The sequence below is a fragment of the Hydra viridissima genome, unplaced genomic scaffold, assembly GCF_058129835.1.
Source record: "Hydra viridissima isolate aposymbiotic clone 2 unplaced genomic scaffold, HvirCarnegie_v1 scaffold_9, whole genome shotgun sequence".
Taxonomy (NCBI): Eukaryota; Metazoa; Cnidaria; class Hydrozoa; order Anthoathecata; family Hydridae; genus Hydra; species Hydra viridissima.
The window spans coordinates 14366501-14575410 of record NW_028324308.1 but is presented as its reverse complement, the minus strand read 5'-3'; the positions used below and the strand labels follow the sequence as shown (position 1 = coordinate 14575410).

General features: G+C 29.7%; 12 protein-coding genes, 2 long non-coding RNA genes and 3 pseudogenes across 32 annotated transcripts; 6 read left to right on the top strand and 11 right to left on the bottom strand.

Annotated features, from left to right (window-relative positions):
- The first annotated feature begins 19399 nt into the window (after positions 1-19399).
- LOC149884211 (uncharacterized) lies at positions 19400-23037 on the top strand. The gene is made up of 2 exons (XR_016456061.1): positions 19400-21495; positions 21632-23037. It is a non-coding gene; the product is annotated as an uncharacterized LOC149884211 (long non-coding RNA).
- A 12536-nt stretch (positions 23038-35573) lies between these two features.
- Positions 35574-63332, top strand: LOC145185547 (spectrin beta chain, non-erythrocytic 1-like). 2 transcript variants are annotated; one of them, XM_090097159.1, is made up of 48 exons: positions 35574-35666; positions 37162-37289; positions 37800-37951; positions 38041-38121; positions 38203-38295; positions 40673-40761; positions 44129-44209; positions 44294-44409; positions 44545-44657; positions 44787-44974; positions 45439-45790; positions 45891-46118; positions 46227-46395; positions 46657-46898; positions 47091-47291; positions 47375-47491; positions 47720-47800; positions 48201-48238; positions 48330-48549; positions 48652-48770; positions 49431-49527; positions 50010-50138; positions 50677-50793; positions 50982-51155; positions 51631-51825; positions 54075-54152; positions 54635-54807; positions 54917-55007; positions 55106-55252; positions 55331-55426; positions 55999-56166; positions 56324-56436; positions 56764-56860; positions 56966-57055; positions 57277-57477; positions 57568-57776; positions 57901-58057; positions 58574-58816; positions 58978-59157; positions 59266-59510; positions 60579-60793; positions 61018-61109; positions 61196-61376; positions 61467-61582; positions 62036-62096; positions 62185-62275; positions 62703-62778; positions 62908-63332. In XM_090097159.1, the coding sequence occupies exons 2-48, from the start codon at positions 37163-37165 to the stop codon at positions 63265-63267; spliced, it is 6999 nt and encodes a 2332-aa protein (XP_089953285.1). In that variant the 5' UTR covers positions 35574-35666; position 37162; the 3' UTR covers positions 63268-63332. The 2 variants fall into 2 exon arrangements, with proteins under 2 accessions (XP_089953285.1, XP_089953284.1); XM_090097158.1 differs by lacking the exon at positions 35574-35666 and having other exon boundaries at positions 36937-37289.
- A 574-nt stretch (positions 63333-63906) lies between these two features.
- LOC145185752 (uncharacterized) lies at positions 63907-66070 on the bottom strand. The gene is made up of 2 exons (XM_080061755.2): positions 66045-66070; positions 63907-65958 (listed from the first exon to the last, which is right to left on the bottom strand). Exon 2 carries the CDS (start codon positions 65937-65939, stop codon positions 64392-64394), a length of 1548 nt encoding a protein of 515 aa, XP_079917881.2. The 5' UTR covers positions 65940-65958; positions 66045-66070; the 3' UTR covers positions 63907-64391.
- Positions 66071-68910: 2840 nt separating this feature from the next.
- On the bottom strand, positions 68911-85333 carry LOC145185748 (tetratricopeptide repeat protein 13-like). Of its 2 annotated transcripts, XM_090097160.1 has the most exons (24): positions 84982-85333; positions 80781-80809; positions 80400-80469; positions 80014-80084; positions 77577-77642; positions 77405-77497; positions 77112-77228; positions 76514-76627; positions 76248-76330; positions 76102-76174; positions 75803-75871; positions 75373-75477; positions 75209-75263; positions 74999-75117; positions 74875-74912; positions 73232-73277; positions 72880-73007; positions 72135-72338; positions 71684-71850; positions 71397-71611; positions 71128-71207; positions 70974-71052; positions 69284-69363; positions 68911-69107 (listed from the first exon to the last, which is right to left on the bottom strand). In XM_090097160.1, exons 1-24 carry the CDS (start codon positions 85190-85192, stop codon positions 68984-68986), a joined length of 2436 nt encoding a protein of 811 aa, XP_089953286.1. In that variant the 5' UTR covers positions 85193-85333; the 3' UTR covers positions 68911-68983. The 2 variants fall into 2 exon arrangements, with proteins under 2 accessions (XP_089953286.1, XP_089953287.1); XM_090097161.1 differs by lacking the exon at positions 75803-75871 and having other exon boundaries at positions 84982-85312.
- Positions 85334-94526: 9193 nt separating this feature from the next.
- LOC149884210 (glutathione peroxidase-like) lies at positions 94527-97870 on the bottom strand (annotated as a pseudogene). The gene is made up of 3 exons (XR_016455666.1): positions 97500-97870; positions 95312-95461; positions 94527-94999 (listed from the first exon to the last, which is right to left on the bottom strand). The product of XR_016455666.1 is annotated as a glutathione peroxidase-like (transcript).
- A 173-nt stretch (positions 97871-98043) lies between these two features.
- On the top strand, positions 98044-102848 carry LOC149884209 (uncharacterized). The gene is made up of 2 exons (XR_016455668.1): positions 98044-98480; positions 101816-102848. It is a non-coding gene; the product is annotated as an uncharacterized LOC149884209 (long non-coding RNA).
- A 436-nt stretch (positions 102849-103284) lies between these two features.
- LOC145185313 (glutathione peroxidase-like) lies at positions 103285-105899 on the bottom strand (annotated as a pseudogene). Its single transcript, XR_016455667.1, has 3 exons — positions 105559-105899; positions 103846-103995; positions 103285-103728 (listed from the first exon to the last, which is right to left on the bottom strand). The product of XR_016455667.1 is annotated as a glutathione peroxidase-like (transcript).
- A 425-nt stretch (positions 105900-106324) lies between these two features.
- On the bottom strand, positions 106325-116455 carry LOC145183178 (BTB/POZ domain-containing protein 7-like). Of its 6 annotated transcripts, XM_090097766.1 has the most exons (10): positions 116388-116402; positions 116174-116236; positions 115886-115960; positions 113962-115070; positions 112069-112274; positions 111777-111852; positions 111281-111585; positions 110825-111068; positions 107407-107555; positions 106325-107275 (listed from the first exon to the last, which is right to left on the bottom strand). In XM_090097766.1, the coding sequence occupies exons 4-10, from the start codon at positions 115028-115030 to the stop codon at positions 107021-107023; spliced, it is 2304 nt and encodes a 767-aa protein (XP_089953892.1). In that variant the 5' UTR covers positions 115031-115070; positions 115886-115960; positions 116174-116236; positions 116388-116402; the 3' UTR covers positions 106325-107020. The 6 variants fall into 6 exon arrangements, with proteins under 6 accessions (XP_089953892.1, XP_089953891.1, XP_089953893.1 ...); XM_090097765.1 differs by lacking the exon at positions 115886-115960 and having other exon boundaries at positions 116388-116455; XM_090097767.1 differs by lacking the exon at positions 116388-116402 and having other exon boundaries at positions 115836-115960; positions 116174-116276.
- Positions 116456-117212: 757 nt separating this feature from the next.
- On the bottom strand, positions 117213-129272 carry LOC145185625 (serine/threonine-protein kinase PAK 4-like). Its single transcript, XM_080061586.2, has 7 exons — positions 126525-129272; positions 123489-123622; positions 121259-121385; positions 120614-120739; positions 118106-118240; positions 117793-117989; positions 117213-117686 (listed from the first exon to the last, which is right to left on the bottom strand). The coding sequence occupies exons 1-6, from the start codon at positions 127281-127283 to the stop codon at positions 117816-117818; spliced, it is 1455 nt and encodes a 484-aa protein (XP_079917712.2). The 5' UTR covers positions 127284-129272; the 3' UTR covers positions 117213-117686; positions 117793-117815.
- A 230-nt stretch (positions 129273-129502) lies between these two features.
- On the bottom strand, positions 129503-141239 carry LOC145185548 (protein polyglycylase TTLL10-like). Of its 7 annotated transcripts, XM_090097609.1 has the most exons (12): positions 141045-141199; positions 140781-140921; positions 139685-139728; positions 136074-136186; positions 135865-135967; positions 135501-135592; positions 135092-135236; positions 134687-134858; positions 132156-132296; positions 131916-132032; positions 131709-131802; positions 129503-129899 (listed from the first exon to the last, which is right to left on the bottom strand). In XM_090097609.1, the coding sequence occupies exons 2-12, from the start codon at positions 140796-140798 to the stop codon at positions 129790-129792; spliced, it is 1149 nt and encodes a 382-aa protein (XP_089953735.1). In that variant the 5' UTR covers positions 140799-140921; positions 141045-141199; the 3' UTR covers positions 129503-129789. The 7 variants fall into 7 exon arrangements, with proteins under 7 accessions (XP_089953735.1, XP_089953734.1, XP_089953736.1 ...); XM_090097608.1 differs by lacking the exon at positions 139685-139728 and having other exon boundaries at positions 140771-140921; positions 141045-141239; XM_090097610.1 differs by lacking the exon at positions 141045-141199 and having other exon boundaries at positions 140769-140905.
- Positions 141240-142107: 868 nt separating this feature from the next.
- On the bottom strand, positions 142108-146106 carry LOC145185549 (serine/arginine-rich splicing factor 6-like). 4 transcript variants are annotated; one of them, XR_016455663.1, is made up of 8 exons: positions 145878-146106; positions 144988-145058; positions 144044-144260; positions 143869-143941; positions 143482-143763; positions 143151-143224; positions 142845-142938; positions 142108-142709 (listed from the first exon to the last, which is right to left on the bottom strand). XR_016455663.1 is itself a non-coding variant. In XM_080061484.2 (7 exons), exons 1-7 carry the CDS (start codon positions 146022-146024, stop codon positions 142455-142457), a joined length of 792 nt encoding a protein of 263 aa, XP_079917610.2. In that variant the 5' UTR covers positions 146025-146104; the 3' UTR covers positions 142108-142454. The 4 variants fall into 4 exon arrangements, 3 of the variants coding, with proteins under 3 accessions (XP_079917610.2, XP_079917609.2, XP_089953931.1); XM_080061484.2 differs by lacking the exon at positions 143482-143763 and having other exon boundaries at positions 144183-144260; positions 145878-146104; XM_080061483.2 differs by lacking the exon at positions 143482-143763 and having other exon boundaries at positions 144044-144130; positions 145878-146104.
- Positions 146107-149679: 3573 nt separating this feature from the next.
- Positions 149680-153503, top strand: LOC149884208 (uncharacterized; annotated as a pseudogene).
- LOC145185692 (uncharacterized) lies at positions 150897-170349 on the top strand. The gene is made up of 12 exons (XM_090098543.1): positions 150897-150998; positions 155112-155378; positions 155522-155699; positions 155965-156038; positions 156581-156931; positions 158866-159020; positions 159098-160769; positions 160932-167567; positions 167908-168838; positions 168954-169108; positions 169241-169430; positions 170040-170349. The coding sequence occupies exons 2-12, from the start codon at positions 155124-155126 to the stop codon at positions 170219-170221; spliced, it is 10779 nt and encodes a 3592-aa protein (XP_089954669.1). The 5' UTR covers positions 150897-150998; positions 155112-155123; the 3' UTR covers positions 170222-170349.
- Positions 170350-170864: 515 nt separating this feature from the next.
- LOC145185205 (advillin-like) lies at positions 170865-185217 on the bottom strand. The gene is made up of 20 exons (XM_090098544.1): positions 185023-185217; positions 179448-179532; positions 179194-179268; positions 178988-179053; positions 178661-178738; positions 178506-178558; positions 178058-178160; positions 176693-176803; positions 176261-176345; positions 175894-176053; positions 174535-174890; positions 174168-174406; positions 173875-173961; positions 173393-173464; positions 173211-173315; positions 172881-173126; positions 172254-172457; positions 171703-171828; positions 171418-171582; positions 170865-171334 (listed from the first exon to the last, which is right to left on the bottom strand). The coding sequence occupies exons 1-20, from the start codon at positions 185034-185036 to the stop codon at positions 171221-171223; spliced, it is 2544 nt and encodes an 847-aa protein (XP_089954670.1). The 5' UTR covers positions 185037-185217; the 3' UTR covers positions 170865-171220.
- Positions 185218-185503: 286 nt separating this feature from the next.
- LOC149884207 (RWD domain-containing protein 2B-like) lies at positions 185504-186434 on the bottom strand. Its single transcript, XM_090098547.1, has one exon. The coding sequence runs from the start codon at positions 186432-186434 to the stop codon at positions 185550-185552; it is 885 nt and encodes a 294-aa protein (XP_089954673.1). The 3' UTR covers positions 185504-185549.
- Positions 185504-188106, bottom strand: LOC149884206 (plexin domain-containing protein 1-like). The gene has a single exon (XM_090098545.1). The coding sequence runs from the start codon at positions 188104-188106 to the stop codon at positions 186826-186828; it is 1281 nt and encodes a 426-aa protein (XP_089954671.1). The 3' UTR covers positions 185504-186825.
- A 540-nt stretch (positions 188107-188646) lies between these two features.
- LOC149884205 (uncharacterized) lies at positions 188647-189997 on the top strand. Its single transcript, XM_090098546.1, has one exon. It carries the CDS (start codon positions 188754-188756, stop codon positions 189945-189947), a length of 1194 nt encoding a protein of 397 aa, XP_089954672.1. The 5' UTR covers positions 188647-188753; the 3' UTR covers positions 189948-189997.
- Positions 189998-208910: the final 18913 nt, after the last annotated feature.

Below are 208910 nucleotides of genomic sequence, written 5' to 3'. Positions count from 1 at the left end.
TTCAAAAAATATTCTTTTTTTTGTGTTATTGCAAATGGCTCTGTTGCCAAGAAAGCAGTCTTATTTAACATTGTGCACTAACTGTTCAATTCTCACTGCATGTTTCCCACCGTAATTTAATGAAAACCATTTTATAAATAAGTATGAATAATTTACAAATATGTCTTCTAAGATTTTCATGGAATTGAATGAAGCTTTAGAAAGGCAGATTAACATTCGAACATTGAAAGCTATCCTCGTCATCAATATTGATATACAATATATACCAAGGAAATCGCAAAAGCAATTTATAACATCACAAGTTTGCTAATTTCCTATCAGTATAAAATAAAAAGAATGGTTGCATGGCAACTAATAAAAACAAAGATAGAAAATTTGGCAAATAAGAATTCTTATTAAATTGAAATTAGCCCCATTTATTTGTGGCAATCAATGGTTTTAATAATTCCGACGCTTAAGATCAGAAGAAGAGTAATAAAAAGCCTATATAAAACTTACATTATTTACAAGCGTTTTGTTAGTCACGAGTTTTGAAAGAGAGAAGGAAGAGACGTATTTTTTGGCTCTAAAATCGGTTTTTTTTTCAATAAAAATGCTTTTTAGCTTAACACACCTATTTATGCTAGCTAACCATCTATAGCATCAGTTGCTTACTGATCGGGCGAAAACAATTTTTTTTAGGTTGTAGAAATAGATGGTAGTTCGATAGTGTTAAATTTGGTGAATATGTTAGATGGTGAAAACAAAACGCCAATGCTTAATTTTTGCCATGGTCGAAACTTTTGTGACCTGGTACTACTAGGAAAAGCGGATTCTGAGCCATTGATACTTTTCCTATACTTAAGGAAATGTAGATGTGTATGTGTAATTAAAATGTGTATGTGTAATTAGATTGTGTGAGTCGTCTTATTCCAGCTCATTGATCCTAGTAATATATAGGTAAAAGGCGGTTCTGAGCCATTGATATATTCCTATACTTAATCCTAGCATACAAGATGGCGTCGTGTTTTTTTTCCGTTCTAAAATTATTTCTTTCTGCAATGTTAAGGAATGGATCTGATTTTGTAGTGTCCAATGGCCAAGGTGTGAATACCGTCTTCTAAGATGAATCTTTTGTCGTCGTTAGCGCTGAGTGCTACTTTGTTGATTAAGATTTATTGATTTTTGAGTTAAATAAATTTCTTATGTAATTAAAAAATGGATGAAATAGATGAATTTGACCTTTTTGATATTCTTAGAGGTGAAGAAGTGAAATATTGTAATGAGAAATCTAGAAAATATCTTAAATTAGAAAAAAATGATCGAAAGCTGCCAAAGTCGGTTAAAAATGCATTTATAGAAATGATTCAAATGCTGCCATTCGAAGAAGTTTTAAAAAGATTAAAATCTGTTATTAATTCATATCATTGTATTGAAATTAAAAAATCAGTGAATAGAAGTTTAGTGTATGGCAACTCAGTAAAAAGAATTTATCGTGATTATAATGAAAATATTGTTAAGAATACGAAAGCAAATTTCAATATGAGTAAAATTAAAGATCAATGATTTAAAAAACATTTTCTTCTTTAAAAAATGTTTTTAGCGAGAACAAAGCATGCAGGTGAAATGAAAGCGTTGTTTGATCTTTTGTTCAATAACATGAAGATGGTGTGTTTAACGATAAGTAAAGAAGGAATTTGTGTGAAAACAAAAACAACGATAAATTTAATGTTTGAAGTAAATTTAAATGCTTCTCAATTTGACGAGTACATATTTACGTTTGAGGAACCGTTGTATGTGGGTGTTGAGAGTTATATGAGCAAGGTGTTTAAAACGGTGAAAAGTAGTTGCGAGTTGACATTGTCTATTTTGAATGAGGGAAGTTTGGAAATCGTCGTGAGATCTTTAGACCAGTTTGTGTATAATATTAAGGTGGTGATAGAAAGCGTTCAAAACGTGAATTTGAGTGAGCGCTATTCTTTTCAGTCAAAGAGAAGAATTTCGGCTTTGAGGTTTAGAGATATGTGTAAGATGATAAATCCGGCCTCTGAATTTAGAGTGTGTTTAGAGAAAGGGTTGTTGATATTTTCAATGGATACATGCGATGTATTTTCTGAGAGCTTTAAGTTTGGAGAAGAAACTGAAGATGAATTGAAGGTGAATTTGGTGTGTCCATCTGAGCAGTTGTATCGAGTTTTAAAAATAGTTTCTTTTTCAAACGTGTTGGATGTGTTTGTAGGAGAGACGTTGATGATTTCATCGATAGGAGAGATTGGAACGGTAAAAGTGTATTTTCTATGATTTTATATATCAGTGAAAAATATATAAAATAGTCGTACAATTTACAAGATTAAATTTAAAAAAGGAATGCTTGAGAAGGGTGAGTTAGGTCCGAGCAATAATCCAGATCCAACAGATTGATAACCTTTTCCATTTTTAACAAAGAGTCCTTCGCCAATAGTAGGTTTTACCCAAGGTCTTAAAAAGATTCCTGATCCTGCGGACGTCATTTTCATTCCATTTCCATTGTTTTTCAAATAAACGACGCCTCTTCCAGCAATTTTATCAACCATAGCAGAACCAGCAGAAGATCCTACACCTGCTAACAATCCGGTGGCTAGAGCTGGAACTACTCTTGTTGCAAGTGTGCTGCCTATCATACCTAATAACGGTAAAAGAGCTCCGATAAATCCGCCTTCAATTGTTGAGTTGTATGATAATTGTTTTTTGCTCAGTTTGAGTGTGACTCCTTTTCCAGCTTCATACGCTTTTCTAATTTTGTTCAATTGCGCATTAGTGATAGCGAGAACATGTTCACCTTCTAGATCTGAATGAGATAGTCTTATATTAACATCAGTCTTTTCTTGAATGGCTTTTTTTATTTTGTCAGTTTGACTTTGTGAAATGTTTATTTTTACTTTTTGGTAGTTGCTCATTTTTTAAATAAAAGAAAAAAAATTATCGTTGAACAGCACTGCTCGTAAAAAGGTCTTGAAGAACAGAGGTTATTCTCTCTCTAACGTGAAATCTGAGGATAATGTCTTTACCTCTAAAGTCGATTAAATTTCCGTTTTGATCTACAATTCTTGTTTCCATTCTTGAAATTCTACCCACCATGATGGGTAAGTATATCAAGTGGAAAGGTTTTTCGCTAATTTTGTAGCCTGGAGGAGAGTCAGGATGAAAAGAGTAAATGTCAGATGTTCTTTTTCCGTTATCATAAGATGATCCGATAACATCGTTTGTGATTCTGATGATGGTTACATCGTCTATTCTCGAAAGTGTTTCAGACTCGTAATAGTCAATATAACTTGTTACTTTATTTGGATCTGTCGGATCTTCTTTTTTCTCTACATAGGTATATTCTGCTTTATTAAATCCAAGAACAGTAGCTAAACTGTTATTCACGTTAAAATCCACCCAATATTTTGTTGTAGATCCGGGTTTTCCAAATTTCAGTGTAGATCTTAAAGTGGTTAGGTTTGCACCAATAACAGCACCATCTGCTCTATACAAGTTTCCAACTTGTTTTTTCATTTCATTCTGAAGATAATCATTAATCTCGCTAATTTCATACGCTCCTTCTTCGATGTAAATGGTGTAGCTGTTTGAACCGGCGTTGGGACTGTATCTGAACACATTATTTGTCGAATTGATGTTGGTGTAACTGTGAACAGTGTCAAAGCCGACAAGAGCCATTTCATACTTTTTATTAGGCTCGAATTCGATGGGGTTGTCAAACTCAGTTTGGATGACGCTGTTTCTTACGGTTGGAGTTTCTTTTTTTGCTTTTGCAAGGAGATAAAATCCGCTCATCTTTTTATATAGAGTTGGGAAAATAAAAATTGTCAAATCCGCTTCGATATTTTCCACAATCCTTTTTTGAGGATAAATCAATGACTGCAAATCCATGAGGTTGAGACCAACAATATTTACAAAACTTTTTAAACTCTTCTATTTTCATATCGCTTGAAACATGATCTTGGTAAATGTGGTTAATGTTTTTTGAGTCTTGAGGAAACAAGCAAATGAAATTAGCGTTTTCTCGGATGGTTTGTCTAGGCAGCATAAAATAATTTTGAGCGAGGTAAAAGCAGTCGACGTTAGAGTGTCTTCCTCGGATATAGTATTTTTCGCACTTGTTTTGTTTGGTCAATTGCAAATCGTCAAAGATCATTAAATTGTTTTTGGATGAATCAAGATCTTCTGGTTCTGGTACATCGTCTGCTGTTTCAAAGAATTGACACTCCATATCCTCTGTGTTATTCCATTTTTTTGAAATTTCATCAATAACACATTCAGGACTCACGTTTAATTGTTCAATTTTGCTTTGAATGTTAAACAAATCAAGAATAACCTCTTTCGGTAATTTCTTCTCGAACGAGTTTTTTAATATTTTATATTCCGGCTGAAAAAGAGATTTTCCAAACACTTGTAAATGATTATAGTCTAGCCAGCCAGGTCTTAAAAGTAAATTGAGTAGCAGCGTCGTTTTACCACAACCTGATTTTCCAATAATGATTCCACGTATACTTCTAGGCAAAAGTTTGTTGTTTTTCCTTTTGCTTTTATTTACATTCCATGACAAATCAATCACTTCCATTTTTTATTATGTTGAATATAAAAAAATGTATTGTGTTAAATGCAAAAGAATAACAGAAACGGACAACTTGCACCATGCTATAAGCAAAAGCGATAGAAATATGCTTAAAAGAACTTGCGTCATCTGCGGGATAAAAAAGAACAAATTTATTTCTGCGCATGCGCTTAGCGGAGGAGACTTGGTGGAATCGATCAACAAACTCTCAAACAAAATAAAGCTTCCATGGGCAAAGTTTCCAGGAGAAATGCACGTTCCAGGAATGAATTTTGCAGGACCTGGTACAAACTTGGACAAAAGACTCACTTCCACAGACATGTATCAAGAGTGGAGCAAACCGGTGGATAGAGTAGACAATGCAGCATATCACCACGATTTAGCTTACAAGTATTTTAACGACAAGCAAAACAGAAATTTAGCAGATCGAATGATGCTTGAAGAAATGGATTCTATACAAAATCCAACTCAGAGAGAAATAAGCGAGCGAAAAATCATCGAACCCATCATCAAAGCCAAAGCCAAATTCGGATTAGGTGTTGCAAATTCGAAGAATTTCCACAGATCTAAAAATACAGTGAAAAAAAAATTTTGATTTTGAGTTAAATAAAATTCTTGTATATAGAAAAGAAATGAGTTTTATTACAATTGAAAGTTTTGATGAGAGTAAATTATCAGTTGGAGAAATTTACACAGCAACCAAACCAGTAGCCTATCAAAAAATACCATTAAAATATTCTTATTCAACTGGAGATGGTCCACTTGTATTACGAACACCTATGTTATTTTCATATGGTGTATGGGAGAATAAAGATCCGACGACACAAAAACTGAATGGATATTCCATGTCCTTTGTTTGCTTTGATGCTAAAAAGGGAAAGATAGAAGAAAAGTTTATTAGCATAATGGAAAAGATCACTTTGTTCATTAGAGGTGAAGTGGATAAATTGTCACCCAAACTTAAAAAGGGAGGAAGAAAAAAGCAAATTAATTCAGACGAATTGAGTATTTTAAAATATAAGCCTGATCATCCTGAAGCAGCGCCAGTGTTTTATGCTAAAATGCTTATAAATAAATATGAGAAAGACGAAATACTCATTACTTCTGTATTTTATAGAAAGAAAACAGATATTGATATAAAAAATGGTCTCAAAGGAGAACGCTATAATAGAAATTTAGTATGCTCTTCTGGACATAATTTCCTCAATCAAAAATGTTATGTCATTGGAGGACTTAGAATTGAGGGAGTGTATATAGGTGCTTCTATTATGTCTATTCAAGTTAAACTGGTAGAAGCAGTCATCGTGAAAAATGTAACTTTTTCTCATATCAGTATGATGGGAGACTTGGATTTAGAGGTTAAAGAATCGGACGATGATGAAATGTAAACTCCATGGAATTCTTCTAAATTTTAAAATTTTTCTGAATTTTAAAATGATCAACGTTGAAGGAATTGTACTACCGAACAAACCTCTTACCAACTTTCAATTAATAGATGCTGTGAAAAAGCTCAAAATTAAAAACTTTAGAGGTGTTTTTGTTAGGGATGAATTGCCAAAAAAGACAAGAAAAAAAAAAGTGGTATTGTCAACACGGGGGATTCTAGTACAGATGGATTTCATTGGATCTGTTGGTATAAAGATGGGGATAAGAAATATAGTTTTGACTCTTATGCTCAGCCTCCTCTTGTAGAGCTCGTAGACTACTTGAAAAGTCCTATCTTTTACAACAGCGAAAGGGTTCAAGTTGATTAATGTAAGCGACCCCACCGCTTTAAAAGACGCAGCGACAAAAGGTATTGTATGTAGACACCAAAGTCTCTTACAATACTATTTCTTACGTAGACATTAACATGACAGCTCATAAATTGATTAATTTAGCTGAACCTACATCAGCCTCAGATTCAGCTACGAAAAATTACGTAGACACGCATGCTTCAGGTGGAACGACTGTAGGTATAACAGATTTGGATTTGAATTCGCACAAATTAATCAACGTGCTTGATCCTTCAAACGCACAAGATGGAGCGACAAAAAATTATGTGGACTTGCTGTTGCAAAAATCGAGTCTGACCAGTGTCGTTCCAAGCTCAAGTTTCACCAGTTTGGGATTCAAGTCTCAGACGGTAGCAGCGTTAACGACTTCTCCTGTGTTTGCGTTTTCTGGAAAATCCGGTGTGCTGGGAAGATTGTGGCTGGCTTTATACAGCTCCTCTGGTACGAATATTCCTGGTCAAGTTTTCATTCGAATCTTCACAGATGGAGAAATTAACGTTGGGAATTATTCAGAAACAACAGAAGGAATCGGCGTGGACAATACCGGTCTTGCTACTGATTTGCTTTTTTCTCCTTTGGGAGGAGCTTTTTACACCAATTCTTTGCAAGGTTGCAACATGTTTAACGCCACTTCCTTGGGAGGATATTTCACGTTGGACATGCCTTTCAGAAACGACATCTCTATTCAACTCGTGAACAGAAATGCTACTGCCATCACGTATTGGATTCAACCGTTCATTTCCACACTTGCTTCTATTCCTGCGACCATCCCTCTTTTCAAGCTGTACTGCAGAACGTTTCGATATTTGAACACCACTTACGGCAGCGAATATGTTTTGCTGAATGCCAAAGGGAAAGGAAATGGTTTGTCGTTGAAATACATTAGGATGTACATCATTGGCGCTTCTGGAAACTGGTGGGAGTCTAGAGTTAGAATGTACGATGGAGATTTACCTCCAGGCAACGGAACCGTTCTCACTCCTTGGACGCCGTACAACACCAACAATTACACGTATTTTCCAGGTGACAGCACATGCTTCTTTTCATCCTCTGGACTGGAAGATTTTTATTTGTCCTCGTGGAACGGATCAAATGTGACTTCATTCAACAACAAATCCACTGGGTTGTTGTATCAATCCACTTCATCCATCGTCTCGACATCCACCATTTCTTTTTACAGAAATTTTGGAGAAGCAGATTCTATGCCTACTGTCGCAGCTGGTAGAAGACTCGTCGTCATACTCAACTCTGGTGATGCACAAGTCGGTCAATCTGGAAGCTTTAACCTTCTTCTAGGACAAGTCTATTATTACGCCTAATGTACAGATGAAAAAAATTTTTTGAAAATGACTTAAATAAATTTTTCTTGTTATAAAAACTGACGATGAGTAATACAGAAGATGTTGATCCTGAAGATTTACATTTCGATGAATTGAGGCTGAGTAATACAGAAGATATTGATCCTGAAGATTTACATTACAATGAATTGGCTTTGGACGACCTACGAAATAGAGTAGTTAGTTTTAACCGACGAGAAAATTATGAAACGGAAGCAAACAGAATCCGCGATGAGAGAGAAAGAAACCAAGAACATGATATTATTGAACGACGTCGAAGAATTGAAAGACCTCCGTCTGAAATAATTATAACAGAACCCACTGAACATGGTGGAAAAATTAAAGTTAAACTTATTATAAGGAGACCATCTGTAGTTGAAATTACATTAGAAGAAAAATTAACTCTTAAAAAACAAAAACGATATGAAATACTTGAAAGAGGTCCAACAGTGACAATTAATGGACGCATGCAATAGTCATTTTATTCTTTACATGTACGGAATAAAATGATGTATAAAAAAATATTTTTTTTGTAATAAAATGGAAACTCAATATAAAAAATTTTTTCATTATGATCGAAAGACGTGTAATAAATCATTTCTTTTTTTCGACAAGTATTTGAAGCATCCTCCCTCAAAAGTAGGAGCTAGATATGAAATATTTGCTCAAAAAGACATTACAATAAATAAACTGAGTCATCAGAAAATAACTTTTATGTTTGGAATAAAACTTAAAAGCGGATTAGCTTTAGTGAATTTGAAGGAAAGCCTAAAATCAAAACTGGATTATTTCGGCCACAGCATGATGATATCAGAGTCGGTGGATAATGTGATCATGGAGATTTTAAATAACAGCAAGTCAGATGTCATTATTAAAAAAGGGGAAAGTTTATGCTTTGTCAATTTCATTAATGAGTGAAAAAAAATATTTTTTTTCGTTTAATAAAAATGGAATACAATTACGATGCTAAATCTAAACTTTATCCAGTTCTTCCAACAGCTCCTGCAGATGAAGGACATAGTTACCGTCTTCAGAAAATAAGTGAAATCCGAAAAGAGATGGACAACGAGAGAAAAAAGAGAGTACATATGAGCAAAAAGTACCATCGCGCTTTCAGAATCATTTCTTTTGTAGACACTACGTTGCAAGCAGGTGGTGTTGCACTTGGAGTTGTTGGAATTGGAACTTTGAGCACCATCGCTGCTGCCCCTGTTGCGATTGCGTTTGAAGGTGTGGCTATTGGAATGGGGTTTTTATCCATTGTAGGAGGACAAGTCAACAAAAAACTAGCATTAAAAGCGGAGAAGCATGAAAAGATCAAAGTGTTGGCAGAGTCGAAATTGAACACCATCAACAGTCACATTTAAAAGGCTTTAGTAGACAACGTTGTGAGCGATTCAGAGTATGAATTGATTTTAGACGAGCTTCAAAAGTTTAAGAGCCTGATGAAAGAAATAAGAACTAAAACAAAAATCAACATTGACGAGATAACCAAAGAGTCGTTGATCCAAAAAGGAAGAGAAGACGCGATAAAAGCGTTCAATATGTTTAAGAAAAATTAGACTTTTCAACGGATTCGCAAGCGAATCTAAAAAATCATCATGATTTTCCATGGATTCAAAGAATCTAAGAAAAATTAAAGAATCTAAGAAATCGTAGATTTCCACGGATTCAAAGAATCTAATAAAACTAATTTAAAAAAACTAATTTAAAAAACATAGATAAGTTTGTGTTTTACGTTTTTTTTCTTGTGTTTTAAAAAATGTCCTTTTTTAAAATACTAGATCCTAACAAGAGGGATGAAATTGTGAGAGAATTTGTTGAAAGAAGAAAAAGAATCTATCAAGATAGTTTGAATGAAAATATTTATGATGCTAATCTTCAGACTGATTTGAGCAAGCTTTACAAGCCTCTGATTGAAAGCAATGAAAAGATGCAAAACGAACTAAAGAGCATCGCATACAAAGAGGCTGAAAACACTCCACTGGCTTTGACTTATCCAGAAAGCGAGCCGTCGTCAATTAAAAGAATGAATTTAGGAGGTATTGCGAGTTACTACATGGCTAAATATGCATCGAAAAAAGAATTATGCGATAGAGTTTTTGGAATTCATGCAGAAGGTGGAAAATTGCATATCGGTAAAGAAGAAGTAACCATCGATGAAAACGACATCATTATTGGTGGAGAAAAGTGTAATGGAACAATAGGACTTTGGGAGCTGATCTCAAGATCCAAGCCTGATAAAACCAAGTACACTGATGACGACCTTAAAAATTATGAAGATATACTTATTAACACTCAAGCAATGGAATCTGATGTAAATCCAAACAGACCAAAAGCTTCGAGAGCTGAAAAATACGTCACGATTATAAAACCAATTTGGGAAAAATTCATGATGAATAAAAAGGGTAAAAAAGGTCATGGCGTCATTATTCTTCCGAGCGATCCAAATGCTCTTGTGGAAAAGCTCAACTTGAGTATCGCTGCATGGCATGCTGGAAATAAAGAGTCGAGAAATGTGGCTGTTTCCATTTGCGAAGAGCTGTTGAGACAGAATAGGATTAATAAAGACGAGTACAAGGCTATGATCGCGTATATCGATATGAAAAAAAAAAAAATCTATGGAAATAAAAATGATCGTTTATAGAAATAGATATGTTAAGAAGCATATTGTGGGTGGAAGTGGGATAATTGACACGCTTAAGAATTTCTTGAGAAGAGCAGCAGCTTCAAGCGCTTCAAGAGCAGCATCTACTTTAGCTAATAAAATTGCAAAAACCGAACTGGGAAGAGAAGCAATCATGGCTACTAAATCTGCAGGAAAAGAGCTAGCTTCTACAGCCATTTCCACTGCTAGAGATGTGGCTATTGATAAAGGTAAAAAGACCATTGAGAAATTGTATTCCAAGACTGGAACTCCAAAGCCACATGAAGTTGCAAAGAATGATCTCAGCCTTAAAAGCAAAGAAATTATTTCAAGCATTGTTAACAGAGCAGCACCGATTATAGATGAATATTCTATGCTTGGATCAGGATTGTCGAAGAACAAAGCGATTAGAATACAAGACCTGGTAAAAGGAAATGGGCTTTTGATTGCATGAGTCAAAGAAAATTTTTTTTCTTTGATGTATAAAAATGGCAAATTCCGATGTTTTAAATTTTACAGAAGAGATTATTGTTGATTAAGAAATTGAGAGATTTGAGTTTCATGAATACGAACCAGTGAATAAGAATCTAAACGTTGATGGAGAAATAAGAATCAATATTGAGCAGCAAGATTTGTTCACGCTTCCATCTGAGGCATACCTTTTGGTTGAAGGAAGACTTTTAAAAGCGGATGGAACTTCCTACGCTGATACAGACGTCGTTACTTTGGTTAACAATGGTATCATGCACATGTTCAGTCAGATTTCTTATCAGTTGTCGAATCAAGAGGTGGAGACCATTTACGAACCTGGACAAGCTACCACCATGATTGGATACCTAAAATATCCAGTAGAGTTCCAAATTTCAGAGGGTATGAACCAGCTGTGGCAAAGAGACATAACAGCTTTAGCAGATCTTGTCAACAACACTGGATTTAAGCAAAGACAAAATTACATCATTGCACAGACTGAAGAAAAAGGAACCTTTTTAGTTCTGCATTCCTTTAAAGCACATTTTTGGATTTTGCGACGATTACGATAAAGTGCTATATGGATTTAAGCATACACTTGCTCTTGTGAGAAAGAGCGATAGTGATGCTATTTTTAGAGCAAATACAGCAGCTGCAGGAAAAGTGGATTTGACTAAATTGTCTTTGTTTATGCCTCATGTCACACCCTCTGTCGTAACTAGCAACAATCTTTACAAAATCATTGAGTCAAAAGTAGATGTCCCATTTTCGTTCAGATCTAGACAATGCGATACCATCGCTGTTCCTGTGTCAAACAACTTTAGTTGGAGGTTAAGCGCAAGATCTGCTAGTGAAAGACCGAGGTATGTCATTGTTGGATTCCAAACCAATAAATCTGGAAATCAAGAATTAAATCCTTCAGTCTTTGATCACTGCGACTTGAAAAACATGTATGTCACCTTAAACAGTGAAAGGTATCCTGCTGTTGATTACAATTTAGACTTTAATAACAACAAATACTCAAGAGCTTATAGAGACGCCTCTAAGTTTGACAATAGACTTTATGGGACAAACGAAATTATAGCTCAACCCAATTTGTCTGCCTTGAATTATAGATACATTTGTCCTCTTTTTGTTTTTGATGTAAGCAAGCAGGCTGAGAGGTTAAAAACTTCAGTGATAGATGTGCAAATAAAAGCTACATTTAACGCAAACGTTCCTGCAAACACTCAAGCCTTTGCTGTCCTCATTTCCGATAAATTGCTTAGGCTTAAATCAGATGGAAGCAGAATGAATATTGTTTATTGATGACCTTCAAAATAATATTTTTTTAATAAAAAATGAGATATACGAAAAAGGATTTGAAAAAATTACTGAAAGAAAACGGAATTTCTAAAACGTCAAACAATAAAATGTCGCTCATGATGCTTGCGGTTGAAAACAACTTGATTGATAAAAACGAATGGATTAAAGACGTGAAGGAAGAGCGACCTGTGGGTAGACCGAAAAAGGATCTTAAAAATCTTTAGATTTTCATTAATCCAAAATGGATTAAATCGGTTACAAGAAGAATAAAATGAAACAGTTTTTTCCGTTTTTTCTAGAATGTAGTATAAAAGAGACTGACGCAAATAAAAAAAGACATCTTGAGCTTCTTGCATTTGGAAAAACAGGTGTTTTTCGTGAATCTGTTTACGTCACTGAAAACGGAGATTTTAATATTCCAAAAGAGTACAGTGATGAAGAGAGAGACAAGCTTTACCGACTTGTATGGAGTGGTGAAACAGAATATTCACGAATGGAAAAGAAAATCAAAGAACATCTCAGTACTTGGAAAAGTTTGGCTAAAGAAGAAAAGCTAAGAATGATTGACAAGTATGTGCTTGATTTGGATTGCGATTTCGAGGAGAAAAAAAAGATTTCTGGAAATCTAAAAAGCGCAATTTTAAATCATTCACTCGGTTCCAAAGACATTGTGTATGAAAACTTTAAAATACTTTGGATCCATGAAAATCACAAGTGATTTTTAAGATTCTTCAGATGTCAGAAATGAAAAAAAATCGAATTTGATTTAAATAAAATCTTAGCATAATAAAAGATGACTTACACAAGAAAGCTTTTGAAAAAATTACTGAAAGAAAATGGTGTTTCCAAAACGTCTGACAATAAAATGTCGCTCATGATGCTTGCGGTTGAAAACAACTTGATTAGTAAAGATGCATTTTTGGAAAACTCGAAAGAGGTGAGACCTGTTGGAAGACCTAGAAAAAATGAGAAAAAAGAAAAGAAACCTCTTGATCCTAAATATGCGAGACTTGGTTTAATTAGAAATAATCCTTTAGGTTTGAGAATAACTAATGTTGATACTGGTGAGGTGGTAGAATACAAGTCTGCTTATGAATCGAAAAAACAGACGGGACATAGCTGGCAGTACTTTGCGAGACGAAATGGAAAAGTAGTGGATGGATACAAATATGAGATTTTTTAAATTCTTTTAACTGCTGAATTTAAAAAAAAATTGAAAATGATATAAATAAAAAATCTTACGATATAAAAATGAATGACAGTCAGAGTGCGATAATAGAACGAATGAATGCAATTGGAGAACTAATGGATTCAATGGGAGTAAACATACCGTGGAAAGATCTGCATAGTATTGAAAGAGAACTGGATAGTCTTGAAACAGATCTGTTTAAATTAGAAGGAAGAGATGAATTAACTGATGATATGGTTGAAATGTTTGAAGATTTAAGAGATGATTATAGATATACTTTTAGGCTTAATCGTTATGACAGCGATGATGATGATGAAGACAGAGATGAAGACAGCGATGTAGATGAAAACGATGATGATGAAAGCGAAGAGGAGGAAAACGATGATGATGAAAGCGAAGAGGAGGAAAACGATGATGAAACGCTTGAGAGTTTAAGGTATTTGTGGAATGATGAAATCGATGATGAAAGCGATGTAGATGAAATCGATGAGGAGGAGAAAAGAAATAGATTAAAGATTGAAGCATTGCGTAAAGGTTTTCATAAGGATAAACATAGATCGTGCGCTTCTGCTGCTTGAACATTTTTTAGCGCGAGAAGTTTTTAAATTCAATATTGAATTTAAAAATTTGAAAATGATATAAATAAAAATCTTACTATATAAAAATGGAAAACAAAACGGTGAAAGAATTAAAAGAAATTGATAAAGAGCAAAAAATAAAAGGGTACTATAAAATGAGAAAGGAGGAACTTATAATGGCTTTGCAGCCTGCTGCTCCTCCTAGAGTTGTCGCTGCTTCTACTCGTAGACGAACGACTGAGGCAAGACCGATACCTGCTCCAAAACCAGCAATCATTCCACCAAGACCTGTTGTGTCAAAACCTCCTATTGCTCCGAAACCAATTCATTTGCAAAGACCAATTCTTGATGAGCCTGTTTCAGATTCATCACCTGCCATGACACCAAAACCAGTCATTCCACAGAGACCTTCATTTTTTTCAAGTCTGACGGTAGTTGCAAAAAGTGTGACGTCATATGTTACAACTAAGTTTAATGATATTAAAGAATGGATAGAACCCTACGTTCCTGAAGTAGTCAAGAAGAAGGTAAGCGAATCAGTGGAACAAATCGATGAAAAGATAAAGTCTATCAAATCACTTGTATTAAGAACAGTGTATAAACATCCTGCGTCAAAACCTTATAAAATAAAATTCAAGTTGACTGAACATTCAGCGGAGAGAGCTGCTAGACAATTTTCTTACAAACCGTCTTCTCGATATCAAGACCTTGAAGCCTTTTTTAATTTGGTAAGAGAGTCTGCCATTCAAACCATGGAAGGAGAAAGGAATACAAAAGTAAGAATTATTTTAACGTGTGAAATGAAATCTGTGAGCATCATCACTGGTGAAGAAGTGACTCGAGAAGCAACCTTTTCATCAAGATCAGAGATTATTCTAGCAGCTACAGATGTAAGAGAGTTAATGAGCGAAATGGAAGAAAAAGTCTTGGAAAGTAGTGTCGAATACAATAAGTTGGGATCTAATTGTACCATGTCTAAGATTTTAAGAATGGACATTAACTTTATTGATTATGAACCTCTCAGCGGTTCTTCCTATATTGAGCTGTCTGATGATCTGAAAGACAAAAAGGCGATCATCAACATGAAAAACAATGACGATCAATGCTTTAAATGGTCGGTCACTCGAGCGTTGAATCTTAAAAATACGCATAACGAAAGAATTGATGAAGACTTGATTAAAAAATCTGAAGAGCTGAATTGGGAAGGAATTGAATTTCCTGCGGATTACCATAAAATCGACACGTTTGAAAAGAATAACCCAACTATTAGCATTAACGTCTTTGGGTATGAAAATAAAAAACCTTACCCTTTGCGAATATCTGAATTTGCTGATCGAAATCACTGTGTTGATTTGTTGCGTGATTAAAAGTTTGAGTCGATTGTTATCTACGCAAACATCAAAAGGTAAAAGAAAACAACATTATTGCAGAAATTGCTTGCAAGGTTATGAGCAGGAAGAAAAGCTCCAAAAACATCAAGAAGACTGTTATGATAATGCGCCAATGAGAATTGATCTTCCTGAAGAAGGGAAAAATATCCTTGAATTTAAAAACTACCAAAAGAGTATGAAAGTTCCATACGTCGTATATGCTGACTTTGAAAGTTTCACCAAGGCTGTTAACACTTGCACACCGAATTCGAAAGAGTCATACACTAAACAATATCAAAAGCATGTTCCGAGCTCCTTCTGCTATTACATCAAATGCTTTAACGACAAACTATACAAAGAAAAACCAGTCATGTACACAGCTGAAAGTGATGATGACGATGTAGCTCAAAAGTTTATAAATATGCTTGAAGCAGACCTTATAAAGATTTTCGACAAGATTGATTTAATAAAAAAGAGAGCGATGAATAAGGAGGATAAAAAGAATTTTGTGGCTGCAACTCTATGTCATATTTGCAATAAAGATCTTAACGGTGATAAAGTCTTAGACCATTGCCATTTGACCGGAAAGTATCGAGGAGCTGCTCATAACAAATGCAACTTGGATTATAAACTTCCAAAATTCATACCTGTCGTTTTTCACAATTTGTCTGGTTACGACGCTCATTTGTTTATTAAAAAATTAGGTGGGAAACTCAATTGCATACCCACCAATGAAGAAAAATATATCAGCTTCTCTAAGCAAATCAAAGTGAGAGAATTCACTGATAAGAAAGGTAAACTTCGAGAAGTGTGGAAAGAAATGAGGTTTATTGACAGCATCAGATTGTTACCCTTCGGTTTAGAAAAACTATCTAAAAATCTCACCGATAATCAGTGCAAAAACGTAGCTGAATATTTTCCCGAAAAGAAACAGTTTGATTTGGTAAGGAAAAAAGGCATTTACCCTTATGACTGGGTGGACTCGATTGATAAGTTTTCAGAGACGCAATTACCTCCTATTGAAGCATTTCATTCAAAACTGAAAGATGAATCAGCAAAAGATGAAGACTATGCGCATGCGAAAAACGTTTGGGATGTATTTTGCTGTAAAACCTTTAAAAACTATCATGAACTGTACAACGTGTCCGACGTGTTGATACTTGCAGACATTTTTGAAGATTTCAGAGACACTTGCTTGAAACATTACGGTCTTGATCCACTTTGGTATTACACCTCTCCTGGTTTGGCTTGGGACGCTATGTTAAAATTAACTGGAATTCGATTAGAACTTCTAACCGATAATAATATGCTCAACATGGTACGAAAAGATGTACGTGGTGGAATCAGTATGATCTCCAACAGACATGGAACTGCCAATAACAAATACATGGGCGATTCCTACGATCCTTCACAACCATCGAAATTCATCCAATACTTAGACGCTAACAATTTGTATGGATGGGCTATGTGCAAACCTCTTCCTGTTAGAGGATTTAGATGGATGACTGAAGATGAACTTTTAAATTGGAAATCCATGCCTTGCATTCTCGAAGTGGACTTGGATTATCCTGAAAGTCTTCACGATTTACATAATGACTATCCTTTAGCCCCTGAAAGAATGACCATTGAAAAAGTAGATAAGCTTGTTCCCAACTTAAACAACAAAGAAAAATACGTCGTTCATCATGAAAATCTAAAACTCTATGAACGGATGGGATTAGTCATCACAAAAATTAATCGTGGCATCACCTTTGAAGAAGAACCTTTTATGAAAAAATACATTGACCTCAACACTGGATTAAGAGCAAAAGCTAAAAATGAATCTGACAAGGAATTTTTCAAGCTCATGAACAACTCTGTCTTTGGGAAGACCATGGAGAATATTCTAAAACGAGTTGATGTTAGACTCGCCACCACGAGAAAAGATGCTCTAAAATTATCCAAAAGTCCTAGATACGATCGAAACACCATTTTTGATGAAAACCTAATCGCGGTTCACATGAAAAGAACAAGTGTCTTTTACGACAAGCCTGTTTTCTTGGGAATGAGCATCCTAGACATCAGCAAAACTCTCATGTTTCAGCAGCACTACGACTACATGAAGCCTAAATACGGAGATCGCGCTAAATTACTCATGACCGACACTGACTCGCTCTTTTACGAAATAGAAACGGAAGATTTTTATCAAGACATTGCTGATGACGTACTTGAAAAATTTGACACGAGCGACTTTCCTAAAGATCATCCCGCCATTCAAAACGCTGGGCTTAAGGTTGGTTTAAACAAAAAAGTTATCGGAATGTTCAAGGACGAGACTGCTGGCAAACAAATTAAAGAGTTTGTTGGGCTTCGACCGAAACTCTACTCCTATGAGATCTTTAATGAAATAAAAGATCACAAAAAATGTAAAGGCATTCAGAAATGCGTTGCTGAAAATCGCATCACTCATCAAGATTATAAAGACTGCTTAATGAACAAGACAGAAAAGCTTGCAACCATGAACGTTATCCGTTCCCATCTTCACAATGTCTACACTGAAGAAATCAACAAAGTCGCACTCAGCGCTAACGACGACAAAAGATTCATCTTAGAAGACGGTATTCACACCTTGGCTATTGGACACTGCAAACTAAAACCTTCTTTTACATTTATGGATTATGATCAACTATTTGCTCTGGAATAGCTTACAGCAATTTTTACTATTTACTCTAGATTAATAGCTTCAACTATACCGACATATCATTGCGTCAGAACCGCCTTTTACCTATATATTACTAGGATCAATGTCCCAGAAATACGATGAATCACACTTTTACATTTTAATTACACTACCACATCTACAATTCCTTAAGTATAGGAAAAGTATCAATGTCCCAGAATCCAATGACTCACACAATCTAATTACACTTTTACATTTTAATTACACTACCACATCTACAATTCCTTAAGTATAGGAAAAGTATCAATGTCCCAGAATCCGCAAATCCTAGTAGTCCTGGTATATTATCTTAAATGAAAAGTGATATTTCTTCTTTTTTACATCAGTTTGTTTTTTAACCCATTTTTCCATTAAATTTTTCAAAAAAAAGTCTTAATATAATACATATTATATAATATTATATATAATACGTAATATATAATATTATATATTAAATTTAATATCATATAATATGTATTATATATAATATTGTGCCAGAAGTTTTCTTTTTCATCTCAAAAAACTGATCCATAACCTTACCTGGTGATCGAACCATCTTTGCATTCTTTTGTGCACTTGAACCATTTTTGAAAGTTATGTTGTCTCGGGTGTGTAATGACAGATACATTTTTCATTCAAATTAACGAAGAAAATTAATTTAAAACGATCAAAAGACGAAAAGTTCGCATTCGAATGTTTTTTCATCAATTAACATACGCTGTACCTATCTTGCGCAGAGCTTCATTACTTTAAATGGTTCAAGCAAAATATCGCAAACTCGTTCTATAAGTTTAGCAAGTGTTGATAAAAACGATACAAATTACTTAAATTCACTTAAAGATTCATAGCATCAACTTTTCGCATTGTGCAAAGTCTTTTGAAACTATACTCACTGGTCTGTCTCACTTAGAATCAAAATATCACTTAAGTACAAAATAAGATTTAGTCGAGAGAAAATTAACATGGTGTCGGAATGAACATGGTGGATGAAATGCTATAACGCACACGCTTTTACCTACACAAATCTATACTTAAGAATCGACTTTACCATACAAGTACAAACTCATCCCCATCATGCCCACTATTCAGTAGCGGATTTAGGTTTTAGGGGCAAGCATCTCTTCTGGAGGGCGCCGCCAAACTTTGAGAAGCTGATTTTCAAGTAATAAATAAAGGTTATATTTTTCCTATTTCTTTTATCATTTTTTTTAAAGGAAATAAAATTTAACTAACCTAACTCAGTGGCTCAACCGGCAGCAAGTTAATGCGGGTGGTATTCTATTTTCAATCTTGCAATAAGTAGCTATAATTTTGCATACAAAGTACCTAATAAACCAATCAATGATTAGCAGTGTAATAATAATCCATCAGTAAAATGTTAAAATAAAAACGAGATTCGATAACATCGTAAATAATTTAACAACTATAGTTGTTATATTCACGATGTTATTTTATAACTATCAATTATATAACTATCGGTTGCACCACGTCACAATTTTTTTTAAAAGTTTTGTTTATTGTAATTTTTTTACTGTTTATTAATCAGCTTTCAGTGCCGATTCCAATAATGAAAGTATTTGTTCCGTATCGTCGACCGTTTTAATTCTATCACTAACACTGTATATTTATACCCATCTTTGCCTCTTGCACAGTCCATAAAGAAGAAAGAAAACTATGATAACGAAAAATAACTTCTTGTTAAAATAAATTATCCTGAATTCAAGTGAGATGTTTCTGGTGATTTCAAGATGCATGCCTTTTTACTTGGCTTACAAGTAGAGCACGAAATGCATTCATGCTTTCTTTGCTTATGTAGCAGTACTTGGTTAACAAGTAGAGTACAAAATGTATTCATGCTTTCTTTGCTTATGTAACAGTAGAGCTGATGATAATCATAACAAGAAAATTGAAGTCGGAAAAACTGGGAAGAGCGATGACAAAAATTGAAAAAGAACCTTGGTATGCATTTTGTGATGAAGATTTTGGATTCCTAGGTAATCACAAGAACTCTAATTACAAACAACTGGTCGCAAGCTTACTGAGAATTTCAAGAAGTTGGGTTGTGGTGTACCTTTAAAAGGTTCATATTTTGCATTCTCACCTAGATTTCTTCCCTGAAAATTTAGGTGATAAAGAGCATGGTGAGAGATTTCATCACGATATTGCAATGATGAAAAAAAAAAATCGGATACTGATATGAGGAAAATTTATTCATGGTCTCTTCTATTCATAAATAATGCAAGAAGGGGAGATCGGGGCTAATTGTCTGCAGTTTTATCTTTTGAGCTCTGTGCATTTCTACGAGGATTTTTTTTTTTAAATATTGAACTGCAGTTTAAAAGAATATGAACTTGGAAAGGATGTTTAATTGTCAAAAATTGTAAAAATAATTTGCTTCTGGGTTACCTTTCTCTGATATTGTAAAGTCTACATGAGCAACATTCTTTATACTTTACACTAGACTTTCCATAGCAGCGCCTGGTTCTAGATTTCTATCAGTATTGTAGACAGGAACAAAACCATCTTCACTGTCATGGTTAACATTTAGTGGAAAATGTCATGTTTTTTTAAACCCCCCTATGATATTGTTTGGGATACATGCCAGTGAAAATGAATTATTCACAATGCCTGTTACATCGTAAACTATCATTATTGAACCAGAGTGCATTGTCATTTATGCATCACAAGCAGTGGTTGTGTCTTTTTTTAAAAGGAATAAATACACCGCGATCTAGGGGTTGCAGATTGTGGCTACAATTTTTTTTCTTTGAAGTAGCCTAATGCTTCATTGCGAAGTAGGAGTCATAATTGTCTAACAGTAATAGGACAGGTCTTTCTTTTGACTTTCTAGTATATTCGACAAAATGATGGGAAATCTGTAAAAACTAAACCTCAGTCATCCAACCAGAAGGGTTTACACAGCCTGCGCTTCGATTAGAAGCATCGTTTTAAAAATATTCTTTACTTTAAATTATAAAAAAATAGTGGAATAGAATTCCCGCTTGTAGAGAAAGCAACTGCGTGGCTTTTTTTTCTGTGTCACATATATAGGGTTGGGAATGCCGGGATCCCGAAATCTCTGAATTTCGCGGTTTTCTTTCAAATCGTTTTCGGTTGAACATTTTTAAATTAAAATTTCTTCGGATGAGATTTGACTATTTTCATATTGAAAATTCCTGAATTATTTTTTTTCGTTCGATTGCAATCGAATTCGAAATTCTTGCAATTAGTTTTTGAATGATTGGATTAGATTTATTATAATAATTGAAATTGGATTGTAATTACATTCTTAAAATTTGTTAGTGCTTAGACGTATTTATTCAAGCTTCTTACAATTTTTATCTCGAATAGACGTTATCTGTTTGTGACTATTTTATAATACTTTTTATAATACAAATAACCAGCAGTTTTAATTAAATTAAAACTGCTGGTTATTTGAACAGTAAATTTTTTTATAAATTATAATGGCTTCTTACATAGAATATGACCAAAAAATTAATTCTACTGTTTGGAAACATTTCTTACGAGAAGAAGAATGGCAGACAGCAATGTGTAAGTATATTGATTGCAAAAAGATTTTAAAAATTGGAGGTGGCTCAACGAAAGATCTCCATTTTACTTCTCCAATTTCGATCTCCAATTTTACTTTCCGTCTGTAAAATTAACCTCACACCAGCTATTATTTTAGCAAACACACGAGATGAACCACCAACAAAAAAACGTTAACCAATTATTTTCCGATATTGGAGCGAGAAGAAAAATCACTTCCTGCTACACTTGCACGATTAACAGCCTTGATGGGTTTCGTTTAACGTTATATGCCGTTCTAGTGATATGTGCAGGTCTTACAGCTACAGGATTCAAAAATTTACCCACAACAGTCTACACTGTGCGTAAAATAATTATAGATTACAGTAAAAAAAAGAACGAATTTTTTAATTACGGGAATAGCCGGCAAAAAAAAGCCTGAATTCGGTGTAGAAGAAAGCTTTTCTTTATCTTTTGATGATTGGATATCACTGCGTGACCGTTGCTATATGAATACTAATTTACATGCACAAAATTGTCAGTTCTGGAGCTTAGGCTTAATTCGTATAATAGGATCAATGTCTACAGATAACTGTATTGCGCTATTAGAACAAAAGGAAGCAAATAACTCTAATAAACGACTGTAAGAAAAGATGGAATAGTCTTTTGTCAATGCTTCAACGCGTCTCTTTATTAAAAAATTGTATACAAAAGGCATTTATAGACACAAGTCTACCGGAATGTGAATATTTGGCTTTATCTAATAATGAGATTAAAGCTGTATCTGCTATCATTAATGCGCTAGCCCCAGTAAAAGTGACAGTTAAGGCCTTTGGCCGTCGGGATGCTAATTTGTTTACAGCCGATGTTGCCATAACTTTTATGTTAAAAAAGTCTAAAGATGCTAACAACGTTATAATTCAAAAGTTGCATTTATCTCTCGTTCTTCGAATGCAACAAAAACGTACCGATGTAAGTGGGATCCTTCAGTATCTGCACATTTGTAGAACCAACGTTTAGTCCAAACTGAAATAGAGCTAGTAACAGTTCCATCTTCAATAAAATTTTGCTAATTAATAGTTGAGTTACTTGAAAGATTAGACGCTTCAAATCTAGCTACATCATTAACAGCTTATGAGTCTGAATCTGAAGTTGAACTTTCTGTTTCAAATGAGGCACTACTCGAAATTGTTTCTGATTCTTCTGACTCTCCATTTGAATCTATTTCTTTTGCTCTTGAAAAGAGCAAAAGAATAACAGATGAACTTAACAAAACTTTTAAAAAAAAAAGCACATTTGCCCAGCATACCATTTCGATGTGAGACGTTGTCGGTGAAAATTCAAAAGGAAATGCTGTTTGAAAATGGAGGAACACGTAGTGATTTTTTGCAAAGAGCGTATAACTTGTTGGAAGTGCTCTGCTTCTTTAAAATGTATCTTAAAAATAATCAAAAATAATTACATATGCATATTATATCTATAAAAACAGCGAACTCTTTATAATTTAATAGTTAAGTATGTATAATTTTAAAAAACCAAAGAATTTCCTAGTTTTTTCTAAACATACTTTAAATGTGTTATAAATTTTCTTAAAATTTAACAAATATAATTTAAAATCCTTAAAGAACAGGTATTTAAAAATCCTGGGATTAATCCCGGGATCCCGGGAATAGATAATGTAATCCCGAAATCCCAGGATTTTAAATACAACACGGGATAACAAACCCTTGTCACATGCCACATTAGAAATTAAAATAAGTAGAAAGAAATGTAGAATTTTTACAGGGTCGAACCATTTTCAACATAAATTTCTATTTTATGGTCTACAACATAAAAAAATAGAAAGTAATTCATTTACAGAGTGTTTAACTCCGTTCCAGGATCGAATATATCACAACAGAAGGTCTGGGGTCGAGTAATTCATGGTTGAAAGAAACCGCGTCACATTGGTAAATAAATAAAAATAGAATAGAATAAGACAATCGAATTTTTTATTGATAGAAACTATTTAAAATCGAAAATTATCATTGTTTGTTTGGGTAGAATTATTTACAGTGGGTTGCATAAATATTGTCAGTTGATTTTTAATATGATTCGTTTGTTTTTTTAAATTTTAAAGCAAGCAAAAAAGTTAATAATTTAAGTTGCTTTAAATTTTATTAACAGTGGTAATATAAACAAAATAAGAAAAAAACATTTTTCAAAAAAAAAAATATAACATACTTTTTTATGAGAAATATATGCAACTGTTAAAAAAAAACAAAACAAAAAAACAGAGCAAGAATATAGAGTAAAGATGCATTTTAGTATTTTGTATGCGCATCATGAATTGCGTTGTTCTAATAGATACGTGAAAGGAGTTGACATTTTTTCACAGATTTCCAGACTGGAAATTCCAGTTCTTAACTAAGAATTTTGCAAAAAGTGGACAATCGCATTAAAACGTGAGAAGTTTACTACATTAAAGCACTCGGTTCTTTGCAGCAATTTTTTTTTACTTATTTAAGTCTTTATTAAAACGAGTTTTCGAAGTATCTTTAATTTATTGTGAAATTTAGATGCTCTCAACATTCGTTTTTATTTTTTATTTTGCAAGTCGGATATAGCTCTTGCCCTTATTACAAATGGCGGATTAAATTTATAAACAAAAAAGCGGCTTCACTTTTCGTCCAATAAAATCCCTCAAGTTAGACATCTAGTATATGTTATATATCATTAGATTATGCTCTCTTTGACCAATCTCTTGTCTGTCCAGGCCCAAATGTTCTCGATGGGATTGAGATCTGGAGACGAGCTGGCTAAGGGATGACCGTAATGTTTTTCCGATCAAGCCACTTTTTAACTGAGATCGCAGTGTGAGCCGTTGCGCCATTGTGCTGAAAAATCCATTGTTGTTGTTTTCCTCAAAAAGCTCTGGCTGTTGGTAAAAGTTTTGTTTTCGAGGGTCTCTTTGTAGTTATACTAGTTAGTTCTGCCGTCATAAATGTTGTATGACCCTGGTCTTTTGTGGGAGAAGCATCCCCATATTCCCACTGATCCTCCTCCGCCTTGTATCCTTGGTACACATAAACGCTCTTTGAACTTTTCACCAACCAGCCTCTTAATGATTAATCTTAACTTGCGATTTATCACCTTAAAATTGGATTCGTTGCTGAAAATGACTTTGGCCCAGTCTTCTAAGGGCCTGTGAAGTCTTCCTCTACACCACTTTAATCTTTTTAGGCGATCTGAGACACACAAAAGTGGTTTCCGAGCAGCGACATAGCAATCTAAGCCTTTCTTATTTAGGCATCTTCTTACAGCCCATCTACTAATACTAACGTTACCTGGCGTATTTGTGAACCCTTCAGCAAGTTTGCGGTAAGAAATTTTAGGTTCTTGTCTAACCTTTCGATAGAGATAACTTTGGTCTCTTGAAGTTAACTTTAAAGGCCTTCCAAACCTTGCTAAATCTTTGACATCATTATGTAGCTCTTGGCTTTTCAACGTTGTTTGTACACATTTAAACGAAACATTGCAAATTCGAGCTATTTCTCGTTGGATTTTTATTTCATCTTTTAGCAGACCTACAATTTGCCATCATACATTGTCTGAAACAGCTTTTCTACCCATTTTTGTCTTTTTACTTTACCAAATAATTACCAATACGAATAACTCAACATATAAAAATGATGTCCTAATTTTTTTTTTGCAAGTTTATATAGTTTGAAAGAAATCAACCACCAAATTTTAGACCGTTCGGATAACATTTCGTTGAGATATTTCAACTTAAGTCGCTAAATTTTAACTGACTCTATATTTTCGCTACATTAGAAATACAAATATGTTCTAGTTGGATTAATATTTACTCAACACTAGTAAATCTAACGAGTTCAAGTTATATACCATTCGATAGAGAATCAATTAATTAACACATTTAATACACTTTTATACGTATTAACTAGTTGGTTTCAAAAATAATTTTGAAAAAGACATATATTTCGCATAAAAAAGTAGTGACTCTATATTTATGCAACCCACTGTACAATCGAATTTTTAGAGTGAAATTTTTAATAAAGTTGTTAAAACTTGTTTCAGTAGAATAATATATAATCTCAATCTAAAACTGATTCTTCTAGAATCGAATTTGTTAATTAAATGAAAATATTGTTGTATGCAATTAGTACAATAAAAAAAAAAAGAAAAAGGTTCTTAAATAAACACATTTGTAAAATCTGATGTCGCTCCCCCGAAAAATAGGACAGTGGTTTCTTGCATTACTTTGAATGGCATCAGCACATCGCTGACATAGGAAAAGGTGGTTGCAAGGGAAAGCAACGACTTTAAGGCGGTTAATGAGGCAAACAAACATTTTCGATTTGTCTTTCCACATGTTCATTTGATTAAGTTTCTTCATTGACTGGTTGTTCGAGAAAAATAAATTCTTCGGTTGTCTCATTCTATTCTATTTTTATTTGGTTACAGTAATGTAGCACATAAAAATAACAAACAGGATTTTATAAAATTCGCCTTTAGAAATATTCAATGTTAAGTCAATTGGCTGTTATAATAAGTTTTTGGGTTCGTCAAATCTTTAAAGATATTTAATTGTCTCATTCTATCCTAAATGTGTTTGATTCTAAAAAAATAGTTCATACTTTATCAATTATAAGGAGATTTTGACAATATGCTTCTACAGCATGGGCCCTTAAAATCCGCACTAACTTTGACGCCCTTATAAATTTTATTTCATTGGAATTATTGTTTTGAATAAAGGTTTTGGAATCTGTGATTCGTACGTAAACAAGTGATAAAATGAAAATTTTGATTTTATTAGGATGACTACCAAATATAAAATTGTCATTGAGCTTCATCTCTTAGGTTTTTCGCCCATGGACGGTTATTTCAAGACTTGGGATGGCTAAATGAACTGCATATAATATTTTAAGTCAATTTACAAATTTTGGTCGCATAAAGCGAAAACCAGGAAGTGGTAAAACAAAGATTGTGAGGACTTAAAGACTTATTAGAGCACTCAATGACCGAATCCAGCGTAATCCAATCCGATCTATGAGGAAGATGGCCTTGGGATTCTTTGTGAATGAGCACACAATTAGAAATATTGTTAAATATGACCTGAAGGCCAAGTCTAGAGCTAGATCCAAAAGGTACCTCATTACCGAAGAAGTTACCTCATTACCGAAGAAGTTATCTCATTACTGAAAAAATTAAGGCCAAACAGTTTAGAGAAGTAAGACAAAAAATTCAAGTTCAGGACAAAAAATTATGCTTCTGTGACGATGTTTGGAGTTGTGGCCTCCATTGGCCTTAAGATGCCTCTCTTTTTTTATCAATTTAGGGTTCAAAATCAATGCAGATGTATACTTTAAAATCTTGGAGACCATTTCCGGTCTAGATCACCTTTAACTTCTTACTCTGATGGAAAAATTGAGTACCAGTAGGTTGGGATTTGTCCTATACAACTAGAAAGACCCAGAAGTGACAGAAAAAACATACCGAATTTTAGAGAGTAAATTTTGTGGCCACCAAGTTCCTTAGATTCAAATTCTTTGAATTACAGTATATGGACAAATGTTGAGTCAAAGGCCTGTACATCTCCCCACAACAGTATTGCAGCTCTGATAGGCTCTGTCATCAAGCAGTGGAATGCCATGCCCAAGGAGTATGTTCTGAAGACATGTAACAGGTTCAGGCCACACATTGAGTAACCTATTCAAAATTCATGGCAAAATGACATAAAATAAGTTAATATTAAAATTATTTTCTTGTTTACTTGTTTTTACGACCTACTATTTTCAAAAAAAAGTGCGGATTTAGAGGGTTTAAAAGATTTAATACTGTATTTTAATGGATTTAATACTGTAGAAAATTCTATTCCAGCATTGGACGCCAAACTCACCAGCAATATAAAAAAATAGTTTTTCTTCTTTCTCCTTCGACATTTTTCCATTCCATTTTAAAATCAATTTTTGTAAATTAGGGCATACAATACAATGAAAACCTTCAGAATAAAAACTAAACATAGTTAATGTGACAATAATAAACCTTAAAATTTTCGGCGCAGCGTTTGAGATTAAAATAGATTTCGAACAAAAATGTTTCGATCCTGGCGCTTTTCAATCCATATGCCATTCGGTTGAAAATCTTTATACCCAATCCATTATATTATACAGCTTTCTTATACATTTTTGAAGCATAAAACATTTTATCCTGGATGACATTTAAATCCAACGATTGATGAACCCATTTAACATAACTGATCCTTCTTCTTCTTTCATTTCGCGTAAATATTCTCTGCATAGCTTCGATGAGTACTTAAGGATCTTTCTGAAATACAAAATCTTATCGAATTATCGAATTATCGAATTAAGTATAAAACACCACGATTTCCCTCTTTTTTTTAATTAGAGTTCCCTCAATTTTAGTTAAACCACCTGGTTATCCCCCAAAGTAACCTAAAATACAAAGTGATCCACCTTCACGTAACAGCGAGTGAAGTATTAAGTTTTATGTATTTATCCAAGTTTCCTTGTTACCGTTTTTGTTCTGACTTTAATATATATATACATAAAACTAAATAATTTATGCTAATTAGTGAAGTATTTTTACGTTTTATACAGAATACGCTATTACATTTGATTGGCTGTTAATTCTTTTTGACGTTTAGTGTGTAATAGAGAAGTAGCGAAGTAGTTATGCCTAAGTGCATGATGCTTATAAAAGTAACGTGACATTAGTTACAATCCCATTTGAGTTTTTAACTTGCATTGAAATATTTTTTTCGTTCATTGACATTCTTTTTAAATTTGCTGTCAAAAATTTGCTATTTTGTTAGAGGTAAGTTGATGCATTCGAGCTTCATAACACCTTATCCTTCAAAGCATCTTACCATTAAAATATGATGCACCAACCTCCACGAGGCTTTCATTTGGAACAAGATTTGAAACGTTTTCTATATTATTCATATTTTTAGAAGCTGCTCTATAAATACGTGATAGATGGGTTAAACTCAGAAGCATTTGCCATGAAGCATGTTCAATTTTAATTATGCTTAATGAATGTTTCTGTCCTTAGCATGTGGGTAAAATGTTTTCTATTTTATATGGATTTGATAAAGTATGTTTTTAAATGTTTTCTACTTTATATGAATTTGATATGGATTTGATAGATTTAAGAGTTTGAAACTTTATTTTTGCACGTATTTTAGATGAACAATAAATTTTTTTTGAGTAGCAATTATTTTTTGGCCATCCTTATTACATGTAAGCTCGGAAAATTATTGGGATTTCGAACTTTGACTTTACTTTGAACTAGAATCTAAGAATGCAACGTAAATTTTCAGTTGATATATTATGGAGATAAGACTTGAGGATGCGTTCTTAAATTTAGTTGTTGAGGCACTTTTATCTGTTATGCTTCAGTTTATTATGTTTGTTGGGATTGATCTGTTAGGTTCGTAACATCTAGAGCAGCATCTCTTTCGCCAGACATCCTAAGGCCTGAGGTAGGCGCCCATCAGAGCTCTTCTTTATAATAAGTTTCAACTAACAGTATTATATGGACTGTCTACCAGCTTCACTAAATGGTTTTAAAGAACTTGTACAAAAACATCTTCAATTACAGTAGTGATGTTTTTGATAAATTGGTTTTTTAGATTAAGGAATGAATTTCCGGCATAAAGATTGATGCTTTACCACTCAGATTCTACCCACCAGATTCTTTACCACTCTGACCGGGAATATAACATTCAATTTTTATCATAAAATTTTTTTTTATAAGAAACTAATGTAGTAAAGCATCTAATGTAATAAAACTTATTTTTTTCTGTTTTAGATAATAATATATTGTTTCTATTCGCTATTAGAGATACTTTAAAATGCTGAACTGTCCCAGCAAGCACACAACGTTGAAACAACGTTGAAATAACGTTGATCAACGTCGATCAGCGTTATTTCAACGTTGTTTCAACGTTGTGTGCTTGCTGGGGTATCTTACGACGATCGCATAAAAATCATCCAGAAAACAAGAAAATTGAAAATCTGAAGAAATCTTAAAGTAATTGAAATGCTGTTTCTCTTTTCGTTGGAAAGTTAAACTGGTGATAATCATTATATGACTTGTGAGCGGTGTTTAAGGATATATATAAATCCAAAATATTGCAAAATTCTATTAATGAATGCAATTATATCTTCATTTTAACACATCATATTCAGCTTGATTAAAAATAATATGAAAAGAAATCTAAAACCATTTCAAAAGCCTTTCATACCTGGTTTTCTATGTTTTCGAACATCAGTTCAGCTAAATTGAATGTACTTTCGCTGGACCCCATATGTCATTGAGAATTCACTCTCTGCATTTCCATCTGAACTTTCCCCTAAACAATCAGGGTGAAAATTTTCACTAAGACATTAGCTTTATAAGAAGCGAATTGATGTTGACAGTTTTTTGACGAATATTGTATCGAAACGTTTCATACCAAGCAGACCGAGTGTACACTCTGATGTCTTCTTTACGGCACATTTAAGAGATATAAAAATTATCCTTGATAAGATAATAATTTCTTTTTACTAATCGGTGTTATTTAATAACCGGCGTTATTTAAATTCAGTGTTTTTTAATTGCAAGTCAATTACTTTTTTTAAAAAAGGTAAAATAATAAAATTAATAGAGATTGAATTATTCAACCAGTTTTAAAAATCGATTTTCACAGATGCTTAAATAATTGAGAAGATGCATTTAGAAGCAGTTTTTTCATTTACATCTTTGGATGTTTATTTGCGACTTTGGATGTTCATTTGCGACTTTGGATGTTCATTTGCGACTTTGGATGTTCATTTGCGACTTTATACTCATCTAAATTTGGATATTTATACTGATCTAAATTTCATAATCGCATTTTAATAGAATTGACAATCTTTAACAGTATTAACCTGAACAAGACGCCGAGAATGCAGGAGTGCAAAACCAGTAAAATAATACTTTTTTGATAAGTAACATCTATTTACATGTGATCATCATCTATTAAGATATTTGGTCGAGCAATACAACAAAAGTTCGACAAATGCTGTGACGTGTTTGTGAAACAAATGCTGTGACGTGATGAAGTACAAATGCAGTGACGTATTTATGAAATATAAATGCATTGACGTGTTAAAATATAAAAAAGAGCAAAAAGTAAAAAATATCTTTATTTCGAGTCTTTGTTAAAATATTTAATAGCGTTGTGTAATAGATATTTTATGTTATATATGGATTACACATTCTATTGCTATCTACAGGTTAGTAATTTTTGTTATGCATTTTTATTATACATTTTTGTTATATTTATTATATATTTACATATTGCACTTTTTTATAATGCATTCTATTACTATATACAGGTCAGTATTTAGTGTTTTTTTCAGATTTTTAAGTTAATTTAACTAAGTTAAGAATTAGGTACACTAAATCATCTTATCTTTCCCATAAAAAAACTTTTTTATCTTATTTGATGTAGAATACAATAATATTTAAAAGTAACGCATTTTATTCACTGAATAGTTTAACAAAACGATGTTGTTATGATAGTTATGTTTTAAAAAACTAACAGAAAACAACTTATTTGTTCATCGTAAGTGTTCAAAAATGGCTTCAAAATTTCTCAGTAAATAGGAGTTTATTGCTTATTGCAAGGCAGGAGTTTTCTGATGGCAGTGACATAAGTTTTCTGATGGCAGTGACAATTTTGATTAAAAAAATCAAAGTGGAAATTCTTAAGAAGAAATTGTTAATCCAATTCAAGATGTTTCTCTTGTTGATTATTCTGACCATCGTAGTGATGATTGTGATAATGATTCCAGTGATGATCCAGTCCACATGATTCATTCCACAAACTTCAAAGGATTACTCTTAATCATATAATCCAGTTCTTCAATTCATCAGTGTGATAACTTCAATCCCAATCAAAAATTCGAGAGCTTAGAAAAAAGATTATCAATAAAGAGTTTTGGGGAAAATCATCTAAAAACTGATGAAGTTGGGATGAGTCGAATAATTTGTTTATACTTGAAAAATTTATATATTTTTTTTCGTGTTTATAATAAACGATTTTATTGCTATTCATATCATAATATTTGTTTAAGCCAAATAAATAGTTAAACCAAAAACTGATTTAAGTTGAAGTATATTTTTATAAACATTTTCATTAAGATGCATCTCTCTTTTGGGAACAAACTTTAATCAAAAATCGATAATAGTTTTTTCTATAAGTATCTTAGATGCGTCTCTATTTATAAGACATTTTTGATTCTAAAGTGATATTTGTTTTTTCTACAAATTTGTGACTTTATTATATCATCATTTACTAAAGTTATAAATTTAGAAATTTATCTTTTAAATTTCATATATTAGATCAATAAGATACTTGTAATATTTTAATTGTAATATAATTTCTTATTTTTAGGACAGTCAGCCTGAGGAGTTTTATTCCGAAACTTTAAGTGTGTTTATCTCCGATGCATAATTTTAGAGTTGCGCCCTAATGGAGAACAGCGCCAGAATATGAAATTAAAACTACTCCATTTCAAGGCTAATAACATAAATTACCATAATAACATAAATAAACTTCCGTTTCAAGGCTAATAACATAAATTACCATAATAACATAAATAAACTTCCGTTTCAAGGCTAATAACATAAATTACCATAATAACATAAATAAACTTCCGTTTCAAGGCTAATAACATAAATTACCATAATAACATAAATAAACTTCCGTTTCAAGGCTAATAACATAAATTACCATAATAACATAAATAAACTTCCGTTTCAAGGCTAATAACATAAATTACCATAATAACATAAATAAACTTCCGTTTCAAGGCTAATAACATAAATTACCATAATAACATAAATAAACTTCCGTTTCAAGGCTAATAACATAAATTACCATAATAACATAAATAAACTTCCGTTTCAAGGCTAATAACATAAATTACCATAATAACATAAATAAACTTCCGTTTCAAGGCTAATAACATAAATTACCATAATAACATAAATAAACTTCCGTTTCAAGGCTAATAACATAAATTACCATAATAACATAAATAAACTTCCGTTTCAAGGCTAATAACATAAATTACCATAATAACATAAATAAACTTCCGTTTCAAGGCTAATAACATAAATTACCATAATAACATAAATAAACTTCCGTTTCAAGGCTAATAACATAAATTAACGTAGTAACAAATAAATTTCCGTTCTTATATCAGAAAAAGTAATCGACAGTAAAACTCATAATTGCGTATTTTTTGGGATTTCTTTAACTAACTTTAACCTTTGAACCACTTTGTATAAAACTTTTGGAAAATTTCATATTTTCAGCCAACTTGAAGATATTGCAAAAAATGAGGGAAATTTTTTGTAAGAGCTTGATAATTTTTTGTACATTTGAAAAAAAAAAAAAATAATAATAAAATAAATAAATAACTTGAAATAGAATGAACATTTAAACTAATTTAGATGAAAGCAAACTGTAAAAGCCATTATAATTGAAATAAAGCATTTCTAATGATATAAGCAAGATATTTTTAATTAATAAAACATATATTTATTAGTATTTATTTCTGCCATCAAGAAATTACTTTTTTTGTAAGTTTCTTAATTTTTACAACTTCTAATCCAATCTTTAAATCCTTTAAACCTCGTTAAAAAAGAAGGATTTACAAATCCAACGTCAAATGGCGTCAAATAACTTTTTTTTAACTGTAAACACTCGTGCATGACTTCATCTTAGATTGTCAAAGACCAGAGTTGGAAATACTACTTTTAACTTGTCATATTTGACATAAAATTTCAGCCAAATATTCTTGCAACTAATGTGAATCTTTTTGATATTCTAACAAAATAAAACGGTCAGTTTAACAAAAAAGTTGGAAAATTCGAGCCCTGACGTACTCAAGCGTAAATGAGCGAAATAAACAATTTCATTGAAACCAGATGGCTTTTAAAATCAAAATTTCGGTTTTTTTTAAAAGGTTTTCTAATCATTAACAATAATGTATTCATCTTTTACCAGGATTTCATAATTCACGCGCAGTGTACTACTAACTGAATGAATAAATGTATATTGGTCTTGTAATACCGAATCTATCCTCGCAGTTTTGCCCCTTAACAAGCCCTTAATAATAAAACTTGATTACAAATTTTCATAAGCGTAATACCATATTGGTAATAACGTTTATGATTAAGGCTCGTTTTATCTGAAGTAAAGACTGTAATCTCAGAAAAGAAAATTACCAAAAAAGTGTTAGTGAGAGCAGAATCCTTTTGTTTGAACAATAGCGATGCAAAGTCATTTTTCTGCATTCATTTTAAAATAAATTTTATTGATACCGTAAAATGAAAACCAGCGAGATGCTCTAATAAACAAGTTGCATGCTTTTCAAAATTTTTTTATTCATCTAAAAAAATTGTTTCCAATAATATTTATTTGTTTACAGTTTCAAATGATACTTTTTACCTATATATTTTATGTTTGTGATAGCAACATTTGGCTTTGTTAATACTAATGCATAAAATATACAAGCATACAACTTTGAGCAAAAATTTGAAGTCTAACTGTTCTAGATTTGATTCTTCTTCTTCTTCTTCTTTTTCAACAATATCAGTAATTTATGGTTTTATTAATTGACTAAACAAATAGCGCAACATGTTTAAGAGATAGTAAGTGTAAAGCTACAACCATAGGTAATTTTCCTTAAAATCTAGTTATGCGTTGTAAGCCACCATATTTAATAAAAGTTAAGGTACAATATTCAACAAAATTTCGTTAAATATTGTACCTTAACTTTTATTAAACAAAGATAATAATAACAACAATAACAATAATAATAACAATAATAATAACAATAATAATAATAACAATGATAGTAGTAATAATAATAACAATAATAATAATAATAATAATAATAATAATAATAATAATAACAATAATAATAATAATAATAATAATAATAATAATAATAATAATAATAATAATAATAATAATAATAATAATAATAGTAATAATAATAATAATAATAATAATAATAATAATAATAATAATAATAATAATAATAATAATAATAATAATAATAATAATAATAATAATAATAATAATAATAATAATAATAATAGCAATAATAATAATAATAATAATAATAATAATAACAATAATAATAATAATAATAATAATAGTAATAATAATAATAATAATAATGATGATGATAATGATAATAATAATAACAACTTATTTTAATTATTATTTTTATCACTACTTTTGTTTTTATTTTTATTTTCGTAGTTGCACTGAACATTACAAGTAACAATTATTTATACCTTCTATTTATGGTCATGGATAATTTTAAAAATATTATTTCAACAAATAAATTACTCCATAGTATGAACTGGACTTTAAACGAACTTAGTTTTTTAAAACAAAGATTAACCCGCCTCTTCCCTACTATGTTATTATGTAATGAAAACGTTCTTTTTGTATCCGTTAAATCTTAATCTCTCGGCTTTAAGAACGATGAGCTGTTTAAAGTTCTTGTGAAAATTAATAGACAAAATGAGTTTAGCTAAAAGTTTTAACTAAAAGATGCTAAATTATTTAACAGTCCACAAGTGTAAATTTACCATACGCTTACTTTTACATTTAATTGAAGGATTGTGTAGGATTACTTAGTTACCGATTGATAAAAATCAAGAATGCACTCTTACAAATCCCGACCGATTCTCTTGTTAACTAATCAACACACTTCAGTTTTCTTTTCATTTAAATTTTATTGATTTTTTTTGCTTCACTAACGAATAATTCCTGGTATACTATATTAACATTTATAATTACAAATTTATATGTAGTATACTAAATGTTTATGTTGTATTTATATTATGTAGTGTTTTGTATGTAGATAATGTTATGGTTGAAAAAAATTAAAATTGTAATTGTTTTCTTTGCTGAATATATATATATATATATATATATATATATATATATATATATATATATATATATATATATATATATATATATATATATATATATATATATATATATATATATATATATATAAATCAGCAACAATATAGTGTACAAAAAGTATAAACAACCACATGAAATATTTGCACATTCCAAGCCTCATATTAGTTTTGGACTTGTAAATTCAGTATGAGTATTATTTGATTTAATGTAATGTATAAAATTGTAACAAGAGAACAATGAGATACCAGTTGAATGTTCTTTTTCAGGTTCTATGTAAACTTCTCAAAGTTGCAAATCTTAATTGATCTAAAATTATGAATACTTTTTACACTTTTAGTTTTTTATTTCTTTGTTTTATGAGTTTATTAGACTATATATATATATATATATATATATATATATATATATATATATATATATATATATATATATATATATATATATATATATATATATATACATATACATATATATATATATATATATATATATATATATATATATATATATATATATATATATATATATATATTATTACATACATACATACATACATACATACATACATACATACATACATACATACATACATACATACATACATACATACATACATATATAAATATATACATACATAATGTTAATATTTTAATTTTAGATTAAATATATTTTTGTTTTTTTTAGTGCCATGATTTTTCATAATTAATTATAGATAATGACCTCTAACAAATTTTTTTTATTCAAGTTGTAAAAAACAAACAATACTTGTTATCTTGATGATAAAAGCATATTTAAGTCATTCTAATTTAGCATTAAAATGTCATGACATTAAGACTGTAAATATAGTGATCTTTTTTGCAGTAATAGTTTTTTTTTTTTTTTTTTTTACAGAAAGAAATAACTGTGTAGTTTGAGCTGTTTATTTTTCTTGATTTTCCCTGATTTTTATAATTTTTATTTATTTGGAGGGAAAACAATTCTTTTTTTAGATTGGCATAAATAATATATTAGTTAAATATTAGGCTTTGTTAAAGTTTTAAAATAATGTTTATGTATTTTAATTTATTGTTTTATTTTGTATTCTATCTATTCTTCTATAAGAGTTCATTATGCTATAGACTAAAGTCTTAAATTTGTTTTGTTATTTTAAAAGTACTCTTATAGTGAAAATGATTTCTTTTGTAAAGACTATTTTTCAGTCTATTTTGACATCTGTTTTCATATGGTAATGATTTGATTTTGAGTTACTAAGGTTTGATTTGTGTGAAGTTTTAAAACTAAGAGAAGTTCTATGATGTAAAGTAATTTAAATTAACACTTTTAAAAGTTTTGCATCTAAAAAAGTTTAATTAGGAGGTTTAATAGGCTTTTAAGTACTAAATTAAGTTTTTGATGTTCCTTTTTGCTGCTATATGATAATTATTAAAATGTAGTTTTTGATATAAATTTTTTAAATTTAGTGTGTGTGTTGTGTATGTGTATACATATACATATATATATACACACATACATATACATACACATACATACATACATACATACATACATACATACATACATACATACATACATACATACATACATACATACATACATACATACATACATACATACATGCATACATACATATTTATATATATACATTTACATATACATATATATTCTTAATAATGCTTAAGAATGGGGGAGGTGTTGGCTGATATTTATCGCGATGATCATCTGCTAGAGAGGGGCAGTGATGTATGGATGGAAGCTAACCAATCATCTGCTATACTTTTTGAAAAGTCAAAGATATCTGCACTTAGAGGTAAGCATTTGATATGTTTTTAATAAAAATGTTTTAAAATATTATCAAATATTTTTGGTGATAGTTTTTTTATACTACATTACATTAGATGCACTTTTTCAAAAGAAAATTTTTAATTTTACTGTAAAAGTTAATTAAATTTGATGGGATTACTTATATTATAATAAAAATAAAGTCTAATTTATAATCTAATATTTGTTATTATTTATGCTGTTTTATCACACTGTTCAGCGATTAAACTTAATTATATTTTACACTGTTAATGTTTTTAGATATTTTTGTAGAATTACAACAATTGTTTTACTAATGCTATTGGTTTCTTCTAATTATCAGTTATTAATTTTTTTTTATTGGTTATTATAATATTTTGTAATTATTATACTATTTCTTAGAAACCATTATATTATTTCTTATTAATTATTATTTATTAGGCCTGCCAAACTTATGTTTAGTTTTTTTATACTTAAATCTTCGTATTTTAATATAATTTTAGTTTCATTAATATTTTAGGTGAACGTGAAAATGTCCAAAAAAAAACATTTACAAAATGGGTAAATTCTCATTTACAAAAAGTTGAGGCTCACATCAATGACTTATATCATGACTTTCAAGATGGTCGCCAACTTATTCTACTATTAGAAATATTGTCAGCAACAAAACTGGTAATTTTATTGTAAACTTTTTAGGTAGATTTTTTGTCTTCTTTTTTACTTTTCATAAATTAAGAAGTTTGCTATAATAATTTTTTTAGCCACGTCCAAGTAGAGGACGAATGAGGATTCACTTTCTTGAGAATGTAGAGCATGCATTAGCTTTCTTAAAGAAAAAAGAAGTAAAAAGCTAATATTTTATTTTACTTTTTTGCCAAAATTCAAAGGAAATTAGTTATTAAAATTTATTTTTAATATTAAAGGTTCAGCTCACTAATATTGGAAATCATGATATTGTTGATGGAAATCCAAAAATTACACTAGGGCTGATTTGGACAATTATTTTACGGTTTCAGGTTGGTTTTTCTTTAGTATATTTATGTGCAAAACTCAAAAAATGTTTAAAGAAAATTTTTGTTAAATTTAAAAATTTAATGTTAAAGTTTAAATTAAAGTTAAAATTTAGTGTTAAAATAAAATTCTAATGTTAAATGTATTTTGATCTGAAAGTTCTAATAAATTATTTTTTTTTTTGCAAAATAAGGTTACAAATATTTACTGATTTCTCTACATTATGATTAAAAAAAAAATTTAAAAAAACGTAGTTTGTTTTATGCAAATGATTTTTCAATTTAACAAAAGTAAACTTTTGTGGCAGTTCAAATTTTAACTTTGGGAAAAATTATAAAATTTCCTTTTTTGAGAAAATGAGCTTTTAATTATTGAAACTTATTTTTTTCATCAATAACTCCAAATATTAAATAATTCTAAAAATAATTTAAACATTTTATTATTTGTAAACACACAAAAACATTTTATTTGGAATTTATTTGAATTGGCAATTAAAAAAAAAAAAAAAAAAAAAAAAAAAGGTTTAAAAAAAGATTGTATAAAAGTAAGATCAGTTTCCCGTAATGAGGCCTTTAAAAGTTTACAGATCAACATTTGATTTGATTTGAGAAGCTCATAAAAAGTGATTTCTTTTACAATTTGATACTTTAAAGGGTAAAATTTGATTGCCTGTAGAAATGGAGCAGGGGTGTATAAACATTTTTTTTTCCAATAGGCCATAAGAATTTTAGGTAATGTAATGCGGTTAAAGTGTAAGTTAGAAGTCTTAGTCTCAGCATAAGATGTTGAATTTTATTAATTGAGCTCAAACAGTAGGTTTGGTCCAATGTGCTTCAAAATGGAAAAGATAATCAGAGAGAGTCTCAGCGTTCACTCAGAGCAATCGTCAGCATTTCATATCAAATCCTCATTATTTCATATCAAACTCACTTTATTGGTACTGTTTATTAGTAATAAATTATCTTGGAAAAATGTTAGATGGTTAAAGATAAATATATGGTATGTCAGAAGGAGATTTTAAAGATTTCTAGCAGGAGGCTGTACATGGAATGATTTTAGTGAGTTAATATTAGCTACAGCCAAAGTTACTGAAAAAATATTATCTGTAACTGTAACTATTCTAGAGTTTAAAACCAAAGGTGATCTTATTTTTGTGTTTAACCAACAAAGAGTAGTAAGAGAAGCAAAATTCTACAAATTTATTTTTTTAAATGTTTTTTAAAGTAAATTAAAATGATTCAGAAATAATTATAGATATTCTGTAGAATATTTAGCATTCTACATTAAAAATAAATCTGAGAAATTAAATGATTTTTAAGTATATCAGCCAGGTACCTGTCACAATCTTAGGTTTATGGTCTATGTCATACACTTCCTAATGCTTAATATGATATCACAATTATTGAATACCTTATGTATTTATAGTAGATATTTGCTATGCATCTGCCTCCCTTAAAATCAGCAAAGTAGAACATGCTGTTCTCAACAATTTAAATGCATTCAAAGTTGTTGAGAGAATTCAATTAAAGTGATTCACTAAAGGAATGTTGGTTATTCTTTATGCTTACAGGGCACACCAAACCTGTTTAAGAACAGTATTCAGCAAGCAATGTAGTTGTTTTAAGCTCATACATGCATTTCATTCAACTGGTTAGCAAGACTGTGCAGAAAGAAACATTAGTTTGATTGAAAACTTTGTTCTCATTTTTCACTATGAATATTTAAGACAAAATGTTCTTTTGGTAGTCAGGGAACATATGATAGATAGATAACAAAAGATAGGTAGCAACCTGAACTGGTAAACTTGAGGCCAAAATTAAAAATATATGTAAGGGTTATGGTTTATTGAAAACTATTAACTTTTTTTTTTTTTGTTAAGATGAAACAAAAATTTACTTGTAAATATAGTTTAAGTCAAAATAACAAAATTTGGCCATTACCCAATATTTTGAAAATTGACCATTAACCAAAACAACTAAAATTTTGTATTTAACCTATTTAAAGATGGTAAAACAGGGCTTCAGTTTACTTATTTATCCATAAAAATCTACTAATGATTATTAATGTATAAATTTCATTCTGCACGAAAATATCACTAAAAGTATGTAAAAATGCAAATTTCAAAAAGTAAAAATGCACTCAATGAGTTGTTTGATTAAAGGAATGAATTTTTATTTATTTAGACAAATTTAGACATGATTTTTTTTTTTAAACAGATGTAAATAGTAAGTGAAATAACTTAAAATATTGCCTTCTAATGGCTGTCACCTCTGTTACTCCCTCACATGCTGCATGTTTAATCTCAAAAACATATCTTAAATTTACAATGGTAAAATATTTTTGCACAAATATTTAAAATTAGCATATCACTTGTTTTTTAAGATTCAAGATATAATGGTGGAAACTGATTCCTCAGAGCAACGATCTGCAAAAGATGCTCTTCTTCTTTGGTGTCAATCAAAAACCCAAGGGTAGGTTTTTCCTAAAACATAATAATACTTTATAGAAATTTTTTTAATCTCTGTTATAAAACAAACTATAAGTTGAAAAAATAGTAAAATAAATATGGTACTGAAATTATTTTAATAATTATATTATTATGAATAAAATTTAAAAATCATTGAAAAATGAATTCAAAAAATGTTTTTTGTAATCACCTACAAGTTATTCTAGGCCAATTCAACTAACTTATTTTACATCTTTACTATCTCAGATTTTAATTAATTTTCGGTATGCAAGCTCATATTCAAGAAAAAAAAAATTCACTCCAAATTTTAGTGTTTAACTTCTTACAGTTTTAGATATATTGATACCCAATCCCTTTCTTGGCCTTTTTTATCAACACCATTTTTTTTTAAGCACATTACACCATGTAATTAGCTTTAACTTATGTAATATTTGTTCAATAGTGAAGAAGTTTAGTGAAAATCAATAGTTATTTTTTAGGGTGTAGAATTCAAAAATGATGACTCAAACACCACAAAATGAAAACTTCTATATAAAAATACTAAAATTAAAATGTAATAATAATTAACAATCTTAAAAGGTTTGATAAAAGTTTAGTTCTAGTTTTTAGTTTGCTTAGCTGTCTTCAATGCTTTGGTGCTCAATCTCACTTATGTTGTGTTGTCTTCCTGTGACAGTTGTTGAAATATTAGTTGAAAACAATAAGTTTTTTGATGATACCCAACACACATTATCTCTTTAAGGACAATAATATAACCTTGAGGGGTACATGGAATCTTACTTGAAAGTCTTCACTTTCAATATCTATCTCTTCAACTAGTCTGATCCATGGTTTGTTATCATATATCAAAGACTCTGAAGTTCATATTCATAAACAGGCATTATTTAGTAATGTCATTAGCTTAGAAATTCAAGACAAATGAATATTCCAAATTATTTAGAATCAACTCGAGTTCCAATTTTTGCACTACTTATAGGGATGAAATTGTAATAGCTAAAAGTGCCCGGTAGTATTTTTGCAGTTGTGTATCTAAGGATTCAAACATGATATCTGTTTCACTTCATATTATCATGTTTGACTCTTTAGATACGTAGTAAAAACTAATTCTTACGATTTCATTTAAGCAATTATCAAATATTGCAGATGCTGTAAGTATATGATTGTTTGTTCTATGATAGCTAGCAATTGAATTAGTCTTTTCACAGTCCTACCAATATCATTATGAGGTGATTACTGTGATTTGTTACATTTCATCATAAAGTTTCGTTCATGGTGGCATAAATTTATAAAGTTTTTATAGTTTTTCTATTGGCCAACACTCTCTTCTGAAAAATGAGCAGTTTCTGTTTTCTGAGAAATATGGGTTTTAACATGCTCAATCATAAACTTTATAACATGATATACCATATCTACATTATGCATTAAATAATCAGATATGAAGTATATTAAATTGCATTTAAAGGATATTATTTACTTTGTAATAAACTGCTTTTGGTTGAAATGTTGTTTGAATTTTGTTCCAGTTGAAACTGTGCATTTTGTCTTGTACAACAAACCTGTAACTTTCTGTAAAATCGCAGAAGACAAAGACCTCAGTACTCTTTAAGTCATTTTTAAACTTTATTTAAGGATTTTTTGCCATATAGAAATGAACAGTAAATTTTTGTAACTTATTTATCAGAGTTTATATGAAGCTGCTTGTGGTTTCAATTGAACTGGATAACTGCTTTTAAAATTAACATGCAATTCTTCTAGATTTGAGAGAATCAAATGCTTTTGGAAGTGAGATCTTCAAGCTACACTCACAAAGTCTTTTTAACATTTTTCCTGCTGTTTTCATCTCTAAATTAAAGTTCAATGTTTTTATCTGCAGTCTCTTGAGACATTCATTTTTTTTTAGGGAAAGATATAATCCCATTTTTCTGAAACAATTTGCATAATATCTGCACCATATAATTAGTAATATTAAGCTCTTCATCAATATATTCATTAGACCATGAAATTGGAACCAGTATTTTAGTTGTTGAACTTGGATCTTTATATTTTTCCTTTGACTTTTCCTATAAGTATATCCATGACATTTGCCTTTTGTTGAACTCCTTTTGAAAATTTATTAAGAATCTTCTTGGCCTAACTGAATAGGATCTATATTTAAAGTGTTTGCAGTTCCTAATTTTACTATTTATTGAACTTGTAATAATTTCTTTTTATTGAGAGCAAATCTTGAGTTGCTATTCACAGCTTGCATTTTAAGAGGACTTATGTTCATAGATTTCAAAGAAAAAATAAGAAAAAATTTCAGCTATCAAACAATATAAATTTTATAGAATCTTACAGGCATCTCAAAATATACTTCTATTTGTACAGGGCATCAAAAAACTTAAGAAAATTGTTGTATCATCTTAAAATTCAATTTTTTTAACAGAAGCTTTGATTTTGTACAGTTTTGGTCATCATTTTTAAATTTTACACCCTAAAAAATAGGTACGAACTTTCACCACTATTGAATAAATATTACATAAGTTTAAACTAATTGTGTGATGTAATATGCTTAAAAATAAATGGCACTGAAAATATCAGTTAAGAAAAAGAGTTTGCAAATGCTCAGAAATTGGATGGTAAAACAGTGGAAACAACTATTAAGTCAAGAAAGAAATTGGGGGCAGAGTATCAATATATCTAAAACCGTAAGGATTTAAACACTAAAATTTGAAGTGAAGTTTTTTTTTTTTTAAAAAAAATCATTCAACTCTGAGATGACTTGGTGTCAAAAAAAAAAATTTCTGATTGATTTGACAGGGAATGACACCTACTTTTAATAACAAACTATATACCATATTAATTTTTTTATTTTTTAATCTCTTTGATTGAAAAGTTCCAATATTACTGCATTTTTTTTGTTATTAGAAGAAGTTGTACTGCTCATATTCAGAATGCTTCTTTGAGTTGGAGCAGGTTAAGTTCACATGAACTCAACCTGCTCCAAGTTTTGACTCTATTGTTGACAAAGATAAAGATTCCAACAAATAAATTAATATACTTTAATTTCTTCTTGATAAGTTTATCAATAAGTCTACTTCTTCTGACTTCTTCTGACTAGTAGTGAATATTGTTGGAATTCACTTGTATTCAGAGTCAGACTTGGTTCCCATCCGTCATTTTATCCAACAAAACAAAAAGAATTTTTGTTTTAATTGCAAAAAATGGCGGATGAGGAAGTTATTAACAAGTTTTTTGCTTGTCTGATGCATGATGAAAATCCCAAGATAACAAAAAGACAATACTTAAGAACACTTTTAAAAGTTGTGGCAAGATCAATACTGAATAATATGCTGACATAATGTAATCTTCTTAATTAAATTTTTTTATAGCTATTCTAATGTGAATGTCACAAATTTTACAACAAGTTGGAGAGATGGATTAGCTTTTAATGCTATTATCCACAAACACAGGTATTCATAAATTGTTTGAATAATTTTGTAGTATCCAGTCATTTTTTTCTGGTTTACATGTGTTTTGTTAAACTTCTTCATCAGGCCAGATCTAGTTGATATGAAAAAGTTGGTGAAAGAAGATCCTATCACAAACTTAAATATGGCTTTTGATACTGCAGAACGAGAGCTTGGTGTTTTTCCACTTCTAGAAGCTCCAGGTAGTTACAATTTTTTTTTTCAATAAATATGTTATTTATAAAAGTAATGTAATTTACTATTAAAGAATATGTGTATAATGTGTATTTATGCAGTAGTCAAAATAATAATGTCACCACACTACATTTTTCCTTTAGATGTTTGTGTTGATTATCCAGATGAAAAATCTATAATGACATATGTTGCAACCTACTATCAGTATTTCTCAAAGATGAAGCAAGTGGAGGTTTCTGGCAGTCGAATACAGAATGTAAATTTTTCATTTCTCATTACAAATAGTTTAATTTTTTAAAGCTTAAATTGTTTTTTCTTTTAATCATAGAATAAATTTTCATCAATGATTACAGTTATATTTATGTATACTTTTATATTTTATTAGGTAATCAAGCAAGTTCTAGACAATGAAAAGCTGGTTAATGATTATGAGAGATTGAGTTCATTATTAATGGAATGGATTCAAGCACGTATTCTTATGCTTCAAAATCACTCATTTGGAAATTCTCTATTAGTTGTACAGCAGCAGCTTGCAGAGTTCAACTTGTACAGAACACAAGAAAAACCTCCAAAGTAAATTTTTTGTTTTTTAAATTCAATCAGAAGAAAATAATAAACATTTAGTCCTTTTTACTAAGTGGAGAAATTGCATCTGCAAACAAAAATGGAATAATATACTCACCCTTCTGATTTCTTTATAATTTCTTTACCTTTTATATTGAGTTTTTAAATCTCCTCTGTATCTGCCATAAAACTCCTCATTTTTATATAGATTCTATGTTTTATTATCATTTGCAAAATGGTTTGATTATTTTCCCTCTTGTGTTTACTAGTTGAAAAAAAGTTCATTTTGTATAAAACTGTTGTTAAATATAAGCAGAAGATTTTTTAAGGCAAAAACATTCAATTATAAGTAAAAGAGAATATATTGAGAGCAAAAAAGTAAGAAAAGAAGGATTAATTAAAGCATCATACCATATGTCTGTTTTATATCCAAATAATGTAATATTAAACTTGATATATATATCTTAACTTAGATATGTTGAAAAAGGCAACATAGAGGTGCTGATGTTTGAAATAACAAGCAAGCTTCGGTTAAATCATCAAAAAATGTACAATCCACCAGATGCTTTCATGGTTAATGAAATCAATAAAGCTTGGCAACAACTTGAAAAAGAAGAACACAGTTGTGAGGTTGCGCTGCGAAAAGAGCTTGTTCGACAACAGCAGCTTGAACAACTTGCAAGTCGATTTGCACGTAAAGCAAAGCTACGTGAGGCTTGGCTCAAGGAAAACAGCAAGCTATTGCAAATTGATAACTTTGGTGATGATTTGCCATCGGTTGAAGCTTCTGTGAAAAAACATGAAGCAATTGAAACAGACATTAGAGTTAGTTATATGGCTAAAGTTTTTGGATTTTATTAAATTTGCAGTGATTCATACTATAATGGTTGGTAATTGTTTGTGTTTCTTTTTTACTCTTTCCCAGGCCTATGTTGCAAGAATTTCTGGTGTTCTACATCTCTGCGATCAATTAAAAAAAGAAAACTATCACATGACAGAATCGTTTGTGCAATGGACAAACCAAATTGAATTAAATTGGCAAGAACTTCTGAAGTTGTTAAAGTTTCGAGGGTTGCGATTAGAAAAGCATCTTCAAATTCATAAAATATTTCAAGAAATGATTTATATTATTGACTGGATGGCTGACTTAAAGGCAAGTTAGATGATTTGTCCTCGGTTTTTTTTTTCTCTTAAACTTACTTGAAAATATCCTTTTATTTCATCATTAATTTTAGAGGCTTAGAGATTTTATAAATTTTAGACTGTTCTTCAATCTGAAGATTATGGAAAACATCTAGTAAGTGTCGAAGATCTTCTGCAAAAGCATAGTCTGCTTGAAGCAGATATCTCTGCCCAATCTGACCGAGTAAAAGCAATAAATAATAATGCAGATGTGTTTTTAGAAACAGCCCAAAAAGATGAAACAGATGGTAATATTTTAGTATTATAAATCCAGAGGGTAGAAAGAAAGAATACTGACATATTTTAGTAATATGTCAGTATTCTTTCTTTCTACCCTCTGGATTTAAACCTTATCAGAATTAACATTTAAAATTTCAAGACCCAATTCCCTCTACCTGTGAAAGCAAAAAGAATAAAAAGCTCTCAAATACTGAATGCAATGGATTTAACACATTTTTGTTAGGGTACTTAAATGATTGATAAAAAAAACTCTTATTTAATTGTTTTAGGTTATAAACCAAACATTGAAGCTATCAAATCCCATCAGGATGAGTTGCAGAAAAATTATGATATTCTATGTAATTTATCCTTGAAACGGAGACAGCGATTAGAAGAATCTCTGCAGCTCCATACATTTTATAGAGACCTTGAAGAAGAGGACATCTGGCTGAGTGAAAAAGAATATTTTGTCTCATCAACAGAATATGGACATGACTTACACACCACTGCTCTTTTGTTACAGCAACACAAGGTTTACTCCTCTTTTGTGTCAACTCTAATCTCGAGGAATCTAAAATATATTCTAAAATATATTTCTTAGATATATTCTAAAAGATATCTCTTGTGAAAATCACATCACAAGATATATAGAATTATCTCTTATAAATACTATAGGTTTAAGTTTTCACATTATAGCTTTACAAATAATATTTTTATTAAATAGACTTTGGAAGAAGAGTTATCAGCCAAGAAACCACTTACTGAAATCTTACTTGAACATGGAAATGCATTAGTTGTCAAGATGCCATATGCTAAAGAGAGGATCAGGGAATTGTCACAAGGTCTTGAAAAAAAATGGAAGTCTGTAGATGAAACTTCAAAGCAGCGTATAAAAAGACTTGAAGAAGTGCTTAATCTGCATCAAGTAATTATTTTAAATTTGTTTACAAGTTTTTGTGAATAAAAGTTTATTTACTTAACATAAAATTTAATTGATTTCATTTTTAGTTTTTTAGTGACTGTCGTGAAATTGAGGCAGATATGAATGAGTTTGAGGCTCCAGTTGCAAGTGATGATTGGGGTCATGATGAACAATCAGTCAGTGAATTGATAAGAAACTATCAGGTAAACATTTGCTTTGCTTTTATTCACTTTGTCATGATGGAACTCTATAATGATGGAGCTCCAATCTGTTCTTGTTTTAAAAGTGTATTACACCACAAGTAAGAGTAAGAAACCAAAAAAATGGTAAAAATAAAGTAAATTTTTTATGAAAAGCAAATATTTTGCACTAGTATTTCTATTATTGTAATCATCTTGTGTAGATTTTAAAGTTACTCAACTGATTTTTAGAAACTCTCTACTGAAGTAGGCACTTTAAATGATGCTATACAGTCTGTTCAAGAGCTTAGATTGAATACGTTAGGAGAACAGGTATATTCTTTTATTCCCTAATAAATTTTAAATTTCTTTATTGGTTTCTTTTTTTTATTTGTTGCTTTATCTACTTTTTTTTTAAACGATTTTTTAAAATAAGTTATAAAAGTTATCTGTTTTTTTTTTTAATCATTATAGTTTTAGTTCTATCATTCTGTTACATTTCATATCCTATGTATTACATACTCCACATGCATTACATACTCTACATGCATTATCCTATTTAAAATGTTTACAGGTGCTGTTTCTTCACATAAGTCCAATCCTCATAAAATACATTTACATACTTTTTTATGTTTCTAATCTTTATAACTGAACATGAAACTTAAAAACTAGTCAAAATTTTCTTCAAAGCTTTTTTGAAGTTAAAGGTTAAAAACAACTATTTTTACTGCAGGATCAAGAATCACCAGAAGTTTTAAGCTTCCTTAACAGGTATGGTAAATTCTTCAACAAGCTTTAACATGAGTAAATTAGATAAGTTTTAGTATTAGAAGGTTTTTTTATTGTAATTATTTTTTTATAGTCTTCGTGAGCACTATGCTACTTTGCAAAAAAAAATTGATGAGCGAATGAAAAAACTATACGAATGTCTTGCTCTATATAAATTGTATAGTGAAGCAGATATTGTAAGAACATGGGTTATTGAGAGAAGTTCACAGCTTAAGACCTATTTGAAATTGGAGCGAAGTTATGATTTAGAGAGATGTACTATAGTGCAACATAAGTTTGAAGGATTTGAACAGGTTTTGTAATTGTTAAGATTGCTATTGTTGGTGTAAATGTTATTGTTTTCTATATCTTTTTTTTTTTAATCTTTTTTTTCTTTTTTTTTTCTTTTATCATAGGAGTTAAATGCAAACAAAGAAAGGATGAAAGTTGTTAATGATATGGCTGACACAATATTAAAAGATGATTCTGAAGCATCAAAACAGTTGTCTTCAAGAATAAATGACTTAAACAGCATGTATATCTTTCCTTTCTTCAGTCTCTTCTGTATTTTTTCAGACCTTTTATATGACCAGGGTTAAATTGACAAATATTTAGTGATTTACACATTGGGGAGGGGAGGAGAAGGATAATGTGTTTTATGTTAATATTTTTACCTTGCATAAGAATGAAATTTTTTTTTTAAGTTTCAAGTAAAAAACCTTTAAAATGTTTATCAATAAGTTTCAAAGAAGAGTGAAGAAGAAAAAAAAAAGAGCTGTCTTAACATTCTGATAATTTTAGACCCAATTACTTTGTAATGGTAAATTTCTTTCTTTTTTAAAAAAAATTTTCAAATGCTTATTACACAAATAATTATCACACAAATTTGATAACCATTTTAAAACATTTTTAAATAAAATTTCTTTTTTGGTATTTAAATTGTTTATAAAAACAGTGCAAAAAGTTTAACTATTGATTAAAATTAAACAACATGAACAATCAGTAACAAAATTTGTATCAAAAGCTCCTCCAAGTATGATATCACTGTTTTCTTTGCCTTTTTCAAATTTATAGTTTCTGATTTGAAATTAGGTCACAACATAAAGCATAACCATTAGAACATATGCATGCAGAATATAGAGAGTGTGTAATGCTTAACAAATCTTTAAAAAAAATTTTTTTCTTTCTTTGTCAGGTGGGACTCATTAAAGAAAGAAGCTGATGAAAAAAAGAAAGAACTCAATGCTTGTTTGTTGATTCAAACCATTTACAGTGAAATCACTGAAACACAGGTTTTTTTCATTTCCATCTTCTGTATTGTGTTTTTGAAAAAAAAAAAACAAAAAACAAATTTGATTGCAGCAATTACAAATATGAATTAAATCTAGCATAGACCAGATACAAAATTTTTTTTTTTGAAAAAGAAGTTTTTTAATCTCAGCTTAAAAACATTTTCCTTCATTAATGTTTTTCAAGTCTGAAATTGAAGCTCGTTCAGTTTAACTCATTTTAGTAAAGTACATCTTTTCTAATTGCAGCTGTTTTTGAATAAAAGCTCTTCATATTATAGGTCCTTTTATAATAAGTCTTTTCTCAAATTATGTGAATATAATTCCCTTTTTAATGATTGTTGTTTGTTGAAATGATACTTGAGTATAGATAGGTTATAAATATTACAGTTGTACAGGTACTAGCAGGGTACAAATGGTTAGTTGCATTAAAAACTGCTTGAAAATTGCTTTTTTTTTATTATTATTTTTGATTATTCTGCTAGAGTTGGATTGTAGAGAAATCTGGTTTACTTGCATCTGTTGAAGATCCTGGTGCTGATTTGTCAAGTGTAATTGTACTACAGCGTCGTCTACATAGCATAGAGCGTGACATTGCCTCTTTACCTTCAAAGGTCATTATTTTTAAAACGTTTAGCATTGTTATAAGTATAGTTAGAATGTTTGCAAGAAGTAAGAAGTTTGAATGTTCACAATCAAGTGTTAAACTTCAGTGTTAGAAGGTATAAATAATGATAAAAAATTCTTTTTGAAGTTTTAAAAGCACATCAAATCTTCTATTACAAAACATCTTTAAATTTTAGACTTCAATTATAAAATCATTTTTTAATGTTAACTTGTAAAAATTGTTAATTCCACAAAATTGTGCAGTTTTACAGTTTTCTAGAACAAAATGGTGTAATGATATTAACTTTAGTATTTAATACTATAATATACTCACAGTTATGCAGTACCAAATATCATAGCATACAATATATACTGATTGTTACATGACACCAAAAATTATGTAAGTATTTAGCAAGAATAGGAAAAGTAACAAATTACTTTGCAGAAAGATTTGCTCAAAAGTAAAATTTGAATAATCAAGACAGTTCAAATGTGTTACCTTTGCATCTTGTACCTTATATTTTTTTAACTATAAAATTTTTTTAGTTGCAAGATCTGCACTCTCAAGCTGTAAATCTCTCAAGGGAATATCCAGAAGAAGCCATTAATATTCAAGCAAAATTTGATGACATGCAATCTGCATGGGAAAATCTATCAAAAATGGTGTGTGAAAAATTAAGTTAAAAACAAGTTTGATTTTTTTAATCTTAATTTTGTTATCTTTTGTTGTAGTTTTAATTTTTTTTTTTGTTAATAATCAGTTTTCTTTTATAATTCATATTGTTGAAAATATTAGCTGCAATTTTTTACAGTTTTTAAGAACAAAAGATGTTTATAATATTAAAATGTAGGTGAAAGAAAAGAATGACTCCTTAGTTGAAACTGGCGAGCTTAAGCGGTTTATCATTTCACTTGATGACTTCTTGTCTTGGTTGCAACACATATCAGAGGCTTGTTCTTCAGAAGATTTACCTCAAAGTTTATCTGAAGTTGAATCATTACTAGATGCTCATTTTGAGTTAAAGGTTCAAAGTTTTTAAAATACAGAAATATTCTTTCCTTTTAATATTTTTATCATAGTAAAGATAAATAAAAATGTTTACTAAATGAATAGTTATTTTTTGTTATTGTTAATTCTTGTTTATTATTTTTCTTGTTTTTGTTATTTTTTGTTATTGCTTCTTGTTTTTATTGTTTCCTGTTATTATTTCTTTTCATATTATTTTTTGTTAATTGTTAATTATTATTATTATTGTTAATTATTATTATTATTGTTATTATTGTTATTATTATTGTTGTTATTATTACTATTATTATTATTATTATTATTATTATTATTATTATTATTATTATTATTATTATTATTATTATTATTATTATTATTATTATTATTATTATTATTATTATTATTTATTGATATAGTTATTTCTTGTTGTAACTATTTCTTGTTATTATTATTTATTGTTATTACTATTATTTATTGCTATTATTATTTATTAGACTATCATTGAACAGCATAATGATGATTACAATTCATTAGTATCTGAAGGTCCAAAGTATATACATGATGATCATAATGATCTTCAAACGCAGTCATTGCGTCAGCAAATGATTGATTTAAAAGAAGATTGGACGCAGTTGCATGTTTTATGGGATGCAAGAAAAGTTTTACTTGAGCAAAGCATGAATCATCAAGTGATTTTTTTTTTTTTTAAGATTAAATTTTAACTTTTTTTAAGAAAAAAGATGTTTATGAAATTTATTGATAATTTATTTAAGAAAGGTGTTTTGACCTTTAGTTGATAATCAAAATTAATGTATTTGTAATTCTAATTTGCACTTATATCTGATTAAGTTAAAATACTTCATATATATTTTTGAAAGTATTGATTTATTTCATTTTCATTTCTTATTCTTAGAAAAGGTTCATAAAAAGTATTGAGAAGTATTTGTAGTTGGTGTTACTTGTTGTAAGTTAGTGCAGTTCATGTAGCTAGAAAGTTATTTGCTTATACTTATATAGCAGTTACTTAAAATTATACCTGTTTTTTTAATTTCTTATTTGTCATATTGTTTATTTCATTTTCTTGATATACACTGTACTGTTACTGGTTAGATTTTTAAAGAATGACTTAAAAAACTGCTAAAATATCCAGCAAATACATGTAGAATATGTTTATAACCAAATAGTTATTAGGTGACCTTCAAACAGGTCATCAAAGCATAGGAAATTTGAAACACTCATACAAAAGCAATAAAAATCCTAGTTTAATTACTTTCTCTACATAAAATAATGTATAGGCCTAGCAGGTTCATCTTTGTGCCCATTTTGCATATAACTTTTTTTTTCCTATTTCCCTCCTTTTGAAACCAATTTCTTTCCATTTCTGTTTGTCAATTATACTTCTCTTTCTTTTATATGTTATTGACTTTTGTCTCAGCCAAAATTGGCAAAACCAAATAGGCATATTTGATTTGGTATGATCAATTATGGGGATGATATAGCTTTTAAATTATCAAACTAGTATATTATCTTTAATGCTGGCTCGTTCTGAACAGTAGCTTCAGCCTAGTTGCTTGTACATAGAAGTTAACTCGTGTTAATAGTATTTTTGGCATTGTCACAATACTCAGATGATCAATTAAATTTACATGAAAAAGATAACAGAACAGTACTGTTGTCTTGATTAAGTCAACCACAAGGTTAGAATCATGGTTACCAAGTGATAACAGAACAACACTGTTGTCTTGATTAAATCAATCAAGTAATAAGAGTATAAGTTTTTTATGTGTACATTTTGTAATAAAATGTTGCATGGAAGAAAAATTTTTTTTCACTTATCCAAAACAAATTGCTGACCAGTCCAATCTGGCGGACTATCACTAATAAAGCAATTTCAAAAGTTTGCTTGAGGAAACACAAATGTATCTGCCACTTACTTACAGCAATACAGTTGCTATTGATGCAATTACTTCCAATTTCTTTGCCCCTTTTTTCCAACCTTCTTGTAATGCTTTTGAACAGTGGTGACACTCATTCATCAATGTTATAGATGTCCTGGCACTCAAAATAAAAATACTTAACATGTATCATCAGTTTATTGACATTTGTCTGGTTAAAGCTAGTAGCTCTCAATAAATTTAAAAGAATCCAAACAAGTCAGAGTCAGTTGTTTTGACATAAGAAGTTTCTCTTTGTCACATAAAACTTGCTTCACCTCCTTCATCAGGTTTTACATCAGTAACCTTTATTAGGTTTTGCATCACCATACCCTTTGTTTATTAGGTTTTGCATCACCATACCCTTTGTTTATTAGGATTTGCATCACCATACCCTTTGTTTATTAGGATTTGCATCACCATACCCCTTTGTTTAAACTGATGTTTTACGAAACTGTTTAACATTTATGATAGGCATTAAAGTTTTAAGACTTTAAAGCCACACCATAAATATTTGCTGTGCACCATAACAGTTTAAAATATTACCATCATTTTTATGCCACAAGTTTTTTATGTTAGGCCGCAAGTTAGCTATAGTTCAACTAAAAGGATTATGAAAAAACTAATGGTTAGAATGGTGATAAGTTAAGAACAGATGAGGTTCATGTAATCATTATTATAGTTGTTGTTTGTTTACCCTTTTTATGTTTGTTATTTGATTTATATAATTTTAATTGTTATTTCAATTTATTATTAGTATTAGTTGTTTGGACTTATACACTTGTTATATATTGTTCAGCTATTTCAATGTTGTGTGTCATAATTTATGTACATTAGAATATATAGAATAAGTTCAAATAGAAGTATACCAGTATTAAATAAATTGAAGTATTAAAGGAGTTTAACTTTTGATTGTTTTATTATTAAATTTTTTGTGAGAAGTTTCTTTCTTTTTTTTTAAGATTTTAAAATCTTATCTCTAATATTAAGGTCTCTTTTTTTAGCTTTTTTTACGAGATTCTAAACAAAGTGAAGCTATCCTTGGACAGCAAGAACTTTTTTTGTCAAAGCAACGCACTACTGTGAGTCAAATTATTTTGTTAAGTTTATAACAATCTTTATGATAAAATGATACCTGAAAAAACATTAAAAAACTGTTTGTGTTAGAAATTGTAAAAAGGCATTGAAAAAAAAAGTAAAAAAAAAAAAAGAAAAATGTATCAGAGATATTTTAAATAATGATTGCTGATATTTGTGGCAGTAATAGTGGTTATTTTAATAATGAAGAAAAAGAAAGAAGAAGAAAAAAAAAGAGAAGAAAACAGGGGTTAACTGATGATATCCCATATATTCTAGTGTTTAGATAAAGATTTTAAGCTGTTTATATTGAGTCAAAATAGTCATCTTGACCTATACACTAAGTTGACTTATATGGTATATAGATCAGCTCAGTGTATAAACTCAGTATATAAATTGATTCAATGTATAAGAAATCTCTGTGTTTAAGTCCAAAATGATGAAAAGAAATTTATTAAAATTGAAATGTTTTCCTTTTTATTTTTAGCCAACTGCAGATGCGCTGCAAGAAGAGATTAAGAAGTTGGAAGAGTTTTTTAACAAAATGGCAACACATGATGATAAGATAAATCATCTTTTAAACTTTGCTGAACAACTTTGTCAAAGTAATCATTACGCTAAAGAAAAGATTGCAGAAAAAGCAAATATTATTAATGAAAAGTGAGAATAGTTCCCTTTGATTTTCTGACTTTCTACTGCTTTTTAAAGTTTCTATTGAAAAGTTTGAGTTTTGGTTGTTTTTCTATTTTTTGCCCTTCAATATTTTTAGCCGTAAGGCAAATCGTGAACAAGCAGAAAATTTGCTGGCTGAACTTTTGCAAGATTTACAATTAAAGCAGTTTCTTGAGGATTCAAGCGAGGTAAATTTCAATGTAGAAATGATTAGGTATATATAATTTATATTTAACATTAAAAAAAGTTATTCGCAGTTACTCACTTCTAAAAGTTTTTGACTCAGGTAATAGACTGGATGAATGAGCGCTTGCAATCGGCATCAGATGAATCCTACAAGGAATCAACAAATGTAAGAAGTAAGCTCATAAAACATTCCGTATTTGAAGCTGAACTTGATGCTAACAAGGTGAAGATGGATATTTTGAAAGAGGTAAATTGATCGGGTGTAAATTTTTTTTTTTTTTTTCTTTTTCTCTTTCTTGTTTTTAAATAGTGTTTGATATTTTAGAATGGGAAAGAAATTATTAAATCAAATGTAAATTCAATACCAACTATAGAAGAGCGCTTGGAAAAAATAGACACATTGTGGGAAAAATTAAACAAGGTAATGGTTGATTTAGAATGGGGAAAAAATGTTAACAATATAAATATATCTAGCAAAATATTTTATATAGCAAATAATTGAAGTATATTAAAATTATTATACTAGTAATTTTCATACTTTAGTAAATGTTTGTGAGATTTTATACCAGCTAGTCAACTTTAATTTGAGTTATTTGAAAAAAGCCCCGGTAATTCATTTATTAAAAAAAATAAAAGTAATTCAATTAAGTTAGATTATTCCTCAATAATTAACTAAAAAAAATTCTTTGTTTTTAAAAGCATAAAATTAAATATGATTTCATTTTGAGCTTTAATCCTTTAAAAGAGTTTCTTTTGATTTTTCTTTTAAAAAAAGACGTCATTTTATTTGCTTTTAATTTTGAGTTTTTGTGTTAGGAAAAGAATAAAAATCTTTTTATAAATTTTAAACAAAATTAGACAAAAATACGAATTTGTGGTATTTACATGTTATTTTGTTTTATCTACGTAAGATGAACCATTTTCCAAAAGTTTCTAGAACAAGTAAACTTTTTTGGGTTTTATGTGGGTTTTGTTAATAGACATTTCATTTAGACATCAAAGGAGAAGAGAATCTATTTAACTGAAGCTAGTCGTCAACAACAATTTAATGCAGAAATAGTAAATCTAGACAAATGGATTAGTGAGATACACAGCCAAATTTCTGATAAAGAAACTGGTACTGATATAGTAACAGCACGAGATCTTTTTGACAAACACAAAGTATGTGAGCCCAAACATTAAGTCAGTTCTATGACTACTAACCTAAATATTGATTTAGTATTTATATATACTATTAATATTTATACATAATGTAAATATTGATAATAAATATGATTTATTGTTTTAATATTTTATTTATAAAACCTTTTTCTTATAGCGCATTGAATCTGATGTTTCTCTAAAGAAGCATAGAATGATTGATCTATGTGCCAACCCTCAGGAAGTTGATGAAGAAAAGATTGTTGCAGAAAAAAAAATAATGGAAGAAAGGTTTCCTTTAAGTTTTATTTTTTATTTATTTATTTTTATGTGATATTTAGTATGTTACATCTATTACATTAGCTTAGCTTAATGTTGCATCTATCATGCTGGCTTTGCTTCATGTTGCACTTGTCATGTTAGCCTTCATGCTGCACTTATCATGCCAGCTTTGCTTCATGTTACATCCATGTTTTAGCTTTACATCCTAGTACACCCACCATTTTAACTTTTTCATTTTACATCTGTTACACCCATTAGCTTAGCAATTGTTTTAAACTAGAATATACAAGATGAAGTTTTTTTAATTAACAATGAATTTAAAACTTGCTTTTTTAGGTTCCAATTCTTAGAGCAGCCATTGGCTGAGAGGAGGGAATTATTAGAAAAATCTTTAAGATATTATCAATACAAGCGTGATGTTGAAGATGCACAAGTATGCCCAATGCTTTTTGTTAATATATAAGATTATACATATGATAAATATAGAGCATTTAAAAAAGGAAAAAGTTTCTCAATCCTTTTCTTTTGATTTTGATAGGTTTGGATTGAAGAAAAAGAACCAACACTTCAGTCAAAAAATTTTGGTAGTAGATTGCATGATGTTCAGCGTTCTAAAAAACGACATTTGGTTGGTTTTAAGTTTTTCTTTTTGTTGTGATAAAATCAAGTTTTCATTGAAAATCAAATTATTTTTTTTACTTAATATTTCTTTGTAACATCTTTGTAATGTTTCTTTGTAACCGCAAATAAATGTTTCAAATGTTTTTTTCTCTCCTTAGGTTCCTTTAATATAATGATATCTTTATTACAAAATTATGTTAAGCACTCATGTAAGACTGGGTTTTTTAGATTTTATGCAATGAAATTTGTGGTCATGAACCTTTGATTGTTGCAATAGTTGAGCGTGGCAATGATATGATTAATGAAAAACATGCTAGGTCTGATGAAATAGAGTTACTTAAAAATGCGCTAAGTACAAAGTGGGACTATTTAAAAGACCTTTCAAACAAGTATCAAGCAAATCTTGATGAGTCTTTGCTAGCCAAGCAGGTAACAATTTGACTAGATAGGCTTTAAATTGTTCCTCATTTGGTTCTTCTATGTAATGAATGAATCCATGTTTTAAAATTTCCTTTTCAGTATTTCTTTGATGCTGCAGAAGCCGAATCTTGGTTGAGTGAAAAAGAATTATTTTTAATTGGGGATGATCGAGGCAAAGACCAAGAGCATGTTCAAAACATGATAAAAAGTCATTTAGCTCTTGAAAATGCAATTGCACTTTATGATCGTTCTATTGCAGACCTTGCAGCTGCAGTGCAGAACCTTGTTACACATAATCATCCAGAAAGGTATTGGTTTTGTTGTGAAAGATGACTTGTTGTGAATGTTGTGAATGAAATGTTGTGAAAAAAACAAATACAAATCTGAAATCTTAGTGTTTTTGACCAATTTACTTTTATCTTTTTCTTTAAGTGATGTTGCACAGGTGACACAAGCAAGACTGGAGCAGCTTTATTTACATATAAAGGAATTAGCAAAAGAGCGACAAGAAAAACTTGATGAGAACTTAAAACTTCTCCTTTTTCAGCGTGAAGTGCAGGACCTTGAGTTGTGGATTGCTGACAGAGAGGTTTTTTTTAAAAAATTTTAAGTCTTGTTTATGAATACTGTTAATGTTTTTCTTTTCTAAAATAAATTTTAATGTTTGAGTTGATATAAAAGTATGAAGGCATTTCGTGTAAAATAACTGCGTTTTTGTACTAATCAACAAAATTTAGCTCTGGTGGATTTGCCAAGTTTTATAGACTTACTTTTGTCTTCAGGAAAAGTAAGTTTTTCAATTTGATAAAAATTGAACAAACTTAAAAAATAATAAACTTTACAAATAATTTTGAGTATAAAAAAATAACTCTTTGTTGGATCAATCATGAGTTTAATTCTATTATGGAAAATCAACTTGCACACTCAAAATCTAAAATTACTACTGTGATGATGTATTACTACTGTACTAATGTATTACTATTATTAACATAATAAATACATACAATAATAATGATAACAGCTTGTAAGTTGCAGTTATAAAATTTAAGCTTTAATTTTCATTTTTCCTTTGAAGACTCAATCTCTATATTTTATATTGCATTAGGTGATAGCAAGCTCCCAAGATATCGGTCAAGATTATGATCAGATTCAGATGTTAGAAGAAAGGTTTGCACGTTTCTCTAATGAGACCAGATTAACAGGTAAAGATAGAGTGCAGACAATTAATGCTGTTGTAGATCAATTATTAGCAGCAGATCATTCAGATTCAGCTGTAATATCTGAATGGAAAGACAAGCTAAACCGACTGTGGGACTGCTTACTTGAACTGCTTGACACCAGAAAAGAAGTGAGTTTACCCTAAGAAAGAATAATCTACAGAAATCTATAGAATCTGTTTTCTATAATCTATAGAAATCTGTTTTACTATATCTATTCCTTAATCAATAGAAATCCTTCCTTAATCTATAGAAATCTGTTTTTCTATATTTAACTCTTAAAATTTTTTAGCTTTTAGCTGCAGGTCATGAGTACCACAAATTCTTTCACGTAGCTAAGGAAACATTGAGCATGATAGATGACAAAGAGAAAACTATCACAGAGGATTTAGGCAGGGACCAGCAATCTGTATATACACTGCAAAGATATCACAAAGCTTTTGAATCTGACCTCAAACCTTTAGGATTGCAAGTAAGATATCAAAATAGTAGAATTATTTTGAGATAAAATAAGGTTTGAATTCCTTTTGTAGAGTTAATAATGTAGTAAGGAGATGGTTTTGTAAACATTTTTTTACAGGTGGAAGGTATCCATGAGTTTGCTTCAAAATTAAAGGCTCATTATGCTGGCGATCATTATGTCACTCTGACAGACAAAGAAGCAGAAGTTGTAAAAGCATGGGAAGAGTTATTACAACGGGTTCATATTCGGACTCAACGTCTTGAGCAGTCAAATGTTTATCAAGAGTGGTTGATGTTAGTCCATGACCTTTTGCTATGGATACAAGATATCAGGCTGCAGATAGATTCTGATGATAAACCCAAGTAAGATCAATTTGTCTAAAAGTAGATATTAATATTGAAAGTAGATATTAATATTGAAAGAATATGGAAAATAAAAACACTAGAGTGTCACACTGTTTTTGAAAAAAAAAAATTCACCTCTAAAAATGTTTCTCCACGAGCTTAGGATACTCTACAAATAATTTCAGCACAGTTAAATAGTATCTAGATGTCTCCTTAAGGTCCTCTGAAGATTTGAAACTTTCAAAAAAATAGTATGTTCCTACGCATATTAGTGTACACTTGTATCATACTCCAAATGGCTCAACTCAATAGAAATCATACTTTATTCTTTCAAATCATTAAGTATTTGCTATATAGTATAGACATTAGACAGCTCTTGGCTATCAAAAAGATCACCCTCAAAATGATTGCAATGTTTTTGCATCTCTTGGCACAGATGGTATTGATATCAAAAAATGCTATGTAAGAAAAGGCTCAGTCTAACTCAATATAAATTGAGTATCTTTTCAGTCAAATTAAAAAGCTGGCAGAACACATGCGACATGGTTTACTAGCAAAATTTTGCAAGGTGCTGCAGTCAACAACATACAACTCATTCAACCCCTGAATAATATTATAATGAAGCTCTGCTTTCAATTAGAACAAACTACATGAAATGTAGAATTGCATGTTTCATCGTACTGGTAAAATGAATATCTTATCATTAAATTCTATACTGTACCAGTAAACCAATATAGTTATAATGTTGATTTACCTATATGGGGCAGACTGTAATGCTCAGTGGTTCGTTTTCATTCAGGCTAATTATGTTGGGATTGTTTTTCAAATAATAGAATTAACATTTCATATTGTTTGGGCAAAAGCTGGAAAGAACTATAATGGCTATAAATACAAAAACTAATCTAATGAACAATTTACAAGTTTGAAAACTGAAAATTTATGTATTCTTTGTTGTTAAATATCTATTCATAGATTCTTTGCAAGGTATAAGAAAACAGTAACTATGATTACTAATAAATATTTTTTGGGACACTTTAACTAGCATGCACACACACAAAAAATGTTTTTTAAAATGTTTTTTTATAGGGATATTCCTGATTGTGATCATCTGATGAGTATTCATCAGGTACGTAAGTCAGAGATGGATGCCAAAGAAGAAAAATTCAGCACTGCTTTTAAAGTTGCAAATGAACTGTTAGAAATGGAACTTTTTAATGTGAAAGAGAAAGTTGAAAACCTGCACGAAAGAAAAGCAATGCTCGAAGAAGAATGGGATGTCCATTGGGAAGATCTGCAATTAAGTATGCTCTCATTTTTGCTGTTCTTGAAAAACTTAGGATTGTTGAGTGTTCTTCAAAACAAAACAAACTATTTATGGTTGTCATTTTTATCATGCTTTTGGATGCACCATTTTATTATTCATTGATAATATATTTGCACATCCTACTTCTAATACAGAATACAGCGTTCAATGAGGTTCTTTTAATTAAGGTATAAAATTTTTTTCTTAAATGTTTTTTTTCAGCATCAGAAGTAATGCAGTTTGCAAGAGAGGCTCACCTAGCAGAAGAATGGGTTGTTCAAAATAGCCACTTCATCAATGGCAAAGAATTTGATGTTTGTTGATAAAACTTATAATTAGTTGGTTTTTTTAAGTTTCTCCTCTTAAAGTTGTTGCTTTTGTAAAAAAAAATTTTTTGCAGGGTTTATCAGTGGATGAAATAATGAAACTCATCGAAAAACATTCAAACTTTGAGCATTTGCTGTCCAATCAAGAAGATCGTTTTCATGCATTAGAGCGCCTTACAACATTCGAACTAAGGAATGCTAGACAAAAGCAACTCGAAGCTGCTAAAAAAGAAAAAGAAGAAAAAGATCGACTTGGTATATTTCTTTATATTTTGTAATTTTATTGTTTTTCTCGATCTTTATTGTCACGATTGATTACTATTCTCCAAGCGTTGATACTTTTAGAGCGCGAGCTTGCTGAAAGTAAACAGCTGGAACTCGAAGCTCAAAGAACGAAAGAACAAAACGAAAAACTGTTGCAAGAAGCTGAAACAGTGCAAGTGACCTTAATTTCTTCAGTGGTATGTAAAATTTCCTTGTCAAATAATATAGTAAATAAGCAACGATCTCTCTATATATTCAACTATTTTTTTATAATACATTATCAAAAAATTGTTGAATATTGTAGATTGTTGTTGTTGAAAAATTGTAGAGACCGTCGCTATACATAAAAATGATAAATGTTTGATAGTTCGTGTATGTATCATAAATCTGGCACATTCATACACGTACAACATACAAAGCATCGACATTTGTTTTAACCAAATAATTCTGTTTTTAAAAATTTTAATTTATTTCAAAAGATTGGTGTTTTAGTTTTTACTTTAATCGTTTTTATTCGTGGTTAACAGAAAAACCAAATGCTGATACTTATAGTATATTGTGAGAGGTGGCCCTAATTTGATTAAAAAAAAAAAAAAAAAAATGAAATTGTTGATTAAATAATATGTAACTTTGGGTCTATTTCTTAATAGCAATCAACTCCTCCAGCAACACCTCCTACAAAAGTTAAAAATCCCGAAGATAAGAAAACAGGTAAAAAAAGTTTTTTTTATTTATTTTTTTTAAAGCAGTCAGAACTTTTAATTTTATTAAATTTTTTTTTTGTTGTTCTTGATACAAGATCCAAAGAAAGAGGAGAACGAGATAAAAATCAAGGGGCTTATTTCAAGAAAACCCACGAAGGAAGCACAAAACAAAAAAGCGCACCAGAGGTAAATAAAGAATAGTCGACATTATTTATGAAAAGATAAACGGGCATAAAATGTTACGTTTAATTCACTTGAAGTTAAAACTAAAAATTGATAAATAGAGAGAATTAATAAATATAAAAATTGATATATATATATATATATATATATATATATATATATATATATATATATATATATATATATATAGAGAGAGAGAGAGAGAGAGAGAGAGAGAGAGAGAGAGAGAGAGAGAGAGAGAGAGAGAGAGAGAGAGAGAGAGAGAGAGAGAGAGAGAGAGAGAGAGAGAGAGAGAGAGAGAGAGAGAGAGAGAGAGAGAGAGAGAGAGAGAGAGAGAGAGAGAGAGAGAGAGAGAGAGAGAGAGAGAGAGAGAGAGATGACTATGAGTAAATTAGCATTAAACCTGGTGAAATGTTATTTTTTACTTTAGGGTTTGGAAAGAATATTTTGCAGTCTTAAAAAATCATTCTTTATTTTTTTACAAAGAAGAACAAGATGCATCGCAGGTAGATGATTTAAAATTTTATTTTTAGTTTTTACCTTATTTTTACTTTCTCTGTCATTTTAATTTCCATGTTATAAAATTTACGTTAAAAAAAAAGCGTTACTCTAAAAGATTGTTGTACTAAACACAGGATGGCAACGCGTTGTCTGAGTTTAATTTAAACGAATGTCAAGTGGAAGTGGCTTCAGACTATCACAAGAAAAAACACACTTTTCGCATAAAATTATATAACGGCTGTGAATACTTGATAAACACAAAATCTGCTGACGAAATGTCACTTTGGATACAAAATATTAGAGGATGTGCGGTTGACTCTAATGTTACTGATGAAGAATTTAGAAAACGGCTGGCGACAATAAATAGCCCACCGCATCCATCTTCTGTTGGTAGCCCTCAAGAGGAGGTTCAGAATAAGAAAGAAAAAGAGAAGAAGAAAAGTAGCACCTCGTTGTTTAAGATGCGAAAAGCTAATAAAACCGAAAAACCTTAAAGCATTTTTATCGTTTTTATTGTTAATTGTATTTATTTTTATCGCAATGCACTTTCTAGGTTTTATTTGCCTTGTCGTCTCTCAAAAGTCTGCTGACGAAGCAGACAGAAATGTGCTGAAAAAAGTTTTTCGCTGAGTATTTCAACATTTTAATTACTACTCTTTTGAAATGATTTTCTTATATATATATTTATTATATATAGCTATATATATGCATATATACATCATACGAATTATATATTTTACTGTGTTGAAGACACCTTAGTTATAAAGTTACAATGTTTTTTTAGGAGAACATCTTAGAATGCTGAGCTAAGAAAATTATTTAAATGAAGGTGTCCTACAGCTAAAAGCGATGGATGTTGTTTTTTATTATTTATGGAGTCTTAGCGACAATAATAAGCGATGTTCTCTATATAAGAATGCGATAAAAGTAGATTAACTATATAAAGATTTTATAATTCTTTATATGGTTACTGTCTCCCGCTAGGAAGGGGAGAAAAGAGAAGTTGCCAAAAAGACTCATCTTTAAAAATCACGTGCGTTCGGAAATTTGAGAACGAGAATGCAACGTCTGTAAGACAGAGGGGGGATTAAAGGTTTTCATCGCTTTATATATCCAAGAAAATGCGTCAAATGTTTTAAATATAAGAGTTCTTGTCAATATTCATGTCTATTATTACAAAACTCAATAAATAAAAATTGAAACTGTACAATACAAAAAAATACAACAACTGAGAAAAAGAAAAATTCATTTTTTAACGCTCTATTTTATGTTCACGCACTTATAAGAAAGGAATCTACTTTATTTGCAATTGTAATTTATGATCTGTCTTTTTTTTTCTCCTTTTTTGAACCGGTTGAATTTTTAAATCGGTTCCATAACTTTTTATCTTGTTTCAAAATGTTTAAGTTATCATTTAATGTCTCAGTAGATCCATTTATCCCTTCGGAGAAGTTTTTTAATGTTTCAGTAGATTCATTTGTCGATTGACACAAGTTTTCTTTGTTCACTACTTCATCTCTTTGAGAAATGTTTTCGCCAACTTCTGAATTGCCGTAAGTTAGTTTTACACTTGCGGAATTTTTATTTAGTGAGTCTTTGTTTTCGTTAGACTCGATTTTCATGTTCTCTTGACTTTCGCATTCTTCATGTTCTCTTGACTTTCGCATTCTATTTTGGCTGGCTCTTTTAACAGATTGTAATCCTCTCTATCTTTCTTGTGTAAAAATTCCAGCTGAAATTTAGCGGAAATGCGAGGTGATACTTTTAGCTCGGAGTTTAAATCTCTGCAATTTTCATGCGGAGAGTAAAATAGAGGAGACTTAGGAAAGCGCGAAGATTCCTCGTTGAACTTTATTTGCGAACGCATTGCTTTTTTATCAGGTGTAATGCTATTTTCGTCATTTTTAGACGGATCTCTTTTGTCTTGAGTAGGTGATCTCGTATCTTTCTGGTTGTTAGTTGTTTCTAGATCTGCAAGTAAATTTGGTGTGCTTCTAACATGAGTACTACCAAGAGATTGTCCGAGTTTTCTTTGCCGCTTCGGAACTGATTGTCCACGTTTAACAGAAGATGATTTTTGAGTTGCACTTTTTTTCCTTTCTTTTGAACTATTTGAGCTGTTATAACACAATTCGTCGTTGGATTGTTTTAATGCTTCTGCAGCGGCTATTTCAAACCAAGACTCTAGCTTATTCAACTCTTCTAACGGAGATTTATATGATGTATATTGTGCATCCTGAAATGCAGCGTCATTTTTTATTGAAAGTGACGCTACAAGTTCATCAAACTTTTCGAGTTCTATGGAACGTTGACGACAAATATCTAAAGATTGTTTTCGAAGAAATTTTTTTTTCGTATCTTCTTTTGGTTTGAAATCGGGTAACAGATCAAGAACACTTCCGTCGGAATATCTTCTCAAATCCTTAGGCGGAATTTTTTTGCCAGGTACATCTTGATCAGGGTTGGTTAAAACAATTGTGCTCTTGGAACGGAATCTTGATATTAAACTCCAACTTTTTTTAGAGTCTTTCGTCATCGACTCTCTGGAATTTTTTTTTTGTCTTGTTCCAGCATTTGATGAAGTTCGACTTCTTACCATCGGTTTCTCCCTACGTAAGAGACCTTGAGACAGCTTGCGTGATATCACAGGTGATTTGCTGGGGGATTTTTTCAATTTTCTCCCATCAATATTCATATCGCTTAATGTACCTAAAGAGTATCCTCGTTTATGTACAGGCTTAATGTCAAGGTTCTGAATGTAGTCAACGTTCAATGAGCTTGAATTCTGATGGTCACATACAGTTGGTTCTAAATTTAAAATAGAACTTTTATTTTCAAAATCAGTTATGTTTGAACCATTTTTAAACGAGCTTGTGCTGGTTTGCATAAGTATAATAGGTATCGAAGAGGTGTTATCGTTGAACTCTGGTATATTGGAAGTAGCATTATTTATTACAAGATCTTGAAGGGCACTATATAGATCTTGAATCTGGTTATAAGATGGTGGTTTTCTGGTCAAGTCGCAACCGTTGCTTGAATTACTGGTTTCTGAATTAATCGAACATGTGTCTCTGCTGTTTTTACGTGTTGATGGAGATGTCGATACAGCAAGCGATGATTTCGAAGAATTACTTGAGTCAAGGTTAGCACGAGGTCCAATCGTCATTTTGTTTGAACAAAATCTTCTACAAAAGAGAAAAAATAAAAAAGTTAAATGAACGTTCATCAACATATACAAACACGCTTAGATAACTCGTGTTTGTTTACTTACTTCTTCCTCAGCGAGCAGTTCAAATAGTTCTCGAGTGTTTTTAGAACAAACACTCGATGTATCAAACTGAGTTCGTTTGCTGAGACAAAAAAACGCGCGATTAAGATTAAACGAGATTTAAAGATTTAGAAAGAAACTTAACAAATTTAGACCTTTTCAGCTTGGAATAAATCTAATCAAGGGCATAATTTTGTGAAAAACTGACCATTTCTATAAAATTATCGAATTTTTTAAAAGCTACTGCCTTAAAATTTTGAAAACCACTTGTTAAAAGCAAACTAACTTGGTGTAGATGGAGATTTATTCCTTAAACTAGGAAGATTATATTTACTTTAAGTAATTTATAATGATCAAATGATGTTTTCTATCATGCATAGCACAATAAAAACTTGTGCTGTAATCCGAGTAGGAAACTTTAAAAACTCGATTGCTTTGAAACAGGAAGACGTTTATTACAAGAGAGCTTGAAAAAACTTGTATCATTAACAATAACTGCAAGCCATGAAACAATGGAAGCAGACTTGTGTGACGACAACCGTAACAACTACGCAATGAGCTCCTTGTAATTTTCTTTATTCGAGTAAAAAAACCAAACTGGAATTGGTTCGTTGTTATAAAATGTCTGAACGCGTATAATGCGTGTGTAGTTTACTTAAATTTTAATTAGTTGTAGTTTTTAATGGATTAAAGAATTTATTCGCATGTTTTCTTGAATCGCGACATTGTTTACATTGTTTTTTGTATATTCTTCTTACGTGACATTTTGCGTGACATTTTGCACAAACTTTTATCAACAAAGCTGTAAAGGTGATCCAAAACTTACCTTAAAAAAAAAAAAGTAAGCAGTAAAAGAGAGCTGATAAGTAAGTTAATATATGTTATTCGTTTAAGAAATTATCAATTGTTTTTTAATTTTTTAAAAAATTATATCAAAGTTCAAATGTCTACTTATTTATTTTTTTATTTTCTTTATGTTGATAAAAACAAACCAACAGTAGCCAAAATAGTCTAAAGTTGACACGAAGACCAGAATTTCTCAAGCAAAGATTATTTCCAAAAACAACCGCTGCATGTTACATCGATGAAAAATTCACAAAACTAGTCATCATAAAAACCATGAAAATAATTTGTGCAAAATTTAAACTAAATTTTTATTGTTTTCGTAACATTTAAACTAAATTTTATTGTTTTCGTAACATTGAAAACCTACATCAATTATAAAAAATTTCATCTTAATTTGATATAAAATTAATAACAAAATTATTTTATAATATTTAAATTATTAGTTATGATTGATATTAAAAAAAAAAAAAAAAAAAAAAGAAGAATGTTGACAGAAGATGATTCGCAAGGAAACATAAATGATGATGAATGATAGTAAATGATGATGAATGATAGTAAATGATGTGGTACAAATTTTAAACTTACCTTGTTTTGCAATCTTTAAATTTCGATTTTTTCGTTAGAATTACAAATTACAAATCAACCGAGTGAAGATAATTTAGGAACGTAACATATTTTAATAACAAGTATTGATGGTGGTATGAAATAATAATAATTTCACTTCCCTTCGTTTTGAAATAATTTCCTAAAATAATTTAAACAATCATTTTTTTAACTATTAAAAATAGAAATGACGCTTTTATTGGCAAACTTTCGGAGAGTATTAAAACGAATCGAAATAAAATGTCACAGGTCTTCTTCATAATGGCAGAAATTTTTTCTGAGAAGCGATATCTACAGAAACTTTATCTTGAAGGCTTCTATCCCAAAGGATTCATTTCAGTATTATTTTCTACTATAAAGGTTTTTTTAATTATACAAGTAAGTTATTGGTTTAGAATTCATTTAAGATATACAAGGAGTTAAAAGTGTTAGAACTTTCTCGCCTGCCAATTTTAAACACGTTTTAAGAATGGTCACACGTTTCAAGAATGGTCACATTACACTTTTACTCGAGATTGCCCTTAACCAAATCTAGACAGCCTCAAAAACACTACGTCGATTGCCGGTTTTTTTCTTTTGGTGGGTTACACCTATTTCACGAGGTTAACCTGAGAAATGTCGCAGGAAGGATTTTGTTATCATTGATTTTTTATATTGGTCTTAATTTCATATATTGGAGTAAGGCGTTCTATATTTTAGTTAGCCATACTTTCAAGAAACAACTCGAAAGCGTTTGATTGCAATAAGATTTTTTAAGTTGCTGCTGTTTTTTTTTTAGAACTTCTTATTTTGTTTTTTACCGGATTAACTAAATAAATGTTGTTGTTGAAGTCTCCTTAACTTTAATTTGTATGTTTTGTCAAACCGATCTGAAAATACGCGATGATTAAAATGATTTTATGACAAATCTCATCAGTAGAAGTTCATTTTAAAGCCCGATTTAAGTTCAAATTGAAACAAAAACAACACTCATATGACTTCGTATTCTAAGACTTTAGGAATGAAACGAGTCCTTACGGTTTTTTCTTATTTTTTATTATCTATAAAATAACTTCCTGTTTATCATTATTTGGATGTAATAAGCTGCGCAAACTTCCTATAAAATTTCCTGAAAAATATTTCGGGCTTATCAGACGTAATTAACTTTCAAGTTCGAGATCCGTAAAATTTGATTTTTGAAATGCTCCGAAAAAGTCAATTAGAACAATCTTGCGTGATAACTTTAATTTGGAATTTTTGGAAGAACTCATCTAACGATGTAACTATAAATATGGTCACAGGATTTTATAGCGATCTTATCGATCTGATCATCAGGATTCTTAAAAGTTTCAGATGTTTTATAATTAGATAAAACTGAATACTGACACATATTGGACCATTTCGCGAAGGGTATAAAACTCAGAGCATAATTAAACATCTAATAGAAAATATTTATAAAAGTATGTAAAAACTACAAATTACAAATCTCTTTTTAAAATAGCAAACACAGAAAATTAGTTCAAATAATACTCTCGACACATTTCCTCGGTAAGATGAACATTAAGTGATTCGATAACCGTGCGAGCAGAGAAAAAGGTATCTGATACTGAAGGATAACTTGTGATCGGTGGATTGGTGCTAAATATTAAAATAAGCTTGTACTAAATATCAATATAAACTTTGACAAGCTGCATAAGAAAGGACGTTAAACGTTTATTGATATCGATAAATTTGTCGGGAAATTTAATTGAGTAGTTCGCCTATTTACACTGATATTGAACATAACAGAAAAAAACTAAACAACGTATTTTTACCCTTTAAAAGTCAGCCATGACCGCATCTTCTTCACAAAAGCGTCTGCGCTCCCAGAGAAGTATGACTCAATATCGGGCTGCTACAAGAAAAATATGTAACAAAATAACACATTTAATAAGCATGTTATTTACAATAGCACGTGTATTCAGCATGTTATTTACAATAGACTGTTGAAAACTCAACAAAACAAAAAACACATTTTAAACCGTTGTTTTGGAACGAAATATTTTAAATTTTAACTAAAAAAAGATGGAGATATGGAAGTAAAGTCAAGAGAAATATAACAATCAATATTTTAAATTAAATGCGCGAATGTCTATCGGTTTCTAAACCATCCATTATGATTAGATTAGGAAAAATACCTCTAGCAGATTAAAAAATAACCAACAGGTAGAACACACCAAACGGTTTTAACAAGCATATTTTACAAAGTGTTTGGATTGTCATTATTGATAACGAATTATATTTTTATATTAAAAAATTTATAGGTCAGAGCAACTATTCATGAATCCATAAACTATTTCTTTTTGTTTCACATGTACATGTTGCTTCAATTTGACACAAAAATTGATGTTAAGCTACATTCTTGATTGAATTGTTTGTAAAAAAAAAAAAAATTAAATATACCAGCTTATGGGTAGTGAAAACTATATCATTAGAAGTATGCCATGGAAAATACCTCTGAAATGTGGAGTACTAGGTAACAACAAATCATGCTTTGCTTGTGTTTTACAACAAACCATGTTTAACAGATACTAATAACAGACGCTCATCTTGTATTTGTTTTGGTTTTAGGAAAAATCAAGTGGGGGTGAACAGGGACATTTTAGATAGTGAAGAACTTGACATAAAGAGAATCTGATATCACAAGATTCAAAAACAGATGCTTTGATTGAAGATGTTGTTTTAAGTGAAAATGTTTTATCAGGTGAGAACAGTTGAAAAATGAAAGTGTAAAAAACTCAACAAACTGCACAACAGTAGAAAGTTATTTGGAACAAATTCCCTCCTAACAACAATTTATGGGAAACTTTCAAAGACCAGTGAGTCCAGGGAATGGTTACATGTTTGTATATCCAATTGCAAAAGATAAAGCACTATTTAAACTGAAAACAAGTGACTGGTTTTTGTAAAGCAGAGATCAACTAACTTCATGTGAGCTCAACCAGTGGTAAACACTCATGACCTTTAGTTACTTTTAGCAACTTACAATTGTTTTTTTGTCTTACTTATCAGTAAATGTGCAAACATTTTCACTTTAGTGCGTTGCACCTAGAAGTGACCTTCACTAGCATCTCATCATCTAATTATCATCTCAGCATTTCTACATTCATAGCGTTTTTTCCCAATTTATATGAATTTAGTGGTTATTATTTTTTAAGTTAAAAAAAATTAAATGTCAAAACAGTCTCAATTGACTTTAGTGTGTGATTGTACACAAATATGATAATTAATCATTCATTTCTACTGACCCTTCCTGTGGGATTAACAGAGACAGCTGAAAGTATTTTAAAAAAAAATTAGAAAATCATTAAATTTTAAAAGATTTTGTAGAATATAAATACAGCAAGCAACAGAATGAAAAAAACACAGCAAAAACTGTCCCTATTCAACCTAAATGATATTTTTAACTTTGTTTTTATGATTACATTTGAAAACCATACATATAAAAAAAACATGCCAGCCTACCTTCTCCATAGGTATAAGTGAGGTTATTTCTTTGTTAATCCCCAAAAACAATCCCATAGCAACACTATAAGCAACAGCACTAAAACAAAACTTAAATAAATCAAAATCTCTTAAAAATAAATCTGAAAATTTTGAATTTTTAATGTCCACTTGCCTTGTTCCCCTGGAGAGTGGCAACAAGTTGTAAAAATAGTAGATGAACTTGAGAATAACATCAACAGCCAATTCATTACTCTAAAATTAATTTATTGTGATTTATAAGTAGAAGCTAAATGTGAAGGAAAAAAAAAGATACAAAAACCACATAGGTTTTTTTACAAGACTTTTAATGAATGTTGATCTTTAGAGCAAAAGAGTAAATTGCTGTAAATTTCAGGTACTTATGCTATAAATTGAATAATCCTAAAATATGAAATAACTAACTGAATCATCAGTCTTGTTTCTTAAAACAGTCCCTTTGAGCTCATTAAATATATGAGTGAACTCTGCTATATATTGGTTAATTTGCAAGGAAGTGCGAGAACTCTGTATGGAAAGTGTCACATCATTTTCTGTTTCACCAGTGATTGATAGCATCACTCCATGCAACAGACCACCTTTGTTTCTAGTGGATGGCACCTGCATCCCAACAGTAAAACCTGCAAAATAAATCTAAAAGTGAAACAGCTCACAAAGTTAAAGTTGAAGATGTAAACACCTTCATGACTTACCACCATTTGGGTTGGTGCTATCGTACTTTTTTAACACATTCAATATATCGATGGGAGTAATAGCTTTCATAACTTGGTCTTGTGCTTTTGCAGGTAGTTTTTGACCCAATAAACTGCGAATCATAAACTTTGTTAATTGTAAAGCTTCTAACGTGTATGTAGAGTACCTGAAAAATCATTTCTGTTCAAAAAGTAACTCTTCAAAAAAATGGCTTTTAAAAGTAGGCTATAGTTGATCCTTATCCAGCATTCACTACTGGTTTTGAAAAACTATTTGGTTGATAGATTAATTGCAACAAAACTGCGTGAAGATGAAGCTTTGACTGTATGTAGATCATTTTTTTCTCAAAATAATGTTAAAAAAACTTTACTTCAAGATACTTCTGTAGTTTTTAAAGACAAAAAAAAAAAAAAAAATTTATAGCCTGATATAAAATTACAGAAAAATTACCTTGGCATTTCCACATTGCCTTTTTTTAACAACATGTGTGTTGTGAAACCAACATCCACAATATGTTTTGGTAGTTCAGATAACCAAATCACTGGTTGATCCATTGACACTAGCTTACGCCACTTAACTGCCACTTCAATTAGATCTCTCCAAGAGTAAACACGTCCTTTCCATCCTTTTGTTGATTTTGGATAAGCCCAATAACTAAAAGAAAAAATACATAAATTTTTAGGACAAGAAAAAATGGATTTTCTCACATAAAACTTTGTGAGATTGTTTGCTTCTAAAATGAGAAAAAAAAACCTTCAAAATATCACCTCAAAATCTTTTATTTGCATTGAGAATTAAAATTTGATTTTTTCGTATTTTTAGAGCTTTGGGAGCCTTCTTTTTTATAAACTACTTGTTGTGAGGACCTTCAAGTTTTATTATTTAAAAAAACTGATTCATGGCACATCAATAAAGAAATTTATACTTCCTCAATAAAAATATATTCGATATTCATCAGTAATGGCAGCCTAAACTGCAGAAAACTTCATATCTTAAAGTAGAAAAATGGATTTTTAAAAGCTCAATAAAGTAAAAGTGTTCTAGAGTAAAAATGCTTAATTGTGTGAGTTAGATTATTTAAACCACAGGTTTAAAAACTTAAGGCTTAGTGACTCTCAGTAATAAAATATAAATTTGTAGATAAAGTTTCATAGATTGTAACTAAGCTAAAATTCCAAAAAAGTTAATTTCCTACTTAATTATTGTTTGGCCAACATCAATTGCTGCTAATGCCATAGCTCGATTATTCCTTTTGTTTTCCATAAAACCATCAGCACGATATTGGAAATATGGTGCCAACTGATTTGCTTTACAGAGAAGAATCTAAACATATTGAGAAAAATATTTTTAAAAATCAAGCGGCATTTTTTTAATTGTTAAAATAAGATTTCAGCTTAATAAAGTTTGCTAGAAATTTAAAAAACTTAAATGAAAAGATAACAGAGTTAATATGAATGAGAAAGTAAAAAAAAATTTCAAGACCAATGTGCTTCTATTGCATTTACATTAAAAAAAAACAACATAAAAAATGCACAAATTTCTCATACCTTTGTATGATCTGAAAGCTCTGAAAACTGAAGTTCTTCCACATCACTAGAAATTATTCAAGATATTTTGATGAAAAATGTTGTTATTATGATTCAGATAAAAAGAAAACATTTTTTTGACTTATCATGAGTTATGAATTATCATGAGTAATTAAAATTCTAAAATTTTTTAATTTAGAGAATTCCAGGAATGTCAACTGTGGAATTCTCAAAATTCCGTCAGCTACAGGGTCTTTAGATATATTTTTCTATGGCTCTCTGAAAATTTAGAAATATTTATCAAAACTATCGATTACTTTTACTGTAAAAGAAACAAAAAAATGTTATTGGAGGTACTAATAACTTTGAAGTTTATTCAGAGAAATTGATACAATGTATTTTATTTAAAGTATTGCTAGTTGTTAGCTACAAGTTTTTTCCAACTTTCAGAAAGCATGATGATCTGCGTTGAAAAAATTTCTTGTCTCATTTTTCATCTCATTGACATGGTTAGAGCACAAAAAAAGTACATTGTTAACACTTCAGCAACATGAAACTGTTTTTAGCGGGAAATAAAGTACATTGTTAACACTACAGCAACATGAAACTGTTTTTAGCGGGAAATAAAGTGGGCAAAACTGTAGTGATGTAAGTCATATTTAGAGCAAATTAGAGAAACAAAAGGGTTTGTAAAAAATGTGAAATGAAGCTAATAATGTGATGAAATTTGTATAATATTCTCTACCCTTTGTGAGTTATATAGTTAAACTCAGGTCTTTTTGTAATTAATTTAAAAAAATAATAAAAGTGTAATAAAAGTTGAGACTTCAAGAAGATTTCAAACTTTGATTAGTGACTAAAAAAAGACTCCTATTACTAAGTATGAAAAATAGAACAACCCCCATGTTTGCATAAAAACTTTAATTTTGAAAAAAAGGTAACAGTTTGATATTTGGTTCAGTATTTGTCTGATGCAAGAGAATATTGAGATTTTTTCGGTTTAATCAAGTTGAAAATGTAAAAATTTTAATTTAGAAAATTTCATCATTAATTAAGCAGCAGATGAAAAAAAAGCTTTCATTTATCTGTCCAGTAGGTTGCTTCTTATTTTTTAAGTTTTAAATTTATCATGTGGCACACACTTTATTTGGTAAAATAAATAAAATAGCTACTTTTAAATATTTCCATCATCTACTTTAAGAGTTTATTATGGTTAACTTGAGTAATAAGACTTTTGTTAAAGATGCAAGAAGATTGCAAGTTAAATGGAAAATTTCACAATTTAAAAAACAACTTGCAAGCAATTTTAAAAAAATAAAAAGATGAAGGTTTCTTCACCTTTTTAACTAAAAATCAAGGAGCATTTATACTTTAGAATAAAACAACATAAAAAAATAAGCAACAAAAACGAAATTACTTTTTAAATGTATTAAATTAAAGCTAAAAGTTTCATTTTAATCAATAAAATGGGACTTTAGACTGCATTTCAACAGATTTGTTAAAAAATTACATTTATCAAACATTTAATTAACAAAATGAAAAAATTATTTTCACTTAAACAGTTTACTTCCCTGTTTTTATCATAAATACTTCTTACAACTATTTTAAAAAGAAAAAAAATAAACTTATTTAAGAATGAAAGCAGAACATTTTTAAATACATACATCATTTGTGGTTCAATGCCTGGTTGCTCTGTATAATTCTGAGGAAAGAAAAAAAACTTACTAAATTTCAAATTTAAACAAAACAACAAAAAGAAAATTATCAAATTTTTTCTTAAAACCCTACAAAATGATTTGGTAGAACTTTCTTTGCCCATATATTTCTATAGTTTTCTGGCAAATCTTCATCAAAGCGATAATCTTTTAATGGCTCATCTAACTTTCTGTTCAAGTATCTATAAAAATCTATGAAATTAAAAGTAATTGTTAATGATGGTAAAAAAGAACAAAGTATTTCACTATAAATCATTAGTAAAGCATTTTGCACCCTAACTACCTCTTAAGTAAAGGGGTTCTTTATATTCTTGATTGCATCCACTTGATAACATAACCTAAAATACAATAACTTTGCTCATTGACTTAATTTATCTTTAGGAAAAAAATCAGGCCAACCACCAAATAATAGTTTTACTTTTCACAGTTTAGCAAATAATTACTCACTCGTGTCATTGTCTTTACAGCATTAAAGAACTGGCCAATTGAAGCATAAGCTACAGAACGCATAAACATGCATCCAGTGGAAGTAGGATCAAAGCGAATGCAAGACTAAATATTTAAAGGATTTACTTATAAGAAACATTAAGTTTAACAATGCTTCAAAAGAAACAAACTTTTTAAAATTTAAATATTTAAGATCATTTATAATCAATTTGACCAGAAAAATACAAGAACTAAAAGACATCTATATCATAATTATTAAAGACTCTTACAACTGCAACAAATCAAAAAAGATTTCTACTAAATATATTTGCTTTTATATAAATAAAATTGTTCATTTTAATGGATTAAAATATGCAATTTAACTAAGTGTCACACAAAAACTACAGTATCAGCATGTAAATCTTTTAATTGGATTTTAAAGCTGAAAAACCTTGTAAAAATCAAGAGCTTCTTTCGGCTGTCCACTTTGAAAGTAAACATGGCCTTTAATCTCCAGGGCCTACATAGAAATAAATAATAATGAATGTAAAAAATGCAAAAATATTCTAATTTGGACCTTGAAAAATAGGAAACTAATCTTTAAGTGCTTTTAAAGACGTTCAAAAAAACATTTTAAAGTAAATTCAAAGAAATATAATGGAAGGGGAAAACAAAAAAAACTATCCAAAAGAAATAAAAAGCTAAAACCTGATATCATGAAAAAATCAACAAATTATCACTTAATTTTACCTTGGTGTTACCAGCATCCATTTGAAGAGCCAAATCAAGATAATGGTGTGCACTCTCAGAATCACCAACTTCACTAAAAAAAGAATTTGATTTTTACTATAAACAATAAAATTTATTTAATACTAACAGTCCTAAAAAAAACTTACCTGTAAATGGCTCCCAGAGTTTGAATTATACTTAGATTTTCACTATCAAACTCTAGTGATGTTTTCAGGGCATCAATAGCTTTCTGTAATGTAATAAAAACCAAAGTGAGTTAGGTGAAACTAAACAAAGAATTTTACAAAAAATTAAAAAAAAAAATTAAAATCTTAAACTCCCTGTTTTAAACTTCAAGAAGGAAATTTATTTTTATATCTGCATAATTAATTAATTTATATCTGCATTATTTATGAAAAGTAAATATTCTCACACGTAACATTCCCATATTGAGGTAAGCCATACCAAGATATTCATATGATACAGCATTATGACCATTGATAAATTTCTGCCCAATCTTTAAGTACTGTGTTGCTTGAAAGTCTTTCTAAAAATTATTGTATCATTTACAAACAAAATTATACGTTGCTGTAATTCTAATTTTAAAACATGTGACTGTAAAATTTGCATAATATTAGTTACATCTTTTTTTATATTTTGAAGTAACATTATTGAACTTGATTTTATCTTAAACATCTGTAGTTTATGTGCAAAAGCACTGTCCAAAACGTCAACCCCAAGTGTCAAAAAATAAAGTTGTAGTTTAGCTTTACTTTAATGATACAACAGTTAATGAGTCTCATAATGAGTAATGTATTTAAAATAAAATGTTAGAAATCTATAAAATAATTACTTTCATTCAATTGTTTTTCATTAGAGATTATTTCACATATCACTACATTGGCATTCAAATAACTACAAATTTAGCTGCAAAAATTGTTGTGCGATTCCTCAACAAACTTGAACAATACATAGAATAGCTTTTAAAATAGAAAACCATTTTAAAAATCATAAACACAATTAAAATTTACCTCCAATTTATAAGCAATTATACCAGCCATGATATAAGCAGATCCATCATGCTTATATTGAAGATCTTTTTCAGCATCTTTTAGTGCGTCATCATACTTACCAGTCAGGAAATGGACCTAATGCGAATTTGAAATTTTTGTAAAGGTTGGTAATAATACAAGCATAGAGCTTTTAACAGGGACAAAAAAAAACACAGAAAAAGAAAAATGTAGAAATTTAATGCAAACAATATAAAACTTCTATAACTATTTATCTCTGCACAACATCTGTACACCAAATAAAAATTATTTACCTCTGCACGACATCTGTACACCAAATAAAAATGTGGCTTTAATGACATCACATGATCAAAATCTTTCATTGCACTTTCAGAACTTGCTTTTATCTACAATTAAATACTGCTCTAAAATTTTTTCTTCACATTTTTTGGGGAAAAAAACTTAAAAAAACTTTTATGAAAATACCTTATTTGCAAGCCTGCCAAGGGAAATGCCTCGTCCAATATAGGCAAATATTGACTCTGGAAAGTGCTAAGTAAAATAAATTTAAAATATTAGGCTGTAAATAAAAGTATTGAAAAAAGTAAAGAAAATTATTTCTAAAGGGGTATTTTTATTTTTAATAATTTCAATAATAATAACAATCATAAAAACAACAACAATAATAACAATAATTTATATAATAATAATAATAATAATAATAATAATAATAATAATAATAATAATAATAATAATAATAATAATAATAATAATAATAATAATAATAATAATAATAATAATAATAACAACAATTTATATAATAATAATTATTTGACCTATATTTTATCTCTTTTAAAAGTCTGTTTTATGGGTGTTACTATTACAATAGTGCAAGAAAGTTTAAACACACTCGTTGGTTTTTTACATTCAGTAAAGATGAAGTCACATAAAATAAAAACTATAAAAGATTTTACAAAACTTTCTTTTGAATTGTATTCTAATCATGTTAACCTATAATTAAAAAGAAAATTATCAAAGAGTGATAACCATAACAGAAAACATATATTGAGTTTTACATACTCATATTAAAAATAATGCTAAAGAAAGTGACAAAAAAGTTTAAGCACATGTATACTTGAACTCATTTTTGACAGAATTTTTTTGAAATAATCTTTATACCTGTATTTGTTATCATCACATAACTCTATATAAATTCTTGAAAAAGCCTGAAAAAAGCTATATAACAATAACATTGATCAAATATTGAGCTTATTTCTCAATATTGTGGTAAAATGGGAAGAAAAAGCATCAGTGAAGCCATCAGATTGCAAATTATTGGTTTGAGCAAAGAAACAAGAAATAGGGAAAATTTTAGGAGTAAGTCAGTATTGTGTAAGGAATACAATTAAAAATTGTAACATGACAAATGAGGTCAAATATTCACCAAGGTCTTGTAGGCCTCAAAAGTTGACAAATAGAAATGAGCAACATTTCTATAGAATGGCTAGACAAGATCCTACATTAAGTTGTAAAACTCTAGTTTATGAATTTAACACAACACTTTTTAAAGTTAAAGTAAGCAGAGAGACAATCATAAAATCTTTAAGTAAATTTAAAATAGAAACTTATGTAGCTGTTAGAAAACCTCTTCTAACCAGCAAAGACCAACTTAGGAGAAGAAAATGGTGCAAGGAACGCTTGGTCAGTTGAAGATTGGCTTAGAGCCATTTTTAGTAACAAATCTTATTTTGAGGTCTTTAAGAGGAAAGAGTGTTCATCAAGAGATTGAAGTGACAAAAAGACAACCCTAGGTTAGTAGTACCAAGACTACACAAGACAGTGGAGGATCTATAGGCATTTGGGTTTGTTACATAGGTCAAGTTAATCAGCTTACTTATATTTCAACCTTGAAAGACTGGCTTTTGTTACCAGCTTCAAAATGGACGTGGCAAATACACCTTTCAACAAAATGGAGCTTCAGCGCACACTGTGACATCTGTAAACGAATGGCTCACAAAAAAAGATAAACATGATGCCTTGGTGTGTCAGATCACTGGATCTCAATTCAATCAAACACATTTGGTCTTGGATAGATGCACAAATGATAAAAAGTAAAATAACCTCTGTGGAGTATTTAAAAGCGGTTTTAGTGGAAATCTGGATTTTAGTACCAATGGAACTTTGTATGAAGCTAGTTGAGTCAATGCCAAATAGAGTGAGATCATTTTCAAAAGCAAATGGAGGATATTTTCATAACTAATTCACTTTTTTTTTCTTTGAAAACATTGTGCACATATTTATTTATCAGTTGTAACTTCTTTTATTTGTAATATCATACCAGTTTATCATTTTTGCCTTAATTACAAATATATCTTCTAAATAAAAAATTTAAAAAAAAATTAAAAAATCTTTCATAGTTTTTATTTTATGCAACTTTATCTCTACAGAATGTTAAAAATCAATGAGCGTGCTTAAACTTTCTTGCACTACTGTATAATTTTTTATAAAATGCTACATTTACTATGTCATTATTTTATTTCTAATGCTTTTCTTTTGTTTTTTCTTTATAAGTGAATTACTATTTGCAATGACATGTATTTTTATAACATTCTTGCTAACACAAAATATATTGATATTGATTTTTTTTTTTTTATCAAATCAATAATAAAATCCTAAAAACTTATGTATCCAGGAAAAAACATGTCTGTTTATAATAACAAAGATGCCTGTTAATGTAGATTTTGCAGTCTGAATACAGAAAACCTGATTTAGAAATTATTTAATTTTGCATACAAACAGACATAGTGTAGCAAAATAGTAACACACAAAGTGATTACATTAAGTAATTAAATTCTGCCATTTCAGCAAATTCTATCAATAGAATATATCATCTCACAAACTAATTCTTCTTTTATCAACTGACCTGAATTATTGCATCAAAAATTTCATAACTTTCTTCTGGAGAGCATGCTCGCAAAGCATCGAATCCTTGTGCTAGAAATTACAGGTGAATACCAAAACTTAAACTTCATGCAGCTTAAATTTTAACTGCATAAAAATGCATACAAATTTTATATTTAAAAAACATGTGTTTTCCATATATAAAATGCAGGTGTATTCTATATTTAAAATGAATTTATGTATTGTAAATACTTTTTTTGTTAAAAATTTATAAAAAAAATATTTATAAAAAAAAGATTTATAAAAAGATTTAAAAAAAGATAAATAATTACATTTATTCAGAAAGTTGGAAAGCTGTGTCACATACTCAAAGATGTGATTTTAGGTTTTAATCATATTTAATGTTACCTAATTCTTGGATTGTCGTTGAATCAGCTTCAGTTCCATAACTAGCAACAAGCTTTATAAAATCACTCGACTAAAAAAAAAAAAAAAAAACACTTCTAAACAAACAAAAATTTTGCATTTGAAATTTATAACTTAATTATATACTTAATTGATTTAAAATTTAGTATGTATTAATTTAATAATTATTAATTTAATAATTATTAATTTAGTAATTATTAATTTAAATCAAAATTGATTAAAAATCTGTTTTATTAAGAAGTTAAATGGAAAACAAAAATGACAGCAGATTTTAACTTTATTTAATAAAATTGAAAAAGGTGCTTTAATTATGACTATAAGATTACATAGATTTAAAGAAAATTTAAAGAAAAAACATTTTACCTGTTCAATAAGTGGATGAACTCTACAACCTAGATTAAGCAAGTTTTATATAAATACACATTTTTATACTGTTTAGACAGTAAATAAAAATAATAGTTAATTAAAATGACAAAGTATAAATACTCTGGTCAAAGTAAATAAAGTAATTAAATTTTTTATTATTCAAACCTGCGAACTTTTTAAAGAAATCAATATTTTTTTTCTTTTTTTACTGTCATCAAAGAATTCAAAAGAAAATCTAAATATTTGTTATCAAGTAATAAAACCAAAAAGTATCTGATAAAGTTACAAAGGAAAAAATTGTTTACCAAAAAATTTTAAAACAGTAAAAAAGTCATTTTACAGAAATATATAATTTCAATATCTTGAATTGATTTTCAGAACTATATAGATAAATATATACAGGGTGCGGCAGCGATTAGCAAACTAATTTTTTGATAGATTTTGTAATGTAAATAAAATACTTCCACTACTTGTTTTTGTTGGTTAATGTTTAATGACCATTTTAGATTTAAATAAAATTGTGAATAAAAAACTTTTAAGTTAAAAGTTTTACAATGGGAACCAAAAGAACTGAAGTTTTAAATTTGATTCACATGGGTTTGCCTGCATGTGAAGTGATTCATGTTTCTGGAGTGTCTAAAACTACATTTTACAAAGTGAAAAAATGTGACAGTGCTGAGAGCCAAAATGCCCTCTCCAGTGAACAAAAAAGTTGATAAAAATTCACAGAAAACCTTAAAAAGCATATTGAAAAGAATCATAATGTATCTATCAGAAAGACAGCAAAACTGTTCAATCTTGATTAGAGGAAGAACATGATGAGAGGACAGTCAGAAGAACTTTAAAAACACTCAGAAAAGTCAGTGTGGCCCAACTTTCAAGTCAGCTTTTGACAGAAAGACTAAAAACTTAATGATTGGAGCAATCAAAGAAGCTTCTGAATCAGCTGAAAAGCCATGCTTCATCAATAGTTAATGTTTTCTCATATGAAAAACATTTTAGTGTCGACTGTGTGCTAAATAGGCGAAATGACAGATTCATTGTGCAGAAGGGTGACAAATGCAGTTACACTTAACTTTATGATAAGCATGTTTTAATTTTAATTTAAAATCCAAAAAATAGGTTTTTTACTGTTTTTACTTTAACTTTCTTTAATAAAATTTAATTGATAAATCATTAACCCTTATTTGCCCGCAGCAAGAGTAAACTACTTGCCCAGTAAACTCAATACACCATTTAAATTGTTTTGTTTTTTTTATGTGTATTGCATAAAAAATGTTTTTAATCACAGAATTAAAGTTTTACATATGTTTAGTGTTAAAAAGCTTAAAATAATCTAAGTATAAAATTTTAATCCTGAATTTCATCACTAATATCTAAATTAGCACATAAGTTGCATTTAATCTCCGTAGCATAGTGTTATTTCAAATGAATTCATCACAAAGTGAACACTTCATCATTGTAACTTGATTTTTTGCACTTGAACAAAAAGGGAAATGCTTTCTTAATTTGATGGTTGGGTCCTCTAGAGCATGAAATTCCTTTCTATATTTTGATAAAAAACATTTCATGAAAATCGCTAAGCTTTGCAGCGCTGCTCTTTCTTCTAAATAAGACTTCATGAGGCTCATTGCTAAGTTTTTAAGAAAATGACATCTTGGCAACAACAAATCAGGAAATTTTTTCAAATAAATAATATAACTGTTGATGCCGGCAATATACAGCAAATAAAAAAAAAGGCAAAGTGGTCATCTTCTTGTTCACTGTGATAACAAATAGTTGCCACACAGCTGATCAACAGTATTGACACCACCTTTTGTACTGTTCCAAAAGTTGATTATATCTGATTTTTTGTCAGTTTCATTAGTTAGTGTATCTTAATGCATTGCCAATAACATAAAAACTGATTTATTTTTTTTCAATGAATATGAAACAAAAGCAAATTTTATTTTGAAAACCAAAGATAACTGAACCAACAGATTTTGTTTTGCATGGCAAAAACTTGCTAGGTGTTTCTCTTTTATCTTTTCTGATTGTTCTGACAAGCTCTAATTTTTGTTTGATGAGCAAAATAGCTAAAGTATATCTAGTATACCAGCTATCAGTGGTATTATTGTACCCAGATTGTTTGATAAGTCAATAGAGACAGGATATTGAATAGGCTGTTAAGTAACTGGTACAGTCCATCCAATTGTTTACCACAGTATACTTCAGATTACGAGTGTAAAAATTATTTTGTATCACATAGAGTAAAAACCTTTAAGCCATATTTAGCAGGTTTATTCAGAATGTATTGGATAAAGCTGCATCTTCCTCAAAATGAGACCAAGGTTTCATCAATAGCAACATATTCACTGACGCAATAGCATGTTTTAAATTGTCTGACGAATTCTTCTTAAATATTCAGATTGCTGCTAGTTTGTTGAAAGATAAAAAATGCTTTAATTCACCACTAAAATTATAAAATCAATACTTACTTAGTATAATTGATTACTGTCAATCTATTCTATAATATACTTGATCACTTCATACAGGTTAATTCAAAGTATTGAAGACAACTGAAGATGCTTAGTATGCTAATTTTATGTCTCAAAAGATAACCAGGAGATTTTTAATTACAACAATTTTGTTGTAAAAAATCTTTTGAAAATGTTATCATCACTAGAGCATCTGTAAATCATCACCAAAACATCCTTATATCCTCACAAAAGTATTTGTATATCATCACCAAATAATTAATCTTATGATATAGATAAACATACAAAAAGTACAATTTTGGAGTGATGGGCCAACATTTTTATTCAATAACCACTTCATGGTAAAGTTCTTAAGGCACTATCAAGCAACAATTACAATCCTACAATTGATTAGAACTTTTTTTGCAACTGTACATGGGAAAGAAGGTATTGAAGGACTAGAAGGTTGCCATGGCAAAAAGTAAAGACTAGACCGGTTATTATTCAAAATGCACATTAGATTTATGATACTATATATGAAGATTTGATGGTAAAATTAATATACTTCACCATAGACAAACTAGATCACCATTATAGTCAACCATGGGATGTTGTCATAGGCAAAGATTAAGACTAACTAAATACAACTCTACCATTTTTGGATTGTTAAAGACAGAATTCTTGATTAGAAGCAGATTTTGTTATTAAAAAACCAAAACCAACAACTATCATTTTAACTGTTAAGTGAGTGCAAAATGTAATGTCTCTAAAATGCATTTTTCAAAATGTGATTTAATGATTGTGTATTTTTCATTTGAGTCAAACTTTTTTTGCTTTTGTTTTAATTTTTTTTTTTTTTTTGCATTTGTTTTTACTATGATGTCTGTAAGTTTTATAATATCTGTAAGTTTTATGATGTCTGAAAGTTTTGCAGAACTAGAAATTAAAAAAAGTTTAAAGAAAAATTTTGAAGAAAAGTATAATATTGCACTTATGTGTTTGGCACACTTGAGAAAAAATATCAAAAAAATAAGAAACCTAAAAAAAGAAAAAAACTGAGATAAGATACAATCTTACTTATCTTTAATATTGTATCTATATACATATAGATACAATATTAAAGATAAGTAAGAATTTAATGCTAATGGTAACTTGAAGCTCATAAAGACATACATAGAGTATTTTAATATATTTATTTCGCATGAAGATTGTTAAAATACTAATTTAAGTATACTTTTCTTCTCATACTACCACTGTGATTACAATATAATTTTTGAAGTTAAAGAAATATTTAAAATTACTTAAAAAAGAATCCAGTTACCAGCATATTTAAAATGAAGCCAAATGCAACAAGAATCTTTAATCTATTTGGCTTCATATTTAACACATATTCTTTTGGAAAAGGATTATGTTCTTAAATTTTAAGTCCTTTTTAAAACTTAGATATAAAACTAAGTATACTCTTATCAATGTATAGAGTCAGCAAAAACAAAGTAACTAAAAAACAGTTAAACTTATCATATACTTATATGTAAACATAAATATAACTCAAAACTTTTTTTCAAAAATCTTACAAATTTTTGTCAAAATAATTTAAACTGGTTAGGTAATGGGACCGGAAAGTATGCATATAATAGTAACTGGCTTTATTATAACTTTATTAGAACTTTGAATTGATATTTTATCCGCTCAATTTTCATCAAATGACAATAAAAAAGATTTCATATTTGAATTTCACTTACCTTCAAAATCTAATCCTAGAAGTCTTGGGTAATTATTTGGGTTATTATCATCAGAGAGATGAGCTTTTGCAATTTTGCTCATATGCAAGGACCTCTTTTTTTTCTCTTTGGACGTTTTTTGAGGGTGAGCATCTTCATCAACCGTTAAAGCAACGGCAAAAAATGAGATGAATACAATCAATAACAGGATCAATCTTAACTTAATGGGCATATTGTTTAGAGTTTAGAGAAAACATTAAGTAAAGAAGTAACCATATGCCGCACACATATAATGCCATTTTATACCTTCATTGCACTTCCTAATATTAAACTTACGGCAGTTTTCGCGCGTTTGAATAAAATAAGCTTTATCAATAATTGACTCTGAAATAAAGTTTATTAATAAATCTACATAATTATGGTACCGTAGAAAGAGGTAACTGTGTACCACCGTTATTATAGTCATTTTTTTTTTTTTTTTACTGAATCCTTTATATTTTGATAATGTTTATTTCTCAAACTAGGGTTTCAAGAATGCAATGAGGAACAAATATCAAAAAGACAATAAATTTATAGATTAAATACTACTTTTTAGTTTTTTTGTGAGACGATCAAAGGAGTTACTTTGGTCTCTAATTATCAAATTAAAGTCGCATATATACAAACTAGATTAGCTCTGGTTTGTATACAGATGATTTAACTATTTTTTACAAACTATTCTTGAAAGTCCCCAGTTGTTATTTAAGCAACCGGGTTGGGAGCGGTTGAGTCAGTCTCTGCCTTGTACTTAACTTAAGAGGAAGTTATTCCCCTGCAGCTGTTTCTACAAAAATGTTGCTGATCTCAGATTGTTGGTAACCTTCTCCAGGTACTTTCTCCTGTTTCATGACTAGTTTTTTTCTGTTCGAGATCATCTGAAAGATATCCTTAATCATAATTTATATTGTTTTCAGGAAGGAAGTCTTGCAGTGTACAGATTAAATTTTAAAAATAGTAATTGGGAATTAGTTGAGAAAAAACAGTTATATTTTTTTTACCCACTTTCTATTTTTTATTACTTGATAATAAAGTTTAATAGTGACTTTAGATCTCTATTTATGCTAAAAAAAAAAAAAGAAAGAAAGAAAAAAAAAAAAGGCGGTTAGAATTATAACATTTAATTTTAACGATTTGATATAGTAGATTTTATTGAATAATAGGGGAGGGGTGTTTTTAAACTTGCCATTTGCATACTAATGAAACCATTATCACATCATTCATCCTGTCACTTTAGAAGTTATTTTGTTTATGATCTATTAGGTATGCCTTAATGTCAACTAGTTTTTAAAATCTTCACTAGCATATCCAATACAAATACACAGATAGTAATCACTGTGACTACCATCGATTATTCTCTCAATACGAACAAATTGTTTAACTTCGAACTTTTTTTTTTTTTTAATTACCTTAATTTATTTTAAGTATTTTATTAATTTTTATTAATTTTTTAAATTATCACAAAGTACGATTTGTAAACTTTGTATAAACTTAGTTATGTATGACGCATTGTTTGGGAAGTCTTTTTAAATGATAAACAGTGTTTCCACAGTCAAGTCAAAATTCAAAAAGAGACTTGAAAATTGCTTGTTACTTGTTAGCGCTTACTGAGAATTAAGATGGCCATATTATATCACTGAACTTGTTTGATCCGAATAAAAAAGCATTCATCTGATTTACACCTTGATAATCATTATGAGGAAGGATTTTTTCTGTATACGGGGTTTGTGTGTAAGTTTTCTGTGTAAGTGTGGTTTGTGAATGATGAGAATGTGTGAAGATGGAGTTATTTTCAATAAAAATATTAATGCTATAAAAAATATTGCTACAATAGTAACAACAATAATAATGTCTAAATCACAAAATAATAATACTTATCACTGGTTTTGGCATTATTTTTATCATATATTTTTATGAAAATTGATTTTACATATATATATATATATATATATATATATATATATATATATATATATATATATATATATATATAGCTATTTCAAGTTGTATTATTATCAAATACAATATCTCTTGTTCGTATAAGAGTGCTCAATATTTTGTGTAAATAGAGCAATATATATATATATATATAAAACGAAGAAACAATAACTATGTATGGTACTTAAAGTTTCATGCCTAGCGGCAATCATCAGCCATGAAATACAAATCAAAAATCTATAAAAACCGTTACAAATTGCAAAAATTACTGTATCGTGTGCTCTGACGTCATATTAGGAAAAAGAGGAGGAAAAGAAAGAAAGAAAGAAAGAAAGGAATAAAGAAGTAAAGAAATGAAAGAAAGCAATAGAGAAATAAAGAAAAGAAAAGAAAGAAAAGAAAAGAAAGGAAAGAAAAGAAAAGAAAAGAAAAGGAAAGAAAGAAAAGAAAGAAAAGAAAGAAAAGAAAGAAAAGAACGAAAAGAAAGAAAGAAAAGAAAGGAAAGAAAGAAAGAAAGAAAGAAAGAAAAGAAAAGAAAGAAATAATATAGGCCTAGTCACCAGTATCAAATTTCGAAAGAAGAAATTTATTTCTATGCCTGCATTTTGAAACCAATTCGTTCTTCTTATTCAATAAGGTACCTTCATTAAACATAATAATCATGTACTTCTCATGCAGGCATAGCATGCAACATTTTGTAGCCGGGTTGTACGATTTGCAATGTTTGATTATCTTCCACTTAACGATAGGTGTGAAATTTTCTTCTTTCATTTTCCATATTTCTTTCGATAGTTCTGTGTCGTTCTTATATTTTTCAATGTTAAAGGATTTTTGGTGGTTCGCATACCTTAGTTTGAAAGGTGTTTCGCTGATGCCGTAATATATTTTTTCTTTCATTACTGGGTTGCTGGAAGAGATGGTGGCTTGGTAGACTATGTTTTTTGCAAGACAATTTTGATGTAAAGGACATTTTGCAAGACAATTTTGATGTAAAGGACATTTTGCAAGACAATTTTGATGTAAAGGACATTTTGCAAGACAATTTTGATGTAAAGGACATTTTGCAAGACAATTTTGATGTAAAGGACATTTTGCAAGACAATTTTGATGTAAAGGACATCAAAATTGTCTTGCAAAATGTCCTTTACATCAAAATTGTCTTGCAAAAAACATAGTCTACCAAGCCACCATCTCTTCCAGCAACCCAGTAATGAAAGAAAAAATATATTACGGCATCAGCGAAACACCTTTCAAACTAAGGTATGCGAACCACCAAAAATCCTTTAACATTGAAAAATATAAGAACGACACAGAACTATCGAAAGAAATATGGAAAATGAAAGAAGAAAATTTCACACCTATCGTTAAGTGGAAGATAATCAAACATTGCAAATCGTACAACCCGGCTACAAAATGTTGCATGCTATGCCTGCATGAGAAGTACATGATTATTATGTTTAATGAAGGTACCTTATTGAATAAGAAGAACGAATTGGTTTCAAAATGCAGGCATAGAAATAAATTTCTTCTTTCGAAATTTGATACTGGTGACTAGGCCTATATTATTTCTTTCTTTTCTTTTCTTTCTTTCTTTCTTTCTTTCTTTCCTTTCTTTTCTTTCTTTCTTTTCGTTCTTTTCTTTCTTTTCTTTCTTTTCTTTCTTTTCTTTCTTTCCTTTTCTTTTCTTTTCTTTTCTTTCCTTTCTTTTCTTTTCTTTCTTTTCTTTTCTTTATTTCTCTATTGCTTTCTTTCATTTCTTTACTTCTTTATTCCTTTCTTTCTTTCTTTCTTTCTTTTCCTCCTCTTTTTCCTAATATGACGTCAGAGCACACGATACAGTAATTTTTGCAATTTGTAACGGTTTTTATAGATTTTTGATTTGTATTTCATGGCTGATGATTGCCGCTAGGCATGAAACTTTAAGTACCATACATAGTTGTTGTTTCTTCGTTTTATATATATATATATATATATATATATATATATATATATATATATATATATATATATATATGTATATATATATAGGGTAAGGTTGCTAATATTGTACCGATGCCTATATTGTACTTTTAACATAACTCGTTATTTTTACAACCCACAAGAAATTTTTTAACTTATTTTTTATCTTTGCTGAATAAAATTATGTAGTGAATTGTTTTTTTTTTGTCACCCAACTGTATTAAGGCCAGAGTAAGGTCTTGTTGGTTTGTTATTGGAGATTTCTTATTTTAGGTTTTCATGGTTTAGCGTATTTCACTTAAGAAAGTAGAAGATATGATTTTTTCAGTGTATTTATGTTAAAGCATAATTTATCTAAATTCAAAATAAATACCTAGAATTTAAAATATCTTATTTTTAGTTGTCAAATTTTTTAGTTAACTGAATGTCAGATTAGTTGCGTAAATTGTACCGACGCAACCATTCTGACCGCTAAAAAATGCGTGTAAAGTTTAGCAAATTCCTTTTGAGATTCCAATTAGAGAAATATCCATACTTACAAAACGACCTTCACCACTTAAACAAAAAAAAGAAAAATTTCAGTATTACTCTTGTATTGACAAACAGTCCTTAAAAAGATGCACTCTCTAGTTCAGTTTTACCAATATGTCAAGGCTGGTGTCATGTTGGCTGTGCAGAGGTTTATCAAAAACAGATACAATATATCTGAAACTTTTGCCAAAAATAATGTTTTTACGTATTTTATTTTACAATATTTAGTGTGGTTGTTTTTAAAACAGATATAGTATATATTGTTTTACATTATTTAGTATAACTATCTTTAATACCTACCTTCCTCCACTATTCTAATTTTAGCTAACCCATTGGTAAACATACAATTTAAATAAAAATTGCACCATATGTGGTGATACCTGTTTTTGGCATTTTCCAGAATAAAAAAAAATTCAAGTTGCATAGAGTTTATTAAATAAAAAACTTCATTTCATTATATTATGGGCAGTTAGGTGTTATGTTATGTTATATCAGAACATTTCTAATTGCTGATTTTATAAAAACCATTCCTTTTAATCAGTTCTTTAAATCCCTTAAATCTAAAATCATAAAATATTTGCAAAGCTGTAAAGTAATTGAAATCAAGAAAGTGGTACAATATCGGAATAAAATGGTACAATTAAGGATCTAGTTTCCTTAATTGTATTAAGGATCTAGTTTAATTAAGGATCTAGTTTCCTTAATTGTACTCTTAGCGCTATTTTTTTAGTTTGATTCTTCGAGACATAACGCTTTTTAAATTTTGAGCTTTTTAAACATCTTTACAACAAACAATCCCTAAATTATGAAATCCAATTGAAAATCCAGATTTCTACTCAGTAGGTTGTCTACATTTTTTAATTTTATCTTAGGGGGTACAATATTGGCAACCTTACCCTATATATATATATATATAATAAATTTTCATGAAAATATATGATAAACATAATGCCAAACCAGTACTTTTCTTCGATCGAATGTTATGTGTTTGATTCGGAAATAAACTTAAAGACGATACTTCAAATTTCTTTCGTTTTTCCTCCTCACATTATGTACAACTTTTAATTGAGGAAATCATGGAGGAAAATAGTAACAAGAGGAAACTAAATGAGGTTTTAAATTTACAGGATGCAAATAGGGAATGCTTTGATTTTACCCTTAATGTTTTGATTTTAATACGTAAGTTCAAAACAAAAAAAATGTCATTTAAAGATAAAATTACAAGTCACAATAGAACTATTTCATTTTGATTGGTTAGAAAATTGAAGATTGCTAAAAAAAAATCCACACTTCACAAATCAAATATATTTTAGTATTATTGTTGAGCGATAATTACTTAAAGTTACCTGCATCCTTGGTTAATTTTTCTAAACCAAAATAGAAACACAAACCTAAAATATTCCACAGAAATTCACGTGAAATAAGAATAACTTTGAAAGGGGAAAAAAAAAACCATTTAATCAATACCTTACAGGAGTTGATAGATTTGTATAAATAGTATTATGATTAACAATAATTCAGAAAGTTGTATTTCATGCGTGAAAAAAAAAACTCTTGCATTTTTTGGAAGCCTTAACACAGAGAGACGCTTTAAGGGGCATGCAAACTCTGCATTTGCGGTGGGACAGTTGAGGTTTAAAGGACCGTGCAAAAGTATACACTCAAAATTTTATTGTTATCAGCGTTTTTATTACTTCTTTTTTTATAATTGATTGTTTCAAATATAAAGTTTATTTCTAAAAGAACGGTGAGCCATGATTTTGGTTTTTCCGCCGAGTGCGAAGAGATCGTGGAATAAGAGTATTTTAGTATAATGGTTTCAGTTAATGACTCGCCTGGAAAGTAAATATTAGATCGCATTTTTTTTAGGTACGAGTTATAACAGTTGTTCCAATATGGTGGTAGTAGTGGATTTATAATTTAATTTTTGCTTATCTAAAGCGATTTTTAAAAAGCATTCCGTCAACCTGACTGAGAAGAATCTTCCAGATATAAAGTGAGGCAAAGATCCATGTTGTAAAAAGAACTTCAACAACTGACTACCGCATGCGAAGATGGAGTGATCAGGACAGAATGCATGAAATATTAATTAAATAAAGAGTTGACACTTTATTATGTATTTAGTTGCCTGGTTTAATTTATTGTTTCAGATGAACATTATTAAAAAAATTATTAACAAAAGCCTACAATAACTAACCATGTGCTTAGATGATAAAACTGCGCCAATGTTTAATGTTTTAGAGAGCTGCTGAAGTTTGTCAAACCCTTTCAGATATTTCATGCCATCATTTCCATTAATATAGTAAGAATTAATTGGAACATGCAGCACAGCTGGCCAACTCTTGTCCCCTGGCCATTGATCACTGAGGTTTTTAAGTTAAGGGTTTACCATTTCCAGCTCTGTTAATAAAATAGGTTCAAACGCATGCATATGGTTGGGCAACTCAATCAAGGGTAAATTAGCAACATTTTTGAAATTTTTTGATTTTTGATGTTTCCCCCGAATCAAGGAAGTCAGTGTGTTATTTCCTAATACCACCAAAAGTTCTTTAATTTCCACGGTTAAGGATTGTGGGTTTCACATAGCACCAGCAAGACGGATTTTTTCTGCTGTGGAATTGAATGCCGAAAAAAATGTCAGCAAGCTTTATGTTGCAGGAGATAATCAAAGAGTCATTGAAGAAATTCTTTTGGATATTAATACGATCATAAATAGATTTGACTAAGTGGTATGTTTCTGGAGTGTCTTGAGGAAGTGCTACAATAAGCTGTTGTTTGACACTGACTGTTTTTTGTCTGTGATGATCCTAATTTGGCAGTCTTCTGAAGAAGCCTGTGAGGCGGGAATTTATGCTTTTCCAACTGGATTTGAATAAAATTACTTACATGAATAAACCTCCTCCATCTATCAACAATTTCACGATGGTAAAACAATTGAGTTTTTTTGAAGAAATAAAGGTCAATCACTTATTTTGCTCAGGCTGTGGTAGTGTACAACTTGGTGTATCTGATTTGTATCAGACAGAGTTATACTTGTGAAACTAATCATTTAGTCTTTACCCTACTTGACCGAGCTCCTGCTAAAAGTTAAGCTCTACCAGTCTTATTGGACAAATCTGTTTAAGAGCTGATCCAAACTTTTTAATACCATTGTTGGAAAACCCTGTAATTCATTGAATCTGTACCTGCTTTGAGTTGAGGAAGGTTTTTAAAAAGTTTCTGTGCACCGGGCCCAAAATTGATTAGCTTGAATCAAATACCATTACAAAATTGCTCTAAAGCTCTAAAAATATAAATTCAAATTATCAAATATCTTTTCTTACTAGCAAAAGTTTTCTACCAGACTGGCTATGGCGTATAGTACCATTTGGGGAAGAATCTTTTCTGACTACCAACTTTAAAGCTACTTGCTCAGCATCAACTGAGTCTTTTTCTGAAAACTTTTTTAAACTTTTATGTCTAGTTCCTAGAGTGAAGTGATGAAGAAGAACATGACCTAATGTTAACAAATATTTAGAGCAATGTTTTTCAGGAATCTGAAATGCCTCCTGAAATTGTTTGGGTATTGAGTTTTTAGGCATTAATAGTGGATATTTTTCTTTTGCTTTAAGCTCTGTAGATCAAATAGTCACATTTGAGTGAAAAGTGGAAGTCTTAATAATAAAAGTATTAAAGTGTTATAACATTTGTGTTACTATCACTTAGCTTTTCATTTTAATATTAGATGATGCAGGTGGCCAGTGGAACTCTGTAATCTTCGAAGTTAACAACTTTTTGAGTGAATTTGAGGATTTTCTCAATCTCAGTTGCAGTCAGTTTAGTGTCACCTTTCCTCAGGCAGGTGGCTCAAACTGATTTTCTGCATTAGTAGTAAGTTTCGGAAAAAAATAGGGATCTTTACTTATCACAAATCATTTAAATATTTCAATATTCAAAGAAGATTGCAGTTTCCCAGAAAAAAATTGATTTTAAAAAAAATTGTTCGGTGTTATTTTATCTAGTAAGACGGTAAATTTTAACTTTATTTTATTTAGTAAGACGCTAAATTTTGACGGTAATATTGTATATATACTCAGAAATATTTTTTTTTGTTAAGTAAACGTTTTTTCAGAAAAAAACTTTTGAAATACAAAAAAACAATATTTCTCATAGGCGAAAACAGTGAAAAACTTCACGGACGATTATTGAGGATTTTAAAATTACTTGCTATGAACTCCTATTGGTATATAGTATCACCATACAAAGGATTTTTTTTAGATATTTTTTAAACATTAGGTATCAATATTTTTAAACTTTTTTAACATATATATAAAAATGTAATATCGCAATGAGATTATAAGTAACAAGACATGTCACAGCTTGACACACATGGCATGTCACAGTTGCTTCTTGCGAGAGGTTTTCAAAATTATAATCATACTTAGGTAAGATGTTGACTCAAAAACCAATAGTCGGCTTATCAGTTGACACTCAATTGAAAACGAATTGTGTAGGTCAGTCATTCATGACAGTTTTATGATATGATGACAGTTTTATGATGTGATGACAGTTTTATGATGTGATGACAGTTTTATGATATGATGATAAGTTTATGATAGAGAAGTTCCGAACTTCGAAAATCAGTAGAGCTAATTTTAAAACTATTTTTATATAATGCTTCTGAGAAAATGGTTTTGTTATTAAACTGATTTTGTGTTGTGTTTTATTTGAAAATAAGTTTTGTCTATTGATGTTATAAAGTGCAACAGAATGTAGTAAGAAGCAAAAAAATATGATAAAAAATATATTTTATACGTTATTTTATTTACTACAATAAGTTATGGTCATAAGGAGCCGCATGATATTTATTGCAGAGTGGTCGCACTAACATCTCGCATGGTTAGTTACTTTCAATGGCATCTCCATGATGTTTCATGAAGATATCAAAAGCCATTTCTCGTTTTTCCGAGACTAGGAAAGATAAGATCAGAATTTATTGCTATCTGATCCTACAGATATTTTCGCTCTTTGATTTCTTATAATACGTCTTGATTTACGTATTTAAAGAAATATCAATCAATTTTGCTTGTTCGTGTATAGGAATAAATAAATACTACAATAAATCAATTTTGAATCATAAAGTTCAATAAAAATACACTTGAAAAGTGCGTTGAACATATGCACCTGTCCAAGCACAAAAATCGCATCTAACCTTTAAATGCACTGTTGGCTTTTAAAAAGGTTTTCATAAAGTAATAATTATTGACCCTCTAACTCCATTTTAAAAAATAATTGTGAAAACATTTTACAGTTAAAAAAGATAAGCAAAAATACAAAAATTAAAAGAGAAAAAAAAGGAAGAAAAATATTTTTTTTGAGCCTGATTTTTTGTTGCTTGAATGCACCTAGTAATCTGATAATTAATATCTTTTTCAAATGTTGATGGATTGCTATCAGCTGAGTATCTTTTTACAGGAATTCCGTTATTGTCAATCAAAAACTTTTCAAAGTTCCAAGAAATGTCTCTTGAACGAATCGGGCGCCATAGAGCGTAATTTAACTTTACAATTAAATCAGAAGGTGCTTCACAGCCACTCTATAAATATGATAAAAACAATTAATATCCTCTTCATTATCATCATCATCATCATCATCATCATCATCATCATCATCATCATCATCATCATCATCATCATCATCATCATCATCATCATCATCATCATCAATCATCAATCATCAATCGTAACTCTCAATATCATCGTCACCCTCATCATGATTATCATTATTCTCCGGATTTTGTCATCTTTGTCATCATCATCATCATCATCATCATCATCATCATCATCATCATCATCATCATCATCATCATCATCATCATCATCATTATCATCACCATAAAAATTTATACCTTAAGCCAAGAAAATATGCTTGCTTCATTGGCTCCATTAACATCCACTCTTTGAAATATATCCATTGCTGGAACGTAATTGTTTCCAGGTCGCACGTGCTGCAGAGTTCTCATGAACTCATCACTACTACCTGGGGCTTGGTGATTGAACTAGCATAATGAAGTTGAACAAAGTTTAAATTATAGATGATTTTTTTAAATTCATTTAAAACTGAATAATAAAATTGTGAAACACAAATCTGAACTTGAAAGAATTAAAAAAATTTAAAAAGTGAAATACAGGGTGCGGCAGCGAATTGTGGACATTTTCCTTCACTTTTTTTTTCAATGATAGCTTTTAGATAGGAAAAGATGGCCTGCCAGATACTGATAAGGTATTTTCTCTCTATAGCTTTCAGCTCCATCCTGTTGAAACGCATAATTCCGAATTTGGGAAGGTCTTCTTGAGCCATACATATGGCCTTAAGCCATTTTTCAAAAGGCTTGTGTTAACCTTTGTATTTACTTTTTTTTTCTTATTGTTATGAATGGGCGGACACTTCACAATGTGAAGCAATAATACTTAGCATGGTTATTGAGTATGCTTAGTATGACACACAAATAGGGCAATTTTGTCTTTCTAAGCAACAAATACTATTTACAGTAAATCAAGAGAAGCAGGGAAAGTAAAGATGCTAAGTAACAATATAAAGGTTCTCAGTCGAAGGTGTGGAACAATAAGAATTGGGGTATTTTAAAAAGAGCTGCGAAAAATTAAGTTTCCGTAAACTAGCCCGAAAATTTTCATCAATCGCACAATAATACATCGTCAACTAGCTCAAGCAGATGTTCATCACAAGACGCAAAAAAACTTAAATTCAGTTAAGAATTACCTCAAAAGTAAAATAAAAAATAAAAACATCCGAAGCATATGCTTGTATGGATAGCGATATCTGAAAGGCGGTTTTCTGAGGTACCTGTGCGATCAGTCAATATTCCAGCGATAAATCAAAACATTCACAAAGAATGTCTGGTAAAACTTTATCCTTTTATTTCAGAGAAAGAGAAAATATCTATCTTGGCCAGATTTTGCAAGCGCATGAAGGCTTTATGCTGGTTAGATAATAACGTCAATTACGTACGCCGTGACATAAACCCATCAAATCTTCCTCAATCAAAACCAATTGAAAACTTTTAAGGATGCTTGGCTCAGAAAGAGTATGAGAGAGGATGGACAATTCTTACTGAAAGGCAGTTGATATTGCACATTAAAGCAAAGGTAAATGAGTTTGATGAAACGCTACAAGAACATTATGAAAGGATTGAAAGGAAAATTGTGCAAAGTTGCTGATAATGGTGTGCTAGCCAAATTAGAAACATTGAAAATTTAATAACATTTAATAAAGAATAATTATCTAAAAATACAAGTAAAGAGCTTGGATTGTTTAAAAATAAACTGGTTTTAAAATTTGTCTCAATCTACCCATTCTACCCGTTGAGAAGCTTTTTTATCACTTTAATCTGAAAGTTTTGCGTCTTTCTGTCAAATGTTTTCTGGTAGGCCTGACAACAGCAACCTTTCTAAGAGTCTTTAGAGGCCTTCTCACGGTCTTTTTATCAACCTTCAAACACTTTGATAGCCTTTCTAATGAACCGTTAGGAAGATTATCTATGAATCATATATAATATATAATATATGATTATATATTATATATGATTCTAATGGTAATTGTATGATTCTCAACAAAATTCTTAAGACGTTTTATAAACTTGTTGTGATCTTCTTTGTCCACAGGAATTCACATTTGAACCCATTCAGTTTTTTTACTGTACTTTTAGACTCTCCAGATATTTGTGATTACTTCTCTTGTAGATAAACTACCCGCGTGCATCAAATTTAACACCACAGTTTTTTTCTTTCAATTTTTTAACTTTTCGCTATGTTTTTAAAAAATTGCTCGGCACCAACCAAACGCCAAAAGCAAAAAAATTAGCCTTTCTAAAGATTATTCCGCAATTTGATATAGCCGCACTCTGTTTTAATCATTAACAACAAAACATCTTATCAGAAAAAAATCCTCTAAGACTTTATTTATTATTATCTCATCTTTGTTATCATTTTTGTTAACATAACAATATGTAAGAGAAGATATAAAAAAAAAAAAGAAAATATAAGAATTTATCATATAAAATAATAACATAAAAGTACCTGATTTGAAGGAAATGCAATGACATTGAGCGAACATCCATTTTCTCTCGAGTATTTTTTAACTAGTGCATTTAACTCAAGAAAATTTGATGTTGTTAAACCTCAAAAAGTAGCTACATTTACCACCAATGAAATGTTTCCTTTGAATTTTTTAAAATCGACCAGCTTGTTACTCCAGTCTTGGTACTTGAATGAAAAGAAAGAGCCGTTGGATGTTGCACTCTCGCAATTCTTGAATTTAAGAGCGTTGTAGAAATAAAAATTTTGTGCAAAAAAAAGAAAAACATGTGAAAGCTTCATTATGATTTACTTTAGTAAATCTTAATGAAGCTTTGAAATGTTAGTCTCTTTAAAATAAGCACAAGACACTCCGTCACGCTGTGCGTTATGCAAACAGTTTTAAAATCTGTAAATAAAACCTGTAAAAGAGTCTTTAAAATATATTGAAAGATAAACAAACAAACAAAAAAAACTGTTTGCAAATAGGTAGTGCAGGATTTATACAGGCGTTAAATAATCTGCTCAAAAAAAGTTGTACCATTTGCATACACTAACGCAAACGCGCATACACACACATCCTCTTACGCATTCATATATATGCCACATATTATGCATACGTATATATGTCAAAAACAGTAAGATAATTTTTAAACAAAACTTTTTAGCTATTTTTTATTTAGGAGATAAAATAAAAAGGTGCTTTTTTTATTTTTACATTCATTTATTATCAAAAGCAATAAATGAAAAACAAACCGAGGGCATCACGTTAAAAAATTCATGTTAAAAATCTCCAAATAAAGTTTGCTACGTTACTTTTTAAAACATTTATCAACATGGCAACAAACATTTTCAGTTATACAATGAAAACGTCCTCAAAACCAAGCAAAAGAAGATGCCCCCAGAACTTTTACGAAAATTGATTGAAAACTGCAAAGAATGTAGTCGGTTTTAAGACGAAATCATCCCGAAAAGGAGTTCTCCGTAAGATCCGTAATTGTTATCGTATATATTTCCAGTGGGCACGGCGACGCACAATGACTCAAAACAGCAAAAAAATGGTAATAAACCCCTCACAACTTTTCTATAAGTTAAGTGCCCTTTTTTAAATAATATTAAATTGCAATAATTTTTTATTTCAAAAGTATAAATAATTGTTTCATAAAACTTTTATTTTGTATTTTATAGTTAAAAGAAGTAAAAAAATTTGATATTATTTTCAAAGAAATCTGAAAAATGTGAGATTTTTATTTAACTAAAATAGAGTATTTTTAATTTAAATAAAAGTGCATATTTATTTTAAAGATAATCTTTTGGCTCTATATATTTCAACTTTACTCAAAAGTAAAAAAAAGTCTAATTTTTTTGTTAAAATTTAAAGACTTTTCTAAAAAAAAGGTTGCAAGTAATTGTATTTTTTCTGTTTATATATCAGCTAAAAAAATGTTCCACCGAGTTCCAAAAATATATACATTTTTTCTAGTTAATTAACATTTCTACTTTTAAATTATAAAGGGATTACTGCGGTCTCCTGCGGTATTGGAAGTTATTAAAGAAATAAAAATGTTGATAAACACTTAAAAACCTCGTTTTCCGCCATTTTTAAAAGTATTTATTATTTGATAGGTGCAACATGTTTGAAAAAGCTTGACTGAACAACTTTAGTATTTCCTGTAATATAAAGTTAACTTAGTAAAATAGTGTTATTACAGGATGTAACAATGTGACAATTGTTAAAGCCATTACAAAATAAAATTTTAAACAGTGTAAAGTAAAAAAATATATAATGTAATTTAAAATGTTTCTGATTTATTAGTTTTATTATATTGATGGTTCTTAAAAACAATAACAATGAAAAGATTAGATCTTATCCCAAAGATACGTGAACTAGAAGTGGATAAATTAAGATTATGGAAGGATTTACTTAATGAAATAAAAAATACTGAAGAAATTCGCAAAGAAAACTTAAATAAAGTAAAGGTTGCTTTAGTTATATTTATTTCAAAGGTGAAGAGAAAACTAACACAATGTGGACGAAATTATGATACATTTATACAAAAAGAAAATCGTTGGCTTCAAAGAAACCTTATGAACAATAAAAATTGTCATTTTGGTTCTGGAAGGCCCCATAAGCAATGGAGTGCTCTTGGAGAGCAAAGCAAAAGAAAAAAAAAATAAAAGAACTCGCCACTGAACATCATGAAGCTCTATTTTTAGCTTCTGCAAAAAGTGCAAATGCTGCTGGAGAAAAAAAAAAAGCTTCTTTTTTAAAAAACAATATCTCAAATCTTTTAGAGATAGAAAAAGTTGATAAAACTTTGGATAAAACCTTTCCCATCATTATGAGTGTAGAGGAAGCTCTTGCATTAAAAATGAACACTGATCTCAGCGATAAACAATATCAAATGATCAGAAACTCAGCTCTTGTTCACAATGTACATAATTATCCTACCTTGCACGATATTTTGGTGGAAAAATTGAAATGTTATCCTGAGAATATACATTTTTCTGAAATTTCTGCAAAGTGTACTCTTCAAAGCATGTTAGATCACACTGTGAGTAGAATAACTGAAATGATTGATATGCCTAATTGTGGTCAAGGTAACGAAATATTTGGAGTTTTATATGGAAAGATTGGTTTTGATGGAGCATCAAGCCAAAGTGTTTATAAACAGAAATACTTTGAAACAAGCATCACAAGTATAGAACTTAAGAGTGAAGAAAATCTTTTTAGTACAGCTTTTGTGCCTTTATTGCTCAAAGTAAAAGATGGCGAAATTTGGAAAAATGCAAATCCTTCAAGTTGTCACTTTTGTAGACCTCTTCATCTACAATATAAAAAAGAGAGTCCAATTTTATCCAGAGAAGAAGAATCAGATCTAAAAAATCAAATAAATACCTTAAAGACGTTTTGCAAAGTTTTTGATATTGCAGGAAGAAAGGTGACCTTTAATATCAGCTATAGAGTTGATCTTACAATGTTTGATAATAAAGTAGTTAATGCACTTACAGAGACAAAATCCACTCAATCCTGCAATGTTTGCAATGCTAAACCCAACGAAATGAACAATATTGATTTATTAAAAGCAAAAACTGAGAATGAGTCAGCCTTGGGGCTTGGAATTTCAGCTTTGCATTGCTGGATAAAATGCTTGGAATTTATTCTTCATTTGAGTTATAAAATTGAAATTAAAAATTATAAGCCAAAAACAATTGAGGAAAAATTATCTGTAGACTTAAAAAAAAAACAGATTCAGGAACTCTTCAGGGAACGGTTAAGCTTATATGTTGACATGCCTAAAACTGGGTCTGGAAATACCAATGACGGCAATACTGCCAGAAGAGCATTTAAAAATAGTAAAGCTTTTTCTGAAATTACTAAAGTTGATTGTGATATAATTGAAAGATTGCATAATATTCTCATAACCATATCTTGTGGATATTCTATTAATATCAATGAATTAGATTTATACTGCACTGAAACAGCTAAACGTATAGTGAGTTTGTACAACTGGTATGTTATGCCTCCCACTGTACATAAACTGCTGCTTCATAGTTCTTCCATATCACATAAATTACCTTTACCAGTCGGGGTATATTCGGAAGATGCACTGGAGAGTTTAAATAAACAGATAAGAAATTCTAGACTTAAGCACACGGCAAAAATTTCAAGGTTAAATACAATGATGAATCAGATGCACTACCTTCTAGTAAGATCAGATCCAAAAGTATCAAGCATATCTTTTAGAAAACATAAGAGCTATCGAGGAAAACCGTTACCAGATGAAGTTATTAAATTAATTGTAATGTAAATAATAAAATGAATGTAATAAATTCAGTTTTTTTTTCTCTATGTATCAACCTCCTTTAAAAACCATTTTTATAAAAATATCAAGTAGAGTAATATATCAAGATAATGTGTTTGTCTTGAAGATTTTAAAACTTGAAAAAAAAAATTTTTGTACGCGTATAGTCACCTTAAACGCGCGTATACGCGCATAAGCGCGCGTTATACGCGTCGAAGCTACGCATAAAAAAAAAATTTATTAATAAATTTGAAATCTTTGACCCAAAAATTATTATTTTGATATATAACATTATTGATTTACGATTTATGTCAAATTTTATTTAATTTTTACCGTTTTTTGATCGTTCTGAGTCACTGTGCGACGTTGGATTAATGTTTGGGCGATGTTTTCTTCATATCAATTAATTGTCATTTGTTTATTATCATTTGCTTATGAATTGTTTAAAAAGATGTACTTGGGCGCATTGCAGCGATTTCTGGTGAATTCCAATACAAATAATTTTTAGTTTAGAAGGACGAAACCAAACGTTTAAGTATTCTTTAAGTTATAAAAACTTAGACAACAATGAAGACACCGATACTGAATTCAATTTGGTGTCTCTCCAAAATGAAGTTCAGGAACAGATAATTGGGTGGAAAAATCAAGCAAACATTGCAATAATAGCTTTAGCAAACATTAAATACGACACAGGATTAAGGGAAACAGCTGCTTCCTGGATTGATGCAGGCAAGTTAGAGAAAATGTTACTTAATTAGTTATTGATTACAGAAAGGTTAAGGATAATTAACTGTTGGATTGATCATTCATAAAATTTATATAATAGCTGGAGTTCTTCTTATCACTCTAAAGGATAAAGTGATTTAAGAGTTATTCATTGATTAGTTTTATGGATAGCTTCTGCCATAAGATTTGGAAATGTACCCAAAGATTTAGTTTTTATTTAATTGGATCTGTAACCCATTTTGGATGGTTGACAACAGCCAATAGATATTGCAGGTTTTGGGTCTCAAAATATGGATCTGAAGACATTAAGAAATCTCAACCTTATAGAGTTTTGTTGGAGTATAAAGCGTATGTAGTTTAATAAAAACAATCCTACACAGGTTTAATAAAAATCCCAGGCATATTCTTAACAAACTTAATTTTCTGAAACATATCTCAAGTAAAATGGCAAAGACTGTTTTGCGAACAGTACAAAATTAAGCGTGGTATGCTTTGTGAGATAATTATACAGACCATAATATGCTCACAGAATGTCACAACTCATCTGCATCATTTGGGGAAAATCGAAAATCTAAAAACTTTACAAAAATGAGGGAAAATTGAAAGTTTAAGGACATTCGCTATGCAGTTTTTTGTTCATTTGCGTTACAGTGCGCCTTCGGAAGAATGAGAACTAGTAATTTCTAGAACAATAACATAAACAAAGCGCTTTTGTTTGTTTCCAGACAATATACACATAACGTTATTAATTATTACATTAGTTTAATTCTATCAGTTATTCAATTATTATCAGTTATAAAATAGTTTTTGTGTTTTCCAATGACAGTTTTTGTGCTCCCCAACAATAATTCCAAACTGCCCTTTCATATTCAGCAAATATCCAAATGAAGATATCTTTATTCGATTAGACTATAACCACAGTAAAACAAATTCCTTCAAGCTGAGTTTTATTCATTTTATTTTGCCTTAGTTTAAATTTTTAGCTAAAAGTGTTTAACCCACTTTTTCCAGTTTTTACTCTAACCGTTGTCAGAAAATGTATCAGCTTTAAATATTATTCAAAAATTGTCATCTACTATTTTAAAGTAAGCTTTCAATCTCTATTCAAATTTAAATACCACCCCGTGTAATGCTTTCAGTGGTGGTGATGGAAGGGGAAGGAAGATCATAAGGGTCAAAATCTCTCTACTTTTTTAAGTTGGGGATTGAACTTAATTAATCAACCCGCAGAAATTCAAGAAATAAAAACCAGAGTATTTGTAAAAACTAAAGTATTAGTAAAATGAATTTTACTCGAAAAGTTGATTGTATAAATGCACATATACAATCACAATATTCGCATCCAACCTTTTAATGCTAAGCTTTCTAAAAGGTTTTCATAAAGTAAAATTCATTAACCTTTTTATCATAAAAATGTATTGATTAAACAAATTAACTTATTGAGGCGCACACGTGAATAAGGCTCGAACGACCGGTTCTTTTTAAGGTACACTTTTTGGTTCTAGACACTTTTCAATTTGATTACTAATATCGTTTTCAAATGTTGATGGATTGCTAGCTGCTGAGTATCTTCGCACAGGTTTTCCGTTGCTGTCTATCAAAAACTTTTCGAAGTTCCAATAAATATCTCTTGAACGAATAGGACTCCATAGAGCGTAGTTTGAGTCAACAATTATTTCTGTAGGGGCTTCGCAAAGACTCTATAAATACAAAAATCATCATCATTATCAATCATCAATCATCATCATCATCATCATCATCATCATCATCATCATCATCATCATCATCATCATCATCATCATCATTATCAATTTTACCTTGAGCCAAGTAAATATAGGAACTTCATTGACCCCATTAACGTCAACCCGTTGGAATACATCCATCATTGGGATATAATCGCTACCAGGACGTACGTACTGCAGGGTTTTTCTGAACTCATCGCTACTTCCGGGGGCTTGGTGGTTGAACTAAATTAGTGTAATTTGATGGTTGAACTAAATTAGTGTAATTTTAAAGTCAGTATTATAGAGTTGCTATGAAAAGGACAAATTGTGAATGGGGCAAATTAATTTCCATAAAAAAGTGGACACAAAAAAATTTTTTGTTATATTTAAAGTCATGACCTTTGCAAATACAGCAGAAGGAAATATTCCTCTAACATGTTTATCTCCAAGAGGCCATTCTAAATGCTGTATTCTAAGCAATGATCTTGACGGTCCTATAGCATTAGCGAATCAATCAGGATGAATATTGTTTTTTAAAATCATAAATGCATTTTGTAAAAACCTGTTAAGCCTACAGAAAAGATCCTTCATTGATTTTAACTGATCTTCACTAGATAATCACAAAACTCAAAAAAAAATAATTTTAGTTTTATGTGCTCGTTAAAACAATTGTTGTTCCCTCCACATTTTAGTAATTGATACAACAATTTTCGAACTGTTTGACCCTCGTTACAATGCTTCAATAAATAATTATGACAACAAGTCTCGGAAACAGCATAATTATTTATAGCGTTGCTGGATTTTCTGGTACTTTTGACATGCATGATATCGCGTCAGAGATTATCAAGTTAATCAAATATTAATTTGGAAATGAGAACCAAGTTGAAGCTCTTTCAAATAATGCAAAGTTCAACTTTAAAGTTTTGCCCATACACGCCATCAAAATCTTATGATCATGTTCCCGTAAAATAAGCTTTGCTAATGAGCGATGATAATGAGCGATTATAATCAACCAAACAATCATGGTTGAAATGTAAACTTTTTGAAAAATGGTCTAACGAGTCGTTGGGTGTTAGTTTTTTACATTATTTTGTGAGGTTATTTAATATCATTTCATTATCAACAAATATTTACATATAACAACTCTCCTCCTTCCCCCACAGAGATTGCTACCGATCTGTTTGCAAATTAGTTTAAAAATATCGAATTTGCTATCAAACGGTTTTATAAAAGTATTTGCTCCTCATTACGTATGCTTTAATTGTCACGTCCCGCTAAAGAATTACATAATCAAAACCACCTTAACGAATAAAAATGAAAACATTTTGTGATGATTTTTTTATAACCTTGTAATTTATTCCGCTGTAATTTATAATTCCGTTCTGTATTATTCCTTGTAATTTAAAAGTTTCCTTTGATGTTGATAAGTTATTTTTTATTTTTATTTTTTTATCAAAGATCAATAAACAGGCTTTCGATAGTTTTGTTTAAATTTTAGGTCTCTGGAGCTAGTGTTTTAGAAAATGATCAATCAAGAAAACTGTCCCAATCACCTCTCCCCAAAAACGTTTTTGATATTACAAATTTTCTAATAGAAATTTCATCAAAATCTTGTTAAAAAGCATGAAATCTGAAATCTATCTTCGTGATATCTGAAATTTTCATTTGTAATTTATAACTTATACAAATTACAAATAAAAACATCATTTTTATTTGTAATTTATATCTTATACAAATTACAAATAAAAACATCATTTTTATTTGTAATTTGTATGATTTTAAATATAATTTTTATAAAACGAGTACCTGATTTGAAGGAAATGCAATGACATTGAGCGAACATCCATCTTCTCTTGAGTATTTTTTAACTAGTGCATTCAACTCAAGAAAATTTGGTGTTGTTAAACCTCAAAAAGTAGCCACATTTACCACCAATGAAATGTTTCCTTTGTATTGTTTGAAGTCAATGAGTTTGTTGTTCCAGTCTGCGTACTTAAATGTAAAAAGGGAACTGTTAGAGCTATCACTCTGACAGTTCTTGAAGTCTAACGCATTTTGAAAACAAAAATTTTGCACTAGAAAGAACAAGCTTAAGAGCAGTGGTTTCACCATGTTCGCTCTCTTATCTTAGTTATTAGCGATGAAAACAAATTTATACATTTAGTGTTTGCAATAACATTTTCATGCTGCGCTTGTATCAACAACTCGAAAAAACAAGGTTATTTTTGTTTTTGACGCAGTTTATGCTGAAAATATACGGCCTTTTGGATTTATTCTTTTGTTATTTGATTTTGCTTTAGAAAACTTTGAGGTCACACCGTGAGTTAATTTGTACATATTATATCACTTAAAAAAAACGTCGAGCACTTGAAAGAAATTTGAAACTTTACACTCTTTAAACTTTATTGATCATTTTTAAGAAAATCATTGGCGTGGTTTTAACTATTGACGGTGATGTTGATAGGGTAGGTAAGATAAACATGAAGATAATCATGAAGATAAACATGAAGATAACCTAGGAATAAATTGTCATCATGAATGAAATTCAAATTCAAGAGAAACAACGAATGTATAACGACAAATAAATATATTTTAATTCATCATTAAATATCAATAAATATTAAAATATATGCAATTAGCTATAAATATACTGATAGATCGTTTCACTCTTAAAATTTTAATTATTTTCTTAAACTACACCCAGCTACTAAAACTACAACAACTATATACAACAATTTCTAGCACCGTAACTTTAAAAATGAACCTATGAAAATTTTTAATGATAAAAAACAAACAAACAAAAAACATGTGATGTTTTTTGATTTTTCTTTTTTCGTTTAACATTCTAAACATCACATCACGTGATTATCATAACAAACATGCACATGTGTAGGAAGTGTGCAGAAAACCTCATTCTCTTCTAATTACCAAAAGACGAACTGTAGTTAAACTTGTGACAACACCTTTCAGAAGAGAACCATCATTAAACAAAATATTTATTGACACAAAAAATTATTTTGATTAATGAGATTCAGTTGTTGTTTTTTGCAAAAAATCTCTAATTTTATAAAGTAGAGGTGTCATACAATAATAGATCCTTGAAATATTTAAATTTGAAGTGAGACCTTTAAAATAACTTCCTTCACCTATCTACTAAAAAAACAAAAACAAAAACAAAACAAAACAATATGGCTACTATAAACGTAACCGAATTTACACCACTAAACTTGTAAATGCGTTTTTGTGTATCGTGCTTCTATATAAATCTTCACCTTAACTCCGCATTTAGTGGCAAATCTAAAGGACAGTCGTCAATTAGTGAAGAATGATGGTTGGGAAGTTGTAAAAGACATGCCTCTTTATCTGCGTTTGTTATGCATTCTAGATTTATCCCATCATCAAGCGTCAGTTTACTCAGTTCTGTTTTATCGTTAGAATAATTACTTTTCAGGTTATTATCACAGATGTTGTTTTCTATATTTTTTCTAGATAAGCAAAACAACTGAGGCATGAGATGACCAACCTTTAATAGAAGTTCATGAAAATTAAATAAATACAACAACATACTGCTTCAACTTGGTTCACTACTAAAATTTTTAACAAATAGTGGTCTGAAACAAACAAAATCAAAATAAACGAGGAAATATGAAATACCTTCGAGAGAGTGCTTTGCTTCGTATAAGCATTTACAAAATCTTCAACAAGATCAGGGTCGTGCTGAAAAATTTCGTTAGCTAACTCGTCCGGATAATCGAACTCGCGAACAGCTCGCAGTTGTATCTGCGAAATTATCTCAACATTATCTATGAAACACAATTTATTGAATACTTTGATATTAAAAAAACAAAAGTACGCATAAAAGAAATAACAAGAATATACATATATTAAAAGTACAAGGTAAAGGCGGGTAAATTCAGGGGGTATTAAGGTCTTCTGTTATCTTTAGATTATTCTTACTTTTATAATACAAACAAATCATGCAAATCGACGTCCATAGATTTGTCTACAAATTGACAGTTATAAAAATGTTGTAGACTTTAGCAACCTAGTAAGGTAAATTCGGCATCCATAAGGAAATTAAAACTATCTCGTTAAAAGTTACCTAGAATGATAAATTTCAAATATTGATAGAGCTGCATCAAAAAAAGTATTTGTCCGTTACAGTAAATTTATTACACCCTATTCGGGTATTTAGGGCATTGGCGGAAAATTGATTAAAATCTTATTAAACCGTCTTTTAATAAGAATATATCATTAAAAAAGGAAACCATGAAAAAATCGGCTACCCTTTTCCTAAGAAAAGTTCTAGATCAACTCTTTACAGAGTTTTAGATCTCTGCTTAAATAAGTTTGATGAGTCACAAGATGATCGTTACATGTTGTTAAATGTAACTATAAAGATGATCATGTGACATGTTGTTATATGTAACTATAAAGTAAAAAAATATGCAAGTGAAGAGTAAAAAAAAAAAAAAAGAAAAGACCTAAATTTCAAAAATAGTTCATCGATGCAAAGAATAAAGCAAATTTTTTTAGAGTTGTTATCAGGGTTTTCTACAGTCATAGTAGGTAATAATTTTTTCACATAAACCCCACAGAAAGCAGCACATTGCTCTTGCCATCATCCCCATCATTTTGGGTCAGCCACATCTAAATGTGTAGATTTATATTAATGGACAATTTGATTACCATCTTTGATCAGTCTTGTATTTTTAAGTTAAAGATTCCTTTAGCTGAAATTTATATGGCGATACAGTAATAAATTCTGCATGATTTATACTTCTTGATTTACCTGTTGTTTGCAGTGTATTCTTTATACTTAGTACAACATGTGATCCAAATATCAGTCCAGGTGAGTTTGACCAAGGTGGTAAAATGTATTATAGGTAATGAATCTGATGTCACTGAATGAAAAATATTGTAAAAATATTCAATTTAAAATAGATACAGTTTAAAACAATGGCATGCTGCAATGAATTTGATTTAACAACTTTCACAGGTAGTTAGGTTGTTTAAAAAAAAACTCTCAAACCATTCTTTTCCAGTTGATTAAGTTTCATTATTAAGTTTGTGAACAAAAAAAAGGTTCCACTTTCCTCACAAAAATAGAAAACCATGTGTTTTACAACATTTGGTGACAGAACAAACAACCCCTATGACATGGAAAGAAGTACTTCTATAAGCTCTTCTTCCTGAAAAACTGGAAGAGTTGTTGGATATCTAACTAACATCTCTACACAACAAGATGTTCAACAGGATGTTAACACATGCTCCTTTTACATTAAAATAATCATCAACAAAAATTTTACTGCTAATTTTAGTGAATCGTTTGAGCCATACCCATATTTTCCATATTCTGATGAAGTCATTTAGTTAATTATAATTAGATTTTTTAACTCTTCATTTAACTTTAGTTTTAATATTTGATCATTTTTTTATTTTATTTTTTTTAGCTATAACTCAGTGAAATACATTTGAATTTTATAAACACATATTTCCTTACTTTAATTCAATCTAGTTAACATATTTTATTATTATATTTTATTATTATATTTTAGTTTTAGTTGAATTATACTAATAAGTATCTTTATTAACCAATATGGCATCAATTTGTACTAGAAGTGTTGCAGAACACTCTGTATTCTGAGCTGTAGTCAAGCTCCCTAAACAACAAATCCCAACTTATTAGAATGCTTTTAAAGCATAATACTGGAGCCTCAAGATTGATGAAACTAAATCTAGATAAATGTTCAAAGGAGTAAAAATGTTTGCAACTGAAGTGAAGGATATTTATTTAAAAGCAAGTAATCCATTTATTAATTTATAGTATATTGTAGCTAGTATACAGTCTTCTTTCAAAGGCGTGTACAATTGGAAGATACCTCAAGTTAAAGAGAATGTGAGCAGTGTTTAATGACAAGTGTAACTTTGTTCAAAAACCTAAGCTGGGATCAACTGTACTTCCTAAAGGCATGCTTAGAAGAGCTAGCTGGTTGTGAATCAACTCCAGGCATCCAGTTTTTTTTAGAGCTGTCAATCAGAATGTTTAAGTTATTCAAGATGGTTGGTAAAATCCAACTGCATTATGTGTTTATATAGTTCAAAAACAATATTATTCTAAATTTAGAAGCAAAATCATACTTTGAAATGATTGATTAGAAACAATGCACTGCTACACCATTTTCACTGCAGTCTCATCTTGTTTAATGAGCAATTTTCTTATGACCAATCAGTTATAATGTCTCATGTACCATTCACAAGCTGTAGAAAGGCCATTTAAAGATGTAACTGTAACCATTTCAAAAGTTTATGGTCACAAAGTGAGACATAGGATGATAATACAAAGCAAATTTTCATGGTTGGAATAAACTAGCATTTATAGCAAAACTGATTTTTTTTGACCTCTATACAGCATATAGAAGTCAAAGAAAATCAACCTTGGTATCAATCAGAAAAACAATATTCTGCACAGATTTATCAACATTCCAAGTGTTGTATTGACAAAAAAATTATAACATGATGAAACCTTAATAGCATTATCCTCCACTATTTTTGAATAACAAAATGAGTTGTCTAGCTTTTACAGAAGGGTGTTATGAATTTAAAAAATCCAATTTGTAAAAATTTAAACTTTTAAGAATCAAGATATTAAGGAGCAACATACATACATACATACATACATACATACATACATACATACATACATACATACATATATATGTATGTATGTATATATGCTTTTTATTTGCTATATAAGTTATACTTTATATTATTTGCTATATATATATATATATATATATATATATATATATATATATATATATATATATATATATATATATATATATATATATATATAACTTATTTGTTGCTGTCAATTCAATCATAAAAATGGGCAGTACCAGTTGGGAAAGTATATAAACCACCGAATTCTGATCTTTTTTATGTAGAGAAACATTGCCACCAATTGTGATAAACGTCACCTTTTTTGTGTGACAATTATTTGGGGAAAAGCCCTCTTTCTAAATATGTTTAAAATGACAAATAAATTAGAGATTTTAAAAATAACAACCTGGTGCTAATTTTAGGTATTTTAAAACTTGCTCATTAGATTTCAATTCTTTTTCACGCATCACAATATTCTTAATAGCATCATTGGATAACTGAAATATATCCAACAGAGGCACAGATAGATGTTCATCTGATGTGCAATGAGTACTTGAATTCAATAACAGCACAGTAGAAGGTATGCTGGCTAAATTATCAATTTCATTCGAATTTTCTTTTATTGCACTTAAGCGCTCTTGATAGATAAGCTAAAAAAAGATAGTGTCAATGATAGATACGATAAAGTAACCTACATAAAACGTTATTTATGATGTTGCATTTTACTAGGGATAAAAACTTAAAAAAGTACAGCCCAAAGAAAACATCAGTTTTTCCACTACAGCACACTTTCTTCCTTTGAAAAGACTACAGCACACTTTCTTTCTCTGAAAAGACCTGAAAATATTAAACTTTAACTTACCTTGGCTTCATTTAAAAACGGTAAAAACAGCCTTGGCTTTACATAATCTGAATGATGTAACTCTTGAACCCAATAAACAGCAGAAGATAGTTTCTTTTCAGAAGATACCACATCACATGTTGTAAGTGGCATTTGTATCAGACCTCTTTGGCAAGCATTACTTAGAATAGGTGAATTTTGTGGAAGAATATGCCGGAGACGTACATATGACACTAGACTTGTAATCATTTCACTTAATGCATCATTTGTAATGTTGCAGCGCTTGAGGCTTGGATGTCTGGGAAGCGATTTAGAAGGACTGATATCTGTTAAATTTTATTTTAAAAATAACTTGAAGCATTAAAAAAGGTGTTACTTGCATTTTACTTTGAATTTTATTAATAGCATAATAATAAAAATTTTTGTTAATAGCATAGTAATAAAATTTTTTGTTAATAGCTTAATAATGAAAATTTTTGTTAATAGCATAATTATAAAAATACAAAATGTTTTTTACTTGTATTCCCTAAAGCTTTTACAATTTGCCATTCACCCCATGCAATAATTAAATCTAGAAGAATTTCTTCATCTGCCTACATTTCAATAAATAGAAAACTTATGAAATATTATTTATACAAAAAAATATTTAAAAATGTTTAAGACATTTAATACTGGAATATGATAAAAAGACAGCAATTATCAACCAGTTAAGTGAATTTGTTGCTAAACTGTAAAGTTTTACAGTTTTTTTTCCCCTTTTATCTAAACCTTATAAAGGCAATTAAACAAATAAAAGAGCATTTATCTACCTGCAAAAAATCACTATCTAGCACCTCTAGCAAATGCTTCTTGGGTAAATTTGCAATGAAAAATGTTGATTTACATAATGTTATGAACTCTTCACGCAAGAATTGAGTTGCTTGGCGGTACACATAGTTAGAATCAACACTGCTCCATTCAAGAATATTGATTAAAGTTAAAACACTTAAATTACGAACTATGAAATCCTCACATCCTAAAATTAAAAAAAAACTCTGATATTAATACTTGGAAAAGTATAATAATAAATACAAATACAAACACAAATGCACATGAGTATATTGATATTAAATTTATTTCTATATATACACTATGCAACATAAGAAACAAGTACAATCCTATATTGTTAGGAATATGTCAGTTTATACATTAAACATGTTACAAAGTAATTGTGGTTTAGTATTTTTTTTCACTGGCTTTGTTTAAAAATGACATGATAAGGTGATATAAAACCTAGCCTGGTAGTAGATTGAAAAATTGATAGATAACCAGTGCAACAATGAAATTTGAATTACTGAATTTTGATACTAGAATAGTATTGCTGCACTATAACCATAAAATATTAGTAAAAGTAGCAAACCTTTTGCTATTCTTTTTAGCAGATATAAAGTGCAAGGCAGATTTCAATCAACTCATAAGTAAATCACTTCTTTGGTGATTGGTGTTGCATTAAGAAATCTTTCAAAGAATAATAAATGTGAAGTAATTGTCTCATAAACATCTCAACTAAATCTTTTCATTTCAATTTCAAAGCAGAATTGAATGTTTATCAAAAATATTCAGTATTCAATATTTAAGCAGCACATATCTTCTTCTTTTTCTTCTAACTTTTCTCAACATTCCTGAAGTTTTTTTTTTATCTAATTAAAATTGCACAATGTTGCAGATGAACACTGAAATTGGTAAAAAATATTTTAAAAATATTCAACACATCGAAATTTTAGGATAATGATAGAGATGATGATGGATAATGTCTAGTTATCTTTAGTTACTAAAACAAAAATTTAACTTAATGTAAAATATGTTGGGTCATAATGTTTAAATTATAGAAATGAGATAGGGCTTATAATTTTTTTGTTTGTTTATTAGCATAAAGGATGGAACATAAACATCTTCTTTTTTTTAATCTCAAATGTTTTCAGGGAGTGTGGAGAGTCCATAAGGAAAAATATTACTCATAAATAATTGAATTTAAAGTTTTTTACATTTTCACTTTTAAAAAGAAACTAGACAAATATTAATGTTGTATTTCCTATAGCTTTAGAAAAATAGTTTATAAAATATGCTAAATTACCTACCAGAAAAAAAATAGTTTTAATTATACCTTTTCTGTTAAAGAATTTATCATTGAAACGATTATCTGATATTTGGTTTATTCCTATATCAATTAACCAGAATTTTGAAATTAGAGTATAGAATATTCAAATTGTATGCTGTCAATGAAATGCTATCGTTTTTTATTAATTACCCTTTAGGCCAACAAAAAAAATGCACAAATCTAAATTTTGGATTTTCAGTTCAGGTTGAATAATGAGAAATTACATAAAATCTGTATTTATCAAACAATTTTTAAACTCAATTGTCCACTGAAAACACTACTAAAATACAAGTATTTCAGACAACTTTAAAATTTTATGTTTACTTTATGTCTATCCTATGTCAAATATTTCTTGACTGCATTTTTTAAAATGTAATGTTAAAGTGGTTATTAATAGAGAAAACCACAGAATTTTGGGGTAAAATTATCTTTTTTTTCAGAACCTGCAAACCTCTAAGACATACCAGAATTAAAAAGAAAAAAAAAACCCACTAGCCCAATCTTATTTCTAAAATTTGTAATGGATAACTCACCCCAATGTAGAATACAAAAGTTAAAACTTTACCTCTCATTAAGGATGGCATTTCTAAAAACTGTCCAATTTCAAAAACTTTCATTGCAGTTTCAGTTTTTGATAATTGATCTGTATAAGCCAACTCATAATGTTTTGCATTAAAAATGGAGTTAAAATTAACTTGATCAAAATATATGCATTCTATTACAACCTGGAGGTAAGGTTGAGGAATTATTTGCTCACTTATTTCTAATACCAATGGAAATATAAGTTCATTTTGATTATTATATTTATTTTCAAATAACCTTTTTAAAAAAGGTGAACGAGAACAGACTATAGAAAGATGACAAGGAACTTTGAGAGCTGTGCTGAATGAAAATGATTTCAGGACCTCAGTTAGGCCTGTAGTTGCCTGAGAATTATTTCTGTAGCATATAACCAAATCAGTACTTTCTGCTGATATTAAAAGTTTCTGCATATCATTTTCCAACGAATTGAGCAGACCAAATTTTTCCCCGAGTGTGGACAAGACTTCAAGAAGCTCAGGATTATTGGTATTACCACAATATATGTAGCATAGTAAATCCATGAACACCGAAACATTAACATCAAAAATGCTATTATCAATTTTAACATGCCTTTGGTTTTCATTTAAAAGAATATTTCTAAAATACTGACACCTTGAAATAAGCAATATTTTATGAACAGGAAACAAAGTCTCTTTATATTCAAGCACAATATCTGTCAAATACTTTCCATAAAAAAGTTGGTGGAAATCACTTTGAATGCTTCCATTTATGCAGCGAGCTGAATCTGACAAAAACTTTAATTCTCTGACAGCTTCTAATGTTTCATATTTTCGCAATAATAACTGTATCTCATTAATTGACCAGGACTGCAGTAAATCTTGCATTTGTTTACTATAGCTACAACTTTTTATTGGTCTCAATGTTTTGCTAAGTTTTTGTCTAATTGAATTATTTCTTGAAAGCTTCCTAGTTTGCTTTTGCTTTTCTGTGTCCAGAAACTTGCTTGATCCATCATTAGAAAATGCTGAACCTGAATTGGAAGACTTACGCAGGTGTTTCAGAGGTAAATCAGCTGATTGAGCATGACCCATCTTTCTGCTTCCAAGCAATCATTGCAACATTACTTCACATCTAGGAAAAAAGATTATACAGATTTACTTAACACTCAACTTGAGCTAAATATTTTTTAAGAAAGAGATTAATTAGAGAGTCTGCCCACTCTTTCAAAAACTACTTTTGCTGTTAATTTTTAAAGGAGCTTGGTTACAATATGAAAACCTTAAAAAAAGTTGACAACCACTAACACAGACTTAAATGGATGATTTGGCATTTAACCTAATTTTGTTGCTGAACTTTGTTGCTGCCATTTACTATTATTTAAAACCTTTTTAACATCTGTACAGCATCAGAGAAAACACTAAAATCTGATTCTGTAATGACATCATACAAAAAGTTTAATATCAAGAAGAAAAAATTGATGCACATATCCCAGATTATTGAATTTCTCTAAGTGACTACAAATGTTAGGACTTTCACACACAAGACATTCTAGGGATTACTTCAAATTGGTTAAATATTAACTTGAAGAACCTGTTTGAAATCTTTGCATATTGATCATTACTTTTTTTAGAGTTACTTCATACATACCAGGGCTTTCAAAATCAATACATACATACATACATACATACATACATACTATATATATATATATATATATATATATATATATATATATATATATATATATATATATATATATATATATATATATATATATATATATATATATATATATATATATATATATATATATATATATATATATATGTAGAGAGCTCTTTTTATATTTTTAAAAATCATTTTTAACTGCAAATAATCCAAGAAATTATAAGATACGTTAAAATGCTTTTGCTCTGAATTGTCATAGGTGCTTTGAATGCTCTTACAGTATACTTTTATTTTTCACATATTTCCCTGGGTAAAATATGCCATGAAATAAGTATAAAACTTTGAACTTGATTCTAAAAAATAAAAATCAATAGAATAAAAAAAATATTCTTTAGCTATTGCATTTTTAAAAATTCAAAATCTGTACAAGAGAATTTTATGTGAAATGTGAACACCTGTGCAAATTTAAAAAAAATTCAAATAAAAATTCAAACGAGTAAAAGTCGCTAAACAAATAACAATATATTGATTTCATTATGTAAACTGTAAAGGAAGGGGAAACTTACCTTTCTATATGTGTGGCATTTAGAAAAACACACGTATAAACAGACAAATGAATGTGGTAATACCTGCAATTACGCGATAAAAACAAAACAAAATTTAAAAAAATCTTAACTATGCCGCCTCTTTTTCATGCATAGAAAATTGTTTATTCTATCACAAATAAAAACGTTTTAAAATTATTTTGAAACTAAGATTGTAGTCTAAACGTGATTACACCTAAATAAACTCCCTGAAGCTCAATTGCATAGATTGCAAACCTCCTCAAACACCAATGCCAGATCACGCTTAGATATCGAATTTTAATTCCATCTATTGACAAGTGGAGGAATAAAAACCTATAAACCGTAAATTGACTTAAGGGGAGCGACGTGCGCAGAACAAATTCAAATTTGGATCGTTGTGTTTTTTTTTTAACACTTAAAAAATTATGCTATTAACGCTCTAGCTCAGATGTTTGATTGATTCTTTGATCTGGTTTTGGACTGAAAATAATTAAGCCCAAGGTCAGGCGCCTATCTAAATTCAATGTAATAGATTTATAACCTCTGGAAGATTTTTTAATACCATTTAATCAATATTTTTAAAACTTTAGTTATTGAGGATTTAATTTTTAAATTTTTAAACAAAGGGAAATTTGCACTTGAGAAACAGGTTTTAACTCTGAAATCTAGAGTTTTCATGAAATAGGGTCTAAAGGCTTTAAATGCCATTTGTGATGCTGATTTTGGATTCGATTTATTTAACTGTATAAAAGAATTATAATTTATAATTTTTTATAATTATAATTTGTATAACTTTCTAAAAACATGTAAGCCCTTTCAGAAGAAACTTGAGTTTTCTTTCTCGTTGAGAATAATTGTTAAATAAAATATAAAATAACTGAGAAAATATAAATGAGTTTTTTAATTCATTTCAGTTTTTATCTCAAATGCGGGGTTTATCTCAAAATAAAGAGTTTATCTCAAATGCGGAGTTTATCTCAAAATGAAGAGTTTATCTTTTAACTTTATTTAAGGGAGATAAGACACAAATTTAAAAGAGTTTATTGTTGGGTAAAATTATAGACTGACACGAAGGAAGGTATAAAAATTGTTTAATATTTACAAATAAAACATCAAAATCAAAACGAAAAACAACAAAATGAAAATAAAAATTAGTCTTCTACAAAAAGAATGAAAAAAAAAAAAAAAAGGTTTTTCATTAATTATATTAATATCAATTAATTATATAAAATATTAATTAATATCAAGGGTCATATATCAATAATGGAAAAATTGACGACAGAAACAGATACTGCTAGACTTTTTAATCTCACAAAATCAAGAATGAAAAAAAAAAAAGGGTAACAAAATAAAACATTTAGGTTTTTCTCCTAAACAAACAACACCTGAACATTTTTTATTTTTATAAATAAATAATTGGCTTGGATAGCGTTGCATACAAAATAGCGAGTTTAAACTTGATTGCTTACTTTCCACGTCTGAAACGACGCATGTGCACCAAGAAAGATTACACCTGATAAAATGATTTCAAAAAATTATTGTTTTAACAACTTTAAACACTTTTAAGTGAGTTAGAGCAGGAAAAAAAGGTAGCTTATAAGAAAGACATAAGGGTGTACCTTTAGGAGATCAAAAAACCAAATTAGCATGAACTTTGTTTTTCTGTTTGCATATAGTTTTTAATGAGGGCAACAATGTTAGAAGTGGAGCTGATGGTGCGTAAAAAGGGGTGTTGGAGAAGATCAGAAGCAGACGCCCTCCGTAATGGATCTTTTTGTAAACAAGAATCTATAAACGACTTTAACTGTGGTGATATCTAAAAAGCAGATATATTTTACTATATTTTTGATTAAAAAAAAAACTATATCGTGCATAAACAAATTTAAATTGTAAAGCATTTTAGTGAAACATAACTATTTACATAAACATTACTTTTTCAATATCTTTAACTTGTGGTGCGTCTTGATCTCTTATCTTTTTCATAGCTAATAATGGGGTCTCACTGAAATATGGCGGCTCTGCATCAACCATTTCAACTACCATTACACCAAAGGACCAAATGTCAACCTAGTAAAATTGTGTTATAAAATAGTACCACAAATTTTCAAATTTTTTGTGTGCAAACAATCTATGTGATACGGAGTTTTTCTATGTTGATTACGATTTTAAAAGACCGTTTGTTTGTATTGCATGTAGTTTTTTTTTTGTTTTAATATTTTTCAAAGTTATATGGCTATTGTGGTTCATCTAATGAAACACTAGCAATAACCTGCGTTAAACCCTTTCACCAGAATCTTGTTTTAAGGCAGGTTTTTGCATATATATATATATATATATATATATATATATATATATATATATATATATATATATATATATATATATATATATATATATATATATATATATATATATATATATATATATATATATAGATAGATAGATAGATAGATAGATAGATAGATAGATAGATAAATAGATAGATAGATAGATAGATAAATAGATAGATATATTCATTCTTCAAAACAACCAAGAAGCCTATCAGAATAGACAACAAGCCAAGTGTAAGAATTCAGTATTGGTACCATTACTGAAGTAGACAAGAGCAACACAGATTCTGATGTTGCCGAAGAGTCTTCCTCTCTGAAGAAAAAGTATCAAACAACAAAATCTGCTCCAATACTTGTTTCGAAAGTGTCCTAGTCAACAAGGAAAGCATCAACTGTTCTTCAAAATTTAGCTTATGAAAGATTAGATGTACCTATGCCACCATAATCAGGAATTTAGCATCGGGTGATCAAGAATACAAAGTCAAAGCATAACTGAAAAAGTTAGAGCTGAAAAATTTTGCAAGAACTTGCAATTTTGGGGTTTTGTTTGTGACAGTGGATCAGCTGAGAGTATCTTTATCCAATTGCAAGCCCTATTGGATGAATACAATGCATAGAGGAGTGTCAAAATGATTGTTTCCGACATTCAATCAGTCAATACAGGTCATAGAAATGGTGTTGTTGTTAGTTGAGTCTCAGGTCATTGGTTGTCAACACCACATTCTTTATCTAGTTTTTCAGCACTTAATAGACTCCCTGTTCCCAATAAATTCAAAGTCACCTAACACCAGTTCATTAAAGACATTTTAACAGGGTATGAGGACTTACAAAAAAGGTATTTTGGCAAAAAAAAGATACCAATTCATGAAAACCCAGGATGGAGGGACAATTTTTTTAACTTTGTGAGACATAATTTCTACAAGGAGGAGGAAAAATGTGCTCAATTAGAACGACATAAACTGCTCCTTTTATAGTGTTAGGTGAAATTCACAAGGAATATTTGGATTTATAGTATTTTTTCTCCTTACAATTTGGAGAGTTCAGCTCAAAAACTCTTATGCCTTCATTGCAAAGATCAGCTCAAAAGTACTTGTGACTTCATTTCAACTACATAGTTAAAGGCATGGTTTTCAAATCAGCACTATACAGGACTCATAAAATTAGTTGCTTGCTGCTGTCTCCAAATTGAACTGTCCTAAAGCCTTAAGATATTTTTCTAACCACAAGAATACAAGAATGATAAGTGCTTGATGTTCCTTGCTCAAATATGGTTGCCAAACGAGCTGCCAAGCTGATGAAAGAACTTCACAGCATTTGTAAAACTGACAAATATCTTTACAGGAAACTCATTAAAAGTAATTCTGAAATTTAAAACCATTCTGATAAGGTACTGTATGCTGTGTTGACAGTTTTTGTAATAGATGACTTGTAAACAGCCAAATATTCTTATGATGATTCTGTATATTACAACACCTTGTTAGGTGCAGGAGTTTTTTCATAATTCAACAAAAAGAAAGTCATTTCTGAAAATTATGAGCACAAGTTCATCATTTATCACCACAGGCCTTTAAATTTGGAAAATGTCATAACCCTAAAATATATATCATTTAATAAAATGTTTAAAAAAAAATTATTAAATTATTATACTTGTTATCTTTACATTATAATGCCTATTTTTATTTTACAAATCATTTCAAATCTGTGTCAGGAACAAAACATTACAATAAAATATTTAAAAATCCCTTATAACAAAAGTTTTTATTAAAAATTACTTTTTGATAAACTTGATGTTTGTTTGGTGGAGGTATTTTCAGTACTTTCTTTTCTTTCCTTTTTAAATGAATTCTTAATTTCCTCAATTATGAGGTATAATACTTTACAACTATAGAGCCAAGAAATTAAAAAAAAAATTTTTTTTGAAATCTAATACTTAAAATGTAATCATTATGAGGAAAGGGGAAACTTGTGTGACCTAGTGTGAGAGTGAGATAATTATGTGTCAATTTCTAACTTATACAAAATAAATGCTAGCTTATTGAAATATATATTTTACAACATAAAATAACCAGTTTATTTGTTAAGAATGATAGAAATCAGAGCATTAAATAACCTCAGTCCCATAAGAATCTCTAGATATAATCTCTGGAGCCATCCAATATGGAGTTCCAACTAAAGATTTTCTCTTTGGGACTTCATTGCTGATTTGAGCACAAAAACCAAAGTCTGATATTTTAACCTAAACAAGATTCTAGAGGCATTTTAGATTTTACAAAGAAAAATTCTCATTAGTATCCCATAACCAACCTGGAAAAAAGGGTTATTTATTCACAAAATTCATCACCATCATCACCGTCTTTGTTATCGCCATTTTTGTCATTGTTATCATCATTGTAGTCATTGTCATCATCATTGTTATTGTCATTGTCATTGTCATTGTCATTGTCATCATCATCATCATCATCATCATCATCATCATCATCATCATCATCATCATCATCATCATCATCATCATCATCATCATCATCATCATCATCATCATCATCATCATCATCATCATCATCATCATCATCAATCATCAATCATCAATCATCAATCATCAATCATCAATCATCAATCATCAATCATCAATCATCATCATCATCATCATCATCATCATCATCATCATCATCATCATCATCATCATCATCATCATCATCATCATAATCATCGTCATCATCAAAAATCAAAATGCTTGGTGAAAAATGGGAAAACCCACTTGTCCATCTTTGGACATAAGTATGCTGTCACTTTTGATGTCCCGATGAATAACACCTTGGGAATGCAAATATTCCAAACCTTTTAGACAACTCTGGCTAAAGAAGGCAATTTGTTCTTCCTTCAGCCTAAATAAAGCATAATTCAATAATTCTAGAAAAACTACTATAAAAGAAAAACTTTATTTTTATTCTAATTTTTAAAAAATTTCTTCTTAAGAAATGTTGCATCAGGGTGTCCTTTTAAAAACATACAATTGTGTTTTTTAATGCTATTCAACTCAGTAATAAAATAAATCATGAAAAAAACTACTTATAATTCAAAATTGGATCAACAACAATAAAAAACTAGCATTTAAAATATCAGCCACATGTATTTTTGAAAACTACAGCAGCATGCTTATAAAGCTTTATAATTAGTAAATTTTTCTGAGTTTTTACGTCATAACTTTTTGCTTTTTCACTGAAAATGAATAAAATTTTAAAAAACTCTCCTCTAATGTGACTATATAGTACAATTAACTCCAAAAAAAAGTTTGTAATGGAAGGAAGAAAATCAAATTTTATTGAAAACATAATTGTGTAAAAGTCTCTAGATTTTATTTCCTAACATCACATCAGTATATTATTTAATAGTCTCTAGATTTTAATAGTGCTTGACAATGATAAGGCATAGAGTCAACTAAGTTGATAAGAACAGCTATGGGATATTTACCCAACAATCTGAAAGCATCTTAAATCTTTTTTTTTTTTTTATCATTTTTTTGCCCTTCAATTGACCATCAAGATGTTTCCAAAGATGTTTTATTGGATTTAAATCTTTTCATTGTTATCATCATTGTCGTCATTGTTGCAGTCATCCTCGTCATCATCATCATCATCATCATCATCATCATCATCATCATCATCATCATCATCATCATCATCATCATCATCATCATCATCATCATCATCATCATCATCATCATCATCATCATCATCATCATCATCATCATCATCATCATCATCATCATCATCATCATCATCATCATCATCATCATCATCATCATCATCATCATCATCATCATCATCATCATCATCATCATCATCATCATCATCATCATCATCATCATCATCATCATCATCATCATCATCATCATCATCATCATCATCATCATCATCATCATCATCATCATCATCATCATCATCATCATCATCATCATCATCATCATCATCATCATCATCATCATCATCATGTCTGTCAACTACTAGTACGCTAATTGTTGATTTAGCCTCATCATAAAGCTCAAGTAGTCACATTAGAGGAACCATTGTTAAAAATTTCATTTATTTTCAGTGAAAAACCAAAAAGTTTTGACAAAAAAACTCAAAAAATTTAGCAGTTTACAAACATTTGTACACTCTGTATGTATCATTTTTACTTTGATTTAACGAGTTTTAAATTTTGGTTGGAGCTTTTTTTCAAATGGTATCTAGTTATTGCATTAGGCTGCTTATGGAACTTATTTGGACTTTAACACGTTGACTGTCACTGCAATTTTCAGAAATCTGGTCAAAAATGACAATTTGATTTTATCACATATTATTAAAAACACAAATTCTAGTGCCCAGTTATCATCAAAAAGTATAAAAATGTGTTTTTTATTTTTTTTGAAAAAAAAAAAAAAAAAAAAAAAAAAAAAAGGTCATATGAATTATCTCTTAGTTGGCTTCTGTAACAGAAATTTCTTCACAGAAGCCAACTAAAAATAGGACTTGTAGTTGGCAGTCAATGTGCTAACTAATCTTTGTTCAAACAACTAAGTTCTAATAGATTTGATAGGATTCAAATCTGGTGATTGAGCAAACTAGGAACTTTTTTACAGTTTCCTTTGAAGGTTTTAGTAAAGTCACAATAACTTAACCTTGGGTTGGTTAATCTTTAATACTTGACAAAATGTAAAAATTTTCTTGCACTCTGTAGTACTTTTTGGCACAATTCTCAGAAATTGCTAATTTACTATTTATCTGTTGCTGATCCTGAAGCAATCCTTCATGTAATCTGCCATTTTATATTTTGGCCTTTTGGCTAATTAGCTTTTTTTCTTTTTTTTTAGGTTGCATTGCTTTTTAAAAAATAATACATTAAAGTAATGATAAGGTGAAAAAAGCAAAACAACACAGCAGATGTCATAATGATGATGATGTTATAGCATTTTGAAAAATAGAAAATAATTCATTCACTTCTGTTACCTCTTGTATGTAACAATATCTGTTAATGCTCCTCCATCTAAGTATTCCATTACAACCCAAAGTTCATCACCAACTAAATATGCATCATAAAGTTCAATGATATTTGCATGACGATAGTTTTTCATAGTAACAACCTATAGTGACAAATGCATCAAATTAATTACAAAAAATGAGCAAATTTCTGGTAAACAAACGAATACTCCAACATAATATCAATAGTCATTTAGCAGAATAACTTGAAGTTTATTTATAACATTTGTGTTTTCTATTGTATCCATTACTTTTTATTTGATTTAGCACTGCTTAATTAGTTTAAAATAATAAAAAATATTTTATAAAATTATAAGTTGAGCTTTTGTCGCTAAATGTTAATTGTTTAAAATCCACTTAATATGTTAAACATTTGAAAATATTTTCAAATGGGTAAAAATAAAAATAAATAGAAGTAAAAAAATAAATAGAAGTAAAAAAATACTTCTTATACTAAATATTCATAATTCTAAATGTATAATAAAGATTGTGTTCTCAGATTCCAGAAAATGTTGTAAGTTGCATTCAAGCTCTCCAGAATGACAATGACCCATGGGATTTTTGAATTATATTGAGAGCTACTTAATTGATTTTGATAATTTTTTCCATGTTTTAGAGAAAAATCTCTCTTTCAAATGATATAAAGATAGTTTTAAAAAGATGTTTGTTAAAAAAAATATATATATTCACAAATAGAAGTACTAAAATTCATTTTGGATGAGTGCCTTTAAAGTCATTACGTTCCAATTAATTTAATAGTAAAATAGCAATATCTTCAGAGGAAAATGGTCAGCTGTATCATCAAATTGTGAAGTAAATGTCACAGATTGGAAAGAGAGTCGAGAAACCGAAAAGAAGGTCCATCAAGTTTAAAAGTTAATCAAAAAGTGATCAGAGGCTCAATTCAAATGTAGAGTATTCCGCTCCCAAGTTGACAACCCAAGATGTCAAAAAGAGATATGACTACAAAACATACAGAAAGTAGAAACCAACAGCAATTCAGCAAAAGCTAAAAACACAGACAAAAACTACAATGAGAAAATCTTCTAGGAAATCAAAAGTACATTATAATGGATGATGAAACTTATTGTAAACTTGACTGTTTGATGCTCCCAGGCCAGTAATTTTATTTAATCTCAAAAGTAACAATGCCTGACTTTTTACTAAAACCATTTAAAATTAAAAAATTTAGCAGGAAAGTTATAGTTTGGCGAACCATCTATTTATGTGGCTTAAAAATTCAGCCATATTTCACAAACAGAAACATAAACCCCAAAATTTATGTGAAAGAATGTTTAAAAAAGCGATTTATGTTTTTGATCCAAAAACATGATGATCCACTCATCTTCTGGCCTGTTCTTGTATTTTGCCATTACTCAAGAAGTGTAATTAAATGCTATCAACAAAATGGCATCAATATTGTCCCAAAAAACACAAATTCAGCAAAAATGGTACAAACTTGTCCAACTAAATAATTTAAGAAGATAAATACTGCAGCAGGCAATAATTAAATTTGCTACATTTGAGGTGTAGCATCAAAAAATTTTATGAAAACTGTTCTCTAAAAGCTTGTGTGAGATGTCCAAACTAAATTTAGAATATATTGTGATCAGCTCAAAGATGTTTTCTAAAAGCTCTGTTTTTTTTGGAGATAAATTTGCTTTAAAACAAAAAAATAATTATCAAAATTGATTAAGTGGTTCTTGAGATATTTCAAAAATCCTAAGGGTTATTATCATTTGAGTCTTTACTTTATTGATCTTACTTGACAAAATGGAAAAATACTGTACATCCTATCTTTATAAACAATACATTTAAGAGTAATAAAGTATGAGTTACTGGAACTCATTTACTTAATTACTGGAAATTATATACTTTTCCACTCAATATGTGCAGATTAATCATTTCATGAAGAAAAAATTTGTTAGAGCATAGAAGAAAAAAAAAGTTTGATTAGAATGTTTGAAGCATATTGACAATAGAAGAATGTCTTTTTACATTTTACAGCAGCAGTGTTGTGTAAGTCTGAACAGACTGCAAGCAAACATTATAGTTTACAACTGACTGTATTTCCAGGTAGCATGCAATAACATCTGTTGGAAATGATAGAGAAGGTTTTTATAGCATTTATAGCATAAACATTTGATTTTAATCAATGATTTTAGTTTTGATTATGTAACTGGAAATTATTCATTAGCAAAAGACTTAACAAGAAAGAAATATGAGTTACTTAACATCTCAACTAGTTAAAAATCATTATAAACTACTTTAAAAAATCTATATGAAATACAACTAAAAAAATACAATACTAAAATAAATACATGTTAACATTAAGTAATACCATTTATTAATAAATTTACAGACTTTTTATCAAGTTATTTTGATTTACTTACATTTAGTCAAATGCTTGGATGAGATGAGCAATACTTAAAGGATATCAAGCTGATTGTTTTTAGGACAAGCATTTAGAATCAAATATATGTTTTATACTATTATATTTTTATCATGAGGATATACCATTGTAGATACGCATTTTTATAAAAGTTCTTGAAATTTTCAAAGAAAATAAAATAATTTCCCTAATTTGCACAAATTTTTAGAAAAGAGCTATGATTAAAAGAGTTCCATAAGAATCTTTTTAGTAAATATCTATCATAGTTTGGCATTTATTGTGTTATAGTTTATAGTCATAAAAGTTTTACATTAATAAAAACTACAGCTGTAACAATTAAATATATAAAATAAACAATAAAGCTAGAGACATCCTAAGTTTGTTATTCAAATAGCTTAATTAACATTTATTATTCTTAAAAACCCTCAAACAAATTTGACCAAAGAAAAACTATTTTTTAAGCTTAGCTACTACTTTTTTAAGATTTTGCATCTTTTATAAAACTAAAATAATAACAATAGTTAATTTAGTTTAAAAACTTGAAATCCTAAATTTTAGTTAATTTTGTTGAATCAGAATTTTTTTTTTAAAAAAAAAAAAAAGTATATATATACCTCATTAAATAACAGTTCTCTTCGCTGTTGCTTTTTAAGATCCATTTTCTTGACAGCAACCTGTTTTCCAGATCTTTTATCTTTTGCTATACAAACAATACCAGTAGAACCTTCACCAATTTTTACAAAGTTTTCAAAAATAAGTTTTGGATCATCACCACAAACAACTAACTCTAATGCTTCACGAAACTCATCATGAGAAATAAATACATCATCTCTTGGTAATATATTTCGGCTATCATCAATAGTAATTGATGTAGAGGTATTAGGCTCTATTGTACTATCAACTAAATCATTGCTTCTTTTAGAATCAAAGTAATCTTTTCGCTGAGTAGAATATATGTTCTTTGGAAGACTTTTATATGAAGCTTGATTACGATCAAGTTGCATACTTTCATTTGTTTGTGCTGGTGAAGTATCACTAGAAACTCTGGATTCTTCTTTTATTTTATTTTTTATGGATAACTGACGTAGAGAATTTGAACGAGCTATATTTATTCTACCTGGATTTGGTATATGATTTGTTTTACTACCTGACTGTGTTTGTAATACTAATGTACCTGGTTCAATGTCTGTAACATACATAGGGTCTATAATTGGTTGAGGTCGTTCAAATTCTTTGCCAAGAAATTTTTTCCATTGGGGAGGCACTCCAACAAAATTACCTACTCGACTATCATATGTCATATGAAACTGGTGCTGAAAGTTTTCTGGATGTCCTATATCTTTTTTACGCAATCTCTTTTTACTCTTTGTCATTTTGATATATAAATTTTTGTATGCTTTAGTAAACTATAAATTATTATTAGTAGTACTAAACATACTATACTGAAATAGCAAGTAATTTAATAATTGTAGATGCGAATATAAAACAAACGCCGTTAGGTATATAGTTAGAAAGTTCATTATAAAAAACTCAATTAAAAATGTTACAAAATAACTTATTATGAGCATGAGATATCAAAGTAAAGATGCCTTGTTAACATACTGATACATTTAGGTAAACGCCTGTATCGGTACTAGATTATCTGGTTGTACGGTAGCTAACCAATTGTAAATATTTCTCCTAACATGTAGGTGCTGCCCGAAAGTCCGTATAAATACTCCAACAATTGTAATTACATATACAATCATAAATGAAGACCACAAAGGAAAACCAGACATGTCAAAAATTTTAAAATTATTTGTTATTCCCCTTTTTTTCTTTTTCCTACATTAAATATTGATTTGACAATTCAAAAAAATTGAAAAGTCACTTATGTATCCGGTAAAGAGCAGTTAAAAATACTCCTATGGAAGAGAAATTTAAAACCCATATTTTTCAAAAGTTGCGAAATTTGACGTCTGTTTTTTTGTTTGTTTGTTTGTTTTCTTTGCTAAGGTCTTCAATTATAAATACAATTATTAAATTACTGTTTTAGTGCTGCTAATTATTTCTAGTTTACTAAAGCATATAAAAAATTACATATCAAAATGACTAAGAGTAAAAAAAGATATAAGAAATCCAGTTCATGCATTTATTTTACGGTTTCATTTATTTTGATTTGATTCAAATAAAATATGAATCTTGTAAAACATGCCAAACAATAGTATAACATACTACAGAGAGTCGTATTTAAATTGATTGCTTAAGAGAAACTTTTTTTTGCAAACATTTTAATTTATTTCTAAGAGGTTTCAGCTACCAATCGTCAAAAAAATTTCTTTCTATTAAAATAAGTCTTATTAAATACTACATTGTCATCATACACCATAGTCATGACATATTATCTGGTAATGCTGTATTATTCAATATTATTAAGTACCACCCAGAATCACATAATATCTTACAAAAGCATGGAAGCTTTAACATGTATTCTTAATCGCGGCAACGCTTAGCATGTATTATCAAAACGTCACAACTTAATGACATTTTTTACTGGGCATAAATTTACACTGAACAAAAAAAAGATAACAGCATGATGGGAAAATCGTCATGCAAATATATCTATCGACGCAAACGAATGCAAGAGCATTAACTAGTTAAAAAACCGATCTTTCGGAGTTAAACAATTGGCTAAAATTTAACTTTTTTTTGCTTGTAAAAGAGCTCATTGGCGTAAAAATATAGAAAACATTACTAGTTTACCGATATTGCGAATATCGGGTTCTTTACGATACTGTTAACGAGCTCGGTCCCTGTACGATGACCGGCTATCAGAGCTCTGGATATGGAGTTCTTTCAAGAAACTTTGAGACTTCCTAAGTAAGTCTTTTCCTCAGACTATAGTAGACAACGGCTCCTACGCGATCTACAAGTTAGAAAAACTTCTAAAGCTGGTTAAGACTGCTGAAGAATTGCTGCACAATCGGGTCTAGGATGTCCGTTCAAGTCTATATTTTTGATGCGCGTCTCGATGAGTTTAAGGAAAAAACATTTAAAATTATCAGGAGTATTCCAACTAGAACTGATTGGACTGAATAACACTACCAAGGACAATATTAAAATGAGAACACGTTAGCAGATTTTATTTTGATTGGTTGGTATGTAAACGCGTTGTGAGGTTTCATTTTGATTGGTTAATATATGAAAGTTGCTTAAAACTTAACCGTTTGTTTTGAAAAACTATTCTAAATCTTTCGTAGCCAATACTTTAGCATAAATTAACATTAATAAGGACTTTGAATAACACTACCAAGGACAATATTAAAATGAGAACACGTTAGCAGATTTCATTTTGATTGGTTGGTATGTGAACGCGTTGTGAGGTTTCATTTTGATTGGTTAATATATGAATGTTGTTTAAAACTTAACCGTTTGTTTTAAAAAACTATTCTAAATCTTTCGTAGCCAATACTTTAGCATAAATTAACATTAATAAGGATTCTTATTTTTAGTTTATGTAACGATAACACACTCATTAGGTCACAAAGTTTTTAGGGAAAATATTTTTTTACACTTTAAAAATAAAAAGCATTTTACTACTGAAAAACGAAAATTGTGGTTACATGTACACGAAGATCGTGCTACATAGTTTAATCTTTGAACAATAAGTTACAAGATCTTATGATTTAAGAATAAATTTACTAACGTCCTGAAACAAAAAAAGTAAAAATTGCTTAATTAGTTTTCTATAGGTCCGTCTTGTAAACAACTTGTATAAAAAATGAAGAAAGGCATCGAAACTAATTTTGAAATCAAATACACGAATAGAAAATTAAAAAAACGCTAAACTTTAACTATAAACCTGGTGTGATATTTGAAGTTTAAAAATTGGAAAAAGGTTTACGTTATTTTGAATTGGTATCCTGTAACAGAATTGAAGATTGGCTGAAAATTTAACGGACTCGTCAGTTTATCGAATGTATTTTTGTTAAACAGCTCTAACACGATATCTAAAAATGGAAAAATGATTGCTTTGCTAATTTTATGGTGAGTAATGCATGATCTAAAGAAACACTTTACAAGAAGAAGTACTTAGGTAAATTCAATTAACAAGTTATAAAAATTGATATTTTCAAGTAAATATCATGCAGTCGTTCGGCATAGACAGCCAATCAGAACTTTTAAGAAAACACCCTCATTTTGAAATATGTCACATGCACGACAATGTAACACCTCTTCACTAACTATCATTTTAACTGGAAAGTGGATAAAAGAACATATATAATTTTCCATATATATATATATATATATATATATATATATATATATATATATATATATATATATATATATATATATATATATATCACGCAATAGCGATCATCAGATGTCATATAACATCTGATGGTCGCTATTGCGTGAAACTTTAAGTAATGTAATATAAACCAAGCTAATTATTTAGTTTATGTAATAACAATAATAATATATTCGCTCTACTTATTCTACGCTGTATTGAGCACTCTTACTGGAAATATTAACATAATTTCTACAATACTATATATATATATATATATATATATATATATATATATATATATATATATATATATATATGGAAAATTATAAAATTATATATATATATATATATATATTCTTAAGCAATACCTATCTATGTCTTGTTTGAAAACATGTATGTATGTATGTATGTATGTATGTATGTATGTATGTATGTATGTATGTATGTATGTATGTATGTATGTATGTATGTATGTATGTATGTATGTATGTATGTATGTATGTATGTATGTATGTATGTATGTATGTATGTATGTATGTATATAAAGATTATTTTGATTTTATTTTTAATTTGATTTTATTTTTTAATTGGAAAATGAACATTGTTAAAAAAATTTGTCTTAAATTGTTGCAAAAAGTATTATATATAAAAAAAAAATTATTGAAAGGTGATATTAAATTAATATCAAGAGCTATTTATTTTTTAAACCAAGCTTCAAAATTTTATAGTAAAATACATTTATTCATTCATTCACATACATTCATTCAACACTGATAACTATGATGAATTTGAACTTTTAGCTTCATACTTTCAACTGACAGAGCCCCAACAGAAACTGGATGAATCTAATCAATCAACCACAATCAGGATTGGATGCAACCAACCCTAATCTCATTGATCAACATGATTAGAAGTTACTGGACTGAACCCAGTAACTTTTAATCTCACTGATCAAATAGATAAGGTCTCCAGACTACACATAATTATTAGGAAAAAACACCATAATAAAAGAAGTAGAAAAAAAATCAAAAACAAGAATTTCAACTGGTCCTCTGATTAAAAGAATCTTAGAGGAAAAATAATAGCATACACATCTGATCAAATGTGTGGTTGTATGTGATCAGATGAGTACACTGCAAGTACACAGTCAATCATTTTCTGTAAACCACTTTGAACTCCATTCTACTCAAAGCCATTTCAATTAGATAAATGAGCATAAATCGAGTCTGGAAATTGAGTGTTGAAATATAGAAAAGATTTAGATAATATTATTTCTAAACCTTGTTACTTAAAGAAAGTATAAAAGTATAATCAACTGAGCTTTCCTTCCCCCTACTGCACACATAAATAAGCTTTAAGTAAAATTGCAAATAATTAAATGTATTAACTTCTTTTATGTTTCATATTTTATAAATTCATAAAAATATTGGTTTTTATTTTTTAATATAAATAATCAATAAATGTTAATAAACTATATAAATAACAAACCCTTATTTTATTTACAATTGTAATGAAGACTTACTTAATGTTTCTTCAACCATTGGTGGTAAGAGGTCATTTAAAACAGAGCAATTTGTATGTAGAGCTGGATTTGTATTTATTTCAATCAACCAGACCTTAAGTTTAAAAGCCATAAAGCAGTTTTATAAATACATAATGTACATCTTATTTAATTACCTAGCATAATACTATTGCCAAAATATTGCACAAGTAAAATTAAAACTTGTACCTTCATATTTTCATCTATAATAAAATCAAAGCCCAGCAGATCAAAACAGCCTCTTCGTTTGTCCAATTTGTTAAGTGAAGCTTCTAAACACGTAACCATTATAACTTTCATTGTATCCTATATGAAAATAATTATAGCACTTTTAGAAGCAAAAGAAAAAAAATTATTATTATTATTCAATGAGACATTAAATTACCAAATTACATTTCAAACTCTATTTTTGCTTTAACAAAATTTTACCTGAAAATTATTTAATACCCAGTCCTCTGGTAGTAATTTACTTTCTTTTACATTCTGATTGATATATTTATTAAACTGCTCAAAGCTAAGAACAGTTTGCTCCTTCTTGTCTTTATATAAAGGATGTTTTTTTTGAACATACTGAAGAAAAAAATATTTCAATTATTTAAAAATAGAACTAAAAGATCAAACTCTATCATTAGAAGATGGATAAATTAGTTAATTCAGACAAAGATTTTTAAAATCAATGAAAAATGATTTTAATTTTCAATGAAAATTTTTAATTTCTTTGAAAAACCAAAAAAGCTTTTTATTTCTTTAGTTTAATTTCAACTGCTATGCATAGTATTTAAGAAATCCACTCACCAAGAGATCAACTGTTAAAAAATGATTTGCTTAAAAAAACTTTTTTTTTTAATAATATAAACTTTAACATCAAAAAACTTTCATACAAATGGATGTTAAGTTGTCAAGCAAATATGTAGAAAAACTTTCATACAAATGGATGTTAAGTTGTCAAGCAAATATGTAGAAAAACTTATTTTTTAATACTATGAACTGTGTTGTGACCTAACAAAGTCCTATACTTTAAGAAAGTCCTAAATTAAAAATCGACAAATTTCGTATATATAAAAGAAACATTTGCGGAAAATAACTTTGTTGTTTTAACTAGATATCTAGTTAGATAAAATAACTAAATTTTTTTCTCTAAATGTTTATTTTATGTATACGAAATTGTCATTTCTTAAATTAGGACTTTCTTAAAGCATAGGACTTTGTTAGGTCGCACCTTGGTATTTTGTTTTGATTTTCTAAATATTTTAAGTAACTCGATAGATCATTAGGTATAACTGAAGCAATTAGATGCTCCATATTATAAACACTATACTAACCAAACTACAAATGTTAACATTTCATACTTGAAATGAATAAATTGTATATACTGGTGTCAAGAAAGTAAACCATTTAGAATTACTCAAAAGCGTTCCTTAAAATACACATTGATATATACACATTAGATTTATCATGCTAAACTACTCTTTTCAGTTAAAAATAGGAGGTTGACTTTGTCTAGGTAAATTTATTGATATGCGATATAAATTTGAGATAATGTTATATTTTTTTAATTTGATTATTTAAGTAATGGCAATTAATAGAAAGAGAGGTATTTAGTTAATAGGAGAATGTTCAGAAAGAGCTAATGGTTCAAGTTTGCCATTTAGTAAATAAGTTTAATCACATTTTATGTATCAATACAATAGTATGAAAATAGTGTGATATAGTATGACAATCTAAAAGTACTTTTTAACAAAAGAAGAGCTTTTTTTTTTGTTATGAGAAAAAAATTTGATTACCTGAGAAATACAATATTAACAGGTGATCACTTATAAGACAAAGTTTGATAGCTCATGACTTTTGAGTAAGTGCTTCTTTTTAAATTTAAATTTTTCTCTTTTGAACAAAAATCCTAATGCTGGTTTTTTGATCTAGTGATGTCATCAATGTTCCCAAAGATGACAAATACAAAAAAAAAAAAAAAAAAAAAAATCGAAATTTGAGAAAAAAATACTTGTTTGGTTGGCAATATCTGCTCACAGAATTTCTTGTGTTTTTCTTGTTCAGCCTGGCCTGGGTTTGAATCAAGAAGTTTATTTACAAAAATGCATCATCAATTGGCTGCTTCCAATAATCCATGATGTAGATGGTAATTATGTGTTTTGGCCAGATCTCGAATCATCTGATTATGCAAAATTAATTATATAATTTCTCTAACTGCTACAACTGGGAAACACAAATAATTGATCAATTGAACAATATGATCCAATTTTATATGAAAAAAGTCGATAAGAATAGTTGTATAAGCTATGATTAGTAGTGTGTTTAAAAAGTTGGGTGCTGTTCATAGATACAGTAAATCTACTTTGTTGCCATCTCCCTGTGTTGTAATACTAATACTGCTGTATTATATGCTTTTTATAGAACTAAAATATCTTTATTGGTTCAGAAGGTCTAGAAAAGGTGTCTGACAAACAAGATAGGATAATCTTGAATATTAGACCAATAAGTGGTTTTACTACAATTTAGGCTATGAACTTATTTAATGAACTGAGTTTAATATTGGATTTTCTTTAAAAAAATACTAACACATTAGAAAATGATATTAATTATTTGAATGTAAAAACTAAAAATAAGTAGTCTAAAAATACCTTCCTAATACAACAATCGACTAAATTACAAAATTTGTAATATAGTAAATTTTTATATATAATTGTAAATCAATTGTTTTAAAAAAAAAAGTTAACTAAAAATGACATTTTGTGTTCTTTTTTTTTTTTTTTTTTTTTTTTTAAATAAATTGAGCTACTTTTAAATATGCATAAAAACTTAAAAAATTTACCTATAAGGAACATAATTAAAACTTAAGAGAGCTGAACTTCAAAAAAACTATTTTTGAAGTTTTTATTTTCCTCAATTCACTTTTAAAAACATGTTGAACAAAGAACCAAACAGTAACAAAAAACAAATGGAACCTGGTTTGTTAGATGGGCAGTAAGATCTAATGTTTCATTAGAGTAAGGCACACAAGCAACACGTGCATACCCTTTGTGATAATATGCAAGACAAGGTTGAACACTAGCAATCAGCATGTATACACGAACATCAAACTTGCAGCCATGAATTAAAAGCGGATTCATAAGATACCTGATGATAAAAGGTAATTTTAATTTTTAGAACTTTTAAATTTCAAGCAATACTTACGGTGTTGACAGATTTATATGATCCCTAACAATGTTTGATACAAAGAGCTGTATTTAGGATGGATGAATCACTATAAACTAAACTTAATACTATTTAATAATATTGTTTAAACTGCACACCAAAACAAAAATAAAAAAGGATGTTTTAAAAATACTTATTTTAACAGTTTTTTTCACCTTTGTATTATCCAGCATGGTTTAGTGGGCATTGGTGAAAGATTTTCTTTGTTGATTTTCTCTTTGAATGCTGACAGATCATCAACTAAAAATATACCTTTTCCTTGATTTTTACATGACGGCTTACATATCCACAATTCACCTTCTACAAAGAAAAATTTTATATGCTTAACAAACTTTATAAATTTCCTTCAATTTCTAAACTTTATTGTTTATGACTTTATTTTAATTGGTTTGTTTTGTGCTTTCCAAGAAAGTCAACAAAGTTTGTTTCATTTTGAACAAAATGATAAAGAAACCTAATTCAACATTTTCACAAATGCATTATTATTGTTTATATTATCATAACTATTACTATCAAGATTACATTTTACTATTTTTTCAAAATTTACTTTGAAATTTTACTTACTAGTAAAAGCTTTGAAGAAAATTTGACATTCATGCGAAGAATCAACCTTGTAAGTTTCCATGAAAAAGTCATCAACTGAGAAAAACTTTTTCCTAAAAAAATTAAAAAAGGTTAACTTAAACATTAAATACTTTTATTACCCTTATCCTTATATTTTTTTACCCTTTTTATCTTATTTTGTATAAACACATTAAGTGGTCACTTACTATTCCTTTTTATTCTTTAAAAATTTCAATGCAATTAATATCATTGCAAGTACATATTTTATATTAAATATTTTTTTATGTTAAACCAAATGTAAAATTAAACATAAGTAAAAATTGTTAATACCCACTTAATTATTACTCCATAACAATTACTAAACCTTAATGTCTTTTGATGTCTTTCATAATCTCTAAGTGTTTGCAGCAAGCCAATTTTTGTTGCTAAACAGTATGCATTTGAAATATGATTTACAATTTGATATCCTAAAGTAAAAAAAAACTAGAAGAACTTGCTGAATGCCTTTATAACATGAAAAGTTTATCAAAAAATTTTAAATAATTCTGGAAAAAAAATCCTTTTAATGTTTACCTTCTCTAAATATTTCATAATTAATATTTTTTTTGCATTCAACCCACTTCAAGAAGAAATCATGATTATCTACAGTTAACTTCATCCCTAACTTTGTTAGAGCATTCTCCACTCTAAAATTAAATCCTTTAAATTCATTCCTTTAAACAACCAACTGAAAAATATAAAATATTTATTTACAGTTATTCATCTATAACAACAGTTACACAGTGTGTTTTCCACAGATTAAAATTGCTATCTTCTTATGTTCTTAAAGAACATTTTTGAACCATTTTAAACAACTAAAAGTATCAACTTATACACCAGTTTACACAACTAAAAGTATCAACTTATACACCAGTTTACACAGTAACTGTTTACAAAATGTGCATCTTTGTACAGTGGTTTAAAAGAAATTGACACGCTTTTCTAGTTTAAAGCTTATTTTAAAAACCATTTTAAAAAAAGTTAAAGAGTATTTACTTAATTTTTATTTTATTTTCAAGAGAGATTCTTCTCAGAGTTCATAGTAAAACATAACTTCATTTTAAAATTTTATCAAACGCAATAATAAATTAAATCAAGAAAAAGAAAAACTATAGTTAGATAAATTATATAAATGATAAATTATACTTAGAGCAACAACAATTAACAACAAAATAAGTTTTTAAAATATCACCCACACACATTTTTGCAAACTATACATTTCTTTAACATCTATTTAACAAGATTGCTAAAAATTTAGGTTAGAAATTTTCTCCAAATAGTATCTAGTTCAAGTTTTAGACTGCTTATGAAATTATTTGGTTCTTAATTTATTCTTTGTACATCCAAACCCAAATAGATTTAATGGGATTAAAACCTGGTGATTAAACTGGCCAAGACATTAAATCTATTTCATTTTCTTCCATCCCAGCTTTGACTGCAAGCTTTGAGAGCAGGAATTTTATTTTATTGAAACTGCTACCATCTGTTTCAATCAATCAGCATGTCTGCTGATGGAACCATGCAGTTATTTATCATCTCTATATAGATGTATTGGTTGATTCAACTTGCATACATATTATACAAAACCTACTCTATTAAAATTAAAACCTCAAATACTAACACTATCACTGCCTTGCAACTTTTTACTGAATCTTTTAACTGAATCTTTTAACAAGAAAAGTTTGAACTTACTTTTATCACTGAAAATTATCCTTTTTTCAAAAGACCATGCAATTCTCTCCTCACACCACCTTAATTATGTGAACCTTTATCTGGCCATGAGCATGGGTTTTCTAATAAACAGTAATGTTTTTCCTAAGTAAAGTACTTTTAATTCTATTTCAAAAAACATGTTGACAGTTTTTATTGAAGTTTTTGGTAAGGTTACAATAACTCAATCTTGGTTTAGCTGCTAATTGATAAAATAAGATTGTTCTCATGCTCAGGAGATTTTCTTTTTTTTTTTTGACATTTTGAATCCTAGATTTTAATAAGTTTTTTTTCAGGAAAAAGCCAAACCTTTATCATTATTCTTATCTTAGTTATTATTTCTAATTATCTTAAATTTCAGATCTTCTAAAAATCTCAAATTAAAACTTGAATATGACTAAACTGGTCATCATTAGTATTTTTAGTATATAACCAAATTAAAATTGATTAATAAAATAATTTTGAATTATAATTGGTTTGAGAGGAAAATAGAACAAAAATCAATTTTAAATATTAAGTACCCTTTTTTTTCAAGTATATTTTTTACTATATGCACTAAAAGTAATGAACTAGTGAACTTGTTAATTGCAGAGAAAAATTTCTTGTCATGCAAAAAAAAAATTTTAATGTGTCTGTTGTTTTCTTTTAACCACTGTATATAGATTTGGATCGCAACTTATTTTTAACTCCTGTATCGTAAATTGATGAATTTTTGTTCAAAAATACTGTCAAATGGGGATGATTTCGGAGAAGTTTTTGGCCATTAAAAAATTGATAAACTGTGTATTCAATGTATGTTATGTTAATATAAGACAATATACAAGTAGGACTAATCATATAAACCAAAAGTATATACTTACTGTAACTGTTACTTACTCTTTTTTTGGTTATATTGTCTGAATTCACCCCATAGGAGCTGAATTTGGACAGTTTTTTTTCATGTTGTATGAGGTCAGGGATTTTCTTTTTGTCCAGACAAACATCTTATATACAGTACTACAGCAGTAAGAAACCGGTCCTCAAAACACTATCAAACCAGTGACTTTTGCTTCTGTTATACTGACTTCTGTCCAGATGCCATACAAATGGGCAACTTGATATACAGCATAACAGGGAAAAAAATTGCTGCCACTAGAAGCTACATACATGAGTGAAGTGGTCTCCTTAGTTGAGCAACAAACTCTTTCTTGATATTGATATCCTTTCCATACAATCACTTTTTTTTACAGCCATGATCATCCACCAATTTTTATCTCATTAAAATTTACAATATTTTCAGAAGAAACCTGTATTTCTATCTCCAGGTTAGTAAAGCTGGCCTTTACTGAGTTAGGTCCAACTGTTGCATGATTTGGCTAATGTTCTGTGAAAGATGATCAGCAAGTTGTAATTTGTGCCAAAGCATGTCACTTTTAACTCAATCTTGGCCTGGATATTTGCTCTCAAACTGCTTAACATTAATACCATGTCTGTCCAAGCATTCTTTACAGGAATTAATTGCTTGGCCACCAATTCTTTGTATATATTTTTGAGGAATTATTTGTTCAAAACACTTGATTTGTCTAAGTAAAAACACATGCAACAATTGCAAATTAGTATAAGTTTCAACAAAATCATTAACTGCTTTAGTACCATATCATATCATTGAACTGCAATATGAAAAAATATGAAAGAATCTTTTTAGTAACATAATAAGTAAAAAGAGTTTTCATAGGTGTTAATTCGGACAGGAAATTGAGAATTATCATAATTATTCTTTAAATGACTTTTAAAATGTTATTATATGTATAAAGACACATAAATTTCATATTGGTCATATAGTTTGATATGAAGCTGTCCAAATTCACCCCACACATCACTTGTGTCTAAATTCACCCCATTTTTTAATGAGTCTTTAGCCTTTTTACTTTTAAGAAACTTTTTTAATAGTTTCCCAAATCAAATCTATTACTTGTCTATTCAAACAAAGTTGGCATAAGATAACTATCTCAAAAATTTCATCAAAATTTTTATAAAATGTCTGCTACTAATACTTTCTAACAGAGTTTTGCTAAATTAACCTTTTCTCATAAAGACTCACACACAAAGAATATTTCTTTTACTGCTATTGACATAATAAAATTGTTATATCTTTAAATAAGTAACTATTTTTCAGTATTTAACTATCTAGTTTGAAACGCTGCATATAGAAGTAACCAGCATGTTGACACTTTAATTAAAGTTTTGTCTGAATTCGCCTCAATGTCTGAATTCACCTCAATGTCCAAAATCACCCCATTTGAAAGTATTAAAAGTCATTAATTTGTTTTAGTGAAAAGGTCACTTCCAAAAAGAAAATTGAGTTTATATCAAGTTCTTTCAAGATTTTTATGGCAACTTTAAAATGAAGGATTAACTTCAGCTTAAATTCATTTTGTTTAAAAAAAAATATTTACTCCATAATCATTGAAATTTTATGGAAATTCATTCTTGCACAATTCTACAAGAAAGAAAAATTATACAAGGATTTACACCATACAAATTTTTATAACACTTGATATAAATTGAATTTTTGGTTTACCACTTGGTATAAATTAAATTTTTTCTGAATTGAAAACCTAAGCCTAAAATTTATATCCAAACCTTTTTAGTCAATCATGCTTTGAGTTTCTTATAAAGTTGACAATAATTGAAAATGAATTTTTATTTACTTTAGAAACTTTCTTGATACTTTTAAGCTTTATAGCTTTTTAGAAATTAATGCATACTTTCTAAAAACTTTAACTAAACAATTTTTTTGTTAAAGTATTTAAGCAAAAATGGCAGTATAAATGGCAGAAGATTTAATCACAGTTTAGAAATAGATTTTTATAGGTTTTATGCACAACTCTACATAGAAATTGTGCACTGGAATATCAAGAGGTGAAGAACTATTTATTCACCATCAATAGTAAATCAGGCAAACAAAATTCACAAAATTATATGATTTTAACTGTGTTAAAATACTAAGAACTGATAGGTAAGAAAATGATCTATCTTTGCGAAAAAAAAAAAACTTAATTACACAGAGAATTTAAGCAAACCAACACACTTTATAAATCAATTGTCATTATTTTCAAGATACAGCACAACTTTCAAATCAAAACTCAGTGAAAGCCTTGCAATCTCTATATTAATGTTTTAAAACAAATTCAACAATACCAATGATCACTCTGTAACCAAAAAAGTTTATGCATTCCTGACAACTAAGGTCTTTACATTTAAGTGAAGTATTTTTGCAACCCCTTTATCTATAGTATGCCATGATCTTTCTGCTGTAGCAAGTAAATATGACTTACAATCCCGAGATTCTTTTATTGTTACATTTTAGTAATAATTTAACTGAGTTCTAGAAAGCTGTAAAGTTCAAAGTTCTTGAGAAAGTAATTTTAAATAATTCATTTTCACCAAAACATAATTGATTATATAATAATATAATACTTAACACAATGTAATTTAATACAGTAATATAATATGAGAATGTAAAAAAACAGTATTCACACAATTTTACACCATTGTGACCTCCAACATAAAAATTTCTTTCTTTAAGACCAAAATCTTTTTTATATTTTGATCTTAAGCTTGATAAAACTGGAGCAAATTCAATTTTCTTTGCTGTTGCTGTTACTTTGCTACTTGAGTCGGAATTTTCATCTAAAGAAACGAAGTAAATTTAAATCAAACTGACTAGACATTTACTTGCAAAAAACATATTTCACATAGTTTTGTAAGCTTTAATTATATAATTAAGAAATATTAACTTAAGTAACAATTTACCAATTTTTTTAGCCGTACTTTTCTTCATATTTTGTTTATAATTTACTTTCTTATAAACAAGTAAACAAATGAAACTTGCTGTAGTTTAGCGGAACATGTTTTGTTTACTATCGTCGCGCAGACTTATCGCATTCACATATCTGTGAGAATATTTAAGTCAAATCCGTGAGCCCGCACGAGGGATGAGTTTTTAATCACATAAAGATTTACTTATATTTTAAGTCTAAATATTATTATATTTTAGACAACTGTCACAAAATCGTTTCTCAATAAAAAGCTTGCTGGTATAGTCACGTGTCTTCCCAAAAAAAGCTCATCTAAGTCCTTTTCAAAGTTTACTTTTGTCTAACGTTTAATAACTTAAATTTTGTACAAGTCTTTAAGATAAAAAAAGTATGCAGTAATGAATTTATAGTTACCAAGTTCTTGTAGCATATTTAATTCTCTTTTAAACAGTCGATTGTTTTAACATTTTAATTGAAATAATTTGAAACCGCGATCAAAGGCGGAGACACGAAGAAAGAGAATTAACGTAATTTTATTTTTTTAAAAAATCGTATAAATGGCAAAACACTTCACATTTGACTATTTCATTGCGGGAAATTTTTATCAATACACCCTGCCAAAAAAGAAAACAAAATAACACTGAGTATTTTAAACTAAATTTAGTTTTTAAATACATAAAACAGCTAAATTAGTTCAAGTGTGTTGGTGATTTATATCAAAAACATATGCAATTAGACTTAAGCGACCATCGTACTACCATGAAGGTATGATCCTTGAAGCAGGTGTTATGAGTATCTTAAATAATTGCAAACTTTGGCACACAATTCTGCTTGAAACTGGTTTTGAAATACGAAATTGACCAGTTTTAAAAAAGGCTGGTAAGATGATCCAAGAAAACATGACGTTTGTTGATGTTAGTCAACTGAAACAATTTTAAGACAAAGAAACCTAGACTTATTTTTCATCAGAGAAATTAGCGTGAACGAGCCGAGAAATGCATGTCTTTATTTGTCATGATGCAAATGGTTGGTCCTTAAGTTAAGAGAAAAAAAGAAAGTTTTAAGTCCATGAATTCTTTTCCCAACAGAGAAATTAGTATCTTGTATATCTTGGAATCAGTATTTACACAGTAAAACTACAAAAAAAAAAAAAAAAAAAAAAAAAAAAAAAAAAAAAAATAGATAGAATAAAATACAAACACAGCAGTAATTATTCAGATTCCGTTGTTTAAAATCAATCTGTAATAACGATAAGCTAACCAAATATTTATCCACCCTTCTCAACCAAAAATGACTCATGAGTAAGGTGTATGACTAAATAATTACAATGTCTTTATAAAAGTTTTTTGGGGGCAACATGTTTTGATATTTATTTACAGGAATGAGCATAAGAGCCAAAAAATTTTCAATCGTCTCCATTTAACGCCTTATCACTTGATTTAGAGCGGGTAGCACGCAGAGAACGATCTCTTGATCTAGATCGAATCTTTCTTGATCGACTTCTTGTTCTCGACCTACTTCGACTCCTAGATAGTTTAGGAGTTAATGAACGTTTCTTTGGGGAGCGACTCCTGCTGCTCTTACTTTTTGATCGTGAACGATGACGACTCCTACTGCGACTTCTTGAGCCAGAATAGTCTCTTGGAGGACCAGGAGAATCCTGCATAAGTGTAACATAAAAAATAATTTCTACTTGATGATTTTTAACTGTTTTTGTAAAGCATATTTCACATATAGATACGTTCATATATCAAGAATTTTAATTTTTTTTCAAAAAGAAACCTTGTTAACTTACATCAATAAGTTTAATTCTGCGATCAAAGAATTCTGAGCCATCAAACTTTTTTAGAGCTCTTTTCATTTCTCTATATGAACGAAACTCCACAACCCTGTAATATAAACAATCAAATATCTTAACTCAACCTTTTAACTATCTCCAGGATTTTTACTAGATTCAGAAGCTGACAGTTGCCCAATTTAACAAGATTGTTAAAAAAAAGTCAAGTTAATTAACTACAAACTAACCTGCCTTTTTTATTTTGACTATCTAGATTTTCTTGTAAAAAAAAAAAAAAAAAAAGTTGAAAAAATCAGAGCATACCCTTCTCCAACTCTCTCTTTATTGGCTTTAGTAAATGTTACTTCTCCAGCTGATCGAAAGTAGTCTTTTAAATCCTATAAAATAATTATTCACCCAGAGGTTAATTGATTACAGTTTAAAATAAAAGAAATTCAGAAGCTCTGCGAAACCTTATTGTAGGAGGAGTGGATGGTACCTTTTAAGAAATAAGCAACTTTTAAACATAGTTCCCCACATCTCACATATTAGGTGGCTAGTATTCTAAATAGCTAACCAGATACATTGTTCACATTCTTTGAGTGAATTGTGAACTTCGCTTTCTTGTAAGATGAAACCTTACAACTTACATTACCTTCAAAAATAAGGAAATGAAAATTCTGCCACACCAAAATGGGGAAAAGCAAGAAAAACCAAGATGGTGTTGCCACAAGAAAATTCATTTGAGGAATTTAAACCACAATAAAATTGATTTGAGGATTTTGATTCAGCCATGGACAAGTTTACCATAGGATTATTTCTTAAAGTTATACCATGGATTCACTGATAAGGATAGGGATAGATAGTTCAGAAAATTTTGACCAAGTTTTGACAGTTTGATAAGATGTGAGGACAATCAGATCATTGAAAGTTTCACCTGAAATTATCACCAAAATTTAACAAGAAGAATATAAATTTACTTAAAGCTTAGGTTAACAACCTTTTTCATCATAGGAATGCATCTTCAAATAAAAAACCTTACCATCCATCCTACTCTAGATGACAAGTTGGTTACAATCAATCTCCACTCTGTATTGTATGGTCTCCCTCGACCCCTACAAATAGAAGAAAAAAAATTACTAAATATAGAAAAAAATAATAAAATATGCCCGCAAGAAAAGGAGGCGTAAAAGTCAAAGAAAAGGTTAAGAGCTCACCTTTCTCGAACACTATAACCGCCGCGATCTCTTTCGCCTCGAGTATCTCCACCGCGAGCTGTACCTGTCGCATGCTCTACAGTGATCCTGAGAAAGAATGACAAAACGATAATAAATATTGGCTAAGTAGAAAACTAACCTGTCATTTTCGTGCACTCTGCGATCACGTCTGTCACCATCAACTCTTGGACCATGCTTGGCATGTTCAACAGTTAGTCTGAAACAAAGCATTACCATTATAACAACTATTCAAACCACAAATGATAAAAAAAATTTACTGGCTAAACACCCAGAATGACAGATTAATAATTGCTTTGATTTGATATTAATGACACATTTATCAGTGCACAACATTTTTAAAAATTCAACAAAGCGAAGTATTATATAATATATATAATTCAGCAAAGTGAAAGTATTTCATTAATAAATTTAAAACCATAAGCAATTTAAATTTAGTTTCACCTTACATTTTCTTAACAATTTATGACACAGAAAACAACTTACCTGCACTAGGCAATTCCTTTATTTAAAGTAACTGAATTTAGTAAAAATACAAAAATTATATTTTTCTACTTCAGTAAGGTTTAATAGTTGCTAAATAAAATCACCTAACAATCGATACAGAGTTATAATAATTTTAATATTGAAAAAGAGCTTTTCATTCAGCCATGTTTAAAAAAACTTAACAGATCTATTTTATCAAAAACTAATTTAAACAATTTTTTTTTTCTTCTTTTAACAAATGCACTAAACAACTTTGCTGCTAACTCAAATAATGTAAATTTATAAGCTACAGAAGATTAGGAGTGAAGCTAATTGAGTAACAAAAAAATTTTCTTTCATCTTTTTTTAAAGTAAGTTTAACTAGTTAATGGATAACGTTGGTTGTATTACTTTGAGATCCTGGTTGCCTTTAGAAATTAAGCAATTAAGACTAAGCTCACCTTGAACCAAAGAACTCCTTTCTGTCCAACTCATATACAGCATCATCAGCATCTCTTTTATCTTCAAATTCCTAAAGGCAAAGATACAAAGATAAATCATTTTACATGACAAGCATTTCATTGTCATTTTCTCCTAGAAAAAATATGTAATGAATAGATTTTTCTATAACACATGGAAGTTTGCATCATTTTTTAATATTAGAATTCGGATTAAACTCACTGAACATAAGATAAAAACAGATATACATTTATTTAATAGAACTTTAAGTTTTTCAATCTGAGTTTAAAGTATCATTTTAATTATTCACTTAATTTATTCATATTCATATATTAAGTATTCATTTGAAGTCACAAACATAAGGAATTTCACTAGACCATTTGAAATTTACTTATGAAACTGAAATATTTAGCTCACATAACCAGTAGATCTAAAAAAATTAGAGGAAATTGATAGTCAGCTTAACTTTTGGAATTTTAATTTATAAACACCTTAGACTATCTTTAGTGTTAACTTGAAAGCTTTAAAGAAGTTATGTAAACTCAAGAAAGTTGTCTACCCTTATCAGTCACTTTGCTCAATTATTTAATAGTAATCTAGGCATTTAAATAAACTTTAAATATACTTGCTAAACAATAAGGTAAGCTTTTAGCGGCTTTTTTTTTTCTTTTTTTTTTTTTTTGCAAATCGACTTTATTTACCTCTTAGTTTTAAGCTTGGTTTATTATGATATGGTTTTACTCAACTATTATTTCTACTCAACTGAGATTTTGTTGTGCAATTAGAGCTTTTTCATGTAATCAAATATTTTTTATCAAAAGAAAAACTCAAATATAAACAAAATTGTCTCCTCTGACAGTAGTTGTATTGAACAATATTAGGTGTTACTTACAACGAAGGCATATCCCAATTTTATATTTACGTCCTTCAGGCGAGAAAACCCATTGTCCTTGAAAAAGTTTTCGAGATCTCTAACTCTGGCTTCGGGATTTAAACGGCCAACAAAAATTCGATTTCTATTTGGGTTGTCTCTACTCATGATTTGCAAATTTTTTTACTTTCTACCCACCAGCTTCAAATCAGGGTGCCGATAAAAAGAACGAGTGCCAATTTTATAAAGAAGAAACGAAACAGTGTCACGTGAGAAAACCACCAATACGATTGCAATAAAATGTTTTGAAAAGAAAAATTTAAACAAAAAAAGACTGGGTATTTACTAATTCCAGACTTGAAGTCTCTTAACAAGAAACCTTTCTAACGGATAACAAGAAACCTTTCGAATGGATTAAAACTGATGAACTATGAGTCGAGGGAAATATTTAAAAAACTGAGAACTACTCAAGTAGCAACATTTACTAAAAAATTAAAAAATAATGTGAAGCTTTTTATACAAATTGAATCACTAAATTTAACTTATTATGAAGATTATTGTAGCAAATCTCAGCGCTGGAATCTGATACTTCAAAATACAGCAATGAATCTACTCTTTTGGCATTTCGCGAGGTTAGAATTATTTTGTTCTATCTCCTATTTTAAAAGTTGGGAGAAAATGAGTTATTAATTTTTGTAAGTAACAATTGCTTTCAAAACACGCTATAATTTAGAAATTTTCTTCTAAATAATTTGTTTAAACATAAATTACGTAAAGCATAAGTTAATATTTCTTTAACAATCAAAGCTAAAATTTTAAACAATTTTTACTTTTAGAAAAAAAATCTAAAACTTTCTCCCAACGTTTAAACTTGGAGATAGAACAAAATAATTCTAACCTTGCGATGTACAAAACTGACCCCAAATGACTCTTATTTAGTTTGGATCAAGAATAGGCTACTAAAGGACGTCAAGCAATAGATTTTTTTTCTTTTTTATTTTATTAGGAGCATTGTGACTAAGGGAACCTATTGAACAATTGACCATGTTTCAATTCCAATCATTTTTTGTGCTGCCAAGTAAAACTACCGTATATACTCGCGTATAAGTCGAGAAATTTTGGACGAAATATTTACTCTAAAACAGCAATTCGACTTTATATGCGGGTCAGAAAAAAAAAACAAATTTATTCCTAGAAAATTTTTTTCCTATTTCTCATTTTTTGATTAAAAAATGTTTCATTTAATATTGATTTTGTATTTTGTAATTTTCACCCTAAATTCCCACTTCGACTTATACGCGGATCGACTTATACGCGAGTATATACGGTATTTACATTTTTCAAAAATCACTTTGATCAATCATATCTTGCCTAAAAATTAAATTTTGACATTTTTTTTATAATTTAATCAATAAATATTATAGTAGGCCATATTTCAAAGTTCACTGACGGCAATATAATTTTAAAGTTTACAAACGACAACATAATTTGACAACGACAGTAATGTTTAACGTTATGAAGAATTGTCAAATATTATTAGTTCAAATGACACTTCCTGTTCTCAAGAAATTTTAATAGTAAACCTTCAGTCCACAGTCACTAAAGGTGCATAATTGTCAAATGTATAACAGGTTTTTTCATCCCTAAACTCATAATGTAGTTTGACCAAGATGGTTATGATCGCAAGTTTTTTGTTAGTGGTCACTTATCAGTACTTTTGATCAAGGTTTCTGTCTGATCTAGAAACAAAAACAGAACTTTACAAATTTTTTGTACCCAAAGATTGCAACAATGCTATTTTAGTAGCTAGAAAAAAGAGTCATTTTATTAAAATATTTAATATAGCTGCAAAAGATTTCTTCTCAACCTGGGGTAGAATATGACAAGAAGAAAAATTTCCAATAAGATAAGCAAGTTAATTTGTTGAAAATCTATTGAACCTCACTGCTTACCTTTCAATTTGAGAAATCAGAACCGTTCATAATTTTCTTACAAGCACTTCTTCTCTTCTTAATCTGTTCCTCTTGAAAATATAGATATATATATAAAAAAAAAGTTATCAGTACCAATAGCTCATTTTAAGCATCTTTTTCCAGATGCCTTAAGTTAGTTCCCAAAAAAGGATTTCTTAGAACTAATTAATTTTATTCCTTTTATAGCCACGAATTTTACATGAAAATTCAAGAGCAGGCACTGACACTAGCCAAAGAGATACCATTTCTAACTTAACCTCAATCACTACACATATTATTTTATTATTGGTACACCTCTTATTTGTTTTGGAAATTGCTCCAAAACTGGATATGCTTATATAAGCTTGCTATTTTTCAAAAGGCTATCCTTAGGAAATCCAACAAACAAGGTTTTAAAAATCAAGTCTTACTTTTTTATAAAAAAAGACAAACTCATTTGAAAAAGTAAAAACCATAGCTGTATAAAAAAGCATCAAACTTTAAACCACATTTTTTAAATTGAGGTTTCACCACTTTTTCACTTTTGGTTTTAAATATAATCAAACAAATCTTTAAAATGTCTGGTTAGTTTTGAACCAGGTTAAAGTTCTTTCTTATCTCTAATGAAATGAGAAAATTGCCTAGCCTTTTTTTAGGTTTCAACAGAATAAGATATTTTGACAAATGTGAGCAAGTTTTAAAGCTAGATATGAGCCCTATCACAATCTTAGATGTGTGGTCTGCTCAACGTTTTTAACTAATTATCAACTACATTACTTAAAATATAATGGTGGTTACTGAAAAGTTCCAGCCATAAAAGTTTGGTATGGTCACATGTACAAGGAAGATTCATTGTACTTATTTCAATATTTCTTCTTTATTCGTAAAATTCATAGGGTAAATAGAGTCAGTCATCGTATAATTTTAATCTTGTAATCTTCAACATCACATTATAACTCAATTTTGTTGTATTAGTTCAATGAAATACTTTACAAACTATAAAAGTCTGAAAAGAATTTGAACGTGATGTGTGGTTGCAAAGTTTATTTTAAATAAGGATCATGAGGTGAAGTGAATAGTCGAGACAAATTGTATTCATAGACAGCCTTAGTAAAAGTTTGTCGAAAATTTTTGTCATTTCAAGCAACTCAGATATTATCACTTGATCATGCTAATCTCGTCCAAAATAAATTAGCACCACTAGTGCTGTTTCATTTTGGACAATCAATCAACAATTCTTTGTAAACTTTTTAACTATTTAGTTGCCTATAATTTAAAAATTTTTTAAAAGTTCATTTTTAACGGACGATCCTTTTTAACTCTAATTCCTATTTGGAGCGTCGCTTGTCTTTTCTTTATTTAAAGAAAATCTAATTTAAATTTTTCATATGAAATATAAAAAATATAAAAACAAAATAAAATGTCTGTTCATTAGGGCATAAATCCTATAAAAGATATGTGACTTCATGGCCGTAGACAAGTGGTGGCTTGGGGGGGGGGGGGGGCTAAGCCCCCCACTTTTCGATTTGTTGCGCCTCTGATAATATTTTTACAAGCAATTTGAAAACATTTATAAAATCTTCGTTATTTAAATATCTATAACTAATTTCTTTATTTGCGAAACAACTATGAAAAAATATTTCGCAATTAAATGAATAATAATAAAAATAAAAATACCGCAAATATGTAAACTTTAGTAAATAACTGCAAATTTTACATTTCGAATAAAAAAAAAAGAACTCGTTGTATAGAACTTCTTAAAACGTGGTATTGAACTTGCTACAACTAATAAAAAGTTGTTTTGTTCATGTAAGGCGTTTTTTTTTTTAAATAAATTTTTTTTCAAGAAGATATATTTCGAAGCTATAGAAATGACAATTGGCAGTATTCAATCTAGATTTGAACAACAAGGATATGTAATGCTTCAAAAGATAGAATCAGTACTTATAAATGTTTCATCTGAAGGTAGGTCAATAAAAAGCGAAGTTCTTGATTACAATGCTACAGATTTGAATGCTTCAAGACTGCATGCACAATTGAATGGATTTCCTATAAACTTTATTGTTATTTATTTAACAATTACGACTGTTAGTGTATCTCAAATTGACTAACATATGCACTAAAATGCGTATTTTTATGCACGTTATATTATTAATTAATTAATTATAACACATAATTTTTTGTGTATTACAGCGAAGCAAATGAAATTGAAAAGGAATCATTATCAGAAATCAGGAAGTTGATAAAACTTCTTCTTCTGATACCAGCAACAAACGCAACTAGCGAAAGAGCTTTCAGCACACTAAGAAGAATCAAAACTTGATTAAGAAGTACCTTGAACCAAGCACAGTTAAACTGGTTTATGCTGTTAAATATACACACACAAAAAACTGATGAACTTAACATAATAGATATAGCCAATGATTTTTGTAGCCGAAGTGAAGGTAGAAAAACTGTTTCTGGACAATTTAGAAAAAAAATCTAGAAACTGCTGTAATGTTTTATAAAATTCTTAAACTACATAAAACTTGAAGTTTATAAAAGTAACCAAAATTGGGTTTCTGTTTCTGATCTATATTTTAATTTCCGAATCACTTACGCATTCGTAAATTCGTAAATTTTTAGGCCGAACTTTACTTCATATTATTAAAAATATTTTTAGGTAATAAGTAACTTCAAAGACCTTCAAGATATCACATTTAAAAAAGTTAGTGTAATGCATACAGTATAGGCATTACTACAGAGTTCCGAAGAATTTTTTTGTTAAGAGACATGTTATTTGCGCCCCTACTCTTTCTAGCCCCCCCCTCCCCCCAGGTTAAATAAGTTATCTAGGCCATGGACTTAAAACCATTGCAATACATATTATAAATATTATTGTTTTAAGTAATGTTCAGTTCACTGATCTCAAAATATAACTTTCACTGATCTCAAAGTATTATTATATAGTTATAGTTATAATATTGTTATATAGTTATATTATAGTTCACTGATTTCAATATATTATATTTTGAGATCAGTGGTTCAGTAACATGCAATTGTTTACAGAAAACCGTGGCCTCCTATACCCTCACTAAGTTGGTGCACCGTTATACAAATTTTGTTTTTTAAAAAGTAGCGGTTTTTTTTCTTACCAACTTCTGTTTGAAAAAAGAAATGTAAATCCTAGTTATCTTTCAGATGTAAATAGGTACGTAAAGTGCAAATATAAAGTCAATATATATTTAAACAAAAAACAAAAAATGCATTTAACTTTACTTATTACGTTAAAATTATGATGTAATGCACAGAATATTAAAACTCTGAAGGTAAGAAGCTTTTGCTAGCAACAAATTCACCTGGTGATTTTATTTTATAAGATACCATTTACTTGGAGATATTTGTAAGGTTTGAAACTAATTGTATTTTATGACAAGTTACTTTACAATCTTTTTTCTTAGCATTAAAAATGTAGTGGTCTTCTCTTTTTTAAAGGTTTCTTCCTGATCCAACATAACTTTCAGTTTTGCCAGTATGTTGATCTTCTTTCACCAATATAATTGAGTTTTTACCATTTAAAATATCTTCCAATGCTTCTGTGAGACTCTCCTTTGTGAGCAGCCTTTATAATTCTTCCAATTTCTATGTCAGTCAGTTATTTTTTAAAATATTGAATGTGGCCTTTTTTTTTAAAGAAACTGATAATACAAATTTTTGATTTATATAAATATACCTCTTCTGTTCTGTTGTGTTCTCTACCACATTCAATGGTTCTTTTTTAACTTGAATATCCATTTTAACTTCAAAAGTAAAAAACGATTTTATTGTGACTTTTTTTTACCGAGCTGTATCTCTATCACATTTTTTTCAAGTTTAATAAGATGGCGATTGTGCGTATCAAATTTTGTTGATAGGCTGTCCATTTGTGTTATATGTAGCTTAGTATATAATTTTTTGCTTAACCATCTGTTCTAGAGAATTACATGTTATATAATGCATCATTATTTGACTGATGCTATATAATAGTAAAAATAAATAACACCACACATTTCTGAGAAAGATTTTAGTTCATTGCTTTAATTGTCATAACCCTTGTAACCATATTTTTTACATATGAATCTCTTCGTTTGTTATGCACCAATTATTATAGGTTGTAAAAGCCATTAGTTAGACTGTTCTTCAAATTGGCTGCAAAGTTGAAACTCTACCACTCCTGATTTTTTACATCAATCATATGTATTAGTAAACTCTAAATTTATGTTGTCAAATAAATCTGAACTAAATGCTAAGTATGTATATTTTCAATTTAGAATGTAAATTTTTTTTTTTGCTTTTTTAAAATAATTTTAGCAAAGTCAGCAACTATGGTAGTAAATTGCAACTGCTTTATAGATAAAATTATCATATTCTAATATGGTAACAGGTTTCAAATAATCTACATGTGCAGATTGCCAGATAAATAACAGTATCAGATCAAAATCAAAATAAAGTTCCCATTATTGAAGTTATAATTACAAAATTTCAGAGAGAATGAAATTGGCTGTAAAAGTGAAATATAAATGGGATCAGTTGGTAAAAAAGAGGCTGCAAGACAGAAACAATGACAGAGAAAAAGCAGAATAAATCTAAGAGAGTTAGAATTGTAAGTGTATAGGCTTTAGTTCTATTATCTCATGAGATACAGTTGGAGTCAGACAATGTTGACAAAAATAAAATCAATAATTATTCACCGAACATACAAAAAATTTCTAAAATAAAAACACTAAAAGAGATCATTGGTCATTTGTCAGCCTTAACATTTGGTTTGTGAGTAGCAGAGCAGCTGCATGAATAAAAATACTGCAAAAATTTAGAGCAATGGTATCAGCTATTTTCCCTGATGATATAAAGGAGATTTAAGTTAACCCATGCAGTCAAGCTAGTTGGGTGAATCTTGCAAGCTGATCCCTATAAGTTGGTGCTCGGAGCATGGATCAGTGAAACAGCATGTCAAGAATTTGAAGTTATTAGCAGAGCTTACCATAAGAATTAATTCTGTCATGTAGTTTGAAATTAAGATAATGTTCTTTGTTTAGGAAAAAAGAAATGAAGTTATATATATATATATATATATATATATATATATATATATATATATATATATATATATATATATATATATATATATATATATATATATATATATATATGTATATATATATATATATATATATATATATATATATATATATATATATATATATATATATATATATATATATATATATATATGTAATTTGATACTAAATAAAGTATTTCAGGTGCATAGAAGTACTATTAGAATTATAGATGTACCTCTTTACTGCTTTGTATCCAGAGTTAAATATTTTAAATGTGATAGTGAAAATCTGTGGATACTATTTAAATCTTGATTCGGATATATAATAATAAAAATTTATAATTTAGAATTTTTTAAATAAGATTATTTCTTCCCTTTATTGCTCTTTTACAGTTTGATTGAATAAATTTTCAGTGTTTTATTTCCTACGTAATTTTATTTATTTTCTAAAATATAAAGTTCCCACTATTTAGTTTAGGTGGAGAAGTTTTTCATGATTGTTGCAAAAGTAAAACTGTAAGAAATATCATAGATATCAGTGGATCACTTGGAGATAAAAATGCAAAACAAGTAGCATCTGGATTGTTAAAATGTAAAATGGATTGTGAAACATTGTAAGTGGAGAGCAGTTCAAGTTGTCTATGGGTGGAATTTTTCTCTCTGTTACAGTTAGAAGTCAAAAAGAAAGAAAACAGATCTCATTCAAAAATATTATGGAGCTATTAAATGTATTAGAACTCTCTAAAAGGAAAACCAATAAATTATGTTCTACTTTATGCAGTGATCTAACAGGTATTGTAGAACCAAGCATTAATATTAAAATGACTGAATTGCAAAACCCTATATGAATGTAAAACATAGAAGCTTCTTGAAGGTGATCAAATAGCCATTAGATATAAATTTTATGTAAAGAATATAACCGAGTTTATCAAATTTTAAATTGAAGAAAGAGGTATTAATTATCTTAATACAGCGGTAAGAATATCTTGAGATGGTGGTCAAAATTTCTTAAAATTAATTATTAATATTTTTAATCCAAAAAATTAAAAAAAAAAAAAAAAAATTTTATCAACTCTTAATTTTGAAGAAGTGATTTTTAGTCTGGCATTCAATGTGTGCAGTGTGCAGGCAGTGTTTTTGGGCTTTCAAGTTGCTCTGAGAATTTTCTGACAATAAAAGTGAAAATATATTAAATCCTTGTTTAATTTACTTAAATGAAGATCAAGAAACTTTTCTTGAGCATATTGTTCCTCCACCTGAACTCCACATTATAATAGGAGTTGTGGATAAACTTTGTATTTTGCTTTTGTGTTTGGCCAGCTTGTCAAAACTGGTTGAAAACACATTACATATCAATTAGATGGTACCATGTTGTAGGTTTAAATGGAAACACTTCTAATATATTTATGTGCCTGTAAGATGTTTTGAAGAAGGATGTTACCTTATCTGCAACAGTTGATACTTTATCAATAAATAATTTTTTGCGCTAGTTTTCATTAGTGAAATCACTAGTGTTTGGTTTGGAACTGAGTTTAGACATTTCTGTTAAAATTGACTTCAAAGAGTTGATTGGTGAAAAGCTGTTTATCGCTAATTTAAAAAAATCAGTGTAAACTATAAAAGAACCATAGCACACAATTATGGAGAAAAGCTAAACTCTGCTGTAGTGAATTTAAATTTAAACAAACAATGGCACTAAAATCATTTGTGTTAAAAATGTATTTACATTATGGCTTTTTTGTAAATACAATAAATGTAAATGGCTTGGTTTGGCTTTATTAAAACTTTGGATGAAAAAAAAGCAAAAAATTGTATGTTTTGACTTGAAAATATGCGTATTTAGCACCTTGTTCAAATTTTTTTGACAACATAAACTGTGATTACTAATCTCTGTGATTAAATGTAAAAAAAATGAGGAATGGGAAGAGTTTCAACCAGGCAGTCAATTTGGAGAACAGTGGTTAATAGGTTCGTTTTTAAACTAAAATGAATCTTTAACTATAAGTATGCTTTATTCCTCATTTTTTAAGTATCATCAAATCATTTTTGTATTATGTACTTCTTAGAGGTATCATAATAGCATTTTTAGCAAAATTCGCTAATTTTTTAAAATGTAAAAACTACTTTGCAAAGTTTAAGTTGGCCTTGTAATATATATTAAAACTGTCTAATTTTTTACTTTCATTTAATATTTTCTAATATAATTTTTTTTTAAATATATTTTAGGTTTTATTTAAAATGAGCTGGGCTCAAGATGAATGGAAGAATAACTTACCTCATATTGCAATTCAGAAGATTGATGCAATTGAACGCCAGAATGATCAGTTAAAACGCGAGCTACAGCAAAAAAAGTTTCTTCTAGAAAATTCAGAGGTTGCTCTGGAGCAGCAAAAAATAAAAACCACCCAGGAGAAAGCACAAAATGGAATACTTCGCAAAGATTTACAGGTTTTAGAAGAGCAGTTTAGAGAAAATGCAATAAGCAGAGAAAAAGTAATTAATTGTTTTTCTATTACCAAACTATAGTTCTTTATGTTTTTGGTAATTTAAACAAAAAATATTTAAGATGTTTTTGTCCCCAAAAAACTATAATGGCAAACAAGTTGCATCTGGGTATACCTTTGACTTTTTAACAGGTTTTGCATGACATTCAGACTAAGGAAAGTAGAATAAATTGCTTGGATGGGGAGCTAATAAAACTTAAAGCGTCACTTGAGCAAGAGTCTTTTAAGTTAACAAAATTACAAACTGAATATGAGCAAGAGGTTTTTGTACGAAATAAAGCTCAGGACCTCTTAAAGCAAAAAGATAATGGTAAGCAGTTTTTTTTATTCTAAAGTTAAATCTTTGTGGTGGTATATATTTTTAATGAAAAGCAGATTTTTTTTTAGATTCCTTTTTTTTTTTTAATAAAAAAAAATTTGCTTAAAGTCTTCAATTGCAAACAGTTTAATAACTTAATAACCTTAATTATCTTGAACATATTTTAATTATTGCTCCTCTTTAGATTTATTAAGCTAAAAATTACAAATAATATATTTATAATATAAAATTACAAGTTGAATGTATTTTTTTTTAGATATAGAGAAGTTGAAGCAAAGATTGAGCAGCTCTTCTGAAGATATCTTTAAACAGTCAAATGTTTCACAGATGGTATAAAGCAAGTTTGACACAATAATTTAAATAATCATACTCAGTGCTCTTACAGCAAAATATTAAAACATTAGAGAAGAAAAAAAAAACATTTTATATAATTACCTTTCTAAACTCTGGCAATTAAAACTATGTAAAACATTGATTTCCTATTTAAGTGTCTTTATCTCCTCCTATTATTGTAAACAAAAGATCTTAATAAAATAATTTCTATGATCAGTTTTATAAATCCAAGCCATGTAATATTTTTAACAATTACATGGAACAATAAAAATTGCACTGAGTGTATTAACTACCTATTTATTAGAACGCTAGGGATCATTTCCTTTTTTTGAGTATTGGTATACATATAACAGAATATAGTTTTAAATTTAATTAATCTTAAAATATTTTTCCAAAATTTCTGTTTTTTAATTTTAATTACAATATAAACTTAAGTAGGTCTACTAAAATATATTTTGTGCTAGATATCCTCAATGTGTTTAAATTAATTAATTTGGCTTTTTCTGTAACTGTTTGTCAATTCTTTTTTTTTTTAATAGATGGCTGTTGATACCCTCATATCTTTTGATGAACCCATCATGCAAACTTCTCATAGTACTTGTAATGAAAATTTGGAGCCTCCTTTATCTGAATCTATGAAGAAAAGCTCCAATTCTTCTTACAACATCTTTGGTGACATTGAATTAAAGCAAACAAGCTGTGAACCTGCGTCTAATGAGTTATGGAAGAAGCAGTTAATAGATTTAAATGAAAAACTTAAATTGAAACAATCAGAAATAACAAAACTCCAACAGCAATATACAGAAACATGTTTTTTCTTGGATAAGTTAAAAACTGAGTTCAACGTCAATTTATCTGAGATGAACAAAGTCACTGATGAAATTATGAAGGTAAAGCCTAATTCCTTATAGAAAAGTAATTTCTGTTAAAAGCCAGTTTTTTATTAAAAAACATAATGAAAAATACATGGTAAATGCAATTTTTCTTAATCTAGCGCTTACTTTGAAAACAAAAAAACCATTTTGCACAGATTTTTTCTTTTTTATCATCCTTAATTCCTACAAAGGCCAAGAAATCTCCATTTTTGCCCAGTTTTTAAAGAGTAATCTCAAATTCTTCTAAAAATTTTTTAATAATCCTTTCTAAAAATTAATATTTAATTAAAAAAAAAAAAATATTAAAGCTAGGAAAGTTCTTGAAAAAGTTAAATAATTATGTTTAAAAAAAAAACATTAAGTACATCAATGCAAAAGCATGCAGTAGAGAATACTTTTTTAATATACAATTAACCATAATACACAATCATGATATTAACAATTTTCTATGATCATTTTCTCTGACATTTCTGCTATGCTTTTTTAAACTGATCTAGAATTACTTATATTTGCCTTTTCTTTTTTGAGCAGATTTTATTTACAAGGTATTGTGCTAATTTGACTGGTGAGTTTTTCATGTCTGTTGTTGATGATTTCTTAAACAGTCATTAGCAACATCAAGGTCATTAATAGCTTCGTTGAATTCCAAGTTGTAATAATTATGTTTCCAAAACTCAGGAGGAGTTCTCATTCATTGTGTTTCAACTTATCAGATGCCTTGGTCTAAATCCTATTGTTATAATGAATATTGCTCAATCTGAGGCTGTGTACTCTTTTAATATTATAACTTTCCATGCTTTCCTGAACTAAAATTGCAAAAGTTAGCAAACCTGATTCAAGAAACTAGGTGTGTCAGAAAGTGAATTTACAATCTTTATGATGTCATTACTTTTTCTACATTGAGTTAACTTTAGTTTTGTTCATCAGGAGATAGAATTTCAGCTTAATCATAAATCTCACATGGTAAACTATTCCTCCTGGAATGTGAACCTAAAATCTATCAGATTGAACCATCAAAGTACAGCTAAATTCCTGATAGTACTATTGGATCTTTCATCTTTTAGACAATTTTTATTTACAATTAATGATATCAAATAACTCTTTACGTAAGCAACGTTTAATTGCAATTAATAAAATCAGATAATTGTTTACATAAATATTTAAGTTGTTAATCAAGAATTTTCTACCTAAAAGAACCCTTTAAAAAATCTTCTTTCTTTCCTGTTTTAAACACAATCAGTGACTGAAGTTGCAGAACAAATCAGTAAAACTTGCTTTTTTCTAAATACATTAAAGTTAATCATCATCCTGCAGAACTAAGCTTGAACTTAATTTTTTATCATGTATCCATATTCCAGGTTATTAGTCTCTTCAACCTCCAAAATTTGACATTTGTTTCATAGAAGTTCAAAAAGTTTCTTATCCAATCCTAGCTAATTAAGGTGCATGCACTTTAATGCTTTCCAGTATTTGCAGATGATGAATCTAAACAAAGACATTAAACTTTGTCCTTTAGGGCACAGTTTCTCATCTTTTTTTATCTTTAACTTTTACTAGTTTACTTTTTGTCACTACTTTTATCTTTAACTTCATAGGACACAGTTGCCAAAAATTCCTAAAGTTTTTAAATTTAAAACTTTCCTTAACATTCTTCAAAAAATGCCCTCATTTTTTATTAGATATTTAAATATGATTTATTTTTATTTTTAAAAAATTTCAAAGTTAAAACAATAATATTAAGAAGAGAGCCCATTAAAAAAATTTTTATAAAGCCTTTCAAGTTATTAAGTTTACAGAAAAAATTAGACAAATTAAACAATGTTAACCTCTTTATAATAGTTAGAAATAAATACAATCTTTATATAAAGTAGGGAACTGTGCAGAACATGATGCCTTCTTTGTAAAAAGATTTTTTTCATGACTATAATTTGAATAGCTTTAATATACAGCTTAGGACAAATGCAGAGGAAAAGCAATTGCAAAATGAAGAGCTTCAGAGAAATTTAAAAATCCTACAACAGCAGTATGACTGTGAGCGACATAACTCAAAAGCTGCTCTCAAAGCTCAAGAAACACGAATGAAAGAACAAGAAAAGGAAATGAGGCAAGAAAATGATGACATTTTTAAATATATAATTGCAGTAGATTTCCTGTCTAATTCTTGTTTATTCAATATTATAGGGAAGAAATGGCTCGTGATCAGCAGCTTATGAAAAATCAACTCAATCAAATGCAAATTGAATTTTCAGAAATACAGAAAAAATGGAATGACAGTGTGCATGAATATAAAATTCTTGAAAGAAATCTTTTTCAAGTAAATCAAGATAGGGATTCCCTAAAACTCTATGTTGAGGAGCAAAAACAAGAGATGGTTTTACTAAAATCAAATCATTTGCATTCACTCAATGAACTCAAACAGGAGTTGGAAAAGGCATATGCAAAAGAAGTAACTGTTTATCAAAATAAGGCAGAAGAAAAAGTTAGAGAGCTTGCTGCTGTGACAGAAGAGTGTAAAATGCAAAAAAATGAGCTGTTGAATATAAATAAAAGCTTTAATGAACTCAAAAATAATAAAAATGAGCTAGAAGAAATCAAGACAGGCTTGGAAAAGCAAATTTTGCAACTGAATCATGCCATTGAAGAGAATAATCTAATTGCTAGAGCACAGCTTTTAGAGTTGGAGAAGCAAATGACTAAAAAATTAGCTGATATAAGCGATCATAATATATTTTTATCACAATCAGTTGATGAAAATGTAAACAAAGTTAAGGAACTAACAAAAGACCTTGAACAAAAAAAACATTTGTCTGATGACCTTAAAAGCCAACGGGATTCCTATGAATTTAAATTATCCAAGTTGTTAAAAGAAAAAAGTGATGTTGATAAAGAGTTTGCTATGTTTGTTAGTTGTGCTGAAAAAAGAGAAAAAGATTTGGAAGCACTAGTTGAAAAATTAGTTCTTTCTGAAAAGCTTGTAAAAGAGCAAGAGTGCATTCTTAAAGATACTAATGAAAAATTGAATAATGAACTAGTTATCTGCAAGAATGCATCTTGTGATTTAGCACTATCTGCTTCAAAAAAAGATCAGGAGCTCTTGACTGCTGTTGATAGACTAGAAGAGCATAGAAAAATAGTTTTTGAACTTGAACACAAGCTGACAGAACAAAATAGTTGTTTGGAGCAGCTCATGCATGAAAGAAATGTTTTAAAGGATGATTTGCAGAAAAAGCCTATGGAGTTATCAGCATTGTTGCAAGAAAAAGATGCTAAGATATTATATCTAACAGAAGAACTTGACAAACAGCAAGGGAAAAATGATGATGTTGTTAAATCCTTCAATCAAGTTTTAGAAGAAAAAGCTCTTCTAAAATCTGAATTAGATGAAAAGCTTGTTCTTCTGAACATAAAAACAACTGAACTTGAAGAATTAAAATGTCATTTATTTGATATTCGTAGTGAAGAAAAAATCAGAATTGATCAACTGTCAAAAGAGTTGGAGGAAAAGTTAGAAAAAATAAGTTGCTTAGAGGTCAAAGAGCAGGAAAATCGATGTGAGTGGGAAAGAGAACTAAAAATAAAATCAGATCTTCTAGATAAAAATCAAGTTTATATATCTGACCTAAATGAAACTGTGAAAAAGTTAGAACTGGTTCATGTTCAGAAGAATGACCAAATATCTAAATTAATGATAGACTTGGAAGTTGCATTTAAAAATTTAAGTGCTGAGCAAGAGCTGCAACAGAAGGCTGATAAACAAAATGCAATACTTAAAGAGCTCTATGATCAATCTCAAGAATCACTACAGAGTAAATGTTCAGAAATGAAAGCCATGGAGCAGGTTTTTCATGATCAGGTACCAAGGTTTTTTTTTTTGTGTTTTTTATTTTTTTATGGTGCTGAGGTGTTTACTTTTATTTTATCTCAGAAAAAAAAAACTCTTTAATTAGTCACATGTTGCTTTCTATGAGTTTTTAAAATCACAATTTCCAATACTTGTATTTTCCATTTCTTTTAGTATGAGATTTTGAAGGAGGATTTGCACCATCAGACAGAGAGCTGCAATAGTTTGGTTGAGCAAATTCAAGCTATGCTTGAAACTATAAAGGTGTTGGAAAATACAAAGACTCGTCTTGAGTTTAATATTTCTGTGATGGTGGAAGATAATGAGCAGTTGATTAGTGACAAGTCAGAATTGGCTTGTAAAGTTGAAGAAAAGGAAGCACAAATAAAAGAAATAAGCCATAAGTATGATGTCACTTCTAATCAACTAAATGAAGCTTCTAGCTTGTTACATTTTAAGGAACAGGAGTTCAATTTATTGCAGCAAGAATTTCAAAAATTGGAACAAGACAGTATTTTCAAAGAAACTGACCTTAAAGTTTACATAAAAGAGCTTAAAATGAAGAATGAAGAAATTGATAAAGAGCTCTTACTTATAAGCAAGCAGGCTGACCTATTAAAAGAGCAAAACAAAGATCATACTAAGCACTATGATATTATTTCTAAAGATCTAGCTGAGATAAGTGTAATGCATGATGATGTCTGTATTGAGAGAAACCAACTTGTAGTAGATGTTAAATTGTTAAAGGAAGAAATGAAAGAAACAATCGGTCTAATGCAAAGTAAGGAATCATCTTTGCAGCAACTGATAAATGACTTAGAATCATTGCGTGAGGATCTTCAGTTGAAAACAAAGTTGTATGAAGATTTATTAAGCGAACGCAACCAATTAAAAAAAGAGCTAGAAGTTGCTGAAAATGAACTTCAGCAAGCAAGATTGTCATTTGATGAAAAGGTAGAGAGCCTCAAATCTTTAACACTTGAATTTGATGTTAAGGAGAAAAGCATGCAGGAGCTGTTAGTTAATAAAGATAATACTATTTTAGAGTTGGAGTTGACTATTAGTAAATTACAAAAGACGCTTTCTACACTTGAAGAAGATGTGACATCAAAGAAAGAAGAGTTACAGAGATCTGCTGAAACCATAATAGAGCTGCAAAAAAACTTAAAGCAAAATCAAAATGAGTTGTTATTGCTGAAAGAAAGTAAAGAGAATGTTGACAATCAAGTTGAAAAGCTCTCTGCTAGGATAAATTACTTAGAAAGTGAGATTAATTCAAAAGACAGACAACTGCATGATGCTGAAAGTGAGATGGAAAAAAACCTTGATATTTTTGAAGAAAGACTATCAAAGAAAGTTGCTGAATTGCTCTCAGCAGAAGAGAAAAATAAAAAGTATGAAGATGAACTTCAAAGGATAAATTCTGATCTATTACATGTGTCGGAGGATTTAAACATATGTATGTCTGAAAAAGTTGAAACTGAAAAACATTTATTTGTATTAACAATTAAAGTTCAATCACAAGAACACTGTATTGAAGAGAAAAACTTGTCATTAAAGGAAAGCGAACAACGTGTGGGAGAATTATTTTTGCAGTTGCAAAATGCCCTTAATTCAAATGAAGAGCAAGGAGTTATTTTCTCCTCTAAATATGAAGAGCTTGAATTAAGAGCTGAAAGTTATCTCAAAGAGATTAACCTCATACAGAAATTTAAAGCAGAACTAGAAGGAGATTTAGAGAAGTCTAGAAAGCTAGCTGAATTAAAAGAACTAGATAATAAAAATTTAATAGTAAATATTACTGATTTGATAGAACAGTTAAAGGAGAAAGATACAAAAATAAATACTCTTTTAGAACAGCATGAGCAAATTAAGTTATTACTTGATCATTCCAAATCTCATTCTGAGAAGTTACAGATGACTCTTAATAGCACAGAGCAAGAAAAAAAAGATTTGGAGGTAAGCACTGAGGCAATCACAATCGTTAATAAAAATCTAACTAATCTAGTGGATAGTTTGACATTAGAGTTAAAGGCAAAAGCTGAGAATATTATTGCCATAGAAAAAACTCTTGATTCCATGGTTACTTGCAATGAAGACCTAAACAAAAAATATGCTGAGCTGGCTGAAAAATGCACATCATTGAGCAAGAAGTTTAGCAGTCTTTTGACTGAAAAAGACTTAATTGAACAATTTCTAGCTACTGCAACTGAACAAAAGACTTTTGCAGAAGGGATGATACTGACCTTGGAAACTAAATATGCTTCAAGTGAACAAGAAAAGTTAAACATTTTGAAGATGAACGTTGATCTTAAAGAAGAGATTGACAGATGTAAATCAGAGCTCAAAGCTGCTCAAGTTCATAAAGCAGACTCAATAAGTTTAATTTCAAAGCGTGACGAATTAGTAAAAAATCTCTATGAAGATATTAAAAGTCTTCAAAATGATCTAGAGTCTAAAATTGAAGAGATGATTGAAATGGAACAATCTTTTGCAGAAGAAAAAAATGAACATAACAATATGCTACTTCAGCATGAAAATTGCATCTTAAGTAAGCAGTGTGAAATTGAAACTTTACAAAGAGAGAAAGAAGAAATGAAAAATCGACTTAAAAAAAATAAAGAAATAGTCACTTGTCTCACAGAGCAGATAAAACAAAATGATGATGCTTTGCTTAAACAAAAGTTGCAATCTGAAATGCAAATTAACCAGCATGTAGATCAGCTACAAAAATTGAATGAAGATGTTAAAGGCCTGGAATTGATTGTAAATGATCATAAGAGTCAATTAGAAATCTGCAGCAATACAGTTCAAGATCTTAATGTGCAGCTGTTAGAAAGTCAGGAAAGATATAAAATGCTGCAGCAAGAAAGGGAGGCTGAATCACACGATAAACTTATTCAAATTAATTGCAAAGATGCTGAATTAAGGGAAATACACGAGCTAATGAATACTATTCAAGATCAGTTAGAAATTGCTATTTTACAATTTAAAGAAGCAAGTTTACAATTGGGGCAGTCTAAAAAAGAGAGAAATAAGTTACAAAAAGAGTGTGATGTTTTAATTGAGAGTCAAGCTGATAGTAAAAAAACAAAAAATGAACAATGGGAAATAAAAGATGAAGAAAAATTACTGTATGAAAAGAAAATGCAAGAAACAATTGAAATATTTCAGTTAGAAAAAAATATGTTGCTAGAGGAGCAGCTTGCAATTAGTGCAACTCTAAAAATGAATGAAGAAGCTTTGAGTTGTTTACGAAAAGAATATCTGGATATAAATGAAAGTTTTAGATTGACCAGCGAAGAATTAGTTAGACAGAATGAACAATGTGTCACTTTGAATGAAAGAATTTGTGAAGGTTTTGAGAGAGAGAAGATTCAACAAAGCACAATTAAAGAATTGACTGATCATAATAGTGAATTACAAATTGAGAGACAAAATTTTATTGTAGAAGTTGAATGTTTACGTAGCTCTATTCTCAAAAATGATGATGTTATACAATCTTTATCAAAAGAAAAGGAAGACCTTAAATCTCAGAGAAATGCAATTTTAAGTGATAGAGATAGCTTATTTATTGAAAGTAAAGCTAAATCAGAAGAAATAAATAAATTGAACCACCAGTTAAATGATATTACAAGCCAACATTGTACTAGCACTAAATCACTCAATCTATTACTGGATGAATACAAAGTTAAGAATATTGAATTTTCAGAGAATATTTCAACTTTAGAGGCTAAAAAGAATATTCTTGATGTGGCAAATTCAGATCTTAAACAAACATGTGACAATCTTAAGTTATGCTTGCAAGAAGCATCGATAGGTTTTGCAGACCTACTACAGTTTTTGGAAGTGAAAGATCAACATCTAAAAAATCTGAGTAAAAACTATTTTAGTACCAAAGCAGATTTACAATGCAAGTTATCATTCCTATATGAAGTCGAGAATGAACAAACAAGCATTGAAAGTAATCTTTATGATGTTCAAGCAGTTATGAAAACACTCTCAGAAACTCATGACCAGCTCAGACAAAAGTTTAAAGAAATGCAAAAAAAAGAACATGGTGCAATATTAGAAAAGGAGAAGGTACAAAAACAGCTCAATGAACTTTCTTCTGAATATAGCAAAAACTCAGAACTTAGTATATTATCCCAAACAGAGTTACAAAAAGTCAAAAAAGATTTAGAGAGCAGTAACAATGAAAATCATCAACTATTTGTAAAATTAAGGGAGTTAGAGTCTTCAAAAACTCAACTTGAAAGTGAGTTAGAAATACTAAAAGGTAAAAATCAGCGCATTTGTGAGATGGAAGTTCAGTTAGGAATTAAATCTAGTGAATTAAAAACTATAAACGATCAGTTAAATGAACAAGAGGTTAAAAATGAAAAAATAAAAAAAGATCTCCTTTTGGAAAAACAGTCTTTAGCAGATAAACTAAACATTAGTGAACAAGAAAGGGTTTTTCTTGAAGGTAGTCTTATTAAGAAGGAGCAAATACTAAATGAATTTCAGGTTAAGTTGGACTGCACTGAAAATAGCGTTTTTGTTTTAGAAGAGAAACTCCAAGATCAAAGGAAACAATTTAATGAAGTTCATGCCCAACTTCAAATTGAATGTGAAAAAAATATTAATTTGCAGCAAGCATATGATAAGGAAAAATTAGGTATCTGTGTACTGGAAAATAAATTGAAAGATAACATTGAAAATACAATTCAAATTAACACAAAACTAGAAGAGCTAAGTGTTTCATATGAGGAAGTAATGGCATCCAAACAAAAGTTGCAAGATGAATTTCTAGCTTTAAAAAAAGAAAATGAAGAACTTTTTAAGAAGAACAATACTCATCTGAATGACTTGTTGTCTGACAAAGCTTTAATAAACCAATTAAATGACAAAGTTGAATGCTTGATTGGGGATTGCAAATCAATTGAAAAAGAAAGATTTGATAGTCAAGAGTTGGTTCACAATCAAGTATTACAAATTTCACAGCTAAAAAAAGAACTTTTCTTGAAGGAAGAAAATGTAACAGAGGTTGATCATCGATTCAAAGAATTAATAGAAGAACTAGAAAGATGGAAGGGCAAAGCAACAAAAGTAGAAAATGTAGTTGAATGTCTTAATTCTGAATTGCACAGCTGTAAAAATGTTATAGTTCTGAAAGAAATGTTACTGCCTGATAAAGAATCTGATTCTAAAGAGGGATTTTTGATTTGTCAAACGCAGAATAAGCAGGAAAATCTTGATTTGTTACCAAGTTTAAACTCTGAAATGAGTATCATAGAAGAGTTTAAAACTTTTTTGTTTAATACTAAAATTAGTTTTGAAAAATTGTCTGAAAAAAATGAAACATTGAACAATAAGAATGCTAAAATGAAAAAAGAACTTTTGGAAAAAGCACAACTTTATAATGAACTGCACAATAATTTTGAAACCTTAGTTGAGAAAAATTCTGAGTTGTATTTAAAGATTGGGATGATTCAAAGTGAAATGGATGATTTAATCAGGGAAAAAGATAATCTTCTTGTACAAAACAGTCACTTAAGTGGACAATTAGCTGAAGTTGTTTCTGAAAAAAAAGAAAAAGATGAGGCATATTTTACTCTCTGTAAAAAAAACGAAACTTTGCAGGGACAGATTAGATCATTGGAAAGCGAAATCCTTTCCATGGAAGAAATGTCTAAAGTTAAAAATGACAAAATATTGAGCTTAACATCAGCTGAAAGCAATTTGGCCAAGAGTTTAGGTGTTTTGAAAGTAGAACTTGAGGAAACTAAAGAAACAAGTCAAAAACTAAAGGAAAAGGTTGAACATGAACAAAAAGTCAATAACCATTTGAAGAGTACTGTTTCAGAGTATGAAGTTCAAATAAAAGAACTTACTAAGCAAGAAGAAGATTTGTTGAACATCAAATTAATGTTGGAATTGAAGTGTAATGATTTAAATCAGTCTCTTCAAAATTTGCAAATTGGGAAAGATGAAATCTCCGAACAGTTGTTGGTGGCAAAGAAGGAGTTGTCCGAAGATAAAGAAATTCATTTAATTGTTTTAAATGAAAAAGATTCTTTAAATGCAGAAGTTAAGTGTTTGAAGGAGGAGTTAAATGATGCCAAACAATCATTGGAATACCTCAGCACAGTAAAAGATGAGTTCAGTAGTCAGTTAAAACTTAAGTGTCAAGAACTTAATGAATTAACAGAAAAACATCTGGAGGAAAAGAAAATGTTAGATGCAACTATTATTGAAATGGATTTGAAGAAAGAACAAACAAAAATCCACCTTGATACCTTAATAAAAGAAAAGATTGCTCAAGATGTAGATTTGCAAGCTAAAATAAATGAAATTAGCTTCCTTAAAGAATCTGTTGAGAAACATGTTTCTGAAATAAGCAGACTGGAGAAAATTTATTGTGAAGAACTTGATAAAAACGTTTTGGCAAATGCTGATTTATCAATTTTAAGAAGTAGCACTGATGAATTGCAGATAATGCTGGACAATGAAAGAAAAGCAGCACAAAGTATGCAGCTCAAGTTGGATAAAACAAATCAAACAGTTTATAAACTAGAAAAGGATCTAGTAAGCATGACAAGTAATCATTTACTGAAAACCAAAGAATGCAATGAAGTTTCTGAAAAGCTTTCAAGTGTGCTCTCAGAATTAAATCTGCAAATAGAGAAAACTCTGTCTAAACAATCAAAGTTAGACCAAATAAAGCATACTTTGTTAAAAAACGAAACTAATAAAGAAGAAACTGATCTTGGAGAGTTGACAGACTTCAACTCTCTCATTCTTCAGCTTCAAGAAAAAGTTGCTATAGTAAGTCTCATTTTTATGGTAAACGATTTCTTTACAAGTCACTGCGTTTTAATGTGTTTTTAATCATAATTAGTCTTACTCAAAAATCTTAAAAAATAAGGAAAGTAAGACGATATTAGCTTTAGAAATTGGCAAAATGATTTTTTAAACTTTTAGGTTATGTAAACTTGGGAAATGGTATTTTAAAAAATGTGTGAACATATTTTGATAAAACGTTTTTCATTACTAAATTTGCTGTAATATATGAAAATTGTAGAATTCTTAAAAATTTGTAACAAAAAAATTTAAAACATGAACACAAAAATATCTATATTTAAAAAATTGATTTTTTTTTTTACAGTTAGAAAGAGATCAATGCCGGGCCATCGAGAAAGCTGTGGAGGAAGAGCGTGTTCGTATTGTAGAGGCATCAAAACAATTTGTTATTGATCGTGAGAATGAAAATAAAAAAAGAAATCAAGACCTTGTCGATGAAATAGAAGCAAAAAATAAAAAGATTGAAAATTTGCTGAAAAAAGTTGTCAACCAAGAAGAACTTTGCAAACAATATGAATTTGCAATTGAAAAGGAAAAAGAAGCTTACAAAGAAGTTGTTAAGCAGTGTGAAGATCTTTTGAGAGTGATCCCCCAAGAGACTAAACCTTCGCGATTTAATGGCGATGAATTGCACGAGTTACGAGAAAGGCTGGATCGATTTAAGGAGCAAAATGAAAATCTAAAAATGGATCTTGCTAAAACTGTAGATGATTATGAAAAAGAACGATCTAAGGAAACCCATCAAGTTGAAAATTTGAAAAAAGAATGTGAAAACTTAAGGGCTCTGTGTCAGGAAAAAGATGCTGATCTCAAAAAACTAAAGTTGTTAAATAAAGAACCAGCGGCGAAATTAAAACAACTCGTAGATTTGCGTGAAAATTTATCAAAGCATAAAGAGAGGAACACTGAATTAGAACTAAAATATGAAGAACTAGAACAAAAATCTAAAATGATGTCTGATGATAAAGACAAAGAAATATCTTCTTTAATCAAGCAGTTGTCATTGTCAACGGAGACTAATAATCGTTTACAAAAACAGATCAAAGAACTTTTACTAAAATTAGCAGAGTTTGAAAAGCTAAATAAAGCAAACAATTCTTTACTCAAAGTAAGTCTAGTATCTCCAATTACTAAATCATTGTCTGGTTTGAGAGTTCTATCAAGTGAGGATGAAGAAAGTCACGCTACTAAAGTTGTTCAAACTCCAAAACGAGCAACACAAGATGCAATGTCAGGTAATGTGTTTTAAAAAACATGTTCGTTGTAGAAATTCACACAATTCTTGGAGAGGTTTTGTAAACAATTAAGTGTGATTAAATTTTTGAACAGTTATTTTATCTTTACCTATAGACAGTTCGGCTAAAAGAAGTCGACTAACTAGTGTAAAAGAAGAAGTATGCGAACCAAAACGAAAAACATCACCTGCAATTCATGCGAAGAGACGAAAGTCTTTACGGTTGGCTGCGAAACCGTATGCGAAAGATTTAAGTTCTTCAGACGAAGATGCAAGTTTTTTTTTTTTTTTTTTTTTTTTTTTTTTTTTTTTTTTTGACTAACAGATATTAAATGTTGGTGTTTGAATATTTCCAAGTTCTCATAGGGTTTTTTTTGTTTTTTTTTATATATATGCATTATAGTTGATAAAAAAACCAGTAGAATCTTGTGAAAAAGAGAACTTAGCTGCATCTTCTCGTGTTCCACATTTTTATTCTGAATCAACTCTCGGTCCAGTTCCTGCCCAATTGTCTCCTGTTGGAAATAAGAATCAAAGTTCTTCAACTGGTTTGAGTAAGAAAAATCTTCGAGAAATAAACACTCCTCTACACTGTAAGTTTTTCCTTCTGTTCTAATTACAGGTCAATATTTTTCTTGTATTCTAATGTTATTCTTATTAGAAACACTGGCCGGCAACAACAAAAGTCTTGCCCAATGATATTTGAACTTTATCAAAACATTTCATTAAAAATTACATTCATTTTTTTTAGCCATCACGTCCAGATTTTCATCAAACAATTTAGAAAATTTACTCAATTTTTTATGATTTTCAATGATGAAGAGTAATTCAGGGAAATTCTTCGAGTTGAGAAAAAAACTAATAAACTTTTTACTACAACTTTAATATACTTTTACTACAACTTAGTGCATAAAAACAGTTAATTAAATTTTGAATTCGGCAACAGCAAGAATAAACGGATTTCATGCTGTTGCTTCGATTTCGTCCGTAACTTCAATTTAAATTACAGAAAATGTAATTTTTTAATCATCAGTAATGTTCCTTCTCTGTTTCGTATATCAACCACATAAAACATAAGTGATCATCAAATCAACTGAACTACTTAGGAACAACTATAAAAGTTCATGGGGCAATATCGTTGTTGGCCTGTGTAAAATGTAACCTATTATCTGCTTAATGAAATTGGTATTTAATTTATAAAGTTCCCACAACTCGTGTCACGCGATCAAAAAGTGGAAGTTCTTTAAAAACTGAGCCGTCTCAGTTGAACAACCGGCCGGCAAGTGTGGCAAGTATTAGCGATATATCTGCGAAAAAAATAGACAGTCGAAAGCCTCTTAAAACTGAATTAGGATCTGAGGACGAAAAATGCAATATGCAATAATTTTAATTCTTTATTATTCTATATTTATAGCATTTATAAGATATTTAGTAAAATGTATATATTTTCAAGTAGAGATGTTTATAGATTAACATGAGTTTTGGTAATAAAAGTGAATTTGATATAAAAAACTTGTTTTTTAAATTAAAGCAAATTGTCGATGCTATGTCACTATTGCGATCTCAGATTGCCAGCTATCTTTATATTAGCTGTTTTAATATCTTCTCATTTGAAATAAGAGAGCACATTGGATTCCAGGTTAGCTAGTAAACCAAGTTGCAAGTTAGTAAAAATCTGCTCCGTCAACCTAAAATGTTAATCGATAGCACTGCGTAATAGACTTGTTTCATGTCCTGACCACTGAACTAAAGTTTCAGCTAAATAAATATGCTTTTGAGACTTTTCATGATGTAACAAGTTTTTTTAAAAAATAAAGGTTTTTTGCTAGGAAAAAATTTTTACACTGTAATACAATTACAGTGTAAAAATTCAACTGCTTTGATTTACAAATTTCCCCTATTGCATTAGATACCATAATTAACCACTCAACCTAAACATGCTTCTGTTTGTTCTTTTTTGTTCGTTTTTTTTACCATACTTATTTATTCATTTTAAATAAGGGAGCTGTTTTAACAAAAACAAATAATTTTCAGTTGACATATTGACAATCTATTCTTTGAAATGCACATCAATAAATACAATGATTAAAAAATCCCCTTAAAATGGATCGTGCGAGTTTTATATTACTATATGGCATATTTACATTTCTAAATGTTTAATTCATCATACCTAACTACCATTATCGTCTTCATCTACTAGAATCTAAAAACCTTTGTAATCCGTGTATTTTTCTAAACGCTTTTATTATTTAAATTGCTGTAATTTAAAACATACACCAATTCTAAAAATTAAATTTTTATTGTACGCTTTCAGCATTGAATATTATTGGATAAATCTATTTCTATTTCGCGCTTTTATGTAGAAAAGAACTCTAGAACTTGCTCAAAATAACCTGACGCTTTTCTTTTTTTCGTCTTTCTTCCATTGCGGCAGTTGGTCGTATTGAGCTAATGTCATTCCAAATGTGGAAAGAAACTCATCGGGAGTCAAATAATACTAAACGCAACAAAAGTATCATAACACTTGCTGACGTATATTTCTGAATAATTCAAAAACGAGTAACAGAAAGTAAAGATTACCTCTTTTCTTTTTGGGTCAACACCATTCGGAATGTTGTTACTTTGAAGAGCTGACAGGGGAAGCTTTCGATCGAGCGAGAACTCTTTGATGTACTCGTCAACCATCGTAATCCCAGCAAACTTGTTGTTGAGTTCCTGTTTTAATCTCTCGTAACTTTTACCATGCTATTGTAAATAATTTCATAATGCTACAATAAATAATTTTACCATGCTATTATAAATAAAATTTTGGAAATCAGAAAGACAACGAGACTTAATATAATAAAAACCTAACATTAAACTCACAGAAAAAATACTGCTATCCCATGCTGGAAAGCATCCTGTGAAATTGGGTGGCTCAAAACCTTGCTTAACTACGAGCTTCTGGACTTTTTCAGGATCTCGACCAGAGGGATCTGTGTTCACATAGTCCTTGAAAAAAAAATACAACAAAAAATCATTTCCTGTTCTGAGCAATAAAAACTATTTAACATTCTACATAACTTTCTTATATCTGAGGTACCGAGCAAATATTGCTTGACATTAATGCGTTAAAGTGATGACATTAATGACATTAATGAGTTATAAAATCATAAATCTAACACAACAACCAACAACAAAAAATTATACATTTTTCAAATAAAATCATTAACTGCATAATTCTGATCGGACCATAGAGCATTAGAAGAAAATTAAAGTACCCCGTAAAAAGATATTTAAAAAAAAAAAAATACTAAGGGTACATTTGAATTGCATAAAAACTAGCATTATTTATTTAGATCTTTTATAAGCCAAGTTTATCCAAATAACGATTTAGTGCAAAACTAACAATTAATTATGTTTTATGAATTATGTACCATAGCAGTCTTTGATGCTAATTTCCTTTCAGTTTCTGTGCAATGATTTCCCAACCAAACGAATACATAATCATGTGTATCAAGAATCATTACATCATTTACATCAAGATCACTCTGAGTAAAATTAAAAAGTTCTTCTACTTCAAACTTTCCACTAGCAGTTGAACATAAGAATAAACGTGGAGGGTATTCTGGGATGGCTTCCTAAATAATGATAATAAAAAAAGGCTTAAAATCTGGAAAAAAAAAAACAAGTAAACAAAAAAAAGAAAAAACAACAACAAACAAAATAACTTGTTATTAGATTTTACCTGGAAAATACTTCCACTACAATACTCTCCAATTCAATAATAATAGTTAATAATTTAATAATAATGATAAAATTAATAATAATAATAATAATGATAATAATAATAATAATAATAACAACAACAACAACAACAACAACAACAACAACAACAACAACAACAACAACAACAACAATAATAACAATAATAATAATAATAATAATAATAATAATAATAATAATAATAATAGTAATAATAATAATAATATTAAAGAGTTAAAATCTGGAAAAAAAACCCAAATAAACAAAAAAACAACAAATAAAATAACTTGTTATTATACCTGGAAAATACTTCCACTAGCATACTCTCCAATTCCTCCTAGTAAATCCCAGAAATCTCTAGGCTCTTTGCCTTCAGGAATCACAATGAAATCATTAGCGTAACGAGGTGCAACGCGAGAAGCAACTTCTTTTGCCAACTCTCGTTCATCTCCAATGCACCCTTTACCATACCAGAGGTAACCATACTTATGGGAAACCAAGACAAATACATCATTTGAATTCAATGAAGCTGCACAAGGTTCAACCTTTATTAGAAAAAGTTTAGTGTTAATTAATATTGAAAAATATCGATCAATAATATTTAAAATTTAATATAGTAAATGACTTACCTCCAGTGCTTTTTTAATTGTCTGCCCTCGAACTTGAAAGAGTCGAGGCAGCCCACTCTCTTGTAACTCTTGCTGTTGACCACGAAAACCACTGGCTTTACCACCCTAAAATAAGTTTAAAATGTATAAGTAAACAAAAGCATAGTTTTCTATAGAAAAAAACAAAAGATTAAACAACTTACTTTATACACTATCATCTTGTTGTTAAATATTTTTAAAAAATGAAGAGGCTCTTTTCCTTGAACCACGCGAACCTTAAGTTAAAAAAAACTTGGCATTTAAATATTTGAAGTCCATTTGAACATAAAAATTTGACATTTTGTTTAATACAATTTTTATTTCAATAAAAATTAAGCAAAAAGACTATTTTTTTCATTTTCATTACTGATGCAACTGAACACATTTGCTTTGCAATATTTAGGTCTTTAGTCATCAAACAACAAAAAAGTGAGCAAATTAAAAAGAACCATTACTTGAATGACAATTGCAATAAATTTCACATGTAAAAAACACTATATACTTTTTGTGAAACGTTCCGTGCTTAAAAAGCTATAATTTCTGTACAAGACTTTTATCCAAAAAAAAAACTTTATTAGTGCTTTATTTAAAGTATTTATAACATGATAGATGCCACACATAATTTGTGCAAATAGAAAATGAATACCTGAACAGCTGCTCCTCCAAGACTCTCGTCCATTTTAACAGTCATAGCTGCTGCTGTACCCTTCTCATCTGTTGTACTTTTTAAGCCCTTTGTATAAAGAAAACAAAGCTATACTAGTAAAACCTGATTAAAAACAACAACTTAGGGGGAGGGGGCTGTTTCTTTATAAACAACTTCATCTAATTTAATATTCAGCAGGTTTACATTCTAAAATAAAAAATTAACAATTTAGACCAGTTTTTTCTGAAGAATTTTTACCAGCCAATAATAGATTAAGTTATACTAATTTTTACCAGCCAATAATAGATTAAGTAACACTCTTTTCGATCTACAACATATGTATACAAGATGACATAGCAATCTCCTCCAAAAAAAACACCAGTGGCATCTTTGGGTACAGGTACCAATTTAAAGTTTTCTACTCTCCATACATCAACTTTACCTCGACCATCATCCACCATTCTTTCCTCTTGACGCTTCTGCTGCAAATGCATTTTTGAAGTATCAAAGCTCATTTGAGGAATACTTTTTGCTTAAAAAAAAAATTAAATAAAAAAAGAACGGAATAAATCTTGAGCTTTGATGAAAAAAAAAACCTTTATTATTTTGATTTAATGCTATTATCCTTTTCATAGAAACTTTTAAAAAAATGTAATATACCAACTCCTCTTCCAGATACAAATGTTACTTGCTGAGGATCTACTGGCTTCATAGGCCAATCAATAAAGCACTGTTTGAAAGCTGGTGTCTCTGAGCCTTGTTTAACCATGACAACTTGTGTGTAATCAGGATATCCTTTGCTTCTCAAGAAGTTTACAGCTACCTTCATGCCTTGAAGCTTTTCTTCGTTGCTAGAATTTTTTCCTACCCAAACCCACAGACCAATACCTCCATTATCCAATACAAAAGTATCATCATTATCAAGCATTTTATACTTCAAATCTCCAGTGGCCTCTTCAATAACTCGCAATTGCCCATGCATACCATTAGAACCAACAGAATCAGTAATTTTAACCCTAAACATTAAAAAGAATAATTCATTTATCTAAATATTTAAATTTGCTGTAAAAAAAAAATCTATTTGATGTTGAATCAGAATTAAATATGCATTTCAACTACAACTGAATTAATATTGTCTTTACTGTCTTTACTGCATTATACTCCATTATACTGCATTATACTGCCTTATACTGCTTCAAGCTTGTCCCTAAAGTTTTAAAGCTAGATTTAAAAAAAGTTAATAAGGTTTCTGACCTTTTTAGAATTAGTAGCCTAAAATTATCCTTTAAGATTATTTTTGGAAACATCAGCCATATCCAAGTAACACAATTTTTAGTTGTGCATCAATTGTAAAGTGATAAATAGTTTTTTTTACAAACATTTTACAAGACTTATCAAGATTTCATATTCACCTGTTTGATAATTAAAACTTTTAATGCCACATCAAAACCTAACAAAAAACATTTCAGCACTTTTTGATGCAGCACTAAAATTGAATGTTTGAAATATCTCATACATGGAATTTTAATACATGGATGTACACGGGTGCATACATCCACGCACACGGGTGCATACTTACTCATTCTAATTTTTAGAACTCATTTTAATAATTAGCAAAATAAATCTTAATTATAAGCTTACTAGTATAACTAAAGATATTGAAAAACAATAAAAAAAGATGAAATGCCGTCCAGCTTAGAGAAATGTATTAAACATTTCTTTGACTTATAAATGATGTTTGAAAAAATTTTAACCAAACCGAACTCTAAATTTAATGTTGATTATTGTAAAGATTTTAAAGGTTGTTTAAACATGTTTTTTAAAACACAACCATTTTCAGTTTATTTATCTATCACTTCTATTACCATTTAGTCTAAATAATTTAAATTTAATTATAAAAAAATTTTAATTCAATTTAAAATTAACTTTATTTTCATTTAAAGTTAACTTTAATTTAATTTCAAATTTATTTTAACTTAATTTGTAAAATAATTTTTTACTCATAAATATTCACAAAACCTGTGCAAAGTAATGAGCTTCATCTTCTCCCTTTCCACTAATTCATCAGAACTTTTTCCATCTGATGGTTTAATATGTCCAAATGAACCCAGGTGTTCAAAAAATAATGCTAAAGGGTCGTTTTTACTTGCTTTTAAGGGGTGCATAGAAGGATCATCATCTAAAATTAGTAGTTTTACAGTAAATTAGATTATTTGTATTACTAATTATTACTGTACATTTTTGTACTTTACACTTTCTTGAAACTTACACACAAAAAAAATACCACAGACATGTTACTAGAGCAATTTTAACTAAAAAAGAAAAACATAATAAATAGCTGTAAAAAAACAACACTTTTATGTAAAACTTACAGAAAAAAACTTACCAACAACTATAATTCGTGTATCTTTTTCACCAATACCGCTTCCTCCTCTGCCTTCATCTCGAAAAGCCTGAGCAACTTCCATTCCCTAAAAATATCATTAAATGATTAGACAAGAAAATTCTGGTTCTGAAAAAATTTCTAACACCAAAACTGCCAGCTATATTGAGTGAATGTCTACAAAATAGAGATATTTTAAAAAAACAACTTAAAGACATTTTAGAATTTTTTTTTTAATACAAAAAAAAGTTTAGTATACTTTAAGTATATCATTCCCTCTTCCTCCTTCCACATATTTCACTTTTAATTTAAGTAATTTATTGAAATGCAATTGTTCAAATTGTTCAAATATTGCATTAGTAAAGATTTTGCTGTTAAAATTAGCAACTTTATCAATCTCTAATAAGAACAACAATGCAAACATGAAACTTAAACCTTTCTCTTTTCAGCTTCAGAACTCTCTTTGCCACACCAAACCCAGATGCAACCACCATTATCCAAAATAAAAACATCTCCATGGTTTAAAGAATCACAGTTACAAGGAACCTATAAACAATATACAAATTAAAAAAAAAATTCTGGCTATTAACAGATTTCATTAACACTCTTACTACACACACAAGATGATAAATCAAAAAAATTTAAAAAAACACTTGCAACTAATATAATACAATGAATAATGTGATAGGTTAGTAGTTATGAATTTAATGTTTATTTTGTTTAGGTTGTCAGCTAGTTTAATAGAATATATGTAGCCAATAGTTCTATAATATGGAGATTTTTGCATTATTACAAGATTTAAAATGTTGCAAAAAAAAAAAATATTGCAGTTAGGGACTGAAGTCTCTAACTGCAACAGGTTCTTGAAATATGACTTCATAGATTATTAATATAAAAAGAAATCTTTTTACAAAAAAAATCCTATTTTAGACATTGTAATGTGAATAGAACAATAGTTGTAAATAGAAGAATAGAGAGAATTTAAATGGTTGCATTTCTGGAACTACTTGTAAGTGTACACTGAAATTAAGGATTTGTAATAATTTTAATGAGATTTTGTAGTAATTAAAAATTTAGCAAATTCTGAAACTATGGTTTACTAGCTCAAATATTTTTACAAGAACTACTATTTCTCATTCTATTTTGAATTAAAATCTTGATGTAAACAATGAGAAAAAAAATGTACTAAATGAGAAAAAAAAAAGCTTCTTATCAAAACTATTAAAATAATCTCATTGTTTAAATGTCATTCATGCTTCAGATATACTTAAAATAATTTCTTTTTCAGATTATTAGTTAAATTTAAGGTTACACCCATTACATAAAACATAAAGAATAAATAATGAAAGGTGGAACTTGGATTAAGGACCTTTTTTAAATTACAGCATAATTAAAAAATAAGTCGACTATTATCCATTTTGCTTATTTTTTAAATCCTTTACAAATTATTATTTCCAATCAATAAAACTTTATCTCTATTTCGAGAGGGAAGTGACTTTCATTTGAATAGTTATTAATAAATAATAAAATGAAAGTTGATTCAAGTAAATAAGTTAAATGTAATGATTGATCAATTTTTTTTTTCTTTTTTTTCAAAATAAACATAATATTAAAGAATAAAGAAAAAAAGGGATTTCATTATACATTAAGCTCTCCAGCATTAAATAGCATAAATCACACTATAATTTTATTTACACTATTTCTCATCAGGACCATAATTGCATAAGAGACGGGTAAATAAAAATATGTTAAATTACAAAAAAAAAAAAAAAGAATAATTTTATTTAGAACAAAATAAACCTCAAAAACACGAGGCCTTTTGCGACCCTTCACTTGCATTAATCTTTTTACTTTCTTTATCTCCACATGTTTGAAACCAGATCGAACCCCTCCTTCTTCATATCTTAATATAGCACAAATAACTTATTCACATGATTTTGTACATGATCTTTTTTTAATAGAAAATATCTAATTGAACCTTGTTTTTTTTTTTTTGAGCAAAAACAAAATTTGGTTAAATAAAATAATAAAGAAACTACTTGAAGTAATTTACTTCAAATAGAAAAAATTTTAATACCAGAAAAAAAAGTTTTGACAAAAAAAATCATAAAAAAAGTTTTTTTAAAATAATTTAAAAGAACTTTTTAACTTTTGTAAATCATACAAAGGTATTAAAAAAGCTGTTTTGAGCAACTAACTGGTTTAGTAAATATTTTTCTGACATTTTATATGTATAATGTTTACTTACTTAATACCTTTAGGAAAATATGAGAGGAATCTTCTGCTTTCGTGTTGTTGAATCTATTTTTAAAATGAATCAAAAGCACATTAAACTTATTACACATTAAGTCATTAAGTCTTATAATTAAAAAAAAGAAAAAAAAGAAAAAAAGAAAAAACAACCTCTCTGTATTGGGTTGGAGAACCTCCAAGTAAATCATCCAACTCCACCGACTTCAATGCTGCAGTTCCAGCTTCATCCTAGAAATAATCCATTATACATACATACATACATACATACATACATACATACATACATACATACATACATACATACATACATACATACATACATACATACATACATACATACATACATACATGTGTGTGTGTGTATGTGTGTGTGTGTGTGTGTGTGTGTGTGTGTGTGTGTGTGTGTGTGTGTGTGTGTGTGTGTGTGTGTGCATATAATTTATTTTTAAAATAAAAGCATAAAAAATTCATTAGTACTTGTGATGTCTTCTTCCCAAGCCAGAAGTGAATATGACAGCTGTATGGAGGCGATTTTCCTTCACACTAAGAAATGCAAAAGTTTCAGCACATAATGATTATCATAATGATAATGCAAAACAAATCTAACTTGTGTTCTATAAGTACACTTATTTTTTTTTAAGCAACTATATAAATTTTGAGATCTAATTAAATTTTTCAATTACCTTCAACACAACATATGAGTCTCCATTGTAGAAAATTGGTACTTCAGCTATCTCAACTTTTTTCAAGCCAAAATCCTTTTTTTAAAATAACATTTTGACATTAAAATATGATTTAATCATACATTAAAAAAGTCATTTTAAGTTTTAAAAAAATAATTTTTTAAATACTTTTGATTTTTTTAATTAAAAATTAAAGAAGTTATCATAAAGAAAAATGTTACAATTTATTTTTTAAAAAAAGTAATTTTTTTAACCTCAACTCTCCATATAGTAAGTCCAGGTGCTTTCCCTGCATCCGAAAAAACAATATCTCCTTTGCGAGACAGACGATTATTTTGTCTGAAATAATATTGGTGTGTAAAACATAAAAATTGTATTAGACAACAATATATGTATGTATGTATGTATGTATGTATGTATGTATGTATGTATGTACGTACGTATGTACGTACGTATGTATGTATGTATGCATGTATGTATGTATGTATGTATGTATGTATGTATGTATGTATGTATGTATGTATGTATGTATGTATGTATGTATGTATGTACGTACGTATGTACGTATGTATGTATGTATGTATGTATGTATGTATGTATGTATGTATGTATGTATGTATGTATGTATGTACGTATGTATGTATGTATGTATGCATATAAATGAGGTAATAGTTTTGGAACTTTACACTATTTAAGTGTGTATTTTTGTTTTATCACTGTGATTATTATTCATGTAGGTGTTGTTGTATAATACATTGTCAAATATTCAGTATAAGTTTAAATGTACAATAACTTTAATTCTTGAAACAACAGAAATATGCTAATTGCATTGGATTATAAAAACTTAGATGTATGGCTCACACTGAGGTTCAACACGATTTCAAATTGAGATCTAAGTCAAGAAGAAAAACATTTTTTGGATAATTTTATATTTCAAATTCTTCTTACAGCAGAAAAATGTTTTAATATTTTTCTCTAACTTTCGTTTGCGCTGAGACCTCATAGAAAGCATAAGAAGATTCAATGACGTTATGTAACTTTTATTTTATGACATTTAATACTGCTAACCAATGAGATTTGTACATAAAACGTTGATATGCAATATCTCGAATTGACAGTGCTCTACCCTGTCTTATTGCGGTTAAGTGTTAGCTGAGAAATCTACGATAGTTTGGGAGTACAAGAAAAGAATGATGTAAAGAAACTCTTCGAATGCTTACACGGCATGTGAGTTGTTTACGAAGCGAAAAATAGCAACGGAGAACGAATGGATAACTTTCGCAGCAATTAAGGGCCTGTTTATATGGACAAGGGCTAGCCCGTTTGCAAAGCTAGCCCGGAATACGAGCCAGTTTTAAAATTGCGTTTATATGAATTTTTGCCAAAAAAATAAAAAATGATATCGAGGTCAGCCTGGCTTTTTCTAGCAGGGCTAGCCTCTTTATCGGTAAAGTAATAATTTTAAAGATGGCGGCTAGCGACAAAAAACACATTGCATTTTAACAATATGTTTGACTGGTATTATAACACAAATAATGCTTTTTAAAAGCCTAATTGTGTTATATAAGCTTTACAAATTTAAATTTGATAATTTTTAAAATATTATTGTTTTACGAAAACGATCACAATCACTTCAAAAGATGAAACAAGCAAGAGAGAGGTGCCTTAAAAGAAAAAATCATAGTTGCTGGTTTAAAACTGTCAGAACTGATTTAATGGTGGCATAATATAATAACTGGTGTAGCTCCCATTGATGTATGGAAAATAAATTTTAGCCTTTCACGGTTTCTTTTCATGAATTTGGTTTCAGAGTTAAGCCCTTATTTATCTCCTTTCAGAGTTAAGCCCTTATTTATCTTTTTCGCCTAACTCTAGAGCTCTATCAGCAGATAAAAAAGTAGCTATTACTTTATATTACTTAAAAGATACTGGATCTTTGGTAAATTGTAAAAGCAAAACAACTAAAATTTTAAGTACACGGAAGTTGTCAGTTTTATTATCTAAATTTATTATTTTACGCGGAAGCTTTAAAATTTAAAAAATGTAAGAGTTTATACGCATGCGTACAAATTTATATAAGAAATTAACCAGCCCGTTTGCCGAGATCTAGGCAAAAAACAGTGAGACCTCGCCATCCGGGCTAACTCGTTTATTCATATAAACGCAAAATAAAATTAAGTTAAAATATTGATGACGTCTATATCTCGGTAAACGAGCCAGCCCGCTTTCTATATAAACAGGCCCTAAGAAAACTATTTTATGTTTCAAATGCGATTAGATGGAACACATGGCGGCAAAATGTACAAGAGTCAGGGAAACGATCAGGAGAGCGAGCCGTGTGTGCTATCTCGCTCTCGAATATTATAGAATTAAGTGCGCGATAGCGAGTTTAAATGAAAGTTGAGGATTGATTTGTAAAAATTACTGTGGATACTGTGATGTTAAAGAACGATAGTCTTTCGAAAATTGGTTTCGGATGAGCGACTGAAGCTATCTTTTACAAAGGTTAGACACCTTTTCTAAAACATAATTCATAGAAGTCTTTGATTGGGAACGGTTTTCCTTGAAATCAACACAGTGTCTACACGGAGGATCAGTTCTAGTAGCAATTTCTCGACTTTTGGAGCGGATGCGATGCTTAAAATAAGTTCAATAGGATTACTAGGAGAAGTCACTATTCTTTTGTCAGCTGAAGCGTGTTTTACTGAGAATATGTGTGCGGTGGTAAAAAAGGAAGAAAATATTTAGCTTGAAATCAAGAAGCAGATTGGGGTAAAAAGTTAAATAGATATAGTGAGATGGAGACGACGCGTTAAGCCAGAGTGCAAGAGTGAATTACTCAAATGAGTAAAGCAGGGATGGTTATTGGAATTATTTTCAGTTTTAATACGCAGAAAATAGTTTCTTTGACGAGTGGGTGGGATGATGAGGTTCATGATGTGGGAGTGAGGTAATTGCTGAAAGAAGTCTTCAGAAAAATAAGAGAAAATGAACCTATTTGTGGAGAATAGGAAGCACATGGTAATGAAGATCGAGTGTGGATTTATGCCTACGCTTTAGCATGATAAGCTCATGCCCAGATTGGAGGAGTTTTTGTTGAAGACACATGACTTTATAAGAGTAAATCTGCAGTCTATATAAGTATGATAGATTTGGACATTGATTTGGTTGGTACTAACATGGCTTTGGCATGCAAGCTCAACAAACTACATTTGTTCACAGACTCCGTAACAGTCTTTATGTTTTAATAGGGACTTTGTATTTAATAGTTAAGACTGAAATCAAGGGCGTCAGGTGAGCTGTTAATGTAGCGAAGAGTGAACATGTTCCGGGAGGTGGTAGAAAATCTAGCCGATAAGAATGTTGAAACTTGACAAACTTGCAATCTATGCTGGAATTGCATTAATAAAAGAAAAAGAGATTTTGGAAATGCACAAAAAGACCGGCCGCTTTAGAGTTAGAACTCTACTCTTTTTTTTGAAGAAGTTCCCAACCGTAGTAAAAGAAGATGTACGGAAGATGTACGGAAGATGATAATCTAGCTACCATTGCATGGTCGCTTAGATAAATAGAATTCAACAAAAATTGGAAAAGATTAAGCATGAATATCTCTCATTACTGTATAAATCATTACTTGAGCTTAAGCGACAGTAGTCCTTCAAAATTTGCACTATGGGGTCAATTGTCATGCCCAGGGAAGCACAGAAGGAATCTGACACTTGCGGGCTATATTTTGTGAAACAGGAGCGCCTGTGGAAATAATGACAAATAGCGGCTCTGCATTCAGAAGCGAAGAAACCGGAACTTTTTTTGAAAACTGGAGTGTGCGTGTGAAGCCTCAACCCGCTAACTGTTTTTCGGGAAATGGCACCGTTGAGTAAAACAACCGCACTGTCAAGAGTAGCAGCAATCAAGAATTTCAGAGTAATTGTAAAACGTCTTGATTGACAAAGACGTAGCGAGTTCGATGGATTAATAACACAGCTGAGGAGAGATTCAAAGAATTGCACGAAAGTACCGGTATGTCAACGAAAGTCCTTAGAAATTCTCGAGTTCGTGAGAAGGTGTAGTTGAAGTCATCCGAAGCACGTTTTGTAACAAAATGTCATCCAGAAACCATTTCGTCACAAATCGTACTCAGGATGTACTAGAGCAAGTGATCAAGGGTAAAAAGATTACACGCCATGCAAACTACGTCAGACCAATGAACAAAATGCAACAAGAGTGAATAGAATTAGCGATACTTTTTTCTACATTTTTACAAACAAGAAAACTTTTGTGAAAATATAGAAAAAAACACAGCGACAAGATAGGGTACAAATTACATAGAAGCTGATAGTGATATCCAAGACACCAAAGCACCTCTACGTTGGAAGAACCAAAAATGACGCATACCCCTTTAAATACTAGTTTGTTTCTCTTGATTAAGATAAAATGATCAAGGAGACGTGTAGTTCTATTGCTTTAAAACATCATGGCAAGCGCTAGAAAAATTAATGATGATACGCGTAGCTTTTCTTAATGACAATAGTTTTTAACCAGTAATGTTTGTAAAAGTTGAGGGCACAAATATGTTTTGAGGGATTTTAAAAAGATGGCGTAACTAACATTAAATTGCATTGGACCATCTTATAACTAAACTTACGATGATGCGTCATAAATTCCCGCCAAAATTCAGATATGTCACGCCGCTAAAATGTAAACAAATTCTTTTTGTGCTCTAACCATGTCAACATTTGTGCCAACAAAACAAGATTTGTGGTAAAAGCTTTTATTTTGTTTTAATTTGAAGAAAGGTGTAGCTAATGGAGATCAATTGCTGTGCAAAGCATATGGGGAATAAGTTTCTTCAAGATGAGAGTACTGGTTGCGGCAACGCGAAAATTTGCAAAAGAGTTTTTACGTTGTATTTTTAGCGATATCAGGTAAAAAAAACATCTAAACAATATTTAAGTTTTTTTTAGAATAATTTTTTAAAATATTTTTATGATAAGTAAAATTCACAATTCCGTGTCAAAGCACAAACCGAGAAAAATAAAATGAATTAACAAAAGTAATAGTAATAATGATATCATAAAAAATAAATGAAAGATAAATGCAGGAGAGAGAATGACCAAGTTGATACAATCTTTATCAACTTGGTCATTCTCTCTAGATCAATAGATGCTAGTAAATCATTTAGGATGCATAAATAATTAAACATTTGAGTATGAACGTATGCTAAGTTTGAAAGGAAATGAACGTAAATGTAGACACTTTGTACATCTTCTTTGATAAACACTTTTGTTTGTAAACATACATATTTCTTGTTAAATTAATTTAGATATAAAAATCCTTTATCATAAAGACTTGCTAGAGTATATAATATATTTGTTGATGCATAAGATTTATAAGTAGGTAGATATTTATGGATATAATAGGTTTATACTTTCGGTTGACTTGACATGCATTGAATGTGAAAAATAATTGTAATGCATTCAATGAAAAATTTTTTTTATAAAAGCCTTAAATTATCATGAAAAAAGATTGCTGGTCTGGTATAAAAGAAAAAAAAATAGCGTCAAGTGGGGAGAACAGAAGTACCTCATAAACTTCTAAAATATACTTTTTATGTGTATACACACAAAATAAAGTATATATACTTCTATGTGCTGGTAAAAGTTAGATTTGGTGTTATTAATTTTATAATTATATATTGTATATATATATATTTTACTAAAATGAAAAATATTTAGCTTTTTTTGATTCATTTTCTGCATTTTCTCTCAAAACGTCATTGGTACAATAAGCAAAAGATTATTATGCAAATATTTGGTTTTAAAAACTTACCCAGCAACTTGCATAATTTGAGAAGAATTTGACAATAATGAATTAAACCCAAATTATGAAACTTGGTAGTAATTTGGAATTACATCCTAAAATAAAAACCAAAAACCATGTCTTTGATTTTTCAGCTCCTATCAGTTTAAACTCTTAAAAACTCAAAACTGTTTAAAACTGTTTAAAAGCAATTGCAATACTAAATAATGCATTATGTGATCAATAATAAGGCAGATTGAAGCAGATTAAAAATTGATGAACTTTATTTAAGTCAGATAATAACTTCAATAGGTTTGATGATTGTTTTACTTTGAAAGACTCATAATAGATTTACACAGCGCTTAGTAAAAAAGACGATCTTTTGCTTCAAAAAATAAATATTATGCATTTTGCCATTTTTATGAACAAATTTCAAAACAAAGAATTATTTGTTTGTATTCATTTAAATGCTATCACCAACCCAGCAAAGAGATCAAGAAAACAAAATATACATGAGGTTGTTATTTTATTAGTTTCTACATGTTGATAAAAACATGTCAACTTTTAACCCCAAAAAGACAATTAAATATATAACCTATTTCATTTTCTTTTAAAAAAGTGAAAAACTTTCCCATATCCATATGTTTTGAGTTTTGAGATCCAAATGAAAGTTCTTGAAAATTAGTAAACTTTTTTTTTTCACATACATCTTTTAGTTTACAAGTTATTTTTTTCCAGCTCAACTTACGCAAGCGTTCAAAATACTGTTCAATATCACATGTAGATCCTTCTACATACACAACCCCAGGTTTACCTGGTAACAGAAATCCAGTTAACAAAAGCTCTTCAGCCCAACAAACAATATTTTTACGTTTTTCTTTATTATAAATATGATGCATGTATAAGCACATAAAACTAAAACTTTCAGAGACATCAATTGTGAGGGAATGTTTATCTTGACTAGAAATGTCTTGATAATATTGATGGGCATTATCCTGCAACCAAATCACTATATCAAGAATCATCATGCTACCAAACTCAAGTTTTGTGATAAAATTTCTCAAGTTGAGATTGAGAGTAGTCTGCTTGCTTCGTGACAAATCATTTGAAATAACAGACACTAGCGGAAACTGTTCTTTTGGGTATAATCCTGGAAGTGTAACATTTACTTTTAAAAAATAAGTTTGATTAATGTTTGTAGCCTTGTCTTCTTTTACACTATCATCCATTTTTACACTAATATTTAGATTGATTTCAAAGCAAAGAAATTTTAGATTGGATTTAATTTGATAACCAGACACTATTTCACAATCATGTAAGAATTCCTTTGCATTATAATAGAGATTGGGATCATGCCAATACAATTCATTTTCACCTGGAAACATTGATTCCAAAATTTCTATCTCTCGAAGTTGATCACTAATATTTTCATAGAATGCCATGGTATTCAACTTTCAACATACAACTGCCATATTGAAGCATTTTTTGCTTAACTTTTTTTTATTTATAAAGAGAAATTTGGAAGTTTACACATTAATGATATCATTAGTATCCTAATATTGTTAAATATATGATATATACAAATGTAAAAAAAATCAAATCAAAATTGATATCAATATCAATACACAAGCACAAAATTATTCTAAATTATCAGATCAGAATTCTTATAGTTTTAAGGTTTTTCAGAAAGAAAGTTTTAACATTTTTTATTTAACAACAAGTCAATAGATAATGTAACTTTAATCAAAAATAAAAAATAAAAACTTTACACTTAAATTTACATTTACAATATTATCATGCTTAAAGACATACATACTTTTGTGAAAAAAAAACTTAAGTATTAATCTGTAACATTTTAGAGGAGTCCTCATCAATTTCACCAGATTTAGCATGAAACCATGTACTTGGTCGGTTTTCAATAAGCCACATTCCTAATCTACTTTGAGGATGTAAATACCCATAAACAAACCAAGAAATTAAAATAAAGCATAATATCAAAAATGTAATACCAATAACAATTCCCACAAAACTTTCTTTTTTAACAACTTTAGTTGGTGCTATCAAAGCACATTTACTAAGTGAGCTAAAAGATTTAACATCACATTCTGAGGAACGCCAGACTTCCCGCTTCCAACTGTAAATATCAGAGCATAACATTACTCCAGGACACCAACTACATTGAAAAGAAATGTTAGAGCCTGTGCATGACTCACAGGTGGTGAATTCATTACAGGTCTTGAGAGGATCTAATTTATATGCAGTATAAGATCTTAATTTTTCCAAAGGCAAACTTACTTCATGATACTTCTGAATTAAGGTGTGAATAACAGGACGCTTGATGAAAGGATTATTCTTCATGAAAGTTACCAAGAAACCATCAGCTATACCAGCTGTTACAGGATGATCAGTATTGCTTATATTATACAATGAGTAAGGAATATTCTTGTATGCCATTAAAAAAGTACCATTTTTATAAATAGTAACTTGAAAAGTAAATGTATTATTAACTGAGTCAGATTGATTTAATTGAACATTATCCCACTGAACAATAAACTTGTCTCTACCTACCCCATAATAAACAGCAGAATTATTGTTCTGTTTTAAGTTAAAGTTAGCCATTAGAGGGGCTATATAATGAATATAATGTATATAGGAGTGAAATAATGGGTATACACTAAGAAAACCACCTGTAGTTACATAAATGCTATTCACTCTATTTCCGTAAAATGTAAAATTGAATGCCAGTAAGACTTTAGTTGCAACCAGATATGCTGAACTTAATGCCTTACTTTTTGTTACAACTATATCTCCTATGTTGTTTTTAGCAAGGTCTGTAAAATAGTGACTACCAGCAGAATAGTATGTTGATCTATAATACTTGTGGTCATCTGTTGAAACTTCAGATTCATTTAAATCCAATTCAGAGTCTGTTAAGCTTCTTACAAACCTTTCTCCATTCTTATATACCGTTTCAGTTTTAAACTTTTTCATAGAATTTCTTACAAAACTTATTGACTCACCTTCATCTACAATAGAGTTATACAAGCTCTTATGCAGGGCAATGGAACAACCATTTGAAAGTAACACAATTAATGCTATTAAGATCATTTTCATATGTATCAAAACTGAAAATAAAATCAAATCATGACAAAAAAAAATTGAAAATTTATCATAATTTGTTTCAAGTAGGAATCTTATAATACATATCTAACAGGGCCTTGAAAAATAATTAAATCAAAAGACGAATTAAAAATATCATACTTAACACTAAAATTTGTGTTTGTATTGAAATATGTTTGATATTGATTTAATTTCAAAATGTATCTGCTTAAACATGATGTGTTTATCTGGAAGGTTTTACATGAGGATGTCGTTAAAGTTACATGAGGATATCGTTAAAAAATTCAGTCAAATAAATTAAGACAATACATGGGTTTAAAAAAATGCCTTTAAATGTAGCCACTCATTAGTCTAATCCTGTTTGAAATTTGCTTATTTTAAAAAAAAAAGAAAGAAAGAAAAGAATATTGCATCACTCATCAAAAATAAATTGATTGCCTGAAATTCTGTTTATCTTCTGATAATCCTAGAAATAGTCTTAAACTAGTAATGAGAACTAAAGTGCTCAATTTAGAACAAATGTAATCATAGTCATAAGAAATAGATAGTCTGGTCACTTGGGCCGTAATATCTGGATTTTTCTTATAATCATACGAAACACTTGAAATTTGTCGGGCGGCCAGGAACTGAGTGCACAAAAAATGGAAACGCAGAAAGAACTCTATGGTGAATTTGATAAAGAAGCATTATTTTTTTCTTTGGAGAATGATATTCTTTTTGAAGACGAAAATTTTGTTAAAGATTTAGATGCTTTGGTGTTGGAGTTATCTAGTGAACAAGTTGATTGCACATTTTCTTGCACAATTTGTTCTAAGAAGTGCATATCTCAAAGAGGACTTACAAGGCATACAAATTCAAAGCATCAAAGTATTCCTTTAGATTTAACGATACAAAGTCCTAAACCACCTATTCTTCTTGATGAATTTAAAAATCTGCTTGATAAAAGTATTACTACCTTAATCAACGATGAATGCTATCCTGATTTGTATAGAGATGAGTTAAGGATTAATCATGCAATAATTTTAGATACTTCACAACAAACTCTATCTCTATTAGAGACAGTAATAGCTGGTTTTAAAGCTGATGGTGATGCTGAAAGATTTTATCCTAAATTTTACAAAACTGTTAATCAAGGAATTTTATTTAGCAATCTGACTAAAAAATCGACTAGACTTCTTGGCTATGAACTATGCAATCATGTTTTAGCATTTCTTACAAACTCACTTTACAATACTTCTTTTTTAAATTTAAATGGTTTATCACCTGTTGAATTTTCTGATAGAGACAAAGAAATTATCTTTTATCTAAGTGGTTATGTATTTAGCACATTTTATTGCAGAATTCGCAGTTCTCGATTATGGCAGCAAAAGTTAAGCACAGACTGCCTTTCACTTCTTAATGCTGGTAAAACAGAACAATTATTTGAGAGTCCAGAAACATGCACTGAAGCTTATGATAAATTTGTGAATGCTAAAAATCGTGGTGGTTTGTGGAAAGTGTCTCCTCCAGTTTTAGAAATTTTTACAAAAGTTGAGTTTCTCTTTCGCCATCAAAGTAAAAGTTTTGTAAAAAAAATTGATTCAGAGTTAATTGTAGCTGAAACCTTAAAAAACAGTGGAGTTTTGGCTAACATATCTGAACTTCGTGGTCTTTGCACAAATCGAGTTTCCAAAGAACTGTCTTTAAACTTATTTTATCATCTGATTACACTTTATGTCAGAGTAAGATCTTTTTCGTATGCAAAAGAAAAACTAAGTATCCACAAAATCAAAGAGAATCAAACAAAGTCAAAATCCCTCCGCTCAAAAATGAAAAAAACATCAATTGGATTATAGAAGTTTAGTAGAATATTACACTTAAAAACGGTTATTTTCATAGCCACAAATCTCATGAAAGCATGCTTGGCATAGTAACTTTAGCAACTATTTGTCATTAAAAAGATTAGTTTTTAAAATTTTTGTTATTTGTTTATAGAAATAAAAGCTAGGTAAGAGACCCTCCCTTATCTAAAAGAAAACAAAGAATAGTTAAAAATGAAGTCCAAAATTAACTATGCACACTAGTTTTATATTTATAATAAACAACTAATAACTCATAGATCAAAAACAACTCAAAGATCAATTCTACCCCTAATATATATATATATATATATATATATATATATATATATATATATATATATATATATATATATGCATACATCAACTAATCTTAACTTAGATCTGCCTGTGAAATCACTAGTTTTTTTGGGGGAAGTGGATACCTGTGGAGGTTTTATAAAAAGAATAATAGGTGCCTGTTTATATTGTAACAAAAGTAAATGTAAGGAAATGTCTACAAAATTAACTGAAATTTAGTTTATTACAAATATAAAAAAAATTCTAATGTAACTAATCAATATTTTATGCCATTTAACATTTTTAATAAGATTTGTGGCTATGAAAATAGCCGTTTTTATGTATGTTCTTTTTCTTTGTTTTCAGCAGTACAAGGAGACATAAGGGAAATTTTTATTGAATCACTTGAAAAGTCAACTTTTCATATTAATACATTTTTCAGAGTTGGTCCATTTTCTGCGTGGTATACGTGTTGTACTCTCCCTTGATATTTTGTTTGATTCATTGACATTTTGACAGTTACCTGCAATTGGGTGAAATATAAGTTGATTTCGAATGGTATTATCATTGAAACCAAAATCAAACAAGGAAGGATTATCTTTTCTTCTACCAATTGACCGTTGTTGTCCAAAGTAATTTTCTAAAGGATCCTGACAAAACCTTTCAGTTAATACATAACTTACATTGTTGTTAATTAAAAATTTGACAAGTTCAATAACAGAATTAACTGTGATTTTTAAACCTTCATGAGTTTGCCAAGTAATAAACATATTACTTCTCTCACTTTTTGAAAAATTTCCAGATCTTGATTCAATAGAAAAAAGCCAATCAGAAAGATACTTTAAAAATGTTTCTCTAAGCCATGTAAATCGAACATCATTTGTGTCAGAAAATGGTTTCAAAAAAGAGTTGCATTTTAATATACAATCATTTGTATTCCGAACATTTAAGCAATCAAAAAAATCATTAAAATATTTGCAAAATTGTGCTGTCCCAGCTGTATCTGATGGTGCATAGATTTTTAATGCAGTACTACATGAATCACTTAAAACTTGTGCAGCTAAACGAACATTCATAGCTGAAAATGGAGTTATTTTAATGTGCTCAACAGTTAGCTTTGGACATGCATGTAGTTGACATTTTAAATCTTCATAAAATAAATCAGAAATATGGGACCATAAAATATGTTGACCCTGATTCCACATATAACGATTGCTTTTACCAGCTCCAGAATGGTAAAGGTTGTTCCTTGCTGTTTTAATTAAATGAGGAACATCAGAAATAAAATATATAAATCTTTTATCATCATCATCAGCAAATAGATTATCAGTGCGGTAAGTCACATCAACATTACCATTAATATCTTCTTCTTCAGTCAGATTAAAATGCATTTTAAAAAATTTTCTATTCGATGATGCTCCATCACAAGTAACAGCAACTACTTTTAAACCAACAGAGATTTCTAAAATTCCTACAGCTTTCCAAAATAGAGAAAATAATTGCACTGATGTAATATTTGTAGTAGCAAAATTTGCAAAACTGTATTTAAAAGGATTTACAATACTTCTAATTAAAAAAACTAAAACATGAGAAGCAAGCTTATCAGCTTGTTGTAACGTTGCAAAATTAACACTAGGATCACCCAAATCAACATAACCAATTAATTCTCCAGAATGTTTGTCCCAAACAAGATTTTCTTGAATTTTCATTTCATCAAGAACTAGGACTATAAATTTCTCTTGAACTGAAAAATTAATGACTTTATCTTTTAATTCTTCTATTATGTTTTTATTGAATCCCAACTTGGGCTTTACATAGTTTTTATAGTCACGCAATCGCCTACGACTTGGTAAAATTAAAAAACCAGAATGAGTTTTCTCATTTAACCTTATTGCTTCATAAGCAGCTGGTGATTTTGCAGCTAATCCCAAACAGTAACGTATTATTGCTGGATGATAACGAATCCCTTGCTTTGAGCATTTTAAATATTTTTGCTGCTCCTCCCAAAACAGGTTCATAAATGGAGAAATCTGACTTTTATCAGCTTCTGCCATTATTTGAACTAAATCACTTTCAATATTTTTACTAATAGCTAGTGATGAATTTTCAATCTCTTGCTTCATCAAAGCTAATTCTTTTTTTAATTCTTTATTTTCTAGACGAACACTCTGTAATGTAAGCTTCAGACGATCTGGAGATGTAAATGTAATTGGTGCATTTAATTTAGCAGGGATACTAGAAGTAGCTAATCTTTTTTTCAAACATTTAATTTCACTTTTTTCAATACTTTTACATTGTGAACAGCATAACATCCACTCAATCAGCATAATACATGACTGAGATCGAAAATACTCTGTCTGGTTTAAGGGAAACTCACTCCTAGATGAAAATAAATCAAATTTTTTTGAAATACAATGTTTAATATAAAGATTTGATTTTAATGCAAAGACATCAGTTATTCCAGAACAAAGGTTAAAAGAAGTAACAATAGATAAAAGATTAGATGCTGAAATATGTCGCATAGATCTTCTGTATTTTGTATATATTAAATGATCATCTGGAATGAGCCAAGAATATACACGAATGGTGAAAGCAAGACTATCATCAACATATATTTCATATCGAGGACATGTGTGGATTGTATCATAAAGTTTAAACTCTGCCACAACAGGACTCACACTCATGGTCCAGTCACTAATTTTTAACTTGCTAATACGATTTAAGAACTCTTCAAATGATTTATATATAGGCTTAAAGGCAGTAATATTATTTGAAGTCGTTAAAGCATCTTTTTTAGCAATGATGGCAGAGGCAGATTTTCTTTGTATAGGAATTGATGGTGTGAAAGATTTTTTTGGTAAGCACAGAGTCGGCAATGATCCAGGTTTTAATGTCTTTTTTTTATCATTATAAAGTATCATTTCTGGAAGATAATGCTTTTCACAAATAAACAGACGCTTATTTTCTATTTGAGTCTTCAAACTTAAATCTTCATAACGATCTTTGAGAATAATGGCAATCAGACTTTCCCTCCAAGACGTATTAAAACTGTCGTTAGAAGCAGGAACTTTAAATATTGAGACTCCCTTATGCCTCCTAGAAGTACTGCATCCATAAATAGAACAATTAGCACCAGGCATTCAAAATATTGGATGAAAAAGATGTAATTTAAACAAGCAGTTCGTAGATAAACAATCGATGAAAACAAATTTTGTGCACTCTGAAGCGGACTGGACACGAAAAAAATGCGAACAAAGAGTTGATCAAAGGAATACCGCAAGTGGCCAGACTATCTATTTCTTATGACTATGATGTAATTAAAAACGGTAAAAATATTTTAACACCGGTGCATTGTCAGCAAATTTCATAAATGCTTGTAACGGGGTTTTCACTTAGTGTTTGAAATAAAATGTCTGATTGGTTTGAAGCTGACTTTAACGAGTTTACCTAATTAAAAAAAAGTTTTTCAAAAAACTTAATCAAAATATGTTCATTTAAAATGTAAATACCCAATGAACACATCAGCTCACAGTAAGAAATAACATGGCCAAGAATCAAAAAAGTGTAAGTCACTACAAATATAATGCCCAATAGATTAGATTTTTCGATAGATTAGATTCACGAGACTTTAAATGTGATAGGCTTAATTTTAGTAGTTTCTTGAAGTTAGGCTTTTAACACAATTTTGATAAAATTTCTTATGATGCAGAGTTCTTCAAAATTATTGTTTTTTCATGCTTTAGTTCAATGAAGTATTGTTGATATCTTAATGAGCAAAACCTTAGAGGTGCCTAGAGATTTTAGGGCACTTGAAAACTTAAAAAAACAAACAAAAAAAATTATCTATTTTATTCAAAATTTAATCAAAATTATTCATTGTTTTTAATGATTTTATATTTATACATGAATTTATAATGCTCAAAAAACAATTAAAACAAACAATATTTGAAAGTTTGATTGCAAATAATTCTAAATGATGCTGCAAAACGGGGCACTTACACGAATATGAGAGTTAATGAAGTTCTAAAATTAAAACTAGAAATTCAAGTAGAAGTAGTATAGTGGGCGTTTTAGACGGACTCGAAGTTTTGGGGTTAAACTCTGAGGTAGTTCCAACCCTCTGAGGTAGGCTGATCTTTAAAAAACCCGCTGAGTTAGGGCTTGCCATAGCTTAGCATAGAGCCATCGGTCAGGCATTTTAAGCTATCAGAGGAAGGCTCCAATGAAGCAACCCTCTTCAAACTTTTTTATAGAGTCGAGCACAATGAACACGCTCACATTGACAAACGCGGCTCAAGACAAGGTACGAGCTATATTTATAGTTAAGCCATTACCTGTGTTTCCTACTTTCAAGCCAGAACCACGAAGATGTTGATAACTTGTACTTCAAAAGTCGATAGCGAGGAACTGCCGGTTACTCGCATACCAATAATTAAAAGTAAGGATTTGGGTGAATAACTCTTTGGAGACCATATTTGTCTCAGGAGAAACGATTTGATTAATACCGGCGAGACATGTTTCTTCTAACATTCTGTGACAGGTTGTTTCTACCTTCTACTGCAATATTCACCCTCATAGGGTTGAGTGCAGGTAAGGTCTTTTCTGGCTGACGCGCGAAATTTACAGAGCTGGGACAAGCAATCACGATGTATTTCAGACTGTCGCATGAGGTATTAACATCGAAAAGCTAGCTAGTCAACATACCTATTTGCTGCATCCTCCTACGGCGTATGATTTTTTCGAAAGCCAGAGCGAAGCATCATTGAGAACTTAAAGCGATTTCTGCCGCAAGTGAGGGAGAAGAAATAGTTTCAAACTCTAGCCCTATATTATTGAGAGAGTAGTTCACAGCTGTCTCTGAGTCAGTCGAAATGATAACCTGTGATAGATCGCTGAATAAAATCTCATATTGCAGTTGTTTCCCGAAGCTTGAGGGGTGGATAGGGCCTCTACCTGTAACCGTTTTAAAGCCGAGAGGGGTGCTGTACTTTGAGGGTTCCTACCGTAAGCTATAACACCAGCTGCATTTGGCCCAGTGACAACTGCCGAAGAAGCCATAGACCTTAATTAGATAAGATTGCCTGATCATTAATGCCTTGCATCAGACGATCAGGAGAGACTTATTGGGAAGCAGACATAAAGTCTCGCATAGCCCAATAATCGCCATAGGACTGAAGACAAACAAGTACTTTCCCCTGCATTCTGATAGTCAGCTTATCCACTATGGCGCGACCAAAATTGTTTACAAAAAGGTTGAGGTCTGTACCTCTCATTAGGGTCACATCATAGACTAAACTTACGGTGCCAGGCACCACAGTCATAGCTTAACTTATGCTTGGGAACCAAATCTGCAATGTTTAACCAGAAGGATTTAGTAAAATCTTGAGGATTGAAATCTGATCGTTTGGAGAGATTATGTATTTAAACTAATACAAATGCAAGAGTGTCTATACTGCTCCACCAACAGAACATATAATAAAAAAAAGGTCTGTGGAGAGCACGCACCAATAAATTAATCATTAACAATAATAACAATAATTAGTTTATAAATGCCACATTTAACAACACCCACTTACAATAATTCAGTAATAAAGGTCATTTTCCACATGCTCCTTTACAATAATTAAAATATTACAGTCACTTTTAACAGATTTTTTATAATAGAGCTGACGGGAAAAGTTGAGGAAGTTATCAACCTTTCACCGCGGATAGCGTGCCGCGTCAACACATCTCTCGTGGGGTCAAGCTGTGTGCCTTATAAGCTGAATAGAGAAGCCATCTTGGCTAATGGGTGATATTTGGAGAATGATCCGGCATATAAGAGTTACCCCTCAATCTCTGTTAATCCTGATAAAGGAAAGGAGAATTTGTGATAAAGATCTCTACTAAAAAGGGTTTGCAAATATTTGGACTCGAACACAAAGATCCTTTGGATGGGAAGATAAGTTTTTTAGCTATTGCATATCGAAATAGAACAACTGATGAAAAATTTAAACTTTATGAGTGGAATGACATAAAAAATGGAGGAAAGACTGCCCTCGGGATTGAAGCGATCAATGATAAATATACAGTCTTGACCCCTGATGTTTTAAACAACTTGAATGAAACTGTTATTGAGTTGAATGAAACGATTGTTGAAATCAACAATCCAGGTTATGAAACAGGCAGCTTGAATAACATCTCGAACATTCTTGAAAAAATCTACGAGTCACTCAGTGAAGCGGGAATTATGGCCAACCCTATAGATAAAGCATCGAACAACCTTAAGAGTATCAGACAGCTCATAGATAATAAGGATACTAAAAAAGAATTAGCTGGAAAAGAAATAAAGAGGTTCAGTGACATCGAACAGGTAAATAAAAAATAAAAGAAGCCAAAAAAAAAATACGCTGACGCAGAAGCTCGGATAAAGGAATTAAAGAAATTAAAGTTTGAAATTAAATTAAAGAAATTAAAGTTTGAAAAGTCGGTTCTTACAGATATGCAACCTCATCGAAAGGATAACAGGAGAAAGAAGTAAGACACTGACATTATGTCAAAAAATAAGTGCGATATTCAAGGAAAAGGGGATCACGATAGGTGCAATTCTGTTTGCTATCTCCATTCGATAGACTGTCTAGTTATTAGTCTAGCTAGTGTACCACCAGCCACACCAGCTGTGGCACCACCTGGGCCTTGTCCCAAGCCTCCAGCAACTGAAACCGAAAGAAAAAGGAATCATAGACAGGTTTAAATATGCGCTACGTTGGGAAGGCTGCCGACGCATTACCTGGCATACTTCGCTCTATTATTGGCTGGATCTTCCGAATTGCAGCCAACGTTGTAGGTTTCCTCCCCGAGAATCTCTGGCTTGCTCTTGTTGCTGGCACAGGGCTCATGATTTCGGCAGTAAACAAATATAACCAGAACCACAAAAGGAGTGTTAGATAAAAGAAAAAATAAAGTATACTGAGGAAATGGTTGTTATCGGGGAACGATCTAATATAGACCCGCTGGAAGATCTCAACATCTACATAAAACCTGATACTTAGGGTATAGATGTATCACTCCCAGGTTTATGAAATATACCACCCAGCAGTAGCGATAATAGTTATTTTTTAGGAGGCTAACACTACAATTCTACACCCAATTTTAATGAAAAATTTGTGTATGAACCTGTTTCACCTCTTCCAAATGTTATCTTGAGAATAGCAGATGTCAAACAGACGGATGAGGCACCCGTATTCACAAAAGATATTTCACGGTGTCTGATAACGATTTTTGATATTGTGACACCATCAGTCTACATTAACGCAAGTTTCTCGTTAAGGCCCGCGTCTAGGAATAGCATACTGACCTATTACTTTAACAATAATTTTCCACCATTGAAATGGAGCAACCCCCTCGAATCTGTTATTCATACAATCGTTGTAAATTTCGCGGTAAGTATGGCCACAGTAGTGTGTGGAGTCTTAACGGCTATGCTATACTCCAGCAATCTATTCACGAGAGCCTTATACAGAACCCACCTTCATTATACTGTTTGTAGGATTCTCTGGCGTTTGGCGTTGTGTTACCTAATTCTAAAAATTTAAATCCATGGAAAACAGAGATTGATACTTCGACACTTTAGGAGATAAAATAAGAATTTGGGGTTCCAGCCGGGATGGAACTACAGTCATGGGCATGGCGTTTCGATGAAAGGTGCTTCGTACAAGATAGAAAAACCAACGACTATTTCATCATTAACATGGCTGCTGGTCACATCCCTGAATTAACGAACGGGATTTCTAAAGCTGGTTGCAGAGCAATCTCAGAAAGTATAAGAGCTTACACAGTATGTGCCCTGTAAGCGCAGTTAGTGACTCGTGGAACCATCGTAGGCTCTACAGCTGCGCACTAGATGATCAGGCGAAGTTCGTAAACGCCCTAGAAGTCTACATAGAACGCCCCTAAGACTTTGATTCCGACATTACACGCTACCAAAACATGTTAAAGCCAGGCATCGACCCACTGAAAAGTCATCAGACGAACATCAGGTAGAACCCAACGCCTTAATCATGGGTGGTTCAGTGGTTCCCTTGTTGAGTCTCACTATTTGGTACGTCGCGCACTGAATCAGCAAAAAAATTTTTGTTCATTGTCAAGAATGGCTCTAAAGGTTGGATGTCTCGAACACGAGTATAGCTTTTGTGAGAACAATTCACCACGATACAAGAACGGTCCCTTAATTTGTCGTTCGCTCTGTACCCTTATATAGCAGTACCTATATGAGATCTGCTTCGATATGAGACGTGTTGAACTCTTTTCTGAGTTGGCTGGGGCACCTTCCTCAGATATATTGAGACACTCAAAGTCCGGGTATATGACGAAGGGCACTCATGTCTGCCTATAGCATTTCACAAATTTTAGCATATTTTTGCCTTCCTCTGACATTACGGTCCTCTAAGATTTTTCCCCTATGCCAAGACAATCCTTGCTGAGTGTCTCCAGAAGATATACACTTGAGAAGACATGCAGGTAGCAACGGCACGGGTGCTTCCTACTGTGGTGCTTATTTTACTGGTAGCAGATCCTCGCCAGGTTCTTTATCCAGATGTAATGTATCTTTTCTGGATCGGCCTTATCAACGATGAGCAGAAGGTTTATAGCAAAGCCTTCCTGCTTGTTTGTATGGATTGGGTACAATCCCTTCCCCCATGCGAAGACCTTCACCGAGAGCTCCGTGTTCAGACGCTCCAATTTTCTATTGTCCGTAGCTTTCACCGGGAAATTGATTTCCATGAATTTTAGCTCGTCTAAATACTGACGATACATGGATATTTAGTCAGTGTGGTGTTCCGCCGGATATTTCGCCGATAGGATAACCCACTCAATGAATCTGTTATCCCTATTCTTCACGTTGATGACGGAGCACTTGGGGATGTAAGATGGTATCTCAATGTAGCTAGAACCACGGAATGGTTAATATTCAACAGTGCCAATGTCCAACAATTTACATTGAATAAGCCACCAGGCAGATGCTTCATTCGTAAACTCTTCTAGCCGCTCTATGATTATTTCCCTCGATCACGCGAACATATCTTCGATTTCGCTTTTATTTAGGATTGTCATTGTATCGCTCCTCAGTTAAACAGTTTTCCTAACAGTCTCTACCCCATCATCGCCATTAGTAGTGAGTCTCTCCTTTCCCAGTTCAGCCCCCAGGATGAGCAAGATTTTTCGCATCTCCTTTTCAATCCCTTCGCGGATGCGAGGAGCCATGTCAATCAGGAGCGAGAGCGCATCAGAGTTTAGCTCATACTCTGGTTCGATTATGGCTCTATAGTCCTTGAATATTCCCATCTCCTTATAGATGTCAAAGGCTTGTGGGTCTTCACGTGCCTCTCTCAAATCTCTGAAGAAATTTTTCCAATCTTCATTGCTAATTGTCTGAGCTTGAGTCTTAAGTATCTGATCAGGTGTAGCCTCAGCATCAGCCTGTAAAAATGGCTTTGGTAGTAGAGCAGGTTTTGGTGGTAGTGGAGGCTTGATCTTAGGTTATAGAGCAGGCTTTGGCTTGCGGTTGAGGTGGGGGTATTTTCCTGGCTTGACGAAGCTACCTGTTTCTTGAAGGCTTCCAGGTGCTAGTCTTAAGTTATTATTTACTCTCTTAGCAAACTCTTGAGTTGTTGCATTACGGTGTGGTCCATGTTTTATGGTCTGTTTCTTAATATAAATTTAATCTCTAAATGGAAAAAATATATAGCGCGCTCTGAGTCTTGACCACCAACCAACCGTCAACCCTGTTGCAAGCCTCGTCGATTGCTGTCGATCCTATTCTACTTCGTAAAACATTAGAAATCGACGAGAAAATTATTACTAGGTTGCATAACATTATTATTGAAACCAATTGCAAAGACTTAATTGATACGGAAAATTTGATGAATACTGCAAAGAAACGTATAAAAAAATGTAAGACATGATCGGTTTAAAGTCCCAGCTTACATTTACAAAATATTAGTACATGATGGCGAAATTATCATTAACTCTCCAGTTCCACTTGGTTTAATTGGAGAAGAAGCAGCTGAATTTCGACAGAATTTATGTCTTTAAATTTGATCTTACTTGTATATATAATATGTATTTTAAATTTGATTGTGAACACCATGCGAGGGAAAAAACTGACAAACTTACTTCTTTGAGGTTTTCATTTGAGCCATACATGCTTCAAACCCTCTAATTAATTTAACCTCACTAACTAGTAGATTGAAAAACAAGAAACTTTTGAGCTTGCTGGATATACTTAAAAGATTGTTAGCAGTTTATTTAGGCAATTGTGAAAATTCATCAAATATGTATAGCCACCGAGAGAAATTTCGGGCCCTGAAGAAGTTTTCTTATGGGACGATCATTATGATCAATTATATACCCAGGACCAATAGAAGCGTGCTCTGGTCATTGAAAATTAGAAATAAAAGTTAATTAAACCTTTTAAAAGTCAAAACTATTTAAATCTTTTAAAAATTATTTTAAAAAATTGTTTGGAATCTTCCCCGTCCACCACCCCACCCCCCCCTCCTGACGGCCATGCAAATATGTGCTGGTGATGAATAAAATTCTGAACTGTGCAATATAAATAAATTTACAATTATCAGTCTAAGATATAAATTTCTAAAATAAATAGAAAACCTAATTAAGAAGTATTAGATTTTATATTGAAAGTTATGCAGATCGGTTCGTTATTTAATTCCAGGAAGGGAGGGTGGGGGCAGCTGCACATTTATCCCCCCCCCCGTGACTAAGTTTATGAGCGGCTCTAAAAACAAAAATGAAAAATATTATCTCAAGGCTCTATTTTACTTATTAAAAGCTAGACTATTTCATTTCGAAAGTTCAAACAAATCAAATGAAATTCTTTGTTAATTCTAAGAAAAACCATGTTGTAACGATTTGTAAATTTCTGACCCTAATATCAATAAAACATTTTTTGAAAATCATTTTAAGGGGTTGATATACTAGTCATTTGGAACACTTGGAATGCTTTCGTTTGTATCTGTCCCATTACCCCTTGAAATTGGAATAAAGAGCCTCTGTAGCCTGTTCACTGAAAAACCCTAGACCCGTTTTCTTACTTTGATGAAAACGCTGCATGAACCACTAGTGGAACTGAAACTGGAAAGCTGACATAACTTCCAGCTCGAACTTCCAAATCTTGGTTTTAAACTCAGAGTGCTAACTCTTGACAAAAGATGCTTTGAGAACATCTTCAAATAGTTTGAAGGTGTGAATGAAACCAAGAGCTTGAACAAAGTTTTCTCTTTCAGAGTGTTCTTGCAACTTTTTTATACCTCTCAAAAGCCCATTGAAATGACCACAATGATAGGATTGATTTTTCGGTACGTTGTATGCAATAATTTAGTTATATACCACAAAGATAGAGATAACCCCACAATTACCGGATGGTTGCGCCATTGAATTACATTTATATAGTTAAAGTTTCATTTTTTTAAAAAAGTATTATTAAGTGTTATTATTAGTATAAGCTTTTATTCAATACTCGTAAAATTAGCTTTTCAAAATTTGGCTATCCCCTCCCACCCTCCCTTCCTCCTGCAACGCAACAAAACTTAAATCTGTGATGGTTAAGAAGGCATTGACAATGCAAGTCTGCAAAAACAGTTGTATAGAAAAAAATATTATTCTTTCATAGTTTTGGCAAAGGTAAATCTCTTGAAATCACTTCAACAATTCTTCCTTCCCAAACGTAGACGTTTCTCCAGCCATACTTTTGAGCTCCTTCATTTGACTCCACCTTTGACAAGAATGTTACCTTTGACAACAATGTTACCTTTAGAGTATTCTTTAGAATCGTAGTTCATACAGTATTGTTACCTCGACGTCTTGTATCCACAACCACTTGTATCCACAACCACTTTTGTTCGCTGCAACCAAATTGCGTGGAAACCATTCGTATTTTTCGAAAATGTCCAAAAATTTTATGAGTTAAAAACGGAAACGAGAACTCAGGGGTTGATTGAAATACGCTAATGACTCACTTGTTAAATGCGGCTTTTATTAAAATCTTAAGTTACCAATTAATCTCTAAAAAAATTTTGTATAAACTTTAAACCAATTATTGTTAAATATATTCTAATATAAAATATGCCTCGAAACAACTTGCGTTCAAAGAAAAAGAAAAACCATACACCGAAGTGCAAACTGCGCTTGATTTGGCAAAGTACAAAACGGTGAATTTTCACTTATCAAAGCTGCTCAATCATTCAGCATACTAGTAGCAACTCTTCATAGGCGTGTCCACGGCATAGGTGAAACAATTGGGAGTGGTTCAAACACGAGATTGTCGCAACAACTTGTCACATATTCTGCAGCCACTAGATGTCGGTATTTATTTTCATGTCAAAAGAGTTTGGCGCAAATTATTTCAACAGTTTTATGCAGAGACATAGTTCAGCAACTTATCAATAGAATGTTTTAGCCAACTGCATGCCAAAATTTTCACCACTGGTGAAATTTTTACACGCACCCAAAAAGTCACTCTATCTCACCCACTGCCTTCTGAACCTACACCAACAACATCTAGCATCAGCATATGTAGCATAGCATCAGCTTCAAAGTCACCTCCAAATCAACTCGCCTGCAAACAACCTCCAATATTGTAGTAACTTCGGCTATTCAAAAGGAAATGCAAAAAGAGGTTGAGAAACAATTGCAATCAGCCCAATAGTTTGCAGCAGCTTTGCAACAAATGTTTCGCATTCAACACGTTGACACAAAAAAACGAAAAAATTTAGACGTACCAAGGTTCGAAGGGGAGTGTCTCAATCAGGGCCGCCGAGAGCCTTCAAGCCGCCCGGGACAAAACCTTTTTTGGCGCCCTTAAAGATTTCGCTTCATATATATACTTAGCATAAAAGCAAAAAAATACATTATGCCTTTATAGCTACTTTAACTTTATTTCATTTTTTGCTAACTAACCACAGCATAAACAATTCCTAATTTAAATAAAATTTTCGAGCTTTTTTCGAAGCAAATTATAAATAACTTCATCATATGACAATGATTTCACGAGATCATTTTCAATAGACAACATCATAAGATTTGAAAGTCGCTCTTGTCCCATGGTGGCTCTGAAATGGTTTTTTATAATCTTAAGTTTACAAAAAGATCTTTCACCCTCTGCAACGGATATTGGCATTGTGTGAAAAATGATTAATTTCAAAAATATTCGTAAATTGCTTCGAAAATAATATATATATATATATATATATATATATATATATATATATATATATATATATATATATATATATATATATATATATATATATATATATATATATATATATATATATATATAGACCTATATATTTCTACTAACTCATCTTCAAATCAGTATTTTGATTAGTAGCTTTGTAAAATCAACGTAATTCTTAGAGCGTTTGTTTATTTTTTTCACATTCTTTTACCCTTTTGGAAGCCAATCTATTTTGGGCACCAGAAAGTTTTTTACGATTCATTATTAACAGTTACTGTAAATAACCGTACGCATCAATAAAATAATAGCATAGTCAACTACGCAAAATCATCAAAAAATTATAAACTCAATCTCAAAAAGCTAATGTCATAATAAATCAATATTTCAATAGTTAAATATAAATCTTAAACATGAATTACCATAAATAAGTTGATTGTAAAGAGTTGAAAAATATTTACTATTACTTTCTAAATTCTGAATAGAATTATTTCTAAATTGCATTCACAGTTTGTTATTGCTAATTATCAACGTTTACGTTTTTTTTACTTTAGTCTGATGAATGCGAAAATCTCAAGGGACATTTTTAATTTAACAGCGTATAGAGTACGAAATCATTGATGAGTTCGTATTTTAAAATTTTTTCGAGGAATTAAAAATAATGATATAACGCGAGTAATATATACATTTCAATTATGGCATTTTAAGATTAAAAAAACTATTTTTATTTTACTTCGGCATCTGGCGCCCCATCGACATCTGCCGCCCGGGACAAACTGTCCCTTTGGCCCCCCCCCCCTCTCGGCGGCCCTGGTCTCAATAAACCTGAAATACTCGAGAGATCGAAAGATGTTGTGAGCAATAAAGCAGCAAAGCAAGCTAAAAAACAACGTAAGCTTAGCTTTAATGACGAGCAGCAAATAAACCAAGTAACAACAGTGACTCCAACAACAATAACAGCTGCAAACCAAGTCAAGTGTAAAAAGTGCTGTAAAGTTCTGGTCGAAGCATCAACAAGTCAAAATATGGAATGGTACAAGTGTGAAAATTCAAAATGCAAGATTTAGCTTTGTCAAACATGTATACCAAAGCGATATGTAAAAGGCGTTGAGTTTTATTGCACCAAAAAGTGCCGCACAAGCGACAACTCAACTCAACCTCTAATACTTCTCAACATCATCACAAAAATAAAGTTTTTTTTATTTGGTTGTTTTTACATTGTTATTATTGGTTGCTTTTTTTTTTTTTTTTTTTAATTAAGTGTTGTTTTAATTACACATAGAATTGCGTATTTCATTCTCCCCGAATGTGAGGGTAGAATAAAATAACTTTATTTTACAATTAAGTAAAGTTTCTTAAAAAACTAAAATCTTTTCTTATTTGCTTTAAATACAGCTAAAAGTTATCTGCCACTTTTCACGATTGCTTCCGTGCAGTGCAATTACACACTTTTACTTCTTAAATGTACTTTTGTTTGTGAGGTGAAAGAAACCCTACATCATATCATCAAATAACGAGAGAATAAACAATTTTTATTTCTTTTTTTTTATATTTAATTTTTAAATTTTGATAAACATTTCATGATGAAATTGGTTAAAAAAAAAAAGTAGAAAAAAAAAAAAAGAAAAAAAAAAAAAAAACAACACTGAAACTACCATAAATCTTTAAATATTTAAGTGATTGTAATTTTATTCAAAGATTTGTAAGGTAATGTGCTACTTTCTCACCAATTTTCATTAATTTTAAAATTGCAGTTCTGATTTTAAAGCCATTTTTCTATAACTCTTAAAGAGAGTCATTTTTCTTTCATCATCAAAATTTAAATTCAGTTTTTTTCCACGGACCGTTCTTTTCCAGTTAAATGATTTCAAAAGTTGCATCCATAGACACTTGAATGTATATACTATCACCTCATAAAGTGGCGCTCTCGGGTCAGCATGGACGGCACAATTGAGATCCATGGTAATAGTGCACTTATTTCTTGTAAAAAAATAATAATCTTTCCCATAGAATAACAACTTTTTTCCTGTAATATTGATCCTGATATTGTTCATGAAAGGCGTGCTCATCTGATCTGAACAACTTTTGTATTGTTTCAATATCTGTCAAAATTAATATTTTGTTCCCTATTTTCACTATGGATTTAATTTTTGTCAAACATTTAGGCGCCAAACATCACAACTTTTTGTTCATATCCAAAAACAAACTTAAAAGCATTTTGAATGGAGTGAGCAGCACCAGTAATCAAAACCTCAGGAGTCATAACAACTTCAAAAATATTCTGGAAGCCTTTTCTCAATACTTAAAATACACTTAACTAAAAAATTAACAGACCATATATATTTTGACTTCTTTTAGTTATCGTCAATATTATCATATATTTTGGCAAACATATTAAGAATAGAACACATGAACACAATTATTTCGATGATAATAAAAAAAAGGCCGTTGCTACTTGAAGCGTAATGCGCTCTATGCAGCCATATGCTACTCGGAGCGCAATACTTTGTACGCGTGTGCTAAATTTTTTTTTTTTTTTTTAAATCTTGTTGATGTTAACCCTATCCCTATCCCTATCCCTATCCCTATCCCTATCCCTATCCCTATCCCTATCCCTATCCCTATCCCTATCCCTATCCCTATCCCTATTCCTATCCCTATCCCTATCCCTATCCCTATCCCTATCCCTATCCCTATCCCTATCCCTATCCCTATCCCTATCCCTATCCCTATCCCTATCCCTATCCCTATCCCTATCCCTATCCCTATCCCTATCCCTATCCCTATCCCTATCCCTATCCCTATCCCTATCCCTATCCCTATCCCTATCCCTATCCCTATCCCTATCCCTATCCCTATCCCTATCCCTATCCCTATCCCTATCCCTATCCCTACCCCTAGCCCTAACCCTTACCCTAACCGCCTATCTAACCAGCTTTATTGTGAAATATAAATCGCAGTTATAATAAAATAATTGCGCATGCATGTACAATATTGCGCTCTGAGCAGCTTATGGTTACGTAGAGCGCACTGCGCTCTACGAAGACATTTCGTAAAAAAAATTGACTTTGAGGATGGTGAGAAAAAAAATTAAAACCAATAATAATATGGTTCGTTTGAAAAAATAAAGTAAAATGATTATTATTGTTATGTACACTAATACAGCTTAAATTGAAAAAATTTTGACTTATCAGTAACAAGTGTTACCACATCTTGATGTTATTACAGCCTGACAGCGCCGTAACATACTCTCAATCAGAGATCTAATCGTTTCTTGAGAGACATCTTCCCAAACGCGGATAAGACTGTTGCAGCTCGTTTAGGCTGTTAGGTGGCGGATGTTAGCGTCTAACACGTCCCATCATGTCCCAAAGATGCTCCATTGGGTTCATACTTGGACTGCAAGCTGGCCACTCCAAAAACTTGAATACCAACATTATTTAAGCATTTAGTAACAATATGTGCGATATGTGGTCTAGAACTGTTAAAGATATTCCGTCCCATATAAAGTGGTTTCTCAGCGAAATGTTACAAGCGAAATATCTTTCATTTGGTCTTCTGTACACTCTTGGGCGGCGATCAGAACGGCAAAACCTTAACTCATCTGTAAATAAGACCTGTACGCAATCATGTATTTCCCAATTTATATGCCTCCTTACAAAAGCCAGTCTGTTTCTTCAGTAGTCTACAGACAATCTGGGACCAGTAGCTGCTGCCCGAGATCGTAAATTTAAAACACCAAGTCTTCTTCTTATGGTCTCTTGACTAACAGCAGTTCCATAAACCTTAGCAAATTGTATTTTGGAGACTTAGTGCAATATTGAACCGTTTTCTCAGACTTCGAACCATTAAAAATTGATCCTCCACGGCATTCTTAACTCATAGTCTTCCTTGGCTAACTCATCTAGCTTAATGTTGGTCTCTACAAACCTTTGTAGAGACCAAAATCAAGCTAGATGATAAACCATGAGAACAAGTTCAATATGGGGGAAAAAATATCATAAATATTACTCATTTTTCACGTTTATTAGTATTTTTAAATATATGAAGAACCTAACTATTGAAATGTAAACATAAACAACCAAGTGAAATTTTAATATCACTTTTACATAATGTTGTTAGTAACACTATTTATGGTATGCTTTTCACATCCATTCAGAATAGTTGTGAATACCAAGTTGACAGCACTGCAGCACATCAAAGTTCTAGTAATTAGCTGTCTTTTGTTTTGATACTTATATGGTCATCTTTTTATTTTGTTCTAGTTAAAGATTGAGGTTATGTTTATGTTGCTATGAGATATAAAGTTTATGTTGCTATGAGATATTGCAGTGCATTTTGTGAAAGTTTTAAAGTTTGTTTTTGTGATTTTGAGTCAATCAAGTTTACTTACAAAATGCCAAATTTGGTTGTTGGGGAACCTTCTGGAACAACTACTTTCAAAATGAGTACCAACTAAATATGAGGTATTGCAATACTTTTCCTTTTTGAAAGAAGGGCCTATGAAACATGACAAGTACTCTAAAAGTTATATGTAGTAAGATAACTGACGAGCTGTGTGGTGTACGAGAGAAAACAGGAATAAAAAACACAGAGGAAAGACAAAGTGAAAAAAGAAGCTTACAAATTTGTATGAATCATAGCGAATCTTAACCAAGCATAAAGGTAGAAATGATGAAAAAGCTGTTTTTAAATCAACTAGAAGAGCTTTTTTTATATTGCACATCAAAAAGAAGTAGCTGATGTTCAGTGTGATAAGTTAAAGAACACTAAACAAAAAAAAGAAGATTTAAAGTTTTTAGATATTTTTAAGAATGGAAAAAAAGTTGGTTTAGGCTCGTATTGACAAAGATTATACAAGAAAATTTCAAAGTTATAAAAAAATGAAAGCAATCAAGTGAAAAGTACGTAAAATAAATGTTATAGGGCAATCAACACAAGTGATTTTAGAAGATTCCTAAGAAGATGAAGATCTCAATTACTCAGATGAAGACTTTATTCCCCTAAAAAAGCTTAAGAAAGAACTGCTCGTAAAATCATCTACTAATCCTTTAAAAGCTAAAGAGGTTTGTCAAATGGCTGACAGTTTGAATCTATCCCTTATTCAAGTAACAGGGATCACAGCTGCGGTACTAAAAAGTAGTTTATTTAGACACTGTGGCTATTTTAAAAACTGTCACCAATATTGTCAAGAAAATAGGGCCATAATGGAAGATGAAATAAAATCATCGTTTGTGGCTCCTGAATTTTGTGTTTTGCCCTGGGATGGGAAAGTAATGGAGGATCCTAATAAGAAACGGTCAGATAGACTAGCAATACTAATTTTAGGAACTCCAGGCTACGAACAAGGCAAATTGTAGGCGTTCCAGAAATAGTGGATAACAATCGGTCTAGTCAAGCCACCGCTGCATTTTCTCTTTTACAGCAATGGGATTTAGCAAATAATA

Coding starts and splice junctions, on each gene's coding strand:
- LOC145185548 (XM_090097608.1), bottom strand. CDS start 141,072: ATGAAGAAAAGTACGGCTAAAAAAATTG. Junction 134,859..135,091: donor CCATGCTGGATAATACAAAG/GTGAAAAAAACT, acceptor TTTTATCATCAG/GTATCTTATGAATCCGCTTT. Junction 132,033..132,155: donor GGGTATTAAATAATTTTCAG/GTAAAATTTTGT, acceptor ATTTTCATATAG/GATACAATGAAAGTTATAAT.
- LOC145185748 (XM_090097160.1), bottom strand. CDS start 85,192: ATGCCCATTAAGTTAAGATTGATCCTGTTATTGATTGTATTCATCTCA. Junction 80,085..80,399: donor AACGACAATCCAAGAATTAG/GTAACATTAAAT, acceptor TGTAATTTCTAG/CACAAGGATTCGATGCTTTG. Junction 71,612..71,683: donor TAGCACCAACCCAAATGGTG/GTAAGTCATGAA, acceptor TTTATTTTGCAG/GTTTTACTGTTGGGATGCAG.
- LOC145183178 (XM_090097765.1), bottom strand. CDS start 115,030: ATGGGTCATGCTCAATCAGCTGATTTACCTCTGAAACACCTGCGTAAG. Junction 112,275..113,961: donor AATGCCATCCTTAATGAGAG/GTAAAGTTTTAA, acceptor TTTTAATTTTAG/GATGTGAGGATTTCATAGTT. Junction 111,586..111,776: donor AAAAGCTTTAGGGAATACAA/GTAAAAAACATT, acceptor AAAATTTAACAG/ATATCAGTCCTTCTAAATCG.
- LOC145185625 (XM_080061586.2), bottom strand. CDS start 127,283: ATGACAAAGAGTAAAAAGAGATTGCGTAAAAAAGATATAGGACATCCA. Junction 120,740..121,258: donor TTATGTCCAAAGATGGACAA/GTGGGTTTTCCC, acceptor AATCTTGTTTAG/GTTAAAATATCAGACTTTGG. Junction 118,241..120,613: donor GAGATTCTTATGGGACTGAG/GTTATTTAATGC, acceptor CAATTTTACTAG/GTTGACATTTGGTCCTTTGG.
- LOC145185205 (XM_090098544.1), bottom strand. Junction 171,829..172,253: donor TAGCATCAAAGACTGCTATG/GTACATAATTCA, acceptor TTTTTTTTCAAG/GACTATGTGAACACAGATCC. Junction 171,335..171,417: donor TTGACCCAAAAAGAAAAGAG/GTAATCTTTACT, acceptor TGTTGCGTTTAG/TATTATTTGACTCCCGATGA.
- LOC145185547 (XM_090097159.1), top strand. CDS start 37,163: ATGGGGGAGGTGTTGGCTGATATTTATCGCGATGATCATCTGCTAGAG. Junction 40,762..44,128: donor TGTCAATCAAAAACCCAAGG/GTAGGTTTTTCC, acceptor ATTTTTTTATAG/CTATTCTAATGTGAATGTCA. Junction 48,771..49,430: donor ATAAATGACTTAAACAGCAT/GTATATCTTTCC, acceptor TTTCTTTGTCAG/GTGGGACTCATTAAAGAAAG.
- LOC145185752 (XM_080061755.2), bottom strand. CDS start 65,939: ATGACGATTGGACCTCGTGCTAACCTTGACTCAAGTAATTCTTCGAAA.
- LOC149884206 (XM_090098545.1), bottom strand. CDS start 188,106: ATGAAAATGATCTTAATAGCATTAATTGTGTTACTTTCAAATGGTTGT.
- LOC145185692 (XM_090098543.1), top strand. CDS start 155,124: ATGAGCTGGGCTCAAGATGAATGGAAGAATAACTTACCTCATATTGCA. Junction 168,839..168,953: donor AACACAAGATGCAATGTCAG/GTAATGTGTTTT, acceptor CTTTACCTATAG/ACAGTTCGGCTAAAAGAAGT. Junction 169,109..169,240: donor TAAGTTCTTCAGACGAAGAT/GCAAGTTTTTTT, acceptor TATGCATTATAG/TTGATAAAAAAACCAGTAGA.
- LOC149884205 (XM_090098546.1), top strand. CDS start 188,754: ATGGAAACGCAGAAAGAACTCTATGGTGAATTTGATAAAGAAGCATTA.
- LOC145185549 (XM_080061483.2), bottom strand. CDS start 146,024: ATGAGTAGAGACAACCCAAATAGAAATCGAATTTTTGTTGGCCGTTTA. Junction 143,942..144,043: donor GGTTATAGTGTTCGAGAAAG/GTGAGCTCTTAA, acceptor TTCTATTTGTAG/GGGTCGAGGGAGACCATACA. Junction 142,710..142,844: donor GCAGAATTAAACTTATTGAT/GTAAGTTAACAA, acceptor ACACTTATGCAG/GATTCTCCTGGTCCTCCAAG.
- LOC149884207 (XM_090098547.1), bottom strand. CDS start 186,434: ATGGCATTCTATGAAAATATTAGTGATCAACTTCGAGAGATAGAAATT.